At 40.0% G+C, this 288,358-nt stretch overlaps 7 protein-coding genes and 2 long non-coding RNA genes across 25 annotated transcripts; 7 read left to right on the plus strand and 2 right to left on the minus strand.

Annotated features, from left to right (window-relative positions):
- The first annotated feature begins 1,710 nt into the window (after positions 1-1,710).
- LOC117400567 (GSK-3-binding protein-like) lies at positions 1,711-3,247 on the plus strand. Its single transcript, XM_034000712.2, has one exon. The coding sequence runs from the start codon at positions 1,818-1,820 to the stop codon at positions 2,319-2,321; it is 504 nt and encodes a 167-aa protein (XP_033856603.1). The 5' UTR covers positions 1,711-1,817; the 3' UTR covers positions 2,322-3,247.
- A 5,739-nt stretch (positions 3,248-8,986) lies between these two features.
- LOC117400547 (epithelial splicing regulatory protein 1-like) lies at positions 8,987-28,614 on the minus strand. 4 transcript variants are annotated; one of them, XM_034000680.3, is made up of 16 exons: positions 28,255-28,613; positions 27,699-27,827; positions 26,504-26,617; positions 25,478-25,592; positions 24,449-24,547; positions 24,277-24,331; positions 23,466-23,576; positions 23,247-23,379; positions 23,125-23,167; positions 22,103-22,404; positions 20,506-20,721; positions 19,266-19,452; positions 17,773-17,944; positions 15,494-15,644; positions 11,526-11,648; positions 8,988-10,750 (listed from the first exon to the last, which is right to left on the minus strand). In XM_034000680.3, exons 1-15 carry the CDS (start codon positions 28,384-28,386, stop codon positions 11,565-11,567), a joined length of 2,043 nt encoding a protein of 680 aa, XP_033856571.2. In that variant the 5' UTR covers positions 28,387-28,613; the 3' UTR covers positions 8,988-10,750; positions 11,526-11,564. The 4 variants fall into 4 exon arrangements, with proteins under 4 accessions (XP_033856566.1, XP_033856571.2, XP_033856569.2 ...); XM_034000678.3 differs by having other exon boundaries at positions 19,254-19,452; XM_034000675.3 differs by lacking the exon at positions 11,526-11,648 and having other exon boundaries at positions 8,987-10,750; positions 19,254-19,452; positions 28,255-28,614.
- An 11,464-nt stretch (positions 28,615-40,078) lies between these two features.
- Positions 40,079-104,893, plus strand: LOC117400374 (protein virilizer homolog). 3 transcript variants are annotated; one of them, XM_034919201.2, is made up of 24 exons: positions 40,079-40,213; positions 53,964-54,076; positions 56,426-56,512; positions 57,263-57,311; positions 59,606-59,774; positions 59,861-59,980; positions 60,630-60,908; positions 64,851-65,988; positions 66,550-67,041; positions 67,217-67,371; positions 70,563-70,645; positions 71,104-71,197; positions 71,415-71,962; positions 72,281-72,516; positions 72,908-73,163; positions 76,681-76,898; positions 89,476-89,608; positions 95,517-95,672; positions 96,192-96,352; positions 100,310-100,406; positions 101,284-101,450; positions 102,119-102,549; positions 103,114-103,260; positions 104,533-104,893. In XM_034919201.2, the coding sequence occupies exons 1-24, from the start codon at positions 40,136-40,138 to the stop codon at positions 104,703-104,705; spliced, it is 5,580 nt and encodes a 1,859-aa protein (XP_034775092.2). In that variant the 5' UTR covers positions 40,079-40,135; the 3' UTR covers positions 104,706-104,893. The 3 variants fall into 3 exon arrangements, with proteins under 3 accessions (XP_034775092.2, XP_058878441.1, XP_034775095.2); XM_059022458.1 differs by having other exon boundaries at positions 71,418-71,962; XM_034919204.2 differs by having other exon boundaries at positions 40,080-40,213; positions 60,630-60,863.
- Positions 104,894-107,912: 3,019 nt separating this feature from the next.
- On the minus strand, positions 107,913-143,669 carry LOC117399460 (RING finger protein 151-like). 8 transcript variants are annotated; one of them, XM_033998635.3, is made up of 8 exons: positions 143,540-143,669; positions 120,486-120,529; positions 118,899-119,124; positions 118,449-118,588; positions 111,011-111,173; positions 109,534-109,654; positions 108,986-109,236; positions 107,913-108,546 (listed from the first exon to the last, which is right to left on the minus strand). In XM_033998635.3, the coding sequence occupies exons 3-7, from the start codon at positions 119,102-119,104 to the stop codon at positions 108,991-108,993; spliced, it is 876 nt and encodes a 291-aa protein (XP_033854526.3). In that variant the 5' UTR covers positions 119,105-119,124; positions 120,486-120,529; positions 143,540-143,669; the 3' UTR covers positions 107,913-108,546; positions 108,986-108,990. The 8 variants fall into 8 exon arrangements, with proteins under 8 accessions (XP_033854526.3, XP_033854520.3, XP_033854521.3 ...); XM_033998629.3 differs by having other exon boundaries at positions 120,411-120,529; XM_033998630.3 differs by lacking the exon at positions 143,540-143,669 and adding an exon at positions 132,804-133,068 and having other exon boundaries at positions 120,411-120,529.
- Positions 143,670-144,482: 813 nt separating this feature from the next.
- LOC117400026 (fibrinogen silencer-binding protein-like) lies at positions 144,483-154,225 on the plus strand. Its single transcript, XM_033999481.2, has 2 exons — positions 144,483-144,931; positions 153,338-154,225. Exons 1-2 carry the CDS (start codon positions 144,558-144,560, stop codon positions 153,879-153,881), a joined length of 918 nt encoding a protein of 305 aa, XP_033855372.2. The 5' UTR covers positions 144,483-144,557; the 3' UTR covers positions 153,882-154,225.
- A 5,606-nt stretch (positions 154,226-159,831) lies between these two features.
- Positions 159,832-179,878, plus strand: LOC117400027 (fibrinogen silencer-binding protein-like). Of its 2 annotated transcripts, XM_059022461.1 has the most exons (7): positions 159,832-160,379; positions 162,211-162,674; positions 174,995-175,264; positions 175,857-176,126; positions 176,231-176,283; positions 178,816-178,902; positions 179,639-179,878. In XM_059022461.1, exons 1-4 carry the CDS (start codon positions 159,979-159,981, stop codon positions 175,895-175,897), a joined length of 1,176 nt encoding a protein of 391 aa, XP_058878444.1. In that variant the 5' UTR covers positions 159,832-159,978; the 3' UTR covers positions 175,898-176,126; positions 176,231-176,283; positions 178,816-178,902; positions 179,639-179,878. The 2 variants fall into 2 exon arrangements, with proteins under 2 accessions (XP_058878444.1, XP_033854351.1); XM_033998460.2 differs by lacking the exons at positions 174,995-175,264; positions 175,857-176,126; positions 176,231-176,283; positions 178,816-178,902; positions 179,639-179,878 and having other exon boundaries at positions 162,211-163,848.
- Positions 179,879-210,901: 31,023 nt separating this feature from the next.
- Positions 210,902-214,935, plus strand: LOC117399947 (GTP-binding protein GEM-like). 3 transcript variants are annotated; one of them, XM_033999408.2, is made up of 5 exons: positions 210,902-211,101; positions 211,306-211,644; positions 211,931-212,007; positions 212,605-212,809; positions 213,911-214,935. In XM_033999408.2, exons 2-5 carry the CDS (start codon positions 211,317-211,319, stop codon positions 214,186-214,188), a joined length of 888 nt encoding a protein of 295 aa, XP_033855299.1. In that variant the 5' UTR covers positions 210,902-211,101; positions 211,306-211,316; the 3' UTR covers positions 214,189-214,935. The 3 variants fall into 3 exon arrangements, with proteins under 3 accessions (XP_033855299.1, XP_058878445.1, XP_033855298.1); XM_059022462.1 differs by having other exon boundaries at positions 210,902-211,043; positions 211,309-211,644; XM_033999407.2 differs by having other exon boundaries at positions 210,903-211,101; positions 211,309-211,644.
- A 7,626-nt stretch (positions 214,936-222,561) lies between these two features.
- Positions 222,562-243,502, plus strand: LOC131736887 (uncharacterized). Of its 2 annotated transcripts, XR_009328468.1 has the most exons (10): positions 222,562-222,656; positions 225,306-225,360; positions 226,142-226,181; positions 227,856-227,947; positions 229,710-229,847; positions 235,606-235,756; positions 235,950-236,081; positions 236,199-236,390; positions 237,650-237,780; positions 239,241-243,502. It is a non-coding gene; the product is annotated as an uncharacterized LOC131736887 (long non-coding RNA). The 2 variants fall into 2 exon arrangements; XR_009328469.1 differs by lacking the exons at positions 222,562-222,656; positions 225,306-225,360; positions 226,142-226,181; positions 227,856-227,947 and adding an exon at positions 228,845-228,903 and having other exon boundaries at positions 235,950-236,390.
- A 6,788-nt stretch (positions 243,503-250,290) lies between these two features.
- LOC131736888 (uncharacterized) lies at positions 250,291-258,101 on the plus strand. Its single transcript, XR_009328470.1, has 4 exons — positions 250,291-250,459; positions 255,628-255,855; positions 256,648-256,724; positions 257,374-258,101. It is a non-coding gene; the product is annotated as an uncharacterized LOC131736888 (long non-coding RNA).
- The last annotated feature ends 30,257 nt before the right edge of the window (positions 258,102-288,358 follow it).

Here is a 288,358-nt window from a genome sequence, read left to right on the forward strand (position 1 = left end):
GTAAATTCACTATTTTAATAATCAGCTAGAAAGTTTTGGATTCCGCCTTTTTCAGACAGACTGGTAGAAATAGCTAGGTAGGCTGACATTGTTGTATAAATTTTAAAAGCTTGCAAGTTGCACTGTGATTTACAGCTGAATATCCTAAGATCGCTGTAACATACATAGTTCTTAGGTGGAGTTCCAATCTTAAAAGGAGACATTTTCTTACAAATTCAGTCCACCGTGAAAGAAGATCTGAAGTCTATGGATCCAGAAGTTTTCTCATTTATCTAACATTTAGGAATGTACACATTTTCTATTTTATTTTCACAGTTTATTTTCTATAAACTGTGTTTTGTATTTGCTCTTATTAGGACTGAAGTCATTGTATTTTGTATCTTGCTCTTAATTGTACTGTAATTCTTGATATGTATTTTATTTTGTAGACAACTGGTAAGTCGCCCTGGGTAAGGGCGTCTGCTAAGAAATAATAATAATAATAATAATAATAATAATAATAATAATAATAATAATAATAATAATAATAATAATAATAATAAAAATAATAATAATAAGACGAATATTCAAATCAGCAAGGCCATGGTTTTGAGAGATGAAGTGCTTTGCAACAGGTTGATCCATCTTTTGTGGTCATTTTGACAGTATGCAGGTCATTGGTGGTTTTATGCAGTCAGGATGTTTGCACTTTACATAGATGATGTTGGTAGATCTCATGCTACCCCTCTGCTTCACACTCTTCACTGGCTACCTATCTCTGCTTACATTCAAGACTCCTGTTCTTGCCTGCCACTCTCTTCAACACACTGCCCCCTCCTACCTCCAATCCCTTGTGTCTCCCCCCTCACACCCTTTCCGCTTCTCCTCTACTGGCCGATTGCTCATGCCTTGCCTCCACTCTCCATCCTCCTGTTCCCACTCCTTCTCTTCCCTAGCCCCTCTGTGGTGGAACCAGCTACTGGAGAACGTCAGGACTGCTCTCTCTCACTGCCTTCCTCAAGAACCACCTGTTTAGACTGCGTTTGTAGATCTCTTGAACTACCCCTTCTACTATGCACTGGACTTGCCTGACCTAAGTACCACACTACTGAATCCTCAGCTAATGCACCATCCTTGTACTACCGCACTACTAATATGTCCTTGTAGATATAACTTGCTGTAATCCTTACTTGTTGCATCCCAGTTCATATTGTACTTTAGTAGTATTATTTGCACTTACTAAAAACGAATCTGTATTTAAATATTTAATCTTGCATTGTAATACTGCCCTGTAACAACCGTAAGTCGCCTTGGATAAAGGCGTCTGCCAAATAAATACATAATAATAATACTCTGTGTGTGTATTATATAATTATAGTGTGTGTAAGTGTCTTCCCCCAACAAGCCACGTTTTCTCTCCTCCCTGTACACACCCTGCAGTTCTTAGAAACCCAGACTTACATTTAAACCAATCCCGAGACACGTTTCAACAGATCTTCTGCCTGGGGAGTAGGGGAGCGCACTTTTTGTTTATTATAAATCTATTTGAAAACCGTTAAAAACACGTTAGAAATAGAACACGTATTATAATATGACAGGAAAAAACACACTTAATCAATACACATAAATAAAGCTGTTTTGATTGAAAATATATGGCAATAAATGGAAGTCACCCCTACAGAGAATGGTACACTCTGAATTATGCGTCATCAATTGTATACAAATCAACCCGGTTTGCTTTTCCGTTGTGCAGCGTGGTGAGAGCGAGGGGGTTGTTGTATGTCTCATTCATTTAAAAGCAAATTCACGTTTAAAACGTTAAAAGAAAACTAGGTAATATGCCTTGTCGAAAGGAGAATTACATTTTTTTAGCGCAGTCTGTTACCGTGGACTCAAAAGAGGTGGACGCTCTAGTAACCAAAATCGGCGAAGCATTGCAGCTCCACAACAATAATACTACTACCACTAGTACTGCTGCTAATCAGAAGACAGTGTCATGTCTTCATAGTAACAACAACAGCCACAACAACTACCACACCAAACAGAATAATGCAGCGCTTCAAAAACGACCCGGCTGCTGTTTTCGACTCAGGAGTCGGGCTAATCAAAACCGAGGGAGCCCATATTCAATACCACAGGACACCGATCAAGAGTGGGGGAGTTTGAGAGCCTGGAATCGAAAGAAAATTGACGTTTCACAGGAGGACGACCCCCACCAGCTTCTTCAGAAATTGATTTTGTCTGGAAACCTGATTAAAGAAGCAGTGAAGCGCCTTCAGTTTTCTGCGGCAGAACGTGCAGAACATTCAGAATCTAACGCCGGTGATAATCTGCAATGGTAATGATGTGACACAGCTGTATACACATTTTCATTAAAAAAAATCGAAAGAAATGGATTGCCTGTCGTTGAAAATTAAGATTCCACCGGGGCTATTTTTTTCTAAACAATAAAAATACTTGCTACCTGTGGTTTTTACAGTTTATAACATGCAATTAATAAAATCAGACTCTTTTTAGAAACTGTTTTAAATAAATATTTTTTTGTAAGTCTTAATTTTTTTTTACATAGAAATGTTTTTTTTTATGTACCGTTATGTGTACAATCATCGTTTTTTATTGTTAAGGACTGAGAAACCTAATTTGAATTTCCCCTCAATGGCGTGGCATGTACATTCTCTGTTTGTACCACACAAGCCAACATGTTTACGTGCAACCGGTGCACTGTGGGACTTTTGGTTTTCTGTTAAACATCAATAACATGTTTTAGATTTTTTTTAAGTTTGGATATTGTTTGAGACGAAAACAACACTTGCCTTGTTTACATAGATAAACATATGTCTTTTTTAACAGATGGAATTAAATGGTAACCCAAAGTCGTTGTTCTTAATAATAATGCACTCTGTCCTAGTTGGATACCAACCAAAACGATGTTGTTTTGACTGCAGTGAATTTGCTTTGCAACCACGCCACTAGGGTGCAGCTCAGGAGAATTGGCACGGCGGACAGCCTCAACTGCTGGAGAGTAGTTTTTCCAAGAATTACTACCAACTGTTCAGACCTCGGTTGTTGTCGGAGTGTTCATTGTTGTGGTGTAACCGTGTTGACTTTTAAACAACCCAGACACCCCCATTTTTGATCTCATACATCCCGACGAGGAGTAAATAATTTTGTTTACATTATGTACACTTCGTAACGAAGTATTTCCACCCTTTGCCTGATTTCTTTCCAGGATCTTATGTCTTTTGCAATAAAAGCAAATGTGGTTTTACATTTGAGTTGTCTGTCCTTTTTATTTATTTATTTATTTATTTATAAGATTTCTTGTTTAACTTTTTGGTAGTTTTTTTTGTTCTTCCGAGGTCCACAAACATTTGTCAAATTGAACTTAATTAACTTTATAAATGAAGTATTTAAAAACAAACAACAACAAAAAAAGATTTGTATTCCTGCTGCAATGTCTTCCCGTTTCCATATATTCTGATGCAAAAGGCAGTCAAACCTTTGTCGTCGTCCCCCTACCCCCCCCCCCCCCCAAACACAAACTTTATTCTCAGTTTCCACAGATTTTAAAAGAACAGTCAATAAAAACGTTAAAACTGAACGATTTGTTATTAGTATTTTCTTTCTATACTAACGAAAGGGACTCCATTGAAAACAACGAGAAAAGTCAACGGAAAACGTAATTTATAGGCGGGTTAAATTGTGTGATGAGTAACATACACCACCCTCGTTTGTATTTCTTTTGGGAAATGTACTTTTCCAGCACTTTTTCTTATCCTGTGAAATGTGTGTTAAACACTCCTGGTAAATTCTACTAGGTCTTTCATCGGCCACTGAACTAATCAAGAACGCTAATTTATTTACCCGGAAATAACTCCTTGACTTGAGTTTACATGGCCCAAATGAGGAATGTATAGTAATATCCCGCGGTGAAACGCAAACAAAGGATATTACAGCAGTATAAATTGTAATGTTTGTCAAGCTGTTGATGGTTATTAGGAGGGAGCAACAATAAAACACTGCCATAATCATTTAATTGTACTGAGGTTGTACAGCTTGAGGTCAATAGTGCATTATTTTGGCTAAGTAATTTATTGGTTTTATAATGCCAACAACTATAATTTAGTCTTGTTTTCACTTGAGGTATGGTTTGTTATCTGGAGGAGAAGCTGTGTGTGCAAGGTAGGACATGTAAAGACTTCACAAGGAAGTGGCAATTGTAAAATGTTTATTTAAGTGTTTCCTTGGTGTATTATTCATTATACAACACTTTGTTAACAGAACAGAACATACTGATTACCACTTTGTCTGCATGTTTTAGCCATAGTTTTTAATGATGCAAACCTAAATATAATATTGTATCTGGCAGTAGACCAGAGATAATGCTGGGGGGGGGGGGGGGGGGGGGGTCCTGTAAGTCGGACAGGAATAATTGTTAATATTGGTTGTCTCTCATTTTGATGTGTGGTGCAAATAGGCAACAGGTGTGGCCGTCCAGTAAAACAACAGACATCCTAATAGGCATAATATCTGATATTGCCTGTGATGCCTGACTTATGGGACACCTTGTAATGTATAGTTCTATTTATAGTTCCAGTAGGGGTTAATGTATCCTGAAGTGGAAATGTTTTGGTTACACAGGAAATGCTTTTTATTTATATGTCATTTTCACATTGGTTGCATATTCATCCACTGACATCTGGTTAAAAACTGGTAGAAATTTGTTATCTTGGATACTAATATATTGTTTCTTAGTTTCAGTTAGAATCTCGATACATCTGCACGTGAACTAATTGTGCTCCCGTGCTTCCATACTAATACCCACTTTAATCTGCACGTGGAGTGATTGTGCAATCCCTGTGCCTAAATACAAATATACATTTTAACCTGTGCTACATAACCCTCACTCTGTGTACCAATACCTACACCAACAATAACATGCCACATACAACATAAAACAAAAATACGCACAGGGGCGGGGCACCCTGCCATAAAATATTTTTTAATTAAAAATGTTGTCCAGTTAAAGCTTACTAGCATACAAGTACAAAGCAATGAATCTCTCCTTTAACTACTATCACGGACATTTGGATAGGAAATTGAAGGAAGATGACCCTTTAGGACTGCTGCACTGACACAACTGGTAAACTTGTGTATACTGTGAAATGAATTGAGCGGTCACTAATTTAAGTTAAATTCTTTTGCATAAAAAACAAAAATATTGTATTGGATCTATTTCAGGTAATAGTTTCTTCGTTTTTATTTGTGTTTTCTAATTTTTTTTTTTTTTTTTACTGTGGATACATGAAAATGGCCTATTTTAAAACTGGTAAACCTCAGTTCTGTTTTCATTGTTTTATATTGCATTTAGTAGTATAGTTCACAAGGATATCAAGAGATCATCCTGCTAAGTTAGATTACTGTAGAGTGAAGGAGTGGGAGCCTTTAGAGCCACCACTGTTTAGATCAATATAATAGACTCCGAAAAAACTAAACGCCCAAAGCATTGGAAAATGAGTATGTCTAAATACAAATATAATGTTAAAGTATATTAAATATCATAATAAAAACAGAGGTTTAAAAAGCAAGAGCAGAGTATGATGCAATTACAAAACTGCCACAAGATGTCACTGAAGCTCCATAACACCCAACTCCAGTTTCAAGACATGAATACATTTTGTTATATTTGTATGTATATTAAGAAAGTGAAATGGATCATTTACAATGTTTTGTTTAGGTGCTGTTTATATATGAGTGTGTGCATGTAGTCGAGCCAAGTAGTAAATTATCTGACCAAAAACATTTTGGTCAGGTACCACTTTTTTTTGTGGAAAAAAAAAAATATATATATAGTCATTTCTTCTTAGACGCAGTGCTTGAGACTGATAAGACTGAATTCCCAGCTTTCTCTTTTATTTCATACAGACATGAGTGACTTGCTCCGTACCCCAAAATGACCATGGTGGTAACTAAATAGTAAAACCAATGAGGGTCTGTCTTTTATTTAGTGTATGTTTTGCTGTTTCAACAAGAACAACAAAAAGATATAAAGAGCTTTTTGTTTGCTTATTTCGACAAATCTATCAAGAATGGCATTCATACAATTTAGATCATTGTTGTGATACCCAGGTTTTTCAATAACCAACTCCACAACCACAAGGGGCAAAGAAGGGTATGAATTTGTGTTTGAGTCAGTGGATTTCAAATGAGTTAATCAGAGAAACAACAATCTGCTAGGTGTCCATTTTATTTTCACTTTTGAAGATGGCAAGCTGTTATGACTAAAAGAGAGTATCTACGTATTGAATAATGGACAGTAGGAACTCAAGACTTGTATTCATTTCTAATCAAGCATCTCCTTGTGTGTTTGCATTCTTAAATATGACACTCCCTTACAGCCCAGGCAAAAGCAAATAAAGGTACATTTCTTTTTTACATTTCCTGGGAACAGCTTTTGGCATGTCTACAGTAAGAGATAAAAAGACTTAAAAGTGACTAAATAAACAACACATTCTGATCTTCCTTGTTATTAAGGATTTATCTTATAACAGTTTTAAAAATCAATGTAAGGATACTGAAAAAGCTCTAAACAATAAGTTGTTTACTTTTGGTTTTGTTTGTGTATTTGATGTACTTTTTTCCCCTTTGAGAAAACGTTATGGTACATATAACAATTTGGAATAAAAAGCTTTTAGTAGCCGCAACCACAATTCATGAAATGAATTATTCATGCCATGTCGTTGTTGTGATTATATAGTGTATAATAGATGGTAGGCAGTGCATTCAAAATAATAAAAACACGAGAGATCAATATCAGTTACATATGTAGTAGAGATACTAGTATCAATGTAAATTTCATACTAGAGAGCTAAATATGGATCAATTTTTATAAAATGTAAATTAACTATAATGATTATTAGAAATATAATATGAAACTGTATTGACAAAAACTTATTGTAAAAGTATTTGAATAGATTTATGACTTGACTTAACCTGAAAAAAAAAAACACAATTAAGTGAAAATGAGTAATTGGCTTGGCTGCTTCACTTGGGTACAAAGATAACCTATGCGCTTGAAGGTCATGTGTTTGTTTACTGCTCTGGGGTTAGTCTCCATGTGTGCTTGATAGCAGGGGCAGTGCTGTAAAATCTACCGCCCCTCGGACAAGAAGTTCCACCGGTTTTGTAGCTGTTAACACACTATGCAAATTTCAAAAAGTATGATTACGGGCCCTAATCGGCTGGCATAATTCTTTCAACAAGGTCCACTCCTCCCACCCCAGCATTAGGATTCCTTAGAAAGACATCCAAGGTAATCAGTAAAAACTATGTTCCTTTTTTAGGTGCTTGTAAAAGCAGTTGAATTAACATGCTCGATTTTGAAGCGCATATTACGTCCCATATTTCTCAACAGTAGGACACCTCAGCAGTGTGAAATCTAAATAATTACCGAAAAAAACACTGTATACAACTTGTTCAGATATCGAGCATATTGGCAAAGAAAATATTTTTGTGTCACTGAAAAGAATCAAAACCACCCCGTTGGAGAATGGTGGAATCATCTGATAGAAGTGATGTGGTTAGAAAGAATAGGCTATGGTAACAGTGATATATTGTTTTAACTTATTAAAAGGGAGTGGCCAGAAGATTTAATCAATGAGATATGGCCTTACATTACTGTAAAGTGTCAGTTGTGTACACTCAAATACAAAGTGTAAAAATGTTTGATAGCAATGACTTTTGGATAATATAATGAACGAATGTCCTTTCCAAAAACAAATAAAAAAATTGTATTCACAAAGAGAAACAAAATAAATATACAAAGCTGTTTTCAGAGAACAGAGAGCGTGATTAGGAGGAGCATCCACCCCTGCAGGTTTGCAAACTAAAACCCAGAAATGACGCCATAGCAGCTTGGTGCCCTGAAGCAAGACATGTATTCAAAGGCCTCACCCTCTCTTACCCCACCACCTTCAGTAAACATATTAGGAAGGGTGGATCTCTCTTTCATGGCTGTCTGGCATTAAAGCATCAACTTTTCAGAGAAATAGTTTGGAAGGGTTTTGCTTTGTGTCTTTGTTTTCTTTAGGTGAGTTCTGTGAATTTTATATAAAAATCATGATAAGCCCACTTGTTCAAAGACCTTTGTGGAGGGTCCCCCAGTGACCCACCTATTATAGGCACTGCCATGAGGTGTCCGTGGCAAGTCTTTCGATCATAGGGAATGATAGGGAACGATGCAGTGGGGTTAGGGAAGGAAATCGACTGGGGTTGGTTCAACTCACCTTACCACAGTGACCCCTACTGTTCATGAGTCCCACGAGTCCAGGCAGACTAGTCATGCTGGGCCCTTGCCTCCAGAGTTAAATTGCTTGGCAACACCCAACTATACCAGCTAAAACTGGCAAAAACAGCTGCCACTGACACTTACCAATTTTCAAAAGACAGTAAAATGTAATGTCTGGCTACTATTTTAACTTAATATGACCTTCTGCCCACCCGAAGTGCTCATGAGACATGAGACGACTGTATATAGTGTTAACGTTCACATCAACTTCATTAAAAAGACATATACTACTGGTTTGAGTCTTCTTTTCACATTAGAAGCACAGGTATATTTACAATATTTTATTCAAGCATTACACATAATACACAAATAATCTGTAACATATCAGTGTGTACATGTAATTCAATTAAAGAGTGGACTTATTATTGGCATACATACAAGGGTAATGCATAGGAATACTATTTCTCTCAAGCATTATGTTTTTGGAACTAATGACAGTTGCATTATACTGCTATAAATTATACAGCTCAAGGACAAAAATTGAATTACTTATCTTACTACTTCAATATTTTCACCACGATCAAATACTAGCATTTTCATTCCATAAATGGTTAATCATTTATATATAGTTTTTTGTATTTCATGAAAAATAATAAAAACTGGACATGCACATTTTATGGCTATTTAAAAACAGAACAAACTTATATATATATATATATATATATATATATATATATATATATATATATATATATATATATATATATATATATTTCCAGTCCTGAAGATTTGAATAGTTTGCAAATGACTGAATAGCTGAATTTTATTTTTGATGCTACAGGGAGAAGGAATACAGTTTAGTAATACATTGCACCATTCATTGAAAATGAATTAAATGGTATCAATTGACTTACCAATTGTGTCTCTAAATGCTAACAAGTTTAGTAATGCAATGAATACTGGTTTTGATTTAAATCCAATTGCTGCATATTTATTTGAAATGAACATGCAGTTCAAGCATTTGGCAACACACTGTACAAGAAAACAGTCAGTCTTGTTGACATTCACTAGAATTTCTTGTAGCTTCAATTTGGCATAACAGGCTGGAAAGCAAGTGTAAACATTTAAATATAAAATCATTGTGCAATATATCTATCTATAGGATACCAGTGAAACAAATTGAGCAAGCAGTTTATACAGTGTTGACTTGAACACTATTAAAGCGTTAGAGAATTATAACATTTTTGTCTGCTTTGCGAGCATTAAATCACGGTCTCACCTGTAGTTTTTCTACATTCAGTGATACCTGCAGCTACAGCATGTCACTGACTTATTATTCTTTGGAACATAAAACCAACCAATTCCATTGGTTTTATTTAGTGTGACCATTTTCTTAAGACTAAGTAACTAAATAAATGTTCACATAGCAAACAACTAATGCAATCCCTGTGCAGACTTTACAACTCTTGACTAATATATATATATATATATATATATATATATATATATATATATTTATTTATTTATTTTTTTTATTTAATATAATTTACAAAGTATTTAAAATAGCAATACTATTATCAGATGCAGGTTTACTATGACATGGTTACTACATAAGGCTGGAAATGCATATTGTCAGCCTTGATGCTTAACTGTTAGTAATTGAATCATGATAATACCTGTATTTGAAGATGTTCTTACTTAAGTGCTGTATTCCCTATGAACTATTTAACTAAAAAGGCTGGCTTGTCTATCTGGACTTGGTTATTGTTGGCATGAAGATTCTTCTTTATTGGCACTACAGCTCCTTGAGGATTGATAAGCTGGACATGAAAACCAACAACCCATAATCCTTCTCTCTCCCCTCTTGAACATTGCATGCAATATTGTACGATACAACAGTATACAAACAAACAAAAACAAACAGTAACAGGCATTGGGTTTGCATTGGCATATACAATAATGCAGTGGCTAACATTTTCAGTTTAAGGCTTCAAGTAACACCTTGTGCAATTCAAAATAAAGCTGCTACAGCAATGAGCTTTTTCTGCATTCATTTAAAAAAAAAGATACTTTTACTTTACATACACATGAATTTAGAAATCCGAGATACTCAAGCTTATTATTTACATCAAAAAAGTTCAGGCAAAAGCTACACTAAATCAATTATTTATTTATTTTTTTAAACATGCGTTAAGCTCCACTTTGTTATTCGACTCACAAGGTTTTATAATGTGTCCCCATGATATTGCGCGTTGGCCTTTCTACAGCAGCTGAAGGTCCACACAGTGGAACCCAATGTGAGAATGGTTCCTGTCTTGCACAGCTTGCTTGGCTGACTGCAGGGCGGGGCATGTCAATAAGGCATTGCTGCTGGGCTGTTCATTTGCTTGGCTGACTGCAAGGCGGACATGTCAATAAGGCATTGCTGCTGGGCTGTTCATGCAAATTATTCATCATCATCATTATCACAGACTCAGGACGATTCTGTTCAAAGAGAGAAAAGAAAATTGATCCAATCAAGGCATTGCCTTTTAAGACGTGAAATGACTACTGGAGGGCTTGGCAATATCCCAGCACCACAGAGGTAGGGTCGGAATTGTTTTAACCCACCACCTTCTGGTACACATACCAAGATTAAGAACCAACCTCATGGCCACTCATTTTAGGGAAGCTGTACCTCTGTCACTTCAAATGTTTAAGGCATGGCTGTGACTGTACGTTCAGTCTTTCCTCATTTCCTCTCAGTTTTAAAAGTACCCTGGTATAGATTTTCATGACAGTAGAGGGACAATGGAGACGACACTTCCATTCATAGTTGTGCAAGCACACGTCAGTCCTAATCTAAACATCCTCTGTGCTCACTGTTTGGTGGTTTTGTGACAGAGACCACCAAACTCACTTATGACCTGAGTTGGAATTTGAACCCGTCTCCAGAAGTGATAGGATGCGTTTTGACATATGCCCTGTGGTAGATTTGACTAGGATCTCTACATTTCCTTCCTTTTCTGCAGTATCATGCAATGGGAACACATGGCGCGTGGGAGAGCTGAAATATTTCAAGATGCCTTTTAAAGTGAGGTACAGCAACACTGAACAACTGCGTGGAGATACAAAGCCCAAATCCTTGCTGAAATTGCAAAACCACCAGAAAATGTGTCTTTCCTTTTGATACGCTACATTATCAAAAGGCCTACCACACCACAGGAATTTGTGAAACAGATGCCCATTGACCCATGAGGTGATCCTGGTTGAGCCTTACCTTCCTTTTCTTCACAAGATGTTTAATGGGAAGGGTCCTTTAAATACAGACCCATTCTTTGGGATGTGCGAGTAGTGTCCTGGCTTGGTCATGTGCATGTACAAGTCCATCTTCTGATGCATACTATGATGTAAGTTTGAACATACAGATCAGCAGCCGTGCATAGGACAGTATTGCTCATTAACATAAACAGCATCTCCCATTTAAGGCACAGGGCTTTCATTTCAGCAAAAATAATGTTGACGGGGGAGACCTTTTCCTTAACAGCAGAAGTACAACAGTTGCTTTTGTTATAATTGGGGCCCTGTGTTTTTTATAACTTTTTTTTAACCTGTAATTTACTCCTACAGCCCCAAGATGTCGATAAAGCCTCCACAGTATGCCACATAGAGCAATCATTAAAAAATCATCCCATGAAGTTACTTCAACCATTTGAATTGGTCATCCCATTACTACAAAGTACGTATTAGTAGATTAATATACAGAACACTGTAGATGGCTTGCATTTATTTAACCCTTACATCCCTGTGAATAAGTTTAAAAGGACGTTTTTTTCAATATTATTTCAGAGAGCTCCCGAGTGGCGCATCCAGTAAAGGCGCTCCTCGCAGGATGTGCCCTATAGCCTGGAGATCGCTGGTTCGAATCCAGGCTATGTCACAGCTGACCGTGACCGAGAGTTCCTAGGGGGCGGCGCACAATTGGCTGAGCGCTGCCCGGGTAGGGAGGGCTTAGGTCGGCAGGGGAATCCACGGCTCACCGCGCATCAGCGACCCCTGTGGCCGATAGGGCGCCTGTGGCTCTGCAGCGGAGCCGCCAGATCTGTGTTGTCCTCCGGCACTATAGGTCTGGTAGCATTGCTGTGGATCTGCAGTGCGAAAAATGACGGCTTGGAAGGAGCACGTTTCGGAGGACGCGTGTTTCAGCCTCCGTTTCCTGAGTCGCCGGGGGGGTTGCGAGCGGTGAGCCGGGGATACAGATAATAATTGGGCATGCTAAATTGGGGTGAAAACCGGGGTAAAAATAATTGGCGACGACTAAATTTATATTTAAAAAAAAAAAAATATATATATATATATATATATATATTATTTCAGAGAACTCGTAAGTGTAAATACATTATTTTCAATTTAGCAGTACACTTTTACGCAAATCATTTTGTAAAAAAAAATAAATTACATTATCTTGATATATGGATCTCACCGGGTACAAATCTAAATTTCATCAACAGCAGAGAAAATCCGTCATTTTCGAAACTTTCCTAGAATTAGGTTCTACGTTATCATATTGAAATTTCTAGCACCTTGTAGACAATACTATCATAACATCAATGGGTATGAATATTTTTTAATTAACATTTTTGAAGTTTTGCAAAAAAATTGCCGAAATAAACAATGTGCACATCTATTTCTTGTAACTTTTTTTTCCTCATCCACAAAAGCTAAACTTTTGCTACCAAAGATTTTTCCTAAAAATTTCTAGAAATTATACATTTCCATTGGGGTACATAGACTACAACTGTGTATATTATTTTTATATATATATATATATATATATATATATATATATATATATATATATATATATAATTATAACCATTTATTAGAATCGGGGCATTTGATAGATTCTGTACCATATGTAAGCTGTGTTTATTTATGTTTTTCTTTGTTTTGTTTTTAGTGGTTTTGTTTCGTTCTTTGAATATAATATAAAAAAAGGTTGTTCATAAGAAGCCCATAAGTGTTACTTACATTTGCAAGAAACAATCTTTCAGCATCCACAGAATTGGTAACAACTGACAAATATATTTTAGTCTTTCTTGCTAAATTGGGAAATAGTTCTGAATTTCTCAAAAATTCAGTCAATTCCACTGTCATTCTCTTTTGCATATAGTCGATGTCCCTCCATTTCTGTTTACAGTCAGCATCAAACCCTGGAACACAATCTAACGGGAGGGGTTCTTTATCCAAACTACAAACATGTTGTGGGTCTAAAATCCTTACTGCCTTCAGAAACTTGTGAGCTGGATAAATAAAACATGTTTTTTTCTACACTGAGTTGTAGTAACTTGCACATTTTTCACAAACTGTGGAAAGTTTTAACAACACACTATTTGTTTATTCTACCACCTGTACTGTGGATCTCTTATGCCAGTGCTCTGTACTGTATGTATTTATTAATTCTGCAACCTTTATTATACGTTTGATGAATTCTAACGTTACAGCTTTCAAAATAAGTTATACCCATCAGTGCGCAGCACACCAGGTGGACATTGCTGGGTAAGCTTTTTCTTAAACACAACCATTTCTAGAATGGCAATAATTGTCCCTCGTAATTAGGGGGTGTTTTCCAATTAGCCAGAATTTAATGGGTTGATTACATCATTTTTCTTTTGATCAGTTTAGCTGGAGCGGCTACACAGACATCTGGAGGTTTAGGATTGAATTGCAGGTTAAAAAAACAAGTTGTGGAAAACACAGGGCCCTAGTTATAATTCTTGAAAAAATTTGATACAAATGCTGAATGAAGCAGATGTGTCATCACAGTTCAATTAAAGTATAACAATGCTGGGGATCACGCTGGGAAGTTGACTTAAGGATCCTGTTACATTTTTTAAACTTTTTTTTTTAAATAGCGGAGTCTGTTTTAATGATCTAAACAGCAACAGGTCACATTTACTCTTAATAAATTCGTTAAATGCTAGAAGCAAAATACATTGGAATTTGGATTGAAATGTTTTAGGGTGTAGATATTTTGGCCCAACTTTGTTTAGATCAGAACAGATGTTAGTTCAGACTTGCTTTTAACTTTATAAACCCACCCAGTTTTCTTAAAAAAAAAAAAAACTTTCCCACGCTTAATTTATAGATTAGGCAGATTCATGTTTTGTCTGCACTGAAGAGAAAAACAAAAGTCACAAACACAATCTATGTAAATGTACTCTGCAGTGTTCAATTAGCAGCAATTACCTGGGTTTTTTTATTTTTTTATTTTTTAATAAAGCATAAAGTACACTAATATGTTGAAACATCTATCTTTAATAAAAGCATCAAGGGGGTGGTTCCTATTAATTAAAATGTCACTGAACACGTAAGCTTTTTACACAAAAAGAAAGCAAACTCATGCTCAGGCAAGCCGGACTGAAAAACCTTGAGTGCTCCACCCTAGCTAGCAGCTGGCTAAGTGCAAGGACAACAGGGAAAACCAGTTTTTATTTCACAGACGTAGGTGGGTTGTCATAGTGGCTCACTCTCTTTTGATACTGAAATAATCTTTAAGCTCTCTTTTCAGTTTTCTGTCGAGGCTGTAGTGTTGGTACAAGAGCTAGTTATGCCGGTTCAATAGAAAATAACAAAAACAAAGTGAATTTACTTTTAGTTCAATGTTCTGTATTTTCTATTGTCAATTTTGGCAAAACCCTGCGCAGGGTTTTTATTTAAAAAAAGCAAGACATCAGCAAATGTGTTCCATAAAAAAAAAAAAAAAACACAGAAGTTGATGGTATTTTGAAGTCACTCATTAACAACCAAAATGACTACCTAAAAAAATCAAACATTGTGACAACTCAAACCAGCCCAGAAATGGTCCGATACACATTATTTTACTTTTACTAATTACTCGATATATGCCACATGTATTATTCATTGTCCAGGTATATTTTACCTTACGAATTTATAGAGAACTACATATATACACACAACACTGAAAGATTCCAACAATCCTAATTGACTGAATGCAAACATTTCTCAGTTCATTTTTCAGACTAACCATGTTTTAAATATTTATCTAGAGATGTAACAATTTTGGTGCACTCGTATCACGGATAAAAAAGGCCTTTTCATTTTCTAATACCAGCTGCCTTCAACATAAATAAACAAACATACACCTTAAACTGAATTAAAGACTTTCTTGGGTCATTACTTTCAGATTCCCTCCTTCTTAGCTCCTGAGTATAAGATGTTACGAACCTGGTAGCCCTGGAAAAAGTTGAGAATATCCTTGACACCTGTGTTGCTATAGGCCAGACTCTGCATCCTGACCATCGGTCCAGGCTGAGCCACGGTGGAGGTGGCAGCAGGCGAGGCAAAGTAGTTCAGGCTGTTTGGGGAGCCAGAGGGGCTGAAATGAAAGAGTAGGTTAATTTTTTTTTAAAACAATGGGATAGATTTAATAAGCATTTGCTTCAGTGCAAAGTTAGCATCATTTTGTTTTTATAAAAGAAAAAAATGTTAATGTTACTTTAAATAAATAAAATGTTGAATTAAGACATGTGACATACATTTTTTTTTTTTTTTATATTAACAATACCAGTTAGCAGTAAATAAATGACGTGTGACCCACACCCTTTAAATAATACAGACTAGAAAAGTTTTCACGAATGCCCAAAATGCTGTGTTTCATTGAATAAATATAAAGTTTAATGAACAGCACCCAATATCCCACACTCCCCGGCTCTCTTGACAGCCAGTAACATCCATTTGCATAGAGAATACAGAGCTTAAATGTACTACATGCAAATGTATTTGATGGCCTTATAAAGATAGCACATTTCATTTTCACTGTAGTGTCTCTTATCATTTTGCAGCTGAAGAAGTCAGGCACAAAGGGGAAATCATTGCTGGGGACACAGTGATTGTTGAAACTTGGATGTTCTGGCTACTTCCAGCACTAGGCAACATTTTGCTTCTTATTTTATTGTGGTGCCAAGAGAGCTTTTAAAGAAAACCAGTCTTTTTACTTTATTGCAAGTAACACTTATCGTGGGGTTGTTCATTCATGTCTGTAGCAGTTAACCTTGCAAAACCTTCTTCACACTGAAACTCATTATCCAGACGGACAGTTTGGCAAGTCAAAGAAGTTCCTGTCATATCCATAAACCTTAGCCAGTGCTGCCACCAGTCAGTCAGTCATTAACCCACTAATTGTTCATGCCTTTCCATACTCATGAATTTTAAGATCAATGTTAAGGTAATTTAGACCAATAACTGGTTTGACATGAAAATTAAATTAGACTTGGTTAACTCTTTTTGTGTAGAAGAACCAGTGAGGCAAGCACAAATCTTGAGTTGCCATTTGCTAAACCTTCATAGATACCGCCACCTGATTAGAAAAAGACAATTGAAGTTGTCTTAGAAGTACGAAATAAAGTAGGTTTTGAAGTTTTTTACTTTTTCCACAGATCCAATAATATCCAACCAGCTAACGTCAACTTATATGACCTACCAAATGTAACACTGGCAGACTCAGGTTGGGGTGGGTCTGACTGATAGTGGCAGTTTGTCGATTTGTCCCACAGAATGTGGTAGCATTGTTTAAGGTGGTCAGAGCAGGTTGGGCAGGTTGTTCCAGTACATTTCATTTTATATTCCACTGTTCAAAATGTACATAAAAATGTGTTATTGCTCTGTGAAATTCCATCAAAAGATAATAATAATAAAATACACAATGAAAATGTTTTTTATTTATCCAGTGTTGTTTCTCGGCTCCTTCAAAGAGCTGTTGGACATATTCGTTGCTCACTGTAATAGGCTGTCAATATTGTTGTTTTGAATGCTACCAGGCAACATCAAATTATTTCAGGAATAATATAAAAAGAACTAGTCAAACTAGTTTCAAAGTCAAGCATTCTATAAGTTTAATGCCCTTATACTTTTATTTAAAAATGTTAATTCAACTTGTTAACCTTACAGCTATGGCCAAAGGTTTTGCATTACCTAGAATTTTAGCATTGAGACATAATAATAATAATAATAATAATAATAATAATAATAAACTATATGAACATAATTTAGATCTTTTATTTAACCATGAAATCAAAGAAACTACAAAATGATATTGCAAAAGTCTACCGGAAGCCATAACAGTAGTACAGTATTTCATATTAGATTTCAAAATGTCATTTTTCAATTTGTCAGTTTTTCGCTAAGTATATGGAAAACTACAAAGTTGTATGTAATTCAATATGGTAACGTAATGTTATTCAGCAGGTTTCAATCGACTTTATGAAGCAAAATTAGTTAATTCTATAGGGTGATGCAACACTTTTGGCCATACCTGTATGTGCTAAATAAGACAAGAGGTACAGACTTGGATCACAGTGAAATTGAACATAGTGCCATAGTGCCAATAACGCTAGCTGTATCTGTGATTTAACCCAGGACTAGCTTTCTTTGTCAGTTACTGTAGCACTTAGTAGGTGATTTTTTTTATATTCTCCCCTCCATTCTCCCTGTGTGCCATGCCCTACCTTGGGTAGTATGCAGCGTAGTTCACAAAGAGCTGAGTGCCAGCGGGGTAGAAAGCTGTGGGAGGCTGCAGGGCCCGGGGATTGAGAAGCATTTGGGGCTGGTAGAGTCCAGCAGCTTCTGCAGGGATAACGGCTGTAGGGGGAGGATAGACATACCCAGGAGAAGACAGACCTGTGAAACAGAAGAGAGAAGCACGCTGTAGATGCAGACAAATTCAATAATGCACTAGGACCAATACAATGTAGGGGGATGTAGAAGAAAAGGGTTTTCAACATGGAACTCAACGTGATGAGGAAGTCAGGAATCCACATACCATTTTATTTGAAAGTGAGGTTTGTTTCTGTGTCCACCTCTCTATAAGAAGGAATGTTGGGAGTATATTTTCTTTAGTAATAGGGGTGGTTAGATGGCATATTTACTAAATTATTCATTATCAACAATGTCTCAATAGAGGAATCTGTTGGGCTAATAAATATAACTGAACGCTGGCGAGCTCTCGGCCAGCAATACAAACTTAGACGTTTAAGCTGGTGTTTTCAGTGCCCACGCTTTACAAATTTGTTTACAAACTTCATGTGTGGGAATGGTTCTTCTAATTCCACATTCTAAAGATCAAGGGCAAAAACAAAAACCTCTTAGTACAGCGATGCAGCCAACACTTGGTGAAAAGACAGAATTTCCCAAGAGAGCACACACAGAGATTATCAACCTCCCAGCCTAGGACCCTGTTGCATAGTCTAAACTTCACCACTACTAGAAACCTCATAGTGACCGCACTCTCAAGCCCATCTAAACCAGAATTGATCTACACAGAGATTAGACCACAAGTTTACACACATTTGAAAAAACAAGACACTGCATAGGATAGCTAGCTGTGTGATGGGAGCTAATTTAACAGTGAAACTCATAGGTGGTGATACATATCGAGCTTTACAAACTGCTGAAGAGGTTTTTGGATATCACTGAACTGCATGAATAGAACCAAATAAGGAACAGATTATTTGTACTTTAAATGGTAAACAACTCTGTGTCTAATCTCCAAAAAATGTAATGAGTGAACACCTAAAGAAGTTATTCTGATAATGCTTTTAATGTTGTTTTTTTCTTTTTTTATTAAAGTCTTCATCATGTAGGTAAAACTGAAATGCAAAAAATAAGGCAAATATAGATTATTAATTTATCGATGGGAAATAAGGCAAATACTTATAGATTATTATTACAGACAAATCGTGTGTGATTTTTTTTTTTTTATCATATAACTTATTTGTAAAGTTGTTAAATGAAAGCATCAACAGAGTAACTTGTTTTTTCCAAAAGAAACACAAACGCATCTTAGATTCCTTCCCACATTAGACAGTAGAAGTCTCCATTTTTATTATTTTTAATAAAAAAAGAACCCAGAAATTGAAGATTTAAAAAAAAGCTCCAGCACCTACCAGCATGTAGCGTAGAGCAGCACCAAGACCCAAGCAAAACTTACGTCGTAACTTACATGGCGGAGGGGACAGGCCATTCCGATTTAATGTGCCCCCCATTAATACAATATTCATATCTTCTGCTGAACACTGAAAGACTTCCACGTAGCGGCCCTTCATGGTTCTCTTGTGACACTTCTGCGCTGTCAGGAAAGCCCACTCTGGGGATTTCATCTGGATGAAGGCGTCTCCTGAAGGACGACCCTGAGAGAAGAAAACATTACATTGTTAAGAATCAGCCCTGGCAGTAGAAAAAAAAAAAAAAATAATAAACATATAAGGGTTGAACCAACGGTTTGTCAAATTGCCTTTCTGATGCATCCTCATTTTTATTATTTTTATTTTGTTTTTGCATTTCACCAGTGCAAGAAACATACAATAATTTATAGGTTAAATAAAGCCTTTCATTGCAAAAAAAATAAAAAATACATCTATAAAAAAGAAACTCTTTCGCTTCAGCCATTGCAGAAGGCAAACTTTTTTTTTTACTGGACAAAAAAAAAAATAAAGGGTGAAAAGTGCTTCAGACATTACACATTTATAAAACACCATGCTTGTTTTACTCAATTTTTTTAATCAATACACCATTGGTTCTATAAAAGCTGATAATTTTTGTTTTATTATTTGGCAACTTCTACAGTATATCTCGTGCCCACGACTTACTATCTTACTAAGTCGTACACACAAGATATATATTTTTTCTCTCATGTCCCCTCCCAGGCTCCGTAAACTTCAAGGGTATATAAGGACCTTTTTATTTTATTGTGTTACATGTTCCCATGTGTTGCTACAACTGTTTATGTAAGGTGTGTGTATTGTTTTATTATTTTTTTTTACATTTTGACCACTTTTTGAAACTTTTAAATTGCATTCCCTGCCTCAAGATGGTTTTCCATGTACCCGCATGGACCTCTCAGAACTACATTTCCCATCATCTTCCTGCTCACATATGTAACTGAGATGGATTTACCAGTGAGCAGGAGGATGATAGGAAATGTAGTTCTGAGAGGTCCATGCAGGTACATGTGAAGCCATCTTGAGGCAGGGAATGCAATTAAAATTTTTTAAAAAGTGGTCAAAATGTAAAAAAAAAAATATTAAAACAATACACACACCTTACTTAATAAGTTGTAGCAACACATGGGAACATCTAACACAATAAAATAAAAAGGTCCTTATATACCCTTTCAGACAACACTGTATAACCTTGGTACACACTGGTCTCACAGAGGAAGTGGATGGTATTTCTGTCAATACCTGCTGGTTTAACACCATGTGGATGCCATGAGGCCTGATGTCCATAGTAAACTCTGCGAGAAACTCCAGTATGTCCTCGATGGATGCAATGTAGGGTAGGCCCCTCAGACGGACACAATCTCTGACGCTGGGAGGGGGCACGAATGGCTGAGGTAGTACAGGAATGATGGGAGGGGCTATAGGAATGAGAGGCGCAGATGTATACCTCTTCAACACCTGGAGAGAAACAGCAGTCTATTAATAGGAAAAAAAACCTCGAAGTTCACTGTTTCTGTGAAAGTGTGGCCATTTACAGATCCAAACATTATGATGCTTTATCATGGGAGAAGGGTGGTTAAGTGTATTAGCCAGACTACTGTACACAAATACTTTCAGTTCCTTGTCATTGCTGAATAGACATGCAAGTCTAGTAGATGCTGTATTGACCAATGTAAAATATGTGGTTTATATTGCTATTTTCAGAAGACAGTAAACAATGAACAACCTCTCGCACCACTTGCTAGGCTGTAGTTGGTCTACAGATAACAATTTGACTTCAGCTGATAGTATTGTTAATCCTGTATCTTTCACAAGCACTAAGATACATCATAAAAAGTGTAAAGCTGTCACAAATTAACCCTTATTGGTATATTAATAATTAAAAGCCATCAGTGCAAGGCAAGCACATGTTACTCCAAGTTACAAAAATCTTTGAAGTGGCTTAACTGCATATCAGACCACTCCAAAAAGCATTATTGTACATCAAATTAAGCTGAAGAATCTATCAGTTCCTAATAAAATGACACAAGTTCAAATGCATATAAAGCAGTAAAATAAAGTGTGTGTTTGTGTAAAATGTTGCAAAGTCAAAGAACAATATTTTAAAATCTCTATAAGACTGAGGAAAGGATTTTAGTGCAGCTATTATTTCTACAAGTGTTTGCACACCTAACTCTCCCAGCATAGGACATTGTTATCTGATCAATTTGTGTTATCATGTTTGATTAAGGGTTATTTACACACACACAAATAAAGGAATTAAATGCCATTACTCAAAGTGAAGAAATAACTGAAGTTAAATTTCACCCCGGCTTGATCACATGTCTAATAATCAGGAAGTGAGGACAATTATGACCGCCAAAAGCAGGATAAGTATGTCACAAATAAACAATTTGAACTCTTAAAATGGCTTAAAATGTGCTGCTAAATATCTACCATCAACCCATTTTGTATCAGTACATTGACAGTTAAGTCACATGACATATATATATATATATCAGCAGGCCAAAATACATTTTGGATACTTTTCTATTGTTATGGTATTTATTTCTAAGAATGGGCATGAGTTTAAGGATGCATTTCCAAAGTATATATAAATGGACAGAGGCAGCTATATATTAAATATTATCAAAAACCTTCTGGTACGTAGAATATATAAATGGACAGAGGCAACTATATATTAAATATTATCAAAAACCTTCTGGTACGTAGAAAATTAACTACATCAAAACACACACGTTTGTAACCCAATGCCTGACTAGTATTGTTTGAATTACAATCAGAAAAGAAGAGCAAGGTATCAATATACTATTGAAGACAATGAAGACAGTTTACTAACCTGCTGCACCTCTGCTGCAGTGCTTTTAAACAGTTCGATGTACCTCTTCCCCAGAATGTCCTTGTGTTTCTTAAGGGCGTTTTGTGAGAATTCCTCACAAGCAAATAATACAAAAGCATCCCCCGTAGGCCTGCCATCAGGGTACTTGACAAAAAGGATTCCTTCTTTCTCATCGGTGACAGGGCAGCTGGGACCAAGAAATGCTAACACTTCTTCAGCAGTGGCGGTGAATGGGAGACCACGCATGCGAACGATCACTTGGTTCTCTTTGGAGAGGAACTGAGCTACTTCATTGGAAGTACCTACAGGAGGAAGTTAAGACGTGATTTGTTTTGATGAGATGCCGTCTTGTAGCAATGTGTGTTTAAGTGTGTTATACTTAACACTAAGCAGACAGCTAAATAAATAAAAGTGAATTGCAAAGCTGTTAAACACTGGCAGGATCATCTACATTATTGCACAAGCTGAAAACCAGAATCGAGCAGAGGTATGCAGGCTACTGATCCTGGAGAACAGAGATCAGCCCTGCTTTTTATTCACTCTGCGTGTGCTCAGTGTCTGGCCAGTAGGGTTCGCTGTTGCGCGATGAGGAGAAAGAGTCCGGTTTCCGCAACCCCACCCTGGGAGCGTCAGAGCCAATGTGACGCCCCCTTCGGAGTCCCCAGCAAAGTTCGGCCTCTTTGCACCGCCCGGACATGAACCTGTGCTGCCAGCGACTCATCCTGTGCTCTCAGCGAAAGTGCTTTAACTGTATGAGCCACTCGGGAACCCCAAGCTTTTGTTTTTTGAGCGGGTAAATATTTTAAGACCACAGAAGCAAAGAAATAACCACTTGTTGACTTGCAAACAAGAAAAACACATCCATTCAAAATACAAAACTGCTTAAAGATGAAAACTGAAACTGCAATAAAAGTTTCTACAGATACCTGCAATTTATAGGTAAACACACCAAGAATCCTTGTTCTTGCTTGTAAATAAATCTAGTTGACATTTATACAAAGTAATGGTACTTGAATAAATACCTCCAGCAATTTTAAGGAAATCCTCGCCTGTGGCTTTGTAAACCTAAAAAAAAGAAGGAATTTATTATTATTATTATTATTATTATTATTATTATTATTACTGACTCTGTATATCTATTTACCTCAATGTATCGATTTCCCATGTGGTGTTTGTGTCTTTGCAGCGCTAGGTCTCTGTGTTCCTCACTCACAAATCTTACCAACGCCTCCCCATTCCTTCTTCCTTGTGCGTTTAGACAGAGTGCAGCTCCCCCTCTGTGAAACAGAACAGAAATCAGATTGATGCACACAAAATAGCATTGGAAAAAACTGGATAGCACCGAACAATAAGTACTACTAACTTTGCAATGTTGAGACCCCGGAAAAATCTGGCAATGTCCTGGTCAGAGGATTGCCAGGGCAACCCCCGTGCTCGGATCACAGTGTTGTCATCAACGATTTCCATTTTGCTGCTGTAGATTTTACAGGACGTGACAAAAGGTTTTATTTTTTTTTGTTATATTGAAAATAAAACAAGAACCACTGCATATTTATGACCCATTTAATTTCCCTGTTTTACAGTACACTTCAATTAACTTCCAGTCATAGGAGGAAATACTGACAACATAAGCAAAAGAGCCAATAACTTCTGGAATCACTTAATATATAACACATTTATACTGCTGTAATGTTGACATATATATCAAAAAATATAGCAGGTGCTGTAGTTTTAGATTGCATCTCTCCCCAAGTATATTTTACAGGTTCCCTCTTGATGTAAACAGTAAAACCTTGAGTATTCAAGCTAACTTGGGTGGGCTATAGTTTGTATATTATTAATTTCTTAGCAGACACCCTTATCCAGGGCAACTTACAATTTATCACATTATTTTTACATACAATTACCCATTTATACAGTTGGGTTTTTACTGGAGTAATCTAGATAAAGTACCTTGCTCAAGGGTACAGCAGCAGTGTCCCTACCTGGGATTGAACCCACAACCCTCTGGTCAAGAGTCCAGAGCCCTAACCACTACTCCATTTATACTTTTTTTGCTCACATCACAGATAAAAGCTAGTTATATACTTCCAGTATTGGAAGAAGAAGAAGACAAAACAAAACACGGATTTAAAGGTAAACAGAATGCAAATTAGTCACTGCATGCAACTTACCAGGTACCCGTTTCAAATTTGTGGTTTACTCTTTCTGGATTAGAGAATCTATGGTCTATGGGAAATGGAATAAAACAATAACTTTAAAAAGCATATTCAAAGAAAGTTGCTTTTTAATATTATATAGAAATATTTATTAATGTGCACTTAAAAATATAGAGAGGCAGCTTACGGATTGGGTCTGAAATCAGTTTCAGAATGATGTTAACCATAGTTTGAACCTGGAAAGCTGCCCCTCTGTAACCGCTTGGATCAGTTTCTATGTTTAAGTCTTTAAAATTCTTGTTAAGGATAATAATTTTATAAATGTATTATTGTTTGATCAACATACAGAGATGTAGAAGTATTTTTTAAATCTTGTAACAAATATATACTGTAGATATACATTATGGGATGTGTTCGCTGCATTTGAAAACAAAACTTGTGAGTACAAAAATGAATGCTACTGTACTTGTGTTTTCTATAATGAGGTCACTACTCTTTTATTACGAATATACTTTAACCAATAAGAAAGACTAACTTTTAAAATAACATTAACACAGTACCATTAACAACACATAATAATGTATTACTGTATATGGAGGGTGTTTGGTGTTGAAAACTATTGTTTTGTTGACTAAACACATTAGACTCTCCCTCATAATGATCTAAATGACCCAAAAGCTGTTCTACTTGCATTTCAAAACACAAGGTTGAAGAAGCCAACACCCAGCTCACAGCCCTACACCTTCACACCCAGTCAAATCTGATAAGAATCTAAAGGCAAGAATAGTGAGAAAAATACTGTCAGACTGACTGTATATTACTACTGTAGAGCAGGCAACAATCTCTGGGGACTCCCAAGCAAAATGTCTGTGATACTCATGATAATTATACAATGCAGCAGTATATACTAGGGAAATTGTTGAAAACTATTTCTGTAGAACAAAAAGTCAGATACTGGGAATAATTTGCTCAATGTTATAAAATTCAAAGAAATGGAAATGGGCCACAAAGACACTATTTCTGTTTTATGTATTTGATGCCTTCTGTCTGTTTAAGTAGGCCCCTTTAGCATGCAGTTCTAACCATATGTGATATCTTTATGTCATAAACCTTCTTAGTTTAATTAACAAGATGTAGTATGGTCAAATCTGTTTTTAACAATCGCTCAAGGCATTGTCTAGAAAGTGCTTCTTCAAACTCTCTGTTTTAAGGATACAATTGGCCATAACTTGAACATCCAGGTCTTTAAGATCAGGTGAATCAGGACAACATTTCTTGAATTCTTTTCGCAGGTCAAAAAATGAATGAAAACATTCAGGCAGCATGACATTCTGTTGGGAAAATAAGAAACATTTGAACTTTTTTCAGAACATGATCTCTTTATATATATAAAAAGGCTTTAGCTATAAAATGAGTATTGAAAAAATGTAATAAATTCTCATTAACTTTTTTGACATGTCGTCGTGAATTTCAAAAACATTTCATGTTGTAATGAGACACTGATGGCATTGTTGAATGTTAAATATGTCCAATCATGTTTTATTCTGAAATTATAGAATACCTCATATATTTTTCTCTCTTTCAGAATAGGTCTCAATCATAAAATGCACATTAATTAATTTGTTAGTTTCTAGATGTAGTAATACAAAACCTCATTGAGCTGTGTAATATGGGATGGTTTACAATTGTATGTAGTATGTGCAATTATTTGTGGGTAACAAGATGTTATGCAATAACAAAACTAGTAATTACATCTTTATGCATTTTAATCCTAAATACAATATGTAAGAGAGATTTCTTAACTTATGGCTAAAAGTGTTGCATCACCATATAGAATTAACAAATTTTGCTTCATAAAAGTCAAATTAAAACTGCTGAATAATGTTATGTTAACATATTGAATTACATACCGCTTTGTACTTTTCCATATACTTAACAAAAACCTGACAAAAATGTAAAAATCGAATATGAAATATTGTACTACTATTATGGCTTCCGGTAGACTTTTGCGACATCATTTTGTTGTTTCTTTGATTACATGATGTTAAGATCTAAATTATGTTGATAATCCTAAAATTCTAAGTGATGCAAAACTTTTGGCCATAGCTGTGGTGTGCTTAACATTATTTTACCACCTCTGTCTTCACCTTTAGTGTTAAATTCTATTCATTTCATGTAATACAGTACATCAGTGAAAAAAACCCATAAAGCAGCTGATGCTCTTTTGGAAGATGAATCCTACCTTGTTGGATGCCTCTGGGTGAAGGACTTGTCTGATATGAAGCTGCCCATCAGTACATAGACAGAATGAAGCTCCCACTCCAAGACTTGGTTCATTAGCCATCAGCTGGTTAAACTGCACAGGAAACAGCAGTTCAATTTACTCTTAAACAAATCAAGTTTGCAACTAATAAAATAGATCTTTACATATAAAATGTTCATAATAATGATAATCAAACTAATTGCTTTTTAAAAATTAATTTCAGTCATCTCATTACTAGAGTAGATCAGTTATACACCTATTATCTCAAACAGCCACTGCTTTATCCTAAATGCATTAAAAATGGCATAGTTTTAAGTAAGAACGCTTTATTTTTATTATTATGTTGTTTTTTTGTTTTCTCTTTTTAGTGCATTCAGAAATTAGCATATTGATCGTTCCTAAACACAAAACAGTCTGCGGTGCCTATAATTTTTGGTTTGAAGATACATAATTCTTTGAATGCCGTATTTATTTTAAATCTGTTTATATGCGTGTAATTCCTTTTTTTTGCATTAATTAAAGTTCTGTAATTACACGTGGTTGTTGTTGTTGTTGTTGTTAAATTGGCAGTATCTTGGATATATTTACATTTCTTTTATTTTCTTCTTAGCGAGTATCTGGGTTTACTGGAGTCGGCAGCAAGGGGTTGGAAGGTGGGTAAAGGCTCCACAGTCATTTATTTTAGAAAAAAAGACCCTAAAAGTAATCTACTTTAAACTACATCCCTCGTTCTATTACATACAAGTATTTGCATTTAGATAATAATCTGCTACTTCACATGACTGTATAAAAACGACTGGCAGATACAATTGTGTTTGTTGTTATATTAGATGCTTCTAAGGACTGCGGCTTTTTAACGTTTAATGTTCTATTTAGCTACAGGCTAAAGCCTACACCATAACTCGATTCTCAATGTTTATCGCATAAAAGACGTTAAAAAAATGTACTATAGATAATGTCCTACAGTGCATTTTGTATCTTATTTTATGCATGAAAACGCAACTAAAGATATTGGATAATTTAAAAACGTTATTTTACATAACTTTTATCACACTAGAAATGGTTATTGGTTAATGGTGTTTTGTGACATATTTTCATTCTAATAAAAAAAATAATAATAATGCAAAGGCAAATACTGCACATGCTAGTTTTAGAAAACGGCATAAATACTCACCTGATTTAAGAACTGCTCCAAAGGATCAGCTGCGGAAATTGCTTCTTCTTGAAGGCCAGTTGCTTCTTTGAATTCTTCTGTCAGTTCCAAATTATCAGGTCTTACTAAAACTTCACGGAGTTTTCCAGTCTGAAGAAAAGGTGGATATTAAAGGCATTTTATTATACTTTGTGTTTTCCTTTGATGTTACATTAGGCCTATAGAAAAAATAAACAATAATTGGTCTGATCTTTTCATTCTTACACATATCGGTCAATGAGTGCATGGTTATGACGTAAGTTTGAAATGACAGGCTACAAGTAAATACTCGTTTAAATTACAGATTGACAAAGTGAAAATCGTGTTTTGAATGAGCAAGTTTGATAAGTTATCAGGCATCATTTTCTATTTATTTATTTATTTATTTAAATTATCCTCTTGCTTGCAAATGCCTTTGAAAAGTCGCCATGGGTTGCATGAGAAAAAAGTTATCAAAAGCATACATAAAATAAATATATATATATATATGCAAGTTTGGGGATAAAAAGTATGAAGAAAAGTAAGCTTCAAAATATACCTTCTTGTTCGACAAATCCACAACTTGCCACATCAATTGAACGAGTTCCTTTTCATCAGATCCCAAATTAGCCCCGTTGAACCCAGATGTTGTATTAAATAAAACTACCAGATAGTCTAAAGTCGCCGTCATGGTGAATACAAAGACTGAAAAAAAAAACGAAACTAAATGCACCTTAATAAAGAAATCCCTGTTTTAAAAAAACCTCACACTAGAATAGTGAACATAAAACAACAACCCCACACTTACAGATGTATCTAAAGCGAAGGTGTTTGCCTTGCTTCAGGTATTTATTAGTGGCTTTTTTAAGATTGCGTGAGAGCCTATGGAATGGAAGCAGCACACCCCCCAAAGCCTCGTAATGGCTGAACTTTCCCTATTTTTTGTACATTACCTGCCCACGACCCACGTGACTCAGGTACAAGATACCTGCCTTGGCTCTGTTATTGGTGATTTAAACAGGGACGTGGCATAGCGCAGCAGAAAGCATCGCCAGCACAAGTACCTGCTTTTCTATATATAAAATACAAGCTAAACAAAAAATAGATACCAATTATAGGTTTGAAATATAAAAATTCTAATTGTAAATGTAACCACCGACCAATGCATCACGGGCTGGTTCCATATTAGACGAGCACTGGGTTGCTCTGGCAGTAGGCTACAATAAAGGTACTTTATACAGCCTGAATGGCGCCATATATTTTACATAAAGTAATTTATTTTTAAACAAAATTAGTAGTAATAAAACATTAAGTGCATTTGCTAGAAAAGTAAGTCAGCCCATTTAGCTTTAATATTCAAGCCCACAAGAGATCATGAGGATATTGACAGATCCCAACTTTTCAACCTGCTGATCAGTGACAATGGTGGAGCGCACTGTAGGCCTACAGTACAGCTATTTCCAAAAAAAAAAAAAAAAAACTATACAAACATAATTGAAATCTTTTATTTAACATCATGTAATCAAAGAAATTATATCACAAAAGTCTACCGGAAGCCATAAGTCATACAGTATTTAATTTTAGATTTTGAAATGTTACATTTTTCAATTTTTGTCAGTTTTTTGTTAAGTATCTGGAAAATTACAAAGCGGTATGTAATTCTATATGTTAACGTTACATTATTCAGCAGGTTTCATTCGACTTTATGATGCAAAATTAGTTAATTCTATAGGGTGATGCAAAACTTTTGGACATAGCTGTAGGTATTGCACCTGAGAAACAGTTAAAACACAGTTATTTACATATTTTTTTCATTGTTTAAAACTGTTTCAAAGACTGTTATGTTGTTCTGCCATGATACACATGCCATGAAATTACTTTACCAACATGCGGCCTCTAGTTGCCATAAGCCATATTCACAAAAGACTTACCCCATGTACCAAGTCTAATTCTTCATTTAATCCATTGGGTATCACAGTATTTGTGTTAAAAATCCATAAACGATTCTCTCTGTAACAATTTATAATTAAGATTGCCACCCCTCCTATTTTGACTTACCTTTTCTATTCCAATACGCCTTAAAGTATCAATGTCATGGTTTTCTTCCAAAAAAAAAAAAAAAAAAAAAAAAAAAAAAAAAAAGTTTCGCAACTGGTGAAGTTGTATTTTGTCTCCGAATGGAGCTTCTATGTTCACTAAGTCTATTTCTGTTCATAGCATTGAAGCTGTCAGGGTAAACATCGTTTTAAATGTTTTTTTTTGTTTTTTTGTTTGTTTGTTTGGTCCCATCACACACATGAACAAAGGGAGTAGTCATACAATATATACTTATAGTTTCATGTTATTTCTTCGATTGTTGACGAAATGTGCCCCATGAAGTAACAAAAAAGCAAACACACAAATAAATAAAAGGAATAAAAACGTGCGCTCGTATTCTAGATGAGGTCTTACTAATGCATTGTAAAGTTTTAACATTACTTCCTTTGATTTAAATTCAACACTTTTCACTATATATCCGAGCATCTTGTTGGCCTTTTTATAGCATTGTCTATATGAAGACATGGAGCAAACTGAGGAAAAATTCTCAAATGCCATGATTTAAAATCAATAAAATAAGACCTTTTGTGGTGTATTACAATATTTTACAGACAGAAATATACCAAAGACTTAAAGAGAATATTTATAGATCTGATAGTTTTACCAAAAAAAAGTTTACCATTATTCATGCAAGTGTTCCCTTATACTCTGATGCATTGCACTGCTTTTTGTTTGGATGCATCTGAAACTGATATCAAGAAAAAATTAAGCTTTTTTAAAAAAAATAATATATATTTTTTTACAATTGTACATATGCTTCTGCAATAAGTTGGCTTTATACACTTTTAAAATGTATATATATATATTCACATACCTGTGTTGGCAATGTCACATCAACCTTTCTCTTTCACAATTGTGCCTGATCGTCTGTCCGTCCATCCATCTCTGCCTGTCATACTCTACTAGGTGAACACAATAACTGGCTTAATTTTGCACAAATCTTCACCAAGTTTTATCATACATGCCTAGCCTCATAGAGATGCTTCAAATTGATTTAGCAAGGATCCAATACAGATATACACATATTTTAACCAGTACATGCAGTCTTTCATGTTCTTAATTTTGCAATTATGAGGACCCACTGGTTATAAGTAAGTGGTCACAGGTTTGGGTTGCTAAACAAAAGAGAGCAAGTTAGCACCAACTGTATCCTGTTTACTTATTTTTGCAGCTCTAACATCTCTTTGATCTCAACTGGTTGTTTTGGTACGTATGAAATATTTTAGTCATTCACAAAAAAAAGAGTAAATTGTACATCTTTGAAAATCATGAAAAACATTTAATTGGATGTTGTCCATATTTTATTTATTTAAATGGCCCAAGTCTATTTCTTGACCTTTATAATAACATACCTTTGAAATTGTATTCCATTTAAAATAGTAATACAAAATAATAAAACAAACACATGTTGATTTAATAGGATGTGGATTAATTTATTTTAGTTCATAACAATTTAGCCAACTAGGAATCCTGTAATCAACCTACTGTATTAGCTATGGAAAGTAAAACATTGAAATGAATTCATATTTCATGGAATATAGCCATGTGATTTGTGGCGAAAGCTTTTTGGTAGACCATTTTAAAAACATTTTAGGATTAATACAAAAATAACTAGTATTATGATATTGTATTTTATTAAATTATAATATATTGTAATATATTATATACTATATAAACAATATCAAAATATGTAGGATATTATATTAAGCCAAGCAAAAACTATAGACCCTATTTTTATTTGCAAGTGCAAAGGCACATTTTAGGAAAGGAAGAAGACAAATATAAAACAAGCTACTAATTAACTTTAACGTCCAAATTAACAATGAAAAAATTGCAGCATGTTGCACTGACTGAACTGGCCATCTCTACCAGCTGTAGAAGTGTATATTCCTTGTTTTGCCGCTAGATGTCACTGCAGCGTCTAATTAAACTTATTAGAAAGTGGTCACATTTCAGGAAGTGTAGATGTACGAAAACAACTCCTATTTACTTATTTTTCTCAAAAGCTTCTCCGTAGGTAAGGGGCAGTTACTTATTTTTTATATTTTAGACATCACAAGGAACAGAAAGATATTAATAAAAGCGAAATGCGTTAAACAACAGCAAAATAATGAATTAAAAACGTGCTGAGCGGATGGTTTATGGTAAAGTAGGTACAGACGTGCTCAAATTTGTTGGTACCCCTCCACCAAAAACGAAGAATGCACAATTTTCTCTGACATAACTTGAAACTGACTAAAGTAATTGGCATCCACCATTGTTTATTCCATATTTAATAGAAATAAGACTTTACTTTTGATTTTCTATTCAACATAATATTGTAAATAAGAAAACAAATGAAAATGGCATGGACAAAAATGATGGGACCGCTAACCTAATATTTTGTTGCACAACCTTTAGAGGCAATCACTACAATCAAACGTTTTCTGTAGCTCTCAATGAGACTTCTGCACCTGTTAACAGGTAGTTTGGCCCACTCTTCCTGAGCAAGCTGCTCCAGCTGTCTCAGGTTTGATGGGTGCCTTCTACAGACTGCACGTTTCAGCTCTTTCCATAGATGTTCGATAGGATTCAGATCAGGACTCATAGAAGGCCACTTCAGAATAGTCCAATGTTTTGTTCTTATCCATTCTTGGGTGCTTTTAGCTGTGTGTTATGGGTCATTATCCTGTTGGAGGACCCATGACCTGCGACTGAGACAGAGCTTTCTGACACTGGGCAGTACGTTTCGCTCCAGAATGCCTTGATAGTCTTGAGATTTCATTGTGCCCTGCACAGATTCAAGGCACCCTGTGCTAGGCGCAGCAAAGCAGCCCCAAAACAAAACTGAGCCTCCTCCATGTTTCACTGTAGGTATGGTGTTCTTTTCTGTGAAAGCTTCATTTTTTCGTCTGTGAACATAGAGCTAATGTGACTTGCCAAAAAGCTCCAGTTTTGACTCATCTGTCCAAAGGACATTCTCCCAGAAGGATTGTGGCTTGTCAATATGCATTTTAGCAAATTCCAGTCTGGCTTTTTTGTTTTTCTTTCAAAAGTGGAGTCCTCCTGGGTCTTCTTCCATGGAGCCCACTTTCGCTCAAAAAGCGACGGATGGTGCGATCAGAAACTGACGTACCTTCACCTTGGAGTTCAGTTGGCAGTTATCCTTGGTTCTTTTTCTACCATTCGCACTATCCTTCTGTTCAATCTGGGGTCGATTTTCCTCTTCCTCATTGACCTTAAACTTCTTAATAATATTTGCAACTGTTGTCATAGGAACATCAAGCTGCTTGGAGATGGTCTTGTAGCCTTTACCTTTACCATGCTTGTCTATTATTTTCTTTCTGATCTCCTCAGACAACTCTCTCCTTTGCTTTCTCTGGTCCATGTTCAGTGTGGTGCACACAATGATACCAAACAGCACAATGACTACTTTTCTCCATTTAAATAGGCTGGATGACTGATTACAAGATTGGAGACATGTGTGAAACTAATTAAAGAAATGAATTAGTTTGAAATATCACTATAATCCAATTATTTATTATCTTTTCTAAGGGGTACCAACAAATGTGTCCAGGCCATTTTAGAATATCTTTGTAGAATAAGCAATAATTCATCTCTTTTCACAGCTTCTTTGCTTTATTCTATTACATACCAAATGCATGCAAGTATACATGATAAAATAGCTTTTAATTTCATCACTTTTCAGGAGGAATGAAGCATTATTTCAATGAGCTGTAAGGGTACCAACAAATTTGAGCACGTCTGTATAAGGACGAGCTGAACTATCAGTAAAAAACAAATCTCCACAGTATTTTTATTTTTTTGGCTGTGTATTTGATTAGCTTGAAATAGTGACTAAAGTTATTTAAAAACTGTAAGCTATTGTGCTTTTTCTTCAATTAATGCGTAGTAATTCATATTTTATGTAAAGTATTTGTAATTGTCAACAAAGAATATATCGGACTCGGTAAATAATTATCTTGTGGCGCTGGCAAAAACAACTCCCCCCAAAAGTAATTTGGAAACAAAATATGTAATCCTGCTTCTCTCCAAAAAATATTAATAAAAAGCCAACGTGTAAATTAAGTATTTTTTTGGAGAATAGAAGTAAAGGTGTCTGCTACCCCTATAAAAATGTACCTGTATCGTATTTTAGAACAAGGTATAATATATTATCAGTGTGAAAGTACAATGGTACTGTGTGTGTGTGTCTATATATATATATTATATATATATATATATATATATAATTCAGTGGCGTGCCGTCAGGACCTTCAAGGTATTCTCTGCTGACCAGACAATGCCAAGTAAACCGTCAGTCAAATGACATTACGTTGCCTCACTCACTTGCGTATACTGTGCTTGATTATACTATGAAACATACTACTCTGATTATTAGTTGTTCATTTGTCTGACGCCTTTATCCAAGATGACTTACAGGTTTTACTAGAGGTTTTTTTTAAGAGTCTAGGGGTTTCCTGAAGGGGATGTGATCAGCCAATAAGATATCTGCATTTCCCCCGCATAAGTCTAAAACAACGACCAGACACTAAAAAAAACCAAAAAAAAAAAACAGTTGAGGGTATTCTCAGTTTCAGTTGAAGGTCTGAGTAAGTTTAACCAATAGGCGAGTCGAAGAATGTCCTTTTTTTGCGACGACTCTGTGGCGTCCATTTCGTCACTGCACACCACTGAATATATATATATATATATATATATATATATATATATATATATATATATATAGTGCTATAGAAAGTCTACACCCCCTTGAACTTTTTTCACATTTTGTTGTATCAGTGCCTCAGAGTTTCATGCATTTAAATGAGGATTTTTTTCCACTTATCTACACACCATACTCCACACTGTTGAGGGGAAAAAAGTTTTTATTGAGAAAAAAATTATATATTAAAAATACAAAACTGAAAGATCATAATTGGATAAGTCTCCACCCCCCTGAGTTAATACTTGGTGGAAGCACCTTTGGCAGCAATTGCAGCTGTGAGTCTGTTGGGATAGGTCTCTACCAACTTTGCACACCTAGATTTGGCAAAAGCTCTGTCAAGTTCCTTGGGGAGCGTTGATGGACAGCAATCCAAGTCATGCAACAAATTTTCAATTGGATTTAGGTCGGGGCTCTGACTGGGCCACTCGAGGACATTTACCTTTTTGTTCCTTAGCCACTCCAGTGTAGCTTTGGCTGTGTGCATTGGGTCGTTGTCATGCTGAAAGGTGAACTTCCGTCCCAGTTTCAGCTTTCTTGCAGAGGGCAGCAAGCTTTCCTCAAGGACTTCTCTGTACTTTGCTCCATTCATTTTCCCTTCTATCCTGACAAGTGCCCCACCCTGCCGATGAAAAACATCCCCATAACATGATCCTGCCACCACCATGCTTCACAGTAGGGATGGTGTTCTTTGGGTAATGCGCTGTGTTGGGTTTGCGGCAAACATAGCGCTTTATATTTAGGCCAGAAAGTTCCATTTTAGTTTCGTCAGACCACAGAATGTTTTGCTACATGGCTACAGAATCTCCTGAGTGTTTTATTGCATACTTCAAATGGGATTCAAGGTGGGCTTTCTTGAGTAATAGCTTCCATTTTGCCTCCCTACCATACAGGCCAGCTTTGTAGAGTGCTTGGGAAATTTTTGTCACATGCACACTTTGACCAGTCTTGGCCATAAAAGCCTGTAGCTCTTGCAAAGTTGCCATTGGCCTCTTGGTAGCCTCTCTGATCAGTCTCCTTCTTGCTCGGTCATCCAGTTTGGAGGGACGGCCTGATCTAGGCAGGGTTGGTGGTGCCATACACCGTCCACTTCTTAATAATCGTCTTGACCATGCTCCAAGGGATATTCAAGGCCTTTGATATTTTTTTATACCCATCCCCTGATCTGTGCCTTTCAACAACTTTGTCAAAGTTCTTTTGAAAGCGCCTTGGTTCTCATGGTTGAGTCTTTGCTTTGAAATGCACTACCCAGCAGAGGGAAACTACTGGAACTGCTGAATTTATCCTGAAATCATGTGAATCACTACAATTTAACACAGGTGGAGTCCATTTAACTTGGTGTGTGATTTTGAAGGCGATTAGTTACACCTGAGCTAATTTAGGATTGCTATTACAAGGGGGGTGGACCCTTATCCAACCAAGCTATTTCATTTTTTATTTTTAATTAATTTTCTACAAATTTCTAGAATATTTTTTTCACTTGGAAGTTGTGGGGTAGGATGTGTAGATAAATGAAAAAAAAACAACCTATTTTAATGCATTTTAATTCCAGGCTATAAGGCAACAAAAGGTGAACATTTTGAAAGGGGGTGTAGACTGTATATATATATATATATATATATATATATATATATATATATATATATATATATATTAGCTCAAAGAGCCAGCTGCCCAACGTTTCGATATGTTGTACATATCTTTCTCAAGGGAGCCTGTGTTTGAATCAAAACATTGGAGGTATTTATAGGTTTTTGACGGCATGACAACTACTTGTTATTGTTTACATTCAAATCCATGATTTATTCTTACATGATGTAATGGTGTTCTATATATTGTGACATCATTTTTACTTCTATCGTTGAATCTGTATTAATTCTAATTAACACTACTTTATATAAACTTATATTTTTATTATGTCATGCAATGCTGGCTCTGAGGATCAGTCTAGATTTGGCCTCCCCAGCGCATCAGCATGCACAACTTTTGAATGAATTTTGTTTTATTTATTTAAATGTTATATATTTATTGAAGTTAATTAGTTCATTCTTTTCTGTTGAGTCCCACTGGCATAATCGTGTTCAGCCTATTTATCCATTTACTTTCTTTTATTCTTCTATATGTCGCATTGTCTAATTTGAGCTGTTCTAATACTACAAACTTTACATCATTTATGTCATGTCCCTGACTGGTGAAGTGCTGTATATATAATACCATCAATGTACAATTCTGTATTTTTGTACTATAATGCAATATCATCAGTGTATTATTACGGTTGTGCTGCATTATAGTACCATAATAGGTCATTATACATTGATGGCATAGGATATATACATATATTATACAATACCATTGTACGTCCACACTGATACCATAATACCACCATACCTTGTTCCAAAATCCGGTGGTACAAGTATTATGGTAAAGTTATGTAGTCAGTTTTATTTAGTGTATGAGAATAGCTGCTAGTCTATGTAGTCAGTTTTGTTTATATATATATATATATATATATATATATATATATATATATATATATATATATATATATATATATATATGAGATAGAATAGCTGCTAGTTTATGTAGTCAGTTTTTACAAGAGCGACTGCAGTCTTCTGAAGGAGTAGCCACTACCACGTAAAAGGTGTTTTGACGACCAGTTGCCCAGACACTGAAATCGGTCAATAAAGCCAGGTTTGGTCATCCATCAACTTCATCAAAGCTGGGAAAGCCAGAAAAGAAGTGCCACCAGAATCCTAGTGCCCCCACGTCGACACCTGATATACACGATGAGAACTGCGGTCACTGGCCAGTCTTTGACCAGCGAGTACGTCGTAACTGGTGCCCAAAGGGTGTGTCCCGATGGAGGTGCTCCAAGTGTAGTGATGGAAATAACAGTGATCCTTCCATTTTGTAGTGTAAATAATAGCCAACTGAACAAGGTCTTCAATTCATTGCTTAGCTATCAGTCGCAGTTGAAAAAAAAAAAAAACATAATTCCGATTTGAATTCTGTTATTTAAAAAATAACTGAATTACAATTGTGGCTGATAGCTAAATATAGTATTTCAATACTTAATCAGTTAAATTTCAATTTAAAAAAAAAAAAATCAAACAAACTTGTTCTAGGCAGATTTGCAATGTTTTATGCATAATTGTTAACAAACATTTTTAAAATCGTTCTTTTATCATTAACTGGCAGATCAATCAGGTCCAGTAAAAAAAAAAAAAAAGTCAGTTGTTCTTATTTTTGAGGCCCGGAATCAGAATCTGTAGTGAAATATTTTTTTTTATTATCTATTTCTATGAGTGACAGTTAAAGGGTTAAAGAAATTAAACTAGGGCCCCCTAGTGGCTAATATAGTAAAAGTACTCCTACGCAGAAGGAAAGGTGAGCCAAGCAGCATGATTTGAATTTGCTGATCTTGGCTGGGGGCCCACACAGAGCTCTGTATTGGCCTTTGCCATGGGTTAGGGAGGTTATTGGAAATAGTTAACCTCATTGTACTTCCGCATCCCCTAATAAGGCTAGGCTGAGCACTCAGGTCTAGGGTTAAGTAGCTTATTATTAACGTTTTGTCTGAACAGAGGTTACCCCTTGGATCTTCAGTCCTCCTTATTGGGGTAGAACTGAACAAATATATAATAAGTACCATAGACCATGCATGAAAGTAATTTAAACGACTACACTGTTGTATTACAAAGAAAGAACAGAGGAAAGAAAAAAAAAATTAGTTCATTTTACATTCTCTGCATGTTATGCAAGAGGCAAGAATCATCTATCCAAGCTAGGAGACATATTGCATACATTACAGCTGAACCAACATTTTCAGGGGATGTTGACAACACCACATTGGTGACAGGCTCAAGCTAAAACCATGACACTGAGTCTACACTAGTGACAATTCATGTTGCTTATATTGATAAAAGTTGAAAGAGAATAATGGTATGAGTTGGCACCACTGCTTGTGCTTTTAACCACTTTTTAATATTGGCTTTTTCTTCCCCATTTGATATGTCCAATTTGAATGTTGCCTCACAGATACTGATCAAGTGGACAGAATCTTTGTTCCTGGTTTCAAACCAATCATTTCCTTTTACCTGCAGACTCAACAGGATCCCCAGCCAAGAACTGCACCTTGCTGCGAGTGGTGCGAGGATTTCTCAGCGTTGAAGACAAATAAAAGTGGGTAAAGTGGAATAACAGATAAGGCAAAGCTACCATCTCTGGTAGTTTAATGGGAAACTTAAGCATGTGAATGATTGTCATTACAACATAGTCACATCATAAACAAGCGACTTATCAACAAAGAATGCAGAAAGGCAGCATACCTCACAGGCTAAATACGAGACTGCTTGGGTACTGCTATCTGGAGGCATAACAGACAACCATCAACATAGAGAATTCATGAAATCAAGTGAACGAGACTCCCCGACAGCCCTTAAGGGGGTCATGGAGTGTGGCAATGCCAGTGTAAAAACTGTGTAGCTAGGACTGCTGTGATCGCAAAATGAAAACCAAGCACATATTGAAAATTAATTTGAAATTGCAAATATTTTGATACTGTTTATATAGTATATAATATATTCAAATTTATTATAATTGAATAAACTACAATATCATAATAGTAGTTATTTTTGTATTAATCCTAAAATGTTTTTAAAATTGTCTACCAAAAAGCTCTCCCCACAAATCATATGGCTACATTCCATGAAATATGAATTCATTTAAATTGAGAGCAACTAAAAACCCTACCTAACCTGGGGAAATATGGTCTCTTCTTCAATAAATATTGCTTACTGTACAACATAATACAACTGTACAGCATGGATTAAACATGTTCAGCCATTTCCCTGTTACCATGACACTTCCTCAAACCCCTTGTGATGTTATTTCATCCAGCAGCAAAACCAGACTTTTGTAGATGTACTTAAATCTTGCCTTGTGATTTACCAGGGTGGACAGAGGTTTACTTAATACAAAACACCCAGCAATAAAAATGACTCCATACAACTGCTGTAAAAAGCCTTTTCCTAATAATTGGATGTCCATGTAACAAGGTATCTGCAGTGAAGAAACAGGAAATAAAGTATAAAACTAGGCAGGAGTCCTGGAAGCCAGAGGATTGTTCTACTGTATCCCACTGCCCTGTTTATTTGCTCCACTTCTGTCACCATTAAGCACCCTACTTCTGAGTAAATAAAAAGGAATGGTTCATATCTACACAGTGATGTAAATATAGCAATATTAACTAAGATTAGACTTTATTACTGGAAAACTGAGAAAATATAAGACTGGTGTAGTGTTATACATAAGGTAAGAAAACGGCTTTAATTTGCGCAGCTGTAGACTGCAAAACATTTATATTGTCGCTCTTGCAGCTGTCCACGAAAGAAAATGAATAGAACAATTTAAAAATAATGCCCCCGGTCTCACACAACAAAACTTGTAACATATCGGTATTTTAAACAGGAAAAAAAATAATTAAAAAAAGGATCAAGAAAAGTCAACCAGCACAACTTAAATAGCTTTGCAGTGCTGTAACAATACATTATTGCAATCTTTATGTTGGAAGACACAATTGTTTCCAACACTGCCCACCGGATGTAGTTTATTTTGTATCCGGAAGTACAAGGTTATGTGTACCAAGAACATGGCGGTTGACTCTGCGATGGAGCTGCTGTTTTTGGACACTTTTAAACATCAAAGTTCAGAGGTATGATAAGTAACTTCCGATTTAATTTTTAAGCATTGGTGCATTACATTGATCGACATATTTATGGTATTATCTGCTTGCATGTTCTGGTTTATCAAATTGGTTTGAATTTCTCAACAGCGGGATGCGGATTTGAGACTCCTCTGTTTACTTTATGTATTTATTACCTTCTTGCCGAGACATCTAAATGCATAAGCTGTGCTAAATGTGCTTTGGTATACTCAATCTTGTGATATGCATGGTAAAAGAAAAGTAAAATCATATTTTTCCTGGTGTGCAGAACGCGATTGTCTCATGCACCTCATCACAACACACAGTTTGTTTATTTAGCAGACACAGTCCACTGACTTGGCGGTAAGCAGTAGTCAGTATATCGGAAGTTTTCTGTTTCCTGTTTAAATAATTAACGTTATTAAATTGTATTTGTTTTTTATCTAAGTTTATCGATTTTAAAAGTACTGTACATCCTTTTTATAAGCCATTTGTAATTTTAAATACTGTTGTTGTTCATGCCCAGTACCTCCCCCAACTCTGTTTCTACTGTGCAAGCAAAGCTTGGCATATTTACTTTTTGAAACCGCAAGGTTCAATTATACCGTTAGAATACAAAACATGTTTACACAAAAAAAGGAACCCTTTCATCTGGATCTTTAAGAAGTTTAAAATACAAGGAAACATTGAACGCTTACGATAAACAGCGTTCCCTTTAACTTAGTTTTTTAGATACCGAGAAACTTGCTGAGGGTACATTATCAGTGAGAAACTTTTGGCCTCGCATCAACTGTTTAATATATTATTTTTGTTGCATTATACAATTTTGAAACAATATTCTGACAAGTATCTCAACAATTTTATAATTTGCTTTAATTTTAAATATATACAATACATTTATTTTGAATCATCCTATGATTGTGTGTGTCATATATATATATATATATATATATATATATATATATATATATATATATATATAATGTATGAATATTTTACTTTTATGAAGCCTGTCTGAGATCATATTATAACTGCACCCCTGTCAGTCAGTTTTTATCATAGATACAGACTGCATGCTTAACTGGTGGTCTACATAGGATTGCTTTATACTGTATAAAACACTGGCGTCTGCACTGCCTTCAATTGTAACCATCTTGAAAAACCTAACATTAAGTTCTGACTAAAAAGCATAGAAATCGAATAAAACCACACAATAGTATTCTGACGACTCAAGCTCTCAACACGATGGATGACACTGGAGACAAGGTGTGCAGGGCTAAATGACAATAGTTTATTGTTTTGAACAGAACTCAATACCGTCCCGAGTCCCTGTATGGGCCAGGACCACGCCACCAAAATAACAAACTTCCCAGCCACTAACTAAATTGTAGCCCCCCCCCTCCCTGTTCCTTAAGCGCTCCCGACCTTAACACAACCCTCAGCATCTCTCTTTCTGATTTGCCACACCTCAGACTCGCTCTGTCAGTCAATCTCATTATCTGTCTCTCACTCTATCTTGCCCACTCTCTCTCCCCCCGGTTTCATGCGTCCCAGGTCTTTATACCCCTGCTGTTCCCGTGTCCTTGTCCAGTCCGGCCAATCGCAGCTGTATCTTACACACCCACCAACCAAATAAATAAATCTAGGTGGCGTGGTCTGAACCCCAACAATACACGAAACACCAAAGCACAGGACAAAACAAAAGTCCAACAAGGTCCCCTTCAGTTGGCCGGGTCGCTACAGTATACTCAAAAGTGTAATATATCAAACTAAAATTGGATATATTAAACTAAAACTAGTTGGATATAGTAATAGTTTGATTTGTTATTATACCACACTTAAGAAAAATAAGAAAAAAAGGCTGTGATACAATACTGTGATGCTATACCTTAACCACATATTAACCCCACACAGGCTAACCATTATTATTTATAAGCTGTTACTAGCTTTTCAATTTTCACACATTCTCTTTAAAAATATGGCCTAACTGAAATATCAGAATGTATGTGAATAGACATCTCGTAGTAAGAAAACCCGATTTGTCAGGAGCTACGAGTCCCTGAAAGATTTTTCCTGAAAACTACATTCTTACTAGTAACAATGTACTGTCGGTCAGTCAACAGATAAAGGTGTTTTGAAAAAACAGCTTATTGCTGGCATTACAATATACAGACTAGTCGAAAACGAGGGGCATTATTACAAAAATATACAATTTTCATAAAATTACAAATTAAATACAATGTTCAGGACACTTCTCTCTCCCATGTGTAGTTTCATCTGCAACAACGCAGACTGGTTTATGCTGTACTTGCTGTAAAACTGCTTGCATGTGTTTCTCATATGCCCTGGAAAGATAGAGGTGCCTTGGTTAGAGCAGGGCTCTTCAACTAGTTTTTTTAATTTAAGGGGGCCATATTAGGGAAAAAAGTAGGAGCAGGTGGGCCAGAGTATTTTACTGTGCACATTTAAGCAATAATAAATATTATATAACTTTTAATGTTAATATATTGAACAGAACTTACACATTTTACCATATGAATGGTACTTTAATAGAACAGTGTGAGAATTTAACGGAGTATCATTACAAACATTTTAAAATGCATGTGACATATTAAGTATAAATGTTAAGTGATCAGTGCTTCTGCTTTTGAGCGTCTAACTACTGTGCTCTCTGGATACGTATTTCCAAAAGCTCCTTGTTTGGTTTCAAAATGCCTTTTCATATTGTATCCCTTAACTACTGACACACAGTCATTGCACAATAAACACATTGGCTTTGCGTTCGGTACAGTTGGTAAAATAAATATTTATTTGTCCACCTATTGTTGAATCTACAATTTTCTAGCTAGAGTAGAGAGAGCCATGTTATAGCAACACGAGTATTAAAAAAAAAATAAAAAAAAATTTTTTATGTATAATTTTTATGTAGTGTTAAGGATAAATTAGAAATAATAAGTTATAAAATTAAAGGGGGGGGGGGGGGGGTTTGGGTAGACGATGGTTTATTTCAGGTACTTTTCCGTATGCAACTCAAATTAGTCCACAGAATAGAACTCTCGCAAAACAACTAGTTGCTTTTTTAAACAACTCGACTTACACGGCACAAAGGCAGTGCCGCAGCAGAGACAGACAGTCCATCAGAGTAAACCACCTGTTTTCTCATTATCCAATGATCCAAATAAACATACAAAAAACGTTTTATACAAGCGTCATCGCTGGGCTTCTGGGTAGTGTAGTTTTCAAAGCAATCCACTATTTTTTTATAGCAGAATAACAGCGGAACTGTTTGTGCAGTTTTTTTTTTTTTTTTTTTTTAACGGTGCAGATGCAAAGCAGAATTCCATTCCCAAAATGCCAATTCCGTTCCAAATGCCTAATTCCGCGAATCCGCAATCATGGAAAATCAGTAGCCCTACATTACCATCCTTCTGTGCATAATATTTCTGTATTTACTAATACTGTACTAGCGAGTTGCTGCTGCCATATTGTTCACTCTTAATAGAGTATATATATTTACAATTAATACATAATTGTAGGACTGGTAGTAGAAGTTAAATGTAAATTTACTTCTGGCAGATATTTTACGAAAAGCAGCAGCTGCTTCTCTGTTACCTCTGTGCTTTCGTCTAAAGTCAAAGTATGGAACCTCGACTCTCGCAAAGCAATCTCAATTTCTGACTCAACTGGTTCATTTAGTGCATCCACAAACTGACAGGCATAGTTTTTTCTTATATGATCTGCAAACATTAATACCCCATGCCTTTCCATCACCATCATAAAAAAAGGCAGATACAGTTTTCACATGACAAACGAGTTTAATTATTGCCACTATTGTAAAATAAACAAGCAAACAAATCAACACAATCCTACATGTGCAGACGAGATGGCACACAGTCTCAAATGCAAGAAAAAATACCCTATTAAAATGTGAATAAAATTAATAATAATAATAAAAAGTGTGATTCTTGCTGACCTCAACATTAGTTTTGTATCGTTGTTAAAAGACAACTGAAAGCCTTGGATCAGACCGTATCCAGAAAAGCGTCTTGGAGCATGCTTTCGGTTGTTTATCTTTTGTGCTTTACTTTAACTCGGTAGATGGACTGATATTTGCATCACCAGATAGAATTAACTAGTTTTGCTTCATAAAGTCGAATAATGCTGTATAATACTGATAAGGTTACGTTAACATACTGAATTATACCGCTTTGTAGTTTTCTATATACTGACAAAACTGAAAAAGATTTCAAAATGTAACGTGAAATACTGTACTGATATTACGGCTTCCGGTAGACTTTTGTGATATAATTTTATATTTTGATTACATGATAAATAACATTTCTAAATTATGTTCATGTATTTTTTTTTAGATGCAAAACTTTTGGCCATATTGTATATAGCTTTTTATTTGTTATATAGTTTTTGAAAACTTACTGACCTGAAGAAACTTGTTTTTCTTTTTTATTAATTTGCGTACCAGTTGGTAAGCTGAAGTATGGCCCGCTTTCTTAATTTTCTTTGTTTGCTGTAATAAACACAATACAACAGGTTTTAGCAGTGTGTTTATGTGTAAGTATGTAATAACACAAGCTTAATAACAAAATGATATGTGAAATAATATTTACTTTCATATGTTTCATCCTTAAGCTTCTCTGACTCATTTATCATTTTTTGGTATGCTTTCTTATTCCCTCTGCCAAGTATCACCCAGAATGTTTTCACGCAATGTATGAGGTCAACCTTTCTATCTGTAATAATTAAGAATTTGTCGTTTAATAAATTGGATGACAGGAAGATTTTTTTTCTGTATTAAATACAAAGCATACCTGCAAATTACAATATCCTTGGAAAATAAAATGCAGTGTTGTGGCCAGAAAAAACAATTTTGTGCATGATTTGCAAACAATGAACTGGGTGCAAATAACTCATTTCGTTGTACCTTTTCCAAAGGCTAAAATAACCATTTTGTGCTTTGACTGGTATGTATTTCCATACATAGCTTCAAATGCACCATTCAAATCATCAATTGTTTAAGAGTCGCCAATTATGTTTTGTATTTTCGCCAGTCCCCAATTTGGTTATGCACAATTGTATCGTTTTAATGAACTGGAGAATCTAAGGACAGATCGTACCAATTTTAATATTATATTAATGGTTTATTGTGAAGGCTGGTATTGCTTTGAGTTGAATACTCTGGAAATGCTGTATCAATTCTAGCATAACACTGACATGGTTGATTCGCACAGGAGTAAAAAGACTGAGGACGCTTGAGTTTGAAATTTTACAGAAGGTCTCGATGAAAAAATCAGAGGACCTCTGAGAATTATCTGGGATAAAAAAAAATGGACGGTTCACATGGGACTAAATTTCACTGATGTCATAAAAAATTCTGTAACCGCCAGTTTATGTGGTGATTTTTAGTTCTGTGTGAATCAGGCTAAAGACTGCACTGTTGTGAATTTTAGTCTAGAATTTTACATCTTTTTGGCCCTAATGAACAATGGGTCAATTGCAGAGTACCACTTCAAGCAGATTAACTTTGGGACTAGAAAATCACCAGGAATTGAACAAAATTAGTCTCAATTGCAGTGTACTATCAGAAGATCCAGTTAGTTTAGCTGATCTGATCAAGTGGACAAAGTTATTCTGATCATGGGAACCAACCCATAGACCGGTATATAGAAAATATAAACCAGGACTTTGGACATTTTGAAGACTCATTTTCTGTGTGTTGTAGTGCAAATAAAATTGACCACATTATTTCCTCCATTTTTTTTATATAGTTTATTTACATTATCAATTTTTTTCCCAGGATATATTTTGGTGAAAATTCACTATTTGTTCCGTTCTTTATATCTATAGACTTAACACAGTTTATTGTTATTATAAGTTAACTGTATTATACAAATACAATAAACTCCCCACACAGTCTACACAGTAGAAACGCAAGGATAAAAAATTAAAGTTCAAGGTAAAACAAAAAAGGTAACAAAGTAGAGTACAATATGTGTAATGCACAATGTCCGATATTGTAAGCAGAACAATAATAAAAACAACCTATAAATGCACTGTATTATTGAAAGTATTTAAGTGTAATTTTGCCATGTAAAATTACCAAGTTTAACTGATGATCCCACTGAACGTATTCACTTTTGCTGTGCTGCAATTGGAAGAAGCAATGATATTTATGTTAGTCCTAGCAAGTAGATTGAGCTCATTTAATCCCCTTGTCGAGAGCATCAAGTGGCCTAAATTTGGTTGCTGCAATTGACCCAATGTGCCTTGCTTTCTTTTCATGCATATTCATAATCTCGTTCATGCCTTGTGTACACAGGTTTGTTGTAAGCTCCAGACAAAGACAGACAAAACAATCAGAACACTGAACTCAGGAATGACATGTTTCTGTTCAAACAACTTTAATAGTGCTGGGACAAATATTTGGATATTTGAATGAACACTTCTTGGCATGTATTCTAAGGCAAGAATACATATCTCCACAAGAAATCACATAATTGAAAAACGTATAACAACTTGTTTTGCCTCGCACCGATTTACCACCTTGCCAGCATTTGCACCACAGTTTCTCAAATGGCAAGTGAAAAAAAGAGCTCAGTTTGTGTGGGATTACAGAGGATCAACACAGCTGCTCTTGACAGCAAAAAGCATACAGACCAGATTAGGATGCATACGCATAGTGATTTCATCCTAAAGCTGCAGATGCAGGGGATATAGATGTACATCCCTCAGAAATGCCTAACACTTTTCAACACTGGCCCAACTTGCTGGAAAATGTAGATTTTTTTTTTTTTTTTTGAATGTGATGCTATTTTCTGTTATGTGGACAATAATAATTGAGAACTAAAAGTGTATTTATTTTTTTCATTGTACATCGCTTCTTTTGTTTGAAGTTAAATTTGACAGTTTGTGTGCCTCTTCAGCTAAAAAAAGGCAGAACTAAACCTCAGTAATGACGTTATTACTTTAGGAAAAAGTGTCTATGGCCACTGTTTATTGTGAAGAAATGGCAATAGCAGGGAATAAAAAAAAAAAAATGCAATGTTTACTTATGTACTTTTTTTTCCCTGAAAGACGCACAAGAAAATACATGTTTAACATAAACTACATGGCCTCCTATGTGCAGTAGTTCAGTGGGGTGAAGTAAGGCCTTGACAACTTGTTTTATTAGATGTTATGGAGGTATCATTGGCATTGCATTGGGGAAAATCTCAGTTTATCTAGGAAAACATTCACCATTCAAAAAAAAAAAAAAAAAAAAAAACCCTAAACAAACTCCCAGGCATTGATGTAAATTAAGTTGTCTGAGAAAATATTTAAATTCTGTTAGCCTTACCTAATATTTAAATGCATTTGTGCAGATTGACAGATAACTAACAAAGTTTGTTTTCTCATAAGATGTACGGGTATAACTAAAGTTGCTGCTCAAAAAACATGAAAAATACCTTCCTGAAAATGTGTTTTGCTGCTTTCTGCTAAGGGAGCTTCATGTTCATGTCAACCTGATATTAATAAGAATTGAGGTGTACAAACCTGCAATGGAACAATTCCTCATGAAGATATGATGAAAGGAAACTAGGTTGGTGGCATTCTTGCAGGTGTCATCACTGATTGGATTGGTTAAATGCATTAGTACTACTAAGTTATTTGAAATACAATATTGTATATATTGAATATGTTATGCTGAATTACCTGCAAAAATGTTGCATTTACAATTACAAAAACAATAACTTGAGCCACAGATTGAACAGCAAAAATGTGGTTGCCTTCACTTGACAAAGCTTCAAAAAGACCTGTCCAGAGCCCCAGCCCTAAAAAGAATTCCCTGGTATTTGAAATCTCACACATCCCTGATACTTGTTTGAACTTTAAACGGATATTCGAACATGAAAACACTATGTTTGTCCCAGCACTGTTTAAAAAAAAAGAATGACATTGCACATGCAAATACAAAGATCAAAACAATAGCAGTTATGTTGAATTTTTTTTTTGCGGGAGTAATACCACATAGCAGGCCACAACAGGGTTTTCAATTGGTTTTAAAGTATGTGGCACTTACAAGTAGGGCTGCAACGAAGGGTACGTTTTGACCTTCAGAGGTTCGGAACACATTACCTAAGGAAGGTTCGAACCTTCGATGGTACTAATCTGCATAATTTAGTGGTGACATCGCCATAGCTACTTTTTTCTATTTGTTTATAAAATCCTGTTGTTTTACAGGTAATCCATATAAATGGAATGAAACATTCACATGTAATTTAAAAATACTTTATATAAAATAGTAATTTCAATAAAAATATACATTGTTTATTTACATGTAGTTGATGCTACTTGCGATCTATACAGTAAGTTTGCTGCAGCAGCACCAACTGCAGCAGACTTAGGCAAAACAAAGCTTTATTTAACAGTCACCGTTCCAAGCAGGTTATCAAAGTTACATTTTAATACTACTTAAAATATGCATGGTTTGAGCATGTGCTAGACTAGTAGTGGTCTGCTTGTAGTGTCTGACAAAGTACTCCATTAGCGCAAAAAAGGAGCTTTATTTCAGCACTGCGAACAGCAAGGCAAGACACCAAGAAAAATTGACTGTGCATCAAGGCACTCCTGTAATACAAAACTTGCTGAAAATGTGACCGCACCTTTAATTGTGTACTGTTGTAATATGGGAAATGGCATGCTGCAGCTCCCATGCTCAGTGTTATAGAAGTCCTGACAGCATGCAACACAGACAGCTCTTATGATTACATGTTGACGTTTAAATTGCAGCGAGTTTGTTCTGCTATTTACGATATTAAATAAACCACAGCAAGCACATTTCAATACATTTTAGATATTTTCATTAGCTCAATCTAAGAGTTAAATTGAATGAATGGCACTTTAATGCAATCGGGGAAGCTGTAGTACATTTTATTTTTTATTCCCTAAATGTTTTTTTTTTCTCAGCAATACACTTCTTAATTAGTCACAATTGTTGCTATGCGTTCTGCTTTCACCTTAAAATGGTCAGTTTGAGAAATAAACTTGGTTTTCCCTGCAACAGCTGACCCTGCTTTAGTACAAAACTCATGCTACATACTGTTTTTCATTATGGTACCTTCTTATTACTGTGCATGCTCTTATTACCGTGCAATATATCAGCTCATTGTCTAACTAGGGAATCTGCTGCGCAATTAAATCATCCTTAAACTCCTGATGGTAAACAATGTAACCAAATCTATTTTACCATGGAAAGTTGTGGCTGCTAAGAAGATGCAACTGACGAAATAAATCTGTTCGTGTTGACTCAAAACTTTATTTAGGCACTCTACGACTTGACTGGCGAAAGATAACGTTGGTTTATTGGAGTTCACAAAGAAAACATTTTTCAGCTTGATACTGTAACTTTTTCACTTTTTTGTTTAATTATTGAGCTGTTTGCTACATTACAGCCCTTCATTGATATTATTTTCTTTATTTTCACAGCATTTTGGTAAATTTGATGCGATGTGTGCAACACACAAACCTTAAGTGTAATTTATTTTAGTTTTTCGCTATTCTTGTTCTAAATTTCTTGAATGCAACTGTTCATTTTAAGCTACATTTCTACACACCAGTACTCACACACGTGTCACCATCGCAACTGTTGTAAGAAACTGGGGTTATCGGCTGACAAGGGCTGAGCTGATATCCCATCATGCTTTTATTTTTTGAGCCAGAACCATGAGCCAGATTGCAGCAGGAATGAAGAAACATTTGCTCTAATCAACATTTGGGCCGATGGTTCAATCCAAAAGCAGTGTGAAATCGCGCAGCCGACCTGCATGACTCCAGGTCCTGCCTGGGTAGGTTCTGACCCCGGTAGATCATGCCTGTGTGAAAGGGGCTTAAGTTTAATGTTTGGTAATTTAAATGGTAACACTCAATCACTTACCAGCAGCAATGACACATTTTAACAATCTGCAGCTGATAGTAAGTAGTGGTAGTGAAAGGAGTGTCAAAAGGATGCAGAATTGTAAGCAATAAAAAGGAAACTTTAGGCATACACCTGTAAAATGTATAGGCATGTTCAAACCTTATGTTGGTGAAGGTTTTTATGAGAATCCCAATTTTGTTGCATTATGTAAAGTTAATGTGGGGCATGTATATTCTTGCCTTTATAAATAACTGGCCCTTTTTTATACATGTATATGAATGATTTTTTCCATTTTCATTTATATCAAACATTTCCCTTTACAGGGTTACATGTACAAGCAGCAGAGGTTACTTACAGTACTGCATTTGGTGTTTAGCATTAAAACCAGCACTGTGCCCGTATACACACTGCACATGTTCTTGTCTAAGATAGGAATATTGACTCTTAAAGGGTCATTGTGGATTCCCAACCCTGACTTCCATGAAGGAAGTGGAGGCAGAAAATCCATGAGTCAGTGTTCACGTATACTGCAGTACATTTATTGTCTAAATACAGTAAATTGGAAAACAATTAGTCCAAGACCATCACAAGATTGATTTAGTAGCTTTTAAATTAATATTTGTTCAGAAATGTATAAGATTAAGTGCAGATATTTAGGTTGTAATTTGGTCAGGTGTTCTTAGATTCTAACAGTCTTGTTAAACTGAGGGTTTACAAGCTCTGTCTAACACATTTAACACTAGAACTGCCATCCAATTTGACCCATTTTGGATTTAAAATGTTAATTACTCTTCCATTGTAAATTGTATGTGTGTGTCTGTTTTTGACTTTTCCTAAATATATGAATTAAATATCCAGACGGCGTTTGATAGCCAGAATCGCAAAAATTATAAAGTTGTAAACAGTTCTACCTAGAACCGCCACGTGGGTCAATGTGACCCATGCATTACGATATATGTCTTTTTTTTATATAACGGAAGATACTATTTTTTTTTTGTAAATGCAGCAAACAAGACAAGCCCCCTCCTCCTAGCACACGTGTTTTTATTTTTTTATTTTATTTCAATCCTTTCTTTGTTAATAGACTGACTACGAGAGAGAGATTGTGATGATTGTTGATTTGTCAAGATGCCCAGTGAAAGCCTAGTTGCTTATTTCTCAATGTACCTGGGAGACAACAATCCTTCGTTTTGTTCCAGAAATGCAATGGGAATATATCAGAAGGAAATATTTAATCTTGAAAGTAGTCATTTTGATTGGAATACGGGAAGCTTCACTCAGATGCATACAGCAAACTGAAATGACAGGTAGGATAACAGCTTATGTGCCTAATATGAAATGTATGTTATATCCTTTTTTATATTACTATTAGAAAAAAAAAACACATTTCGGTTTTACAGGTTTGTATGTACCAGTTTACACGTGTGTACACAATAGTGTTCAATGGAACTGCATCTGTGTTTACAGCACAGCTCCTGGATGCAGGCACAGTCAGCTGGCAGACGCGTACACTCTTCCATAGAGTACAATGCAGCCGTCATACCGGAAGTAGTGTTATATTTTCTTTTTATGTAGTATTAGAAACAATGATTTTGGTTTTATAGTTTGTGTACATGTACCTGTTTACACCTGTACACGGGTATATGTACATACCTGTTTCTTTTTAAATGTGCATTTTATTACATTTATTCATTGTTTGTAGTCGTGTTGTATATGCGCTCATTTTAAAAATAAAGCCTTTGTTTAATTTTCCATTTAAATACGGTGTTTCTGCGATGCAAATGTTAGATATGATGTTCATGAATAAAACTTTTCAGTTGTATCCGATAGTATGTCTTTAATTTTAAAGCAGTTTAAATATGTATGGGTCACAGTGACCCACGTGGCGGTTCGAAAATCCAGAGGTTCTAGTGTTAAAGGTTTTTGAACTTAAGATGACTTGCACAAAGGTTTTTAATAATCTTTGTTAACCAGTTCAACAACATTCCCATATCGGATAGAGCAATTGATGTCGGATTAAATCATTTATCCTGTGAAGCACCAGGTTTTGTGAAGTATTGCCTTTGGGGAAGTGCTTGAAACCCCAAACTAGACAAGCAATTTTTGTATGTTTGAATATTCTTTAGAACCCCCTAAAAATACATTATTATCCCCTGCTTGGGATGAAGTCCCATGCGAAGTGGATATACCGTGTTGCTTTTCAAATTGTGATTAAACGTGTCCTTGCTGTAATTTTTATACTATCATGTACATACTGTTACTATGTGTCATGGGCATCAACTGGTTTCATCATACTTGTGGTTCTAGTTTAATTTACAGCTGTGGTGGGAGAAAAGGTTGGTTAATAAGAGAGACTGCCCTGTGCAATACAATGTGTGTTATTTTTTTAGCCATCAATTATGCAGTTTCAGAGGACTAGATGTTTCTGACGTTTTATTATACTGTAGGTTGTCAGGTTAAATAAAATGGACCACAGAGCACTTTTTTTTTTTTACTTTCTGTGCTATGGTAATTTATTAGCAGACTGATAGCATTCTGATTGCATAAAGGTAGAATTTGAAATGTACACCAATAAGGTACACATTCTGAAATATTGTAGGCTCTTGTTTGGAATACAAGTAAGCAAGTTCCTGGAAGACATTCCAAAGGACCTCTGAAGAAGAAAACATTTAAAGTGACATGCGCTAGTATGTCAAAGATTTTTGTTCCACCCAGGTTTTGTGCCAGTGTCAAACAAAACCAAGTCTTTGTTTTGGCCTCAATTGTGTTTACATTAAACTTTGGTGTTGATTCTAAAGAATCTTGACTTGTCTGTACCTGTGTAACAGTATTTGGATAGAGACAAAGGGTAAATCCTTGTCTACACTAAAATGTAATATATAGATGCTGTAAAAGGGATCATGAGGTTATCAAAAATAAAATATCCTCTTCATTTCAGAATTTTTAATCCAGTATACTTTTTTTAACATGAACAATCTGCTTTCATTGCGGCTAGCAGTTCTTAGTAATGTTCATCAATGTTAGTATATAATACATATTTAAATTAGTTAATTTGTCCAAAAATAAATTGATTTGTAAATTGTCCTGTACTGTTTTTGAAGCAAAAGCAAATGTGTGTTAGTGTAATTTGCACAAAGCTGCTTTTATTAATCCTCACTGGGGATGCGTATCCTTGGTGTACATACGAATGTCACACTTTAGTTTTGCATAGTGTATCTAGATAGCCGCTTGTCCAATTTATGTTGAACTTGCTGAGGACTTTCAAATTATTGAGTAGGATGTATTATAATGTATACATATTATAATCTTGACCTCTCACATTTTGCATTATATTTTCCCAGTTACCTCCTAATGTGTTACACTCCTTAGAAATGCTGTCTATCAAATCTGTTTTAAAATGTGTAATTCAATTCACTGTGAAGCCAATAATCCTGCTACAGTTTTTATACTTTGTACTTTATTTGAAAAAACGTTGGCATGTTTAATAAGGATGTGGTCTAACTCCTTAAGTACCCTTTTTCAGGCTGGAAAATTTCTCTATTGTAGACTTCTGGTAAGGATCCCAGTATTATTGTTGATCAAATAAGGATTTTTATTTTATTTATTTTCAATAGAAACTCTTTGGTTTAAATGTAGTGGTGTCCTTTCCTGCCAGATTTTGGTTTACAGACTATAAAGACCAAATGCTTTGAAAAATTGTTTTGCATTTATAGCCCATGATTCTTTATCAGTTTAAATTGTGGCTATTAGGAAAGACAAAGTAACCCTTTTTCTTGGCAGTAATTTTACAAAACTGCCACTGCTGCATAATCAAAGACTTCGGTCTGGCTATATTTTCTGTCTTGGCAGATCACAAATGTGGACGTTGTTCGATTTCCCTGTGGAGTTCTTGTTAATGAAGTCCGAGTGATCCCTCCAGGAATCCGAGCTCACAGTAACCTGCAGGACAGCAGGGTCTACGGGTAAGTTTATATACAAAAAAAAAAAAGTCAATAAACTTAGGGCTTGTCCACACTATGCCTTTAAACCGTATTAGTTGCATTTAAGCCGTCTTAAAAGTGCTAAATACGGTTTTCGTCCACACTAGGCAGCATTTAATACCGTACTCGAGAACCGGACTCGAGACCACCTCAGGAGGTAGTCTCGAGTCCGGTTCTAGTTAGATCGCATCAGGTAGTGCTGTTTATCAGAAGTGTGGACGCTGTAATACCAAACTACATTTTTTGTGTATCCTCCAATATCCCAAAATGCTTTGTGGTATGTTTGGCGAAATACTCAGAGCAGGCGTCTGAAGGACTTGCTATCAGTATACACTCCGAACTAGGTATTCATTTTTATTCTTCAAAAAATCTGTCAGGACATCTCTGTTAAACTAGTGGGGAAAATAACAAAAACACAACGTTAAATTAGGTGACTGCAAAAATGAAATGCGAGTTAAAAGTAGGATCGGGGATGAACAAATTACGTAATGTGTCAACTCTGTTTGAAATAAGAGGACCAGAATTAGGCTCAGGCAACATATGAAGGTAAAAACAAAGATTGTTTTGTAATTAACAGCATTTTCTGAGTTTAATTACAGAATCAGCTCAATTTGTTTAAAGGGACTTCACCTGATTAAAAATAAAACCTGAAAACTTCAAGCCCTACCTGTGTGTGTGTGTGTGTGTGTGTGTTCGGATTTACTTTTTTCCGCAATACTTGTTATTTCATTTATTTTAACACATTATTTAAAAATAAAATACAGTGCATGGTGGGATACTATCGTATTAATTTCCAGGGTTCGTTGCGCTGCTGGGAATTGCAACTGAACTATTCTAATGGTGTGTGGACGCAATAAGCCTGACTAAACATGAAACGGTACTTCAGTGTGGACGCTTTGAGCTGGATTAATTAGAGCGGTTTCGAGTACGGTTCTCGAGATAGGTTATGTAGTGTGTACAGGGCCATACTCATTGTATGCTGCATTTTGGTGAATGCATTCTCTGTTTTGCCTTTTAAAAGGCAAAACAGAGGCAATATTAATAATTAGAGCTGCATGAAATTATTTTTTTTATAATTGTTCATTTTATTTTTCACATTTGTTTTTAGTTTTATTAGATAGGCTCAAATAGATGTATATCAATAATAGTATAGTATACTATCATGTTTCAACTGTGTACATATTTTTTGTTAAACATTATCCAACATTTTGACAAACCGATCTAGCACAGAAAAATAATTTAGTTACCATAATTTCTCATTAGCGGCAGTAACGGTAACATACAGTCCTCCACTCTTTTTAATTAACTGCTTATTTACAGTAAATACTGCCCTCTACAAATACAGTAAGATACAATAAAAAATATGTATTTACACTGCCCTACTATTTTGGGTGTGTCATAATAATTGCACATACAGCAATCTACCCATTTAAAAAAACAAGCAAAAAAAAGGAATTGTATTCCAATCCCATTGCACTGAAGCAGGGCTCCACTATACAACAAGCTTGGGTTTTCTCAGTATTTAAACACTAAGCAAAGCAGATTCATTCAAATCCATTCAAACCCAAAACATAATTGGCTCCAGTGCAAAGTTTGCACCACTTGAAATAAAACCAAGAATTAGCACACTAATACAAAATATAAGCAAACAAGCCATATTTCCCCCAGAATGAATAAACAGCTCACGCTTAACGGTGGTATCTTTCAACTCCCATTCCAGCCGACAGTTGCAAAATCTGTACATCATTATTTTGTCACCATTTGCGGCACACATCCCCTCATGCTCAAATTCTTTGCAGCGTTGTTTAATTGTTATGCGCGGTTTAGGTATTTTAGAAACAAACGTCTCTTCTTTTTCATCGCAATTAATTCCCGACTCGCTGCAATTATACATCTGCGCAAGTGCTAGTCAGAGCTTCTGTTTCCCTTCAGACCGTGTCTATGGTAATGACTGAGCTTTGACAACTACGATTGCAAGTATTTAAAGTATTTCTTGTATAAACCTTCCAATTTTAAAAATGTAATTCTAGATTTGCTTTGAGTTTTAGTTTTATTTAGTTTTGTATTTGCATTTTAGTTTTATTTAGTTGTATATGTTGCATTTCGTTATTTTGTGCTATTTCGTATTCGTGAAAAACATGTGGCTCTAATAATAAACATCTATAACAACACTAAATGGGTTTTCCGATGAAACAAAACTAAGTTTTTATAATTGGTAAAGTAAATGCTGTTTGTATAACCTTTAACTACGCATCCTTCAGGGTAAGTGGATATATTTAGTCCAGAAGTATAAAGGAGCAGGTATACATTTTCACTGTGTTCTGTCCCCAGGGAGACATCACCTCATGCATTTCAGCTCGACCTGTTTTTCAACAATGTCAGCAAGCCAAGTGCCCCTGTCTTTGACAGGCTGGGAAGGTGAGTGTTTGCCTGACTGTTTAACAAGGTATTCAAGTATTCTAATTTACACATTTGCTTTGATAAAGAGTTTGCGTTGAACAATTACAGGGCCACGAATCCATTTAGTCAAAACTGATATTTGATATTTGTGAAATAACCTGACACAACTGCAGTACAAAGAAAGATTAACTAACATACTGTAGCATACGAAGAGTGTCAATTATATATCTGGTGACAAACTGTGCATGATGACCTGACATACAGCAAGATGAAAGGGGTTTATACATAACTACAGTTTACTCAGAAATTATGTCGTAAAACATACCAAGTCACATAGACACAAGTTTTAGTTGCTGAAAGCCTTTGCCGAAATGTTTACTTGCCAAGGGGCCCTGACGTGAAAATTACTGAAGTTTTTGCCTTAAGAATTATTTTTTTTTTTTTGTGGTAATGGGTCTACCAGAGGACATTTAACATATTTGTAGTTTAAACATGATATTTTTTGCTTGTTGGTGGTTTTACATCAATGACTAATACAATGCAACAAAAATAGCAAATCCCTTTTTGATCTTCAGTAACATTTTTTAATTAATACAGTGAAACTTTTGCAACTTTGCACGTATTATTTATTTATTGGTAGCATATGATCTGAGTATCTAAATTGAGTGATGTTCTGTTCAAGAAATCTGGTGCATTAAAGGCAAAAGGCAGCACAACTGATGCTCTTTATAAAAAGTGACATTACATTCCTCTTACTGTGTCTTACAGCCTTGACTATGATGAGAACAAATCCATCGTTTTCAGACCAAACGGCAAGGTAAGGTAGTTTTATTTTGTGGACAGCACTTTAGCAAACATTTTTCTAATTAAGGATTTAGTAACCACTAAATTGGAATGTGCCAGATAATATGTTGTAAGACCACACAATGGATTCTACTGTTATTTATCCCAAATGATGTGCTTTATGGGGTTGAAATCCTGTAGGGAGACTGGGATCCACAGAAATCATTTCACATGATATTCCACATCTTGTTTACAAGACAAACATTCTAACCACTACTGCACTGTCACCTAGTGGATGGAGAAGACTGCTGGATGTAGGCTTCACATCTCAAGATGTCAGTATTACAACAGTATATTCTTTGCCACTGTAAAAACACAGCAAGGTGCAGTTTTGCCAGTAATTCCAGCAGATAATTGCCATTGTCAATTCTTGACGTAATAAAAACATGGACTTTCAAGGAGTGCTAACAGAGGTTTCAAGTATTTCCTTTGCTTAGTAGAACTAGTAATTTAATCACTGGTCCAATTTTATTCGACTTTTCTTTGCATGTATTACGTTCTTCAGTTTAAGATATGCAAATATTTCAAAGACAACACTACAGAAGAAACGTTAATCTTGCTTCGTGGAAACTAATCACTTTGTGTGCAGTAGTTCAGAATCACTTCAGTGGTGTAACTGCAATCAGATCAAAGGTACCAGAATGATGCTTTGTATTTTAAAATATGAATATATATCCCAAATTAACACACAAAAACAACCAGATACCATTTATCAGGGGACAATGGATGACCTGGAAACTTAAATTTGAAACAGAACTTGGCTGAATAATCAGTCAATAATTTCTGCTCCTCCAAGATCTAGTCATGCATTCAAATGTTAATAGGTTCCTAAGATTTAAAAGAAATACAGGAATGTATTGTGCATTCATGCTAAAACTATCATGGAGGACAAAGATGAGTCAACCTTAGACACTGCAGTTGTTAGCTTTCCATTTAAAAAAAATAATTTAAAAAAACTAACGAATGGAAAGCTATATTCTGTTGGTCCCTGCCCTTGTTGTTACCTCTCTAATCAGGCCAGTTGCCCTGGGGGTGCTCTGTCAGAAGTTTCCTGCCTCTGCAAACTGAGATGCTTGATTATCACCACTCCCTGTGTTCCCTCCGGCACTAACCTCATGCTCATCATATTTCAGCCAGTATTCCAGTTGGGCGAATCCTTATAACAATGTTGTTTGTTTTGCACTTTCTTTGATTTTAAGGTGGATTGGCAGTGGATTCAAAAAATGTTTAATGGCTGGTTAGAAGTACATTTTTTTTGTAAAGTTTGATAAAGATTTTTTTGTATTGACCCAGTATACTGAAAAAAAGATTAGGGCGGGATTACTTCACTGACTAAACTACTGGAGTTTTACACACACAAGCAGCAGTGTGGAGTAGTGGTTAGGGCTCTGGACTCTTGACCAGAGGGTCGTGGGTTCAATCCCTGGTGGGGGGGGACATTGCTGCTGTACCCTTGAGCAAGGTACTTTACCAAGATTGCTCCAGTAAAAAACCCAACTGTATAAATGGGTAATTGTATGTAAAAATAATGTGAGATCTGGTAACAATTGTAAGTCGCCCTGGATAAGGGTGTCTGCTAAGAAATAAATAATAATAATAATAATACATTTCTGCTAAAACCATTATTTTTTAAACCAGCCGTTGTCCAAAACAAGGCCTTATTGACACTCCTTTATTAAAATTTGATACAGACACAAAACAAGCTATAAGGAACACAACGAAGCAATACACAAATGTCCATAGCAGCAGCTGTTGAAGCCCATGGCTTGTTCTGTGTCTGTAAGAAGTTTAAGTAGTCTATGTCGTTTGGATGAACCACAGCATGTGTCCAAATACCCAAAGCTTTTTGCCAGCCATTGCCCCATAATTCCATTACACTTGCATTAGTATTCTCGTTATAAGGCTGAACACAAACTGCAGGGTCTCTTTTAGGTCTATTTTAGTTTTAACTCTTACTGTCTCTCCGTCTCCATTCTCCAAACTTTCTCCAACTTTCATCCGTCTCCCAGGAGCAGCTGCTTCGCTTTTACATATGTGGCCATATCTCAATTGGTAATTACTTGATTAATTGGGAGATGGCCACATTACGCACGAGTTTTAACTGGATGGGGGATTTTAACCCCATTCAGGCTGTAAAACAATAACAACACACATTGTGTATTAAACAACAAATAATACATTTAAATCATAATACAACACAAATACAAAATACGCACAGGGGTGGGTGTACCCAGCCACACACACTCTTAGTTTTATGCTTCTTTTCAGGTGAACACAGATGGGCTGGTGCTCAAAGGCTGGTATAACTGCCTTACCCTGGCAGTCTATGGAACTGCAGAAAGGGCTCTCAGCCATGACAGGGACTCTCCCCCGCCTCCACCTCCCCCACCACCCCCACCTCAACAGCAGGCTGCTTTGAAGAGGAACCCCAAACATGGTAAGTTAGGAAGGCATCACAGTGAACTAGGAGGGATTGGGTGATCAAGGAGGGATTGGGTAATCAAAGGGTTTGTTTCTGTGCAGACTGGGATAAAGAAGATCAGTACACTGGAAGCCCCCCCAGACCCCAGCCGAGAGGCCCTAGGACCCCCCCAGGACCTCCACCCCCTGACGATGATGAGGAGGAAGCTGTCCCTGAGTCAGGTAGACCTCACTGCGCATTTCAAACACTAGTATACTCTTGCCATTGTCTGGGTATATGTTTGTGTTTAATTGGAGGCATTCTACCAAAACATTCATAGAGTAACTTACTGAAGTCAATGTTCCTTGATGTTAATTCAATAATATCTGTTAATTCTTTCTCCTTCCAAGATGATTTTTATATTTCAAAGTGGAAAGATTATTGCCATTTGTTTTTACCTTCATATCTTGACTGAGCCTGAAACTACGTTAATCGCTCATCACTTATCCTAATTGCATTTCATTCTTGCAGTCACCTACTTTATCGTTGTGCTTTTGTTATTTTCAGTCATTTAACAGAGTTGTCCTGACAGATTTTCTTTTCAACATAAAATACTTGGTACAGAGTGTACACTGATACACTGAAGTCCATTTAAAATCTCCTTGATTTGTAGCAAAGAAAATTCTTAAACCCAGTCTTTAATTTGTAGCTTTCTCTTTATTAAGATGCAGAGACAGCTTAACAACTAATAATTAACATTTAAAGGGAGGTAGAGAAAAATAAAACCCAAAAAGTTTGAGCCTTACCCATGTACAATGCCCTCCACCTCTAGGTACAGCCAGAGTAGAATATATTCCCTACATTGTGCTTATCGGTTGGTTGTCGTTTTAGTGGGCATAGACAAAGAGGATGGCGAGGAGGCCCAGGAGGATTTCTTTGAGCCCATCTCCCCAGACCGAACCTCAATCCCCCCGGAGGAACCATACTTGGACATGGGGGAGCTGGACGAGGAGGAGGCAGCAGCAGAGGAGGAGGCGGAGGAAGAGGAGATAGACGGGGATGAGGAAGATGACGATGACGAGAGGACCGTGTGCAGCATAGTAGAGGAGGATGAAGAGGAGGAGGGTGAGGAGGATGACGATGAGGAGGAGAAGGAGGAGGAAGGAGAAGGTAGAGTGGGTGGGAGGGAGGAAAATGGGACCATTTTGGTTCGAGGAAGAGCAGCACAGGATCATCCCATGTCATTCACCTGGAGCCCCATTATGAATATTGCATTGCATTTTTCTGTCATTCCTGGTTTTAATACTTCTAACATGGTTGAAAGGTTACACATATATTTTTTACAAGAAGTGGTGAAATATTCAAAAAAACAAAAAAACAAAAAAACAGTTCTGTTTGGTTAAGGATCCATAAGGCCATGCCATGTAAGTTGCATATAATTTGTTTCAAAACAAATTTAACAACTACTTGGAGATACAGGAGCAATATTCATGGCCAACCTGGTGATACAAATTCCACACTTTTACAGTAAACCATCATGTCCATCCATAGTACATGTCAGTCATTATTACACGGGTAGAAATATAACTACAGTTGTACTCAAAAGTTTCTAGAAATGTCTCAAACAAAGAATTATAGGAACAATCTTGTGTAGCACAAGTTTTGTTTTTGTGGATGAGGAAAAAGTTACAAGAAACAGATGTCTACAATTATTTACTATTTTTTTTGCAAAACTCCAGAAATGCAAATTAAAAAATATTCATACCCTGACAAGGAAAATGAAATATTAATATCTAGTTGAGGTACCTTTAGCAATAATAACCTATTTTAAACGATTAGGATATTTGTCAGTGAGCTTTTGGCATGATTGTTTAGTGATTTAAAAAGAAAAAAAAATTATCACTGCATTCATGTCAGCACCAAGAATTAATTTAAAATCCGATGGGTCTAATAATATTTTGGTCAATAAATTAAAGAATTCCAGATCAAGTACTGTTGGGGCGTACACCGATACAAAGGTGACTTTTTTTACCTGAAATCAGTTTTAAGACAAGCCACTCTCCCATCGCCTTTTGTTTTCTGCAGAGGAGGAAGCAGCCACATTAAACCTTGCACATTCCAAGATAATATCGAAAGATTAGTCATGGGAGTCTGTGGCAAATTGGTTAGTTGGGTACAGGTGTAGGAGTGACGCAGTGCGCAATGAAGAAACAGACAGTGATAATCCAATCAGAAAATAGATTTAATTTGTAATCCAGGTCTGGTGACCAAACAATAATTACAGGCAATACACACTGCTGTTCAAAACAGTGGGTTTGCAGTCCCAAATAATGAACACAGTCCCGTTACAAACACAGTACACTAACACGATCACCAGTCCTGGGTGTGTGCTGTAGTGCTTGTGGTGAGATTATAATCATTTATTGTGACACAGGTGGAGTGCTGTCCGGGTTCGTGCTGGCCTCTGGCGACAGTTCCAGACGTGTTAGCCGTCTACTAATAATAATAATTAGAGACAAAAACAAACAAACACTCGCGATATGATTTCACAATTGACAGGACCTTCCTGGTTCTTTCTTTAACAAAAACGAAGGAACAGATGACGTCGCTTCATCCCCTTTTTGTACCGTCATACATGACCCCTTGGTAAACGATTGTAGCCGCTCCTCCAATCCGCGGCTGCCACATCGTTTCCCTACTGGGTCAATGCATTAGTGCACCAAAGCTCCGCCCCCTTTGTAGATGACGACTTCCTTTTAACCCAGGGAATAAATTGTCAGGCCAAGCAGTCCAGGGTACTCTGTTCCCGTTACTTAGCACCCTCACAGGTTGGGAGGGGGATTTACCACCAAGAATCATTGTCTTTCTGTCAGAGTCAAAAATAAATTCTAGAGTCCTAAACATGTAAGCATGACATGTCGAAAATGGTACAGGAGACATTAGTGCAACCATCCCTAGAATGCAGCAAGGCAATACAGTAATAATCTTAAGTAGGTCCTCATCGCCCCAGACACAGGACGGGAGCCATTTTGGAAGGTTAGCTTGAAATTGCATCATCTTTCTCTGCCTCTTCAGAAAGCCCAATCAAGCGGAGATTAGACTCCCTGTTTTGGTCCTGTCCTGTCGCTGCACTGTCTGCATAATGTTGACTCTCTTATTGAGTGTCTGCATCGCTGTGGCAATTGCATCCATTTTGTGTTCTGCCTCCAGCAAGTCACTACGAATAATGCCCATGTCAGAGCATAGGGCCCCGATATCGACAATAAGTCCAGACACAACAATTCCTTCAACTCACCGGCAGCCCCTAAGATCAGGTCACCCATCACCTCCTTCAGCACACAGATTTGTGTCACAAAACTGAGCTTCTTCTGTATGCAACTCAGAAGCTGAACCTGACGCATGCATGTCCTCCATTTAAAAAAAAGAAAGAAAGTTTGCTTATGTGTTTCTAAAAGGATATAGATTGAGAAAATATTGAAAAAATAGGCATGAGTGTGAGAGCTCAGCGTCTACGCGACCATCTTTGATTAGCACCAACTGAAAGTCATCAGTCTTGTACTTCTTGATAATGGAAACAGTAGTTGAAATTGGTATACTAAAATGCTTGGAAATATTGTATCCTTCTCCAGCTTTATGACAATAAATCATTTTTCTGCCTAAGGTCTCCAGATAGCTCTTTACTTTGCCCCATATTGACGACTTATTGGTAATGACAGCTATCATTTTTTAGAATTAGGTTCTGCATTATCATATTGAAATTTCTAGCACCTTGTAGACATTACTATCCTAGCATCAAAGGGTATGAATATTGTTTAATTAGCATTTTTGGAGTTTTGCAAAAAGATTGCTGAAATGAATAATTGTAGACATCTATTTCTTGTAACATTATTTTCCTCATCCACAAAAGCAAAACTTGTGCTACAAATTTTTTTCCCTAAAATTGTTTTGTTTTTGAGAAATTTCTAGAAATTATAAATTTCCATTGGGGTATGTAAACCTTTGACTACAACTGTATATAACATTTTATAAAATCCTAAAAGCATTAGCCACAGCAGTGATTTTAATGTATTATATCTGTGGGTCTTCATTTCATGACCAAGAAGCAAGGTAAAGCTTTTACCAAAAGGTTTGTAAAATTCAACAAGATATAATTGTCAAATTATTTAGAGTCTGTGTTTTAGTCTACCCAAAATAACTGTATAGACACAAACGTCAATTTAAGTATGACCCAATTATAAAACAATTTCCTAACTTACTTTCTGGCTTCCTATTACTAATATCAGCAATTCCTGAGGCTTTAGTTGGAATGCGCTGTATCTGTGTGCTGTTAGGATGTCATCTGGAACTTTGTAGCTTTCATTAGGAAATACTAAGTGTGGAAAACAAAAGAAAGAAAATCTGATTAAAGGTTCTGTTCTAATTTGTAAGTGCTGCCAGGTCAGTTAGAACCACAGGAACTAGGTACAAAAGTGATTGAATAGGGAAGAGTATACTATTTCTTAAATGTTTGGAAGGAAATTTAGAAAATGAACTAAGTAGGATCCTGAGATTAAAAAAAACAAACAAAAAAAAAACAGTAAGAGTACATTTTAAGATGCCTCTGTAATAAAACGGCCATATTGAGCATGCTTGGCTATCTGGGATTTTGACTAATTTGAATATGTGAAAAACTGGTGATATGACCCTTCTGTGGTAATAGTTAGTGTTGTAATCCTTACAGCTGGAACCTGTCAAATTGGGCTGATCAGAGAAGGGTTACTCCATTCAGGTGGAGTATTTTTAACTAATGCTTACTATTTAGTGCAGAATTCAGTTTTTTTAATCGCCCTCTTTTATCCAATCATAGCATCTTAACGTTGTACCTGTAGGGCGTCAATTAGAAGAATACATGATCTCTTTCAAGCAATTTAATAAATACCTTTTCCAGTGTGTTACAGACCTGTTCACTCAACAAGCTGATTTTCAAGTGGAAATTAGATGTCCTGCCTATAGAGAAATCCCATAGTAGGGATTTTGATTTTTTTATCCTCACAGGGAGATACATATACGTATGCTAAATGTACCATTTTCAAACTTGTGGGTTATGAATTTGTATTTTCTCTATCTTTGTAGGGGATGACGGCTACGAGCAGATTTCCAGTGATGAAGAAGCCATGCTGGAACATGAAAGTTATAAGTTCCCTAGCTTTGATATAAACTATACACCTGAAGATCTGGCTTCAGTGCCCACCATGCAGTACGATCCTTACGAGAGGGATATCAGACCCATGCTATACTTCAATCCTCCGTACAGGACTACATTTGAAATTGAAGTGAATAAAATGAAGGACAGCGATTTGCATGAGGATGCTTCAGGTGCTGCAGAGCCATCGGCCAAGTTGATTGAGCTACTGGAACTATACAGAGAAGATCGAGGAGCCAAGTGGGTGATGGCTTTGGAAGAGGTACCAGGCTTGCTTGTTAAGGGCCTGAGCTACCTCCAAGTGAAAGACTCCACACATAGTCATCTTAGACAGCTGGTAGACTGGACTATGCATGCCTTATGTCTCCAGGCAGCCCTCTCGCAACCCATTGCACTCAATGTAAGACAGCTGAAAGCTGGAACCAAGCTTGCTTCCTCTCTGGCGGAATGTGGGTCTCAAGCCGTTGTGGCCCTTGTGGAGAGTGGCATTATAAACAGACTATTTGAATTGCTCTTTGCAGAGCATGTGTCCTCGTCTCTGAAGCTGAACACACTCAAGTCTTTGGATAGCCTAATCAGCATTTCCGAGGGAATGGAAGCCTTTTTGAACTGCCCTCTGGAAGGACAAGAAAGGAGTGGCTATCAGAAGCTGGTAGATCTGATCTTGTTGGATCAGACTGTGCGTGTTGTTACTGCTGGCACTGCTATTGTTCAGAAGGGTCATTTCTATGAGATTTTGTCAGACCTACAAAAAACAGCCAGCCAGGTGGGTGAGATAATTCCACCTCCGCCAAGTAACACTGAGCCTGAGCCAGATTCTAGCCTGGAGAAGACAGGCAAGGAAGAGGAGGGAGATCTTGAGGCTCCCATGGATATGGATCCCCTGCTGGAGTCTTATATTATAAACGAGGGGGACATAGAGAAACTCATCAGCATGCTTTATGAACTGCTCCATTTGATGGAGACAGCAACGCATACTATGATTCAGCCCCCAGTGAAGTCATTTCCGACCACAGCTCGAATAACCGGGCCTCCAGAGAGGGATGACCCCTATCCAGTTCTTTTCAGGTATACCCGCTGCCCAAGCTCATTGAGTTATTTTAGATTCATTTCTAAATGATAAGCTGCATTCCATTTTCAAGGTAAAACTAAGAGAAACTAAACCAAGGATTGTATTTAAATTGACGCTGGTATCCTTTTATAGCAGCCTTAAAAAAATTACCAAAAAACTAAACAAACAACCACTGTGAAAGGTGAACTGATGGAGCATTTTATGCAGTGTTAGAATGAAGTAATGGGACACGGTTGTCATAGTTTTTGTTATTTTGTGCTTTTGAAAGCCACTATAAAGGTAGCGGCAGCATTCCACATAAATTAATATGTCATCTTTAGGGTTAATATATTTTAATCTCTGGCACAAACCATGCATCAATTGTTTTTTTTGTTTTTGCTTTCACCATTAAGTGCATGCAGTTGAATGAACATCAGGTAGAATAGGTAGTATGTGATCCATTTTATTAATGTGTCTGTTGTAGTCAAGCTATGAACTTTAACAGTGACAGGTAAGTTTTATAACAGATTGCTTTAAATAACATACAGTGACAACGTATTTTCACATCTCCTTTGCAGGTACATGCATAGCCGGCACTTTCTTGAGTCTCTAACTGTGGTGCTGTCCGTCCCAGCCACAAGTCTCCACCCAGGTGTTTTACAGGCAGTCAAGGACCTGTTGAGGTTCTTGGCCCAGACACAGAAGGGCCTCCTCTTCCTTATGGCCGAACACGATGCAACCAGCGTGCTGACAAGGGTTCTCACTCAGATCACGGAGCAGGAGCCTGATGAGGGCATCCAAGTGGACAGTTCAGGCGAGGACCCATTTGCAGTCTGGCTGATGCAGGCCCTGCATGCCTTGCAGTGTGTAGCTGAGCTTTTTGATCACTTTGGCGGTGAGGCTTGCATTGAGGAGGGGGACAGCACCGAGCTGCTGGGAATCCTGCACAGCCTCTATTTGATCTCCTTCAACTCCACGGGGAGGTCTGCTGTCTCTCACGTGTTGAGCTCAGACCAGAACTTCTCTTGTCTCCTCACGCTGCTTGATCATTATTCCAAGGAGGGCTTAGGGTAAGATTGCACTGCAATTTGGGCATTGATTTTTATGATTGGAGCTTAATGGCAGTACAGTATTTTAAAGGGTAAACTGATTTATTTTAAAGCGTTCAGTTTTTTCTTGCATAATATGTGGTACAAAAAAATGAACAGGAGTATTTAAGTTTTAAAATGTTTCCTACAACTTTAGGGAAACAAAATCAAGAAAGTCTGTGACATACAATTATGCCTGCATGCTTGTTTTGCTGGTGGTTCAGTCGTCCAATGATGTTCGAATGCTGGAGCACTACGGCGCACCACTTCTCAAAGTCTGTAAGGCTGATGAGAACAATGTCAAACTGCAAGGTAACTTTCTCTTTACAAACTCACGTTTTTACATTGCCATAGACTGTAAAGCTCTTTTGAATAATATAAAAATGTATCATCAATGGGTATGACTTGCTATTTATTTATTTATTTATTTATTTATTTATTTATTTATTTATTTATTTGTCTGTTTGTTTTTACCCCTAAGGCAGTGTTTCTCAGCGGGGGCGATAACCCCCCCCAGGGGTGTTCTGAAGCCAAAGGGGGGTGTTTTAGCTAAAAAAAAAAAAAAGAAGAAAAAAGGGGGGACGATGTGTTTTCTTTTAAAATTAGGGAAACTTTTATTTCAAAATATTGATTAACTGCTTACACACAATGTGCCAGTGATGTACTCACTGACTTGTGCACTGTAAGATCGTGTAAACACCAGAAATGTCAGAAATGTGTGTTGCTACGCAGCAACATCACTGCTATTTCTGCTATCCGGTTTGTCATGCAAATGCAATATGGTCCAGTCAGAACAAAGCAGCCGTTCCCTGTGCCTGTTGCCATGTTACGGTACAAGTCTGAATTTCACAGTTTATTCTTATTCTTGTCTAGTGATGTGCATTTGAGGAGATTTTTGGAATCTGTTCTGAACAAATATACAAAAATAGACTGCGAAAACAGGAGATACAGTGCCGTGAAAAAGTATTTGCCCCCTGTCTGATTTTCTGCATTTTTGCACATTTTTCACATTGTATTTGGTTGGATTTTTTTGTGGGTTGTAGTTGTATATAGAGGGAGTCTGACAGAAAAAATGACACCAAAGTTTGGTGCTTCTTTCATTTGTTTGGTGTGCAAGGTAATCAAACATGCAATCTTCAGGTGTGAAAGTTATTGCCCCCCCTAGTTAACGCAACCCAATTAAAGGGATAATTAGGGTCAGCTGTTTGAGTACTTTGCTTAACAACCAGGCCTGATTTGGGCCAGCCCTGCCCAATATAAATCTGACTAACTCTGGCCCTTACCATCAGAGTGAAGTTGTCAGCACACAGTTTCTCGAGGTACATCATGCCATGAACAAAAGAAATTCCTAAAGACCTCTGGAAAAAAGTTGTTGTTGTTGTTGTTGTTTGTTTATTTAGCAGATGCCTTTATCCAAGGCGACTTACAGAGACTAGGGTGTGTGAACTATGCATCAGCTGCAGAGTCACTTACAATTACGTCTCACCCGAAAGACGGAACACAAGGAGGTTAAGTGACTTGCGCAGGGTCACACAATGAGTCAGTGGCTGAGGTGGGATTTGAACCGGGGACCTCCTGGTTACAAGCCCTTTTCTTTAACCACTGGACCACACAGCCTATCAGTCTGGAAAGGGTTACAAAGCCATTTCTAAGGCTCTGGGGCTCCACCGAACCACAGTCAGAGCCATATTGTCCAAATGGAGAAAGTTTGGGACAGTAGTGAATCTTCCCAGGAGTGGCCGTCCTGCCAAAATCTCTCCAAGAGCAAGGTGTAAAATTGTCCAGGAAGTCACAAAGAACCCTAGAACAACATCCAGGGATCTGCAGGCCTCTCTCGCCTTGGCTGAGGTCAGTGTTCATGACTCCACCATCAGAAAGACACTGGGCAAAAATGTGATTCATGGCAGAGTAGCAAGGCGGAAACCATTGCTCACTAAGAAGAACATGAATGCTCATCTCAAGTTTGCCAAAAAGCACCTGGATGATCCTCAAGAGCTCTGGAACAATGTTCTATGGACAGATGAGTCAAAAGTGGAACTTTTTGGCCGACATGGGCCCCCGTTATGTCTGGCGAAAACCAAACACTGCATTCCACAGTAAGAACCTCATACCAACGGTCAAGCATGGTGGTGGTAGTGTCATGGTTTGGGGATGCTTTGCTGCATCAGGACCTGGATGCCTTGCGATCATTGAAGGAACCATGAATTCTGCTCTGTATCAGAGAATTCTACAGGAGAATGTCAGGCCATCCGTCCGTGAGCTGAAGCTGAAGCGCAGCTGGGTCATGCAGCAAGACAATGATCCGAAACACACAAGCAAGTCTACATCAGAATGGTTGAAGAACAAGAAATGTGAAGTTTTATTTGTTCACTCAGGGTCCCTTTTATCTAATATTAGGTTTTGGTTGAAGATGTGATAACATTCAGTGTCAAAAATATGCAAAAATGCAGAAAATCAGACGGGGCAAATATACTTTTTCACGGCACTGTACATAACATGTTTTGCAAAGGAAAAATATTTGACACTGTCCATATAAGAAATGATCCATAAATGATGCATCTTTTGCTGTGTTCTGACAATATTCTGCAATCTATGAAATCGCCCTGTATAATTAAAGTTAACAAAATAATCAATAATCTCCAGTTTGCACAGGAACAACAGCGAAAGCCATTATGTGCTTGTATATGAACCTTGTTAATTGCAAATTTCACAAAGCTTACAGTTTAACCACATGGTATGTGCAAACAGATCAGTGTATGTTGGGATCCCAAACCGAAATACGACCACATTGGCTTGGGGTTAAATTACTATTTTAGCTAGCTGAAATCGTGTCGTGTTTGGCTTGGGGTTGTCTTGCGAATGATGACATCAAGGTGCAAAAGATTCACTTTGCCCAAAACGTTTTCATCACTTCATGTAAAAGTGAGACTGAATTTTAGAATCTTTGTTTCTAAGTATGTATTTTTGACAAATTTAATGTTTTAATAATCAGTTTTACTAAAAACATAATAGTACTCACTGGAACCATATCCCTGATATTTGTATCCGGTTCGTCGGTTCCAAAGCAGGAACCGGGTTCCCGATTTCAAAGGAACCAGTTCGCATATCTCTATTGCTATCCACAGCATGGCGCAAGCAATGAAGATATGCCGGCAATATTCCATAATAGTAAACATTTTATGTATGTATCTACATGTTGATTATACCAGTGACTGGGGTTTAATTATTTTTGTTTTATGAATTATTTCTCCAATTCTTGGAACTAAGGCAGAGTGTCCTATTTTTGGTTTAACACTAAATGTATGAAAAAGGGGGACAATATACTGATAGTATATAATAATAAAAATTCTGTTGTGCTCTGAAAATCTTGCATGTTGGAAGCATGACAGCCAACATTTGGATTTGGTAATCCTGCCATTAGCACTGCATGTATGCATGGTGTTTGTTGTCTTTTTGATGTACTCCTGTTTTAATTTAAACCTTTTTTTTAATTATTTTTCCAGAGCTCAGCAAATGGCTTGAACCATTAGAGAAGTTGCAGTTTGAAATTAATTGCATTCCAATTCTTATTGAATACATTAAACAGGTCTGTAAAATCATGTTTTTGATACAATGCTAAAATATGCACAAAAATCACATTTTCCAGTATAAGAAAAGACCTAGAATTAATATTTTATAATTCTTTCTTTATAACACATGTATTGTGCACATTTATACGGCACCTCATGGAAGAAGCAGGTGCTGTATTTGTCTATTGATTACCCCCCTAAGGTGAATTAATATGGTGGAATTGGAGTTCTACACTTAAGAAATGTAGCAATTTAATGCTAATGTTGATGAAGACATTAAATGTCTCTCAAATCCCACCTGGGTTTTTGGTCTTGAGTGGATGGATGTCATCTGTTGCACCCCAATTCTCCCCTCAAGTAGTGTGTTTTCTTTGAACCAGTCAGAATTTGTTTCAAATACTGTATGTATTGTTAAAAAAACTAAGCTTGATATGAGGAACTGCAAACGTTTAAAATATTATTTTGTTCTCCTTAGAATCTTGATAACCTGATAACCCAGGAAGGTGCTGGGCTCATGACGGCTCTCCGTATTCTCTGCCAAATTGCCTGTACGCCCCCTGCTGTCGAAGGTGAGAGTTTAAAAAATAAATAAATAAATAACTTACTCTGTGCTTAAGATTTTTCATATAGTAATTTTTCATGCAAACAGGTAAATATGTGCAGTCATAATCTGCACACCCATACACTGAGGTTTGAGCTAGATCGTACCGCTGTATTAATGTCACCCGTGTTTGTGATGGCATATTATTAAAGCATGTTTTGTGTCTCTACATGGTGGGTCTGCAGCAGGACAGCAAAAGGACCTGAAGTGGAACCTGGCAGTTATTCAGCTTTTCTCAGCTGAGGGGATGGACACCTTCATCAAAATTCTTCAGAAACTGAACAGTATCCTCATCCAGCCCTGGAGACTGCACGGCAACATGGGCACCAGCCTGCAGCGATCCATGATCGTCTCTGTCGCCTGTAACACCCTCCGCCTCCTCAAGTGCATGCTGACCGAGCTGCTGAGGAGCGGCTCCTTCGAGTTCAAGGACACGCGGGTGCCCTCCACCCTGGTCGCACTGCACATGGTCCTCTGCTCCATCCCTCTCTCTGGGCGGCTGGACTCAGAGGAGCAGAAGATCCAGAGTGAAATCATTGACATCCTGCTCACCTTCACCCAGGGGGTCAACGAGCAAGCTACAGACACTGAGGAGACTCTGGCCAACAACACCTGGTCTCTGATGCTGAAAGAGGTCCTCTCCACTGTGCTGAAAACTCCAGAAGGCTTTTTTTCTGGACTTGCTCTTATATCAGAGTTGCTGCCTCTTCCCCTGCCAATGCAGACGACCCAGGTAATCAACATTGTTCTGCCCAGGACATAGGCCTACAACTTCAAATGTTTCTGTAATTTTCACTGTAGCACATTTTTTTTGTTTTAAATTAAAAATAATCGCCTCTGTCAGTCTTTGGATTTATGGCTTTATTTCTCTTCCTACCTGTCTGGCTGCAGATACAGTGTCTTCCTGTCTATTGCAACCCAGTAGACTAAAGTTAATTGTATTGATCAGTTGTCAACTTCGAAGAAATATGTAATAAAACAATGCAGGCTACTGGCATGTTAATATTTTTCATATTATACTAATGCATATAATTTTGTATTTTTGGAACAGGCTATTGCACCGCAGGATATTGCAGTTGCACTTAATACACGTAAACTGTGGAGCATGCATCTTCATGTTCATGCTAAACTACTGCAGGACATTGTGCGATCCTTCTCTGGGACTACGTGTCAGCCCCTGCTGCACATGCTGAGGCGGGTGTGTGTCCAGCTGTGCGATCTGGCCTCTCCAACAGCACTTCTCATCATGAGGACAGTGGTCGAGCTGATAGCGGAGGAGCTGGAAGCGTAAGGCCCTTGCGAAGGATTACATTGTGTAACTAAAGTGTAGTGAAGCAGCCGTTCAGGTCACAATCACATTTCAGCACATTATGTAGTTTTGGCTTAGGAGAAGCCTAGAATTGCATAACATTTTCCAGGTCAGGTTTCAGGTGCATTATAGCACTTGCAAACAAATTCAAAAAACAAAACCAGCAACAAAATATTTTCAAACATTTTAGTTTCTTGTTGACAAACATTTCTGTAAATTTTGCTGTTTTGAAATTTCTAATAATTTAATCCATATCTTTCAAACACCTGATGAAGGTATTGGCTGAAATGCTACAGCTTGATTGACTTGCAGTTATACCTCAGCATGTTTTTTAAAATGTATCTAAACCATTCCTTTCTCGCTTTGCAGCCCCCCTGAAGGGAAAGAGAAGGCTTGCACTGTGGAGACCACCCGGCTCTTTGCACTTCTGGACTCCTTAGTCTCGCACCGCGCATGTAAAGTGGCCGTCTTGCACCTTCTCAGTGGAGCCAGTAAGGGAGATGAGAAGTTTCCTGAATTGTTTCCGTCCATTTTAGGACTGTTGCAGCCCACAGGCGACAACAACATGCACCAGCAGCACTGTGCTGAGTTCATCGCAACTGTCATACAGTCTCTTTGTGATCAGGTAAATTACAGGATATCTTACAAAACGCAAATGTGTGATTTACCTTTGGCGTATACTTTTATATATATAGAATATAACACATATACCTTTAGGTATAATTTATATTGGGTTTGGAATTTAAGATTTATTCCTGCCAAAGCACACTATTAAAGCTTAAATATTGTAGAACATCTTTGAGGTAGGGGGAAAAGATTTTTAAATGGTGGTACACCTCTGCAAGGGAAGTATATTCTTTATTAAACTACCCTGTTCTCTGAGCACATCTGGAATCGAGAAATAAATGGTGTCTTTAGGTATGAATCTGAAATGTAATATTTCATTTTTAAAACAATTGGTTTTTTCTGTAAGAAAACATTGTATTTGTGAGCTGAGTGGAGCCAATTACAGTTAGGGTATTGTAACGCTTAATGCTGGAATGCACCTTGAGGTAAAGCTTAACTTTCAGTCTTATCAGATTAAGACAGTAGTAGTTCATGCTGATGAAAGAATGGAAACCTTTTTTTCTTCGACTTTTGGTTTGCCTACATTAGAGAGGGGCTTCCTATTTATTTTCATATTGCAGTTCTAATACTTGATTTTGTTTGTAAGATCAGGGAGTACGTGTAATGAAAGCATTTATTAAAGCTCCTTAAGTATTTTGAGGTCTGCAGTGTAAAAGTAGATTTTCTTGCATTCTGACCCAGGTAATAAACCAACAGGTTGCACAAACATCACAGGTCACATAATACATTATTGTTAAACATAAAGGTTCCACTGGTGTGCAACCATAAAAAAAAAAAAATGAGGGATGGTTGAAAAACTAGCTGACAATTTACTCAAATTTCAGGAAACTACTTTGTTTACTCCTAGGAGACACTGTACACCTCTACTGATGTCCTGTACTTGAGAGATCTGTTTAGCCGTTGTGCATGTTTATCTAAAGTCAATTATGTTTGATTCTTTATGCCACTGTAAACAACAAGCAGACCTGATACAAATGTGGCAGTGGTTGCTATGGAAACTGCCTAATTTTACCGACTAAAAAAGCCTTATTAACAAATTTGAGTTTTTTTTTTCTCAATTATCTTGACTGACACAGGCAGATGCAGTTTTCACTTCAGTCTCCACCTCCCTGTGGACATAGTGTAGGTCTTCAAGTTCAGCACTTTATAGGGCCATCTTAAGAGTAGAACAACATGGTAACAGACAGCAAATAACCAAAGTTAATACCTAGCGTAGGTGGAACCAGCAACCACAGATATTCTGTGGTCTTGTGTAAAACCTGGGATTTGAATATGCAGTGTGCACTCTTGCTGGAGTCTGTTTTATTTGCCAATAGCCAAGAGCAAATTAGTACAGTTGCAAAATAATTGGCCCCACCCATTGATATTGCTCAAGCAGGAGCCACCATTTTAGCATGAAAATGCTGACTGATCTGTTTTAACTGCAGGGTATTAATCTCCTCTGGAAGGGTGTGGCAATATGGCCACGCCCTTGTGCGTAGTTTGTGTTATATGTTGTATGTTGCGTGTGTAAATGTTGGTGTATAGTCATTGGTACACGGGATATAAATGGGTCTGTGTAACACGAGTGATTTAAAAATGTAGATTTGTATTTAGGCACGGGATTGCACATCACTGCACGTGCATTTAAAGTAAGTAATATGCGCACACGAGGTTGCATGTAATTAATTCACGTGCTGGGATTCAAGTGAATAATTAATTAGTAATTGAATCCCAGCACAACAGTATAAATAGATGCACGTTTCATTCACCTGGGGTTGGGTGTTCGGTGAGTGGAGAAGAAGAAACTAAATAGTAAAACGAAAGTAAGAACGTAAATATAAGTGTTTCATTCACCGTGTTGGTTTTGTTTGTCTCTTTATTTTGGCGTGAAGTGCCGTGTCCTGTTTTGTGTTCTGTTTAAACCTTTTACTTTGTTAATAAACGCTGAGTGCTACTATTTGCACTCAGCTTCTCATCACCACCGTCTGTCTGTGTTTCTTCCGGGTCTGACGTGTCACCACTCAGCCAGCCTTGTGGCAAAGGGTCATAGAACCTCTATTTTTTTTTTTTTTTTTACTTGAAATTATAAAAATAATTAATAGAAATATGTTTTGTATTTTGCAGTTTTGTGATATCTCTGCTTGTTTTTTATATTGTTATTTTTTTTATTATTTAGTTATCCAGTGTGCTTTATAATTAAGGCCCTGTGAAAATCACAGATTTTTTTTTTTTTTTTTTTAATTCACTGCAGTGTCACAGGTAAAGTGTTGTATTTTATTATTATTATTATTTGTTTATTTAGCAGACGCCTTTATCCAAGGCGACTTACAGAGACTAGGGTGTGTGAACTATGCTTCAGCTGCAGAGTCACTTACAACAACATCTCACCCGAAAGACGGAGCACAAAGAGGTTAAGTGACTTGCTCAGGGTCACACAATGAGTCAGTGGGATTTGGACCTCCTGGTTACAAGCCCTTTTCTTTAACCACTGGACCACACAGCCTCCTTTTTGCGGAATGTCCAATTTTTCAAGAGGGATCTTTGCGCAAATAAATGCCTCTGTCAGGTCAAAATGTAATGTGTTTCGTGCTTCACGGTTTTCAGTGGAGTTTTGGAACATGGAAGTCACCGTTTTTTGTTTCTTTGCAAGTAAAGCAGTCGCGGTACTGCTCTGGATTTCCACCTTTCTCTTTCAGTGAATACTTTAATCTAAATGCCTGGGGGGGAGGTGGCGACAAATTGTATGCTAAAAAAGGGGGCGGCATATAAAAAGTTGAGGTCATGGTACTTTTTTTCGGTAGAGAAAACACTAGAATATTTTTGTCATATTACATTTACAGTATATTTTAAGGTATATTTGCGTCTAAAAACTCACTGTTTCACTGTCACCTGTTTCAGCCTATGGCCATATCAATCACAAAGATCACACACTGGACTAGAGACACACATTTTTTTCTCACATCCGTTTTACTTTCATTTAAAAAAATAAAAAAAATAAAAAAAAATAACAGCTTACCAGAGGTGTCGTTCCACTATAAATATGTACCAGGGACGCATGGATTTTGTGTTCACAAGTAATTACTGGATTGATAGAGTAAATGGTCGTAACTTGTAGCATTAAACTTGAAATTGAGATGTTTCTGTAATGCTGTAAAGGTCTTATTTACTTAATATAATAAATACATAAAAAACACAACCGTAGTCTATTGAATACGTTTCATCACAAGTATCCAGTATTTGGGTAACAAACAGCTATGCAAATGTAGGGATGCCTTCTTTGTTGGAAGTGGAAACCAGATGCAAACTAAGGCTTTTAGTGCAAAGGTGTATCTGATATGGGTGTAGGATATGCTCTTTATGTGAACTTGTGATTTACAAAAACCAATGTCATTTTTTAAAAATGTTTAAATTTAAAGTAACACATTAGTCAGTATTGAAAAAAAAAATAGATTTTAAAGTAGTCATTTAACTAGGATTGTTGTTGTTGTATAGTTTTAATATGATAAATGGATGCAAACTCTTATTTCGTTTAGGATATTGCGCTGATTGTAACCAGCCCTTCAGAGAGCTCAGTCTCGGAAACGGAGCAGCTCACCAATGCCCTCCCATCAAAGGATCTTTTGTCCACCATATGTGACAGAATGCTTGAAGCATTAACCAACACTGAGATCAGCTACACCCTAGTGCTCACCTGTATCAGGACAATGATGTTCTTAACGGAGCACCATTACGGACTCTTTTACTTAAGGAGGTAAGATTTCTGGTTTTAAATTTTTTACAATTTTTTTTTTATTAATCTGTGAAACCTACCTAAAAATAATTTTTTTAAAAAATAAACCAAAATAAACAAACAGGATTAACAGTGTTAAGAATTTAACAATTGAATAATAGTACTGCTAAGAATAATAGAGACTGCTAAGGTCCCATTGCCAGATGCAATGGGACCTTAACAGAGCCCGGAACCATATTATTGTCCAAACCAGTCCTTAAGGACTTGTTTTTATATGTTGGATATATGCGCTCGACAATAATTTGGTTAGAATCAATTTATTAAAATACAGAGTTTTAAAGACTCAAGTCAATCATCAAATGACTCGACTTGACTCGAATCCCTGCAAGCAAAGACTCGACTCGACTCCCTGGTCAAAAGAAGTGACTCGACTCGTCACGCAAAAAAGTCTCCATCTGACTCGAGTCATTGTATTTATGATGAAATCAATAACAAACTTATTTCATTTTCAATACACGCAGCTCCTCTCTAACACACGCAGTCATCTTGTCATTTTGCACATAAACAGGTTCCTGCCATGGTTGTTAAGACCGTTGCTAAGGAAATAGAAAACACCTTTCTAGCCTATAGCACCATTCTGTGATCGTAAGGTCAAGTAGCAGGGAGCCTGGGAATCAAAATGTGTAGGCAGGAAGAAGAGAGATTTCTGATCACTGATCACAGAAAATCCTGAGGAGAATAGTGATTTGAGTTTTGTCACAGACACGAAAAAAACAAAACAACACAATTAAACAACAAAACATTAACTTAAAGTTTTATGTATAAGTATATTAAAGTATAAGATGTGACGGAGAGAAAGTTTAAAAGATTAATTTGTTTTTGTACTTTTTTCAGTACAGTATTATGTTTTGTTATGCCATTAGGACTCCAACAGACACCTTTTTATTATGTTTTGTGCTTTTGTGAAACAGTATCTGTTACTAACAAATGTCTAGTTGACATTTAATGGAAAAAGACACTCCATAGCTCATCTTACACAAAGAGGAGAGATATGTAGTACAGATTCTACGTTACTTGTGAATTATATAAAACTGAATTATATAAATGACATTTAATTGCCACCAAATTTCCTTTCATTTGGTTAATGTACCTGAAACAAAACTATAAGGGAGTATCAGTGTTGAGAAGTGAGAAAATATTAGATACGTTCTTTGTTTTGTGGTATCATTCATTACTAAACACCCAACCCAATTGAGCACAGAGAAAGGGGTCTTTATACAGTGGTAAAATGTGCTTATAAATAGATCAAGGAATCAAATTCTCTAAAATGGAAAGATGAAAACAAAGCAGAAACCGTGGACTTCTAATGGTGAACATAAGTGGGGCAAGTATGACCACATTATTGTGCATCCTAATTTTGTATTTAACAGAATTTTTTTATGTATAGATGGCTAATCTCCTGTAAAACTAATCTGATTAAATCAAGATATCTTGAACTGTCAGAACTATTGACTCAAAGTGACTCAAGCCAGATTGGTGATTTGACTTGAGTTTGGCATGTCAAAGACTTGAGACTCGACTTGAATCTTTACTTCCCAGTGACTCGACTCGAGTCCCTGTTAAAATACCTAAAAAATGATCATGTTTGCATGAATGAGCAAACTTAGTTTACATACAGTAACATGCATCTCCTTTCTACTGCCCTATTAAACACCACAGTATACTATATAGAATATTGTAACGACCCGCACAATTGCATCGTTGCAGGGCTTGTTGTCTGTCCTGTTTGTCTTGTCTATCTTTTATGTTACGTGTATTGTAAGGGGAACGGGTCACGCCGTAAGTTAGCAGACCATGGGTTTGATTGGTTGAGCTGGACAGCGGCTGGAAATGAGGAGAGGATATATAAAGGGATGCATGAGTGGGGGGGGGGGGAGAAAGACAGCGAGCTGACACCCTGGGATCCTTCAAGAAACTGCTTGATGAGATTCTGGGATCAATAAGCTACTAACAACCAAACGAGCAAGATGGGTCGAATGGCCTCCTCTCATTTGTAAACTTTCTTGTGAACAGTGAGAGTGATGTAATAATAAAATGGTTTATTATTTTGGTGGCGTGAGTTTTGGCCCCTGACAGGAATTCTCAATAAACCTTAAAAATCGAGAATTCCACACACTCCCTGAGTCCTGCTTCATAAACCAGATAAAATGCTACATTGGTGTACAGAGCAGGATTTTGGAGCACTTGCCTCAGAAAATGAAGCAGGAATGGACGGAGATGGCAGTTTCACCACCACTGAGAGGAGATGAGCTGCGTTGCGGGCTGGAGGACCTTGTAGCAGAGCTGAGTGTCAGAGGGGTGCTGGAGACAAACGCCATTAGGACCAGGAACAGAGGGGAACGAATACAAGGCGGGAGCCTGCAGGGCGAAGCAGAACGAAGAGCCACGATAGCGGAGGCTGGGAGATCGGGAGATCTGCCACTTGCGCAGGGGATCAGTGCATCATCAGCGCCGACAGCGACAGCAAAGACTGAGCTGTGGAGGAAACGAAACAACGCGTCAAACGGGAGGCAATGTCACGGTGGGGCGGAAGTGGGGCAGAGCACAGGGCACTGAGCGTCCATGGAGAAAAAAGTCAAGAAGGAAGTGATGACAGCACAGGGCGCAAGAGCGACAACTGCTGCTGGATCAAAACAAAACGGCCTGCATCAACAAACCCACCTATGATGGTAAGGCCGACCAGGCGATGTTCCTAATAGAGATTGAATTAATGGCAAAATTAGAGGTATGGACTGATAAAGAAAAAACATTAGGCATTATCCCCAGCCTGACTGGAGGGGCCTTACCAAACCTCTGGTTTATTGATGTAGCTCACAGTGACAGCTATGAAAGTGTGTTGACAGAAGTGACACTTTTGTGGGGATCCGGGTAGCGCCGACCGCGGGAGGGGAGACAGAGCTAGTGCGAGTGACGGGATGCAAGGAGCAGGCTGAAGTACGGTAAAAGCAGACTGCTATGGCGGGACATCGCCATGGGAGGCGTACCAGGCCAAATTCAAGATGGCGGTGCTCAACAATGCCTAGAGCCCGACAGAGAAAGCTGGCCAGCTAGCGGCAGACCTGGACGGGAAAGTGCTGCAGGTGCTGTTAGACCTGGGCCCAGACAAGCTGGACAGTTTTATGATGTTATCGCCACATCCCTGGATTGCCGCATTGGGAGGGTAGAGCCTGCTGTCGGCCTGCGCCAACACTTGGCCACCCAAACCAGAGGCCCCGGAGAGAAGCTGGGCATGCATGCAGCAGATATCCTGTACTTGGCCCGGCAGGGGTACCCCGACTACCCACCAACCATGCAAGGGGACTTGGCTGTGGAGGCCTTTGTCTGTGGCCTGACCCCTAATGCCCTGCGCCAGCACGTCTAGCTCGCTGCCCCAACCTTCCACGAGCTTGCCATGGCCCACGCAGAATGGGTCGAGTCTGTGCTTGAGGAGGGTGAGCGTGACCGGGCCTCTGGGGGGAACCAGCGAGAGGGGAGAGAATGGACTGACCGCCCCAGGCCCACTGCACGTCAAGCCCAAGCAGAAGAGGTGGAGACTGCAGACAACCACGCCTCTCCTCCGTGGATCTCTGACCTGGCCACCCTGATCCACCCTGAACCCAGGCACCTACAGCGGTAATACCCCTCCACCGCAGCCCCACCCTCCCGCTCATCGCCAGAAAACACCAAGGGGCCCGCATGAGTGGGACAACATGGGGCCCTGCATCCTGTCTCCCATACTTACAACCATCCAGCTGCAGCCCACACAACTGGGGCCCGACCGCCAAGCTGGAGGAGGGTGGCCCCCCTCTCTCCTGAAGCCGCTGACAGCAATCCACACAGATGGGCTGTGGTAATCGGGAGAACCACAGGATTGAGGGGGTCCCCTGCACCGCCCTGGTGGACACCGACTCCACAGTGACCCTGGTCCGCCCCGATGTGCTCCCAGAGGGGGGCCGGCTGGAACCCACAACTGTCCAACTTAGCACAGTCACTGGGGAGCTGACGCCTATGAAAGGGAGGGGCAACCTGGCCATACAAGTGGCAGGGCGGACAGTACACCACCCTGTCTGGGTAGTAGCTGTTCAGGACCCCTGCATACTGGGTCTGGACTTCCTGCGCTACATGGTGGGCAACTGGACCTCTGAACCGGGACATTGCACTTACAAGGGGGCCTGGCCTTGGCCCACTCGGAGAGGCCAGCCTTTGCGCCGGGGCAGCTGGGCCGCGACCGGGACACCTTTGCTCGTCAGGGCCAGACCGCTAAGAGCGGGGAGCCAATGAGCCAGCCATACCCACTGTTACACCGCCATGGCCCACGCCACTACATGCTGGGCCGGGGGACCTCAGCCCTTCCCCGGGCCCCACCTCCACGTGCCAGTCGGGCACCACCAACCATCAGGCCGGGCTGGGGGACCTCAGCCCTCTCCTGGGCCCCACCACGCCAGCGCACAGCATTCCATCGACACGGGGCAAGCTTGGCCCATCAAGCTGCAGCCCCGCCGCCAACCACTGGCCCACCAGGAGGCTACAGGGGCGGCGCTGAAGGAGATGCAGGAGGCCGGAATCATTTAGCCCTCAGAAAGCCCCTGGATGTCCCCAGTGGTCATGGTTCCGAAGAAAGATGGCAAGTGGCACTTCTGCGTCAACTACAGGTGCCTAAATGATGTCACAGAGGACTCCTACCCCCTCCCCCTCATCGATGAGTCCCTGGATCTGGTGGCTGGGTCAAAGTGGTTCTCTACCCTTGACTTAAGGAGTGGCTACTGGCAGGTGGTCCCCGGCTGCCCGACCCAAGACTGCCTTCTCCACTGGCCGAAGGCTCTGGCAGTTCACCATGATGCCGTTCCGCCTTTGCAATACCCCCTGCAACGTTTGAGCGGGTCATGGAAAAAGTGCTGGTCAGCATGCCACCTACAGAGTGCCTGGTGTACTTGTACAACCTGCTGGTCCATGGGAGGACCTTTTAGACGGCCCTGGCCTCCCTGCGAGAAGTGCTCCGACGAGTCACAGAGGCAGGACTGAAGCCATACCCTAAAAAGTGACAGTTCCTGCGCAAGGAGGTTACCTTTCTTGGCCATCGAGTTGGAGAGGACAGCATCAGTATGGAGCCCTGCAAGGTCACAGCAGTCAGAGACTGGTCCATTCCCATCAATCCCTGCCAGCTGAGAGGCTTCCTTGGACTCATGTCTTACTATAGGAGGGTTTGTGCAGGGCTTCGCCACCGTCGCTGCCCCTTGAGTAAAGGCAAGCCCTTTGAGTGGACCCCAGAATGTCGGGAGGCATTTGACAGCCTGTAGACAGCTCTGTGTTGGCACCCCCATGCCCCCACTCCACCTTCTTGCTGGACACTGACGCGAGCAACGAAGAGATCGGAGCTGTCCTGTCGCAGCCTGGGTCAGACGGTGAGCAGGTAGTCGCATACTACAGCCGGTTGCTCAGCAAGATCGAGCGCCGGTACTGTGTGACGTGACGGGAGCTGCTGGCAGTGGTCGAATCGGTTTGCCACTTTTGCCACTACCTCCTGTGGGCTTCCCTTCACAGTGAGGATGGACCACGCAGCCCTGCAGTGGCTCCTGACCTTCAGGGAGCCGGAGGGACAGGTCGCCCGCTGGATAGAACAACTTAGAAGCATTTAAATATTCCTTCCAACATCGGGCAGGGGAGAAACACGCTATTGCAGACACCTTTCCTGCCGACCCTGTGCCCAGGAGGGCTGCACACACTGTGACCGGAGGGAACAGGAGGCCGCCAATCTGTCCTCGAAGTACAGAGCAGTGCTGTGTGCTGGTGCCAGTGGAGAGGACGGAGTGGAGGAGGCACCAGGAGGCCAGCAACAGGGGAGGTCAGATGGCAGGTGGTTGTCCCCCAAGCGCTGCTCCTGAAGACGCTCCGGTGGCTCCGACAGTCCTTCTACTGGGGGCAGTGCAGATGGTACGTCGAGGACCACTGCCGCGCTGCGACACCTGCACTGCTCAAAAAGGACCCCTGGGCCGGTCACATGCGCCCCTCCAGCAGTACCAGGTTGACGGACCCATGGAGAGGGTTGCCGTGGATCTCTTGGGGCCCCTTTCCGCACTCAGAGAAGGGGAACCGGTTCGTCCTGGTTGCCCTCGACTACTTGAAGTGGCCGGAGGTGTACACTCTGCCAGACCAGGAGCCAGAGACGGTCACCGAAGCACTGCTGGAGGGGTTCTTCAGCCGGGTCGGGATCCCCCTGGAGCTCCATTCAGACCAGGGGCGCAACATCGAGTCCCGGGTCTTTGCGGCGATGTGCCGGCACCTGGGGATCCAGAAGACCCGGAACACCCCACTTCACCCGCAGAGTGATGGATTGGTTTCAACCGCACGCTGGCCATGCAGCTGGCTGTGACCACTGCCAGCCACCAGAAAGACTGGGACACCCACCTGCCTCTTGTGTTGATGGCCTGTCGTTCAGCTGTGCAGGACTCCACTGCCTGCACTCCAGCTCTGCTCATGCTGGGTCGTGAGCTCTGCACGCCAGCGGAGATGATCTTCGGACGCTCCTCTGAAACCCCCAGTGTGCCCCCGGGTCCTGAGTGCCAGGAGGCTGCAGGACCGGCTGGAGGTAGCCCACCACTTTGCCCGGGACCAGTTGCAGGCCGCTGGTGTCAGGCAGAAGCGGAACTTGGAGCTCGGGGGCGCCACTTCAGTGCCGGGGAGCTCGTTTGGGTCTTCAGCCCCAACAGAAAGCCAGGCCGTTGCCCCAATCTGGACAGCCACTGGCTCAGGCTCTGCCAGGTCCTGGAGCGCATTGGGGAGGTAGTGTATTGTGTAGCTGCTACCTAGAGGGCGCAAGGTGGTCCTGCACCGGGACCGGCTGGCTCCCTACCTGGGATGGGACCCAGCACAGACTTACCCAGCGGCCCCTGACAGTCCCCTCCTGCCTCATGCTGATTCACCCTGCCCTGCCAGTCCCTCACCTTTTACCCCTGTTCCTGACAGCCTCAACACCCTTGGACTCTGTCAGTCCATCCACCTGTGGCTGACAGGGGACCGACACCTGTGAGTAGACCACGCCCGCAACGACATCATCGGCTTCTGGTCCATTTGAGACTTTGCCCTTCCCTCGGGGACGAGGGACTAAGGTAGGTGGGGGGTGGGGGGTGATAACAGGTCACGCAAAGGGGGACTGCAGACCATAGGTTTGATTGGTTGAGCTGGACAGCAGCAGGAAATGAGGAGAGGATATATATGGGGGTGAGAGAGAAGAACAGTGAAAGTGACAGCGAGAAGTGACTACAGCGGCAGCGAGAAAAAAAATTATAAAAGGGTTTTTTAATTTGGCATGAGTTCCAGCCCCCAACAGGAATTCTCTGTTTATTCTCAATAAACTTTAAAAATCGAGAATTCCACTGTTTCCATGAGTCTTGCTTCATAAACCAGACAAAACGCAACAATAATATTACTGCCCATCTCGTATATAACGTGCAGCCTGTGTATTACACACAAAAAGTCACACAATTTTTTTAATAGGGGGCTCGTAATTGTCGGTACAAAATGATGGTACATTGCAAATAATTGTTTACAAATAGGGATGTAACGGTTTGGATTTTCCCAAACTGAAACCTGACATTTTCATAAAATTCCAAACCAAATGATACGCACACGTTTTGTATAGTGAAAAAGCTTCGGCAGTCTCAGCACTAAGCCGGTGGCATTTTTGGGAGCTCATCGCGCACTTTTCTGCGTGTCATCCCGAGGTCCCGAACCATTGTGAAACTGGATACATAGTCAACTGGACGAAGCTGTAAAACAAGCGATAGGGATGCTTGACAGTAATTTGAGGAAGACGGTGTTTACTAAGCACCTGGATTCAAATAGTTTGTAGTGCAAATATCAGAAAGATGCTTAATTAGATGCTTCTGTGAGCATGTCAGTTTATTTTAAGGTAGCTTCATTTACTGTGCATGTATTGAAATGTGGTGTTTGTCTGACTGTTGTTGCATTCAATTCAATTGGGCCTTATCCAGAGAGTCCTGTGTAGTGTAGTAATGGACCAGCATGCTAAACAAGAACTTTGCGTTTGTTTTTGGAAGGCTGGCGACTGAGTTAAACTTTTTTTTTTTTTTAGTTGACATAAATCTATATGAAATTGAAAATGAAGTGCGTTTCCACATCAGCAACTGTTTTAAAATGCTGCCAAACATTTGTCGCTTTGAAAACCACATGTTGATTTCAATAATTTCATCATGAGCTGTAGTTCTACTTGGGCGTAATTTTCACGTGATTTTTCCCATTTCAACCGACCACAGCAACAATTGGGGTACCAATTGTTAATACATTATTCTTTCTACATTGAGTCTAGTTGTATTTGTATAATACCTGCATCCCCGTTTACAAAGATTATGTACATAAAATAATATATATATATATATATATATATATATATATATATAATATATATATATATATATATATATAATTTTAAATGTTAAAGGTATACAGACTGTCCTTTCTCAAGCTGCTTTTAAGTTTGGTATTTTTTTACATTTCTGCTGCTGGTTAACATACAGTGCTCCCTCGCTATAAGGCTGTCAGTTATAATGCTCCTACAGCATGTCCAGCAATTCCATATACTAGTGATTCATGCAATATTTCTACAGTGAATATAGTACCGGTGTTGTTCAAACTATAAACAACTTCTCAGTCTAACTTCTGTTTCTGTCTCTCCCTTTTACTACAGTTTCTGAACTGAAGAAAAGCTGCGCTGGCATTTTATAACACATACATCTTATTCAGCATTAATTTTATAACTAAATAAATATTAGGCCTATTATGTGGTTATCTTTCCTAACGTACTTACTTTTTTGCTGGGAGGAGCTGCGGCTTTCTCAGAGAGGACGCTTCAGCACCGCTCCGGCAGCCGAACCTGGGGTGAGGCCATTGCCTCGTCTGACCCGCTCTCCTTCGCACACTTGGTTTGCTTGTCTGTCGCTAATAACTGAACTCCCGTCCCGCCGTTTAGCCAAGCTATTTAGTTTAAAAACTGCTAATTAAAATGATCCATGAGTGGGAATGCTACCTTTTTTGTACAAAAACATAGCGTTGATTACATGGTGCTTTATGCATGGTTATTTCATGGAAAGTTAGATTTTTGCTTCACTATATGTGCATTAGAGGGAGTTATTTTATTATGTATTTTAGTCAGATGTGTGTGATGTGACCCGCGGCGCCCCCCCACCCCCTCCCCCGTTTTATAACGCTCTTTGGTTACAAAGCTCATAGTGTGTCCCCCGAGACCCGCATTAAAGGGAGGGAGCACTGTATTCAGTTGGTTGGACGACATAAATTTGTGTTATGGAATCGAACATACATGGTCTGATTTAGTGCAGCAAATCACCAAGTCATTCAAGGTACCTACAGTAGTTCAAAAAAATGGTGTAATCCATTATAAGTAGGGCTTCTGTTTTTCGAGTTTTATTAATTGTATTTTTCTGTGCTTATTTTTAGCTATTTTCGAGTTTAATGTAAATTGTTGTTTTTTTTCGTTTTTGATATACTGTATGAAATTAGTGTTTTCGGTTACTTTCCAAAATGCTTGAGCATTTTTTTTTCTGTCAATATATTTATAGTAGTAACTCGACAGTACTTACACACTTAAGTTGTACCTTCTTTCCTTTGCTGTCTTCCACAACGAAATCCCTATGGTCACGGGCACATTCTTCTGGGGTTTTTGTGTGTAGGCAGTTTTGTACATTTCACAACAATTCTGTTTTAAATCCTCTGTATTATTATTATTATTATTATTATTATTATTATTATTATTATTATTATTATTATTATTTCTTAGCAGACGCCCTTATCCAGGGCGACTTACAGTCGTAAACAAAAATACGTTTTAAGAATCACAGTAATAATACAATTAAAGTAAGTTACTGCTTTTCTTATGTAAATATCTGTTAACGTCTATATGTATATATGTTTCATGTTGCAATTGTGTTATTGTATTTTTCTGTGTTTGGAAGACTTCGATATTATCGATATGGAAATATGTGCAAGATATCGATATACCATTTTCATATCGATGCCCATCCCTAGAATGTAGTGTTTTTTTTAGAAAAGGTATTTTGTGAAGAAGCAAAGATCCTGTAATTCTTAATTTTAAAAGGAATTCCTAACTGCTGGTAAAGAAATTATTCATTAGAGGAATTAATTGCTTTTTGTTCAAGTCATAGCACCAGTATAAAGACAGGCACAGTAGAGCATGTGGGACGACAAATAGCATTTTTCTAAGGATTTTAAGAGAATAAGCTTGTGGAATATATTTCACACCTTACGTCCAGGCACAATGCTGGTTACCGCTCGTATCTCTGTGTGCGGCATTAAAATTCCTGCTTATCTGCTTGTGAATGACAGCAATGGGGAACACCTTTTGCCTTGAAGGCAATTTTATTTATTTATTTATTTTTTTCTGGTGGGATTTTGCCTTAATTTACAGCACACACTATTATCTCCACATTATGTAGTAATACAAAAAACTGACCTACTGTATACACATGCATATAAAAGAATATGTTGCCAGTTCATTCATAGAAACCAGATATATTCTTGTTGCTGTATTTGGAAGTAATGATGCTGGCAGTAGTAATAAAAGCTTGTATTGTGCACGTGGTTCAACCAGTTCTGATTTGCAAGCTGGATTTGTTGCATTCCTCAAACAAAAATCTCTAAAAAAGGCTTTAATTTTCATTACTATTTATTGTAAATAACCCCCTTTTTTGGTTCTTTAATCACTTCCTGATCACAGATAGGTCATTGAACATATTTTGAGCACATGAAGCAATTCGGTACCATGATGGGAAGTAACATTCATTTTTTCATTCTTTAACAGGTGTATTTTAAATCCCAACATATAACAAGCAAAGAAAGTTGCTACTGCTGTGCTCCAAAAAAAAGGAGGCCTGTGGATTTTATATTGTTGGTTTTCACTCCATTTGAGTCTCACGTTCTTTATATAACATATTCTGCTAAATATCAGGATATTGAATGTGACTGCTGTTCCTTTTAATTCAGCGAACAAAGAGAATAAGGGACTCCCTGGTATCTCATTTGAACAAGTGCTGTAGGTCTGCCATTATTTGATTTCACATTTTTTTGCATGATTGCTATATTGACATTGCAGTTCACAATTAAGTGCAGATTTGTTTAAATGTCCTTAATGGTAAAATCCATACCTGGGGCATTATATGTTTTTGCTTTCTGTCGGTGCGTTTCTACCAATGTGAAAGACGTGAGTTGGCACACACATTCACCCCCTTTGTTGCTTTTGTCTCCTCAAGCAATTAAAACTATTGTTTTACAGATTTGATTTACTAAATATGTACAATGGAATGAAAAATGTCAAGCCCACATAGAATGGTTTGTTTTAAGAAGGCACCCTCTTTCAAACATATCACAACATCTAATTTGGTAGTGGTGTGTCAATTGTATTGATGTTGAATTTGTACTCAACCATGTCTTTTGACATCAGATGTTGCGGAAATGCTGGAATGACTAATAAGAGAGCCTGAAAAGAGAAAGTACAAAGCCATGTTGTTGATTCTGAGACATTGGGATCTTTTAGTCAGCTACCATGAACCTGAAGAGCATTGGCTTCTTCTCTTTCAAAGGTATGGTGAAAATATTTTGCTTCTGACAATAGCTTTTTTTGTGATAGTTTTGTGTTAGGGGTTGATTTGTTCACCAGAATCTGAATTCTGTGCTTTTTAATAATCTTTGTTTATACAGCAGTAGAATTGAGTTGCCATCAACTACAGAACATTTATTCTTCTCCTTTTGCTGGAAGGGGTCAGAGCTCTCCATATCTTGTTGCAGTAAAGAAAAAATAAGATCACTGTGATGTGATTGTGCTATCTGGTGAAGCAGGTTGTAATTTATCCTCAAGACATGCCTTGACAGTATTATCCAATTACTCTTCAACTGCGTCCCTTCTCAGCCTGCGGGTACAACTCCAACTTTAAACTCCCTGGGTTGCAGGACAGTGCTTGCTTTAAAATGTCTTGTTTTTTTCTGTTGATACTATTAATGGATGGTTTTCACTTCCAAAATCTCTCATGTAAAGAAGCACAAGTGGCCAAGTAGTCAGAGTGCTGTGTGATTTACTCCAGTGAAAGGTAAATTAGTTACTGTAGAAGGCCATTCACTGAAATGTGGTCGCAAATGATTATGTACATAGATTCATTTTTGAAGTGTGGGTTTTAGGGAAACAGTTTGTTCTAACAATTTGTAATGTTATCTTCTCCAACCATGTGATAAGGCATTCAGAAGTTAGAAGCCTCACAAGCGTTCATAGAAACAAACATCCAAACAAGAACATGTATAAACACTGTGTGTTGAGCTGCATATAGATTTCATTTTATAGATTATAACCCTATATAGATTTAAACCCTCCTAAATCAGCAGCTTTCTTTGTGCGAGATTTTTGATCATGTTGAAAAATTGTTTTTTTTTGTCTTGTATATTAGCAGGTTTATAGAAAGATACTGGAATTGATGAACATGTTCTAGTTTATAACTGAAATGATTGCTATTTTGTACAGCTTCTTGAAGAAACATGACACTGCCCTCTTCTGCCTGCTGAAACGAGTGGTCTTATCGTTCAACAAGGAATCTGCTGAGCTGGTGTTGGCCCTCTTGGAGTTCCTTAGACAGATCTTTAACACTCACTCCCTGGTAGGAGATGACACTGTTTTTCAATTAGTAGAAGTTAATCTTTTGAATGTGCAGGATTTGTAATTCTGTTCGGAAAAAAACTTTAGTAAATGTCTTAATGTTGCAGAAACGGATGACATCAATTTCTGTATATTAATGTCGATAATGAAATAATTAACCAAAACATTTGTTTCTGATAGGTTTACCTTATGTGTATTCTTGTGTTTGTCAAAATGACTTTAATCTCTGAAGTTCAGTGTTTTGAAAGGTTCATACTGCCCTCTATTGTTGAATAAAGGTAGTGTGACACCAACCATCACAGATTAAATCCTCTGTACTGTAGAAGTAGTCAAATGGTTGTTTGGAATGTTATGTGCTGTATATCACTTTTCAACCAACTACAATAATCCACGTCACATGCTTTTCTCCGGGTACAGGGTGCATGTGCAGGCTGCTCTGCCTGCCATCTCCCATTGACTAATTATTGAGTGGCACAGTGGGCATGTTCTTTTTTTTTTTTGTTTGTTTGTTTTGGGAACTTCACACCTTGTCCTGCTGTAGTTAGAATCTTGCTGCAGAACTATATATAAATATCAAAAACACAATCACAACTGGAACAGAAAAGATCACAGTGCATGTAGGACTGTTGCAAAGAGCTTGTAGCTGTTCAGTTTAACATAAAGCTAAACTAAAGCATAAGCTATTACTGTCCAGTGCAATAAATAATACAATGTGTAACTGAAACATAAAAACCTGAGCTACAGCGAAATAAAACATTTCAAGGGTCAAAAAAAAAAATATATATATATATATACATACACACACACACACACACACACACATACATACATACAGTGCCTTGCAAAAGTATTCAGACCCCTGACCAATTCTCTCATATTACTGAATTACAAATGGTACATTGAAATTTCGTAATAAACTGGGAGCTTCCACAGCACAGGGCTTGAATACTTATGCAAGCAAGATATTTCAGTTTTTTCTTTTTCTTAAAAATATTTCCCAACATAAAACCAGTGTCACGTTACAATAATTGATTTTGAGTTTCAGTGTTTTAAAATAAAATATCAAACAGAACGAAATTTCAATGTACCATTTGTAATTCAGTAATATGAGAGAATTGGTCAGGGGTCTGAATACTTTTGCAAGGCACTGTGTGTGTGTGTGTATGTGTGTGTGTGTGTATATATATATATATATATATATATATAATATAATATATATAGTACTGTGCAAAAGTTTTAGGCAGGTTTGAAAAAATGCTATAAAGTAAGATTGCTTTCAAAAATAGACATGTTAATAGTTTATATTTATCAATTAACAAAATGCAAAGTGAGTGAACAGAAGAAAAATCTACATCAAATCAATTATTATTATTATTATTTATTTCTTAGCAGAAATCAATATTTGGTGTGACCACCCTTTGCCTTCAAAACAGCATCAATTCTTCTAGGTACACTTGCACACAGTTTTTGAAGGAACTCGGCAGGTAAGTTGGCCCAAACATCTTGAAGAACTAACCACAGTTCTTCTGTGGATTTAGGCAGCCTCAGTTGCTTCTCTCTCTTCATGTAATCCCAGACAGACTTGATGATGTTGAGATCAGGGCTCTGTGGGGGCCAGGACTCCTTGTTCTTTACGCTGAAGATAGTTCTTAATGACTTTCGCTGTATGTTTGGGGTCGTTGTCATTCTGCAGAATAAATTTGGGGCCAATCAGATGCCTCCCTGATGATATTGCATGATGGATAAGTATCTGCCTGTACTTCTCAGCATTGAGGAGACCATTAATTGTGACCAAATCCCCAACTCCATTTGCAGAAATGCAGCCCCAAACTTGCAAGGAACCTCCACCATGCTTCACTGTTGCCTGCAGACACTCATTTGTGTACCGCTCTCCAGCCCTTCGGTGAACAAACTGCCTTCTGCTACAGCCAAATATTTCAAATTTTGACTCATCAGTCCAGAGCACCTGCTGCCATTTTTCTGCACCCCAGTTCCTGTGTTTTCGTGCATAGTTGAGTCGCTTGGCCTTGTTTCCACGTCGGAGGTATGGCTTTTTGGCCGCAAGTCTTCCATGAAGGCCACTTCTGACCAGACTTCACCGGACAGTAGATGGGTGTACCAGGGTCCCACTGTTTTCTGCCAATTCTGTGCTGATGGCACTGCTGGACATCTTCCGATTGTGAAGGGAACTAAGCATGATGTGTCTTTCATCTGCTGCAGTAAGTTTCCTTGGCCGACCACTGCGTCTACGGTCCTCAACGTTGCCCGTTTCTTTGTGCTTCTTCAAAAGAGCTTGGACAGCACATCTGGAAACCCCTGTCTGCCTTGAAATTTCTGCCTGGGAGAGACCTTGCTGATGCAGTATAACTACCTTGTGTCTTGTTGCTGTGCTCAGTCTTGCCATGGTGTATGACTTTTGACAGTAAACTGTCTTCAGCAACCTCACCTTGTTAGCTGAGTTTGGCTGTTCCTCACCCAGTTTTATTCCTCCTACACAGCTGTTTCTGTTTCAGTTAATGATTGTGTTTCAACCTACATATTGAATTGATGATCATTAGCACCTGTTTGGCATAATTGTTTAATCATACACCTGACTATATGCCTACAAAATCCCTGACGTTGTGCAAGCGTACCTAGAAGAATTGATGTTGTTTTGAAGGCAAAGGGTGGTCACACCAAATATGGATTTGATTTAGATTTTTCTTCTGTTCACTCACTTTGCATTTAGTTAATTGATAAATATAATCTATTAACATGTCTATTTTTGAAAGCATTCTTACTTTACAGCATTTTTTCACAAATGTGTGCATGTTAAATGGCTGAAGTAGCTATATTGAAAGGCTTAGTTTAGCCACTTTCTTTTGAGACGTGGGATTTCTTTGGTTACCATACACAGTTAGAAAAATAAAAACCATCATGAAAAAATATATAAATATATTGGGCCAGATAAAATTGTATCCGGGCCAGTAAAAACACTAGCTCAGTGGGCCATGGGGCCAGTAGTTAAAAATCTAAACGTAGAGCCCTGATTTCCTCCTTTTTCAGATGGTTGAGGGGTGGTGCAATGTCTGCAAACCGAGGTATACATTTATGATACTAACCTGCCAGCCCAAGGAATTGTTGAACCTCCTTAAGGTTGGTAGGTGTTTGAATAGTCCTGGATGGCTTGTAACTTGTCTGGATCTACTTTCACTCCTCCCTTAGCCACTACATGTCCCGTAAACTTCAAAGTTGTTTATAAAAAATTGCACTTTGTCAAGTTTTAAGGTGAGTTGGGCTTGATTTTAGTTTTCGAAACGCCATCTTAAGGTCCTCCTAAAGTCTGGGCTTCACTAGGAGAATAGATTTATGATGTTGTCTATACACAAAACAGCATCAACCTCTCAAGTTACCCAGAACCTGCTCCATTAATCGCTGAAAAGTTGTAGCACCTTTTTTGAGCACAAACAGCATCACTCTGAACTGGAGTAGTCCAAATGGTGTGGCAAACAGTCATTTTCTTGCTGTCTGCATTCATGGCTACCAGCCAGTATCCTATGGCTACCAGCCAGTATCCTGAGTGCAAGTCTAGAGAGCTAAACATGGCTGCTCTTTTAAGTGATTCCAGGATATCGTGAACTTGAGGCATTGGGTAAGCGTCAAACTGGGTTTTTATATTCAGCAGACAGTAGTCCACGCAGAAACGGTAGGATCAGTCTCGTTTCTGAATGAGTACTGCAGGGGCAGACTAATCTGACAAAGATGGTTCAATCACCCCATCCTTTATCATCTGATGAAGGTGTTCCTGTATCGGTGCCTTCTTTTGGGGTGACACTCAGTAAGCTTGTCCGTGGTGTAGATGAAGTGTGTCCAGACGGTGGTCATGTCCAGGTGTGATGTGCATACGTCATGGGTTCAATCCCAGGTGGGGGACACTGCTGCTGTACCCTTGAGCAAGGTACTTTACCTAGACTGCTCCAGTAAAAACCCAACTGTATAAATGGGTAATTATATGTAAAAAATAATGTGATATCTTGTAACAATTGTAAGTCGCCCTGGATAAGGGCGTCTGCTAAGAAATAAATAATAATAAATGTACCGGAATTTCTGCACAAGGCAATTTAGGGAGGAGTTGGATGACTAAGCAGTGTTCTCACTTGTTTGATATGTTGCAAGATCCTTTTATCACGTCTGCATGCACGAAGCTCAAAAAGCGTCTGCACCACAGCTCGAGGTGACTGCATCGCCAAGGCTACACAGACTTGCGCTTTGTTTACACCGAGAAGCAGAGTGTCCGCCCTGCAGGATTAACTACCACGGAACCCTTGAACTGCAAGACAGTGCCTGTGAAGGCACTGCCCAGCCAGGACCATCAGGAAAGACCCGTAGTCACTGAGAGTTGGGGACTATGGGAGCAACAGCAGTAGGTTAGTTTAGGGGATGTTGATCCCAATCAGTATAGAGAGGGTAATGTAGTGTAGTAGGTTCCTGGAGCAGGACGTCTCTTTTAATGAGGCTAGTGCTTGTCTTGTGTGACAAACTTATTTTTAGCTTGTTTTCTTTATTCAATCTGACACTAAGGCTACCATTGCTGGTACCCTAGTGGCAGCACCTCTGTGTTTTATAAAATCTGCGTGCCTGTGCGGCATGTCAACACCCAATGCTCTGTGTCTCATTATTATTCAGTGACGACCCATGCAGGTAACATCCCCCAGTTACAGCCAGTAGCTGCTCTTCTATCTCCCCATTCTCAGCCTCATCAGGGACTGGCTCATTAATATACATTTCACTTAACAGGGTAACTAATTCACTAACGGGTTCTCTTGGTTTTCTCCTAGTAACATATGCACCAGGTGATAAATTGATATTCCGTCGCTAGGCCCTGGCTCTGAAAGTCAACAGTTCAAGAGACATGAATGAATAAAAATGACCAAATCTAAAATAATGCTAGCTTACAACTAAACAACACTCCTTGGTAAACCTCTCTCTTGACCCTGTACGTCCACCAATTCTGTTTCAGTTGTACATTTTATTCTTTATTGCACTGGACAGTAATAACCTACATTTTAGTTTAGCTTTATGTTAAGAACTGAATCATTTACAATTTAATTGTATCCTTTGTTACTATATTACACTTTGCACTATCCCTTGGTTTGATATGCAATATAAATATAAATGCATTATCCTGGCAAACCAGCTTTTCTGACCTAGTTGAGTTTCAGAAAATGTAAGACACATTTAAAACAATATCACACAGCTCCAGAGCTAGAAAGACATTGAAAAACAAATGTCAAAATGGTGCCATGCTCCTCAACTATATCTAAAGGCTAGACTAAAACTTTTAATATTTTAAAAAATAAAAATAAAATAATAATAATAATGTTGCTACCTACTTATTTAAATGTGTAACTTTAAGCGTGGGACTGGTGCAAAAATTGATAAAATCTGTTCTATCTAATCTTTTCTGGCCCTCTGGGTAGGGATGTGGTGATAAGAAGTATAATGATTTTTTTTTTTATTTAAATCTTGGATCAAACAGTGTATTGAGTTTGTAATCCTTTATAGTGTGATTCAGTTGTTTAAGTTGACATTGATTTCTTAAATGTTATGAATACTGTATATGGTAGATAATATATTTTAAAAACAAAAATAGCTTTTTAGATTAAAAGGTTAACAATCCAAAGTTAAATACATCACCAGAACCTATAAAAAATAGTGATGGGCACTTATGCAGCATTCTCATGTTTCTTGAGCTACTCACTGTAATGGATCTAAACTGCGGTGAACCTCAAAACCAGTATACCAGAGGTAACGGTATTTCCAACAACAATGGAATATATTTCTTTCAAACTTCATCAATAACATTAAGGTGTACTGATTAGATCCGACAAAGAATGGCTTAATTAGGTCCTTTTGTGTTTCTTTATCAGGGATGCTGTGGCGATGAAAGCATGACCCCCATGGATGTAGATGGAAGCAGCCCTGCCCGCTCCTTGGCATTCAGTGTGACAGAGATGAAACAACTTCTGCAGTGGAAGGAGAGCTCTCAGGATCACTTGCTTCATGAACTAGAGAAGCAACTCACAGTAAGTTATTAAGCATTCTGTAAGGGAGGTGTATATACTTGTGAATCTGCTACTATTTCAACTGCTAATATCTCATAAACCACTTGAGATGCCAATTTGTATATTTTTACATGGAAGTAAATTCCATCAGATATGCTATTCCCTTGCATAATGTCCTCTGTATGCTTTGGTTTTGTTCACAAAATCCTTTTTAGAGTTTTTCTTCATTAATAAGTACAACGTGCTTGTCTATATTGGCATTAGGACATTTGGTCTCAAGAGCTCCAACAAATATCTAGAATTGTATCTCTATAGCTTTAATCTTGAACTAGGTAGAGAAGAAGCAGCTGAAACATCAGTACACTGAAAAAGGCAGCTGAAAACTTTGTCAATTTTATCTTGGAGTTTTAAGTTATGGATGGTGTACAAAAGAGACTATCTTAACCTGTAATTTGCTTAATGTATATGTATACATTAGCATTTAGCTAGATTTAGCTTTTTTCCTTGCATTTATATACTTATCTTTTTGTGATTAAATAGGAATATTCTAAAGATGATGATAGCCTTGAATCTGTGCTGGAAAATGTGGTGGGACTCAGGCAGATGCTGGATAGTGACAGTAATGCTACTGTTTCAACGGAACAGGACACAGAACCTGTACTTCCTGCACCAGAGAGTCTGCAAACACAATTCAATAACAGGTACATTCACAAAAGTATAACCCGTTTCATAGTAATAGTTGTAATATAATGATATGTCCATATTAGATTTGGTAGTGTATATAGTATCTGGTCCTACAGGAACAAGGCTGCAATAGTTTCAGTGCTTCAAGTATAGGCCATTTATTATTGGAGTCAGCAGGCTTCAATTTATTTATTTTCTTTTTATACATGGTCACCTAAAAATGGTTCCCTTTTCAAGTACGAAATGTAACCATTACCGTATAGGTATTTACCTATTAAAGACCTGAAACCTGAATATGATATGTCCCACTGCGGTTTTGTGCCCCGCGTGAAGCCAGCAGCTAGAGTTGCTCCTTCCCAGGGATCCAGCAACATAAGTCAGCTGACATTGTGTTCTCCCCCCAGGCTGCAATAGCTCCAGCTGGAGTTACTTATTTCTCTTTTTGGCTTTGGCTAAAAATATGAGACGTTTTATATTATTACTGCATTTGTTTAGGGAGTTTTTTCTCTTATGATTGTCTGTAAAGTGGTACTATAGCAGTACTGCGCAGGACCAAGGTACTTGCTTCAGTTGTGGTAGCTTGCAATCTCTCCCACATTATCTTGATGCCTTTTTTTGGTGACAGCTTTTGCCTCACCATTTCGAGGGCTGTTAGTTCATTCTAAGAAACTGGCTTCCCTCAGACTCCTGTGAGTACTGACTGACTGGTTTTGCCAGTGGCTTGTACAGGTGGGCATCCCTGCACTTTGCCACCCGTGGTGACTGCGAACCGGTGGACCCGTACCATAACGGTATCGATGTCACCGACCCGCTCCGCTCCCAAACTGGGGCTGAGGTTACCGCCCTGACCCGGTACCATACCATACTGACCCGGTGTTAGTCACCGAACCGACCCGGGAACCCACGAAGGAGCTAGTATGCCTGCTTCCCAAGCAACCACCTCCAGTACATAAACCAGCGGCAAACTGGCACCCCAGGTCCCAGCAGCCTCAAAGACAGGCACAGAGACCGAAGCCTCAGGCCAAGCCACAGGCTAAGCAACAGCCTTAAGAATTTGCTGCCACAGGCCCAGGCCCCCTTCTCAGGGAGTCATCTGGACTATTAGTGTCAGTGCACCACAGACATCTGGGTGATTACTACCATTCAGAACGGCTACTCACTGCAGATCAAACACGGTCCCCCTCCCTTTCACGGTGTGACTGCAACATCAGTCACAGACCCACAGAACACAGCTGTGGTGTCTCAGGAGGTAGCAGCTCGCTATCACCTCTGCAAAGCGGGTGAGTGAGATGCAGGCAATGCAGCAGTGTGGGCTACTCCCCATACCTTCACTAGGTTCCACAGTCTGAATATTGTGGATCCTCAAAACCCTGGCTTTGGAACCCAATCAACCCTTGCAACACAGGCATAGAGGTGAGTTTTTGTCCCTCAATTTTTTCACTTTAGCTACTGTTTTGCTGGGGTTCGGTATGGTAACACGCAAGGCAGCCTCTTGGCTTAGCCTTGTAGCATTCCAGTCATTCTGCAATATTGCCTTTGCAACGGCTTTGGTACACTCACCCATATGATAATGGTTACATTTCGTACTAGAAAGGGAACGTTATTATCATAACCCTGGTTCCCTGAAATATAAATGTAACCTACAAGGTCGCTGCATCCATAATTGCAGCATGTTTGAAGGAAAAATGGCGCTGAGATCTGTGAGCGCAGTCCTCTTGTACCCTCAGGGGCGGGGCATGACTGTGCCACAGGCTCGCTGAGCAGCTTTGGTATATCTTATTCAGGTTTAGGGTCTTTAGGAGAAATACCTATACGGTAATGGTTACATTTTTATTTCAGGGAACCAAGGTTATGATAATAACGTTTCCTATTAATTACATTACATAACATATGTGCTTATTATTCAAATTAATAATTACGAATTTACTGGGGGGGGGGGACTCGTGTTTACCCATCGTTGCAAGCGATGTGGTAGAAAAATGCAGGCTGTTGGAGAGAATGGAAGTTTTACCATTTCCTTTCAATCCCTCTTATGCATCATATACATCATACAGGACCAATAAAAATAGCAACTTTGTTGACGTTGTTGTACTAAAACAATACATTAAACCGATTTGCTGAGTAACAAAACCTGCTGTAGCTTCTGTACAGTACTTTGTGTTTGAACAAAAAACAGTATGCAAATAATATACAAGTTGCTGCCTGTCCCACTTAGCAGGTGTAGATAGATAGATTGCTTTGTAGTACTACTGCAAAACAATTCACTCTACCAATCAATCATGAAAGATTGATCATTTTTAACCAAGTACAATTCCCTTTCATATCGTGGCTGCCGAATACAAACTTATAGAAATATTTATATTATGCTCCACTCGCAGACATTGAAAGGTCCTTCCAGTCAACAATAGGCATACCTGTCCCCTGCACATCTGGGTTCAATTTGTCTTGACCAATAAAGTATGGTCATTTCAATAATTATATTTGTAAACATTTCAGAAAAAACAGGAAAAGGTGGTGTGTGGGTCCACCTGAATGGACCACGGGTCCACATTCACCACATGTTACACAAAGGCAAAAAGAAACATGCTTTAAACTGTATTGTGAATTACAAAGTGGTGGGTAATAGTGTTGTAAATCAAACCCTGATGATGACATTGATTACCGTGCAAATTCTAACAACGATTATTGAGTTAAAAATGCTTTAAAAAAAAGTGTAAAATCGGACAAATTTACAGTGTAAACATAACAGTAAATTAAGAAAATACATATGATATATATATATCTCAATCCTACTGTCCAAAGGAGAGAAAAAAACAAGGTTTGAAAACTATGTTAACACTATGGCCTATTTACATGGAAATAATTCCCTTTTTTTAATTTGATGTTGGGGTTAAAATTTATGAATTACATGGCCCAGCTTCTAGTGAAATGCAGCACGATTTACCACGTCGCAACGTTTCACCCACGTGGATTTACTTACATACATTACCAAGCCCTACCTATTTCACGGCTGTGAAAAACGTGACACGGACCGTGAAATTCATTCTGCACCGTGAAAACTCTATTTTGTGTACTTTTACCCTACACTTAAAACCAATGAAGTTATGTGTACCGGTCCAGGTTTCTGATGTGATTTATAAGCCAATAACCACTCTGGGCTCCCCTCACTGATTGTTAGATATGGGCATCCGGGGCGGGTTTAGTATCCTAGGAGATCTCAACTGGTATTGTTAAGCGAGTGTCCAAAATGAATAAAAAAAAATCACAATAAATGTACGTTCTACATGGTGATGGTGTACAACCTGCAATGTTTCATTTAATCACATATGTCGAGCTACGATCCAGCGGCATTTAGACTGCTTCAAAATGAAAAGGTAAAACAAAATAATAATAATTCTTCTGAAACGGCATGTGACAATGTAGTAATGTTAAATATTATTAGTTTCGCTCAAGACAAATGACTACAGTTGGGACTGATTTTAAAACAAAATAAATTAATAAAGCAGATTACTCTTCATCATTATCCTGTATTTGTTCACAGACGCATATTCTCAGTGACTTTTAGAAGCAACAACACAGATTATGTTCTTGACAGTAAATTAATATATACAAGACAAGTTTTTAATTTTATGGCATATTTGATTAAAATATTATCAATTTGTTGTCGTGGGGTCCCAATCGATAGATCATTCGATTTTATTATTGTCATCGTACAAGCCTAGTAGATAATGTTAAATATCTATCGCAAACTTTCCAGAAGAAAGATGGACGACTGCAGGTGCCTAAATTAATATTTACAGCAACCTAAAAAGGGAAAAAAGGACACCATGGTGATACATGGAACACTGGGCTTAAATGAGCCATCTGAGTTGTATTTTAAAATAAGTCTTTTAAAATAAATATATTTTGGGGGGTGGGGGGTGCTGTTTTGATATTTCACCCAAAAATCACCCCCTTTTTATTTTGTGTTTTAGGACTGTGTATGTTCTGGCAGATGTATTTGATGACCAGCTGAAGACATTATGGCTCTCTCCATTCCAAGCAGAAGAGATTGACATGGACCTGGATATGGTAAGTGAGCGAGCAAGACCGTAGCATTCTGGTTAGCTATGAGTTAACTGTAATTATCAGGAACTGTTTTTATTTGTCGGTGGCAGCAATAATTGAGCCAACATGGAAGGCACCTCACACACAAACATGGTTAACTTTATAAATACTTGAACAGTTCTTTATGTACAAACTCAGTTTTGGTCTGGAAGGATTTTTTAATTAACATTTTGTTAATAAACACTTTCTATTTTGCATATTTAGCAGTAAATACTATTCACTTGCTGTAAATAACTACAAAGATAAATACTTTTTTACACATGGTAACTTAGCAAATAAATAACCAATAAATAAATGTAAGTAACAAAACTGAAAACTTGTCAGCAATGAAGAATTGTCAGTGATGCGTGCCTCAGTATTACCTGGGCTCAGTGTGAAACACAGGTACTGACTTTTCAATAAAAGCCGGTTAGCAGTGGACATACAACATGCCTGTGTAACTCCCTCCCCTCTTACCTGGTCCCCAGCACTCATCCACCTAGTCCTTTTGAAACAAATAATCAATTCCCCACTATCCCCTACTTGCAAAAAAATAAATAAATAAAGATAGTCCTCCTATATTACCAGGTCCCCACCAGAATTTACTCCCCACGCCCCCACCCTTGGTCTCTGTCTCCGTCTCCTATCACATACAGTGCTTGAAACTTGTACACAAACGTAGACACACAGTTTGAAAACATTACTAGGTAGTCCAAGATAGGTGCAAATCCAGATCTTAGAAATTCTGCAACAATAATGTTGTTGTGTTTTACAGAATAACTTATATTTAATGCTTAAAGTAAAATATGAAATAGAACGCGTGATTTTTTCGTAATGCTTAATCAGTATTGTTTGATCTCAGGTGAAAGTTGATTTGGTGGAGCTGTCGCAGAGATGCTGCACTGATTTTGACCTGAAGGCAGAGCTGGAGAGGTCTTTCCTGATGGAACCTTCTTCTCCTGGAAGGTCAAAGGCAGCCAAGGGTTTCAAACTGGGAAAACATAAGCATGAAACATTCATCACATCAAGGTATATGGCATGACGACAACTTGATAGAGCTTTGAATTTTAACAAACTTAAATAGTGTAACGTTTTTGAGGACAATGTTTTCCAGGTAAAAATGTATTTGTGTGTGAACAATCCACCCATTGCTGTTAGAGAGCTGATCATTACAATGGGTGTGTGCATTTGGGGAATCCTGTGGCAGTTGCACATACATCATCAGGAGAAATGTTGCTACCTACTTGATCTTTTAAACGTAACTACAATATGGCTGTTTTAAGGACAGTATTTTTATGAATCTAAAATGGCAAGGTTTTTGCCTAAAACCTTTCGGATGTTTTCACTTATGCATCCCTGTAAGAGGAGCTTCATGTTTTTGTACAACTCCACCACTGCAGCTATTTCAACTTCTAATATCTCCAGTTCAATAAACACAGTTTGCTTTGATAAATGTAGTTTTGTGTAATGCGTCCTTTTGAAAAGAATAAACACATCAGACAAAGAATCAGTTTGGAATGTTGCGAGATCTTTGCATCCACACATGCGTTTTGCTTTCCATTTGTGTTACTTACTTTAGCGATTCTTTAGGTCAATAGTGACTTCATCTTGTTTTCCCCCATGTCCCCACAAAAATACTGATCCTGCAAACAGAGGTTCTCTTCTAATATGTCTTTTATTTTTATTGTTTTATCCAGTGGGAAGTTGGACTACATAGAACCTGCCAAAAGGGCCCATATTATGGCTCTTCCTAGAGGACGGGGCAGGGGAGCATTCGGACAGCTCTGCAGACCTCACGATATTTTCCGACAAAGAAAACAGAACACTAGCCGACCACCGTCCATGCACGTGGATGATTTTGTCGCTGCAGAAATAAAAGATATTGGTCCTCCTACAGGCTTGCTTCTACCAAAAAGAACTGTCAAAGGCTCTCTAAAAGCTTTGTCTCGAGGGCTGTTCTCTGGGAACAGAGGTGGTCGGGGGGTTTTCCACAGTCAGACCCGATTCTTCTCACCCCCAGCTCCAAAAGGTTTATGTACTTCCAGGGATTTGTGCAGACCGTGGGAAACCTCTATGGTACAGCACCCCCTGCCAGTGACACATGGAGCTGCACTTGCAATTCTAAGGAGTAAGCAAAATAGTCAATTCTATATTTTTGACCCTGCTAATAATTGAATGGAATATCTGTCTGATATGTGAAGTTTGTTCTTTAGGTCTTACTACTTTTGATAATTTGGTGCAATCATTCAATGTCCGAGATTTAAAGATACAATTATATAGTCAATGAACCTTTGGTGTCGCCTTCTGGTTTAGCAATACTCACTGGATTCACCAACCAGTGCCTAAGTATTTCAAGCTTTTCATGCTGGCCAACAACCCACAGTGTTACACTGAAAAAGTTAAGACCTACCTCTTGGAAACTGATGCAACACCCCCTCCTAAGAAAATCACTGATAGATACACTGATACAGAGCAATACCTTATTTTATTTTCAGGTTTAGTTGTGAGGCTCCAGGCAGTGTTTGCTAACCGGATTGTTATTACAGAACCATGCCTAGTGTCTCAAATCATCCACATATTCCATGGTAGAGCTAGATGGAATAACCTGTGTTTACTGCTGTATAGAATCAATGTTAATGCAGTGAGTCCATGTTTATGCATTTGGTGAGTTATACAACCCTGCGTGTTACAGGAAATTACAATCGCAGAGAAGGCGGCCGTGGGTCTGCTTGGAGTCCCCAGGGTACACCTGGCACGCATCGAGGAACGTACAACGAAGGTAGAGGGGGGCAGAACAACTTCAACCGAGGGCCTCCCCAATCCAGACAGCCTGCTGCAGGTTAGCATGTTTCCTGCTTATACTAATACCATCACTATTTTTACCTCCCTTCTAATTTATTGGAAACTTTAGTATCACATTAGCCCTCTAATGTACATATCACTCACCTCAGTTTGGAATCATTTTTAATGTAATTTTCCAGTTGGTTTGTTGATTACAAACAGATTTTGTGAAAAGGTTAGAAAGAGGAAAAGGAGTCTCTCGTTTCAGGGGAGTTCATTATGTTGCTTGCATAGAAGTTAAGGGGAGGAATGCCCTCGTGCCAAACACAGTATCGAAGACAGGCATGTTCTAAAGACCTTGGGGTAGGCCAAAATGTTTATATTTGTGCTTTAAAGCATTAGGTGTTTTCACATTAAATGATCAAAACTGGAAATAAACAGAAAAAAGGGGAGGCAAGTTCCATTTGTAGAAAAAACAGCTTTATCTTGAGAAGGGCAAGACAATTGGAAGAGTCAAAAGTCCAGGTCTTATGTGCATAGTGTCTGTGTGTCATAATACAGAAGTTCATTTAGAATTAGGTCTATATACACTATAAATTATGTGAAATTGAGCTTTACAATCGCAAATTTGACCTTTTGTTTCAAATTATTATTATTTTTTTTCCTAAATTTTTTTACTGCTTAAAATCTTTGGGTCAGATAAATATTTACTTGAGAACCAAGTTTTTCTGAACCCTCGCAGAAAAATGTTCTGGCTGAAATATCCAATTTATTTCTTTTCAGCCCCAAGTAACTTTACACAAAGACTACTCTAGATTAATTTAACCCTATATATGTTATGAATACTAAATAATAAATACTGAAAAATAATGATAACATTAATACATAGAATAAGTAAATTAATGCTTTTATGTGTGTCAGTGTTCGAGTGGAGTGTGTGTGAGTGGTGTGCTCTGTCCTGTGTGCTGGTGTGTGATGCTCAGGGGTGTGCTCTGTACCCTGTGTGCTGGTGTATGATGCTCAGGGGTGTGCTCTGTCACGTGTGTGCTCTGTCCTGTGTGCTGGTGTGTGATGCTCAGGGGTGAACGCTGTTCCCCGTTTGCTGGTGTGTGATGCTCATGGGTGTGCTCTGTCACGTGTGTTAGTGTATGATGCTCAGGGGTGTGCGCTGTCCCCTGTATGCTGGTGTGTGATGCTCAGGGTTGTGCTCGGTCACATGTATGATGCTTGGGTGTGCTCTGACCCATGTGTGCTGGTGTGTGATGCTCAGGGGTGTGCTCTGTCCCGTGTGCTGGTGTGTGATTCTCAGAGGTGTGCTCTGTCCTTGCAGGTGGTTACCGGCTAGCTCCTCGGGACCGTGCCCCTCGTGGTCGTGGAGTGGGCCCTTCATGGGCAAGCGGAGGGGGGGGAGGCAGTGGCTCCAGAGGGAAGTTCGGTGGTGGAGGCGGCAGTGGTAGCAGCAGTGGCGGCCGAGGGAGACACGTCCGCTCCTTCACCAGATAAACCTGCCTTTGCACCTCTTTCAAAATTGTCACCAGCAAGGAAATGTGATGGAGAGAACTGTGGACATGTGAGATGTTTCATCATTGTAAGAAACTGCCAGATGTCCTGTGAGGATTTAAGGCACTGAAGGACCAATGTGAATTTTATTGTATTGTCTTGAGACAATAAATACTTTGTTTGATGAATAAGTAAGTTATCTCTTTTTCTTACAGCTGTGTTTGAATTTCAGTAAAGATAACGATGAGATGAACAAGATGAGTTCTCCTCTGTTTATAGGGTATTAAACTTTCAGCGTGCCATCATGTTGCATTTTGAATAAGAGCAGGGGTGACAATCCAGTGTTACCCTGAAATTACAATACATGTTTAAATATATGTAGGTCTTGTTTTATTAAAGCAAAACTTGCCCAAACTAATCGGGACCTGGAGGTGTTTGGAAATTAAATTTTTTCATTTAACTAATTTCATTTCTGTAAAATTGTTAATATATAGGCCACGATACACTATGCAATTTCGGTGCAATCCGATTGCGTGATTGCATACAATCGATCGCATGAAGTCGCGGCTGATCGCTCCGGGTGCAATAGGGTGCGATGCACTATAGATAGATAGAAGATAGAGAGTGTTTAGAAGCGGGAATGGGGAATGTGAAGAGTGTTTGAAGTGGAATATATATATATATATATATATATATATATATATATACACCCAGTGCCTATGGAAAGTCTACACACCATACTCCACACTGTTGAGGGGAAAAAAGTTTTTATTGAGAAAAAAATTATATATTAAAAATACAAAACCGAAGGATCATAACTGGATAAGTCTCCACCCCCCTGAGTTAATACTTGGTGGAAGCACCTTTGGCAGCAATTGCAGCTGTGAGTCTGTTGGGATAGGTCTCTACCAACTTTGCACACCTAGATTTGGCAAAAGCTCTGTCAAGTTCCTTGGGGAGCGTTGATGGACAGCAATCCAAGTCATGCAACAAATTTTCAATTGGATTTAGGCCGGGGCTCTGACTGGGCCACTCGAGGACATTTACCTTTTTGTTCCTTAGCCACTCCAGTGTAGCTTTGGCTGTGTGCATTGGGTCTTTGTCATGCTGAAAGGTGAACTTCCATCCTAGTTTCAGCTTTCTTGCAGAGGGCAGCAGGTTTTCCTCAAGGACTTCTCTGTACTTTGCTCCATTCATTTTCCCTTCTATCCTGACAAGTGCCCCAGTCCCTGCCGATGAAAAACATCCCCATAACATGATGCTGCCACCACCATGCTTCACAGTAGGGATGGTGTTCTTTGGGTGATGCGCTGTGTTGGGTTTGCGCCAAACATAATGCTTTGCATTTAGGCCAAAAAGTTCAATTTTAGTTTCGTCAGACCACAAAACGTTTTGCCACATGGCTACAGAATCTCCTGAATGTTTTTTTGCATACTTCAAACGGGATTCAAGGTGGGCTTTCTTGAGTAATGGCTTCCTTCTTGTCACCCTACCATACAGGCCAGATTTGTGGAGCGCTTGGGATATTGTTGTCACATGCACACTTGGACCAGTCTTGGCCTGTAGCTGTAGCTCTTGCAAAGTTGCCATTGGCCCCTTGGTAGCCTCTGATCAATATATATATATATATATATATATATATATATATATATATATATATAATTTATTTTCATTGTTATTTTATCCATTACCGAAGTACAAAAGGTTCAATATTTGTGGGGGGTTACGTTTTATGTTTAACGTTAACACTCAACACGTATACACTTTATTAAACCCCACAAATAACTCACCTTTTGTACTTCGGTTGGATTAATTTGCTAACATTTTCTTGGTTAGCTACTTAAATTGATTACTTTGTAGTTTTATTTCTCCTTCCATTATTTTTATTAATGTTTAAATTGACCAGGTGCTTGTAAATTTGTACGTTCATAGAAAACTTTAAAAAATGTTACCAGTTTACCAGTTTCATGTGTATGACTATGAGTACAGGAGCAGAGAGGGAAATTGCCATGTGACTCCTCCTTGCTCACTGATTGGATACTTGTCCAGGGCGATCGCAACCGATTGCATGAAATAGAGCCCCACTGGATAGCTTGCAATAGGATGCAATCCGATCGAGCCCGATTGCACGGTGCAATGATGATGCGATAACCATGCAATCACAGGCTGCAAACCGAAATTGCATAGTGTATCGTGGCCTTTTCATTTCCAGTCAAGAAAAATGATTACAATATAACCTCTCTACCATTAAATATATAAGTACTTTCCTGTAAGTATCAGAGATGGAAGGCGAGTTATTGCATTTTCAATTGTACGAGTGTAATACACTCCAGGCTCTGTGTTACTGTAAGATACGTACAGAATTTGCAAGTAATTGAAGGACATACAATGTGTACTATTTTGACAACAGGACACGTAATAGGACAGGTTATCAGTGCGCTGTTTACAAGTGTTTGTAAAATTGAAGTTCACTTTATGAACTTCAATAATGTAAACATAATTTTTGGGGGCTGGGCATCCCTGGAAATTGGTAGATATAGGCTAGTCTTGCAAACATGTTTACTGGCTTCTGTTTGTAGTATTGGTGTTGCAAAAAAGGGAAAAAAAAATGTAGATCTGTAGCAGCTTCTGGTTGCCAAGTGGTTTTTGGCGATTTTAAATATTGTAAATATATTACAGAATAGTCAATTGGTAATAAGGGATCCACTAGATCTGAAGCATTGCTTCTCATTATGTATTGTATACAGTATTCTGTTTCTACTAAATTATTACATCTTCTGCGCATGGTAATTGATGGTGCAATACAGAGATTCTCAGGAAATTACATCCATGTATACCAATAGGTAATTTAAAAAAAAAAAAAAAGGTGTCCCTGTCCATTTTTTCATTAGATTAACTATGGGAAATCTCAAGTTTAGGAGGCACGCTGTAGTATTGTAGTTTCCTGATTTCTTTAATGTGACTGATACAAAAAAAATCACATTTCTTTTTCACCACTTGCACAACATATTTAATTTTGTGAAAAACATACAGTACTTTTTTTAAAATATCAAATGTGATTATAACTGTGAAAAACAATGGTTATGGCATGGTCACACTGGAAGAATTATTGTCAATTTATACAGTACTTTTCTTTGTGCACATTTTCAATGGAATATTCTTAGGGATGATGAACTGCTTGATCTGAAAATAACTTGATCCAAAATTCACTTATGTACAAAATTTTTAGTGACAGTCATATACAGTACAACATTATTATGACATAGAACAAAAATCTAAAAGACATGTACTGTGTATTCAGAAAGATAGACATTTACCAAATTATGACTACGATGGAAGACATTTCTAAAATTATAAAACAAAGCACCAAGACATTGTTTGGCTGCATTCTTTACCTTACAAAGAACAAAAAACAACTAATTACTATTGTATGGGAATCATAGTTTATACTTATACAATATATATGTATTGCTTAGTCATTTGGTGTAGAAAAAAGGAATGAAACATACACTATTTGTCAAAATTGTGTAGTTTTTTGGGTGCATGACTAACTTCAAAAGGTAATAATACAACAATTTCAATGACCCCAAATAATAATAAAATATGTTGTATTTGTTTCTACATTAGTCCTCAAGTGGCAGTGATATCACTTCCTTAATGCAATAAAGGTTCTTCAATTGTTGAATGGCAGTTTTCAGAGCTGATTTGAGGACCTGATCTGTATAATTGCATAGAAACCATGTTGCCTAAATCATTGTGTATCATCCCAGCACCAGTTTCTTTGTACTTAAATATGCCATGGGCTAGGTGTAATCCAATCGTCTTGGTAAAGGCCTCTGAAACACTGCATGGAAAAATGGAGTAAGAAAACAGTGTTACTATGTCATAGTCTTAGTAAGCAGTAACCAATCTTTCATCTAGCCAAAAACACAGTTAGTCAAATGTGTAGACTGAAATAATGAAAGGATCCAAATAACATTGCGTGACAGGAACCTGTAATACTTGTATTACTACCTTTTTTGTAGTACACAAAAAACCAAGGTAGTGAAATCTGAATAGGTACATTAGATATAAAATCAAGTCTAAGGTTGTTTTCACAAGTTATCACATTTAGGAACACAGTGGTCTGTTATTAGCAAAATTCCCATATGAATGTTAATTTCCACATTAACCTATAAACACATGATGGCCCTTTTATTACTTTAAATGTTTTAGGTACAATGCAGTCTGAAAAGATGTGCCTTAAAACGAATTATGGAAGAGAGAAAGCAGGCTTTTTTTACCAGGCTTAGATGACTGTGACCTCTCTGGGTTTCCTCTTGATGCTGTCGAGGCGAGCAAGGGTTCGGGTGCCGCTGGTTTTGCGGATGCTTCCCTCTGCAATGTTGCCTGCAGTACGGCCATCTCGCTGCAGGCTCTTGAGCAACTCCATGAGCTCCCTCTTCTCCAGCTCGGCCTGCTCCAGGTCCTGCCTGTGCAGCCGCTCTGCTGCCAGCAGGGTGCGCACATCTGACATCACCCGCGACATCTGGCTCTGTGTCACAAAACCATCCCTTATTTACAATCGTGCTTGACAAGACATGGGAGAGGGAGTTACTTTACACGTATACAAAAATACATGTTAATTATTTTTGTTTAAAGTAGCAGTGATTTTTATTGGTCACACCTCTTAAAAACAAATGTCCGGTTCAGTACATTTCCCACTCCTTTCTTTGGAAAAACATGTTCATTTGAGTGGGTATTTACTTAAAATGTGCCTTATCAAAAGTCTGACACACTGCTCTAAAATGTAATGTGGGAATGTAAGTGAACAGATCAGTTTTTTGCTTGCCTTCAGTTCCTCGATTTCATTTTTAAGCAGGCTTTCCTTCTGCACCATGTGTCGCCTCTGCGAGTCCAGTCGGGATTCCATTTCATGCCTTACTTCTTCAACTTTACATATCATCTCAGACCTGAAAGTTTGTATGCCTTTTTTATACCAGCTGAAAGGGACTTAGACTTTGGTTAACACTAAAGAGCCATTTACCGATTTTGAGCATGTTTAAAACTCACAGACTCTGCAAACATATAATGGTGAAGGCTTTTTACTTAAAATCCTTAAGAGGCCATGGCCTATTATTATTTTGGAGTGCTTCAAAGTTCAGAAAGAAACATTTTAAAAGCAGATTTATTGTTAAGATGGCTCTGTAAAAAGATTAGCTGATTAACAGAAGTCACCATTAAAGTGAAACATCAATACATCAAATGTTTTATTACACATGAATTACCATTCAAGACAAAGAGCACTTGATCTCAGCTTATTTGGTTAAAAAAAGAAAAGTCCAAAAGTACTGTATTGGTTAACAAAGACAAATCTGACAGTGTAACTAATTGGTCTTGGCTTGTGAATGTTTTTTTTTTTTTTTCTTAATTTAGTCGTTGCCAATTATTTATTTATTTTTATTATTTTCTCCCCAAATTGAAATGCCCAATTATTTTCAGGCTCAGCTCACCGCTACCACCCTGACTCGGGATGGGCGAAGATGAACACACGCTGTCCTCCGAAGCGTGTGCCGTCAGCCGCACGCTTCTTTACACTCTGCAGACTCACCGTGCAGCCGCCTCAGATCTACAGCGTCGGAGGACAACGCAGCTTACAGGCAAGCCCGCAGGCGCCTGGCCAGACTACAGGGGTCACTGGTGCGCGGTGAGCCGAGGACACCCTGGCCGACCTAACCCTCCCTCCCCCCGGACGACGCTCAGCCAATTGAGCGCCGCCCCCTGGGAGCTCCCGTCCATGGTCGGCTGTGGAATAGCCTGGACTCGAACTCGCGACGTCCAGGCTATAGAGCGCATCCTGCACTCTAGCGAGTGCTTTTACTGGATGTGCCACTCGGGAGCCCGGCTTGTGAATGTTTTTGAGTTTGAAAGGTCGTGTGTGTGCACATTATCATAACACATTTTTTAAAATCTTTAATTCAAAGATTAAAATAACTTGGAAATATAATTGTTTTGATAAATTGTCTTGTGGCCGCAAGAATGCATTCGTTGATATCCTGAAATTGTTGAATATTGACCTGTCTGCATGGAGTCCCTACAATATATTGGCACTACAGCTTTCACTGTAATCCACGACTTCCTGTATGGAAGTATAAACTATCAGAAGAAAGACATACCTTTTAGGCTTACAATATATAGAGTTGATTTTGCTGTTGCTTCTGTGCTGTTCTGCATTTCAATCAGAGGCATTTCAAGTGTCCTGTGGTGGGCTGAGGGGAAACTCTGCAAGTGCTTTATTTAAATCCCTTCCTGATCATCCCCCTGCATACCTGAGCAGTTCCAGCTCTGTCCTCAGCTCTGCTACACAGTTGTGATGAGTGTCGTCAGCATTGAGAATGGTGTAGCCACAGCCATTAGGACACTCCCTACTACGGTACTCACAGATGGCCAGGTGTGCCTCCAGGTTTCGACGCTCAACCTGCATCGGGCAACCTGCGGATACACGGTGAGACAAAAAAATAAATAGTGCGATACCCACTATTCAATGAGTATACTACAACTGCAGGATGTTTGTCTCGAAAAACAAAAATACTTACATTCACTGATAAACAGCACTCCCTGTTGGATGTTCCCCCTATTTCCAATGTACAAAACAGTAGGAAAGCTAATAAGTAAAGATGCATCACGTTGATAACATCACTCGTGCCAACATCGACCACCATGAAAATGCAGTTATTGTCGTTTAAAACTTTCAATTATTATCGATAACTAAAAGACAATAACAACGTACATTATAATTAGGGTTTCTGTTTTTCGGGTTTTATTAATTGTATTTTTCGGTGCTTATTTTTAGCTATTTGAGTTTTATGTAAATCTTTTTTTTCGGGGCATTAGTTTTTGCTATACTGTATGAAGTTAGTGTTTTCGGTTACTTTCCAAAATGCTTGAGCTTTTTTTTTTTTTCTGTCAAAATATGTATAGTAGTAACTTGACAGTACTTGCACATTTAAGTTGCACCTTTCCTTTGCTGTCTTTCACAACGAAATCCCTACGGTCACGGGCACATTCTTCTGAGGTTTTTGTGTGTAGGCATTTTTGTACTTTTCGCCACAATTCTGTTTTAAATCCTCTGTATCTTAACTGTAATACAGCTTGAAATCCTGCTAACAAGCCTCCATCCTGATTGTAATCTCGTTTTAAATCTTGCAAGACACAATTGACACACACATTTCAAACATAATAAACACAATCATATGCGGTAGGTAGAAAACAGTCCATAAAGAAGCTGAGAACCAGCGAGATGGGCAGCTATCTGTAGTTTTGGTGCCTCACAACTTGCAGTGCACTTACAATTTCCTTGCATATACCAAGTCAGACCCAACTACTACTGAACAGACCGACATTGTGCTTGCACAGTTGGATGCAGTTTGCATAATTGCACGTTTCTATAGATACTACTGCACTGCAAAAACTCTCAGGAAAGAACTGAAACAGACTTCAGAAATACAGAGAGGTATTTCTGAAGCAGATTATTCACAGCAGAATCCAATTCCTTGACAAACTGGAAGAAGCTACTGTAGTTAAACTAATTGTCTATTCTTTTTAAACTGAAAAAAAAAAAAATTCTCATAAACAGCAACTTATTGAGATAACTCCTGCTGTATGCTTTATCGAGAGGAACAGTAGCTCCTCACGCAAAGTTACAGCGAAGTGCGAGAACTACCAGTGACTATCAATAAAGCACGGATAGTTTACGTGTTTTCAGGGTACTGACACGGCAAAAGTAAATCAGCCAAAAGCACCATTCCACATTTAATTAGTTGTTCCCAACACGCTTATGTGAAATGTAGCAAAAAAAAAAAAAAAAAAAGTAAATCCCTGTCATACAGTAATGCCAAAGGAAGGTGAAAATGTCGATTTCCTCCTCCTCCTCCTTTTTCTCCCCGACATTTTTTACAGATTTTTGCAGACCCCCGTCACTTTTATCCACGCATATGTATAGTACAGGACATTCGATTTTAATGACAATTAACTTAAGTCACCATGGAAATATACCAGGGAATGCACTTATTGTGACGTCTATATCATTTATATTAAATTGTTTATTTCTGTTTTAAAATTGAATATTTGTCTGCAAAAAAATCTTTCTTTATGGTATACGTGGGATTTGAACCTACAACCTTCAGTTTGCAAGTGTGTTGTGTACTGTATTTTGAAAGATGAAGACAGCCAGCTGAGAATTCTCCAGCTGTTATATCTGAGATTTTTCGGGCCATCATCCACCTTCATCACCCTCATTCAGAAAATTTGAAATGGAGCTTTGAAAATATTTGGTTTCCTGTGAACATTTCTATTTGTGGTCCCCGCTGGACAAAAAAGGAACAATCTCTGAGAATTAGCTATGCTGAAGGATAACCTATATATTTGGTAAAACTAAAACATAAATAAATAAATTAATATAAATATTGAAATAAATGAATACATAAACATTTATGTATTTATTTACTTATCTTGATATTTATTTATCACCATCATATAAACAATGACATTTAATACTGTATGAAATGAAAATAAATATTCTACAGTTCTTGTTCAATTGTTTATTACTGAAGATTTTTGTACATAAAGGTCATCATGCTTTCATATATTTTTACTTTCGAATTTAAAAATATATTGTAACGACCTTGACAATTGCTTTGTTGCAGGACTTGCAGTCTGTTCAGTTTGTCTTGTCTGTCTTTTATATATGTTACATGTATTGTAAGGGGAACGGGATGGGTCACGCCACCAGTGAATGGGGAGAATGTGTGTTGTTGTTTACCGGGGTTGCAGAGCATTTGAGAATTGCACACCGTCTCCCTGAGTTAGAGTTGCCACCAGTCCGAGTTTGACCCGGACAGTCCGGGAATTGATATCTGTGTCCGGGTGGCAGGAATTAACAAGCCCAGACGCCCTGATGTCCGGTTTTTAAGTGAAACACATAAGAAACACCAACCTAACTATAATATTTTCTTTGACATACATTAGTTCCTTAAACGATTTCCACTATCTTATTTAGAAAAACGTACAGTTTAGTAATGATCTGTACATTCTACTTTGTCCCCAGCATTTGAAGAATGCTGAAGACAACGAACATGTCCACGTGATGTAAACAATCCAAGTGAGAGGCTGCAGTCACTACAAAATACAGTACTAATATGAATTATATACAGTATTTCTATGTTGTTCGTATATAAACATCTAATATCTTTTGTTAAATAGACTCAATTAAAACAATGTATATGACATATTTGGTATAAGAGCATCATAATTTTGTACGGGGATAAAAAATAACTTTTGTTCTACGAAGCGTCAGTAACTAGAATCTGTAGATTTCTTGTAAAATCAGCTTCAGCGAGTGATAGCTAAACGGTTAAGATAAGGAGACTGTACTAAAGGACTATGCTGTGCAAAAAGGAGCACAGCGTGAACAATATGTAAGGCACGTGTGCATAACGATTCCTGTTCAGTTTTCAAGTTGCCTACAATTACAGGTAGATGGATGCTATTTGCAATTATTGTGCTTTTAAATGTGTTATAAGTGATGATGTTTGCGTGATTTCATATTAGTTCAGTAAAATAATAAATGTAGCATAAGTTCTGTTAACGGTAAAGGCATATTTTATGTAAGGACTGGGAATCAGCAACTTGCTTAATTGTGTTAAACTGTATTACATTATCTGCAGTTTTGATAGACCAAGGCTGACTGAGAAATGTGTCCGGGTTTGGCATGAGTACTACTTCCTAAACATGATTAAGTTACAATATACTAAATGAACAGATCAAGCTTATTATGAGTTTGCAAAATTAGATGAAAGCTTTCAATACAATCGGGATAATACATAATAATTTACAAAATCTTGTAAATGTTAAAAACTGTAACTTTACTGCTATACTACTTGCAAATGTTGTGAAATGGAAGGACAAACTGTGGCATGAAAGCTAAGGTGTCCACACTGCAAGCTGCATCCAAAGCATGTCTTGGGTTCGATTCCCACACAGGGTTTATATTGCAAACTTATATTAAAAAAATAAATAAATATAAATAAATAAATAAATCACTTTAAATTTACGTGACAAATTGCTGCTGAACATATGTAGCACCCGGGAGGGGCACTCATTCTTTCTGATCAGGGTGGGATCAGCCAGGCAGAACACCAGAAGGAAAATATAAACTAGACCACACTATTATGTCAGGCAATGAACATCGTTTTGTTAAATACAGGTGGTAAACTATACTTAACAAACAGGGCAGATCTAGAATATACAGTCACGGCAAGCGGTTTGCACTGCCCATTAATTAAAACAATAACTAAACACAGAATTACAATTTAAAACTAAAGGGCAGTGCGGCTCAATACCAGCACAGAGATGGGGCTCACAAACAAAGAAAAAACCCAGAAATAAAACCAATACAGCCCGTCTCCAGCACTCCTCTGAAACCCCAATGCCTTTTAAATTACTAGTTTAAAAACACTACATGACAAAATGGAGACCAAAAGCGCAGGCAGGGAGATACGCCTTTAAATTTAGCAGATCTTTCTTTGCTATTTGTCTTTCTACCACCCAGCGAATCAGAGAGCCCCACACCCGACGAGTGGGAGAGAGCACAGCTGGGGGTGTTGTGCCAGGAGAAGCCGCAGTGCTCAGAGAGGGAGTGGGATGAGGTCATCCAGGTGGTCGTCGAGTCACTGCCGGAGGGATCGCAGCCGCTGCCAGAGAGTCCCGCACCGCTGGAGTGAGCGTACCTCGTGCAGCCAAGGAGGGAGAGTCCTATGCTGCCAGTGCAAGAGCCCCAGAGAGAGAGCCCAGCATCACCAGAGAGCCCAGCGCTAATGCCTGAGAAAGAACCCCGCGTCGCAGTTTCCAACAGAGAGCTCTGCTCCACAACTGCCATCTGAGAGAGTGTTTCCTGTGCCGCCTGGGAGAGAGGGTCCCGCACTGCCCAAGAGAAACTGCCCCACACTGCCAGTGAGAGCATGCCGCACCGCCACCAGTGAGAGACAGCGCAGTGACGTCAGCGAAAGAGTACCTCCCGCTGCCTGAAAGAGACTGTCCTGCGCTAGCAGAGACAGCCCCGCACCGCCAGAGCCCCAGAGAGAGAGCTGCATGCAGCTTGGGGTCCTGTTGTGGTTTTCATGTAGCTGTGTATCCTGGAGCTGTCTATCTGTGCTAAACCATTTAATAAGAGAGCGTCCATTTGCCTGCTGTTCCAAACGCTAAGTAGCAGTTTTCACTGCTTTAAACTGCATCCTGTGCCGTCTCCATTTTTTCCTGCTGCGCACCAGATACGCCGCCGCTACAGTATACGACAGATTGTTAAGTATCTGGAATCTGAATTGAATGCATTGATTTCTAGATTACTATTTCTAGTAATCAGGTGAGGTGCTAAATGACAATCAGTACCGGATGCATTTAATAGATATAATGAATCCTGCTTTCAATATGCTTTGATCAAGACAAGATGTCGAAACACGTCAGCGTACCTGTTTTTACGCACAATAAACGCGGATCAAAACACATAAAAAACACAAGCCAAGTTAGTAGAAACAATTGGGGCAACCTTGCCCAGCACAAAGCAAATAGGCACAACTGTAAATCCGATGGGGGCCAAAGGTTGCCCCAATTGTTTCTTCTAAATCAGCTTGTGTTTTTTATACACATTACAAGAAACAATTGGGGCAACCTTGGCCCCCATCAGTTTTACAGTTGTGCCTATTTGCTTTGTGCTGGGCAAGGTTGCCCCAATGGTTTCTTGACACTTGGCTTGTGTTTTTGATATTTCTTCTTTAAATGGCTGGGCACTTCTGATAACTTGGCGTTTCTTCACATTTCCAATGTGTTTTTGTTTCAGATTTAATACAACAAAGACACTCACTAAAATCACACAACAAAGCATATCACACACATTCCCAAAACTTTAATATCATGCATTTTTATACAAAAATAAGTTTGATATGCCAACTGGTTAGAAGAGTTTAATGAAAATCATGCATTAAACAACCATTTTATACATACCACATCGGTAACACATGTATTCTCCACCTGGTAGGAACAGTTTACAAAAGGTTTCACTTTTTTTTTTTTTTTTTTTTTTTACAATTTAGTTGTAAACAACTAGCCTAAGTCACTACAATACTGCAGATTGGCTTTTCCAAAAAAATCCTTCGATTATTCTGTTGAACTTGCCACAATATTGTGAAGAGATAATTAATGCATATGATTGCAGAAAAGTCACGCTACACTGCTATGATCAAAATACTTAATACCACTCAATTATACATAACTCTGAAACCCCAGATTTCTTTACCAAAGGATTTAATTTAAACATATGCATATACTACTGACAACTTAAATCTGATCCACCGCAAACCACTTTCCAATAGCACCTTTAAATTCCGAAGAGTGAAGAAACATATTGTATTCAGATCTGTTGCTATTTAGATCAGGGTTTCTCAAACTCGGTCCTGGGGACCCCCTGTGTCTGCTGGTTTTCATTCCAACCGAGCTCTCAATTACTTAACTAGACCCTTAATTGAACTGATAACTTGCTTAATTAGACCTTTTTACTTGTTTTCAGCTCTTGAACAGTTGCATATTTCAAGTTAGCTATAACATTTGATAAGTAACTTGAACTGCAACTGTTTAAGAGCTGAAAACAAGTAAAAATGTCTAATTAAGCAAATAACTAGTTCAATTAAGGGTATAGTTAAGTAATTGAAAGCTCGGTTGGAATGAAAACCAGCAGCCACAGCGGGTCCCTAGGACCGAGTTTGAGAACCCCTGATTTAGTTTTTAATTCATCTACTTTGTAGATGAATTGTCGAAGAGGGTTGTGTCTGTGCTCCAACAAATCACTTTAAGAGTAGATAGTTCATTATTCCATGCACAAATGAAATAGAGGTTAATGGTATTGCTGGTATGAGACTCCTACAAAGTATGTTTCAGACACAAAGCAACTGCATAACTGCTTATTTTAAAATCATCCCCCAGCTACTGCCTAGCTACATTGTTCAGTGCACAGTTGCCTTATGCACTGGCTTACACATGTACACTTCAGAGCTGCAAACAGTTCCTTAATTGTTTTCTGTTGCCTGATGTCCTCATAGTTGTACAAAGTGTCTTCATACTAAAAGTTATTCAAGGCAGCTTGTACAAGACAAATAACACAGGGAATTGTGAGGGTCTGGAACCAACTCCCCAGTAATGTTGTTGAAGCCGAGACCCTGGGATCCTTCAAGAAGCTGCTTGATGAGATTCTGGGATCAATAAGCTACTAACAACCAAACGAGCAAGATGGGCCGAGTGGCCTCCTCTCGTTTGTAAACTTTCTTTTGTTCTAACACCCAAGAATCTAAAACAGTTGGGGGATATGGTTGGATATGGGAGATTTGGGCCTAAAGGTGACATATGGTTGTTTTGAAGTTGTTTAGCTACTGTAACCCAGTATATTAATTGTAGATTAGCTGCCAGTGGCTGCTGTCAAGCAGTATAAAGTAATCACTATGTTCAATCCCCCAAGTAGATTCACAATGTTAAATCACATGTTTATAAATTCAACACCTGCCACTTCAGGATGGTCCTTTGAGTGCCCATTAAGAATACACTAGATTGTATTTAATACCTCATCTGTTCTGTTTAGTAACATACCGCTGTCAGTATCATATTCACAGACACAACATATGTTGGCATACTATGTAATTTGTACTGTGTTCCTTTATTACTTACTAGCGTTTGTGCAGGGAATTCGGCTGTATTCACACTCTCGCTCGTGTCTGTCCACGGATTCAAGAGAACACACCATTTCACAGCCATGTTCTCTGTTCCGGCACTGGATCTGCAGTCGATTCAAGTCATTTCGCATGTACCTGCGTGTATCAAATTACATTGACACTATATGAAAAATATGTAGTCTCAGATTTTGTAAATAAAACATCTCCATCTAACAATAATTACTGAATTACAAAGCTTCATGTGGCTTCCATCAATAAACTGAAAGCATTTTTTTAATTTTAGTAAAGAAGCAAGTTGAATATTCTACATCAAACGATGCACAACATGCTTTATTATAATTGTAGTTTTTTTTTTATAGACAGAGCTGTTGAATCTCCCGTTTTACTGTGAGTAATTAGAGATGTTATGACACTGACAACCACTCGCTGCACTGTGCAGGTTTACCTGAATAAGGGTCGCAGCATGGATAAATCAAGGGCCTGCCTGTCTTCAGGGCAGTTGTGGTGATGAACCAACCATCCATGGATGCAGGAGGTGCAGTAGGCATGTTCGCAGAGTGCCTGCAGTGGATTCTCCAGCACATCCCGACAGATACAGCACAGAAGACCGTCATTGACGTAGCCAACAAAGCGCTCTATATCATATCCCATTGCCTTGGGCTGGTGAGCTGCTGTTCAGGAAATGTTTTAAATATAGAGATACACCTGGAGAAGATATACATTGAACACAAACTGCCTTTTCAACATGGAAGTTACAAGATGTTATATCTTGTGATGTGCCTCTTCTAAATACAGTGCCTTCCCTTTATAATTCTGCAGCCGGCACCATAGAGATTGCGAGAGCCTAGTGGATTGACATTATGGGACAAATGGGAGCCATGACCATACCACCTTATTGCATGTTCTTTAGTATAAAGGGCCATCTTAGAAAAAGGGAGTACTGTAGATTGAAATGAAAATAAGTATGACAATTATAGCAGTAGAAAGACTGCAAGATTGTGTCAGAATCTAAGCTGTAGCATAAAGCTCTCTGTCAATAAACTATGTCTACTATGACACTACTATTAGTGTCTTATAAGTGCTGCATAAAGTTAATGGAAACAGATGCTGAGGCTGCTTGAAAGATAACATTCTATGCAAGTAAATTATAGTACTGGGCACACAGCAATGCAGTTACTGTAGCTTATTATTAACAATAAAATAAGTCAAAAACTGATGGCAGGGTGTCTTATTTTGAGATCTACATAATGACTAAAGTTTTTGTTTAGTTTTTTTTTTTTTCACTTATTGTCAGAACAGTTTAGAACTGTTTCTTAACAGAATAAATTATTTTCTCTCTAAACCAGTAACAGCACTTCAATTTCAGACACAGCAAAGTGAAAACGCTGACTTTGTCTTTCAAAACAAGTACTTCTGGTCTCAGAGACTGAACATCCACAAACCATCTTTTTGATCTGAAGTTAACTGCGACAATGGACTGTGAAAAACTACTTAGTTTTATAAGATCATCGGGCCCATCTATGCTCGTCCAGTTCCTGGTAGCTGATTGATCTCAAAACTTTCTTTGCATGGAGTAAACCCATGACTCTTAACCTCATTATTTGAACATGTTGACAAGAATACTGAATGCAGTAAATACTTGATTTCATCCTCCCTTTATTCTGATGAAAGTACTTTTCAAGCAAGTCATTATATTAAAATACTGCAGTGATATAAAGTGGTTAGCAGAAATATAGAAAAAAACTGTACAACTCCAACTGATTAGTTGAAAACTGATTAATTAAAAAAGACTGACATGGCGATTAATTAACCACAACTCTTACAAGATGTGCAAAAACAGCTGCACCTATTCTATTTTCTTGTTACAAATACAACATAATCGATATCCATCTACAGTTGTATTCATCAATTAATGAAATCATAACACTCAGGCAAATATTAGGGTTATTCAATGTACCTGATGCAAGAAGAATTGGTACACTTTAATCCTCCTTTAATCTTCAACTTTTACTTCTAAAAGGTGAGGAATCACCTCTGCACTGTTAACGACACGGCTCTCTTCGACCCTGACAGCTCCTGAATGGAAAAGAAAAGACAAAAAAAAGTAGTATCAGCTGTTGTGTTTCCTAAGTGACTGATCCCCAGAGCCTAAGCAGTCAGCTTTTGAACAAAGCAAACAATAACCCGTGTTCACATGGGCTGAGCCTGGAGAGCAAGCCCTCACAACGACTGGCATTTCTGTGTCATGTTACATATCAGCATCTTAATTAGGAGACAGCAGAAAGCATGTCCATGTCTGCAACAGCAATAATTTTATTAAATTAAATAATCCTGAATATCAATTGTTTTCATTAGACTAAAAGTATTGTGAGGGGTGGGGAGGGAGACCTGAAAACTGAAAAGGTATTGTGATACTGTTAGGTTTGGATACCGGTAAATGTCTTGGCCGTCCAGTTTTTGATAGTTCAGAACTTGATAAAAGTTTAGTTAACACTTTGTTTTGTTAATGCAAATAAATATACAGGCACCACCCTGTTTCAACTCATCTGTTGTTGTGAGAGTTCAATTTACACACGAAAGAGTGTGGAAAAAGGTCCCGAAAGCAGCAAGCTTACCCCAATTTGTCACAATATTTATAAAGATATAATATTAAACATTAATACATCAATATCATAGACCCCCCCCCCCCTTTCTATGTTGGTAATATACAATCAGAAATGCTTACTTTAGTAATAACAAAAGTTCGAAATCATGGTACCAGAATTTTAAGTATAGACACAAGCAGGAATAAAACATTTAAACAAACATTTTTCACAAGCAAGCAAGCTTCAGTATGGTTACATACATGTAGGATTCGTGGCACATTACGTACAGTGACTGTGTTAAACAGCGTCTGTTGTGCTGGTTTCAATGAAGATTACGTTTTTGCTTCAAGATCGGTTCAGAAGCAGTTTCAATTGCCTTTAGTATTAAGTTGTAGATAAACTCAATCAATGTTTAAATGGTTCTGATGTTCTTGGTTGTTGTTTTGAAATGCACACAATATCATCAGTTTAAAGTATTATCTTGTTTCAATTGTTCATCAAAGCACGGTTTGTCTTTTTAATCTTAGCAAAATGTTACGTGTATTACATGTTTTTACTTCTGGTTTGCATGTAGGTATTTATTATTCAAACACAGCAGCAGTGTGGAGTAGTGGTTAGAGCTCTGGACACTTGACCGGAGGGTTGTGGGTTCAATCCCCAGTGGAGGACACTGCTGTTGTACCCTTGAGCAAGGTACTTTACATAGATTGCTCCAGTAAAAACCCAACTGTATAAATGGGTAATTGTATGTAAAAATAATGTGTTATCTGTATAATGTGAAATAATGTATAATGTGATATCTTGTAACAATTGTAAGTCGCCCTGGATAAGGGCGTCTGCTAAGAAATAAATAATAATAATAATAATAGGATTTTACTTGAATCTTAGTCTTTGAAACTTAATATTTATTCTTGAAAAACAAAGTTAGAATGCAGTTGGTCTTCTTTGAAACACGGAAAGTTGCAGGATGTAACGTCGTGAGTCCTTTTTCAGGACGAAGATAAGTACGACGCTTGAATGGGTCCCCATTACAAGCGAAGGCTCCATGGTTACTTCATGGCGAGATGAGAGTCCAAGTCTAAATTCAAGTTCAAGAGTCGAAGAGAAGAGTCCAACATAAACAGTTCATCCTTATTTAGCTTTAAATATAGCGCCCAAACAGGAAGCTAATCCCTAACCGAAATCAGTCCTTTCGCTGGCTTAAAGAATTTGAATGATGTTTCACTTTTATACAAGCAATGTGTGTCACCAACACAAGCCACATCCCTCCTCCAGAGAGATAAAACAGGATTCGTAACATTTATAAAACAAAACTTTCTGATATAACTTTAGTTATATTGATCATAGAAGAATATAAATATCAGTTTCATTCTCCAACAAGCATGCTAAACACGTTATACAATAATTAAAGGAAAATAAGTTGACTAATTTTCACTTTAAACTTCATTAAAAACACAATGAACATTTCAATTTTATTGGGAAAATATACTTAAACAACTCTTAAATTTGCGTCCGCAAGATTAGTTCTTAAAATTATTCTAAAACTAATTTAATCTGTTAAATTGTTACTCATTGGTCAAACTACGTTTGAATCGGTTTTAGTCATTTCATGGGAGTCATGGTACCTCCTATCCACCAGGTGTCGAACTTCTTAACCCTTTATAGGAAGAAAATTGTATATTGGCTTTCAGACAGACATTCTTAATTAACAGATAAGAATCAGCTTAGTTTGTTTAGACCAGACAGGCAGGTCAGTACAGCAGGCAAGCTAACTATTCTCCAATTTAAATCTTTACAGCCCTCTGTTACTAACATCTAATTCTTTGAAGTAGATCTAGAGCAGTGATTCCCAACCTGTGGTCTGTAAGTAAACTCCAGGTGGACCGCAAACAACTCCCAAAATGTGTTTAAGCAGTTCTTGCATAAACCCATTTCTACACACTCACACGTTGTACGACTACAATACGCATTACTAAGCAACACAACAAACAGCTTTAACTACATTATATATAACATATGTATGTAGTCTGCATTTGCCTGCCCCCCCCCCCCATTCTGTTTTCTTTTAATACGTGCGTTTAGAATTTATATCAGCTCCCACTGATGCAATACCAAACATCGCCTTGAAAGCTGCCATTAACTGAAACAGCTTTCTATGGGAGAGTTTCCAAGTGTGGTTATGTACACGTGAAGTGGTGATGTGCCTGCATGACTGAGAGAACAGCTCGAGAGAATCAGATTTGTGGTCGAAAGATGCCCAAAGCCCCAAGTTTTGTCAAATGACGCTCTTAAACCTGCAAAATTGAAACACCATTTATCTACAAAGCATTCAGAACGTGAAAGTCCAAAAAACACTGGACTTTTTAAAAACAAGAAAGGGCAGCTTTGCCTTCAGCAACTTTCAATGCATAAAATGACAACGTTGAATGATGAACTGGTAGTGAAAATTCAAACCCAGGGATCTCATTATGTTAGGTAACTTATACAAATACAAAAAAAAAATGATTGGAGAGTGTACATGATGTCATTCACACTATGGTACAGTTCACAAGTCAAACTACAAATACAGTTTCACATTAACTTATGTTACTATATGCAGCTAAACACAAAAGCAATCACCAAAAACCTCGACCTCCTTTGATTTGGATAAAAATATCCATGCATGTTTGCCTTTGGGAGAAGTGGTTACAGTGTAAGTTTTAGGCCTGAGTGACATCCCGTTCATGAGAGACAGCTCAAAGTTGACCCATTTTGTACCCCCCCCCCCTACATTTCCTGCAAGTTTCATTTTGTGCCTGCCGTTGGTTGAGGCACAGCACAATGTTGAATGCAGAGTGTCAGGTGAATCTTCTAAGTGAAGCAATTACACACCTAATACAATTAAACAAAAATATTTAGCTGTAATCGAGTATACTCACCTATTAAATTGAAGCTGCAGTTTTGCAGTTTATTTGATATTGAAGACAATTTGTTGCATAAATGGCAAGTACTTCCAATTACTTTCTTGGCGTTAAAGACATCAATGCAGAATGTGCCGGACTAAAGGTCGCACCTTAACAAAGAAGCAGATCAAGGACCACCACAAGCTTAACTTTGTGTATGGCCAGAAGTTATGTTACCCTTGTATGAAGTTGCTAGTCCGTCGTCCTCCTGACCAAGACCAAACATCATCTTCAACACAAAGTGACCCCAAGGAGTCTAGTTCCAGAGAATCCAGCCCTCATGCTGTTCAAGACAAACAACCTGTAAAGGAGATTTCACAAATAAACAAGGCCTTGGAGGCAATACAAGAATCTCTACTGAAGAGAAGGAAATTGTCAGAAAAGGTATATGCATATCAGAAGGTAAAGAATGTCAGAGAAGCAATGAAGAGAAAGCTGAGAAAGTTTTCCCACAAACAGAAGTGGAAGACTTCTTCTATTCAAATATCAGTAGAAGTAAGCAAGTTCATATTTTGACAGCTGTCCCAATGTCTTGGTCTATACGGAGGACTTGGTCTATGCTGCTGAGTTTGGTGCTACCTACCACAGGACAGCCAAGGCTTTACAGGAAGAGAAGAGATGCCTATCGGATCTAAATCCAAAACAGAGGAGATTGCTCAAATGGTAAAATTGTTTTGCAAGACGGAAGATGTTACAGAAGTCAATTCATGGCCAGAAAGAAAGATTTTGTTTCTGTTTACAATAAAAAAAAAAGTCAGGAAAGAGGCAGCATCAACAAAAACAGTTTGTTCTCTGCAATCTTTCAGAGGCCTATTGTTTCTTCAAATTACAGCATCCTGACATTAAGATTGGCTTCTCCAAATCTGCAGAGCTGAAACCAAAGGAGTGTGTATATTGGCAGGCAGTAGCGGTACACATGCTGTGTCTGTCTGCACAACACACCAAAATGTAAAGCTGATGTTCATTTGTTCCAAGCTTCCACAACTGAGTGCCAGTACAGAAGTGCCTTTGAATCACTATTGGCATTGCTTATCTTATCTCATGTGTTCCCCACCTCATGTCGATTGCCACTTAGGAAAGTGTGAAAATTGTTCATCACTTGAAGATTTCAAAAGTCATCTACAAATGCTCTTTCAAGATAGCCTGGTGGATGCAGTGATGTATCGGAAGTGGACTACAACTGACAGATCCACCTTTCAGACAATCAATGAACCTGTTGATCAGTTCACAGAGATTTTCACAAGCCATATCCAAACGTCTTCGTCGACATGCTTTCATCGCAAAGATGCAGACTGCATATTATCAACAGCTGAGGGATCAACTCCTTCAAGAAAATGAATTCCTAGTTGTTGGTGATTTTGCAGAAAACTTCACTTTCGTCATGCAAGATGAAGCACAATCACACCATTGGAACAACTCTGAGGCCATTCTTTTGTTTGCTATTGGCGAAACACAGATGGGAATTCTCAGCATGTCTCATATGTTGCAATATCCGAATGCATGATTCATGACACAGTTGCTGTTTATCTCTTTCAAAAGCATCTTTTGAGGTTCTTGGAGAACAAATTTGGGAGGCACCCGAGAAATCTATTACTTCTCTGACAAGTGTGCAGGGCAATATAAGAACTGTAAAAATGTTCTCAACATTTGCCAGCACTTGGAAGATTTTGGCATGGAAGCAGCGTGGAACTTATTTACAACATCTCATGGCAAAGGACCCTGTGATGGTGTAGGAAGAACCATTAAACGAATTGCAACAAAAGCCAGTTTGCAGCGTCCATACCATGACCAGATCCAGACTCCACACCAAGTGTACAGGTTTGCAAAAGGCAACATTCCTGCTCTTGAATTAGAATACTTCGATAGAACAATGGCAAGCTGAGAAAGATTTTCTGGAGCAATGATTGCTCAAGGTAAGAACTGTGCCTGGCACAGGGCATCTCCACTTCTTTCAACCAGTTTCCAAAGCAGAAATCCTTGTACGAGAGTTCTCCCAGTCAACAAAACAAAGAGAAGAATCAAACAGTCAAAGAGGATGTCCTACCATTTGACCAAGTGAAAGGATATGTTACTGTTCAGTATTATCAACAGCTGAGGGATGAACTCCTTCAAGAAAATGAATTCCTAGTTGTTGGTGATTTCGCAGAAAACTTCACTTTCATCATGCAAGATGGAAGCACAATGGTTGACTGAGCTCTGGTTGATTGAAGTGAATTTAGATAGCGTGTAAACTGGGCAGCGATTATCAAGTCAGCTGTTTGGGCGTGTCTCTTAGCTGGCTGTAGTGTTCAAATTAACATTGTTTTTCCCTTGGCTAATCGACCTGCTTGGATTGTGTTTTGCTGTTTGTTTGCAGTCAGAAGGAAGTAGTGATTTTCTTGTTCTAGCAACCGACCTGATTGGATTGTTTTGCTGTTTGTTTTCAGTCAGAAGGAAGAAAGTAGCGACTTTGGTAAGTACAACTGAATGCTTGTTGCTGATGTAACTATATTAGCTGGTTGAAGGAATTCATTTTCTAAAGTGTTCAGAGCTGCGGTTGATTGAAGTGAATTTAGATCGTTCTAAGCGCCAGCTTAAGTATTGTCTTTAGCGCAGTTTAGTATAATACACAGCTAGCCTATTTGTGTGCCAGCACGAAGCGGCAGCCAACCGAACAGCCTCTCTACCAAAGAGCCGGGAGTCTAGCTGTGGGAGTCCAGCAAGGAGACCTGCGAGGAGAGGCTGTTGGAGAAAATCTGAACCTAGCAGCACTCTGTAAGACGCCAAATACCAGACAGCTCTGTACCCTCCCCCCACCGCTCCTGCTTCCACTACTACTGTGCCTATCTGTCTCACTTGTCCTGCTATGACTGTCTCTCACATCCCTGTTATTCTGTCCTCTCACTCCTGTCCTCTGTCCTCTCTCCGCCACTGCTCCCCTAACCCCTCTATTATTTATTATTATTATTTATTTCTTAGCAGACGCCCTTATCCAGGGCGACTTACAAATCAACAAAGCTGATTTCATCTCTGCCTTTGCCTCCCACCTCTCTCTTGATTTCCTTGCTCTCACTGAAACCTGGCTCTCTACTGATACCACTGTAACTCCTGCTGCCCTGTCCCATACTCCGCGTCTCACTGGACGGGGATGTCGGACTGGTGTTCTCCTCTCTCCCTCCTTACTCTTTTCTGTCCCCTCTGACCTCTCCTCACTCTGTTAACACTTTTGAATTTCACGCTGTCCAACTAACCTCTCCCTGTCAACTCCTGCTAATTGTACTGTACCGTCCCCCTCGACCTCTCACTCACTTTCTCGATGAACTTGACTATCTCCTCTCCTCCCTCCCCTCTCTGTCTACCCCAACTGTTCTGTTAGGGGATTTCAATATCCATTTCTCCAACCCCACCCACTCTGCCGGATTCCTTCCTCTCCTTCAACTTCTCTCTCTCTCTCCATCCCCTCCTACTCACAAAGCTGGCCGTCAACTGGACCTCACCTTCTCCAGGGCCTGCTGCCCCTCCACCCTTTCTGTCACCCCTCTGGACCTCTCTGATCACTATTTAATCTATTTTTCTCTGTCTCTCCCTACTCCACCTACCCCCACTGTCACCTCCTGCCGTAACCTCCGCTCTCTCCCCCTCTGTCTTTGTCTCCACCTCTCTCTCACCTCCCTCGACTCCCGCTGTCCCCTCCCCTCCCTTAGCTCCCCTAAGAACCAAACTGCGCTCTGCTGAAAAGAAATGGAAGAGAACCAAGCTCTAACCATGCTGCCCTAGACCTCTACCAATCCCTCCTCTCCTCTACTATCTCCTCTGCTAAACGCTCCTATTTCCAATCTATTATCCAATCCTCCACAAACAACCCCCGGAAACTATTCTCTACCTTCTCCTCCCTCCTCAACCCTCAACCCTCACCCCCCTCCTCCTCCCTCCTCTCTCTCCTCTAACGACTTTGCCTCTTTCTCCTCTAAAATCGCTGATATCCGCAAACTCTTTAACACCTCTCCTTCCCCCACCGACTCCCGCTACAACCCCAACATCCTCCGTCTCCCCTACTAACTCACCCTCCTTCTCCTCCTTCTTTCCTCTCTCAGACTCTTACCTTTCCTACAGGGTCACAAATCCACCACGTGCATCCTGGACCCCCTCCCCTCACCTCTTTCAAGCTGCTGCTCCTGCTCTACTTCCCTTCATCTCTTCCCTTCTCAACACCTCTCTCCTCTCTGGCCTCTTTCCCTCTGCCTTCAAACAAGCCTCTATTACCCCCTCCTCAAAAAACCTACCCTCGACCCCAGCTCCCTCTAGAACTACCGTCCTATCTCCCTCTTACACTGCGAGCGGGCAGTACACCGCCAACTCTCTGCTTTCCTGTCTAACCACTCTCTGCTTTCCAATCTGGTTTCCGCTCTGCTCACTCCACTGAAACTGCTCTGCTCTGCTGTCTGTCACTAACTCGCTAAACTCTTCTTGTGCTGCCCCTCTCTCCTCTGTCCTAATTCTCCTCGATCCCTCTGCTGTCTTTGACACTGTCGATCACTCTATTCTCCTATCCTCTCTCGTTGACCTGGGAATCTCTGGCGCTGCTCTGACCTGGTTCTCCTCCTACCTCTCCGACCTCACCCTCTCTCAACAGGAGTCCCCCAATGATCAGTCTTGGGTCCTCTTACACCCACTCCCTGGGACTCCTCATTGCATCCTATGGTTTCTCATACCATTTCTATGCTAATGAGGCTCAGATCTTTCTTCTTCCCCCTCTCTGACCCCACAATCCCCTCCTGTATCTCTACCTGTCTGTCTGCTATCTCCTCCTGGATGCACTCACATCACCTCAAACTCAACCTCTCTAAATCTGACCTCCTTTCCTTCCCCTCCTCATCTTCCCCCTCCTCTGATCTCCATTCCTCTGGAATCTACCATGCTCTCTCCCTCCTCCTCAGCCAAGAACCTCGGAGTAACCCTGGACCCCTGCCTCTCCTACTCCCAGCACATCTCCACACTAGCACGCACCTGTTGTTTCTTCCTTAGCAACATATGAAGAATCCGACCCTTCCTCACCAACTACTCCACGCAACTCCTCGTCCAGGCCCTGGTACTCTCCTGCCCAGACCAGTGGTGCGCAAACTTGGGGGGTGCGCCCCCCTGGGGGGGCGTGGAGTGTCACTAAGGGGGGAGCGACTGACTAAATAAATACATAAATGACAGATGGACTTATAGAACCGGAGAAATTATGTTTGAAGAGGCGAGTGTGTCCATGAAACTGCAGTGAACAGTGCCGATAAGTGTAAAAAAAATTTCCTGGATTAATGTAAATTGCGTATTTTTTCCAGAGATTTAACAAAAAAAGTCCAGATTTAGCTAAATACATAAATGTTAACAAACACAGTCTTAAAAGTCAGAGTTTAAGCGCAGCTCTGCAACATACAATGCCAAATCAAACACGTCAATGGGCATGGGCTTGCATGTTAAGAGCTATGCACACTGCACACGAGCTTAAAAATAATTAAAACTATTGATTTAAATGGAGTAATGTACAACACAAGCGAAGCGAGTGGCATGAATGAAGCGAGCAAATATAGAAATACATCTGTTTTATTTGTATTTTGCTATGCGCTGTTCGCGTCGCAATAGACCAATCAGAAATAAGGTCAAAGGTAGCGGCTGTCAGACTGTCAGTGTCTCGCTCATGCAGAGATTACCACAGAAATAAAATAAAAAATCTACATCAATGAGAATTTCATTATTAAAGTCGAAAAATATAATGTTCTTTGTGATGCCAGTGTCTGTGGTTATAAAGAAAATAAAAAGAACGAACATTTCAAGAAATAGCAGAACAATTAGAAATTGTTGGTATGTCTATCTCTCTTCATTTCACCGTAATTTTAGTCAGTGATGGGGAGTGCCACACACTGGTTTCATATTTCTGTAAATTGAAGCTTCTTTGTTTTAATAATGTTGACCAATAATAATAATCACATTAGCTCTTTTACAAGCCGGTGGTATTCCCTAAACTGTTTCCTTTTTTTAGTGTGTGGTGTTCCCATGCTCTTCTGTGTTTTATTTATTTTATTTCGTCTCCACAAAAGGAGCAAAAGGAGAGTCTTTTCTTTTCATGACTAGCTACATTTTTTTGTATTCGTGCTGTATTCGTGTCATTCGCTTCGCTCCCGATGTGCATACTGTATTTTGTGAAAACCTCAGATTTAATTGCTGAATGTTTTTCAGATGTATCTGTCAGGTAACTGTTGAATCGCCAAGTTTAAACCAAAAAAAAAAAAAAAGAGTTAAGTTACATGTATTTTTTCACAGATTTATTTGTTAGAAATGTTAGCTAAATGTAAACAAAATATTTAAAATCATGGATTTATTTGTTAGAAACCCAGGTTCAACATGTCAAAATGTTCACTCAAAGTGTAAAAAAAAATATATATATTCTAGACTGATTTTAAATGTTGACTTTGTGATACGCGTTTGTATTTAGCTAAATCAGAACTTTTTTGTGGTTAAGGAAAAAATACGCAATTTACACAAAATCGGGGAAAAAAACTGTTAAAATATAAAGTTGGTCTAACGTTTTAATATGGGGGGGCGCGACAAAATGTATGCTAAAAAAGGGGGGCGACATTTAAAAATTTTGCTCAACACTGGCCTAGACTACTGCAACTCCCTCCTGGCTGGTCTCCCTGCGTCCGCCACCCGTCCGCTCCAGCTCATCTGGTGTTCTCTCTGCCTCACTTCTCCCTTGCTACTCCACTGCTCCGCTCACTCCACTGGCTCCCAATCACCACTAGCATCCAGTTCAAGACTCTTGTACTTGCCTACCGATGCCTTGACCAGACTGCACCCAGCTACCACCAGACCCTCATCTCTCCCTACACCCCCACCCGACCTCTCCGCTCCGTCTGCACTAGAAGACTGGCTGTACTTCCTCTATGCTCCCCTGCCTCCAGAGCCCGCTCCTTCTCTACCCTCGCCCCGCAGTGATGGAATGGCCTTCCTATGGATGTCAGGACTGCAAAGTCCCTGACCACCTTCTGGCGCCTCCTCAAGACACACCTCTTCAGACAACATCTGTAAAACTCAACTCTTCCCTTCTGGACTACATAGCACTCTGCCTTTAATGCACTTTAACTTGCACTTATCTGCTCCCTATTTTACTGTATTTAATCCTGCACTTAACCCAATCTGTAGTATTTTGTATTTCACTTGCACTCGTATCTAACCCTGATGCAACTATCGACACTGTTATCTGCTCTTGAATTGCCCCGACTGAAGTCATTGTATTTTGTATCTTGCTTTTAATTGTACTGTTAATTCTTGATATGTATTTTTTGTATACAACTGTAAGTCACCCTTGGTAAGGGCGTCTGCTAAGAGATAAATAATAATAATAATAATAATAATAATAACAACAACAACAACAACAATAATGACGACAGCCACTGGTGGCTCGGGCTTGTGGTGTCTCCTGAGCAGAAGAAATGGGAGGCTGAAATTAACTTCCTGCACCCGAATGGAACAGCACGATCATTCTGTTTCCCGCACCATCGAGATCAATTTATTGAAGACATGGGGGATGTGCTGACATCAGTGGAGCCAACAACTGCAACATGAAGGACATACACCCTGAGAGACAAGGAGATGCCAAAGCATCACAAGCCTTGACAGAGTGGCTACGAAGAAAAAGGGCAACGTAAGCATAGGTGATATAACAATACATTCTAACAATACATTTTCTTTTCCAGGCTCAGATTTTAATAGTGGTAATTACAGCTCCTGGAGAAGCATCACTTAAAATACCAAGTACCACTGCTGCAGACAAAATTAAATGTGTAGAATTCAGTATTGATTTATATTTAATTCACCTGTATTTGTCTGTTTTAGCCAATTGTGTAAATAGGGCACCTTGATTAATTAACAGGAGAGGAGAGTATACTCGATTGCAAATAAATATTTTTGTTTAATTGTGTTAGGTGTGTAATCACGTCACTTAGAAGATTCACCTGACACTATGCATTCAACTCTGCTGTGCCTCAACCAATGGCAGGCAGAAAATGAAACTTGCAGGAAACATAGATAAGGGTCTAGGCTACAATCTAACAAAAACTGACAAAAATCCAAGGTTACACGATTTGACTTGGGTGAGGTCAAAGGTCACAGATTCACAAAACTTTTTCGCTTGTATTTCACATAAATTTCAACATAATGAATAGATATTTGAGAGTTTTAAAACGACACCAACACCAGCTTTCTATGTCAATTATGGAGGAAGTTGTGACCATGTAAAGGTAGGGTGGGTGTCCAAATCAGGTCAAGCTTTGATGACCTGTATCTCATGAATGGGAGGTCACTCCGTCCTAAAATTTACACTGTAACCACAGATGTTGTACCGTAATTGTTAAATGTTATTTTTGGATATATGAATTACACCGCTACTGCCTGCCAATGTTGTTGTCCAAATAAGTACAGTATTAGACAAATGTTAACGTAACTATTACCATGAAACGAAAACGTGTACAACTATGAAAAGAAAACAATTAAATATGTGTCTCAAGAATGGCCAACTGCAATAACAAAAAGAATGTCCAATTGAATACCGTAACCGTGTGTTGGACTGGTGCAGATGCAAAATAAAAACACCACCACCACATAATGCATAACATGAATTACATTGTTTAAATTTAAACTAACATGACAAATAAAATCAAATAAATCAAAATCCTATCCCGTAGAGACCAGGTGAAAATAAACACTGAGCTACAGTAAATAAAAATGCATACGAAACAACTTCATCTTAAAATAAATAAATAAATACAACTAACTTTAAAACACAAGACTCACCGTTACCTCTTGCTGAGTCGGGCTGGAGTGATGCGGTCGCACACTGTAGTAAATTATTTACATACACGTCGGAATATACGTTCCAATTCACGGCAGTGTGGCAAAGCTGGTATGTTTTCGATATTCAGCGTCTAAAGTCAGCATTATTAATATGTTTATAGATGGAATTTACCTTTATATATAATTATTATTTGGGAAACGTTATCTCTACCATCTGTTTATTTCTGGTCCACTCGAATTATTGTGTCTCAGGTTGCAAAACATGTCGTGTCCTATGATGTCCATGATGAGTGTGGCACTTCGTTAAATATAATGAAGAAAATCGACGTAGCGTTGTCATGCCAGCAGAGAGCATGATGGTTTCGCGGGAGACTTTAGATTTGACAGTAGCGGCAGTGCAAACAAGTAAACAGACACAAGGCAGACCGAGAGCCAAGGTAGGGTTTACTTGCATTACTAGTATAAGTTACACTTTTTATTTTACGAAAATTGACCATTGAAACCTACTCTGGCTTTTACAACAGCGTTAAGGTGAGAGATGTTTCTGTGATCAAATGCAATGTGAAAATATAGTAAAGGTACCGTATAAAAAACAAAAAAGACTAATAATGGCCTGCATTTATTAAAGGTGTCAGACATTTGAAAATCGTAAATGTGTACTTTTGTGTGTTTATTTATTTCAAAATGATGAATATGTACTGTCCGTAGAATTTTTGTAAACCTAAGACCCAAACTTAATATAGGGAGTTGTTATTATTATTATGATTATTATTATTATTATTATTATTATTATTATTATTATTATTATTATTAAATGCACGGCTTCCTTTGGGAACTGTGCTTAGCTTGTTGTATATTGTTGATGGGATTAGTTTGCTGGAATTAGGGGAGTCACACTGCTTGAAAGCAAGCAGTGTTATGCCATTCAGGATCTCGCACTGTATATCATTGCGAGATTCTCTGCTGGAAGAAATTGTGCGAGATTCTCTGTTGGCAGCAGTGTGGAGTAGTGGTTAGGGCTCTGGACTCTTGACCGGAGGGTCGTGGGTTCAATCCCTGGTGGGGGCACTGCTGTTGTATCCTTGAGCAAGGTACTTTACCTAGATTGCTCCAGTAAAAACCCAACTGTATAAATGGGTAATTGTATGTACAAATAATGTGGTATCTTGTAACAATTGTAAGTCGCCCGGATAAGGGCGTCAGCTAAGAAATAAATAATAATAATATCAGTTTTCCTGATCTCCCAGGGCAGTGACTGTGGGCTTGAAGGAGTGTAAATTAACACACACTAACTTCATCTTTATTAAGTGATTAGGGAAGCTAATTAGGATCTTCTAAAGTTAACAAACCTATAGCACCATTCCCATACACTCAGACTACAGAATATGCTACACACAACACAGCATCTCCCAACATAGTAACAATCCCCAATTGTTTTCACCGATCAGTGTTTCTCAATGCAACCACAGGCTGTAATTTGCATTTACAATGCTATTTTACAGCAAAAAAAACAAAAAAAAAAAAACGTGCAAAGACCACCGAGTAAAAACAATGATACCTATTTTCCTACCTACAATATTCTGTAGTTTTAAATTATATATTTTTCCTTCTTGCATTTACAGCCTCTTCATGAAAGTGGTGGTAAACCAGAAAACGATGTTCCAGCAAAAGCCTTAGCCAGAATCTTAAATACAGCACCGTTGGTGGATACCAAGGAGAACTTCCAAACAGAAGAACAGAAGGCTGAAGCTCAACTTGAGCAAGTGGACAAACAAAACACTGGTTCTTCAGTTAGTGAGTGCACCATATTTGTAATCTCTGCTCAAATTCAATTTGGCATAAAATATGATGCATCTGTTGCACAAGGTGCATATAAAATACACAGCCTTTGAATGTAGTTTCCTGATTAGTGTTGTATTTAGCTGGTTTAACTTGTATATTAATAGTTTAAAAATAGCGTGTTCAAAAAAAGCTTGGTTTCAAAATACTTAATAGTAGGGGAAAAACCCACAATTGGCGATCGGCAGTTTGTTATTTTAGCCGATAATGAACACCGATATTCATGCTTGAATTTCTTCCAGCAGAGAATTTAATGTTTGGTCAGGCGTGCTTACTATACTAATGATGCAACAACACTGTAAATATGTCAAAATATCAGTGTTTGGTAGTGGTGCAATCGGCACCTTCATTTCTTATTTGATTATCGTATAGGCATTTATCAACGATAAATCGCTGCATTGACGTTTTATTTTTCAAAATAAAGAACATATTTTTTTTTTTTACACAGAAGATCCAGTAACTAAAAACACTGTTGTGCATATTTAAACAAAAAGGCACAACTTGTATTCAAATGAGGACACATTAAGCACCTTGCTGATGTTGGGTTACATCACTGAATCACAGGCCTTTAATGTGTCTGACACAGTATTTGGTCTTTTAAAGCCTTGTCTGTCAACATTAAGCCAGTGGTGTTCCCAAAGCATTAGCTCTGCCTCAAGGTTGGACAGTGCTGGAAGATGGCGTTCATATTTGTGGCACAATTGCTTGGCTGCTTCTTTCCATCCTTCTCACATCAGACTAGGTATTAATGAGAAACCCTTTATGGCACACTCTTGGCCATGAAAAAATGTGCTGTCTAATTCAGAGATAAGCTGATCTAGGAAAGGAATTGTGCAGACCTTTTAAAATATTCTTGTGGTGTTTCTGCTTCTGTGTTACATCTGTGTGTCTGTTTCCCACAGATTCTAGGCTGGGTAACTACTGTTCCAATCTTCTCAGCAAGATTACTTGCTGAAGTAAACCAGGCTGCATGGTGAAAATCAATGTTTGCTCTTACATCTAATATGTTGGATTTAATATCCTCAATACTGGAGTAGGCAGTGGTCATATCCAGGGAAGATCTCTGTAACTTGGGGGTGATGCCACTAGTAAAAGCTAGACATTCTCATGCCACTGTTAGTGCCACGATGAATTCAAAATTCATCATTGAGTAGTAAAATCCATTGACTTTAGATTTAGTCTCAGCATTCCACTCTTGGTCTCCACTTCCTTTGAGCAGTCCATAGTATTTAGTATGGATTCATGTGGAAAACACTTCTATGGCATTCAGTCTTTGAACCCATCTAGTCTGGCATACATCAAGAACTTTATTTAGTTTTGAATTTGGAATCAATTCCTGTATTTTTTCCTGCAATAGGGACACTTTGGGGAGAAGGAAAAGTACCTACTTATCTCACCAATTGTATTCATCATGTGTTTAATGCTTTGAACTTTGCAAGTTTTAACTATACAAAGGTTCAGCCGATGGGATGCACAATGAGTGTATAATCACATCCTCCCCAACATAAACTCTCCTTCCTTCATTTTCATCTAACACGTACATCATTGAAAAATCTTTCATTTAACAGGGAAACTTGTGCTCCAGTATCAATTAAAAATTGACATGGCATGGTCTGTATATGGGCTTCTTAAAAGAGGCCCATTGAAGGGTACAAGGAACCACAGTGGCCTGGGTACAAAATGGGGCAGCAGTGGGGCCAGTCACTCCTGCCCTTATTGTTTTCCGGAAGCTGCTGTCTACAGTATCGCTGTAAATGTTCCCAGCTACTGCAGTTCCAGCTCCGTCTACTGGTGTTGTCATTACTACTAGGGGCTCTTACGTGCTGTCTCTGCTGACCCCTTTGAGAAAGGGGCAGGGCCTGGCTGTCGGTTTTCAGATTCCTGAGAAGAAATGGCCTTTATCTGTTGCATTTCTCCATGTAAGTTTTCTATCATTTTCATCAGCTTCTCAAAGTTATCACTGCCTGTATTAATGTTACTAGTAGCCTGACCAACCTCTTTCACCCTGGCAATCACAGAGGGGGTAGTTTCCTTCTCCAATTCTCTGATAATTTCAAGCTCCCAACCCAATAGCCTCTTCCAAGCCTGTTGGTTTTGTGCTGCGGAGCTGGATCCTCAAATCCCCAATACCCACAGCCAACATGTCTTGGGTATCTAGATCTATGCTAGAATAAGCATGATTTACTAACCTCCGTATTGAATTACCAAATTCCCTTACGGACTCTTTCTTGCCTCTTCCAACTATTCAAGTTTACTCTGTTTAGTTCCTCATTAGTCTCAGGTGTTAAATACCTCTTCATTGCAGATTTAAGGGGATCATAACTATCTTTTGCACTCTGGGGTAACCCTTCATATACTTCACGTGCCCGCCCAATAAACAGCATTTTCATTCATTTTAATTTGAGTTCCTCATTCCTATTGTTAATCTCTGCTGCAGCCTCAAATTGTTCCGACCAGTCTACCCATTTCCGCCCTTTTACACTAAATGACTCGGGCATAAATACTAGGCGTGGAATACAAGCCTCTCTGCTATTACGACTAACAGGGTTCTCACCCCTCCTCAATTTTTATACTAAAAGCAGCCTATTAAATTTACACAGTACACGACCAAGTCAATCCACCTAATAAATGCACAAGTGTACATACAATTTGCACTAATCAAATTTCAAACACGATCCCACCGCCTGCCACCAGTGTAGTGAACCCACGCCTCGAGGTAACAAGTGTTGGGTTCGGGTAGCATAACCGCTGCCACCACCTTTGATAACCTGGAAGGTCCGGGGGTTAAATTTAGGTACGCTTGGGCAGATATAAAAATAAGAGGGGGGAAAGCACTGGGTCAAACACAAGAGGCGGGGAAATACAGCCTCAGTGTTTTTTTTAGAATGGGACAGGGAACAACTCAAATCTAAAGCGTTAGACAATAAACAAACAAAACAACAAAAAGGAACTCAGTAGAACCAACATCAAAATCGTGCCACTCGTGAAAGTAAAATAAAACACACCATGTAACCTCTAAAACACAAATAATAAAAGCAAGAAAACTCTACCCTTCTAAAACATGTACATACAGCTCTAAAAACATCCCCCCCCCCCCCCCACAATATCCCTCCCCCGATATTAAAGCACAGCCTAATTCTGGATACAACCCACTTTCTAAAAAGAACTAATACAATAATGAATACAATAGTTAAAAAAGTAAACATACACACAGATCGATTTTAAGAAGAAGGACACTGCCAGAAGCAAAAGAAAGTGCACTTTACCAATGTTCATGTATAAACACGTTGAAGGCTCTGAACAGTCTCTTTCTAGCTGGCTCCCAGCAGCCCAAAACGGCAGCAATAAACAGTCCTTTAATTTATAAGATCCAATTAAAAGTCCCGTACACTTTTCTTCAATATAGCTGCGGTCCTAGCTCATACACACTCAATCCATACAGTTCTGAAGCTTGACCACAATCAGCCTCAAAACAGGGTTAGTCCAAGCTCTCGCTCTCGTTCTCCTGCAGCAGCCAGCCTGCACCAATCAGCCCACAGCAAAAACTCCCCTGTTCAGCCGCGGCAGCCTCATTTTATTAGCCAGTAATCAGTCCCATTACAATTTGCAGGTGAGTCACTTAAACAATCGGGTGGGGAGCTAAACTCATTACATACTGTATATGTTATAGCACTGTAAAATGTCTATGCATTGACTTAGAAGATCGATCTGAAACCTAGCATATACAGTGAATTCAGGAAACGATATTCTCATATGCTTTGTTTTGCTCATTCATTCTATTAAACAAAAAATAGCACTGTGAGCTATAAGATGTACTGGTCAGATCTTTTGCTGCATAATCATTTGCTGTAAAACTGTGGTCAAGTAATATTATTGACAGTTTACACACAAAATGCAGATAAAAAGTACACCCTCCACCCACACACGCACACCCACACACACACCCACGCACAAATACGGATAAGCACTTACTGTGATTATTTATGTTTAAATAAGCATGGTACTTAAGTTCCTTATTTTTCGAAGTCTATCTAAATTCCCTTTTTAAAAAGTTCAAGTCAAATGGAAATGTATGCTCAAACTTATGTACAGTACGAATCTCTGTTCTTCCTCCTCCTCTTCTGTTGATGTCACACTTTCTATGTCTTCCCAAAACACAGCCATATTTTCTTTATATATTAGGCAATGGCAATGGGGGAGGGAGGATATTTTCGCGCTAAATGTAATGCTGTAAAGTACTTCTTTTTACCCGGGAAAGGTAACTGACCCTTGGGTATAGATGTGCTGGTGTGGAACTGTAGTGCACGTGAAAAATAAATAAATAAATAAAGAGAAGCACTGGTGTGTCCAGGCCCTTTCGGGTGCTAAAAGGCATGGTGCAAACATAGATGCACCGTATAAAAATGTAGACATTAATGAATGGGCTAACTCTGTGTTTGCTTTCACTTTGAAAAGTTTTACTCCCACGCACTCACCAGCTGTATGGTTGGCTCATCGATCGTGGCAACACGTTCTGGCAAAATTGAGCTACAAGAGTATTACATTGAAAGTCTTAAATAGAGTGTAAAAATCTATGTTAATAACCTTTACCCTTGTCCAGGGTACTACATAAACATTAATGTGATTTCTACAGTAAATAGTCATACTTTAATTTTATACAAATGTTTTGTGGCAGACTGCAAGCACCAGCTAAAAAGGGAGGCTTCTCCAGATTTCCTATAGTAGCTCATGTTAATCTCCTAAAGAAGTGGCATGTTGTTTTGTGCTAATCTGTATTAATAAAATAAATAAGAAATATCCATTTCCAATCTATTATCCAATCCTCCACTAACAACCCCCGGAAACTATTCAATACCTTCTCCTCCCTCCTCAACCCCCCCCCCCTTCCCCCTCCTCTATCTCCTGTGACGACTTTGCCTCTTTCTTCTCCTCTAAAATCTCTGATATCCGCAAACCCTTTAACACCTCTTCCCCCCCCCCAACCCCAACACCCTCTGTCTCCCCTACTAACTCACCCTCCTCCTCCTTCTCTCCCCTCTCAGACTCTGCTCAATCTCTAAATCTGACCTCCTTTTCTTCCCCTCCTCAACTTTCCCCTCCTCTGATCTCTCTATCTCCATTCCTCTGGAATCTGCCACGCTCTCTCCCTCCTCCTCAGCCAAGAACCTCTGAGTAAACCTGCACCCCTGCCTCTCCTACTTCCAGCACATCTTCACTTTAGCACGCACCTGACGTTTCTTCCTGAGCAACATACGAAGAATCCAGCCCTTCCTCACTAACTATTCCACGCAACTCCTCGTCCAGGCCCTGGTACTCTCCCGCCTAGACTACTGCAACTCCTGTCCGGCCTCCCTGCGTCTGCCACCTGTCCGCTCCAGCTCATCCAGAACTCCGCTCCTCGCCTGGTGTTCTCTCTGCCTTGCTTCTCCCATGGTACTCCACTGCTCCGCTCACTCCACTGGCTCCTGATCACCGCTCGCATCCAGTTCAAGACTCTTGTACTCGCCTACCGATGCCTTGACCAGACTGCACCCAGCTACCTCCATACCCTCATCTCGCCCAACACCTCCAGCCGACCTCTCCACTCCGCCTGCAGTAGAAGACTGGCTGTACCTCCTCTACGATCCCCTGCCTCCAGAGCCCGCTTCTTCTCCACCCTCACCCCGCCGTGGTGGAACAACCTTCCTATGGATGTCAGGACTGCCCAGTACCTGACCACCTTCTGGCGCCTCCTCCAGACACACCTTTTCAGACAACACCTGTAAAACTCAACTCTTCCCTTCTGGACTATATAGCACTCTGCCTTTAATGCACTTTAACGTGCACTTATCTGCTCCCTATTTTACTGTATTTAATCCTGCACTTAACCCAATCTGTAGTATTTTGTATTTTACTTGCACTCGTATCTAACCCTGATGTAACTATCAACACGTATCTGCTCTTGTACTGTGTTTTGTATTTGCTCTTATTAGGACTGAAGTCATTGTATTTTGTGTCTTGCTCTTAATTGTACTGTAATTCTTGATATGTATTTTTTGTATACAACTGTAAGTGGCCCTGGGTAATGGTATGGCCATCTGTTAAGAAATAAATAATAATAAATAACATTATTTTTTTCCAGTTGAAGTAGTTTCCATGTTTTTCCATTTCATATACTTGTAACTTGATATTTATGTACTGGATTTCTACTTTCTTTTTTTTATATATATATATATATATATATATATATATATGTACAGTACTGTGCAAAAGTTTTAGGCAGGTGTGAAAAAATGCTGTAAAGTAAGAATGCTTTCAAAAATAGACATGTTAATAGTTTATATTTATCAATTAACAAAATGCAAAGTGAGTGAACAGAAGAAAAATCTACATCAAATCAATATTTGGTGTGACCACCCTTTGCCTTCAAAACAGCATCAATTCTTTTAGGTACACTTGCACACAGTTTTTGAAGGAACTCGACAGGTAGGTTGGCCCAAACATCTTGGAGAACTAACCACAGTTCTTCTGTGGATTTAGGCAGCCTCAGTTGCTTCTCTCTCTTCATGTAATCCCAGACAGACTCGATGATGTTGAGATCAGGGCTCTGTGGGGGCCATACCATCACTTCCAGGACTCCTTGTTCTTCTTTACGCTGAAGATAGTTCTTAATGACTTTCGCTGTATGTTTGGGGTCGTTGTCATGCTGCAGAATAAATTTGGGGCCAATCAGATGCCTCCCTGATGGTATTGCATGATGGATAAGTATCTGCCTGTACTTCTCAGCATTGAGGAGACCATTAATTCTGACCAAATCCCCAACTCCATTTGCAGAAATGCAGCCCCAAACTTGCAAGGAACCTCCACCATGCTTCACTGTTGCCTGCAGACACTCATTCATGTACCGCTCTCCAGCCCTTCGGCAAACAAACTGCCTTCTGCTACAGCCAAATATTTCAAATTTTGACTCATCAGTCCAGAGCACCTGCTGCCATTTTTCTGCACCCCAGTTCTTGTGTTTTCATGCATAGTTGAGTCGCTTGGCCTTGTCTCCACGTCGGAGGTATGGCTTTTTGGCAGCAAGTCTTCCATGAAGGCCACTTCTGACCAGACTTCTCCGGACAGTAGATGGGTGTACCAGGGTCCCACTGTTTTCTGCCAATTCTGAGCTGATGGCACTGCTGGACATCTTCCGATTGCGAAGGGAACTAAGCATGATGTGTCTTTCATCTGCTGCAGTAAGTTTCCTTGGCCGACCACTGCGTCTACGGTCCTCAACGTTGCCCGTTTCTTTGTGCTTCTTCAAAAGAGCTTGGACAGCACATCTGGAAACCCCTGTCTGCCTTGAAATTTCTGCCTGGGAGAGACCTTGCTGATGCAGTATAACTACCTTGTGTCTTGTTGCTGTGCTCAGTCTTGCCATGGTGTATGACTTTTGACAGTAAACTGTCTTCAGCAACCTCACCTTGTTAGCTGAGTTTGGCTGTTCCTCACCCAGTTTTATTCCTCCTACACAGCTGTTTCTGTTTCGGTTAATGATTGTGTTTCAACCTACATATTGAATTGATGATCATTAGCACCTGTTTGGTATAATTGTTTAATCATACACCTGACTATATGCCTACAAAATCCCTGACTTTGTGCAAGTGTACCTAGAAGAATTGATGCTGTTTTGAAGGCAAAGGGTGGTCACACCAAATAAGGATTTGATTTAGATTTTTCTTCTGTTCACTCACTTTGTATTTAGTTAATTGATAAATATAATCTATTAACATGTCTATTTTTGAAAGCATTCTTACTTTATAGCATTTTTTCATACCTGCCTAAAACTTTTGCACAGTACTGTGTATATATATATATATATATATATATATATATATATATATATATATATATATATGTATATAATATATATATATATATAGTCAGTTTTTACCCTGGTTTTCTCCCCAAGTCTGTTGTTTTAAAATTCTAGTATAAATACTTTATTTTGTAGTTACTTTTCAAACACATAAGTTACTTCTACTTGCTCTTTAAATCCTAAATGCCTAAAATCATAAAAAAATGAACAATGTTATACGCTTATTTTGAATTTTGGGTCCCTATTAAGGCACATATTTAGGCCCAGGATATGCAGGATTTAGACCCATGCAAAACCCTGAAATTCGTTTTCGGTGGTGGGCATTGCCACTTGCACCCGTGCTGGGGGAGGAGCCCCATACCCTGCACCCGTGCTGGGGGAGGAGCCCCATACCCCCCTGCCTTCTACTTGGGATTTCTAGCCTCCTACTTTAAATGAAAATGAAAAGACTGCTTACGTTGGGGATTTAAACTGTCGACGACAACTTTGTTGTCAACACTTTGTGTTTAAGCATTTGTTTATTTCTTTCTAAATAAGACTCGAATTCTACCCGGATATTTATTCTTTCTTGATTATAATACATCTCTTGCAGGGCTTAGCCCTGCTCCCTATTTACATGCAGGGCTTTGTTCAACTCTGTCACAATGCTTAAAATAAAACATTTACAAAAGTTGTTTTAGTTGACATTGCGTAGGCTACATTTTTCTTTTCTACTGTACAGTATATGTAGAAGTTATACGCAGTGTTTGACAGCAAGTGGCTATGAAAGTTAATGTCGCATTATATATTTTTTTCTACAGAAGTGTTTTTACTATTACAAATGCAAAATGTGTTATTTTTGTGTGACTGTTGTAAAACAAATGTATAAATTGCTGTCAAGCACACATTATAATACTACATTATTCTTTGTATTCATTTTCTGAAGTAAATGCAACAAGTAAACAATACCTGTTTATTTTTGTCATAAATACAAGTAAGCAATATCTGTTCATTTTTAACATCTATAATTATAAAACAGTTTAAATATAGGCTCTATGCCTTGTAGTAGTTTACAATAGCTTACCTGCACTATATATTATTATCGGTAACCCACTGGTATCGGCCAAGAAAATCGGTATCGGTGCTCCCCACTTAATAGCTAAAACATCAACAGCTAGTGTTACAATGGAGTTGCTTTAATCTGACTGCTCCTAGAATGCATTGCAAAAGCCTGAACTCTTTGCCACATAGAGGTCAATTGAGTCTGGCAGCAGGAAGCGATGCAGGGTGTCTCCACGTGTAAATCCTCTGTGTAAGCAGCAAGGACAGTGCAGTGTGTTTTGCCAGTGCAGCCTGACAACCTACTGAAAAACAGACTTCAATTCAGCCTAATCTGCTAGAGGAAATGAGATTGCCTCTAGGGGGCTGGTTTAAAAGAAGAAGAAAAAAACACACTCGCACACACACACACAGCTCAAGCACTGTGGAAACAGAATGAAGGCAAGCAGTGAGGGCTTTGCAAAACCTAAACAATACCAAAAAGATCAACACATCTTGCACACAACCTCCATCTGGTTACATTTCACTGTAGAAATTGCTTTGCTTGGAATTCGGTTGTTAGAAAAGCTGCTAGTTTAGTAGAAATTTAGACCCTTCAGTTTTCTCTGTTCAGCAGCTGTTGGTGCTTGCTGACTACCTCAAAGCCTCTAAGGTGCACAATAGTAAAAGATATGGAAAGGGCCATGTTTACCTGCAAATACCTTGGCAATCTTTCTGAAAATATTATTAAAGAGGAGTGCTAATTATTAATTGTTTTCTGTGAATCAGAAAAAAGGGTATATATATATATATATATATATATATATATATATATATATATATATATATATATATATATATATAATATATTGTTCACTATGAACAGGACCTGGCAAGAACTTTGTTTTTGAGGGAAGAATCTAAAGACGTGGGCCCTTCCATTTTAAAAAAGGACATCAGTGATCAAGGTAGTGATATGTAACCGGGAAGGCTTGAAGAGATTCATGGCCTTTGTTGGTGGTCTGTGTTTATGACGGAGCATCTTCTAGGAGGGGAGCAACAAAATGGTTGGGAAAGCACGCTCCACCAACTTCACAGAGGCAGAAAAGATTGACCTTCTGCGACTGGTGAGGCCCCACGTGCGGGTGATCGAGGAGCACAAGCACAAGCACTCAGCCATCGTGGAGAAGAACCGCTGCTGGGAAGCCGTGGCGGAGTACTACAATGCCCTGGAAGGGGAGCGCCCTCCTCGCACCGCACAAGGCCTCCGCACGCTCTACAAGCGGCTCAAGGAGAACGCCAAGCAGGAGCTGGTGCAGCGGCAGCGGGCCCAGCCTGAGTACCGGCAGCAGCTCTCTGAGCCAACCAGGAGGCTTCTTCTCATGGTACCAGCCTTCTTCCAGAACCTCCAGAACAAGGAGAATAGCTGTTTCCACAGGTAAGGGGGTTGATATTCTCGTTCTTCATTTGTGATTATGTTAAAGAGGAAGTAGCTTCAAATGTCTTTTTTATTTGTTTATTTTAATGGTGTTTGCAATGCATCTCAATGGTTCTGCTCCAATATTCAGTTATTATTTTTCTCTAAATCTGTCTTTGAGCTTGCTTAGAGCTTGTCTGAAGAATCCTAAGTGTTGCGACTGAACAGCCTTCCTCATTTAAATGATGTGATAACAGGACCTTTCAACTTTGCCAGTCCCATCTGCTCCCTCTCTGTATGTGTATAGTCAGTCAGTGGGTTTGAAAGTTCATCCTGTCACGTGATTTGAAAGGAAAGGAAGTTCATTCAGTCAAGGCAGTTAGGACTCTCCAGACCAGGTTAAAGCCTATAAAAAATTATAACTCAATATTGGGAAATTAAAAACAAACAAAAAAAATGTTATATGTACAGACGTGCTCAAATTTGTTGGTACCCCTCCACAAAAAACAAAGAATGCACAATTTTCTCTGAAATAACTTGAAACTGACAAAAGTAATTGGCATCCACATTGTTTATTCCATATTTAATAGAAATCAGACTTTGCTTTTGATTTTTTATTCAACATAATATTGTAAATAATAAAACAAATGGAAATGGCATGGACAAAAATGATGGGACCGCTAACCTAATATTTTGTTGCACAACCTTTAGAGACAATCACTGCAATCAAACGTTTTCTGTAGCTCTCAATGAGACTTCTGCACCTGTTAACAGGTAGTTTGGCCCACTCTTCCTGAGCAAACTGCTCCAGCTGTCTCAGGTTTGATGGGTGCCTTCTCCAGACTGCAAGTTTCAGCTCTTTCCATAGATGTTCGATAGGATTCAGATCAGGACTCATAGAAGGCCACTTCAGAATAGTCCAATGTTTTGTTCTTATCCATTCTTGGGTGCTTTTAGCTGTGTGTTTTGGGTCATTATCCTGTTGGAGGAGTCATGACCTGTGACTGAGACAGACCGTTCTGACACTGGGCAGTACGTTTTGCTCCAGAATGCCTTGATAGTCTTGAGATTTCATTGTGCCCTGCACAGATTCAAGGCACCCTGTGCCAGGCGCAGCAAAGCAGCCCCAAAACATAACCGAGCCTCCTCCATGTTTCACTGTAGGTATGGTGTTCTTTTCTTTGAAAGCTTCATTTTTTCGTCTGTGAACATAGAGCTGATATGACTTGCCAAAAAGCCCCAGTTTTGACTCATCTGTCCAAAGGACATTCTCCCAGAAGGATTGTGGCTTGTCAATATGCATTTTAGCAAATTCCAGTCTGGCTTTTTTATGTTTTACTTTCAAAGCTGGAGTCCTCCTGGGTCTTCTTCCATGGAGCCCATCAAGCTTGGAGATGGTCTTGTAGCCTTTACCTTTACCATGCTTGTCTATTATTTTGTTTCTGATCTCCTCAGACAACTCTCTCCTTTGCTTTCTCTGGGGTCCATGTTCAGTGTGGTGCACACAATGATACCAAACAGCACAGTGACTACTTTTCTCCATTTAAATAGGCTGAATGACTGATTACAAGATTGGAGACATGGGTGATACTAATTAAAGAAACTAATTAGTTTGAAATATCACTATAATCCAATTATTTATTATCTTTTCTAAGGGGTACTGTCACAAAGACGGCCAGAGTGGGTGGCGTCAGACCAGAAGCAGGAAGTAAATAAACAGAGAGATGTGGTTTGTTTAAGCTGAGCGCGTGATCGCGCTCAGCATTTAATAATTAACAGCACAGAAAATAAAAGGTTTGAACAGAACACAAAACAGGACCCGGCACTTGACGCCAAAATAAACAGACAGACAAAACGCACTAAACACAAACGGTGCACGGAGACAAACAAACACGGTGAGTACACACACTTATCTTTACGTTTAATGATTTTACGTTCTAGTTTCTCCTCTCTCTCTCACCCGTTCTCCTCTTCCGAACACCCAACCCTGAGTGAAAGAAACGTGCATCTATATATACTGTTGTGCTGGGATTCAATTACTAATTAATTATTCACTTGAATCCCAGCACGTGAATTAATTCTGTGCAACCCCGTGCTCACATATTATATTTTAAATGCACGTGCGTGATGTGCAATCCCGTGCCTAAATACAAATATACACTTTTTAAATACACGTGAAACACAGACCCGTTTATATCCCGTGTACCAATCTATACACCAACATTAACATACGCACGCATACATACACAAAACACACAAATGCACACAGGGGCGGGGCACTTTGCCACATATACCCCCCCTTGTGCGCAGCACACATGGCCTCAACGGCCACCTCCCCCCTTAAAAATCCAGCAGTCCAGGACAAAGTCTCGGGCTGGGAAGGGAGGCTTCAGTAGGCCCATGGCTGGCAATGCTGTCAGCTCCCCTGCCGGTAGTGGCACAGCTGACAACATGCTGGTCCCGTCCTGCAGCGAAAAAGCTGCGGGGGCAGGTGGTCCCCCGACCTCCCCCTTCTTCATAGCCGGCAGCTCCCTCCTGTGGGGCTCCGGCCACAAGAACTCCTGCAGCGAAACTGCTGCTGGGGAAAGTGGTCTCCAGACCTCCTCCCCCTTCTTCGTGGCCGGCAGCTCCCCTTTCTGGGGCTCCGGCCACCGTACTCCCTGCGGAGGTACGGGCAGCAGAGGCAGCTCCTGCTCCTCTGCTCCGGGCGGAGGCAGAGGCAGCTCCAGCTCCTCTGCTCCTGGCGGTGGTGGAGGCAGAGGCAGCTCCAGCTCCTCTGCTCCTGGCGGTGGTGGAGGCAGAGGCAGCTCCAGCTCCTCTGCTCCTGGCGGTGGTGGAGGCAGAGGCAGCTCCAGCTCCTCTGCTCCTGGCGGTGGTGGAGGCAGAGGCAGCTCCAGCTCCTCTGCTCCTGGCGGTGGTGGAGGCAGAGGCAGCTCCAGCTCCTCTGCTCCTGGCGGTGGTGGAGGCAGAGGCAGCTCCTGCTCCTCTGCTCCTGGAGGTGGTGGAGGCAGAGGCAGCTCCTGCTCCTCTGCTCCTGGAGGTGGTGGAGGCAGAGGCAGCTCCAGCTCCTCTGCTCCTGGCGGTGCTGGCTCCCTCTGCTGTGGCGGCTGGGCATGTGCGCACCGTGCTGCCTTCAGCAGCATAGCGAGAGGCTGCTGGGGGACACCAGCATCCTGCCCTTCTCCCCCCAAAAAATTTTCAGGGGGTTGAGCCTGTAACCCCTCCCCTTCTGGCTCTTGGGGCTGAACCAGCAGGCATTTTCCCTCTGCTGGTGGCTTGGGTCCCAGGGCTGTGGAAGCCCCGACTTGCCTCCCTTTGGGCTGTGGACGCACCGACTCCTCCCTTTTGGGCTGTGGACGCACCGACTCCTCCCTTTTGGGCTGTGGACGCACCGACTCCTCCCTTTTGGGCTGTGGACGCACCGACTCCCCCCTCTTGGGCTGTGGACGTTCGGGCTCCTCCCACTCAGGCGTAGGATGTTCGGGCTCCTCCCACTCAGGCGTAGGACGTTCGGGCTCCTCCCACTCAGGCGTAGGACGTTCGGGCTCCTCCCACTCAGGCGTAGGACGTTCGGGCTCCTCCCACTCAGGCGTAGGACGTTCGGGCTCCTCCCATTTGGGCTGTGAAGGCAAAACCAGCAGGCATTCACCCTCTGCTGGTGGAGATGGGGACAGCAGGTACTCACCCTCTGCTGGTGGAGATGGGGACAGCAGGTACTCACCCTCTGCTGGTGGAGATGGGGACAGCAGGTACTCCTCTGCTGGCGGTCCTGCTACCTGGGCTGCTGTTCCATTTATGGTTGCCTCCAGGTAGCTGAGGACAAACTCCACACCTTCCTCCAAGGTGTTTGGGGTGTGTTCCTCCTGATAGGCCTCCCATCTCTCACTGTCCATCATCCACAGGGCCTGGACGACTATGGGCAGAGACTGGGCCTCCAGCCCAGCATTCTCCAGCATCCAGTCCCGCACTTTGATGGCGTCTTCTGCCATTTTTTTTTTTTTTTTTTCTTTTTTTTAAATCCAAACTGCGGTTCCTGCTCTGGCCTGAGTCCTGGAGGCGCTGTCGATCCCACTTCTGACACCACGTGTCACAAAGACGGCCAGAGTGGGTGGCGTCAGACCAGAAGCAGGAAGTAAATAAACAGAGAGATGTGGTTTGTTTAAGCTGAGCGCGTGATCGCGCTCAGCATTTAATAATTAACAGCACAGAAAATAAAAGGTTTGAACAGAACACAAAACAGGACCCGGCACTTGACGCCAAAATAAACAGACAGACAAAACGCACTAAACACAAACGGTGCACGGAGACAAACAAACACGGTGAGTACACACACTTATCTTTACGTTTAATGATTTTACGTTCTAGTTTCTCCTCTCTCTCTCACCCGTTCTCCTCTTCCGAACACCCAACCCTGAGTGAAAGAAACGTGCATCTATATATACTGTTGTGCTGGGATTCAATTACTAATTAATTATTCACTTGAATCCCAGCACGTGAATTAATTCTGTGCAACCCCGTGCTCACATATTATATTTTAAATGCACGTGCGTGATGTGCAATCCCGTGCCTAAATACAAATATACACTTTTTAAATACACGTGAAACACAGACCCGTTTATATCCCGTGTACCAATCTATACACCAACATTAACATACGCACGCATACATACACAAAACACACAAATGCACACAGGGGCGGGGCACTTTGCCACAGGTACCAACAAATGTGTCCAGGCCATTTTAGAATATCTTTGTAGAATAAGCAATAATTCATCTCTTTTCACAGCTTCTTTGCTTTATTCTATGACATACCAAATATACACATATATACACATATATACATACACACAGTGCCTTGCATAAGTATTCACCCCCCTTGGACTTTTCCACATTTTGTAGTGTTACAACCTGGAATTAAAATGGATTTAATTAGGATTTTTTGTCACTGATCTACACAAAATAGTCCATAATGTCGAAGTGGGGAAAAAAATCTACATATTTTTCAAAATTATTTACAAATAAAAAACTGAAAAGTCTTGATTGCATAAGTATTCACCCCCTTTGCTGTGACACCCCTAAATAAGCTCTGGTGCAACCAATTGCCTTCAGAAGTCACATAATTAGTTGAATGGAGTCCACCTGTGTGCAATTAAAGTGTCACATGATCTCAGATTAAATACACCTGCTTCTGGAAGGCCCCAGAGTTTGTTAGAGAGCATATCTAAACAAACAGCATCATAAAGACCAAGGAGCTATCAAAACAAGTTCGGGATAAAGTTCTGGAGAAGCACCAATCAGGGTTAGGTTATAAAAAAATATCCCAAACTTTGAACATCCCCCGGAGCACTGTTAAATCCATTATTAAAAATGGAAAGAATATGGCACAACCGCGACTCTGCCTAGAGAAGGCCGTCCGCCAAAACTCAGTGACCAGGTAAGGAGGGCATTAGTCAGAGAAGCAACCAAGAGGCCAATGGTAACTCTGAAGGAGCTGGAGAGATCCACAGCTGAGATGGGAGAAACCGTCCATGGGACAACTATAACCCGAACGCTCCACAAAGCTGGGCTTTATGGAAGAGTGGCGAGAAGAAAGCCATTGCTGAATAAAAACCATATCAAATCCCATTTGGATTTTTGCCAAAAGGCATGTGGGAGACACAGCAAACATATGGAAAAAGGTTCTCTGGTCTGATGAGACCAAAATTGAACTTTTGGCCTTAGCGCAAAATGCTATGTGTGGCGCAAAGCCAACACTGCTCATCACCCTGAGAACACCATCCCCACGATGAAGCATGGTGGTGGCAGCATCATGTTATGGGGATGCTTTTCATCGGCAGGGACTGGGAAACTGGTCAGGATTGAGGGCAAGATGGATGGAGCCAAAAACAGGGAAATTCTAGAGGAAAACCTGTTTCAGTCTGCAAGAGACCTGGGACTGGGGCGGAGGTTCACCTTCCAGCAGGACAATGACCCTAAACACACAGCCAAAGCTACACTGGAGTGGTTTAAAAACAAGAACCTGAATGTCTTAGAATGGCCCAGTCAAAGCCCAGACCTCAATCCGATTGAGAACACTATGTAACACAATTTTTGTTCCTGGGTAGTAAGTGTTATTTCCTAATTGCTTATGCCTCAAAAGTATAGAAAATGGCTATTATTCCCCACAAACTTTGCTTTTGTGACCAGGAGTGATATTTTTAAATTGATCTATTTCCAATGAGAAAACGGGCAAATTTGTGTCTTTTTGTTCACATAAAGTCAGAAAAAAACAACATATGAATCCAAATTAACATGTATTTATACTAAAGTAATACAAAAATGACTACAAAAGATTTAGAAGTGAGTAGTTTTTCGAGATTTACGATTATACTGTAAATCACTTTCACGAATCAGCCCCCAAATGTAGTCTCCCATCATGTTCTCGTTATACTGTCCTTCATTGACAGCTCATCCAGGAGCCTCAAAGCCGTGCTGCTCCATAATGGTAACAAGTACCCGTCTCTTCCCCTGGCTCACTCGGTGCACCTCAAAGAGGATTACAACAGCATCAAGACCTTGCTGGATGCCTTGAAGTATGATGAGTACGGCTGGGACTCCCGGAAGGTGCTGATGCCACCACTGCACATCAAATTGGGCCTTATGAAACAATTTGTCAGAGCTCTAGATAAGGAGTCGGCAGCCTTGAAGTACCTTCAAGACTTTTTCCCTAAGCTGTCTGAGGCAAAAGTCAAAGCCGGTGTCTTCGTCGGACCACAGATAAAGAAGATCCTGGAGTGCAATGAATTCCCCAAGAAACTCACTAGTAAGGAGAAAGCGGCTTGGAACAGCTTTGTCGCAGTGGTTCGGGGCTTCCTGGGCAATCACAAGGCCAAAAACTATGCAGAGCTGGTTGAGACTCTGGTGAAGAACTACGGCACAATGGGCTGTAGGATGTCCCTCAAAGTCCATATCCTTGATGCTCATCTTGATAAATTCAAGGAGAACATGGGAGCGTACTCGGAGGAGCAAGGCGAGCGCTTCCACCAGGATATACTGGACTTTGAACGCCGCTACCAAGGACAGTATAACGAGAACATGATGGGAGACTACATTTGGGGGCTGATTCGTGTAAGTGATTTACAGTATAATCGTAAATCTCGAAAAACTACTCACTTCTAAATCTTTTGTAGTCATTTTTGTATTACTTTAGTATAAAAACATGTTAATTTGGATTCATATGTTGTTTTTTTCTGACTTTATGTGAACGAAAAGACACAAATTTGCCAGTTTTCTCATTGGAAATAGGTACATTTCAAAATATCACTGTCCTGGTCACAAAAGCAAAGTTTGTGGGGAATAATAGCCATTTTCTATACTTTTGAGGCATAAGCAATTAGGAAATAACACTTACTACCCAGGAACCAAAAAAAAAAATAATAATTTGTTACACGGTGGAATCTGTGGCAAGACTTGAAAATTGCTGATTACCAACGGTCCCCATCCAACTTGACAGAGCTTGAACAATTTTGCCAAGAAGAATGGGCAAAAATTGCAGGATCCAGATGTGCAAAGCTGGTAGAGACTTACCCAAAAAGACTCACAGCTGTAATTGCTGCCAAAGGTGCTTCAACCAAGTATTGACTCAGGGGGGTGAATACTTGTGCAACCAACAAATGTATTTTTTTTTTTTTTTTGGTTTAATTAACTTTTGTGTCACAATAAAAAAAATGTGCACCTTCAAAGTGTTAAGTGTGTTGTGTAAATCAAATGGTAAAAATCCCAATTAAATCCATTTTAATTCCAGGTTGTAACACTACAAAATGTGGAAAAGTCCAAGGGGGGGTGAATACTTATGCAAGGCACTGTGTGTATGTATATATGTGTATATATGTGTGTATATATATATATATATATATATAATATCATTTTAAAATCACATTTGAAGCTACTTTTAAATATTTTCAGTGTGTCTACTTTACTGGTCCCTGAGTTTGATTTCTCACACTGACAATTTCTCATTTAAATCATAAACTTCATAGATCGTCTAAGCCTATTGGGTTTTAGAGGAGACCGTTCATTATCCTCCCGCTCTGCCTCCAAAGCTTTAAACTTTCAATTGAATGACAGTACAAAAAAACAAAAAACATAAAATATAATTTTTGTATTTTATTCTCTAAAAAAGTTAACAGTAATAAAATAATTCCTGTTTGCAATACGTGTGTTTACCCTTATTAATGAACGAACATTTTTTATGCAAGTGAAATGCACATTTGAACATCAAATCTTTACTACATGTATAGTTTTAAAAATGGATACCTGAACGACAACATGGCATGTCCTGTACAAAAACAATACCCAGACGTACAATTGAGAGTTACAGTAATTTGTCAAATGGTTGCAGTAGAGTTACGGGAATTTGTTCACGGTATTGTGTTCATTCTGATCTAGATTTCCTTCTAGCCAGTCATCTTACAGAGAGGAGCCTGGGTATCTCAGTTCCCAGCCCACAAGCTCGGAGACCCGACTGCCCTCCCTTCTTGCAGCCCCTAACACAGAGGTACTTTCAAATGAAGATGCAAAACCTCTGGGACCACATCTGACTGACAGCATGGAGATTGGGAATGAAGATCCTGATAATGCTGTGGACAGCTCTGCTTCGTCTTGTCCATCTTCTGTTAATATGATGGTTGTGCTGTCGTCTTCATCTACTTCCCTCTCCCCTCAAACAAACACATTATCGAGGCCCCCAACGGGAGAAAGCCTGAGCCAGGCAGCCACAATGCACCAGCTGGAAGCACTGCAGCTGTCAAAAAAGGAGCAGGAGCTGAGCATTGAGAACCACAGGAAGCTGGGCCTGTACATCGAACTGAAACGGGAAGGGCTCAAGAGAAAACAGCAGCTGGAGGAAGAGCTGCTCAGGGCCAAAATCAAAGTGGAGAAACTCCGAGCATCCAGGCTCAAGCATGGCCTACCAGAGTTCAACAGCATGTAAACCCAACCCAGCTGTTTATTTAGCCTGTATCTACTGTATTCACCTTTTCAATGAACGCCAATCAGCCTTCTGATTCTTGCACAGGTCTGTATTGTGTGCAGCAGGCCTGTATATGTTTTGCCAGATGTGGGCCACACTGTATTTTATCTGTTACTAAGACAGCCCAGCACTATCAAATCTCAGTTGGTGGCTACTTCTTTTCATGACTGACTAAATTATAAGAAGGTTATTACACATGTTGTTGCTGGTTTCAGAGTTCTTCAATAGTTTACTTTATCCTTCCCTGCCAAAAACTGTTTCTTTGTTAACAGACCCAAACGTTGTGTTTCACAATTGCAAAAACAAAGCAAATTGTTGCAAACCAAATTGAAGCACAAGAACAGAAAATAGCAGAAAAATGAGTGAATTGAAATTAAAAACACCTTACAGATAATAATAAATATATAGTTATTTTACATTCAGTACAAAAATAACAGGCTACAGCAAGTGGGAGAAGTGGTAGATCTTCATTAATAATATTAGCACGAACACATAATGTGATCTGCAGATACTTCAAACAGGAAACATTTTAATTGCTTGTGTTGTAAGGATCACTTGGATTGCAAAACGTTGACAGTTTTGATCACCATTACATCTGCATATTCATTGCTAAGCTTTGCACATAGCAGAGTTTGGTGGATTATGGAATGATGGAATATCAAAGTTAGGGTTTAAATGTGTCGTGGCCGGAGTTCTGTCTGTTGTGCTTCCATTGCTTGCAAAGTTAAGTTTCATACAACGTGTAGTACAGTACAATATTGTGTCCATTACTGAGTCATGAGTACGCAACAGAATAGCACAAATACACATTGATTTGTAAGTGTTATAAAAAAAGAGCATTATATCATAGGTTTTACCAGTAATCATTTTTAATCCGCGTCGAACAGCTACTACAAAGATGGGGTTTGTAGTACTCATAAGTTGTTTCTTTGTCCTTGTGAAGGGCGATCTTAATTGTGTATTAGCTAAAAACTTACCGATGACTAGGGCTACAATATGACTCATGTTCACTGGGGCAGTTTGGGACAGTTCAAGGCTTTTTAACTCCTACCCCAATGTATTCTGGTAAGTGTAGTCCTGCTTCTCTTAAAGAAACAAGTGGAAGGTACCTAAGATTTAAAAAGCATAAACTGTCCCAGTGAACATGAAGTCGTTATGTTAAACCTACTGATGACGGTTGTTTTATAGAGTTATAGAGTTGTTCTACAGTTAGCCATAGAGAAGGGAGAGGTGGAAACTTGCAAAAAAGGCTACAGCAGCCAATGCACACTACCCTCTACTAACCGATGGTCCTCTGTGTCATTTACACATGCTGCTATCCACTGAACAATCCTGATGGAAACTGATCAATGCACAATGTTACCATTGGTCTAAAACAGTAAATGCAGCTTTTAGCACAACAGAACAGATTCAGTTGCCAATAAAAAAAATATATAAGACGGTGTGTTCAGTTCAACAATGCTAAATAAAAGAAAACAAGAAAGCAAGGGATTCATATAATTGCTGTACTGTTCAAAAGCTGAAACAAGATTTTTTCTAAATGTACTGCTGGTTTTCTGCCTATTGACTACCACTGCTATAAGCTAATTTTGAATGATGTATTCTTACTGTTTTGAAGTATTACAGAAGAATAAGTCTGTGGTATGTTGTTGTTGATCATTACTGAATGTTAGTACTGCAATGACTAAAAGTATTTGGCTAATGAGGCATCTTCTTACATAAATGCAATGAAGTGGTTGTGTCCCCAGTGCTAGTCACAGTATCAGTACCAACAAGGAGTTCCCTTCATACATGCTCTTAGGCAGTAAAAGAGAATGCATTTCCCATAAAGGTAATTTCAGGGTGAGGATATTCATGGACTGTGTCATATTTTCTTGTTGATGTGTAATACGCCATGACAAGAAAAGAAAAAAATGTTTCTTAGACAACCCAGATAGCCTAGTTAAGAAAAGTGGATAATTGTAAGCATAACTTGATGTAGAAGACCTTTACAATCTTTACTAACACCTGGGCTACAGCAAGTATTTCTAAAAAAAAAATCACTTAGAAATAATTATATTACTTATAGTTGATTGCCAAATTCATACTCTAGTGCCATTATAAATGGAAACTACTCTGTACATAAAATATATGTGAATATGTGCATTTCTTTTTTATGTTGGTCTTATTTAAGAATGTGTGTGTGTGTGTGTGTGTGTGTATATATATATATATATATATATATATATATATATATATATATATACATATCCGCTTCACAATCTAATACTTCAGAAAAATAATACCTATATATATATATATATATATATATATATATATATATATATTAGATTGTGAAGGGGTTTTTGGACAGGTTCCTATCAAAATGTTATCATGAATTACATTAGATTTCATCCAGCTTTGTTGTGTCATGTTTGGCTTTTTAAAATATTATAAATATTTATATTTTAAATTATGTGAATTACTGAAAAGTAGAATAAAACATCATATGATATATTATTACTATTATCTGTTTATTTTGCAGACGCCTTTATCTAAGGCGACTTACAGAGACTAGGGTGTGTGAACTATGCATCGGCTGCAGTCACTTACAACAACGTCTCACCCGAAAGACAGAGCACAAGGAGGTTAAGTGACTTGCTCAACATCACACAGTGAGTCAGTGAGTGAGCCAGGATTTGAACTGGGGAGTCTGAGGACCTCCTGGTTACAAGCCCTTTTCTTTAACCAGCCTCCTCTATGGTGATAGAGAGGTATGAATGTTAACATTCATTCCAGTTCTCTGGAACCAGTGAATGCAATGTTAGTTCTGTGTATAACCTACCACCCCTGCTGTCTTTCCAACTTCAGAGTAAAGTGTTACCGGGGAATTTAAGTTTTAACTGATTCGCTGCGTGGTTTGCTTTATGGAGCTTTTACAAACAAAAATGGAAAGACAGACTAAATGAAACATTGTATTTTGTGCCCCCACAAAGTTCATAGTAGGGGAACAGGATAATGGTTAAACTAGCTGCAGTTTTAGAGCTCTATAGAGGTCAAAGGGGTGCTTTTAATGTTTCAAAAAAATCTCCAGGATGTGATAGCTGGAACAGATAATTTGAAATAAAATGGAGCAAAAGCTTAGTAAATATGACCCAGTCTTCGCTCTGTTAAACATAACGGTGTTTAGAAACCTTTGCACCCAAAGTGTGGTAAACCTGTAGGTAATCGTAGGTTTGTAATTGCTGTAATATTGCATAGTGTAAACAGTGCACGATCAGATAATATTACCGTGATGTCATTTCACACTTTGTACAGTATGTACTTTTGCTTGGTTTTTAGAAAAACAAATTCTCACCTTGTACATTAAGTTTTTTCTTCACCTTGTTATCAAATAGCACCTGGTAACATTAGGTTAAAGAACGTTTTCAGTTTGTCTTACTTTCATGGACTCTGTTACTGCTGGTTCTACCGGAAAGAAGGCATGAGGACAATTTCACTCGGTTGAAATAAAAAAAATACCTTTAAAGAAAGGCAAACTGGGCTCTCTTTTAACTTACTATGGTATCAGATGTAAAATGAAAATACTTGCCATAATATGTGTTTCTTTCAAAACTCCATCTTAGATCTGCGCTGCAAATGAAAGAGTTCATCAGGTACGATTTAGAGAATTACAGTATTTTATTGGCTGCAGTGTAACTCGTTTAACTAACTAACAGCTGGTAGCAAGAATGACTTCAGTGCTGAGTACTATTGCATTAACAATGGAAGTGGTTCTGTTCAGCTGGATCCCTACTGTGGATACTAACAGCACTCAAAGGTGCTAAATCACTGATTTTCATATTGCAATGATTAAGCAGGTGTAAAGAACAAACTGTAGCCATGTGTGCAAATGAAAGTCATCTCACAAGCACAGTTGTTCCATTTTCCAGGTACACCAAATGTTATAATTTTACCACTGAATGACAGACAGTAGGATTTATTTTTTTACCCCAAAACGGTTTCTGCAACAGGTCAAGTTTTGGTATGCGTAACACATTCTGACGATGTACCACTTTCTGGCCCTAAACCATTGTGTTCAAAGAACCATGACCATGCCTAACTAACACACACATGCCAACTTTTGGTCCCCTGGGTGTCATACGCATCATACACATCATAATGGGAGGGGTCATACGCAAAAAGCACTCATTATCATACAATAGAGGTATCCCCCTAATTCAACACACGACCACCTTGACAGTAAAAATAGACTAAAGAAGTGTTCTAACCTTTTGTATAAGTTAGTGATCAGCAGATGTGTCAGCCGCACGGAGAGCACAGCGTGTGGTTTTCTGTGCAGAATAAATGTTTTTTTTTTTTTTTTTTTTTTCTATGGGTAAATATCGGGACTTTATTGCTATGCATCGGGACTTCGGACGATAGGGACTGTTGGCATATGCGATGGAATTATACCGTTACTTAAACTGGTATTTATTATGTTAACATCATTTGGACAGTTTTGTCATTACATGCATACTCTTACATTTTTGGAATTAAGCGTGAAATGTACATACGGTAACACGTTTTACAGGGGAGGCACCCTTTTTAGGCAGGAGTTATAACAGATTTTAAAAAGTACCAAGCATATGCAGTTCATACGCGTGGTTCTTTAGAACACCCGAACACACCAAAATGCAGTGTAACGGGTAGTGTCTCAATCAGACATACGTATTTGTTTATAAGTGAAAACAAATATGTATATATGTACACTATTCTTTCAGAAATGGGTATTTTTCACGGTAAAATACATAGATTACACGCCGCGGCAATTGGTAAATTTCACAGAACTCGTAACAACCGTGAAAATAACAACAGCGTTAATAACCCTCACCAAATGTATACAGTCTATTACTTTTTTTTTTTAATCATAGAATTATTTCACAACGGCAACAATGTTCAACATAAAAAAAATGCAACCCGTTCTCCAAATGTGCTGGAATCGGGACCCAACATTAGGCACACACAATCACAAAACGTTCTCCAGTTTAGCGGCAACATCAAAGGGGACACTGCAGTCTCGTTGCCAACAAATAAATTACCACAATCCGGGAAAAAAAAATTACGTTAAATAATTATAAACATAAAAACATATGTTGTTGTGCAGATGGTGTAACCATTGTACCGGAAAACAAATAAGGACTACTAGGAAAACAAAACTAGAATTTCCTTCTCTTGTTGCTACCGGAAGGCAGCTGCAGATTAACTTTATACTGCAACTTGAGTTTTGGGTGAAACCTAAGCAGCCACAGTGAAATTAATCTTGTGATTGACAGCAGATCCAGCATTATGCAAATGAGAGCGGGAGTTGCAGCAGGCAGCGCCGAGAAGATTAAGGCTGTTCAGGATCAGTGCACACACACGCTCTGCCTCTCTTTTGCTCTTACTTCAAATTAAAAGCAACTAGTGTGCTTCTGTTTATGGTTTCGGTTTCATTTAACTAGCGAATCACCGATTGCTTGAGTTAAACACCCCGTTAAACCTGTGATAGTTGCGAATATTCTTATTTAGATTCTCTTTAATTCCTCCCCCCCCCCCCTCCCCGACAAGCAGTCCAGTGTGCATCCCTAATTACTACAGCATGTTCGTTTTTACATAACGGTTTATTGTTTAAATTACACCACAAATAAAATACATACCCTCAACCCTTCTCTTAAAAGCACAAAGATTTGATATTCCTTAGTTTCACATACTCAAAATCAAATGTGCTTGCCTGGCTTACAGTTTAATATAGTCTAAATCTTTATGTAGGTCAGTCTGGGTTTAAGCAGCTTTCCTGAATCTGTGTCAGCTTAAGCTGAAAGGAATTTCAATAAAACCCTCCCTGGTAGGCGTGGGCCTAAATGAGGCTGGCCTAGTTAAGCCTGATTTTTTTTGGGGGGGGGGGTTTGTGTGTTATGTGTTTCAGAGTGGAGAAGACGAGAGAGAGTGAGTGAGTGAGTGTGTGCGTGTGAGGGAGAGGGAGAGAAAGAGCCAAGAAGCAGACCAGAAAATAACTGCACAACACTCACAAATACACACAGACACAGTATAAGCAAGAATGGCTGCAGTATTCATGGCAACAAACATGGCGGGGAAAGCAAGGTCCTCCAATTTTACGTTGTCTGAAAAGCTGGATTTGTTAAAGCTGGTCAAACCCCACATTAGGATTCTGGAGGAGCACACCAACAAACATGCGGTGATCGTGGATAAGAACAAGTGCTGGGACAGCATTGCAGAGCAGTACAACACCCTGGGGGGCGACAGGCCTCCTCGCACTGCGCAAGGCCTCCGCACGCTCTACAAGAGGCTGAAGGAGAGCGCCAAGCAGGAGATGGTGCAGCGCAAGCATGCCCAGCCCGAGTATCGAGGCAGCATCTCTGAACCCACCAAAAGAGTGATGGAAATGATCCCCCATCTCTTCAGGCCCATCCATGACAAGGACCACAATGCCTTGCCGAGGTAAGAAAACCTATACAGAAATAATGCTGTGCCATTTATACCTCAGACCAAGACAAGAAAGAGTTGCACCTTAATCTGACATTGTATTAGCCGTCACTACGTGTCTCTGTCTATCTGATCAAACTTCCCTTGAACTGTACAATTCATTCCTGTGTGTAATGTGTGCTGCCCCCCTGAGTGCCTGAACTAAGCACCGTCTGCAACCTACATTCACAGTTTTGTTAAAGACAGAAAGGGGCGGGCGGGCTTTTTAACATGCTCTAACAACCTCTCTTGCCTACACAAGTGTTTTGTTGCCAAAACAGCTCTGTGGAAGGTATCAGGGTTAGGGACATACGTTTTCCTAACCCCTCCTCCTTTTGGCTGAGATCATACACCATGTATTAAAGAGATATTTACCTCATAATAATAGACACAGTGTTGTTCAAGTGAAACCACAAGCTTTCACTGTTTGTAACTCCCATTATGTAAAGTTGATACAGCAAATGCTGGTGTAACTAATGGATAGAGGAGGGAGGAAAATCCAATTGTCTGTCTTTATTTTTGGTTATACAAAAGGAGTTGGAAAAATCAGCAATTAGTGCACTTACCATGGGCTGCTCTGTTTTTTGAGTTGTTTTGTTAAAAATCCCACAGCATTAGATCAGTAACAAAAAATGTATTTTAATCTGTCTTTTTTAAATTTGTCCCAAGATGCTGTCATATATTTAAAAAATATTGTAGTGATCAATGTTATTAATTTGTTGCTACATGTATTGTGCATCAATTTCAATTAATCTGGTCATTTTGTTTTGTTTATATGTATTGATTATTCATTAGGCCCTGTGTGCATTAAAATAAAAACAAAATAGAAAATGCAATGCTTCTCAGTTTTTCAAGGTTTTCGGCTTCTAGTCAGAGCTATTTTCTGTAAATCCACGTTAACCAGCTTAGAAATGGCTTTAAGTACACAGAGGATCTTCTTGGTTTGAGAAGCCTATATGTTTATAAATATACATTCGCAGGCAAAAATATTATCACCCTACACTTAATATAAGATAATTCAATAAAACAACTTTTTTTTTTTTTTTTTTTTTTTTTAAATAAAACATGTTAAATGCAAGCATTTAGTGAATTTTATCCACTAATCAATATGACATAAACCAAAATACACCATTTCTGGTAACAAACAATCTTTATATCTTTTTTTTTTTTTTTTAAGGCACTTAAGCAATTTTAAATATTTGTTCATGACAAAAGTATTGGCACCTATACATTAAAAGTCTGTAAAAAAAATGAATAGAACTAATTAAAAAGTATATTCCTTGATTGAAAACCATTACACAGGAATTAAGCTGTATTATAAAGGCAATAGCCAGAAAAAGAGGTAATTATTTCCAACATCTGTTGAAGTAGAATGTTTTGGCAACACAGCAGATGATTGGCAACACAGCTAGACAAATCAGTTGGATTCACGTTTGAAAAAAGCATTTGTGGCAAAGTACAACAAAGGAAATGGCTACAGAACAGTATCAAAGAAATATGGAATACCAAAATCCACAATCAGAGCAATAATCAAGTACCACAGAATAAATTCAACTGGAATGCTTGAAAGAAGAAGTGGACATCCAAATAAAATCATGAGTGCAGCAGGTAGGAGAATTGACGGAGCAGCTAAAAAAAATCAAAGATTAAAAGCCAAGAGCTTAAAGAAAGATTTAGAAGCATCAAGCATAATGCACAAAAGAACTGTTTACAGAACACAGAAGAGTTGTATACATGTAGACCTCACTACAAGTGGTTACTTAAATCTTATTTTTATTTATTACTTTTAGTTTTTTGTCTTTTTTAGGATGATCTACAAACATGATTCCTCTATTGAACAGCCAGGAAGCTCTTCCTCTCTGCCAACTATTTCAGACTACCAGCCTGCCTCAGTCACTGTGAGACTGGATCAGGAGATAGATGTGAAGCCTCCTCCCGAGCTCACCATTCTGTCGACAAGAATCGAGGGGGACCAGGAAGAAGATGAAGATGTGGTGTCTGTGCATGGCCTTGACGGATCCATCTCCCCATGTCCTTCCTCTATCAACTTGGCCGTGACCATGTCTCCGTCTCCCATTCCAATGAAAAGGGATATCTATTCCAGAGCTGAAAGCTTTAGGCATCTGACTGGCATTGAACATGAAACACTGCAGCTATCCAAGGCAGAGCATGAACTGGTCATGGACAATCACAGGAAGATGGGTCTGTATATTGAGGAGAAACGGGAGGGACTGAAAAGGAAGCAGCAGCTGGAAGAAGAGCTGCTAAAGGGTAAAATCAAAGTAGAGAAACTAAAAGCAGCAAGACTCCGACATGGGCTTCCAATACCACACATGTGATCCTTACGGGATGCTTTTGTATAGATTGTACAGACTATAGCCACTGAAAAGATCCATTATGTCTTTATCAGTTCTTTTATTGTCGACCCAATACAGTGCAGCCTAAGATATATAAATATTTAGAAGGCCTGGCCATTTATGATTATTTCCATTTCATAAAAGAGAAATGTAAAGTTATTTTTTCTACAGTAAAATCAAAACAAAAAAAAAACATTGTGTATGCAGTGTAGACCAAAGATTGCTGCATCATACAGTAGTAGAACATAGTAAATTACAGCTTACATGTCCACAGATAGTGTGTGTGTGTGTGTGTGTGTGTGTATATATATATATATATATATATATATATATATATATATATATATATATATATATATATATATATATATCCATGTTGTATTATTTAAGCATTTTATTTCACTCATTGACATTTAGGTACCAAACACCGTTTGCATTCTGCATTAAGTTTGGCACCATTGGTTGTCCATAGGGTGTTACTACATGGATATTATGAAGCAAAGGAAAGTTAAAGGAAGTTATTGCTTTTCATTTATAAATATCATATATAAATATCTGTAACGTCTGTTATGTTAATGTTACTATATCATTACCAAAACACATGCACATGATATTTTCATATCACAAATATTGTGTGTGTGTGTGGTTGGGGCGGGCACGACATTTGCTCTCCAATTTAAAATGTATTTTAGGTGAGTAAATATTACCTTGAAGTCATGAGTACTTTCAATAAATACTGTACATGCTAACTTATCCTGTTAAGCAAATAAACACACAGAAACAGAACTTTTTATTTGAATTCCAATGCTGCAGATGGAATATACTTAACAACAGAATAGTGTTTACCTTCCAAAAATGTTGATGACAGATAGGTAAATTGGTAGGTTAGGTTGAGCAGGATGAAGGCAGTGCTGAGAAATCCAAAATCAAGAATCCAGTCGAGGTACAAGAAGCTGGATAACATGCAAACTCAAGCTGTGCAGCAAAATTGCTATGTGTATTTGTTATGCATTACATTTAAATATCATGCATAATTCATATTTATTCAATATGTAAAACACCCTTTACTCAGCTTATCTGGAGCACTGTGTGTGTGTGTATATATATATATATATATATATATATATATATATATATATACAGACGTGCTCAAATTTGTTGGTACCCTTACAGCTCATTGAAATAATGCTTCATTCCTCCTGAAAAGTGATGAAATTAAAAGCTATTTTATCATGTATACTTGCATGCCTTTGGTATGTCATAGAATAAAGCAAAGAAGCTATGAAAATAGATGAATTATTGCTGATTCTACAGAGATATTCTAAAATGGCCTGGACACATTTGTTGGTACCCCTTAGAAAAGATAATAAATAATTGGATTATAGTGATATTTCAAACTAATTAGTTTCTTTAATTAGTATCACACGTCTCCAATCTTGTAATCAGTCATTCAGCCTATTTAAATGGAAAAAAGTAGTCACTGTGCTGTTTGGTATCATTGTGTACACCACACTGTACATGGACCAGAGAAAGCAAAGGAGAGAGTTGTCTGAGGAGATCAGAAAGAAAATAATAGACAAGCATGGTAAAGGTAAAGGCTACAAGACCATCTCCAAGCAGCTTGATGTTCCTGTGACAACAGTTGCAAATATTATTAAGAAGTTTAAGGTCCATGGAACTGTAGCCAACCTCCCTGGGCGCGGCCGCAAGAGGAAAATCGACCCCAGAGTGAACAGAAGGATAGTGCGAATGGTAGAAAAAGAACCAAGGATAACTGCCAAAGAGATACAAGCTGAACTCCAAGGTGAAGGTACGTCAGTTTCTGATCGCACCATCCGTCGCTTTTTGAGCGAAAGTGGGCTCCATGGAAGAAGACCCAGGAGGACTCCACTTTTGAAAGAAAAACATAAAAAAGCCAGACTGGAATTTGCTAAAATGCATATTGACAAGCCACAATCCTTCTGGGAGAATGTCCTTTGGACAGACGAGTCAAAACTGGAGCTTTTTGGCAAGTCACATCAGCTCTATGTTCACAGACGAAAAAATGAAGCTTTCAAAGAAAAGAACACCATACCTACAGTGAAACATGGAGGAGGCTCGGTTATGTTTTGGGGCTGCTTTGCTGCGCCTGGCACAGGGTGCCTTGAATCTGTGCAGGGCACAATGAAATCTCAAGACTATCAAGGCATTCTGGAGCGAAACGTACTGCCCAGTGTCAGAAAGCTCTGTCTCAGTCGCAGGTCATGGGTCCTCCAACAGGATAATGACCCAAAACACATAGCTAAAAGCACCCAAGAATGGATAAGAACAAAACATTGGACTATTCTGAAGTGGCCTTCTATGAGTCCTGATCTGAATCCTATCGAACATCTATGGAAAGAGCTGAAACTTGCAGTCTGGAGAAGGCAAGCAGAATACATTTTAGGAAATTCCTTCCTAAAAAACCAATATTTGGTCTGAATGTTCTAGCTGTGGTTATTTCAGTTTTATAACTGAGAAATGTAATAAACTACTTTAAAAAAAATACAAAAATAAAACAATAGTACAGCTATTATGACTGATGCAACATGTTTCACGGCACATCTGTCTCACTTGATGAGAAACTGTTGGGTAGTTTATAAAACACTTCTAATGGTAACACAATGCGCAGGTGGGCGGGTTCATTGCCAGTCGGGCAGCTTACGGTTTAGTATTGCAGCCCCTAACGGGCTAAAAGTGGCATTTTGAACTTTTTAGTAAATTGGTTAAAATGAAATTGCTGTCAATAATTCTGAAGTGTTTCGACTGAACATCAACTGCAGTGCTCCCTTGTTAGTTCACGATTTGATAATTCACTAATTTGTCTAATTCAAGTTGAGTACATGTTGAAGTGAAGGTATTGAACAGGCACTGTACTGTATTAAAGCCCTTTATTATTTCACTGTTTTTTGTTTTATATGTTTTATGTGCAAGGCAGATATATTAAGATAGCACTGTAGCTGTCAACCCCCCTTAATATCCCTTATTTCACCCTCCACTTATTATAACCACATTGAAATGTGCTGGCCAGAATAAGGCAGTCAATAGGACAATCTCCTGATTGATTCATCTTTGGTTGTTATCACACTGCTTTTATCAATCCCATTTGTCAGTCATTCTACTGATTTCTAACTCCTTCAAAATTACTTGGAGGAGGGGGAGGGGGGGTTAGGGTTAGGATTAGGGTTAGCACAAGATTAGGAAGTTGCTGTACAGTATTACAATCTTCTGATGTTAAAGAAGCATGATACAGCATACAGGCTGCAGTGTGTATGTTAACATCTTTCTTGTTTTTAATTGTTACAATGTGTTCTACTATTGTAATTGCAATCAATACAATATGTAATGATATGTTTCATGTTTCATTATTTGCTTATTTGGTCATCTTATTGCTTAACTGCTGATAAAGTCAACTCCGGTAATTAAAAGGATTTATTGTACCTAAACACTAAACACTTTGGTTGTAAGATGTAGCTGAAGAGTAAATAACAAAATGATATGTACAGTGCAATCCGTTTATAAGAATTACTGATATAAGAACCAACCGCATATAGTGATCAAAACCGCTGAGACAAAATCATTCCTATACCAACCAATGTAAAATAATCTGCTTGTAAGAATCAAGCAATCGGCTTATAAGAATCATTTCGGGGCAAACTGACTGCATGTAATATGATACTGTATCAAGTGCAATGACGTTTACAGCCAATAAAGCTGTTTTTGAATTTGAATTTGATCACATCTCGCGTGATTAGGCACGTACACAGCGTGTATGCAGTATAATCCCTGGTCCGCAGTGACTCGCAGCAGAAAAAAAGCAAGTCGACATGGCAAGAAAAAAAAAAAAAAAAAAAAAGACGCGCGACTGCATTGTACAGGTATTTTTTTGTGTTCTCTGTTAGTGAAAATGTGTTTTAATAAAGTGAATACTCATTCATTGAATACACACTGAGTGCAGCACTGTTATTGTGTGATATGCATGTAGAGGGAGGGGGATAGCGTAGCGTCGTGGTGAGGGGGGGGGGGGGGGGATTGCGGAGCTGTGCATCTCTGCTTTGTGAAAAACTGTGAGATTTGCATTGCAACAGAACAAAAGCAAGCCACAGATGCTTAAATGCAGTGGTAGTCCTGACAGTAAAATACTGTACTGTAATGTCATTTTAATTCAAAGGCCATTACATGTAACGCCACTCGGCAGTTAAACTAGGTACCCTCACGAGACGATCGCTTCTCAAGTATACTGTAGTAAAATAGGATTCTGCAGCCTTGAGTAAACATAATTGTGATCATATAACAAGTTGCTTACACACAGGGACTTATTTTGATTGTTTTGATGTATTGTCCTTAGTGATTGAGCACCATTGACATTTGTATACTGTATTTAAACTGCTGATGTGCAGAGGCACGCTTTTGCTAATTGTAATCATATCTGGCCGCTTTTAAGAATCAACCGCTTATAAAAATCAAATAATCTGGGACTGATGTGATTGTTATAAACGGAGTGCACAAAACATTAGGAACACCTGCTGTTTCCATGAAATAGACTGACAAGGTGAATCCAGGTGAAAGCTATGATCCTTTATTGATGTAACCTGTTAAATCCACTTCAATCAGTGTAGATGAAGGGGAGACAGGTTAAAGAAGGATTTTTAAGCTTTGACACAATTGAGACGTGGATTGTGTATGTGTGTCATTCAGAGGGTAAATGGGCAAGACAAAAGATTTACAGTAAGTGCCTTTGAACAGGGTATGGTAGTAGGTGCCAGGCGCGCCGGTTTGAGTGTGTCAAGAACTGCAGCGCTGCTGGGTTTTGCACGCTCAACAGTTTCCCGTGTGTTTCAAGGATGGTCCACCACCCAAAGGACACACAGCCAACAGCAGGCCAGTGGTCAAAAACGGCTCATTGATGAAAGAGGCCAAAGGAGGCTGACACGAATTGTGCAGAGCAACAGCTAGAACTCGTCGTACCTTGACACGAATGGGGTATGGCAGCCGACGACCTAACAAAGTTCCACTTCTTTCAGCAAGAAACTGTGGTTGCAGTGGGATAAGGAACGAAAACACTGGACACTGGAGGATTGGAAAAACATTGTCTTGTCTGATGAATCCCAGTTCCTGCTGTTTCACAGATGGGAGGACTAGGGTATGGAGAAAACCACATGAGTACATGCATCCATCATGCTGCGTGTCAACATTGCAGGCTGGTGGTGGTGGTGTGATGGTGTGGGGTGTGTTTTCATGGCACACATTGGGCCCCGTGATAAAAGTGGAGCAACGTTTGAATGCCACAGGATATCTGAACAGCATTGCCAATCAGGTGCATCCCTTCATGGTAGCAGTGTATCCATCTGCTAATGGATTTTTTCAGCAGGATAATGCCCCATGCCACAAGGCTAGGATTGTCCAGGAATGGTTCCACGAACATGACAGTGAATTCAGCTTACTGCAGTGACCTGCCCAGTCACCAGATCTCAATCCAATTGAGCATCTGTGGGATGAGATGGAATGAGCTATTCGGAGTAGAGATCCACTACCAGCCAACTTGACACAACTGTGGGAAGCATTGGAGTCAACATGGGCCAGCATCCCTGTGGAACGCTTTTGACACCTTGTAGAGTCCATGCCCCGACGAATTGAGGCTGTTCTGAGGGCAAAAGGGGGTGCAACTCAATATTAGGAAGGTGTTCCTAATGTTTTGTACACACAAACAGTGTGTATGTGTGTGTGTGTATATATATACAGACATGCTCAAATCTGTTGATACCCCTCCACAAAAAACGAAGAATGCACAATTTTCTCTGAAATAACTTGAAACTGACAAAAGTAATTGGCATCCACCATTGTTTATTCCATATTTAATAGAAATCAGACTTTGCTTTTGATTTTTTATTCAACATAATATTGTAAATAATAAAACAAATGAAAATGGCATGGACAAAAATGGTGGGACCGCTAACCTAATATTTTGTTGCACAACCTTTAGAGGCAATCACTGCAATCATACATTTTCTGTAGCTCTCAATGAGACTTCTGCACCTGTTAACAGGTAGTTTGGCCCACTCTTCCTGAGCAAACTGCTCCAGCTGTCTCAGGTTTGATAGGTGCCTTCTCCAGACTGCACCTTTCAGCTCTTTCCATAGATGTTCGATAGGATTCAGATCAGGACTCATAGAAGGCCACTTCAGAATAGTCCAATGTTTTGTTCTTATCCATTCTTGGGTGCTTTTAGCTGTGTGTTTTGGGTCATTATCCTGTTGGAGGACCCACGACCTGCGACTGAGACAGAGCTTTCTGACACTGGGCAGTACGTTTCGCTCCAGAATGCCTTGATAGTCTTGAGATTTCATTGTGCCCTGCACAAATTCAAGGCACCCTGTGCCAGGCGCAGCAAAGCAGCCCCAAAACATAACCGAGCCTCCTCCATGTTTCACTGTAGGTATGGTGTTCTTTTCTTTGAAAGCTTCATTTTTTCGTCTGTGAACATAGAGCTGATGTGACTTGCCAAAAAGCTCCAGTTTTGACTCATCTGTCCAAAGGACATTCTCCCAGAAGGATTGTGGCTTGTCAATATGCATTTTAGCAAATTCCAGTCTGGCTTTTTTATGTTTTTCTTTCAAAAGTGGAGTCCTCCTGGGTCTTCTTCCATGGAGCCCACTTTCGCTCAAAAAGCGACAGATGGTGCGATCAGAAACTGACGTACCTTCACCTTGGAGTTCAGCTTGTATCTCTTTGGCAGTTATCCTTGGTTCTTTTTCTACCATTCGCACTATCCTTCTGTTCAATCTGGGGTCGATTTTCCTCTTGCGGCCGCGCCCAGGGAGGTTGGCTACAGTTCCATGGACCTTAAACTTCTTAATAATATTTGCAACTGTTGTCACAGGAACATCAAGCTGCTTGGAGATGGTCTTGTAGCCTTTACCTTTACCATGCTTGTCTATTATTTTCCTTCTGATCTCCTCAGACAACTCTCTCCTTTGCTTTCTCTGGGGTCCATGTTCAGTGTGGTGCACACAATGATACCAAACAGCACAGTGACTACTTTTCTCCATTTAAATAGGCTGAATGACTGATTACAAGATTGGAGACATGTGTGATACTAATTAAAGAAACTAATTAGTTTGAAATATCACTATAATCCAATTATTTATTATCTTTTCTAAGGGGTACCAACAAATGTGTCCAGGCCATTTTAGAATATCTTTGTTGAATAAGCAATAATTCATCTCTTTTCACAGCTTCTTTGCTTTATTCTGTGACATACCAAAGGCATGCAAGTATACATGATAAAATAGCTTTTAATTTCATCACTTTTCAGGAGGAATGAAGCATTATTTCAATGAGCTGTAAGGGTACCAACAAATTTGAGCACGTCTGTGTGTATATATATATATATATATATATATATATATATATATATATATATATATATATATATATATATATATAATGACAAGATGTGGACCTCTTTTTGTGGAAATATTTTGCACTCCAGTTGGGAAAACCTTGATAAATAATTTATTTGAAACCATATATGGTTTGTAGGTGGTTAGAAACTGGAAATGGTATTTTTTTTTTTTCAAAGTGGAATTACACCACTGAGACAATTTTACATTTACAAACATAAGAAACATTTTAATTTCAGTAATGATGCCACCATCCATTCCCATTATTATGGATGTACTTTGGCATTACCAGTATTAATTTGATGTATTTCCAAAGGTAGCAGGTTATTTGTGGTTAGAATTATTCTGCAACTGACGTTACAGTAGTAAAACCTTTATTTCTGGCAAATCAAAAATTAAGTCTTTGAGGCCCCATCACCGGATTTTACCTTTGCATTTAAATTATTTACTCCACAGATGTCTCGGGATGATGGTATCAGGTTACTAGCATGCATTAGCCTTAGCATGCATTTGCATAAACAGTTAATAGGTTTACTTACTGTCTGGGGGGGTGGGGGAGAAACTGTAAAGAGCTTATTTGGTTAGGTATTTGACCGTTTTAAACTAGGAATTGGTCGGAGAATACCTGCAGAAAACTGAAGAAAATTCAAAAGTGCATTAGTTTATGAAATAATGTCTAGGAACAAAATTCTGTGATTCAACCTTCCAGTTTTTGCACAGTGCTTATTAGACTTCACTGTTTTTATATCTGAAGGCTTTTACTTACTGTATTATTATTCGAGAGACCTTTTACTTCAGTGAATTCTGTAGCAGACAAGGAATAATGAATATTTGGCACCAAAGGCGAATTCCTGAAATAAAGAATCAGTAACCTTACTAGATGCAGTCCTGCATAAGGACTGTTATTTGACCTACAATTTTGCAGTAAAAGGTCATAAGAATATTCAGCCCATCTTGCTTGTTTGGTTGTTAGTAGCTTGTTGATCCCAGAATCTCATCAAGCAGCTTCTTGAAGGATCCCAGGGTGTCAGCTTCAACAACATTACTGGTGAGTTAGTTCCAGACTCCCACAATTCTCTGTGTAAAAAAGTGCTTCCTATTTTCTGTTCTGAATGCCCCTTTAGCTAATCTCCATTTGTGACCCCTGGTCCTTGTTTCTTTTTTCAGGTCGAAAAAGTCCCTTGGGTCGACATTGTCAATACCTTTTAGAATTTTGAATGCTTGAATCAGATTGCTGCGTAGTCGTCTTTGTTCAAGACTGAATAGATGCAATTATTTTAGCATGTCTGCATACAACATGCCTTTTAAGCCCGGAGTAATTCTGGTCGCTCTTCTTTGCACTCTTTCTAGAGCAGCAATATCCTCTTTGTAGCCAGATTTCCAGAATTGAACACAATATTCTAGATGAGGTCTTACTCATGCATTGTAAAGTTTAAACAATTCTTCCCTTGATTTAAATTCAACACTTTTCACTATATGTCTGAGCATTTTGTTGGCCTTTTTTATAGCTTCCTCACATTGTCTAGGTGAAGACATTTCTGAGTCAACATAAACGCCTAGATCTTTTTCATAGATTCCTTCTTCAATTTCAGTATCTCTCATATGGCATTTATAGTGGGTGTTTTTATTGCTTGTGTGCAGTACCTTACACTTTTCTATATTACATGTAATTTGCCATGTTTCTGCCCAGTTCTGAATGCTGACTAGATCATTTTGAATGACCTTTGCTGCTGCAACAGTGTTTGCCACTCCTCCTATTTTTGTGTCATCTGCAAATTTAACAAGTTTGCTTACTATACCAGAATCTAAGTCATTAGGAATAGCAGAGGACCTAATCCTGATCCCTGTACTCCACTGGTTATCTCGCTCCATTTTGAGGTTTCTCCTCTAATCAGTACTTTCTGTTTTCTACATGTTAACCACATGTTAATCCATGTGCATGCATTTCCTTGAATCCCTACTGCGTTCAGTTTGAGAATTAATCTTTTATGCAGGACTTTGTAAAAAGCTTTCTGGAAATCTATGCTATGTCCTATGCTTTGCAATTATCCATTGTTGATGTTGCATCCTCAAAAAATCAAGCAGGTTAGTTCGATCTCCCTTTCTTAAAACCATGCTGACTGTCTCCCAGGATACTGTTACCATATAGGTAATTTTCCATTTTGGATCTTTATTATAGTTTCCATAAGTTTACATATAATAGAAGTCAGGCTTATTGGTCTGTAGTTACCTGGTTCGGTTTTGTCTCCCTTTTTGTGGATTCGGTATTATGTTTGCAATTCTCCGTCTGTCGGTACAACCCTGTGTCAAGATCTTGGTTAGCAGCTTGTAAATAACTTCTTTCATTTCTTTGAGTACTATTGGGAGGATCTCATCTGACCCAGGGGATTTGTTTATTTTGAGAGCTCCTAGTCCTTTAACACTTCTGCCTCTGTTATGCTAAAGTTATTTAAAACTGGATAGGAACAGGTCGACTTGTGGGGCATGTTGTCCATATCGTCCTTTGCAAAAACTTGTGAAAAGTAATCATTTAATATATTTGCTATTTTTGTTCTCTTTTTGTCTACAATTTTGCCATTTGTATCTTTTAGACATTTTATCTCCTCCTTGAATGTTCTCTTGCTGATATAACATTGGATAAACTTTTTGGAATTGGTTTTAGCCCCCTTAGCAATGCTCATTTCTATCTCTCTCTTGTCATTTCCTTTTTGACTTGTTTGCAGTCCCAAGTACTCTTTCTGTGTACTTTGTTCTTGGTCCCTTTTAAACGCTCTGTTAAGTGCCTTTTTCACTGAATATTTTTTCAATTCATCTATTAAACCATTTTAGCCATTTTTTTAGATTTTGATTTGTCTACTTTTGGTATGTAATTGTTTTGTATACTGTAATCTCCTGCACCTGCCTGCAGTCAAAGTTAGTTTGTATTTATGTAATTTAGGACAGGATGATTTAGAAGTTGTCTGCTTGTTTAGATTTTCCACATGAGCTACTCCTTAAAAAATGTAAAAAAAAAAAAAAAAAACGTTGGTAGTTTAATGCACTAAGGGTACTTTATTGAAGTCATTACACTATGAATTCCAAAATAAGTTTAACTGAATAACTATGTTTTTAATATATGTTTTTAATGAATAATATAAAATATTAAGCTATTTTATTACATATTTGTTTTCGGTTAGTGTAAGTGCCACTATAGCCATTGTTTGTGATACTGCATAGGCCTAGTTCAGGTCAACAACACTGAGATGCTTCGTTAATCCAGTGCAATGCAGCAGGGATGTCCCAGGCTGGTGGCAAAGGCCTTGTTTTAATTATTTAAAGCTATTTCTGCTGGCTGACCTTTGGAATAGAAACATTACACTGTGTTTCCCAGGATTTAATATATTGATAGACTTTCCTAAAAACATCTCTACACAGCATGCACTAATTGGCTCTTTTTTTTCTTCAACCTAACAGTTTTGCCAGTCATGTGATTGGTTTGATGCTGAGATAGGGTCTGATTATGACTCTACAAACACTGTACGTTTTTCATATTTATATCTTAATAAGAGAATATATTTATTGTCATTGCACATGGTAAGAAGTAGAACAAAAGGTTCATTTATTTAAAAAAAAACACTTATTCAAAAAATACTTTCTTTGGTACACAATAAGGCATGAATTAATCGATGGAACATAATGTGTAGAGGATTAGGTGCTTTAATGTAGTTGGTGCAATGCAGCTTCATCAAGGAGGTTTCTATGTCTATTTACTGTTTGAAACCAGGATCTGTATTTCTATCACTAAGACTAAATCCTGGTGAGAGAGGCAGTAATCATCTTGTTACAGACAAGCCCACTGTGCACACATTCATTTTCAGTACAACAATAAGAATATGTGTTTCATGGATGCCTAGAATCTTTTATTAAGGCTGTTGACCTTGTTTCTAGTTACAGTCTCTCTGCACTGCTACAGCACACAAGAGAGTGTGGATTATCATGGATTTGTGCATCTGATTTGTTTGTTTTTCATCAAGCTTTATGTTCCAATAGTTTGTCAAAAGACAAATTTGTGGTGGTACACAAAATGATAATTAGGCTATATAGAATATATCCTTTAAAACATTATTGTGTCTTTTTTAATTTAGCTGTTGTAGCTGACACCAACGCATTAAGCAAACAACAAGCCTTTTGAATGAAGATACTTTTGAGTGTACCAAGGGGAAAAAAATATATATTCTTGGATATTCACAAATTATTTTTCAAATGAATGTGGAATGCAAAGACTTGTCTGAGGCTGATTTATTTTTTTATAATTTTGAGAGAGGTATTCACTAGGAAGTTATTTTGACAAACAGTCTGTAGTCTAGTTAATCATAGTTGTAATGATTAATAATAATTATTATTATTAGTAGTAGTAGTATTATTACTATAATATATATATATATATATATATATATATATATATATATATATATATATATATATATATATATATATTTTTTTTTTTTAACTAAACCACCCACTTATAGGTGCCTGTTGTAAGCAACTTCTTGGGAGTAAATTCTTGCATTTTGCTAAGTGCAGTCGTCTATGACATACTGTACCAAAGCAAAAAAGGTCACTTTGGCAGCACAAGATAAGCATGCTCATAAAAATGCAACAAATGCACTAATTCCTAGAAAAATAGTCATCAATTAGCATGTTTTCAGAATCTCCAGCAGGTTCATTCTGTTTTGCCTGGGTTGGTAAGATCTGTGAATCCCTTTCCTACATGTTCCACAGGTTTGTGTTCTTAATACAGACATGAATAAATTCAATGCTTTCTGATTTGCAGATACTGCATCCAAGATCTATCAAAATCAACCCAAATCATCCCGGTTGTTCTTACCTCCAAAGTCCATTTGTAGCCTTCCCTCGCAGAGGACAAACACGGTCAAACCTGAGGTAGGACAGAATGAATCAATCAGTGTCGTTAAGTACTTCAGCGTGGTGTGGTGCAAGGCATCAAAGAAAAAACACAAGAGGTGGGAGGCAGATGCAGTGCTAGTGACCAGAGGGAGGACGGTGACACTGAAGGACATTGAAGGCAAAGACATTGGGAAAGGTACAGTAACTTTTGGCTGGTAGTCTTTTGCTATAACCAATGGGCCAAGCTTCCAGCCATGGGATCCTGGGTTCTAAATGCAGCTAACCTACTGACTCACCGTGTTCTTCATGTTAAATACTGAAGTTTTTACCTACTCCTTCAACAGGATAATAGACAGCATTGCATCAAGGTGATGTCATAAACCATGCTCAAGAAGCATAGACCCCAGAATTCAATAAAACTTTATTGTAAACACAGATCTGTTTTAATTCCTTGATTTATTTTAGTAATTTTATTAAGCATATCCTGTGTGACACTGCTGTTAACAGCAAACTTAAAGGATGAGAAGTAGAATATTAACGCTTGAGTAGGGATCATCATTATGTTATCTTGGTTAAAGACTGCAATGCATTCCTCACACGTTCATCTCACTCCTGGTTGGTCATATGTTAATGTCAACCTAGATGAAGCACCGCTTATCAGAGAACTAGTGATGTCTGCAAATTGTTGATGCACCTAGTTTATCACAATTGGTATGTCCCTATCTTTTGTCATTCTCTTCAGGTTTGTATCTGTAATGTGTTCTTATCCCTGCCATGTACTGATACAGGTCTGCAGAGCGGGAAGGCCTCACTGAAAGCCAGACTTTGATGGTTGGTGGGAAGGAGGTAATGGGGACCATCCTGCCAGAAGATTTCAGCTGTGGCAGGTGTTTCCATTCAGTTCCCGCTGAAGCTGTCAATCAGGCCTCTGGTCCAGTCGAACAGGCTTTACTAAAGCCTTTTTTTCAAGCCCTTGATAAGTGGCTACAAAGGGAACAGGCAGAAAGAAGTCAAACAAAGCCTGATCTGCAAACCACTACACAACCCTTTCGCACCAGGTACAGAATCATTGATTGCAGTTCCAGAGAACTATATATATATATAGTTTACAGGCATGGCGTGGGACGAATGTCACTTACATGCTTGTTTTCATCTTCATCAGATGCACTGGTCATGCCACGTCCCTCCATGAACCACCAGTGGATGTTTAACAAGGTTGGTTTGCAGGTGGTGGATGTTGTTGTGGACCCTTACCTCTCTACCCAACTGTGGCCACATCAGAGAGAGGGGATCATCTTTCTTTATGAATGTGTGCTGGGGATGCGGTATTAACCAGCATTTTCATATCTGTCTTAACTTATACTTGTCACTCAATATGATATTTTCCTGAAAAATGTTTACCTAAAATGACTGCTGTGCTGTCCACCACTGTGTGATACCTGACATTGGAGACACTTGTGATCGCCTGCGGTTTTAAGCATTCCGTTTTTGTAATACTGTTTTCCCATGAGAATCTCTGTATTATATCTCATTTGTTTATCTTTGCCTATATATCTGTGTAGCCTTGTGTTTATTCTTAACCAATAGCAGTGAAACTCAGCATGGGCTTCTGTGCCACAATTTCTAGAGGTTTTTATAACCGGGGTCTGACAGAGGTACTTTAGAATTCATTCTTCCTACCATTGGTTAGGATAACACTGCCTCTTCAGTACCACTCTGATGAAAGATTGTATAAGAAGTGATTTGTTATAAGAAGTTACAGTTCCACATCCTGTTTATGTAGGCTATGGTCATGGTATGTAGGTTATGAGAGCAACACTTCTCAATTTAATACAGCTTTGAAATGAAGGGATGCATGTAGATTAAGAAGTTCTTCCACTGTGAATGTAGGTCACAGTGAGCTACATTTCCCCTTGTCTGGTTGGCTGAACTCTCTATAATAATGAATTATGAGATGCCATCATATATCCTTTGGATATAGGTCATGGCATTGTAGTTTTTCATGTTAATGACACTTCTAAGGTGTTATTTATATATTTGTTTATCTAATATTGTACCCAAGAGCTGTCTGGCTTTAAATGTTACATTATAGAAGATTATAATAGTTTCAGTTAAGTATGTTCTTTTGAACTCCGATTATTATGCTTAACAAGTCAAATCATTTTATAAAATAATCAGTTTTGATGCCAACCGCCCCTCCCAAAAAAACCCCAAAACAACCACAAATCCTTTGAGCTTCTACAGTGCATATCACTGGTGTGGACCCTTCTTCGACAGGGACACTACGGGAGCAAACCAGTGATAAAGTAAGTGCTCATCGTCGCACCAGGCAGGCTGGTGAGAAACTGGAGCAAAGAGTTCCAGAAGTGTCTGGGGACAGAGCGAATCTACGTCTTTGCTGTAGATCAGGTATTAAAATTCAAGGCTGAATATGTGGGGATTGTTATCGTTAATAAATCAACATTAGGTTCTAAATCAGCTTTATCTGAAACAAATACTTAAACTTCACTTCAGTGGTACCTATTGGGGGGGAGGCGAGTCCACAGGCAAAAATACCCTGCATTTTTATTTATTTATGTATGTATGTATGTATGTATGTATGTATGTATGTATGTATTTATGGGTGGTTGTACATTTTATTTGCCACAATGTACATAATCCACACAAACTGTCTCCAAAAGTATTTAACATTTTAACATATTATTATTATTATTATTATTATTATTATTATTATTATTATTATTTATTAGCAGACACCCTTCCAGGGCGACCTACAATTGTTACAAGATATCACTTTTTTTTTTTTTATATATATATTTTAATATTTGTTAGTTTGCTAATATTTCTGATGCTAATAAAACTGATGAAGTGTCAGTTGAAATTGTAGGGAAATATATCTGACAAATGTATTTTTTTAATCAAAAATACTTTATGTGTAAAAGAAAATAATGTTAATACAATCGTATAAACATTAGATATAAGCAAGCAAAGACGCGCAGGTCACAGCATGCCCCAATGTATACGTTTCTATCATAACACACGTCTGTGGAGTCAAATCAAAGAATTGACTGATGATTCAAACAAAAACATGACATTAAATACTATGAATATATTAGCATTTCCACCCCATTTCTTATACTCTCTTCCAATCAGTAACCTAATCTGTTAGAAATCATTTCAAACTAGTCCTTTGTTTGTGGTGCTTCGTTTTCACACTGTGTCTCCACTCCTCCACCCATCTTGATTAGACACCTGGTAACTTTGGCACTCTGCCCGGATGCCAAGATACGAGAGACTGCAAATGTCTATTTTTTTTTTTTTTTTTAGACAGGAAAATTGCAAAGTCTTGCTTAGCTAGTTACATGTGCTTTAAGATGTATCAAAATATGAGAATATAAAAACTCATACAAATAATCAACTACATAATTAATACTTTATGAAGAATGTCATCTCTTACAAAATCCTTATTTCTTCAAATCATGGTTTATGTATTAAAATGTTTTCACCACCAAAGATATTTTCACAAAAATGCCTCTGACTTCATTTTTGACATACTTGGTTCAAAGCTGTTACAAGACCCCGTAGACACAAGTAATATAATATAGAGGTTCATTTTACAGTAGATACTATGCTGCAATATACTGTACTGTGCTTGGTTCTACAGTGTCCACATGTAAAGCTATATAGTGAAAATAAGTTGAACTTGCATTTATGTTCTTTTTTTCTTGTTCCTGTTTTCTTTCAAAGGATCACAAGGTTGAGAATTCCCCTCTCTGCTCGGTACTCCTCATCAGCTATGAAATGTTGCTCCGGTCCCTGGAGCAGATTCAGAAGGTCGAGTTCAATATGATCACATGTGATGAAGGGCATCGCTTAAAACGGGTTCCCAAACTTTTTTACCCAAGGCCCACCTGTTCAGCTGCATTAGGCACTGCGGCCCACTATTCGCACTCCTTGGGAAAATGTCAAATTAAAAACATTTTCTATGTTTAAACCTGTAACATTATAAATAAACCTAATCTAAACTGTCCTTTATTCATTTGAATAAATACTGTGAAAGATGGACATCACACAGAATATGCACTGAGTGAAAATAAAACAATTGAAACACTTTAATTTTAGTAAATAAAATAAATTGCAATGACTAAACAGATGTTCTTATCAAACCTTTAAATTAGGTACCTGAACAGGAATCACTTTGAGTAAAACCAGACAACGTGCGCAAAAACATAACTTAAATCCTAATATCTGAACACTGTGTAACTAAAACGTCCAACCGTCACCTCTCACGCTGAACTGTCATGCACAAAAAAGACAAATGCGCTCAATACAGAGGGAATCGAGAGCCTTGCAGAAGTTACTTTTTTCACCACTACTCTGTGCAACCAAATATAACTTGCAAAATCACATTCAGTTGGCTTGCAACACCCCCCCCCCCCCCCCCCACCCAAAAGAAAACTTAAGAAAATAAGTCCATCTACAGCGACTTATGATGGGCCATATTTGTGTGACCTGTTTCAACTAATAGCTAAACAAGAATGAATGAAGCCTGATGTCTTCCTTACTGCAGGAAGAAAAGCAGCTTGGCTAAAGAGCAGCTGAGCTTGGTCGTCTGACTGGCCTCTTTATCTTGACGAGGACACAGGAGATCATTAACAGATGCCTCCCCCCTTAAAATGGAATGGATCTTCTTCTGTGAGCGTGCAGCTGGAAGTGTACCGAAAGCTTCTGACATCTTGCATCGTCAGGTCCTTCCTGCAGGGGGCGGCTGAGAACAAATCACCCAGGCTTGCTGCATACTACCACCAAGGTTTGTATAATATAAGCAAGCAGCGTACCTATATCATAAGACTAATAAACTATAATACCACTGATAAAAACAATATATATTTTATCTCAAGAAATACAATAACTGTTTTGAAGGCTATTAGGCACCCGAAACGCTGAAATTCAAGTCCAGCTCTTTTGGTTTGTAAGAAGTGTTATAACAGCAGTGTGGAGTAGTGGTTAGGGCTCTGGACTCTTGACCGGAGGGTCGTGGGTTCAATCCCCAGTGGGGGACACTGCTGTTGTACCCTTGAGCAAGGTACTTTACCTAGATTGCTCTAGTAAAAACCCAACTGTATAAATGGGTAATTGTATGTGAAATAATGTATAATGTGATATCTTGTAACAATTGTAAGTCGCCCTGGATAAGGGTGTCTGCTAAGAAATAAATAATAATAATAATAACAACATATTATGAATGCTATGTCAGTTTTGATGTTTGACTGTGGATTCAGTGAGTTTTCTATTTAATTGTAAAATGAATAAATTAAAATATCAAAGGGTGGTGTCGAAAAAAATGGAATGGTTCTAATAACATTGTTAGTGTTGCTGCATGGTGTAAAGTGAAGCTGGTAAGGACAGTGAATAATCTGCTTTTTTAAAATAATGCCAATAAAACTGCAGGCATCTCGCTTTGGAATTTTTTCCACATTCTAAGGACTCTGCATACCTCATTATAAAATCTAAATGCTATCAGTGAATACTGTAGTTGATTTGGCTTGCCAGGCTCTTGGTTACATAACAAAGAGTCTGCAGCAAGCACACTGTGTACAGCCATTCTCGTCATAAGCAAGGGAACCAGTCCTGGCTTGTTTCCTCATCCAACTCACTGATTATTATCAGTGGAATTGAAAATAATGTAAGCAGCTGAGTGGCTTCTCAAATGAATAAGTGGCCTTTTAATAAAAAAATTATTGCGACCTGGTGTCGAATAGCGGCAAAAAGTAAAGCTTCTTGTGGTTTCATTTTAGTTCCTTTTTGTCTAAAAATTTCAGCATCCAATATTAGTACAAAGGCACAAACAAACTACAAAAAAAGTCTTCCTGACAGACATGTTGTATTTCAACAGAAAAAGGGGAAGAGTCCTAAAAGCAGGCCTGATGAGGTTTGCGAGAGCGCTCTCTATGAGGGGTTAACAAACCTGTTCCCGGAAAGATGCAGAGCTGATGGATATAAAACAGAGGATTCTGGGAAGCTGCAGGTACTGGCTGACCTGCTGGCAGCAATCCGCCAGCTCAGTCCTGCTGAAAGGTAGTTTAATTAACAGGGTTAATACTGTAGGCCCAAGCTTTTTAAAATACCTTTTTATTTTAATGTAAATAAATCATACTTTAACTTTAAACAAGAAAATCATATCATGTATGTGTTAGAAAAAAAGAAAATAAACTTTCTTTAATGGGAAACTTGACCAATAACCACCAGCAACAGACTGGCGTTGGTTTTTACTTAAACGACAATACATTTACGATAGAAAAACACATCATACTGTACATCATAGGTAAGTAACAAATAACTACACGCAAATAAGATGATCAAAATTTCACATGTAAATTGAATGAGTTGAAAAATGTTAACTAAACGAAAGAAGCAAAACAAAATGAAAACAACATATAATATACATCACAGGTTTTGCTGAAGAAGCTGAAAATGAAATGAAAATAACCGCATATGAAGACAATGCAATGATACATCGGGCCTTTAATGCGATAGACGGATAGATTCCTTTTTTGTGTTTTCTTTTAATGTATTTGTTTTTTTCTTTGACAGAGTTGTTCGTGTTTCCAATTACACCCAGACTGTGGACATGCTGGAAATGTGTAAAGGTTTTGGGTACAGCTACACATGGCTAGATGGACAGAACCCTGTATCCCAGAGACAGCAAATAGTGGAGGGCTTCAATAGCAGATACTCTTTAGACTTTATGTTTTTGATGAGTTTAAAAGCAGGAGGTGTAGGTTTGAATCTGGTTGGGGCATTGCATCTGATTCTCTAGGACATTGACTGGAATCCTGTCAATGAGATGCAGGTAGAGACTTATTTTGAACTTCGAATAAACTGCTTAATATTATTCAGGATTGAGGCAAGCTCACAGAGCTGTGAACGGAAGTAAAAGACATACTCTCTCAAGCAATATTAATTCAATACCCCAGTCAAGGCCAACTATCTTAAACTTCACCGCAGGAAACTTTTATATGGAAAATAATCTATAGAACTTTTATATGGAAAATAATCTATAGTTTTTTTAACATCATTTTTGGTTGTGTGATCCACAGTTCATATATATTATTGCCAAAATACATATCCACCTTTTCTGCTGTCAGCAACTAATGAGATCAGTTGAACATTCAAATTGAAATGCTACTTTGTTTCAATTTGTAGTTTATAGGTCAAGGCTTTTCTAGAGATGTTGAATGGTATCTTTACTGCCTTTTTACATCATGCTTGCCCAAGACAAACATGTTATCTTGACAGCCATGAGTTAAAACAAGTTCAAATCTAGCACCTGCTGTAATCGCGGCATGCAAAATGCCAAGGGCAGTGGTAAAAAAACATCAAGCGCGGATCAACGTATTGCAAGATTATTTGCGTTGTTGAAGCTGACACCCTGGGATCCTTCAAGAAGCTGCTTGATGAGATTCTGGGATCAATAAGCTACTAACAACCAAATGAGCAAGATGGGCTGAATGGCCTCCTCTCGTTTGTAAACTTTCTTATGTTCTTATGTTCATCTTTTATTTATCCATGCAACGTGAACGTTGTGTTATCATAGTGATCTTTAGTGCTGGGGTGGTACAGCAGATGGCAGTGTTGCTTAAGAATTTCCATTTACTGCAAACATCTCCTTCAGTAGGCAGATGATTTATCCATTACAGATCACAAAGATTGGGAGTTAAATTACAATAGATAGATATCTTTAATTATTAGCAAACCTTTTTTAGCACTTTCTTTTTTAAGAAAAAACTACAGTTACATTCCAGAATTAATAAGAAACAATTTGAGAATTAGTTGTGAAAAATCGGTTGTGAAACACTTTAAGATATGGATTACAAAATGGACTGCAGTCTCTCAATTACTCCAGTGTATCTAAGTTGCAAAACGGGCCCTTAACCACAGTAAGCATTTTACTCAAGATTTACATGTATTGAAATATTCAAAACTACAATTATTCTGTCACTACAATATATACAAAAAACACAATACCAAGGAAAATGAAAAAAATGCACTTGTTTTTACTGATTTATTTTAATGATTTCAGGTTTATTAATGATAATTTGGTTCTTTCTTAGCTGGATACTTCTTGTCTCGACCCTATTGTGCTTTTGATTTTGCTTAGTGTTACACTTAATACATTTGAGAGAGACCAGTTGCTTTATTTTGGTAATTTTATATATTTTTTAAACTGCTCAACATGGTTCACAGAGCTCTTTTTGTCTTATAAATTTTCCAGCTATCTGTCTGCAGGTATTACTGTGACAATTTCCAGGTACAGCAGTACAGCATATGAATGTAGTTTGAATAGATTTATATGATCAGATCTAATGAATTGTTGGTTTCTGAGCTTGCTGTGATGTTTTGTCTGTTTTTATTTGTTCTCAGGCCATGGCCAGGGTTTGGAGAGATGGGCAAAGCAGAATAGTTCACATTTATCACTTCCTGACCACAGGCAGGTCTCATCACTGTTGACTGCTTCTGTCTTGACTTTTTCAAAGAAATCCTTACCTCTCAGCACATAGCTGGTAAGATGTGGCTGAAAAATCCACACGTAGACATACAATATATAGACATAAATTATTATAATACTGAGTAATATGGTAATAATCATACCATTAAACAATAGTTAAAATAAATATATATTACAACCAAAGTATTTCAGAGTAGGATATTTGAACATTTAGTTAGTCATCATTAGTTAGGAGTACAGATACATTAAAAAAAATAAAAAAAATAAAAAACAATTGTTTAAATGTCTGTATACAAATACAGTGACAAAATTGGGCATTGATAGAATGCTGTTGGCAGGCAGTATAAACCCAATACAAAAATGTGAAAATGGAGTTACAGTAACAGTAAAGCATAAAGCACAATGTATGATAAAGCATGGTTAAAAATAAACATAACCAGAAGGCAAGTCAATTACAAAAATTACATTTCAAATGAATCAAGTCTGTGGATTTGGACAAAAAGTAAAAAAAAAACACTTTATCAATATGGCATACTGCAAACTGGCCTGCATCCAGCTGGAATGCCTTTTCCACTTGATCATTAATTGCAAAACTACAAGGTATTTCAATGTTGCTTGTTGGTGTGTCATTCAAGTTGTAGTTGTGCAGAATTTACCTCGTGCTGGATCTATCAGATTACTGTAGCTCAGAAAGCACAGCACATCATTTCTCAATCGTTTATACACTATGGTAGCTCCTGTAAGCGGGGTGTTGAGTGGGAATGTGACCATAAATGAGAAACCTTTATGAGATTGTCTGAAAGTGGGCCATGCTCTTCTTCCTAGCAGGAGAAGATCTATCAGAGTCAGATCAGTAAGCAGGGTCTCTCTGGAGTAGTGGTGGACCTGACAATGAAATTAAATCACACCAGCTTCTCTGTGGAAGCGCTCCGGAACCTGTTCACCCTACATGAAGACTAATTCTCAGAAACACCTGTCAATGTCAGAGCTGATGCAATGGAAACACTACTCTGGAAGAATCCCTAGATTTCTAGATCCGTTCATTGACAGGGCTAGGAAACACATTAAGTTTGCCTTTCAGAATAAGACTAAGCATCAAACACCTTCCAACAAAGAGACATGACCTCACTGACTTACTGCAAGTACAGAAGCACTGTCTCCTGTCGCAAATCACTTTTTAAGGAGGACTGTATTATTTAGGAAACAAATCTCTGTCAAATATTTAAACATGTACACTAACTGCTGAAAACTAAACAACCTTTACATGGAATCTAAAAACCAACTCGCACAATGAAGTGAAACTTACATTTGTTAAAGCAGTGCTCCCAATTAGGTAAGCAATACAAAAGGTACTTAAATAAACTGTTCAAGCAACAACAAAGCAAGTGAATACTATTCTGTGGGAATCCAGGGGCTGACGACTGTTAGTTTACTTTAAATGTATAGTGAATTAAGTATTTAAAAGCAGTAGATTATTAAACAGCTGGTCTCAGTTCTTTTTGTGAAGTTCGTTTTAAACAAAATGTAATTCATTAAATCATTTCTGAATTCTGGAAGAGGTGTTCATTTACCAAGCTTTAAAATCCAGGCTAGTGCTGATGTGGCTTCTGCACTACATATTCTAAATTTGTATAGTCCAAAAATTAAAAAATGTATAAATTGTGTACTGTAATATAATTGTAGTATGTTTTATATATGTTTTTTGTTGTTGTTTGTTTGTTTGTTTGTTTGTTTCCTCAAATTTCTACAGGCTTGATAAACTTGATAAAAAAAAAATCTAATAAATTGTGAATTAGCCTATGATGGAGATTTACTTCTCTTTTTGTATGTAAGTGTGCAACTTACTTTTCTTCATCTAAGCTTTATTCCCCCGATCATATCAGTTAAGGCAATGTTTGACCTAAAATTAAGCAGGAATTATCCTTGTTGAGCTGCAGGAGACCACTTTTAGGGTGGTTATGTTTCCATGTTTAGAAACAAATCATGCGAAACTAGCCAAGGAACAATCAATAATATGTCCCAGAGAACATGCATGCAAGACATACTCCTGTTCAGGGAGAGTTTCCTTGAACAAAGGGGCTTATGTAGAGCAACATGATTAATGGGAAGCACTCACTGACGTTTTCAGATTTAGACCGATGACCCACATATTGTGTACCCCACAATCAGACGGTGTTCAAGCTGGAAGCTTCAAGATTATATCATTAATAGTATTTAAGAAAATGGTCAAAAAGATCATTTTGGTCTCCTAATGTTGACTTGTTTCCACTGTATAGAGGTTTCCAACTTCATATGTTTTGAAGCTGACGTTTTATATTGCTGCGTATAAGGTTCTGGTTCTTTTAACTTTTAACTGCCTGTGTAAGACTCCTTTCAGTTAAGCTGTTTATGGTATGATAACACTCTCATTTCACTGGTGCTTGTAAAACATGTCATAGTAAAAGTATGGTAAAGTGCTGTATAAATGTTTACTGTGTCAAGTAAGGTGGAAAGAAAATGTACTGACAGAAAAAATTTAAACATGACAGCTTAAATATATTAGATGCAGCTCATTTAATTTATAAGTTTGCTGGTATATCGGAGTGCATCTCATAAACTTCCCCCTTGTATATGAAAGTTTGTCCCTTGTTAAAATACGTAAGCTTTTACAGGATATTTTTGCTGATTTCAGAATGGAATTTGCTGTTATATGTATTGCATTTAAATTGCTTTGTTTAGCTCTTAAAGTTTGATTCAGAATCAAGATCAAGGGCTAAACAAAGCAATTTAAAAGCAATACATATAACAGAGGAAATTAAATTCTGAATCTAACTTTAAGAGCTAAACAATTCCATGTAATTGATAAACTACATTTTTTTTAGACATAATAGGACCATCGTAGAAAATGAAGGCATTTGTTCTGATACAGAATCAGGTGTTTCTCTGCTGTATATACTTTACATTGTCTTGAGTACTGCACCTTACGACTGCAGTGCTGCAGGAATAGGAATGGACAAGATGAAGTGTCGAAGGATTTGAGATTTACATGAAGTGGACGTCTTATGAGATGAGAGGCACAAGCACAAACATAGGTATATATTCTCTCTGACAGCTAGTCAAGGATTAGTTAGTTATAGAGAGAGTTCAAGGAATTAGCAGTTTTGTTTCAGCAAAAACACTACACATTATATTTTCTGGAATGAGATTTAAATAGGATCAAAATAAACTGGAGCCTGACCTGAACATATGTAACTTAGGTGAAGCTTACGACCACTTTCATTGATGATAGTGTGGATTGTATTAGTTTAAGTTTATGTAATTAACATGCTCCCATGTATAACACATACAAATGTACTACACTGATTTTTTTCCATTGTTTTAGGGTAAATTTTACATTTCCAACCCATTTTCTATGAACCCTGTGCTTTGTAGTTAATGGATTAAAACCTGAACATTTTTTGTTTGACAAGGGGGTTTTGATATCAAAATATTTGCAAAGACCTGACCTGTGTTGCCCTGAAATGTTATCCTAAATGGATGTCAGTTAGCCTGGAAACACTTTTGCCAGTGCAAAAGTAATAGTATACAGTGACTCTCAATGAGTTGTATGTGGCAATACAAAAAGCTAACTGTAAACAAATCAATACATAAATTAATAAAAGGCTGACAATCCTGGACAATATGTTTTTATGTAGAAACTTAAAGCTCAAGATCATTTCTGCCAACTGGAGCGCAAGTAGACATGCATTTATTACACAGCAATATCACAAAGCTCAGCCATGTAAATATCTGTCTATTTATTCTCAGCCATGTCATTTATACGGCTCAAAATGTTATCATGAATTACATTAGATTTCATCCAGCTTTGTTGTGTCATGTTTGGCTTTTTAAAATATTATAAATATTTATATTTTAAATTATGTGAATTACTGAAAAGTAGAATAAAACATCATATTGCAAATATATACAATGATATATTATTACTATTATCTGTTTATTTAGCAGACGCCTTTAATCCAAGGTGACTTACAGATACTAGGGTGTGTGAACTACTCATCCGCTGCAGAGTCACTTACAATTACATCTCACCTGAAAGATGGAGCACAAGGAGGTTAAGTGACTTTTTCAGGGTCACACAATGAGTCAGTGGCTGAGGTGGGATTTGAACCAGGGACCTTGTGGTTATAAGTCCTTTCCTTTAACCACTGGACCACACAGCCTCATATTATTTTGGTATAAGCAATTTGTTTTAAATTAGTTGCATTTGTTTAACCATGCAGTTTCTTCAAATAAAAGTAGTTTTAAAATAAACTAAAAATGTAAGTATTTGGAATTGTAAAAAAATCCCCTTATTCTTTTCTTTCAGTTGGTTTTGTAAGCAAAGCTCTGAATAAGGACATTACAAACCTTGTTTTGTCTAACTAAAGTATTCAGTTAAATGTCATTTAAAAAATGCCCCTGTTCATTATTTCAGTGTTAGAAACAGTTTAGAAGTGCTTGTACTGGCAAAGTAAACTTGAATGGAAACCTGCTAGCCTTTGTCGTCCATGGGCTGATAGCTTGCCGACATCTTGTCAAGCCTCTGGGTGTTTGACTTGGTGGGATTGGAGGATGCCCACTGACCTTCAGTTCCCCTGAGCGTTGATGGGGAGTTGCAGTGGTTAAGGAGCATGAATGGACATTCTAAATTGGAAATAAAAAGGTGTAAAAATAACTGGAAAAAAGAAAGAGTTGTATAAACGTAACTATGTCATTGTATAAACGTAACCATGTCATTGTATCCTCTGTAGAGCAGTAAGACAAGTTTAATATCAACAAATTACATTCCTGGTAACACAAGCCATAGGACAATGTACCGGTAACATTGGTTTCCATTACTAGGCAGTTATTACAAGTTAGGCATAGTTAGAGGTCAATTACCTCTTGCAAGTAATATGTAAGCAATGTCCCTAAGTTAAATAATAGTAAGGATAAATTGGTATTCTGGCAAGAGAATTAATCTAATGGAACACAGTTGACACAGTGTTATTTGATGAGAGGTTTAACAATGTGACCAAGCTGCAGCTTGGAGGAGAAGAAAGGTCTACTTCAGCCATAAATATGTGCCAATTTATAAACATTTCAAAAGTGAACAGAAGGATGTGTAATTTGATCATTTGGGCAACAGGCAGTCAGTGAAGTCCGGACTGAATAAGAATTTTGGGCATCAGCATTATTTTATGGAGAGCTATCAATAAATCAATGCAGTTCACAGCACAAGTATGGCTGATCAAAGATGGTTTTCAACTGATCATACTGTCATTTTTTGGTTTGCTGGTTCAAGAAAAAACAAAACAAAACCTACAGCATAATGTCTTCATTGTTAAATTGATCTTAGTGTTTTGATGTAAACCTGAGCTGCAGTTTATAGACCTGCTGGATAGCCAGTATGTTTGAATTCCCAAATCTTGCTCATCACCAGGGGCAAGTTGCACAAAAAGGTCTGAACTCTTTCAACACTATTAACCTTTTGACAAAATGGCCTTTCAGAAATCATGCATGCTGCTGTAAGGTTAGCTTTCTTAAAAATAATAAGTCAGTCTTCTTCAGGTAACTTCAATCAAACAAGTTTTATTCAGGAACAAATCAAATCCAAAGACAGTACAGGATGCAATCACAGCAATACTGTAAGCACAGTTACAGGTCTCAGCAGGTGGAATCTTGAGCAACAAAGCTGCAGGTAAATCTACAGGTTTCGAAAGGTGGCATTCGAGCCCTACCCTGGCCTCAAGATGTTGTCTCAGCTGCCAAGGCGACAGAGATGGTATGTCTGCACCCTCATGGCACCAGAAAGTTCGTTTTTGAGCTGGCATCAGTGTAGATGTAGTTTTCTGAGCTGCCATGGCACAGAGATGGTATGTCTGAGCTGGCGTCAGTGTAGATTATTTACTGTATTCTTTATTTTGCTCTTATTTGAATTTGATCTTATTTGCTACTGATTTTATTGTACTTTATAACTGCTTATCTGTAATATAATATTCTGTAATGTGATATCATATAATGTGATATTTTGTAATGTGATACGTTGTACTGTGATGTTTTGTAACAATTGTCCCTGGATAAGGGTGTCTGCTAAGAAACTAATAATAATAAATAATAAAAATAGATGTCGTTTTTCTGAGCCCCGAAACAATAGTTACATACATTAATATACTGTAATATACTGGGCAGGTTACATCCCACTGGAGAGCAGCATGCTCTCTCCAGGACTCGAATGTTGGTTGAGAGTGTGTCCAGCATGCAGATGTAGGTGTATATATAATATATATCTATCTATCTATCTATCTATCTATCTATATATATATATATATATATATATATATATAATCTTAAAGATAAGTGAAGACAGTCCTGCCTGTGGCAAGCTTGCCCCGGGTTTGTCACACATGGGTTAAGAAAATACAATCCAAAATGAACTTGGACCAGAAATTAAAATATTCATGTTGTAGGATTATGGCCTAACATTAAAGCAATCATTTTAACCTGGGGCGTTGACTCGGCAGAATCAGTTACTTTGTTTTATTATTAATTTTTAAATGAACTGATAGCTGTTCAAAAATGTATTTCCATTGATGATCAATGGTAGCATCAAGCAGAGATAGACATTTAAATTGTGACTTCCTCAAGTGAACACAGCACACAAAGTGGCTGGGGTGTGGGGTTTTTTCCCCTCTGACATAAGAATGTGCTTTTTGTTGTTTTCCTTATTTGTTAGTGAACTACTAATGATACTTTAAATAGCACTACATAACAGGGAGAAGCAAACGTCAAGACCCAAGATGTTTGTGCTACTGAAGTTAATGTTGCAAAAAACAAATGAAAGATAGGCACATAGTTACCACATTCTAAAAAGAAACAAGAATGTACCTTTGATAATGCTTCACAGCATGACCCACATGCACAGATCAGTAACATCTGCTTGTTTACTGGGCCCTATTCACAAAGCTTTCACTTGTGAGTTATTTAAACATGTTGTTTGCTTCATTAACAACAGTTTAGAACAGTTTCACAAACATCAAACTTTATTCCATTCATAAATACTGAACTTTTCACACACATTTAACAGAGTAGTTTGTTGCAACTGTTATTACTATTTCTTGGTAAATAAAAAATACTACAGTGCCAGTATTGTACAATTCTAAACAAATGAATCATTCTCCACAATGGGATTAGTTATGTTAGATCCTTTTAAATGTATTAATGTATTTATTTAGCATTGGGTAATTACTTTTATGAAATATGTTGTTAAATATATTGTTTCATTAGTCTAAGGAGTTTAGTAAAGCCAGTGTCCTGCAATATGTTGGTAACTGTTTAATATCTGTTGCACAAAATTTCCAATATTTTTATGCCAAGCAATGGCAGACTTCATTGGCCTTGAATAACTCGCAGTAGTGTTGTTTTTCTTAGAAACTCATTTAGTATTCTGTGGATACTTGTTGTATATTTAAGTTAATTGCTCAGTTCAACTTTTGGTGGACTATCTGGTAAATAAGAAATAACCACAGGGTAGCCACAGCCCCTAGTTCACTGGCACACTATGGGTCCTGTTTTGTATTTATTTAAGAGGTGCAGGACTACCAGAATACCGATGCGATCTGTCTCAATGAACCTGAAGCACATGGTCACCCTAACAAGCAAGGCTTCAAATTTTCATACCTGCATTGGTGGCTGTTTATGAAATAGAGTAGAGAGTGTCTTAAAGTTTCTTGACTTCATAATGCTTCTGATATGGAAAACACTTTTACTATAGACTTGGAGCAATTCAATACATGAAATAAACTATTGCATTTCTATGGATATCATCTTAACTGATTAACTGATGTTACTAAAAAAAAACAAAAAAACAGCCTATGCTGTTTTGTAGTGACTAGTTTTGTAACTTGCTAAAGAAAATAGTCTCAACTTTCTTTCCTAAAGTTGTACTTTTTTAGGTATACGGTAGTAGAATATGCACTGAAGCAAAGACTTAATACTTCTGACTATATCAGCATGGGAACATTTGACATGAAACTGTGATGGATCTTAAAAGCCTGTGTAATTGCTGTAAAAAAAAATGTAGAAGAATGTAGCACAGACTGTTCTCAAAGTCTAAACCTCATGGGCTGATCCACTGAAGGCTTCTTTACAATAAAATACATTCCGGCTTTTCTGGGGGCCCTTTTGCTGTCTGAGCCATTAAAGTAGAGGTTTTGATCCTGTCTTAGGCCTCTCTGAAATGCAGTCCACATCACAAAAACATAGGGTTGCTAGGGGGCAGTGCACAATTGGCCGAGCGCCGTCCGGGTAGGGAGGGCTTAGGTCAGCAGGGGAATCCATGGTTCATCGCGACCCCTGTGGCCGATAGGGCACCTGCGGTTCTGCAGTGGAGTCATCAGATTTATGTTGTTGTTTATGCCCTACAGAACAATAGTGGCCATAACAAGCTTATGTTTATTTGACTGCAGCACTGGAAGACTAATGACTTGGACCTCTTCTAATTTAATCATACAAACACACCAAGACCACTCTTTTAAATGTAACCATTTTAGTAAAGCAGGATAATGTTGTATGTGTTCATGTATTAATATTAGTGACTTACTGAAAATGTGTGAAGTCTTCTTGTATTTGTAAAACACCATTTAAAAAAAAAAAGTGTAACTATTCCAGTATTCTGTCTCCAGCTATAAACAGATGAGTAAAAGTGAGTTATCCCTGTATTAATCTTTTCCTTCCTCCTTCAAACCTGCTAAAACAAAAATAGTTTCCCCCTTAGAATGAGACAGCTGTTTAAAGTTAAATGAATAGTGAAGTGGCTGCCTCTTCACTGCAAAGTTCTATAGCTTATCAGAAGATTTTCTTTTGGGTTGTTCCCTGGAGTAATGGGCAGTGTGCGGTGAGGTGAGGTTGAAAGCTCTAAAACCTGAAATACAGGTGAGTTTGTCTCTTTTGCATAGTGGTTAAGATGCTTGTTTGCAGTGTGTGAGGTCACTGATGAGCCTCTGTCCTATTGTGATTTTATATGGGGGGTTGGGGGGAATTTCCCTGGCAATGCACTTTCAGTTGTCATCCCGGGAGTGGGTGGGGGATAAATTTATCCTCCCAATAAAAGATTTTGAATTTACAATGACTTTCTTCTGGAAATTTTAAACATCTGATATGTAAAATTATCTGCATCATTTTTGTGCAAACTGAATTAAAAAGCTTGGTCTATGCACTTCAGACCATGAGATCAGTAGCACATTGTGGAGTAGGGAGAGAGGGGAGAAAAAAAGATGAAATAGTGATCAGAGAGGTCCAGAGGGGTGACAGAGAGGGTGGAGGGGCAGCAGGCCCTGGAAAAGGTGAGGTCCAGTTGACGGCCAGCTTTGTGGGTAGGAGGGGATGGAGAGAGAGGCAAGTTGAAAGAGTGAAGGAGAGGATGGAATCCGGCAGAGTGGGTGGGGTTGGAGAGATGGATATTGAATTCACCTGACAGTTGGGGTAGACAGAGAGGGGAGGGAGGAGAGTAGTTGAGAAAGTGAACGAGAGGTTCAGGGGGACGGTCCAGTACAATTAGCAGGAGATGACGGGGAGAGGTTAGTTGGACAGTTAGAAATTCAAAGGTGTTAACAGAGACTGAGGAGAGGTCAGAGGGGACAGAAAAGAGTAAGGAGGGAGACAGGAGAAGACCAGTCCCACCTCCCCGTCCAGTCAGATGTGGAGTATGGGACAGGAAATAGAGAGAGAGCAGGGAAGCAGGAATTGCAGTGTTATCAAGAGAGCCAGGTTTCAGTGAGAGCAAGGAAATCAAGAGAGAGGTGGGAGGCAAAGGCAGAGATGAAATCAGCTTTGTTAGTTCCAGAGGGCACCAGAGAGAGTGTGGGAGGGGAGGGGGGTAGAGGCATAGGTATGAGGTTAGAGGGGTTAGGGGAGCAGTGGCAGAGAGACAGGACGGGAGTGAGAGGACAGGATAACAGGGATTGAAGACAGTCATAGCAGGACAGGTGAGACAGAGAGGTACAGTAGAAGTGGGAGGGTACAGATCTGTCTAGTAGTTGGTGTCTTCCAGAGAGCTGCTAGGTTCGGATTTTCTCCAACAGCATCTCCTAGCACCCTCACTTTGCAAGGGAACTTGATGACAGCTGCTGAAATGTACTAAGACAATACTTAAGCAATGCAATAGTTTCAGTGCACTTCAATGGGCTCACACAACTATAAAAGCTGTGTGGAAAACAATCAAATTATAAATCAACCTGTATTCAATTTAACCACACTCACCTGGTACTAAGCACAACAGTGGATCACCCAAATAAAACACCACCTTAATAATGTTTACTTAAACATAGCTAATGTTAAGAGTTGGAGTGAGGCCTCTAGTAGTTAGTGGGAGATACTGTATTTGGAAAAGCAAATGGTCCTCGCTCAGACTGCCACAGCTTATACTGCCCTTGGACGTGTGGTCCTTAGACTGTCACAACTGAGACTGCCCTTGGACTTGTGGCTCTTAGACTGGCTGGAGCTGAGAACGGCTAGCGTTCTAAGACACTGATTGCCAATTTATACTATCCTGTAGGCCTGGAGCCGTATACGTAACACTAAATTTGCATCAACCTCAATTATGTAAATAATTGCAGAGTTATAGCTCTCAATATATGTGCAGGACACCACAGAACTGACACACATGCCCTCTAGTTAGAGGACAATAGAAAGCTAATCACCATTTACTTCACACTAAATTAGCATCAACCTCACAATTCAACACACCCCAACACAGTTTGGATCACTTAATTACTTTTTAAAATGTTTAATTTAAGTGCAGGCTGCTTACCTAAGCAAGCAACAATCCATAGCAGCTTTTTTTTTTTAATCGGAAGCTGTGTAGGGCAGGCTTGCTTTGAGAAGTGGAAGGCAAATCGCGCTTGGCTACGGCCTAGCCAGCTGTTCAGTAATCTGCTCGTATTTGGAAATTCGTGATCTGGGACCCCATGCAAAAGAATGACTTAGAATTGTTAAGGAAAATACAGTATGTGTGTGTGTGTTTTTGTATGCATGTATGTATATATATATATATTTTTTTTTTTTTGTCCACTACCTATATATATATATATATATATATATATATATATATATATAGATAGATAGATAGATAGATAGATAGATAGATAGATAGATAGATATAGATATATATAGGTAGTGGACAAAAAAATGGAAACACCTGGGTAAATGAGGGACACCAAGTATATTGAAAGCAAGGGCTACCACACGGGTGTGGCTCATGCATTAATTAAGCAAATAACATCCCAGCATGCTTAGGGTCATGTATAAAAATGCTGGACAGGCCTGGTTGCCTATAATTATGGCTAGCATGGCTGCAAGAGGAGACCTCAGTGACTTTGAAAGGGGTGATTGTTGGGGCGCGTTTGGCAGGAGCTTCAGTGACCAAGACAGCTCAACTTGCTGATATTTCACGAGCAACGGTGTCTAAGGTGATGTTGGCATAGAACTCCGAGGGAAAGACATCATCAGCAAAGGGCAACAGTTGGTGGAAGCGCATACTCCAGGATCGTGATATCCGTGCATTAATTCGAAGTGCAAGGCAAAACAGGCGAGCAACTGCAGATCAATTGACTGCAAATTTCAACCTGGGGCGCGAGCAGCCAGTTTCATCAAAAACGGTCTGCTGAGAACTCCAAAGCGGGATTCCATTGTGGCCCAACGCCCTATTAAGTGACTTTACATTGGTCTTTCCATTTTTTGTCCACTACCTGTATAATCTATCACCATCTTCAGCCTTTTTCAATCCACTGCTGGATTTCAATCCACTCCAGGAGGTTGTGTGGTCCAGTGGTTAAAGAAAGGGGCTTGTAACCAGGAGGTCCCCGGTTCAAATCCCACCTCAGCCACTGACTAATTGTGTTACCCAGAGCAAGTCAATTAACCTCCTTGCGCTCGGTCTTTCGGGTGAGACGTAATTGTAAGTGACTCTGCAACTGATGCATAGTTCACACACACCCTAGTCTCTGGAAGTCGCCTTGGATAAAGGCGTCTGCTAAATAAAATAATAATAATAATAATGAAGGCCTGTCAGCTCGTCCCTCATCCACATTGCTCCAGCGTGTTTCCTAATTTCATCTTGCCATCTTCCTGGAGGTTGTCTTCTTGCTTTATATCTCTTGGGATCCAGTGTAGTGTCTCCTTGGTCCAGCGACAATGTGTATGTGTGTGTATGTATATATATATATATATATATATACACACATGTCTGTGCAGACAAGGACATGTTTGTTGCGGAGCACAGAGAGAAAATGTTGTAGCGAGAGGTGGACTGCTCTCAGCTCTAGTGCATTTATGTGCAGGGACGTCCAGTGGCCCGGCCATGATCCGTGGACTCCTCTGCTTGCCTAGACCGCCCCCCATCCAGCGTTGGATGTGTCTGTCGTCACCACTTGACGGTTGTAAATGACTCCCATCCTTACGCCTTTACTCAGGTGAGGAGCTTGCCTCCACCAGCATAGCGCATTCCAGCACAGACGAGACACTCAGTCGATGGTGTCTGTCGTGCTTGGGGTGTAGCCGAAATGCATTGAGCCGCGCTTGAAGCGAGAGCATGTGAAGTAACCCCAGTTGAATAGCTGAGGACACTGCGGCCATCAGACCCAGTAGTTTCTGGCACAATACTAATTGCACTGTGGACCCTGGTTGAAACAGGGCCAGGCAGTTGTGAATAGCAGCTAACCTGTAGTCCAACAGGTAGGCTCGCATTGTAAGGGAATCCAGCCACAGACCCAAATAAACCGTACTCTGCACCAGTGTTAATTGGCTTTTTGCATCGTTGAGAGTGAGACCCAGCCTCGACAGGTGCTCCGTCACAATCAGTGAGTGAGGACAACTGATCCTGCCTGTGACTGGGAACAAATCAGCCAGTTGTCCAGGTAATTCATCACCTTGATCCCTTGCAGCCGCAAGGGAGCTAGGATGGCATCCATGAACTTTGAAAACGTGCGGGGGGCTAAGGAGAGACCAAATGGCAGCACAGAGAACTCGAAGATGCTCCCCTGAAAGGCGAAGCAGAGATATTTCCTGTGTGCTGGATGGATAGAAACATGAAAATACACGTCCCTCAGGTCCACTGTTGTAAACCAGTTGCCCAGCCAGACAGACTGGAGGATGTGGCGATGTGTGACCATCTGGAACCTCCTCTCCCTCAAGAACCCGTTGAGGTGTCTCAGGTCTAGGATGGGGTGAAGGCCGTCATCCTTCTTTGGCACCAAGAAATATCTCAAGTAGAACCCCTCTTTTTGAGAGGTGTGTTCTACGAGATGAATGGCTTGTTTTTGAAGTAGTGTTTCTATCCCTTGTTGACGGCCAAGACCTGGAGGGGGTCGTTCACGAATGTGACCGTGATCCCTCGAAAGGGAGTAGGTCCTGAATGGAATTGCAGTGCGTGGCCGGTGTGTACGGTGGCGAGCACCCAAGATTCTGAGGTGCAATTGCGCCAGTAGTGCAGATGGTGTTGTGCGTACAGGTGAGTCTGAGGCCGCAAGGCTGGGGCGGAGGCTGTCTGGGGTGGTTCCGGTGGAACTGTCTCCCTGGGCACTGGCTCGCTGGGGCTCCACGTCCGGTGTTCCCCCGCGCTGTAGCAACCACTGGCGAAGCCAGGGTATGCTCTGGGGCAGGTACTGGTTTCTAGCTCTCTTTCTGCCCCTCGAGGGAGACCTAGAGCAATTGCAGTGGTGCTGTGAAGCCTGCGCAGAAGGAATACTTTGTGCAGGGCTTGGAAGGTAGGGATGGGAGGCCTGGGATCGCGTGGCTAACGAGAAAAGTGCCAGTCTTTTTTGTAGGGTGCTCTCCTTGGACCCGGCACAAAAGGAGCATGACGACCTGTCTGCCAAAGCAGCAGTGGCGCGCTCAATGCCCAGGCTCCTCGCACACAGAGTGTGTTTGTCCTGCGGAGGCAATTTCCGCCTGCAGGACATGCACGGGTGGAAATTAGACATTTCACATTTCAGTCGAGGTGTGTAGCTCTGGAGGGGCCCGAGGGTCTAGAGGGTACTGGGGCACAAGACTACAAAGACCTCGAAGCGCTGAAGTGCTGAGGCATACAGTCCTCGAGGTGCCGAGGGTGTTGAAGCACCGAGGCACCGATGGTATGGAGCGCAGGGGCCCAAGGCCACCGAGGGTGCAATGTGAGGAGCTCAAAAAACCTTGAGGCGTTGAAGCGCAGAGGGGTGGAGTCCTCGAGGCACTGTGAGCGTTGAAGCGCTGAGGTACCAAGGCTCTGGGGCAGCGTGCCACCAAAGGTGCCGCTGCACAGACTTGAAAAACCTTGAGGCATCAAGACGCCGAGGCGTATTAGCATCGATGTACCGAGGATGCCGAAGCACCAAGGCACTGAGGTTTTGAGCGTTGGGGCACCGAGGCCACCGAAGTGCGGGGCTCAAAAGGCCTCGAGGCATTGAAGCGCCGAGGCGTGTAGCTCTCGAGGCACCGAGGATGCCGAAGCACCAAGGTACCAAGGCTCTGGGGCAGCGTAGAACCAAAGGTGCCGATGCATGGGGCTCGAAAGGCCTCGAGGCGTCAAAGCGCCGAGGCGTGTAGCTCTTGAGGTGCTGAGGATGCTGAAGCACAGAGGCGCTGAGGCTATCGAGGCTCTGAAGCACCGAGGACCTAAGGGAACCGCGGGCGTTGAGGCCTAGACACGGGCCGCCGAAGTACCGAGCACCAAGTACCGAGGGAAAAGCACCAAGGTACTGGGCTGCGTGTCTGTGTCTGGACTGCTTGCAGTCACACAACCAGGAACAGCACGTAGCTTGCAACGGTGTGGAGCATAGCCTGCAGACAGTTGCAGTCCAGTCACACAACCAGTGCAACGTGAAGCTTGCAGTGGAGTGGAGCACCCAAGATGGCGTCCGGGCCACGTGGAGCCCTCAAACGGTGCAGCGTGTAGCTTGCAGTGGGGTAGTGCATTCACAAACCTGAAGAAAGGAGAGAGACAGAAGAAAGAAAAAGAAAACACACTTGTTCCCTCTTTTTTTTTTTTTGTTTACACACTGTGACAAGCTGGCTTTAGTGGGTACATCAGACCAGAAATGAGAACACAGACAGACGGTAGTTGGTGGTGAATCTGAGACGGTGTTGCGCTCAGTGTGTTTATTGACAAACACAGTGAGTAAAAATAAACAGATAAGTATCATGATGGTCCTACCAGCATGCAATAGCAATTGTTAATATTTAACTTTATTTTACTTTCCTCCTCTCTCCCGTTCTCTACTCACCGAACACCCAACCCCGAGTGAGTGAAACGTGCATCTATATATACTGTTGTGCCGGGATTCAATTACTAATTAATTATTCACTTGAATCCCAGCACGTGAACTAATTCTGTGCAACCCTGTGCTCACATATTATTAAATAATTTAAATGCACGTGAAGTGAAGTGCAATCCCCGTGCCTAAATACAATTATACATTTTAAATAACTTGTGCTGCACACACCCATTTATATCCCGTACAACCATATCTATACACCAACCACACGCAATATATAACACAGAAATGCACACAGGGGCGGGGCACATTGCCACACACACTAACACACCTTATGGGTGAATGGTGATGCGCGAGGTCTGCTCAACAGTAAGGCCAAGGCCTAATGGAGGAAATGCGCATTATTTATTTATTTAGTTTTAAAACTTTTTTTTTTTTTTACTGTAACAGTAAAAACAATAGTAATCGGTGGCCTGTAGGGGCACTAGGCCGCACACACCGAGTGCTCAGAGCCCCTCGAGTCAACAGCAGCTGCAGAGTGAGGCTGGACTCGCTGGAGGGTCGTGTCTCCCGTCTCTTCCTCCCTTTTTTTTTTTTTTTTTTTTACAGCTGCAAAGAGCAGAGGAAAAAACAGAAGGAACGTGCAGAAAGTTGCTGAGGTTACAAAGCAGGCTACAATCGCCGAGCGATTTTAAACAAAATGCAGTTGTGTAGCGTTAGCTCAGGCTTCAGTTGCTGAGTTTCTGATTCCTGGGAAGTGGCAAGCCTACTTCCAGCAATTAATTGCAAGGGAACTCACAAAAACTCGAAGAAGGCACTCTAAAGAGTCAATCACAACTAGAAAAACGGTTAGAGTAATACTCACCACTTTACCTACCTGTCTATGAAAGGCAAAAGAGGCTGATTCTCCGCTCAATGACTATTTATTACTTCGGTGAGGCGGGACTGAGGACGTCACTCCGCGGAGGGGCCTATCGGCAGCTTTGGTATAATATGCTCAGCGAATACCTGACAAGCAGGCATATCCCAAAAGTATTCAATTTGACAGTCATCTTCGAATTGAAAGGGAACCAGTATGACTTTCAAATGGAGTAAAATATAAATAAATAAATATTAATATCAGGTTATTCTTGATTTATTGCTTGACTGCACCTTGATCATAAAATATTTACAACGTTTACAACCATGGAATACGACATTGACATTAAACAGCCCCCCACCAGTTAAGTCTTATTAAAAGTTTACTGCAGTAAATGTGACTGGTATTGTCACAAATTACCAAAGTTTGAATTGTTTTATTCACTGGTGGTTTTATTGTATACTATTTTAGTTGCACTATTTATTGTATTTTTTACACTGTGTGTTTAATTTATTTTTATATCCAAAGGGAGACCCAAATAAAGCAGGGCTCTACACTAACTTTTTTTTTTCTTCTGGTTGCCCTGCAGGGCAACCAGAAAAAAATCAAGGTTAATCTTAAAATGTATTATTTATTTACCAAGCAGACACCCTTATCCAGGCCAACAAATATCAAACATTTCATTGTGATATACAGCATCACTTTGTCACAGATATACATTGCATCAGTTCAGACTTTCATATAGTCTGGCCGACGAGTCCTTGCCCCTGCTCTCCACCATTGGTTAACTGCACCCGCAGCATCATATTTATTCTGGCTTGGTCCATTCATGAATATGAACATTCATTTTGAAAGCATGTCGACTGAAAGTGAAGACCTCCAGTCACTTTTCACTCGCTTCATACAACCGAATCCTCTCTCACATGCCGCTGTGGAGAGAGGGATCACCAGTGAAAGTTCTATTAGGTGGAGCAGGTTGGGAAATCGATTCTGCAGAATAGGGTTAGCAAACATGTCCTTCCACACATTGCACCACTGGGATCTGGGATCATTGCACCACTGGAATCTGGGATCATTGCATCACTGAGATCTGGGATCATTGCATCACTGAGATCTCGGATCATTGCACCACTAGGATCTGGGATCATTGCACCACATGGGGAGCGAGAGAGGAGCAGTAGAAGTCAGTTTGTTATGTTTTTATATTTGGACAGGTTCTGATCTGATAATGAACAAACATCTCTGACTCCATTTTGAAGTAGCCCCGGGCAACCGTTAATGTCGAGCCCTGAATAAGGAGTTTTATGTGTGTGTTTTATCCTTTTAATTATTTTCACGGGCACGGTCACAAGTGATTGGGACCTTAATTGTAGTCCGGTGCAAGTCATCAGCACCCCTTGATTAGTTCCCCTATATAACTGGAACCAAAAGAACAGAGTGAGAACACGGGGGGAACACATTGGAACTAGAAATGGAACTGGAACTGGAAATGGAACTGGTATTGTGGACATAATTAATCTACCTTCTAAACAGCGTGGGACATTTTGAAATCCTCCGGTGGGACTGAACTATACTGTTTACTTACCTGAATACTGTGTGGATATTAAATTATAGCATCGCTGGGAAAAACCATTGTTTTAGGGGGTATAACTGTTCTTGTTGTTGACATTTCTTTGTGAAAACTGTTCTCTCTTTTTTTTTTGGATATAATAAAGAACAACTGTTTTACGTACCTGTCTGTGTGGTTCCTGTGCACTCCTGGTGTAGTCTGGTGGTCAGTCTGTGATCCAAACAACTTAGGGGGTATAAAAGAATTATACAAAATATACTTGCCTGTAAAGTCACAAACACAAACATAACCCCTGACAGTATTAATCCATGATAGGTCACACCGTGGTTCTAACCATAGTTTACCATAATCAAACATTTTCAAAAATAAGAAAGAATGGATTATGGTTTCAGAATATATACTGATGCACAATGAAAACGCAACAGTCTAAGTTTTACATCAATAGCTCATTGGGCACATACATAATGTTATTTACATTTTAAATAGTGAGCAGATAGGTTTGTTTGTTTGAGTAAAATTGTTCCTTGGGATAACAAAATACTGAGCTCAAGTAATGTAATTTCATAAAAACGTCAGATGCTCAGTTTTTGGTATTAGAGTTGAGTTAAAATTGCCAAAATGAGTTGATTACGAATCTGTATAAATAGCCATTTGAAAAGACATGATTTTAATTAACACAAGAACAGTGAAAGATACGACCATGCCCCGCTTGAGTAATGAAGATTGCGATCGGCATGATTGAAGGCGGCCTGTCTGTGAGAGAAGTTGCCTGGAGAATGAGATCTTCTGCTTCAACAATCAGCAGACTAGTCCAGAGAAACCAGGAAACTGGCTCTGTGAGGGACAGGCCACGTCCTGGAAGGCAGACAGTCACCACATTGGCCCAGGACCGTCATGCTGACTGTTGAGTTGTTCAAACCAGCCGGTGGAGCAGTGGAAATGTGATGATGTGGGGAGGAATCTCCCTTAACACAAGAACACCTTTGGTGTAGATTGAGGGCAACCTTACTGCTCAACGATACATTGACGAAGTCTTGAGGCAACAGTTTTTCCGGTCCTGCAAGCCAATCCGGAATTGTCAATTTTCCAGCAGGGCAATGCAAGACCACACAGTTCTAGGATTACAATTGCACGACTTCAAAAAACAAGTTGAGGTCTTGCCATGGCCAGCTTTTTTTCCTCCTGACCTGTCCAATAGAACATCTGTGGGACCAAATCACCAGTGCCATCCACAGGAGACAACCATGATCAGCCAACCTTCACCAGCTGGCTGCAGCTGCACAGGAAGAGTGGCAGAACATCCCACAGCAGTCTATCCAGAGGCTGATCAGGTCTATGCGTCAACGCTGCCAGGATTGTGTTAATGCTCAGGGAGGTTATAGCCGATACTAACTTTGTAATGTTTTCATTTTGCCAGTGTGTCACGTTTCATACTGAAAACTTATCATGATTCTTTGATCTGTATTTTTGTTCACCTTTTCTGTGATTTTGTTTGATATCTATGTTTAAAACATTTGATTAAATCCATTAGACCTGAGTGTTGCGTTTCTTTTGTGCATCAGTATATGATCGAAGCGAGAAAGGTCTGGTTGGATGTGTTAAAGTGACTCACACAAATTTATATTTTTTTCCCCACTGGCCTTAATGCGCCACCATATGAAACACAGCTGTCTTATAAAATTTGGAACCTTGACTAATAATAAAAGCTTGTAATCAACTGTTTCTTCTGTTGCCCTTGGATCTCTATTAACTACATGTGTCATTAGACCCCTCGTGCAAGGTGCTGCTAAGTAACTAACCTTAGCTTTCTTAACAGTGAAACTTTATATCCCAAACATATTCTCTTCTCTTGAACACACCAGGCTTTTTCAGGCTGTTGACTCATTATGGGTTATACTGTCCAGAGGTCTGACTGGACCCTGATAATAAAAACAAAATCATCCCTGCAGTTGCTTGGCAACCAAACATAACAGCCCAAACAAGCAGGGCCTCCTGATAGATAATTGAATTTCTCGAACAGTATGTTTTGTTAAATATTCTGTATTGTGGCGTAGGGGGAACACCTCAACATAAACAAATGAAGTGATGTAGAGATTGTAGACGTGGCTTGTGCTTGTAAAATGGGATAGCAATCTAACATTGTTTTTTAGTTAATAAACCTACATTGTGTTGTGAATGATGGATTATACAGTATTTTTGTGATAAGCCAATATGAACTAAGCTGAAAATGACATACTTAGGACTGGAGAAAATGGGATTTATTTTACTTTCCAAGCTAAATCAAGCACAGCATTTGCTTTAAGCCTTGTAGGACCCATTAAATGTATAAAATGTTACACTTCAGTTAATGACATTTGTTGTTGTTCTACACCTGTTGTTCTACAGAGTGCTCATGGTGATGACGTTCCAGAGACTTCTGGGGTCAATGGCAGCAGCTTCCCAGGCCCTTCCATTGGGTCTCCTGAGCATGCGCCTTCTGCTGGCCTATTTCAACAGCAGGGTTTTTCAGCCTGCGATGAACTGTGACCGCCTCTTGACAGTGTCTCGTCACTGTGTAAAGGCGCTCTCTTAGTGGAAACAGCCTGCCTCGGCATACCGCTGGGCAGTGTCACCAGAAGGCAGGTCATCACCACGGATGAGTCCAGCCTGGGCTGGGGCACTGTGTGGAATGGCAGTGGGGTGCAAGGTGTGTGGAACCCCCTTGGCAGGGTCACCACATCAATGTTTTGGAACTGCAGGCAGTTTACCTGGCCTTGCAGAATTTTTTGCAGGAGGTTTAAGGGAGACATGTGCTTGTCCATACAGACAACACAACAGTGGTGGCTACTATCAACCACCTGGACGGCCTCAGGTCGTCCAGTCTCCATGGCATGACCCACAAGCTTTTGCTCTGGGCAGAGGAGAACCTCCTCTCACTGCGGGCAGTACATGTACTGCACGGGGTGACAAACTGGCCGGCAGACAACTTCTCAAGTGGAGTTTCCAGTGCCTCAGAAATAGGCTTCAACTGAGGTGGTGAGCCTCATTTGGGAGAGGTTTGGGAGAGCAGAGATAGATCTCTTTGCCTCCCAGGAATCAACCCACTGTCCCCTCTGGTTCTCTATAATAGGTGGCAGGGACCCGCTGTCAGTAGATGCCTTGGCACACCAGTAGTGGAGGCAACTGTTATATGCCTTCCCACTACTCGCCTTGCTCCTGCTGTGTCTGGAGAAAATCAGGCAGGACCGGGCCAAGGTGCTCCTAGTAGCTACTTATTGGCCCAGGAGAACTCTGATGCAGCTCCTGAGCGTCCAGATGGGGGAAATTGCCAAAGCACCGCCACCTGCTCAGTCAGGCATGTGGGACTTTATGGCATCCCGACCCATCGAGCTTGCATCTCTGGGTCTGGCTCCTGAACGGCTGCATTTGACCACCTGGATCTGTCCAATAGGGTTATTGATACACTACAAAATGCCAGAGCACCATGCGTTCCCAGTACGGTACAAGTGGGCTGTCTTTCAGACGTGGTGCCTGCCTCGTGGGTTTGACCCCACTACCTGTCCCATGGCAGTTATACTGCAGTTTCCTTATGAGCCCATGCGTTCAGCTGAGCTGAAATATGTATCACTCAAAGCGGCTTTCTTGCTTCCTATCACCTCCAAAAAGTCAGTGATGTGTCGGTCACGGATTGGAGGAGACGTGATTGGCCGTGCCACCAAAAGAGGGCGTGATGGAGGGTATTTAAGGGAAGTGGCCCCAGTGATCTGTTCCTCCATTATGGTTACGGACTGACCTTGAGGAATAAAGAGAAACTGTGAGTTTTTAGTGTTGTACTGTCTGTCTATTTAACTGTGTCTTGTTTGTCATTGTAGACGGCTAAAGATCCAGAAGCTGTAGCTGTCAAGCCAGAATTAAACCCGGACTGCACTGTACCACTGTAAAGCACTTGTTTTAAATTCACAACACCACTTGCACTGGGAGCACTCACTGTTGGACTGGTGAACGTATAGGTGTCTTAAAGTGTGTGTTTGTTATTATTATTTTGGGACTGAACCCCATGGTTTTGCTGAGTATACACATAGTTGTGTATAGTCAGTGTTATTATTTAAAAACCTTAATAAAGCTTTGTTGTTTGCCCTTGGAACTGTTGTTGGACTGTTGTTTCTAAGCACTGCATCACCTCTACACCTGTGTACTACTAACCACTGTGCCACAGTTAGTCATACAATTTGAAGTCACAAAGGTTTTCATAGAATTTTTATGAAGTATTCGTAAAAAAAATCATGTATCCTTATAAATGGAACAATTTACCATGGATTGAGTTTTGTTGCAGACATGCCTCATAAAGTAAAATACTATACAACAAACAGGAATTTGTGGAATCATAGATAAGCCCTGTCTGTGTCTCGTGTTCCTGCAGGATAACATGCTTCTTCACTGTACCTGAGAAATTGCATGAATACTTTCACAGAAGTTCCACTTTTTGTTATCACACAGAAAACTCTGAAAACCATGTTTGCTTCAACAGTGTGTCATTGGAATGGACTGCCATTACTCATTCAGTCTGAGAAGGTAAAACGTGAGTAAGGAATTGTCTGTCTCAAAATTGGAATTACTTTTTACCTTGATAAAGGTGCATCAGAAAATAAGCCCAGTTTGTTAATACCAATGGTCCAGATGTGTATGCTCTCAGTAGCTGTTGGAGGACATGTTGGGTTGTAACTCCTATGGTTCAGATGTGTTTAGGCCACTATATGTTATATTCTCAAAACTATTTACTCTAAATTGTAATAAAAAATATTTTAAAACAAATACAAAACAATGTAAGACTACTTACAATGCCCTATATTAAATATTTGAATTGTTTATTTCAACATAACTTATTAAAATAAAATCTTTGAAAACAAACAATATTATGCTTTTTGTTTATATAAATCATTTAAAATTTGATTTAATGCAATATACGTTTAGTTCCTACCTCTTCTGACTAGGTTGCCAGAAATATTACCTAAATATGTTTACTATATTTTCTGTGTTTGAAATATGCATCAATAGAGCTGTGTTTAGAGGGATGCTTTCAAACCCCCCAAAGTGAAACCAGAGACGCTTTTCAACAAACTGTACAAAGAGCATTCAATGCAATCCGACAATGATTTTGTTTACAAAAAAAACGAAAAAAAAACATACTTGCTTCACCGTCACACATAAGCCTGCTTCTGTAATCATTTCTACCTTCATGAATAGTAATCCCCTGCTCCCTCTGTGCCCTCAACAAGAAGAGAAGAATGACATTAACTTTCACATTCATTTTCTGAAATACAGTATCTATTTTCTGTGTTACTGCTTTCTTGCTGCAGCGTGGGAACAATTAGAACACAGATGAAGGCATTCTACCTAACCAAAGTGACTTATACCTGTAACATTGAGAAATACATTTAAATGTTATTTTTATTTATTGAATGTTTTTGAAAGATGAGGGACCTATGTCATGAGGTGTTATGGGAGCTCCCCAACTTCTACTCTATCTTGGCCTGGACAACCCCTGCCTTTTAATCCCAGACTTGAATTGTAGTTTTAAGGTACGGACTGAAAGAGAAAGGTGGCACCACACAACTCATTTGTGTATCGTGCCACTATTCACCAAGCCCCTGCCTGCAATAGTAGCTTGTGCATTTCGTCCCTTTTGATTGAATAGTTCTTCTAAGGACACAGTCTATTTCAGAAACACCTGACTGCAATCCTAATGTTATTTATCAGTACCAGTAACTGAGATGGAAACCATGCCACAAAATGCAATGGCCACAATATAACTTCCTTTCAGTAAAGTTTAGAAAATATATGATGGACTGTAAAATGTTATATTCACTGAGAGTAGCTGTTATTTACTTTATGCTAATATTGGACTCGGCTTTGCTAAGCTAAAATGAGATAATAGTGGTGGGAGCCAACCAAGACGTAGCTTCGCTGTAATATTTGAGCCTTCAGCGCTTTTCCTACTCTTTTTTTGCTGCCTCCCTAGGGCATCAGCACACACAACAGCGGCGATGTTGATTCCAGGGATCAACCAAAGAGCGGTCTCCCTAGCACCTCAGCATGGCAACCGTCTGGAATGGGCTGGGTGGGGCACTTCGCAGGGGTCATCAAGTGGGCACCTCCCTCCTCTTGTATGCCTCATCCACGGAATCCACCCATGGCACTGTTAGCTCCATCAGGAGAACAAGGTGTGCTGAGACTGACCACAGGACAATGTCAGGTGGAAGAGTAGTTGTAGCAATCTCACATGGCGCTGGCCAACATCTGCCTGCATTCTCCAATCTCTAGCAGCCTCCAATTGTCCTAGGCGAATCTTAGTTCTAATAACCTTTTCTTTTGGTTGCTTTCCTGGATGGAGGAATGTCATCTATTGCTGATATTGGCAGCGAGCTGTTGATCTTATTACGCCATTCTTCCAGTGCTAATGCCAAGCATCGCAGCACCTTGCCAAGTGAAGCAACCCTGGCTCAGAGCCACCTTACATGCTGTAAGATTGTGATTCAATGAGGAACACAAAGGATATGCAGGCTTCTCTCCCATCCACACATTCAGGTTATGTGGTGATAGAAGAACATCATATGTGGACCTGATTAGGAAGCTGATCCTCTTCTGTTCCATTGTCCATAGGTCTCACCAGCCAATCTTATGCTGTTACACATTCTCCCATCTCATCCATTTTCTCTGCTTAGCCTGGGAGACCATCTTGACACACCCCATCCTCTCCTCCTGCTTTTGCACTTCAGTGACTACCAACTTCCTCCTTTCAGCTGGAGCTGCTTTGTGCCTCTCGGGGGAGCCGAACTGAGACCAAGGCCTCCTCTTCCCTGTTGTACTTGCCCGATAATATCACTGATATGAAGGTCAGCCTTTGCATCTTCCACACAATTAAACACAGCTGGATGTATATTAATTCAAATCCAACAAAAACATGTCGTGGAAACACTGTGGCATGGTTTTTAAAAAGCAAAATGGCCAGGTAAGAACAGTGTCACAGTGTCATGGAAACAAGGTAGACGAGAGCTGTGTCAATTAAGTACCAGTACATGAAGGCTCTTTCCTTTTTAGAAAACCATTTTCCCTTCTGGGACATCCTGTTGCTTCCTAAATAACTCCAACCCTGTGGTCTCTGTATAGTATTTTCCATACATTGGTATTTCTGGATTCCCTGTTCCCGAGTTGGTAATATCATATTGCCAAACTGGAGCTACCTGGTAACACCACACTTTGCATTTAAAACTCTGACAAATTTATTATGTTGTATTTGTATTATATTTAATGATGTCAACAACAAAAAAAAGAAAAAAACTATGGTATATGGTCACTCAATCACATTTAAACACAGCAGAATGTATATGAAATCAAATCCAATTGTCAAACAATATTTGAATTGTATCCTGTTGGACTAATTTCTTAAGCTCTTGTATAATCACGACACTGTTACCACTGCACTTACGCATTGATTATACCTTCTCTTTGGGTCTGGGCTGTAACAGAAAACACTAAAAACTCATCGAAGAGTGGGGTTTTAACACCATTAGGCTCTCTGGTGCTACACTTTCAAAACAGTTTAGCACCAATTCTCAAAATGATTTACACCCTGACATGCAGAAACACACAAACACCAACACCTCACTTTAACTGTAGTTTTAATATATATGCTTTTGTTTTTATGTGCAAAGCCTACTCTAGCAATCATGTACATGCAGCAGGAGGCTTGGTGGTCCAGTGGTTGAAGAAAGAGGCTTGTTAGCGAGAGCTGCCAGGTTCAATCCCAGCCACTGACTCACTGTGTGTGACCCTGCATATGTCACTTAACCTCCTTGTGCTCCGTCCTTTGGATGCAACGTAAAAGTGACTCTGCAGCAGCTGTTGTTGATGCATAGTTCACCCCCTAGTCTCTATAAAGCATCTCCTAAATGACTAATTAATAATAGCTATACCCAGTACTGGGGTGTCTCTACTGTATGTAACAGAAGGCACAGTGGGTTCCTTTTCAGTGTCTGGTTTGTTGATTTGTATTTTACTGTTCTTTTCTTAATGGTGGCATTGAAATTATCATCTCCTACCTTAAACAAATAGATACTATAGACACCAGAATCAAACTTTTGATTAGTGTTGTATGCTCCTCAGAATTTCCAAAATTTTCACCAGGGCAATAGAAGCAAATTATGCTGCATGCAATTTTTTCAGTAATTTGTAACCGTAATGGTTTATTTTTTTAGACAGGTAACGCATTACATTTTATGTGAAAAAAATAATGCAGTGTGTCGACAAGGCAGAAGAAAAACAGCGGAGACACTCTTTGGGAATTGATGCTGTTTTATTTATGCTGCTCTCGCATGCAGGTTCAGAGTCCACAGCTCTAAAAGCAACAATACTTCAGGAACAAAGACTCAAACTGGCAGACACAGCACAGTTTTATTCCATCGGCCCCGCCCCCTTATATGCAAAATGATGGGGCCAAACCCCTCTATTGGTCCAAACCTTGAACTTGACCCAATCGAACATACCTGTACATTTTAACAGCCAACCACATCACAGCAAGCCAGAGACAGAAAAGGTTACAATAATATGGAAATCATAAAGTGATTCAAGTTGCCAGTCAAAAGTGAACATTTTTTTTTTGCTACAAAATGGCAGATGAGGGAACAAGAGGAAAAGAATATTTCGAGCTGCAGCCTGACCAAACCATATATATATATATATATATATATATATATATATATATATATATATATATATATATATACAGTATGTAAAATGTAAACTGTGTCTGAGAAGTAACTATTTATAACTGTATAACTAACTAGTGTTTTTTTTTTCAAAGTATGGTTACTATAACTGGTTACAATTTTGTTCATGTAATTTGTAACTGGAACGGATTACATTTTAAAAGTAACTTTCCCAACACTGCATATAAGTATGGCAAAGCACTGTAAAAAAAAAAAAAAGCACAATAAATCCACAGCATAAAAATGGAAACTGACATATTTTCAATTTAATTTATCGGGAAAACACACTTCTCAGTAGAAAAAAAAAACAAACTGCCAAGTAAGAATAAAAATATCAGCTGTATAAATATATACCTACAAAAAGAACACGTTACATAAAATTTTAAATCAGATACAAAATGGGATGAGTTAAAACAATGGGTTTATCGAAAGACGTGACGTTAAAATGATCAAAATGTAATAGTCAGTAACTGTCAGTACACAAAGCATTTACCACCTAAAGACTGAGACAGTTGTGGTGAGCGAGTGTTTGTCCCCTTGTCGTCACTGGGGTAATCAAACATTTAAAACATAACAATACTAAATAACAATAGTATAAGTGATAGAGGTAAGACAAATAGCATTCCCAGGGCATCAGAATACTCAGTCCAAGTTGCATTTAACTGAATACGTGCAGTGCATCAGTTCTTAAAAGTTCTACAGTAACCTGGCTACAGAGCACGTCTAATATTCTCTACTAGAGTAAAATACATGTTTAAACACGCACATAACTTTCGTACTGCACTTTTGTTTATTCTCCCGCTTCTTTTGGTATTTATGATCTAGTCCTGTTTAGAATTCCCTATCACGAACCGTATTACAAGAAACCCTCTTGATTTTCTCTTTGCTCCAGGCGGGTCTTTCTGGAAGGAGAATGAATGGTGACGTCAAGGAAAAGCCGCCTTCTTTTTCAGCCCTGTTTTAAAAAACCAGAGGAGCCAAAAGCGCATTAGCGAGACTATCAGAGAACCAGTGCCCAGATCACGAATCCTTCAGAGAGAAATAAAACGTAGGATCATAGAGCTGGAGTTTTTTTCTTCTTCTTGCAAACAGCTTAAATTAAAAGAGTAAGCACTCCATTCTTTAAAGTGTTAGACATCAACTCTACTTGAACGTACTATTTAACTTAATAGTGGAGGTTTGACAAACTTATTTTTGTAAATGGGACATTATTGAATTTCCAGTCCAGTGGTTTGCATTTAATTGTAATCTTAACTTATATTTTTTTAAATGTGTGTATAACTGATCAACTATGACTTTGTTTTGTCCAGCAGAAAGCGGTATGACCCTGCATGTAACAATGCGACGGAGCAACAGTGTTTTACAACCGCAGCAGCATCGCTGGAGTATTTCAACAGATGGGAAGCACATCTTGACCAAAAAAGTTCCACCATCTCATATCGTGCGCTCCAAGTCGTGCGTGAACACCGGCCAGTCATACAGGCGAAATTGGTCCTCATATTCATCCGATTCTGCAGTCTCAAAGGAGTCAGAATGCAGCTTCTGCAGAGTGGTCGTGATTGGAGAGACTGGTGTGGGGAAATCGGCACTGGCTGGCATTTTTGCAGGTGCACGGGATAGCATGGATAATAATTGCAACCTGTTTGGAGGTAATGTGCTTCCTCTCTTTCTACTTCTCATAATCGGAACAACGAAGGTTATGAAAAATGTATTGTTTAACTAAAGCTGCAGTTATCAGAATAAACATGTATTGTTATAAAACTAATACATTTTATGTAAGCAAACGTTACTGGCAATTAAATATTATGAAAGTTTATCCAGCATAAAATATTATAAGTAAAATGTGAACTATTTTAGTTGTTTCATGGCAATAAGAAATGCTCACCTTTATGTTGTTAAACATTGTTTAAACTGACTGTATTTAATTTCTCTTAGATGACACATATGAACGAACATTGGTAGTGGATGGTGAAAGGGCAACCATTATTGTATCGGACACATGGGCTAATCAGGTAATTCATTATAAAGCACTGGCCTTCACTTAGCTTCCCTCATTGATAACAAGGAAAGTAAAAATCTGCTATAAAAGGTCAGCATTTTTTTGAATGAGAACCCTAAAAAGAATAAGTTATTTAGGCAGTGCCCTTTCTTTTAGCAAGATAGAAATTCTATTCTATTCTATTTGTTATGGTCAGAGCTGCCATCATATGACTATGGCCAGATTGACTCCTTTAAAACCTCTTGGCTAAATTATTTTGCTGAAAGTATATTCAAGCCAGCAAGATTATATTCTAAGACAGTGGTACTCCTTCATTCCATTGCAGGACCTTCTTTCAACCACATACTTAATTGTTGAATTGGGCAGTCAAGCACCTTGTATCAACCAGGCAATAGTTAACTGAACCTTGATATTAAAGTATTAGATTGAAAGAACTTCTACAGAGTACCAGTGTTCTAGGATCTAGATTACTGTCATCTGAGTATAACCAGGGGATAAAGGGTTTCACTGGAAATAATATCTGAAATATCTGAAAGCAGCCTGTTCCAGCGCCTGAAGCATAAACAACTTCATACAAATAACTAACTGGTTTCTAAATATTTGTTTGTAGGATGAAGGCAGCTGGTCCCAAGAGCAATGTATGCAAGCTGGGGATGCGTACCTCATTGTCTACTCAATAACAGACAGAGCCAGCTTTGAGAAGGCTTCAGAGCTCCGAATACAGCTGAGAAGAACAAGGCAATCAGAAGACATCCCAATCATCTTGGTAGGCAACAAAAGTGACCTGGTCAGACGCAGACAAGTTTCAGTGACAGGTATGACACAAAATACAAATATTACTAAAAGAACGAGAACATGTGTAGGACTGTTTCTTTATTGTATAGTATAACCGTTCACTAAACTATAGTACAATTACAGTGCATAACAGATACCGAATAACTCATGTTAACTGTGTTCACAGATAGCAGTGAAGTATTGAAAGGTTGTTAATTAGCTATTGGGATAGCTTTGGTTTCAGTTTTGTTACCCAGTCGATAACAGTGGTGCACAAATCTGTCACTCGAGATCCATACCAGTCTGTATTTTGATTCAAATCAGGTCCTAGATTAGTATAGTGACGCTTAGCAGCTTCAGTGAACTAATTTAGGACCTACTTGGAATAAAGACCTGGACTAGAATGGATCTCGAGGGCCAGAGTGTGCTGCTGACCTCTGTATTTGGAAAGGACCCAATTCCTACTTTATAGGGTCTATCCAAAAGGTCAGTCTAGGGCTTTGTTCCAAGCATGCTCTTAATTATTTAATTCAGCCAATTAAACCTCCTCCCAGGTCCTAATGTTAATTACCTTATAAGAGCACAGTATTGTTGCACTTTTCCCATATTTTCCCCATGGCTATACTATTTACCATAGTTTACCCTGGTTGCCATGTTTTTTAATATGCTTTACCATACCTTTCTGTGCTTTACAATATTTTCACTGTGCTTTATTACACTTTGCTTTGCTTTTATAAGGGTTATCTCATTATACCTGTTAATATACAATGATCCTCCAGGAACAGAGTTTCACATCACTGCACTAGATCAAGGAAACTGATCTGACATATAAGTGCAGTTCCTTTACAGGTTTAATAGATATACCTAAAAGATTTAACTACACAGAGTTGGTGTCCTTGGTTATTAAATTGGTTAAATTGAAAAACCTTCAGTCAAATGAACCTCCATAGGCTGGGGATTATTATTATTTTTTATTTATTAAGGAAATGGCCACAGTGTTCATGGATCATTAGCTTGATGGTATATAGTGAACTTCAATCCCATGTTAATGCTACATGTACACCTTCCTGAACCCTCTGGTTCCTTGTGTTGATTTTTTTTTTTTAAAGTGCTGATCATTCTTCTTTTGAATCTTTCTGCAGAGGGCAGAGCTTGTGCTGTGGTGTTAGACTGCAAATTCATCGAGACATCAGCCGCTGTCCACCACAACGTGCAGGAGATGTTTGAAGGAATTGTACGTCAGGTTCGGCTCAGGAGGGACAGCAAGGAGGTGAATGAGAAAAGGATGGCACATTACAAAAGGAGAGAAAGTCTTCCCAAGAAGGCCAAACATTTTCTGGACAAAATAGTAGCCAAGAACAACAAAAACATGGCATACCGACTGAAGTCCAAGTCTTGTCACGACCTCTCAGTGCTATGAGAACTTTGACTTGCCTGTGGAATAAGCAGGAGACTGTTTTCCTAAACGATATTATCTGAAAAAAATGTGTCAGTCTATATTAGATTGCACATGACAATACAGCCAAAAACTGTGGTCTGTTTTCAAAAACTGATAAAGGCAGTGAAATGATTTCAAGCAGTATAGAGAACCTACAGCCAGTGTACTCATAGAGAGACAGCTCTATGAGCACACTGCCCGTAGGTTCTGCAAAGTAATGATACTGATGTATGAATTTTGAAATTCTGAGGTTGGCCCATTCTATATAAGTTTGCAGGTCATCCCGGTTCACTAAGGCTCAGACCGAGGACACCTAAGCAATTTCCAGAAGCAATTCTTTGTAGGCAGCCAAATTTAAAAACAAATTCAGCAACTTGGTTCTCAACTTCAATGTGTATTTATCCAATAACATTGAGTTCTGTGATCACCTGACTTCAGTGTGCACTTGACAGGATTATTTCATGAAAGTATTTGTGGGATGTGAAGTTTTCAGAAAATAAATACAGTAATGAAAAAGGAAGCTGTATGCAGGGGACTTATGGAAAATGACCAGTTGAAATAATGATCAAAATCCAAGTGTTGTCATGACAGATTGCTTCTGTGTCCTTGGCCTAATTGTTTGAGTCAATATTGCCAAAGTGCTTTAAAATGTAACCATTACAACCTTACAAATACAAGAGGATGATACCGTATTTGTAATATATATATATATATATATATATATATATATATATATATATATATATACGACGTAGCCTGTGTAATGATTAACTCTTTTTGTAATAAAAACATATATTTTTCTTTAAAAAACGTATATTTGTAATTTAATACTATATTTTTTAAACATACATTTTATTTGTGTAAAAGTCAAATTGTATAGTTTTAGTATGTTTCTAATATGGTATAAGGAGGCAGTTTCATTATAAATCTAAAAATAACTCAACATTATGTTAAGGGCATTGTGAAATCCCTTACAAATAAAGATATTCATAGTGTGTAAATGTACAGCACATGGAAAATGTTTTTGCAACACAGCACATTGCGTAGAACAGAATCAAAACAAATTTCTGGAATGTTCAGGTCTCATGGGCACAGCCAGGCTCCACGTGTGCCATTTTTAGTGTCCCTGAACTCACACACAACTATTTATGTCAATAATTTGCCTTACAGAAGCACACTGTTTATATTGCGTTAAAAAATGCAGTAAAAAAAATAGTCAGAATTGTAAACACGCCAACATTGTATTAATTCAATAGTAATGCATTTTTTAATGTTTACCTAAATTTTCTAAATGTTCTTGGGTAGGAATGGAATATGAAGATGAAGAGGGAATGCTCTGGATGTAATGTGTGCTGGCATGAGACACGCATTGGTTAAAGAAGGCAGATCTTTTGTGTTGGTTGTAAAAATTAGAAGACTGTATTTTGTGTCAATTAGAAAATATAGATATTGCTCTGTGGCGCAATAAAACTAAATGCGCACTTTCCCCTTCAGCATCATTAACAATATACATATTAAAATATATACTAGTCCTAAGGCAATAAACATTGAACTCCAGACACCTAACCATCTTGCTGCATATTACAAAACAATTTCCTGAGTAGTTTTTTGGACATTGTTTGGCCTGGCTGCACTTCAAAGAGTTATGAGTGCCTTCTCTCCAATGATAAGCAGCCGTTGGCTGTATCAGAAAGAGAACAATGATGCTCATTGTCATCTATTGTACCTATCAGACTTGCTGTTTAAACAAAATGCCTGTTAATGCACTTATTTAAGAAAGTAAAATATGTTAGATTTGTGTTTTGCTTCCCTGAATTACAGTGAAGTTCACTGGTCCCAACCTTCTTTTGTTCAGAAACATGCCTGATTACTTAATTAAGGAAATGGCCACAGTGTTCATGGATCATTAGCATGAAGGTGTAGTGAACTTCAGTCCTATGCTAATGCTACAGGAATACTTCCAAGACCCCTTTGGCTCCTTGTGTCAAAATGTTTTGTCATATGAAACTGCCCACATAAACAACTGTTGTATAGTTCTTTAATCTGTATCAAGAGGGATGCCCTATTTATTTACATTTGACAGCAGACTGCAAAGTTCTGTGCAAAATTGCCTTTTTTTAACATACAAAAAAAACACATTTGCCCTTTCAAAAAGAGGTCAAAGAAATAAGGAAAATGTAATGGAAGGACCTCATGCTTGACTTTGCACACTATCTTTATGGTTTATGACATGGGAATATTCAGACTTTATTTTGGGGGCAAAATCCAGGCCTTAATGGCACCCATCTTTAAATAATATATATTTTGAGAAAAAGGAAAACTGCTGTGTACCAAAATGATCAATAAGAAAAAAGAAAAAAGAAAAGGATATTTCAGGTACTTAAAAAGGTAGAATAATTGATTACAAATCAATTATCAGTAATATTTGTAATCAATTATTTGTAATCAATTATTCTACCTTTTTAAGTACCTGAAATATCCTTTTCTTTTTTCTTTTTTTCATATATACTGTATGTGTTTTTGTATGTGAACTGGTTATAAAACAAAATGAGTGGTTAAAAAAAAAAATTAGCTTGGTTTGATGCAGACATAATTTGTATATATATTTGGAATTTTATTTAGGTTGTAACTTAAACCACATTCACATTAGCTGACCCTTTCATACTTTTTTGCTTTTTGCTAGAAGGCGGCTGACGAGAGCAGAATGGAAACCCTCTTGACAAGTATATTTTTAAAGCATTTACTCTGGTAATTTACCACCATTTGTATATTTTACCATTATTGCCTAATAAAAACGAACAATAATACCTTTTGTGATGTTTTTAGTTTTGTTATACAGCAAGTACTGACACAGATTCATTGATAAAACCTCCTTTGGAGTCTGTTGCCACTTTTCTCAACTGATGAGTTTTTTTTTTCTTTTTTAATATAAATTTAGTTGTTGCCAATTATTTTTATTATTTTCTCCCAATTTGGAATGGCCAATTATTTTATTATGCTCAGCTCACCGCTACCACCCCTGCGCTGACTCGGGAGGGTGAAGATGAACACATGCTGTCCTCCGAAGCTTGTGCCGTCAGCCGACCGCTTTTTTCACACTGTGGACTCACCATGCAGCCACCCAAGAGCTACAGCGTCGGAGGACAACACAGCTCTCGGGCAGCTTACAGGCAAGCCCGCAGGCGCTTAATGTGTGCTAATGCAGAGTAATAACATTGGAATTCAATCAATAGAGGGTATCAATACTTGTGTGTATACAATGTTTCTTTGCAAAGGCCAACTGTAATATGTTCATGTAACAGGCTATGTTTGTGATGACACTGCTGTTGCAGATAACACTGAACCCTGTTGGCTCCCTCTGTCTGGCCGTTGCCAGTTACACTGTTGGAAAAATTGTGTTCCTATGCTCTCTGAAAACAAGCATTAGGTAACATCTGTCTGCGATTTACAGGAGGCAGCTTTGCTAATCACAGATCTGTCATCAATTTGGTCTGCACTATTGCATAAGAGAGACACACCCCACTCTACCTTTAGGGCTTTGCTGTTTGATTCAGCCAAGCAGTAAGCAGGATGTAGAGCTATTAAAAATGTGTTCCAAGAGAGTCAAGCAGGCATGAGGTATAACCTATAACCCACCCCCTTTACGGGCAGAAGCAAGGTTTCCCAAAGGTCTTTCAATGTCTTTATTGGTAATGTATGCTACTAGATATAGTCATACGTAAAGTGCAATGTTATTTTACGTAATGTATACAAGAATGTTGAACTGATTTATACAGTTGGTGTTTCTTCTAAAATCAGTCTACAAAAATCTAAAATGAAAACAAACAGGAAAAAGGGAGACTGGATAAATGGGTAAACTATGCAATAATGTTGTAAACAGGAGTCATATTTTAATAATAAAAATGAATATGATTGCAGCTTATACCCTACACACACACACATTCACACACACACAAGCACACACACACACTCACACACACAAACGCTTAATTGCTCATTTGCATGGTCAAATTTGTTGGTCGGACATCTGCATAAGCGGTGAGTTTTTTTTATTTTATCTTCTTTACCCCATCCGCACATTTTTATTTCCTTCTATCTGCCAGTGATTCAAATTTATAACTCAGAAAGACAAACAGGAGGCAGCAAAATATATTGCTCAATGCCTTTTAGCAACTTCAAATGTTTTACCTGCTTTCAAAACATGTTAACTTGTTTTCTGTTAGTGCTTTGCCAATGTGTTTTTCCTGATACTTATGTTCAATGTTTATATACTAAACAAGACATTATTTCAGTAAATATGGATTACTTAAATGCTTTTCTTAATTATAGATTTTTTCTTACAAATTATGCCATATAACATTTTGCTTATCTTGATTTCCATGACTTAAAGAATTGCATTTTAGTGCTTAGTCTTTGTTTGAACCATGGTAGCTATTGCATCATTGTTATAAATTGTTTAAAAAATAGTTTTAAATGAGTTATTCCATTCCATGACAGCAATAACTCCATTTAGTGAAAATATGAAAAAATGTGCTTAATCCAGTGCAAATAAATCGTTTATGAATAATGTTAAAGCTGGCGCTAAAAGAAGGTAGAAAGTATAAATATATCAGACCCTTTAGTATAATCAAGCAGCTTATTTCGGCGCCAGCAAGAAGCGCCAGCAAACCAAAGAGCCTCAACAAAAGAGCCGGGAGTCTAGCTGTGGGAGTCCAGCGAGGGGAGGCCTGCACTGAGACGCTGTTCGATTAGATCTGAACGTAACGGCCCTCTGGAAGAAGCCATCTACTAGTCAGGTCTGTACCCTCCACCCCACTGCTCCTACTGTGCCTTTTGTCTTGCCTGTCCTGCTATGACTGTCTCTCACATCCCTGTTCTGTCCTCCCATCCTCGTCCTCTGCCCTCCCTCCACTGCTGCTCCTCCAACCCCTCTAACCTCATTTCTCTGCCTCTCCCCCTCTCCCACACACTCTGGTGCACTCTGGAACTGTCACTCTTCTGCTAACAAAGCTGATTTCATCTCTGCCTTTGCCTCCCACCTCTCGCTCGATTTCCTTGCTCTTACTGAAACCTGGCTGTCCCCTGATAACACTGTTACTCCTGCTGCCCTGTCCTCTCTCTACGTCCTGTCTCATACCCCGCGTCTCACTGGACGGGGAGGTGAGACTGGTCTTCTCCTCTCTCCCTCCTTACTCTTTTCTGTCCCCTCCGATCTCTCCTCACTCTCTGTTAATACCTTTGAATTTCATGCAGTCCAACTAACCTCTCCCTGTCAACTCCTGCTCATTGTTCTGTACCGCCCCCCTGGGCCTCTCGCTCACTTTCTGGATGAACTCAACTACCTAATCTCCTCCCTCCCCTCTCTGTCTACCCCAACTGTCCTGTTAGGTGACTTCAACATCCATCTCTCCAACCCCAGCCACTCTGCTGGATTCCTCCCTCTCCTTCACTTCTTCGACTTCTGTCTCTCTCCATCCCCTCCTACCCACAAAGCTGGCCGTCAACTGGACCTCACCTTCTCCAGGGCCTGCTGCCCCTCCATCCTCTCTGTCACCCCCCTGGACCTCTCTGATCACTATTTCATCTCTTTTTCTCTGTCTCTCCCCCCTCTCCCTGCTCCTCCTACCCCCACTGTCACCTCTCGTCGTAACCTCCGCTCTCTCTCCCCCTCTGTCCTTGCCTCCACTGCTCTCTCTCACCTCCCTCCTATCGACTCCTTTTCACAACTCTCCGTAGACTCTGCTACCTCCACCCTCTTCTCCTCCCTCACCTCCTCCCTCGACTCCCTCTGTCCCTTCACCTCCCGACCTGCTCACCCCTCCCCTCCCCATCCCTGGCTCTCCTCTGTGCTCTGCTCGGCAAGAATCACACTGCGATCTGCTGAAAAGAAATGGAAGAGAACCAAACTCCCTGCCGCCCTAGACCTTTACCGCACTCTCCTCTCCTCCTTCTCCTCTACTCTCTCCTCTGCTAAATGTACTTATTTCCAATCTATAATCCAAGCCTTCACTAACAACCCACGTAAACTATTCTCTACCTTCTCCTCCCTCCTAAACCCTTCCCCCGCACCCCTTCCTGCTCCAACCCCAACACCCACTGCATCCCCTACTAACTCGCCCTCCTTCTCCACCTTCTTGCCCCTCTCAGACTCTGACCTCTCCTCCCTGCTCCAGGGTCACAAACCCACCACGTGTGCCTTGGACCCCCTCCCCACTCACCTCTTTCAAGCTGCTGCTCCTGCTCTACTTCCCTTCATCTCCTCCCTTCTCAACACCTCTCTACTTTCTGGTATCTTTCCCTCTGCCTTCAAAAAAGCCTCTATCACTCCCCTCCTCAAAAAACCTACCCTCGACCCCACCTCCCTCCAGAGCAACCGTCCTGTCTCCCTCCTACCCTTCCTCTCCAAAACCCTCGAGCGGACTGTACACCGCCAGCTCTCTGCTTTCCTGTCCAACCACTTTCTGCTCGACCCTCTTCAATCTGGCTTCCACTCTGCTCACTCCACTGAAACCGCCCTCCTGTCTGTCACCAACTCACTTAAGTCTGCCCGAGCTGCCTCTCTCTCCTCTGTCCTAATTCTCCTCGACCTCTCTGCTGCCTTTGACACTGTTGATCACTCTATTCTACTATCATCTCTCGCTGACCTGGGGATCTCTGGCACTGCTCTGGCCTGGTTCTCCTCCTACCTCTCCAACCACACTTACCAGGTAACCTAGCGTGGAGCAACCTCCACACCTCATCCTCTCTTAACAGGAGTCCCCCAAGGGTCAGTCTTGGGTCCTCTCCTGTTCTCTCTCTACACCCGCTCCCTGGGCCTCCTCATCACATCCTATGGTTTCTTATACCATTTCTATGCTGATGATGCTCAGATTTTCCTCTCCTTCCCCACCTCTGACTCCACCATCTCCTCCCGTATCTCTACCTGTCTGTCTGCTATTTCCTCCTGGATGCACTCGCATCACCTCAAACTCAACCTCTCTAAATCTGACCTCCTTTTCTTTCCCTCCTCCTCCCCCTCCTCTGATCTCTCTCTCTCTGTTCCTCTGGAATACCACACTCTCTCCATCTTCCTCTGCTAAGAACCTCGGAGTCACCCTGGACCCCTGCCTCTCTTATTCCCAGCACATCTCCACTCTGGCACGCACTTGCCGATTCTTCCCCAGCAACATCCGAAGATTCTGACCCTTCCTCACCAACTACGCTACCCAGCTCCTGGTCCAGGCCTTGGTACTCTCCCGCCTAGACTACTGCAACTCCCTCCTGGCTGGCCTCCCTGCGTCCGCCACCCGTCCGCTCCAGCTCATCCAGAACGCCACTGCCCGCCTGGTGTTCTCTCTGCCTTGCTTCTCCCATGCTACTCCACTGCTCCGCTCACTCCACTGGCTCCCGATCACCGCTCGCATCCAGTTCAAGACTCTTGTACTAGCCTACAGATGCCTTGACCAGACTGCACCCAGCTACCTCCAGACCCTCATCTCTCCCTACACTCCCACTCGACCTCTCCACTCCGCCTGCACTAGAAGACTGGCTCTACCTCCGCTACGCTCCCCTGCCTCCAGAGCCCGCTCCTTCTCCACCCTTGCTCCGCAGTGTCAGGAATGACCTTCCTACAGATGTCAGGACTGCCCAGTCCCTGACCACATTCCGGCGCCTCCTTAAGACTCACCTCTTCAAAGAGCACCTGTAGAACTCCTCTGTTTGTATCCTGGGACACTATCACCCTTCCTTAAATGTGCTTTATTTGCTCTTATCTGCCCCCTATTTTACTGCATTTAATCCTGTACTTCAGAATACTGTAATCTTCCAAGTGTTTAATCTGTAGTATTTTGTATTTAATCATATCCTGATGTAACTACCACTGTTATCTGCTGTATTATTGAATTGTATTTTGTCACACTTGTACTTTGCTTGAACAAAAGTCATTGTATTTATATTGCTCTTATTGTATTACTTGTATTGTAACACTTGAAATGTATTTGCTTACGATTGTAAGTCGCCCTGGATAAGGGCGTCTGCTAAGAAATAAATAATAATAATAATAATAATAAGGACCTTAACTTGTTTCTTACTATTATTTTTCATGTACTGTGTGTTCCCTTTCACAAAAAGCAGTGTACACTGTATAGCTTTCCCAGCACCATTATCACATATGCACAGACAAAATGCAGTACAGGTTTCCAATAGTGTGAGGCCTTTAACAGTCAATGAAGGCAGTTTCAAAAGCAACCAAACTGAAAACTGGTGACATTGCTTCACGTGAAGAAAACTTTGTTGTGAAACCTGCATTTTATTAAGATTGTTCCTCTTTTATCAGCAGTAAACCATGCTGTTTTTCTAGTGTGCTTCCGGCATAAAGAGGTTGATGGTTAACGTTTGACCAGGTCTTGGGAGTGTTTCAACAGCTCTGCACTCATTCAGGTGCAAGCAACATAAAACACTCCAAAAACAAGGTAAGCTCCCGTCTGCTTACTTTGAAAATACACTATTGCTGTTGTTTTGTGTTTTCATTTCTATTTTTATTTATATAGAGAATAAGTATAAGTATTTGTATGAAACCAGGAGAAAAGGTTGTGTTGCATCCATGGATGGGTTGTTTTTACCGTGGAATATTTAAGTCTAGCAGTATTTGGTTCAGACTTGATAAAGTGTGTGTGTGAGTAGCTTGTGCTTTTATCCGGTTTATTTTTTACAACAGAAATAACAAAAAAAAAAAAAAAACATCATTGTACAGCTGTTTTTTTTACTTTCTTTAAAATAATCGCTGGTTCATACGACTGTCTCTGACAACGACATCTCTAGACTCTAGTCATACTAAAAGTTTAAAGATTAAAATCTATTGATGAACATCTGCTTTATCATATTTTTCAAGTCACATTTTTAGGAACCATTTGGAACCACAAATAATGGCCTGGTGTGCATGATTCACAGGGCTAAAACTGCATTGTCAGAGACCCCTTCACACCTGGTCTGGATAATTTAGATGTTGCTTTGATCAATAAAACAGATCCCGTTGGCGCCTCTTTTCATTGACTTTTGAACAAGTCACCTTGTATTGCATTTGTTTACATTCAGTTATCATTTTGAAAAAAATAAGTTTCAAAGAAGAACTGGTTGAGTTAGAGTATAATGGTAGTTGTGTTGTAATGATCAGGTAATTTTTTTCTTTTTCTTTTACCCCTAAATTACACTTATTTTCATATTGTATGTCCCTTCAAATGGACTATTTAACATAAAAGGGATGGCATTTTTAACACAGCTTGAAAGGATCTGTGACAAAGATGTGTCACCCCCCAAACTTTAAGCTTTTAAAACTACAGTAAATGTCAACTGGAATGTGTTCAATTGACTGGATCAATGGTGAGGATAGCAGTAGCAAAGAACACAAGCAATGCTTATACTGGATATAAACAGGGTCTCCAAATAATTCACGAAACAGGAGCCCTCGCTCCTCCTGAACCACATCAAATAAAGCCAAGTCATTTTTTAAGGGGAAGTGTTTTTTTTTTTTTTTAATTATTATTGTATTTATTTTTGGGACATATTGCAGTAGTTATAGAAATTAAAAATTACACTTAAGTACACACCTTATTGCCTGGTGACACTGTGCAAAGACAGGGAAGTTTGCAGAGACTTTTTATACAGGGTTGGACAGGAGCCAGGGTTGGAAGAATGACTGACCAATAGAGGAGGATTCTTCTGCTGAACAAGATAAACAGATGACTCATATTGTTTTATTGCACCCCCTCCAAACTCATGCATAACGAAGAAAGTGTGAGCAACAGCTGAACTCATAGTTTTTATAAGGCTTTCAAAAAAAAAAGATTTGTATTGCTGGAGAGCCCATCCATATTTAAAATATAATCTTTCGCATACGACATCGCAAATCTAAAGACAGAGAAACAACAACAGTAACAGTAGTTCTCAAGTACACTCTTCATTTCTGTATATTTCTAAGAAGAGAATCATTAGTGTGCAGGGTGTCTACAAGACATTGTGTTGTACAGTTTGCTTTGCTTTGCTTTGTGTTTCTTTTGCCCACATTGCATGAAATGACATCTCCACACAATAAAAAAAAACTACATGACGCATGAACTTACAATACTTCATATGTGCTATTTTGCATGTACTCACTGATAAATTAGTTTAAATCCCCTGACTTAAAAAAAAAAAATGTTCACAACTTTGTGTAAAGTGAAAAAAATGTTCACAACTGTGTAAAGTGTTTTAAATAGTTGTTTGTTTGCTTTTTTAAACTCATTCACCATTATTTTGATAACTTATAGACAAAAGTTGATTAATGAACCAAGATACAAATGTTGAGGTCAGGGATTGTAAGGGCTGGTTTGCAGGACAGTGGGTCACCAAACAGGGTGGAAATAGGTCTCAGAATGGGCTCCTGTTTGGGAGCCACAATGTATATGATTTTTGGGTGGATTGAGTAACTGCTATCTGGTAGCCATTATCAAGATCAGTGCTAGGCGACGTCTGTTTGGGTCTTTTAATTTAAGACAGTTGCTGACCAATTAGCCCAAATACCGCCAAAGAAAGTGAGTCATTCCTTTCACTTCCCATCTCATCCTGTTCTGCCTGCCCCCTTCTCATCTGTTACTGTAATCTTGGAGATGTTGAATGTAATTTAAACATAGTTAGATTTGGGGATACAGTTGTTTGCTGTGAAGGAGATTTTTGGAATATGTTTGCGTCTGTTAAGAAAAAAGTTATAGAACAATATAAAGCTGAGAATGTTGGAAAGGTGCTTTGCTGGACAAAATGTAAAGTAGTTTATTCCTGAAAACTTGTAATGAATACAGTTAAAGGGACTTTTCATTGCAACTGTGCCGATTTACTGTTGTATTTTCACTAGCACAAAAAAAAAGAATCACAAACCATTTAAAAAATAATTTCATGCCGACAACCAAGCAATGCAGCATCATACTGGTCATTAATGAATATTATGTATAAAGGATGAATCATTGTTAGTCGTGACTGAGAATACCAGTGAAGAATGTATTCTTGTCTTTGAAATGAAAGAATGCGTGACTCTAAACTTATTTAAACTAAGTATATTTAAATCCAGTACAATTTCTCTTTTTTGACAGTTTCTATAAGAAAAGAGAAGTATCTGAGCAAATGTGTGTGGGTATACTTGGCCAAGTGAGTGCTTTATTACCTTTTACAAATATATTTTTCATAAAAAGAATGATTTAAATACTTAGAAAAGGTATTACATTTAAACACGTGCTCTGTTATCCATGTCAGTATCATATTACATGTACAAACAGGTGTGGCAGGGTACTCCCTGCCCCTGTGCATATTTCATGTTTTGTGTTATTTTGTATTTGTCGTATTATTATTATTTAAATGTATTGTTTTGTGTTTAGTTAAAAACTTATGTTATTATTGTTTGACAGCCTGGTTGTGGTTAAAATGCCCCATATAGAGAAGATCGTGAGGATGCGTGGTAATCTGCGAGGGCTTATTGATAAACTGGCTGTTGACCACGCATATGATAAAACCTGTGCCGTATGTGGGATACTTGATAGCCAGTTAATCCCTCGGCCACAATATAAAAAACCTGCAGTTTTGGCTGATCGAGGTTGGTGTGTTCAGAGGCGGAACAGGAGTTGTGAGTAGGAGTGAAACCTAAAAGTACACAATTGCTACGCGTGCTGGGTATAAACCAGCATGATAGTTGGTTTTTTTTTCAGTGTTTGTTTTGTATGTTTATTTTGGCCACCGTGCCGTTTTCTTTTGTATAAGTGTTTTGGTACGTTTAAATATTTTATTTATTATTAAACGCGCCACTGTAGCAGGTATTTAGGTAGGTTTATGTATTTTTCCTTGCACTAAAATCGCCGTTTTAAATGTGTAATCCAAAGAGCCAGTTTGCCGGGTGGGCTTGTGTGTTTATGATTTGTTTCCTCTTGTCATTTAGGCGCTGACATCATGGATTTCTGCGACACTGTTCTTTCAAGGTTGGTCCAGCCTTGCAATCTGCTTCCGTGTTGGGTGTATTAGCTTGATTGATCTGGGTACTTATTGCCTTGGCAACTGCTTATACTGCTATTGGTTCAACTGTAGGAAGCCTACTAAAGCTCGGTGTATCAACTTTGACCCACTGCATTTAAGAATAGAGAAAGAAAATAATAGGAGGGGGGCTTCATGTGAAGGCGTTGGGCAGAGCTGAGAGCGAGCATTGTTTTTTTTTTCTCTCTATCTGTTTCCGTGCCAAGAAAATGCTACTCTATAGGGTAAGCCTTGTCTTGCGAGATGAAATGTTTGTGTATTTTTTTTTTTAAATATATAGTATTGCTCGCTCTTTGCTCTGTGGAGTGCTTATTAGTAAGCCCGTTTTGCATTGTATTGTATGGTTTGCAAATTGTTTTGATTTATATGGTTGATGGCCTTTACCACCCCACTTTGGTACAGATACTACGTGCCGACTGTTTCGTGTATTTTAAGCTGATATATTCAGACGTTGTGTATTTACTGTGGATATTGTGCAATATGTTTTATAACAGATATTACATTCTAAAGATACGTTTTTGTAGATAAATGCTATGTTTAAACTAGTGGGTTTGCGCATATATATAATTTTAGAATAAACGCATTACATATAAAACTGATTTATACTTTAACATAACTATTCGTAAAGGACTGGAGAAACGAGAGTGGTAGATCGCACGTTTGGAATTTGATTTGTATTTTAAGTTTGATTTGAATATTGCTTTGCCCTGTGTTAGATTGTTATGTTTGATTTCATTTGGGTTTGTGCACCATGTTGTATTGTTTCACATTTATTAATGGTTCGTGTTGATTTAATTTCTGAGTTGCATTCAGAATGTTCTCCACTTTTTGTACAATTGTTGAGTGTAATACAGTATTGATACAGATTAATTTTTATATGGAACATTTGAAATCCAAGAACAACTTGCTGTTAACTGGATACCTCTTGAATGTTTTGATAGTATTGTTGTTTGAAACCTGTAAATTCATTTTAACTTTAGTAATTATTTCTTAGCTATTGCTTACTTTTGCACAATTTATATTGCAGTATTTGTTTCTTTTTAAAATAAATTATTTTGAAAATTCAATTGTCTCCCTCCTTGCATGGTGTGCTGTACATGGTTGCTTACCCAATTAAAGAACCTTCGTAGTGGGAACTCCAAAATAAATTTTAAAGGTACATCAGAGGACCTTGCCCTCTTTAAGCAGAGAGTGGTGTAGTCGGTTTTGGGTCATAGCACAATTTAAATAATTGTACACCTTGGAGCTGTGTAACCACCTGCACAACAACAGTTTCATACCCTGCAGTACTGACTGCCCGTTCTCTTCCGGGTCTGACATCACAATCCAAGCTATCTGTGACAACAGGTCAAAGTGTTTTCAGTTTATGTAGTAAAAATGAACCAAGATTATGCCACCTACATCAAGCAATAGATTCAAAAGATACATTAAGACATTCCTCTGATTCTTTTTAATGGAATACACACAGAATTAATAACAAGCATTGCTGCCCACTAGCATGACATTGAGAAATGTTGCTGTTATGAGAGGATAGTTTTTAAACCTAATTGGCAAACAATTTTAAAAAAAAATCAGTTGTTTGAAGTTTTGTAAACCATATTGTCATTATTATATCTTTACAGGAATCCAACAGAGGAATCAATAAATAATCATTAATTATGATTCTCAATGATCTTACTTTACTACTAATTGTTTTTTTTTTTTTTGTACAGTGGTAAGTATGCTTTATTTTATTGACTCATTACCTATTTTTTGTTAATTTGTGTGAACAGGCTGCCTTTGGCATAGTTCAAGTTTAGCAGTTTCCACAAAAGGTGACTTATTAGGTGTGTTTACACTAGCATTCAGGAATCTTTCCTATAACATTCTGGGACAGTCTGTACCGGAATGGTGCATTGACACTTGCTTGAAACAGCAGAGGGTACTTCTCACAGAAGTAGTCTCTGAGCATGCATACTTTGAGGGGTGGGGAAACAAAGAAAAAGCCGATGCCCTGCTGTAGTGATGACACAGAGTGCCATCATTTGAAAATATCTCTAGTGTAAGCCAGCTAGGACCTCAAACATATATTATCAATTGCCAATTTGAAGGTAACCCAACATACTGCACATTCCAATCCATTTTACAACTATTTTATCTAAATTCATTGCAAAGAAATATACTTTGCTTGTATGCTTGGCTTTTTCAGGCAATTGCATGACAGCACTATTCTTTTCTAATCTCTGTGTACACTATGTCACAATTCTTCATATGATAGACACAATGAGGGTGGCTAATTTATTTCCCCTATAGTTCCAAAAAAAGGGTCCACAGTCAGTGTCAATACTAACAAAGGGTCTTTTTTAATGATCTTAGACAATAGTGATATATATATATATATATATATATATATATATATATATATATATATATATATATATATATATATATATATAATCTACTGTGTATATATATATATGTATGTATATATATATATATATATATATATATATATATATATATATATACAGTATATATGTATATACTGTATATAGATAGATAGATAGATAGATATAATCTTCTACAGACCTTTACCAATGGATCCGATTTGCTTAAAAACAAAAAGGGCCACTAGTGGACAGGGCCTTTGAAGTCCCGGAGGAGACAGATGTACCACATGGAGTGTATTGGGTAAGCTCTGCACAAGTAGTATCATAATGTTAGCCAACAGTTGACCCCCTTTAGCGGGTTTCATAAGCAATGTTGGCTTATTTACAGGAGCTTTTTGTCTTCATTTTCAGCTGTCACCTAAATAATCATATATAATACAAATATAAGTCATATTGTATAGAAAATGAATGTTTTTTTGGAAGTTGAATTGTTCATTCAGCTCTTTGACTGACTGCTGTCTCAATCAGCCCTTTATGATATGTGTTTATCCAAACTGTACTCTGTTGTTATCACAGGATAACAGAATTTGGAATCCCTACAAAAGAAACAGAGATTCCACGTGTCATGTAACTGCATGTATATGGACAAATGCTGAAGAAGGAATTGATAACATTTATAATTAACTAATTATTGATTATATGGCCAGTGTAAACTCTCTGCTATTCACGTTCATTGGGATTTCCGATCCTGTTATCCTGTTATTACAAGATAGTTTGGATACAAATGTAATAAAGGGACCATTTAGTGGCAGAAGCCTGTCAAAGAGTCGAATGATCTAGCACATCACTGAAGTGTGTTTTTTTTTGTATTCAGGATATTAAAGGAAAGATATTTTTCTGTCATTATTTTTTTTAAATAAAGCATTTCCCTGTACAGTTCAACTTCAACCCGTCACAGGCAATATTTACATCTGGTTAATACATTATTTCAATAGATAAATAGTCTTAAGTGTTTGAAAACCACCACAGTTTTACAGTCTTCTAAATTGCATCGGGAAGGGATGACTGATATGTAACTGTCCTTTTTTGTTATTTCTTTATTTTTAGTTTACAACAACTGACTCCAATGTAAAGTCATATAAACTTGGTGGTGAAACTGATACTAAAATAATGATTGAAAATGACGGATGGTTATATCTGAGGGAACCTTTTGACTGGGAAACAAAGAAGGTCCATATTATAACGGTAAATACTATTTCTTTTTTTTAATATATATATATATATATATATATATATATATAAATATATATATATATATATATATATATATATATATATATATATATATATACTGTAAATATATTTTTTTAAATTTAGTCGTTGCCAATTAGTTTTTATTATTTTCTCCCCAATTTGAAATGACCAATTATTTTTTTTAGGCTCAGCTCACCGCTACCACCCCTGCGCTGACTCGGGAGTGGCGAAGATGAACACACGCTGTCCTCCGAAGCGTGTGCCGTCAGCCGCCTGCTTCGTTGCACTCTGCAGACTCACCGTGCAGCCGCCTCAGAGGACAACGCTGCTCTGGGCATCTTACAGGCAAGCCCGCAGGCGCCCGGCCAGACTACAGGGGTCGCTGGTGCGCGGTGAGCCGAGGACACCCTGGCCGACCTAACCCTCCCTCCCCCCGGACAACGCTCGGCCAATTGAGCGCCACCCCCTGGGAGCTTTCGTCCACGGTCGGCTGTGGAGTAGCCTGGACTCGAACCGGCGACATCCAGGCTATAGCGCACATCCTGCACTCTAGCGATTGCTTTTTACTGGATGCGCCACTCGGGAGCCCCTCAAATACTACATTTCTAAGGCCATACAATGGGAAGTTAAATAAATAATCCATAGTAGTCTTCATGATTTACTAAGGGCAAGTGCTCCAAGTGCATCTACTCATAATCCTAACCATAAATCACAATTTTACCCAAAGCCTTTAACATAATCCTAACCCTAAAGTCCCTGTCAGATTGCAACATTGCTATTCAGTTTCCCAATTTAAATATTATTCTCCATAAAACAGATGCTGTTTGGAATTTAGATATGATTCTGGGAGCTCTGTTGAGACCACTTGGTAGTTTAACTTCTGAGATTTAAAACACAATTTACCAGTTTATGATGCCTAAAACATGGTACAAAATGTATCTAAACCAGATGAATATGTTAGATAACTCTGATATCTTACACCCATAACAAGTAGTTATTTAAGAATGCAACAAATGAAATTTATAATTAAAGTTCGGGAGGAGGGTCAGACACCAATCTCCGCATCACCAAATTGAATCATTCAGTTTACACATTAGCTAATTAAGATTGTTAGCACTATAAATACCCTCTTACCTCTCAGTTGCATTTCGATTTTTATCGTAAATGCATGCATCATGGTCAGTATTCTGGATTATTCTGTTTTGGCGTTTCCCCGGAGCCGAGATCCACTCAACCAGTTCAACTAGCCCTTCCTGGGCCAGCTCCACGACAGCTTCGGTCGGCGGTATTACCACTTCAAACTTCTCTGTCCAGATGTCTGCTTATCCTGTCTGCCGTAGCTCCCGCCTGGCCACTCATTCCTCCGCAACTCCTGACATCAGAGACTGGACGATCCCCAGGCTCCAGCATTATGTTTGTTGGAACAACATTCCTTTCAAATCTACAGCACGTAAGGAGAATTTGTTTACTTTATTTCTCTCCATTCTGCAGCATCCTTCCCGTCGCAGGCGCTATGACATCAGCGCAGATTGTTGCTTTACCCAGTGTTGACAAGTCTTACGACAAAACAAAGCATGTCAGTATGGGTGTTTCTACAAATTCCAACCTGCGACTCTCAAGAAACAAGCCCAATTCCGCTTATTATAAGCGGACCTGAAACACCTCGCCCCACACCGACTGCATCTCCATGAAGTGCGTCTACATCTGGAAAACTCAGAAGGTGGGACCACAGCGCCTGTCAATCAAAGGCTAATTCAGCAGTTACTGAGCATTCTGGCTCCAACTATAACCTTTCAGGTTACCTCCCCTCATTTTGGCCACTGTGGGCGTCCAGTAGGTCCTCATAATGATCCTTTCTCCGTGAAATGCTTTTCTTTCTGCTCATCAGCAGTTTTGAGCATTTGTATCCAGAGACTGTTTTTACAGTTAGGCGAGGCTGCTCCCACGATCCATCCCGGGGTTTCGACACCCGCCACTGTTGCCTAACATGCAACTGTAACCTTTCTGGTTACCTCCCCTCACTGCAGGCATCCATAGTGGTCCCTTCTCTGTCAAACGTTTTTCTTCCAGCTGCGGGCTTCAACAGGGCCCCGCAGCCCCCTTCTATTCCTTACCTCAAACGGTTGCCCAGCAGGGCCCCAGTTTTCCATTCACTCTTCCGCCCTTCCCAGCGGTCCTCCAAACGTAACCTTTTAGGTTACGCTCCCCTCACTGCAGGCGTCCTGCAGTGACCTCCCTTGCCCTATGGGTGTCCAGCAGGCTCCCATAGTGGTCCCTCCAACCTAAAACTAAAGCCGAAAATCATGCCCATTGAGCCTGCCCTCAGGCACCTCTTCGGGGTACAGTGGCGTTCCAAACTTTACTTTTCTGTTCGCCTGACGTTTGGCTGCAGAAGCAGCCCATAGATATTCGATACCCTGTCGGAAGCGCTGTGCTGGATCCTCCTTAATAATTACTGCTGCATCTCCTGGATGATTTTCTTCAAATTTGATTTTCACCACGCTTCTCCTGCCCAGAACATAACAATCCTCAAATCATTATTTTCAAATCTCGGCATCCCCCTAGCATCAGAAAAGACCTTGGGTTCTCTCACTTCCATCGAGTTTCTAGACTTTCCCCCGGATTCTCAATCTTTTTCAGCCTCGGGGGAGGGGAGGGAGGGGAGTTGGGGTGGATCGTATTGTTTCTATTTCCACTTTTCTGTTCGGTCCCTCTCCTAACAAACGCAATCTTCTGTCCCTCCTAGGCCATTTAAAATACGCAATGAGGATAATTCCTCAAGGCAGAGCTTTCATTTCCTACCTTCTCTTGATTTGATCCCTTCTGTTGGAAGAATGGAACGGCATTACTTTCTTTTACGACGACTGTCTCCTGCTGCACGAAGACATTCAACTATTCACAGATGCAGCTCCCTCTCTGGGCTTTGGAGGATACTACAAGGGAAAATGGTTTTCTGCTCCATGACCTGACAAATTCAGCACCATTCCTATACCCGATCACTCCTCGTCATTGTACAAAATGTATCCAGTTGCTGTAGCCGCATTCCTTTTGGGGGTCTTCCTGGGCTCAAAAATCCATACTTCTCCGCTCAGATAATTCAGCTACAGTCCAAATCATTAACAAGGTCATTCATCCTCTCATCATATAATGAGAAGATTCAGGATGATTAGCTGTTTATCTGTTACTCATTAGTTCATTCTCAGAGCTCAACACATTCTCATCCACCGGAATATAATAGCCGATTCTCTTTCTCGTTTCCAAACGCAGAGATTCAGAGCATTAGCTCCCGAAGACTACCTCCTGCCAACTCAGATTCCTCCCTTTTCAGACCTGACATTCATGTGAGCCACCCGCTGCATTCCCTGGTTCTGCAGGCTCAAGAAACAACTCTTCTCAGCATCACTCCCCATTCACTGCAAATGTACTGGTCATACTGGAATTGATTTAAAAATTCACTTTGCATTCAACATTCCCTTCCCTTCATTTTCAATGCCTGTAGTATGATCCTATATTATGTCTCTTAAGAATAGAGCTATAAGAGTTTCCTCCATCAAAATTTCAATTTCTGGCATCCAGTTTATCTACAAATTCATTTTTGGCATCTCAGCTCTACACTCAGCAACTCACAAATTTCATTAATCTTGAATGTGCTTCAACGATCAGAATCTTTTTCTCCCACTGATGGCCTACCTATCACTATCAATGTACTCTCTTGGTGTCTCTCATCTGCTCTGGCTACTCCTCCCTGTTTTAGATAAAACCTTAAAGCCCTTTTCTCTTAGCCTTCTTGGGTTCCTTAGGTGCTCAGAGTCTACATTGCTCTCAAATTCAACCCCCAGATTCACCCCTTCATCTCCGACCTAGCAATCACCTCATCTGATACCTTTTCCTTCCTGCTCAAAAGAAGTAAAACTGACCAGGAAGATTAGGAAACCCTTTCCAATTTTGTTTATAAATTATATATGTTAGCCCATATGTCCCCTTTCTCTCTTATCCATCTCCGTCTTTCTCAGGGCGAATCGCCCTCAGACCCGCTGTTTATTAACGAAAACTGAACAATCGTCACCCGACACTGGTTCTTCTTTCACCTTCACCAGATTCTTTCCAGGTCTGGATTCGCAGCTGAGCAGTTCTCCGGTCATTGCTTCAGAATCGTAGCAGCTTCTTGCCACGGAGTTCCAGGCTCCTTTATCAAATGGTTACGTTGTTGGTCCTCCAGTGCTTACCAAGTTTACATTAGAACATATATTACATATCCTAAAAATGCTTTTACAAAAATGTGCTTTTAAGCGTTAGTAACCTGCTTGGAGGTAGGGCAATTGAATCAGCCATGGATTTCCAGAGGTTTATTTCCCAAAAATGGGTTTTGTTTTCCTCTCCTGCGTGCTGATGATCATTTGTTAAAGGTTGGCTAAACCTTCAAGTGGGCTATATTCAATACTAGTCGCGGCATTGAGACCGGCTTGTTCTTTTTGGGGGTCTCAGCCTCATCCAGTCGGCCAGGCAGCGAGCCCTCAAACCAAGTTAGGTGTGATGCCAAATGAATGTGTATATACGACATACTTCTCTGTAAAATCGCATACTCCGCATTCTCCACAATAAATATTTGTACTAAAACATTTTGTGATTTGGTGTTTGTCCCGAACTACTAAAGTGATATTTTCTGTCATTCATATCATCTACTGTGCTCCAAGTAGCATAAAGTTGAGAAGGTCATAAGTGATTATATCAACTGGCCCACTGTCTATTATTCTGATCAACACACTGGCACTGATACTGACTGGTATAAGAGCTTGAAAAAAAAAAAGCGTTCTGAAAAGTAAACATGTCAACCAGGTTTAAAACAATAACAACCAAATAATACTTTTTGGTTCACAGGTTGAGGCACTGGATGCAGACCTTAAGATGGCTTCACATGTACCCGCATGGACCTCTCAGAACTACATTTCCCATCATCCTTCTGCTCACTGGTAAATCCATCTCAGTTACATATGTGAGCAGTAGGACGATGGTAAGTGTAGTTCTGAGGTCTATGCAGGTACATGTGAAGCCATCTTGAGGCAGGGAATGCAATTTAAAAGTTTAAAAAAGTGGTCAATGTAAAAAAAAAAAAAAAAAAACAATACGCACACCTTATGTAAACAGTTGTAGCAACACATGGGAACATGTAACACAATAAAATAAAGGTCCTTATGTACCCTTTAAGTTCTCAGAGTCTGTTTGCTAAATTATTTCACAGTTTACCTTTCGGTGCACTCTTCGTATAACTGCCATCTATTAAAGATCTTGGTAAGAGTATGAAATATCACAGTTATCTGAAATGTATTAATCTTGTTGCTTTAATTCATTTGTTGTTTCAGTCATCCCTTTCTGGTGACTTTTTAAAACTCAGGAGTATAAAGCTTCCCCAATGGCCTCAATGTCTTACCCCCAAAGTAAATGAGGCACACCAGAGTGTAACCATTAACCTGCCTCACTGATATTCCCACTGTGTGTGATCTCCTTCCTCAGTGGTAACAGCAAGGGCTCAACTTTCACTTAAGTTTTCACGAGAACCTAAAAAGTTTGGTGCACTTCTGTGAGGTACTATAGATACGCTTAAATGAAACAAAATACAGTATTCATAAAGGCAGTACAGTTTAGAATGACTATGATAACATTTTGTAATTAGTTTCCCTTTCCAAAAGCATAATGGTGTCAACACCATGTGCATTGTAATTCAGGATCACATTGTTTCTTGTTGTTTCAGTATGTGCTGGTGGTATTTGCAAAAGACCAAGATAATACAAACCTTGAGCAACCAATCGAGGTTCACGTATCAGTTGCGGACATTAATGACAACCCACCAGTATGTGAAGTGCCACTGACTGTATCAGAGGTTCAGGAAACTGAGAAAATAGGTAAGGCGTTAATGTACACTTTGCTATCTTAGGTTATCAGTATGTGTGGACATTGTTTCCATGCAGTTAATATACAAGTAAATGTAGTCTATTCCATTTGTTATATTTTGGCTGTTATCATTTTTCTTCAGTGGTCCAGGGCAAAAATATTTCTGTGTTGTGGCAGGACATTAACAATTGTATTTTTCTTTAGGAAATCACATTGGATCTCTGGAAACTTTTGACCTGGATGAATCAGACAGTTTAAACTCTGTGCTGAAGTATCAGATTTTGGATCAGGAGCCGAAGCTGTCTTCTACCATGTTCATTATCGATGAATACAGCGGTAAAATCCAGATTGAACATGACAGATGGTGTGGGTGTGGGTGATGATGTTTGGATTTCCCAAACTGTATCCCTTATGGACAGGCTACACAACAGTTTTTTTCTCCCTTTTGTTCAGTATGAACTCAATCCCATACAAGAAGACACACCAGTGGGAACCACTTTACTAACAATTGGGGCTATCGATGAGGATGAGCCAAAAACTGGCAGCTCCAACATCCTGTACCACGTTGTAGAAGACGATCCAGAAGGAACATTTGTTATCAGTACAGACGAAGAAACAAACCAAGGACATGTGATGATTAACAAGGTAAGAAATTCTTACTCAAATCCATCTGCTGAAACTTGTGATTGGGAGGGAACTACAGTAGACCGTGGAGAAGAGGATGGTATGCTTGCTTCTTGATTCATAGCAGGCATAATGAAGCACTGATGTGGCCATATGTTAGAGTGGCTAACACTGTTTTCTAAAAATAAAGGCCACCACATACCAGACATGCTGTGTCAAGGTAATATGTGAAGTGATGCAACAGAATAAATAGAACCTATACTTTTGATGGGAACCTGTCACATCCCAGGTGACACCAGAAAGACACTGGAACGATGTGAAAACAATAGGATTGAATCCTAATTTTTGCAAATATGTTGCACCACAGATAGGGACTGAGCAATCACAGCTCTCCATCCAAGCACGTGTGCTACCAGGATATAATAAAATCCAAAAATTCAAGACTTTATTTCAAATTACCCTGAACTATAATTTAAAGGCCAATAAAATTACAAGTATGTTTTAGATTTTTTTTTTTTTATCTCTGTGTCTATACACAACAAACCTGAATGGTCAGTTTAACACAATTAATATAATAAATAAAATACATTAAAGTATAACACAACCAAAACTAAAGTACAGTATTAGTTATGATTTCCTCATTTACAAGTTAAGCACAACATAAACAGAAGAATACTAAATACTAGATCATTCACAACATACATTATCCGAGGATTACAGAATGGATTCAAATATGTATAAAGGTATAATTATGATTAAAGCATATTTTTTAAATAGCATTCTGTAATCCTCGGATAATATATATATATATATATATATATATATATATATATATATATATATATATATATATATATATATATAAATTGTTTGTTTTCCAAGCCCCTAGTTTTTGAAACAATGCCTGTTTACAGACTTTGTATTAGTGCCAGAAACCCAGAACCATTGGTGCCTGGGGTTGACTACAACACAAGCTCTACCGCATACCTAAACATCAGTGTGATCGATGTCAATGAAGCCCCTGTGTTTGGCAGTACAGAGTACCAGGCCATGGTCAAGGAAAATATTTCTGTTGGCAACACCATTCTGAAAGTGGATGCTAGAGACCCTAAAGGTAGCAGTATAAGGTACTTTTCAACAACACTGAAGTTAATCTTTCATCTACCTCTAAAATAAATATGAAATGTCCTTGTTTTAGTAATATTTATTGAATTTGTCATGATTTATGTTAAACTGCTGAATATTTTATCATGTTGTTCATTCAATGTTCTATGGTTTAGGTACAGACTGGAAGGGGATGTCTTTAACTGGTTGAAAATCAATTCTGAAACTGGGGAAATAATTACAAATGCAGCTCTGGACAGGGAGAGGACAGACACTTACAAAGTGAGGGTTATTGCTGTTCAGTCAGGTAAGCTCCTCCATTCTGAATCAAATGGAACTTCTTACTGTGAGCTCACAGCTGAATGCATGGTTATCAATTGGCCATTGGATCTTTCATCCCTGTGCAAGATCATTGCTTCCATGTGATCTGCATTTATCATTGAAAAGTACTTAGCAATTATCTTTCATGTTATTACCTTAAGTGTGCATATTGTAATCAAACGGAATGGAGGAATTGTATATTCCTTGTAGAAAATGAATAGGTATGTTTAAAAAGCTGAAACCTACATGTCAAACTGTATGCACAGGGCAGTGACATGTCTTTAGCTGAACAAATACACTGAGTGAAATGTATTCACTTGAGAATTCTGAAGATTATTTTAAATCATATATAGTTTGTTCTTATTTCCAGGGAACACTTTGAGAATTAGTTGTGGAGAATTTAACAATATATGATAATGCTTACTTAGTTCCAAAGTTTGTTTAAATATTTACATATCAGCACATCAACAACTAAACCATTATTACTATTCCAGTAATAAAATAATAATCTAATACATGTATTCCATACTCAACATGTACATCAAATAGTGCAAAACTAGAACTGCTAGAAAGCCCAGGTTGATTTTACTATATTGCTTTTACTATCTTTTACAAAATGCTTCATGTTAATTTACTGGAATTGATTTCCTATTGACTTTACCAAAATTAACAACAATCATGTGGTGCAATATTTGGAGGGTTTATTTTCAAACACTACACACAATGCATGCAATCAATTAATGGAGTCACCTAATTTAACATTATGCATAAACAACTAGTATGGATATCACTGGCACTGGCTTGATTTATTTAGTCCTATTTCATCCTAATCCTATGCACATTTCTATTCAAGAAACGATGTACAGTACACCTTGTTAGATTTGCATCACCAGTCGGCTTCAAATAATACAAACCTGTTGCTCTTAAGTGTCATGTTACCACCAATACTGTACTTTGTTATAATGCCGGGACGGCTTTTATATTGTAAGTCAGGGGTTCTTAACCTTTTTTTGCCCCACCCTAGCAAATTTTTTTACTTGGAGCCGCCCCTAGTAACTTTGTTTTTTCTCATGCTCTACAATCCGATCCATTTCATATACTGAACAAGGGTACAATGTGGAGGGCACAGGACTTTCACAGATTCTTACACACAGAATCATCAGTGATTGGGTCTCTGCTGTATTATGCACAATTCTCCAGACTAAATAAGTACCTGTACCGAGAACCGCTGTTGTATACTATTCTGAATAAGAGCCTGTCTTCTTCGCTAGGCTCGTTCTGGGGACTCTGGTAATGGATGTATTTTTCCATATACAGTATGCTGTAACTAAAATATCAGAAGGGGAATGAATCAAGGTAGAGCTGCTGCAAAATGCTTGTGTAGTCACAACACACAGCTGATGAAGTGATGCTAGCTAAGCTATTGCGTCTGTCACTCACAAGCAGGGAGGCGCAGGCGGCGGTGAGGACCATGGATCCGGCAGGCAAGGATGGAGTATCCCATGCTGAAAGCTGCCATCCTCAAGTGCGTGGGTGCGACTCCTGAGGGCTACCGCCTGCAAGTTCAGGGAGGAGAACTTCTCGGCGGAGGAACACCCCAAGGCCATCGCGCATCGCTTGCAGGATTACGCCCGGGGATGGTTGAACCTGGGAGCTACCACCACTGCCAGGCTGGTGGAGCTGGTCGTAATTGAGCAGTTCCTGCAGTGCTTGGCTCTGGGACCCCATGTGTGGGTGCAACGGCAGGCACCCGCCACCCTGGTAGAGCAGTATCAGGCAGCAGTATCAGGCAGCAGAACCAACGCTCGCTAAGCTGCCTGGAAACAGAGCTACTCCTGCATGACCCCCTCTATTGGCCCCAGGGACGACAAAAGGACTGGGGGGGGGGTAGCCAGGTCTTTGGACGGAGTGTGGCGGTGGGAGCTCCAGGCCCGAGAACTGGGGCAGAGTGGGGTCACCCACAGGCTGCTGTGGTGTTGGACTGGTGTCTCGTGTGGCCACCCTACCATCGAGCCCCTTTGATTGCTCCTGTGTCTCAATCTCCTGCTGAAGCTTCATGGCGAGAAACCAGTTCACTGATGTGTGGAACAAGCTGGGAGGTGAGCCACATCGACTGCGATTGCCCCGCTATGGGATGTGACCTCATCCGTTCAGGTAAGACAGTTCCATTCCATCAGTCACTCCAGCAGACGGGTTTTGTGATTCCTGTGTCAGTGGATGATACACAAACCCAGGCTCTCTTAGATTCAGGGTGTAGTCAGTCCCTAATACAGGAGAGCTTAACCCTTTGCGGTACTATGTCGGACCAGGTCTGACATTACAATTTTCCCTTCCCTGTCCGACATCATAAAAAAGACGTAAAAAACAGGTCTCTAATCGTTTTTTCTCCGGGAAAAAGCACAGAACCATTCAATGGCCGAGTGAGACTGATAGAAGCCGAGAGAAGCCGAAAAAAAGGGGCGGATCTCAGCAATACACATTGCCCCGGCACCACAGATCACACAGACAAAAATACTTTTAAACAGCGCGTCTAAAGTAAACTGCATGTGTCTGACGCACCTGAGATGTGCTGAATTAATGGACTGGAAAGAGTTAATCTCACTGGGGCATAAGCAAATAACGGGACAGGTGCATATTAAACGGATTCATGGGGATGTGCGCACTTATCCTAAGATGTTTGTGAATTAAAAAAATTGGTCAGCAGGTGACACGAATGCAGTTGGGTTTGTGTCCTCAATTGCCAGTGCCTGTAGTTCTGGGCGGGACTGACCGAGCAGTTTTAAGATCGGTTGGCTGCTGTGACGGCCCCATTCTCCGTATTGGCTAAGAAAGAGGAAGTCATTGGAGAGATATTCCCCTTTCATGACCCGGACTGCTATTGCTATAGATTTAGACCCTGCAAAACTAAACGGGAAGGCCAAGCCACTAAGAATGAAGACTGGCAATGGAGGGAGTCTGGGAAGTTTCAGGTGGGGGAAATTGGTGAAGAGTCTGGGGGGGAGGCCACGGAGTCAGCGCAGCGGTCTGGCTCTGCTGCCTCCACTCAGGACCGACCTGATCCAGAGCTGGAAGCCATGGGAGCTGATTTTTTAGCTCGTTCCCATGACTTCCAGCTCGAGCAAGGTAGTGACGATGTGCTGGGCAGGCTCTTTGACCAAGCAGCTGTGGTTAATGGTCGGGTGGTCGAGCCCAGACGCACCGCCACATACCCTCACTTTGAAATGAATCGAGACCTTTTGTACCGTGTTGAAAAATTACCCCAGACGGGGGAAGTGCGTCCCCAGTTGCTCATTCTTCAGCCCTTTCAGGAGGATTTGTTGCAGCTTGCTCATGCTATTCTACTGTCTGGTCATTTGGGAAGGGACAAGACCAAAGCGAGGCTCGTGACACGGTTCTATTGGCTGGGGCTGGATGGTGACGTCAGGCATTTTTGCAAACGCTGTGGGGAATGTCAGAAAGCTAGCCTTAGAGCCGTCCCACAAGCTCCACTGATGCCATTTCCCCTAGTGGAAGCTCTGTTTGAGCGTATTGGAATAGATATAGTGTGACCGCTAGAAAGGAGTGCGGCAGGATACACCCACCTATTGGTCATTTTGGATTATGCTACGCTTTATCCAGAGGCCATTCCCCTCCAATCTGCACCTGCTAAGTCTGTTGCCAACAAACTTGTGAAGGTTTTCTCCTGGGTGTGGATCCCCAAGGAAATACTGACAGATCAAGGCACCAACTTTGTCCCGGATAGTCAGTGGAAAAGGGGTCGGTACAGATTGCAGATAATCTGACACCAACACAGAAATGTCAGGCTTGGGCGAAGGGACTGAAGGGAGTCAAACACCATCCTCTCTCTGGATTCCGGGGTCAGGGGTATCTGCCAGTACACCTTCGTTAAATCCAGTGTCGTCATAAAATGAGCCATGCCTAGACGCTCCAGCAACTCAACTATCCGGGGCATGGGATAAGCGTCAAACTTCGATTTTTCATTAACTCGATTGAAGTCAATGCAAAATCGAGTTGATCCACTAAAACAATCGGACTGTTCCAGTCACTCTGGGACTCCTCTATTACACCCAGTCTGAGCATCTCATCAATCTTCGCCTTTATTACCTGCCTTATTTACGCTCAGGTATGCGGTACGGCCTCTGGCGAACTGGCTCCCCCGACTCAATCTCAATGTGATGGTAGGCTACTCGAGTCTGCCCCGGGACAGGAGAAAACACATCAGGAAACTGTTGATGAATATGTACCAGTCTTGATCATAGTTTTGTCAATAGCAATTTTGTATAGATCTGCCAGTTTTCAAACCTGTCACATTGCCTCTGTGTTGCTTCTGGTGTGTATGGTCATGTTGCTGAGAATGTCTGTCTGTCTGTCTCATCGCCAATTTTAAAAAGATTGCATTGTGTCTGGTGTGTGGAGACTTTGAGGCTTGTATTTAGCTCCCTACAGGCTCAGTTCCCCCCTCTCCAGCACCACGACACAGGATCCTGCAACGGAAGAACAAACAGCACTTGATCTCCACACTCCCTGGTCATTCACCACATACACCCCGATCTTAGCCCTCCCTACTCTGGTTTGGTCTTCCGACCCGGCCACTGGTACTTTAAATTAGGTAGGGTAGGACCTCGCGTCTCGGGTGTGTACAGGGAGCTGACTGTCCGTCCCTTGGCTCGTGCCTGTTTGCTCTTCTGAGGCGTCGGTCATGGAGGGGAATACAACACCTTGTCATAAAACATCATTAATACTGGTAATCTACATATTTCTGCCACGTGTCTTTATTTAATAACATTAACAGTCCTCTTTTAATCAAAAAGCGCCATTTCAACAGTAGAATTCAAGAATAAATACTTAACTTTACTATCAGTTTCTAACCAGTCCTTCCATCGAGCTGCCGTGTCTTTATCTTTCTGTATTCCCTTTAAAGTTGCAAACGATCCTTGTTGTTTACCATGCAGGTCTGTCTGTGTCCTTGTGATGGGGTGCAGCCTATTTTGTGGTGGTTCTGTGTTTTTTTGTATTGTTTAGAGTGGATGTGAGTGAGTTTGGGGTGTGGTTCAGTGAGTGTGTGTGAGGAATGTGTGGAATGTGCCTGGGCTAATGAGGTGTGAATTGCCCAATTAGCCCAGGCAACTGTATAAAAGGGAGTGGTTGGGTTTGTTAGGAGGAGAGTGTTTGTTAGGAGGTGAGTGTAACAGAGAGAAGACGTGTGTTAGAGAGAGAGTGAGTGGGTTTTTTGGGGTTTGTTTAAAGCCTGTTTTGTGTTTGTCTTTTTGGTTGGCCATCGTGCCTTTTTATTTGTGTTTTGTTAATTAAAATATTTTGGTTTCACTGCACTTTCTGTCTCTGAGTCTTCCCTCTGCTGCTATCCTGCCACAGGTTGGTGTCAGAAGTGGGATAGCGCCCCCTGGAGACTCAGAGCGGAAGTGCAGTTTTTTTGTTTTGTTTAAAAAAAAAAGGGAAGAGAGGATGAGGTGGAGGAAAATGGAGCTGGCCCAGGAGGAGGCAGATGACAGCTGGGAGCTATTTTTAAAAGGGCTCGCGGCAGAGTTGTGCCCCGGCTGTGGGGCATATGGACACACAGTGGCCATCTGCCCCACCCAGTATGAGGAGGAGGAGCTGCCGCTTCAACAGCCCGAGTGGGAGGCGCCCGAACGTCCACAGCCCGAGTGGGAGGAGCCCGAACGTCCACAGCCCGAGTGGGAGGAGCCCGAACGTCCACAGCCCGAGTGGGAGGAGCCCGAACGTCCACAGCCCGAGAGGGAGGAGTCGGTGCGTCCACGGCCCGAGAGGGAGGAGTCGGTGCGTCCACGGCCCGAGAGGGAGGAGTCGGTGCGTCCACGGCCCGAGAGGGAGGAGTCGGTGCGTCCACGGCCCGAGAGGGAGGAGTCGGTGCGTCCACGGCCCGAGAGGGAGGAGTCGGTGCGTCCACGGCCCGAGAGGGAGGAGTCGGTGCGTCCACGGCCCGAGAGGGAGGAGTCGGTGCGTCCACGGCCCGAGAGGGAGGAGTCGGTGCGTCCACGGCCCGAGAGGGAGGAGTCGGTGCGTCCACGGCCCGGAGGGGAGGAGTCGGTGCGTCCACGGCCCGGAGGGGAGGAGCCGGTGCGTCCTAGGTCCGGAGGGGAGGAGCCGGTGCGTCCTGTGTCCGGAGGGGAGGAGCTGAAGGCCCAAACCCCTATTTTTTTTTTGGGAGGGACGAGGGCGTGAAGCTCAGGCTCCACAGCAGCCGCTGTTTTTGCTGCTGAAGGGAGCCCAGCGGAGACGCCCGCCACCAGCTCTACCCCCGCTGTCGGAGGAGCCGGCAGCGCCACCAGCCCTACCCCCGCTGTCGGAGGAGCCGGCAGCGCCACCAGCCCTACCCCCGCTGTCGGAGGAGCCGGCAGCGCCACCAGCCCTACCCCCGCTGTCGGAGGAGCCGGCAGCGCCACCAGCCCTACCCCCGCTGTCGGAGGAGCCGGCAGCACCAACAGCTCTAACCCCGCTGTCGGAGGAGCCAGCAGTGCCACCGGAGGGAGACGAGCTGCTGTTCCCGCCGCCACCACCCGAGGGAGAGGAGCAGGAGCTGCCTCTGCCTCCACCACCACCACCCGAGGGAGAGGAGCAGGAGCTGCCTCTGCCTCCACCACCTGAGGGAGAGGAGCAGGAGCTGCCTCTGCCTCCACCACCTGAGGGAGAGGAGCAGGAGCTGCCTCTGCCTCCACCACCACCACCCGAGGGAGAGGAGCTGGAGCTGCCTCTGCCTCCACCACCACCACCCGAGGGAGAGGAGCAGGAGCTGCCTCTGCCTCCACCACCACCACCCGAGGGAGAGGAGCAGGAGCTGCCTCTGCCTCCACCACCTGAGGGAGAGGAGCAGGAGCTGCCTCTGCCTCCACCACCACCACCCGAGGGAGAGGAGCAGGAGCTGCCTCTGCCTCCACCACCACCACCCGAGGGAGAGGAGCAGGAGCTGCCTCTGCCTCCACCTCCCGAGGGTCCGCTGCTGCTGCCGTCGCCTCCCGAGGGTCCGCTGCTGCTGCCGTCGCCTCCCGAGGGTCCGCTGCTGCTGCCGTCGCCTGGGGTCGCCAGGGATCCTGCTTCGCCTGGGGTCGCCAGGGATCCTGCTTCGCCTGGGGTCGCCAGGGATCCTGCTTCGCCTGGGGTCGTTGAGGGTCCTGCTTCGCCTGGGGTCGCTACACTGTGGCCGGAGCCCCACGGAGGGGAGCTGCCGGCCATGAAGAAAGGGGGGGAGGTCAGGAGACCAGCTCCCCCAGCCGCACGTTTGCGGCAGGATAGTGTGTGGCGGGAGCCCCGGAAGAGGGAGCTGCCGGCCTCGAAGAATTGGGGGGTGCCGGACCTCCCACCATGGCCACCCCCATGGACACTGTGCTTCCCCCTCTTCCGGGACTTTGAGACTGAGGGGGGAGGTGGCCATTTAGGCCATGTTGTGCTGCACACAAGGAGGGGAGGTGTGTGATGGGGTGCAGCCTATTTTGTGGTGGTTCTGTGTTTTTTTGTATTGTTTAGAGTGGATGTGAGTGAGTTTGGGGTGTTGTTCAGTGAGTGTGTGTGAGGAATGTGTGGAATGTGCCTGGGCTAATGAGGTGCGAATTGCCCAATTAGCCCAGGCACCTGTATAAAAGGGAGTGGTTGGGTTTGTTAGGAGGAGAGTGTTTGTTAGGAGGTGAGTGTAACAGAGAGAAGACGTGTGTTAGAGAGAGAGTGAGTGGGTTTTTTTGGGTTTGTTTAAAGCCTGTTTTGTGTTTGTCTTTTTGGTTGGCCATCGTGCCTTTTTATTTGTGTTTTGTTAATTAAAATATTTTGGTTTCACTGCACTTTCTGTCTCTGAGTCTTCCCTCTGCTGCTATCCTGCCACAGTCCTCCATTTTTGTTTTTTGGTTTCCATTTTATAATGGACTGTTAATGATAGTTAATTGGTGCGAATGGAAAACACCTGGCTGCATTTAGAATTGGGGAATGAGACTATTTTCTCCTATCATCTGTGCTATATTACAAATAATAACATATACTTAACAATAAATAACTTACACACAGCAATGCAAAATAGCAATGAAAGTGCCTCTGTTTGGGTAGTAAACAAAAATAAAGTGTGAAACATAACAAGTGCAAATGAAACCAAAATAATATAATAAATACAAAAGCAAAACATAATGTGCACAACCCCAACTAATTATAGTCACTCGTGACATCTGTCCTTAGATAAGTAAGCACGATGTAATATCTTAAACTGAATTAGTCCCAGACAGGCACAGGAAGATATGGAGTGTACACAAGACTCTCTCCCACCAATCGTCTGTAGCTACTACTCCCAGTTCAATCGCTCACCTAGATTTTATCTGTGACAGGGTATGGCAATTCAGAGACAAAAGGTGGTGATAAATTTGTGAAATAAGTCCTCTTTTCTCAGTGAGGTGTTCTAGTATGGTGTCCAATGCAGGATTGAGTGGAATGGTTGGGAATGAGTGGAACTGGACATGCATGTAATTGCAAATCTGTAGGTATCAAAAGAAATGGGAATGGGGCAAAGTGAATTTAGCAGACAGTCAAAACTAGCATAAGCATCATTGTCATATAAATCTTTAAAACATTTGAACCCCTTCCTCTGCCAAAATAAAAAGGCTGAATCAAGCACAGATGGATGAAATAAATGGTTAGCAGAAATGGGTCCTAATACACAAGGGGCTTTGAGTTTAAAGTGAGTACAGAACTGAGACCAAACCAGTGAGATTTTAATAATACAGTATATGAGAAGACTATATACAATTCTGACGCACCTAATGTTAAGTAGTCAAACATTTTCAGCCAATGCCTGATAAAGGAAATGTTCAGCAATTACTAATCTCCAAAGCAGTCCTGTCTTAATTACTTTTTTTTCTATTCAGATGAGTTGAAACCATGAGGGTTTGTCTTTACCTCTGTCACAAACCATTGGTTATATTTGTATAGAGTTCCTTGCAATAAAAGACAACTGATTGGGTGGAACATTTTTCTCTGAACAACCAGTAATACTGTTGATTTAATGACGCATGTTCTTTTTATATGTGGAACTTTATTGTATTTGTGTTCCTGCGTTAATAACCAATACTTTGATTTGATTTCGTGATTGATAGAGATACAAAATACCTATTATGTAAAGAATACTCCATGACCAAATTCTTATGATTCATTTATGATGCATTATAATGTAAATTATAAAGCCTTATGGATTTCCTTGTGGAAAAATGTTGTAACCTGACCTTTCAGTTTTCTTTAAATACATTTCTACTATAAACAGGATGTAAAAAGCAATAAACATGCTTATAGTTTATGTATGAGGTTAACTGCAGAGGTAAAGACACTTGAAAGAGTAAAGCAGAAGAAGTTTGGGTTGATTGGAAAGATATTTACATATTTACATACATGAAATAGTCACGGCCAGGAGGGAGGTAGTGCGCAGAATAATAAATGGACATCTAATCACTCATAAAATAAAATGTTTTTTTCAAAAAGGTTGTTGGGGGCATGTCCACTTTATAGATATAGCTAGAAAACGAGTACAAACGTTGTTGGATGAATGAAGGTTGTATCATTGTGTGACAGGAACGGCTGAGTGGTCTGACGTCACGGCAGAAGAAGGGACAACAAAAACAAAAAGGTATTGTGCAGTGGCGCGGGCGCCGTTTTATTTAATGAATCCAAAAAAATAAATAAAATATTCAAACAGAAAACACTCGCTCACAGAGCAAAATAAATAATTAAACAAAAAGAAATCACTAACACAAAAACACAGGTCAGGCTGGGCAGATCGCCGTCACTGTTCCTGTTTACTGTTAGTTTCGTTTTAATCCTCTCGCTCACCCTCCTTCCAACACCCACCCCGAACTAGAGAGCTGCAGGCTTTTATTAAGGTGAACCATCTCCCAATTAGCAACAAAATTAATCCCGTAATTAATTCGGGAGATGGTTCACCTTCTGCACGAGTTTATTAATTATTACTCCTGGCAGAGGACGAGCACCGATCTCGCCTCTGCCAGGACACGTTTTAAAAATAAACGAAACAATAACAAACATACGGCGCTCGCCGACATAAATACAATAATACAATAAATCATAATAAACAAAAACAATACTCTGCACAGGGGCGGAGGGGGAGACCCCGATCTAAAAATAAATAAACAATGTACAGGGCTGCTCGCCCTGTTACATATCCCCCCCCTTGTGCGAAGCACACATGGCCCCAACGGCCACCTCCCCCCTCAGTCTCAATGTCCCGGAAGAGGGGGAAGCAAGTTGTTTCCGGGGGGTGGCCATGGTGGAATCTCCGGCACCCCCCAATTTTTCGTGGCTGGCAGCTCCCTCTTCCGGGGCTCCCTCCACACTCTCTCCTGCCGCGAAAGTGCGGCTGGGGGAACTGGTCTCCTGACCTTCCCCCTCCTCTTCATGGCCAGCAGTTCCCCTCCGTGGGGCTCTGACCACCCAAACTCCTGCCGCGAAAGTGCGGCTGGGGGATCTGGTCTCCTGACCTTCCCCCCTTTCTTGATGGCCGGCAGCTCCCCTCCGTGGGGCTCCGACCACATGACCTCTGGCCGCGAAAGTGCGGCTGGGGGAGCTGGTCTCCTGACCTCCCCCCCTTTCTTGATGGCCGGCAGCTCCCCTCCGTGGGGCTCCGACCACAGTGTAGGGACCCCAGGTGAAGCAGGATCCCTGGCGACCCCAGGCGACGGCAGCGGACCCTCGGGAGGCGACGGCAGCGGCAGCGGACCCTCGGGAGGCGACGGCAGCGGACCCTCGGGAGGCGACGGCAGCGGACCCTCGGGAGGCGACGGCAGCGGCAGCGGACCCTCGGGAGGCAACGGCAGCGGACCCTCAGGAGGCGACGGCAGCGGACCCTCGGGAGGCGACGCAGGACCGGCAGCAACCCTAGGAGACGCAAGGGAGACACAGGCGACCCAAGGCGATGCTGACGGCGGGAGGGGAGCCCCTGGCCATGAAGGCGGCAGCAGGAGCTCCACTTCTCCCAATGGTGGTGGTGGTGGTGGAGGTAGAGGTAGCTCCTGCTCCTCTCCTCTTGACAGTAAAGGTGGCAGGGGCTCCTCCTCTTCTGGCGGCCAAGGCTTCTCCCCTTCTGGCGGCCAAGGCGGCAGGGCTTCCTCCCCTTCAGGCGGCCAAGGCGGCAGGGCTTCCTCCCCTTCAGGCTGCCAAGGCGGCAGGGCTTCCTCCCCTTCAGGCTGCCAAGGCGGCAGGGCTTCCTCCCCTTCAGGCTGCCAAGGCGGCAGGGCTTCCTCCCCTTCAGGCTGCGAAGGCTGCAGGGGCTCCTCCCCTTCTGGCAGCGAAGGCGGCTCCTCCCCTTCTGGCAGCGAAGGCGGCTCCTCCCCTTCTGGCAGCGAAGGCGGCTCCTCCCCTTCTGGCAGCGACAGGGAAACCAGCAGGCATGTTCCCTCTGCTGGTTGTGGTGGAAGCGGAACCAGCAGGCATGCTCCCTCTGCTGGTGGTGGTGGTGGGAGTGACATTTCGTCCTCCCACGGAGACGGAGGTGGCACCAGCAGGTATGCTCCCTCTGCTGGTGGTGGGAGCGACACGTCGTCCTCCCACGACGGTGGAGGTGGAACCAGCAGGAATGCTCCCTCTGCTGGCGGTGGGAGCGACACGTCGTCCTCCCACGACGGTGGAGGTGGAACCAGCAGGAATGCTCCCTCTGCTGGCGGAGGTGGGAGCGACACACAGTCCTCCCAGGACGGTGGAGGTGGAACCAGCAGGAATGCTCCCTCTGCTGGCGGAGGTGGGAGCGACTCACAGTCCTCCCACGGAGATGGAGGCGGCACCAGCAGGTATTCCCCCTCTGCTGGCAGGTACCTGGGCTGTGGACCTTCGGCCTTCCCCTTCTTGGGCCGTGGACGCACCGACTCCCCCCTCTCGGGCCGTGGACGCACCGACTCCCCCCTCTCGGGCCGTGGACGCACCGACTCCCCCCTCTTGGGCCGTGGACGCACCGACTCCTCCCTTTTAGGCACAGGACGTTCGGGCTCCTCCCTTTTAGGCGCAGGACGTTCGGGCTCCTCCCTTTTAGGCGCAGGACGTTCGGGCACCTCCCACTCAGGCGCAGGACATTCGGGCTCCTCCCATTCCAGGTCAGGACGTTCGGGCTCCTCCCACTCAGGCGCAGGACGCACCAACTCCTCCCTCTTGTCTCCCCTCCAGCAGCTGTATTCCCAGTCTTCAGGGAGGGGGCAATTAACTGGGAAATGCCCCCGCTCCCCACAGATGCAGCAACAACTCAGCTGGCTTATGCTATGGAGGAGGGCTTCCCAGCTCATCTCCTCCTGTGCCTGCTGTTGTTGCTGCAGCGGCTGCTGTCTCCTCATCCTTCTTCTTCCTCCCATCTTCCTTCCTCCCATCCTCCTCTTCACTCTCCTTTTCGCCACACACAAAAACGAAAAAATAGATAAATAGTCTTAAGTGTTTGAAAACCACCACAGTTTTACAGTCTTCTAAATTGCATCGGGAAGGGATGACTGATATGTAACTGTCCTTTTTTGTTATTTCTTTATTTTTAGTTTACAACAACTGACTCCAATGTAAAGTCATATAAACTTGGTGGTGAAACTGATACTAAAATAATGATTGAAAATGACGGATGGTTATATCTGAGGGAACCTTTTGACTGGGAAACAAAGAAGGTCCATATTATAACGGTAAATACTATTTCTTTTTTTTAATATATATATATATATATATATATATATATATAAATATATATATATATATATATATATATATATATATATATATATATATATATATACTGTAAATATATTTTTTTAAATTTAGTCGTTGCCAATTAGTTTTTATTATTTTCTCCCCAATTTGAAATGACCAATTATTTTTTTTAGGCTCAGCTCACCGCTACCACCCCTGCGCTGACTCGGGAGTGGCGAAGATGAACACACGCTGTCCTCCGAAGCGTGTGCCGTCAGCCGCCTGCTTCGTTGCACTCTGCAGACTCACCGTGCAGCCGCCTCAGAGGACAACGCTGCTCTGGGCATCTTACAGGCAAGCCCGCAGGCGCCCGGCCAGACTACAGGGGTCGCTGGTGCGCGGTGAGCCGAGGACACCCTGGCCGACCTAACCCTCCCTCCCCCCGGACAACGCTCGGCCAATTGAGCGCCACCCCCTGGGAGCTTTCGTCCACGGTCGGCTGTGGAGTAGCCTGGACTCGAACCGGCGACATCCAGGCTATAGCGCACATCCTGCACTCTAGCGATTGCTTTTTACTGGATGCGCCACTCGGGAGCCCCTCAAATACTACATTTCTAAGGCCATACAATGGGAAGTTAAATAAATAATCCATAGTAGTCTTCATGATTTACTAAGGGCAAGTGCTCCAAGTGCATCTACTCATAATCCTAACCATAAATCACAATTTTACCCAAAGCCTTTAACATAATCCTAACCCTAAAGTCCCTGTCAGATTGCAACATTGCTATTCAGTTTCCCAATTTAAATATTATTCTCCATAAAACAGATGCTGTTTGGAATTTAGATATGATTCTGGGAGCTCTGTTGAGACCACTTGGTAGTTTAACTTCTGAGATTTAAAACACAATTTACCAGTTTATGATGCCTAAAACATGGTACAAAATGTATCTAAACCAGATGAATATGTTAGATAACTCTGATATCTTACACCCATAACAAGTAGTTATTTAAGAATGCAACAAATGAAATTTATAATTAAAGTTCGGGAGGAGGGTCAGACACCAATCTCCGCATCACCAAATTGAATCATTCAGTTTACACATTAGCTAATTAAGATTGTTAGCACTATAAATACCCTCTTACCTCTCAGTTGCATTTCGATTTTTATCGTAAATGCATGCATCATGGTCAGTATTCTGGATTATTCTGTTTTGGCGTTTCCCCGGAGCCGAGATCCACTCAACCAGTTCAACTAGCCCTTCCTGGGCCAGCTCCACGACAGCTTCGGTCGGCGGTATTACCACTTCAAACTTCTCTGTCCAGATGTCTGCTTATCCTGTCTGCCGTAGCTCCCGCCTGGCCACTCATTCCTCCGCAACTCCTGACATCAGAGACTGGACGATCCCCAGGCTCCAGCATTATGTTTGTTGGAACAACATTCCTTTCAAATCTACAGCACGTAAGGAGAATTTGTTTACTTTATTTCTCTCCATTCTGCAGCATCCTTCCCGTCGCAGGCGCTATGACATCAGCGCAGATTGTTGCTTTACCCAGTGTTGACAAGTCTTACGACAAAACAAAGCATGTCAGTATGGGTGTTTCTACAAATTCCAACCTGCGACTCTCAAGAAACAAGCCCAATTCCGCTTATTATAAGCGGACCTGAAACACCTCGCCCCACACCGACTGCATCTCCATGAAGTGCGTCTACATCTGGAAAACTCAGAAGGTGGGACCACAGCGCCTGTCAATCAAAGGCTAATTCAGCAGTTACTGAGCATTCTGGCTCCAACTATAACCTTTCAGGTTACCTCCCCTCATTTTGGCCACTGTGGGCGTCCAGTAGGTCCTCATAATGATCCTTTCTCCGTGAAATGCTTTTCTTTCTGCTCATCAGCAGTTTTGAGCATTTGTATCCAGAGACTGTTTTTACAGTTAGGCGAGGCTGCTCCCACGATCCATCCCGGGGTTTCGACACCCGCCACTGTTGCCTAACATGCAACTGTAACCTTTCTGGTTACCTCCCCTCACTGCAGGCATCCATAGTGGTCCCTTCTCTGTCAAACGTTTTTCTTCCAGCTGCGGGCTTCAACAGGGCCCCGCAGCCCCCTTCTATTCCTTACCTCAAACGGTTGCCCAGCAGGGCCCCAGTTTTCCATTCACTCTTCCGCCCTTCCCAGCGGTCCTCCAAACGTAACCTTTTAGGTTACGCTCCCCTCACTGCAGGCGTCCTGCAGTGACCTCCCTTGCCCTATGGGTGTCCAGCAGGCTCCCATAGTGGTCCCTCCAACCTAAAACTAAAGCCGAAAATCATGCCCATTGAGCCTGCCCTCAGGCACCTCTTCGGGGTACAGTGGCGTTCCAAACTTTACTTTTCTGTTCGCCTGACGTTTGGCTGCAGAAGCAGCCCATAGATATTCGATACCCTGTCGGAAGCGCTGTGCTGGATCCTCCTTAATAATTACTGCTGCATCTCCTGGATGATTTTCTTCAAATTTGATTTTCACCACGCTTCTCCTGCCCAGAACATAACAATCCTCAAATCATTATTTTCAAATCTCGGCATCCCCCTAGCATCAGAAAAGACCTTGGGTTCTCTCACTTCCATCGAGTTTCTAGACTTTCCCCCGGATTCTCAATCTTTTTCAGCCTCGGGGGAGGGGAGGGAGGGGAGTTGGGGTGGATCGTATTGTTTCTATTTCCACTTTTCTGTTCGGTCCCTCTCCTAACAAACGCAATCTTCTGTCCCTCCTAGGCCATTTAAAATACGCAATGAGGATAATTCCTCAAGGCAGAGCTTTCATTTCCTACCTTCTCTTGATTTGATCCCTTCTGTTGGAAGAATGGAACGGCATTACTTTCTTTTACGACGACTGTCTCCTGCTGCACGAAGACATTCAACTATTCACAGATGCAGCTCCCTCTCTGGGCTTTGGAGGATACTACAAGGGAAAATGGTTTTCTGCTCCATGACCTGACAAATTCAGCACCATTCCTATACCCGATCACTCCTCGTCATTGTACAAAATGTATCCAGTTGCTGTAGCCGCATTCCTTTTGGGGGTCTTCCTGGGCTCAAAAATCCATACTTCTCCGCTCAGATAATTCAGCTACAGTCCAAATCATTAACAAGGTCATTCATCCTCTCATCATATAATGAGAAGATTCAGGATGATTAGCTGTTTATCTGTTACTCATTAGTTCATTCTCAGAGCTCAACACATTCTCATCCACCGGAATATAATAGCCGATTCTCTTTCTCGTTTCCAAACGCAGAGATTCAGAGCATTAGCTCCCGAAGACTACCTCCTGCCAACTCAGATTCCTCCCTTTTCAGACCTGACATTCATGTGAGCCACCCGCTGCATTCCCTGGTTCTGCAGGCTCAAGAAACAACTCTTCTCAGCATCACTCCCCATTCACTGCAAATGTACTGGTCATACTGGAATTGATTTAAAAATTCACTTTGCATTCAACATTCCCTTCCCTTCATTTTCAATGCCTGTAGTATGATCCTATATTATGTCTCTTAAGAATAGAGCTATAAGAGTTTCCTCCATCAAAATTTCAATTTCTGGCATCCAGTTTATCTACAAATTCATTTTTGGCATCTCAGCTCTACACTCAGCAACTCACAAATTTCATTAATCTTGAATGTGCTTCAACGATCAGAATCTTTTTCTCCCACTGATGGCCTACCTATCACTATCAATGTACTCTCTTGGTGTCTCTCATCTGCTCTGGCTACTCCTCCCTGTTTTAGATAAAACCTTAAAGCCCTTTTCTCTTAGCCTTCTTGGGTTCCTTAGGTGCTCAGAGTCTACATTGCTCTCAAATTCAACCCCCAGATTCACCCCTTCATCTCCGACCTAGCAATCACCTCATCTGATACCTTTTCCTTCCTGCTCAAAAGAAGTAAAACTGACCAGGAAGATTAGGAAACCCTTTCCAATTTTGTTTATAAATTATATATGTTAGCCCATATGTCCCCTTTCTTTCTTATCCATCTCCGTCTTTCTCAGGGCGAATCGCCCTCAGACCCGCTGTTTATTAACGAAAACTGAACAATCGTCACCCGACACTGGTTCTTCTTTCACCTTCACCAGATTCTTTCCAGGTCTGGATTCGCAGCTGAGCAGTTCTCCGGTCATTGCTTCAGAATCGTAGCAGCTTCTTGCCACGGAGTTCCAGGCTCCTTTATCAAATGGTTACGTTGTTGGTCCTCCAGTGCTTACCAAGTTTACATTAGAACATATATTACATATCCTAAAAATGCTTTTACAAAAATGTGCTTTTAAGCGTTAGTAACCTGCTTGGAGGTAGGGCAATTGAATCAGCCATGGATTTCCAGAGGTTTATTTCCCAAAAATGGGTTTTGTTTTCCTCTCCTGCGTGCTGATGATCATTTGTTAAAGGTTGGCTAAACCTTCAAGTGGGCTATATTCAATACTAGTCGCGGCATTGAGACCGGCTTGTTCTTTTTGGGGGTCTCAGCCTCATCCAGTCGGCCAGGCAGCGAGCCCTCAAACCAAGTTAGGTTTGATGCGAAATGAATGTGTATATACGACATACTTCTCTGTAAAATCGCATACTCCGCATTCTCCACAATAAATATTTGTACTAAAACATTTTGTGATTTGGTGTTTGTCCCGAACTACTAAAGTGATATTTTCTGTCATTCATATCATCTACTGTGCTCCAAGTAGCATAAAGTTGAGAAGGTCATAAGTGATTATATCAACTGGCCCACTGTCTATTATTCTGATCAACACACTGGCACTAATACTGACTGGTATAAGAGCTTGAAAAAAAAAAAGCGTTCTGAAAAGTAAACATGTCAACCAGGTTTAAAACAATAACAACCAAATAATACTTTTTGGTTCACAGGTTGAAGCACTGGACGCAGACCTTAAGATGGCTTCACATGTACCCGCATGGACCTCTCAGAACTACATTTCCCATCATCCTTCTGCTCACTGGTAAATCCATCTCAGTTACATATGTGAGCAGTAGGACGATGGTAAGTGTAGTTCTGAGGTCTATGCAGGTACATGTGAAGCCATCTTGAGGCAGGGAATGCAATTTAAAAGTTTAAAAAAGTGGTCAATGTAAAACAAAAATATTTGTGTTGTGGCAGGACATTAACAATTTTATTTTTCTTTAGGAAATCACATTGGAACTCTGGAAACTTTTGACCTGGATGAATCAGACAGTTTAAACTCTGTGCTGAAGTATCAGATTTTGGATCAGTAGCCGAAGCTGTCTTCTACCATGTTCATTATCGATGAGTACAGCGGTAAAATCCAGATTGAACACGACAGATTCCAGAAAGCTACAGTGCTGGAGTACAATTTAACAGTAAAGATCACTGACATGGCTGGAGATCCCACAGGTGTGTAATAGTGTCACATTTTAGTTGCATTTGAAACCGTTTCTTTATTTATAAGTGGTTTTGGAAATTAGTAAAGCTGTGGTATTAGCAGAAATTATAACTAATGTTAAAAATACACATACATGTAAAAATATACACAGCTTTTTCTTTATGCACATTGTTAGGAACTCCCTCCACAGGGGTGCAATTCATTTTGAAAATTGGTGCTAAACTGTTTTGAAAGTTTAGCTCCAGAGATCCTACTTGTGCTAAATTATCAAACCATGTGCTAATCAAGCCCCCTTATAACTTGCCACATGACACAAACCTTCTCTCCTGTGTGTGGATGAGTGTGTGTGGGTCATGTGAGTAGTCTAGACCCAATGAGAAACTATCATCATCGATGGTTGCTAGGGAATAAAATAAAACAAATAAAAAATGAAACATGTCTACTGGCACCAGAAAGTAATGTTGCTGGTGCTATATGAAGTACACTGGCAATAATCTAGCGCCATAGAACCAAATCTGCTCCAGTAGCTGACTGAGATGAGTGATATAAAGTTGTTCTGTCTGCTCCAGACATGGAGCCAGGCTCTTAGGGTACAACAGGCACCTATATAATGGGAGAGACACCTGTGTAACGGTGTCCAGTACATAGTTCACACTAGTATTAAGCTATATGGTACATTGATGTCCATATCTTTTCCATAATAAAGTTCCTTTATCTAATAGGCACAGCACTTCATCTAGGAATAGCATTTCTAAATGCATTTAATAAAACATGTATAATTTTTAATTTAATTTATTTTTTAGGATTCTACACTGTCTGCAGTGTAGTCATATGAATAATTGAAAGCAATGACCAGATTCCTATATTTGATAAACAGCAGGTAAACTCATTTGCATTGTACTTTTTGAATATTTGCCAAGCTCAAATGTTTTAAAAAATTTGTGTATTTGTAGTATAATGCTTTAATTTATGGTTGGATTTATGAAAAAATATTGGGATAGAAATAATATAGTTTTATTAATTTATTAATATATATATATATATATATATATATATATATATATATATATATATATATATATATATATATTTTTTTTTTCAACAATTGTATAACAGCAAGACCCAGATGTGTTAATTTGTCTGTTGTGTTGAGCAAAGTCATTTTACCTTGACCTCTTTGGAGTTCTGCATTGTTGAAAGATGTTTATAGTATTCAGCATATGGGGTTTATAATTACCATCATTAGCAGTGTTGGTGAAAAATGTTGATGCATATAGGAGTTTGGTAACAAGATTAAATCAGTCATAAAGATACAGGAACATAAATGAAGAATAGATTGAAAGCAACACTGAAGGCCCTTAAGATGTCAAACAATTAAGCAGATATAATCATAAGAGGAAAGAGCGGGTAGCATTCTTTGTTCTTTCTGTACAAGACTTTGTCTTCCTTGAAGAAGCTTCAAAGCTTAGAGGCTTATATATATATTCTTTTTCTTTTTCATTTCTTTTTTTTAATTGTGACCTGTTCAGGTGTGGGTGATGATGTTTGGATTTCCCGAACTGTATCCCTTATGGACAGGCTACACAACAGTTTTTTTCTCCCTTTTGTTCAGTATGAACTCAATCCCATACAAGAAGACACACCAGTGGGAACCACATTACTAACTATTGGGGCTATCGATGAGGATGAGCCAAAAACTGGCAGCTCCAACATCCTGTACCACGTTGTAGAAGACGATCCAGAAGGAACATTTGTTATCAGTACAGACGAAGAAACAAACCAAGGACATGTGATGATTAACAAAGTAAGAAATTCTTACTCAAATCCATCTGCTGAAACTTGTGATTGGGAGGGAACTACAGTAGACCGTGGAGAAGAGGATGGTATGCTTGCTTCTTGATTCATAGCAGGCATAATGAAGCACTGATGTGGCCACATGTTAGAGTGGCTAACACTGTTTTCTAAAAATAAAGGCCACCACACACCAGACATGCTGTGTCAAGGTAATATGTGAAGTGATGCAACAGAATAAATAGAACCTATACTTTTGATGGGAACCTGTCACATCCCAGGTGACACCAGAAAGACACTGGAACGATGTGAAAACAATAGGATTGAATCCTAATTTTTGCAAATATGTTGCACCACAGATAGGGACTGCGCAATCACAGCTCTCCATCCAAGCATGTGTGCTACCAGGATATAATAAAATCCAAAAATTCAAGACTTTATTTCAAATTACCCTGAACTATAATTTAAAGGCCAATAAAATTACAAGTATGTTTTAGTTTTTTTTTTTTTTTTTATCTCTGTGTCTATACACAACAAACCTGAATGGTCAGTTTAACACAATTAATATAATAAATAAAATACATTAAAGTATAACACAACCAAAACTAAAGTACAGTATTAGTTATGATTTCCTCATTTACAAGTTAAGCACAACATAAACAGAAGAATACTAAATACTAGATCATTCACAACATACATTATCCGAGGATTACAGAATGGATTCAAATATGTATAAAGGTATAATTATGATTAAAGCATATTTTTTAAATAGCATTCTGTAATCCTCGGATAATATATATATATATATATATATATATATATATATATATATATATATATATATATATATATATATATATATAAATTGTTTGTTTTCCAAGCCCCTAGTTTTTGAAACAATGCCTGTTTACAGACTTTGTATTAGTGCCAGAAACCCAGAACCATTGGTGCCTGGGGTTGACTACAACACAAGCTCTACCGCATACCTAAACATCAGTGTGATCGATGTCAATGAAGCCCCTGTGTTTGGCAGTACAGAGTACCAGGCCATGGTCAAGGAAAATATTTCTGTTGGCAACACCATTCTGAAAGTGGATGCTAGAGACCCTAAAGGTAGCAGTATAAGGTACTTTTCAACAACACTGAAGTTAATCTTTCATCTACCTCTAAAATAAATATGAAATGTCCTTGTTTTAGTAATATTTATTGAATTTGTCATGATTTATGTTAAACTGCTGAATATTTTATCATGTTGTTCATTCAATGTTCTATGGTTTAGGTACAGACTGGAAGGGGATGTCTTTAACTGGTTGAAAATCAATTCTGAAACTGGGGAAATAATTACAAATGCAGCTCTGGACAGGGAGAGGACAGACACTTACAAAGTGAGGGTTATTGCTGTTCAGTCAGGTAAGCTCCTCCATTCTGAATCAAATGGAACTTCTTACTGTGAGCTCACAGCTGAATGCATGGTTATCAATTGGCCATTGGATCTTTCATCCCTGTGCAAGATCATTGCTTCCATGTGATCTGCATTTATCATTGAAAAGTACTTAGCAATTATCTTTCATGTTATTACCTTATGTGTGCATATTGTAATCAAACGGAATGGAGGAATTGTATATTCCTTGTAGAAAATGAATAGGTATGTGTAAAAAGCTGAAACCTACATGTCAAACTGTATGCACAGGGCAGTGACATGTCTTTAGCTGAACAAATACACTGAGTGAAATGTATTCACTTGAGAATTCTGAAGATTATTTTAAATCATATATAGTTTGTTCTTATTTCCAGGGAACACTTTGAGAATTAGTTGTGGAGAATTTAACAATATATGATAATGCTTACTTAGTTCCAAAGTTTGTTTAAATATTTACATATCAGCACATCAATAACTAAACCATTATTACTATTCCAATAATAAAATAATAATCTAATACATTTATTCCTTATTCAACATGTACATCAAATAGTGCAAAACTAGAACTGCTAGAAAGCCCAGGTTGATTTTACTATATTGCTTTTACTATCTTTTACAAAATGCTTCATGTTAATTTACTGGAATTGATTTCCTATTGACTTTACCAAAATTAACAACAATCATGTGGTGCAATATTTGGAGGGTTTATTTTCAAACACTACACACAATGCATGCAATCAATTAATGGAGTCACCTAATTTAACATTATGCATAAACAACTAGTATGGATATCACTGGCACTGGCTTGATTTATTTAGTCCTATTTCATCCTAATCCTATGCACATTTCTATTCAAGAAACGATGTACAGTACACCTTGTTAGATTTGCATCACCAGTCGGCTTCAAATAATACAAACCTGTTGCTCTTAAGTGTCATGTTACCACCAATACTGTACTTTGTTATAATGCCGGGACGGCTTTTATATTGTAAGTCAGGGGTTCTTAACCTTTTTTTGCCCCACCCTAGCAAATTTTTTTACCGCCCCTAGTAACTTTGTTTTTTCTCATGCTCTACAATCCGATCCATTTCATATACTGAACAAGGGTACAATGTGGAGGGCACAGGACTTTCACAGATTCTTACACACAGAATCATCAGTGATTGGGTCTCTGCTGTATTATGCACAATTCTCCAGACTAAATAAGTACCTGTACCGAGAACCGCTGTTGTATACTATTCTGAATAAGAGCCTGTCTTCTTCGCTAGGCTCGTTCTGGGGACTCTGGTAATGGATGTATTTTTCCATATACAGTATGCTGTAACTAAAATATCAGAAGGGGAATGAATCAAGGTAGAGCTGCTGCAAAATGCTTGTGTAGTCACAACACACAGCTGATGAAGTGATGCTAGCTAAGCTATTGCGTCTGTCACTCACAAGCAGGGAGGCGCAGGCGGCGGTGAGGACCATGGATCCGGCAGGCAAGGATGGAGTATCCCATGCTGAAAGCTGCCATCCTCAAGTGCGTGGGTGCGACTCCTGAGGGCTACCGCCTGCAAGTTCAGGGAGGAGAACTTCTCGGCGGAGGAACACCCCAAGGCCATCGCGCATCGCTTGCAGGATTACGCCCGGGGATGGTTGAACCTGGGAGCTACCACCACTGCCAGGCTGGTGGAGCTGGTCGTAATTGAGCAGTTCCTGCAGTGCTTGGCTCCGGGACCCCATGTGTGGGTGCAACGGCAGGCACCCGCCACCCTGGTAGAGCAGTATCAGGCAGCAGTATCAGGCAGCAGAACCAACGCTCGCTAAGCTGCCTGGAAACAGAACTACTCCTGCATGACCCCCTCTATTGGCCCCAGGGACGACAAAAGGACTGGGGGGGGGGGGGGGTAGCCAGGTCTTTGGACGGAGTGTGGCCGTGGGAGCTCCAGGCCCGAGAACTGGGGCAGAGTGGGGTCACCCACAGGCTGCTGTGGTGTTGGACTGGTGTCTCGTGTGGCCACCCTACCATCGAGCCCCTTTGATTGCTCCTGTGTCTCAATCTCCTGCTGAAGCTTCATGGCGAGAAACCAGTTCACTGATGTGTGGAACAAGCTGGGAGGTGAGCCACATCGACTGCGATTGCCCCGCTATGGGATGTGACCTCATCCGTTCAGGTAAGACAGTTCCATTCCATCAGTCACTCCAGCAGACGGGTTTTGTGATTCCTGTGTCAGTGGATGATACACAAACCCAGGCTCTCTTAGATTCAGGGTGTAGTCAGTCCCTAATACAGGAGAGCTTAACCCTTTGCGGTACTATGTCGGACCAGGTCTGACATTACAATTTTCCCTTCCCTGTCCGACATCATAAAAAAGACGTAAAAAACAGGTCTCTAATCGTTTTTTCTCCGGGAAAAAGCACAGAACCATTCAATGGCCGAGTGAGACTGATAGGAGCCGAGAGAAGCCGAAAAAAAGGGGCGGATCTCAGCAATACACATTGCCCCGGCACCACAGATCACACAGACAAAAATACTTTTAAACAGCGCGTCTAAAGTAAACTGCATGTGTGAAAATAAATTGGATCTGACGCACCTGAGATGTGCTGAATTAATGGACTGGAAAGAGTTAATCTCACTGGGGCATAAGCAAATAACGGGACAGGTGCATATTAAACGGATTCATGGGGATGTGCGCACTTATCCTAAGATGTTTGTGAATTAAAAAAATTGGTCAGCAGGTGACACGAATGCAGTTGGGTTTGTGTCCTCAATTGCCAGTGCCTGTAGTTCTGGGCGGGACTGACCGAGCAGTTTTAAGATCGGTTGGCTGCTGTGACGGCCCCATTCTCCGTATTGGCTAAGAAAGAGGAAGTCATTGGAGAGATATTCCCCTTTCATGACCCGGACTGCTATTGCTATAGATTTAGACCCTGCAAAACTAAACGGGAAGGCCAAGCCACTAAGAATGAAGACTGGCAATGGAGGGAGTCTGGGAAGTTTCAGGTGGGGGAAATTGGTGAAGAGTCTGGGGGGGAGGCCACGGAGTCAGCGCAGCGGTCTGGCTCTGCTGCCTCCACTCAGGACCGACCTGATCCAGAGCTGGAAGCCATGGGAGCTGATTTTTTAGCTCGTTCCCATGACTTCCAGCTCGAGCAAGGTAGTGACGATGTGCTGGGCAGGCTCTTTGACCAAGCAGCTGTGGTTAATGGTCGGGTGGTCGAGCCCAGACGCACCGCCACATACCCTCACTTTGAAATGAATCGAGACCTTTTGTACCGTGTTGAAAAATTACCCCAGACGGGGGAAGTGCGTCCCCAGTTGCTCATTCTTCAGCCCTTTCAGGAGGATTTGTTGCAGCTTGCTCATGCTATTCTACTGTCTGGTCATTTGGGAAGGGACAAGACCAAAGCGAGGCTCGTGACACGGTTCTATTGGCTGGGGCTGGATGGTGACGTCAGGCATTTTTGCAAACGCTGTGGGGAATGTCAGAAAGCTAGCCTTAGAGCCGTCCCACAAGCTCCACTGATGCCATTTCCCCTAGTGGAAGCTCTGTTTGAGCGTATTGGAATAGATATAGTGGGACCGCTAGAAAGGAGTGCGGCAGGATACACCCACCTATTGGTCATTTTGGATTATGCTACGCTTTATCCAGAGGCCATTCCCCTCCAATCTGCACCTGCTAAGTCTGTTGCCAACGAACTTGTGAAGGTTTTCTCCTGGGTGTGGATCCCCAAGGAAATACTGACCGATCAAGGCACCAACTTTGTCCCGGATAGTCAGTGGAAAAGGGGTCGGTACAGATTGCAGATAATCTGACACCAACACAGAAATGTCAGGCTTGGGCGAAGGGACTGAAGGGAGTCAAACACCATCCTCTCTCTGGATTCCGGGGTCAGGGGTATCTGCCAGTACACCTTCGTTAAATCCAGTGTCGTCATAAAATGAGCCATGTCTAGACGCTCCAGCAACTCAACTATCCGGGGCATGGGATAAGCGTCAAACTTCGATTTTTCATTAACTCGATTGAAGTCAATGCAAAATCGAGTTGATCCACTAAAACAATCGGACTGTTCCAGTCACTCTGGGACTCCTCTATTACACCCAGTCTGAGCATCTCGTCAATCTTCGCCTTTATTACCTGCCTTATTTACGCTCAGGTATGCGGTACGGCCTCTGGCGAACTGGCTCCCTCGACTCAATCTCAATGTGATGGTAGGCTACTCGAGTCTGCCCCGGGACAGGAGAAAACACATCAGGAAACTGTTGATGAATATGTACCAGTCTTGATCATAGTTTTGTCAATAGCAATTTTGTATAGATCTGCCAGTTTTCAAACCTGTCACATTGCCTCTGTGTTGCTTCTGGTGTGTATGGTCATGTTGCTGAGAATGTCTGTCTGTCTGTCTGTCTCATCGCCAATTTTAAAAAGATTGCATTGTGTCTGGTGTGTGGAGACTTTGAGGCTTGTATTTAGCTCCCTACAGGCTCAGTTCCCCCCTCTCCAGCACCACGACACAGGATCCTGCAACGGAAGAACAAACAGCACTTGATCTCCACACTCCCTGGTCATTCACCACATACACCCCGATCTTAGCCCTCCCTACTCTGGTTTGGTCTTCCGACCCGGCCACTGGTACTTTAAATTAGGTAGGGTAGGACCTCGCGTCTCGGGTGTGTACAGGGAGCTGACTGTCCGTCCCTTGGCTGGTGCCTGTTTGCTCTTCTGAGGCGTCGGTCATGGAGGGGAATACCTTGAAAGGAAGCAATACAACACCTTGTCATAAAACATCATTAATACTGGTAATCTACATATTTCTGCCACGTGTCTTTATTTAATAACATTAACAGTCCTCTTTTAATCAAAAAGCGCCATTTCAACAGTAGAATTCAAGAATAAATACTTAACTTTACTATCAGTTTCTAACCAGTCCTTCCATCGAGCTGCCGTGTCTTTATCTTTCTGTATTCCCTTTAAAGTTGCAAACGATCCTTGTTGTTTACCATGCAGGTCTGTCTGTGTCCTCCATTTTTGTTTTTTGGTTTCCATTTTATAATGGACTGTTAATGATAGTTAATTGGTGCGAATGGAAAACACCTGGCTGCATTTAGAATTGGGGAATGAGACTATTTTCTCCTATCATCTGTGCTATATTACAAATAATAACATATACTTAACAATAAATAACTTACACACAGCAATGCAAAATAGCAATGAAAGTGCCTCTTTTTGGGCAGTAAACAAAAATAAAGTGTGAAACATAACAAGTGCAAATGAAACCAAAATAATATAATAAATACAAAAGCAAAACATAATGTGCACAACCCCAACTAATTATAGTCACGCGTGACATCTGTCCTTAGATAAGTAAGCACGATGTAATATCTTAAACTGAATTAGTCCCAGACAGGCACAGGAAGATATGGAGTGTACACAAGACTCTCTCCCACCAATCGTCTGTAGCTACTACTCCCAGTTCAATCTCTCACCTAGATTTTATCTGTGACAGGGTATGGCAATTCAGAGACAAAAGGTGGTGATAAATTTGTGAAATAAGTCCTCTTTTCTCAGTGAGGTGTTCTAGTATGGTGTCCAATGCAGGATTGAGTGGAATGGTTGGGAATGAGTGGAACTGGACATGCATGTAATTGCAAATCTGTAGGTATCAAAAGAAATGGGAATGGGGCAAAGTGAATTTAGCAGACAGTCAAAACTAGCATAAGCATCATTGTCATATAAATCTTTAAAACATTTGAACCCCTTCCTCTGCCAAAATAAAAAGGCTGAATCAAGCACAGATGGATGAAATAAATGGTTAGCAGAAATGGGTCCTAATACACAAGGGGCTTTGAGTTTAAAGTGAGTACAGAACTGAGACCAAACCAGTGAGATTTTAATAATACAGTATGTGAGAAGACTATATACAATTCTGACGCACCTAATGTTAAGTAGTCAAACATTTTCAGCCAATGCCTGATAAAGGAAATGTTCAGCAATTACTAATCTCCAAAGCAGTCCTGTCTTAATTACTTTTTTTTCTATTCAGATGAGTTGAAACCATGAGGGTTTGTCTTTACCTCAGTCACAAACCATTGGTTATATTTGTATAGAGTTCCTTGCAATAAAAGACAACTGAATGTGTGGAACATTTTTCTCTGAACAACCAGTAATACTGTTGATTTAATGACGCAGGTTCTTTTTATATGTGGAACTTTATTGTATTTGTGTTCCTGCGTTAATAACCAATACTTTGATTTGATTTCGTGATTGATAGAGATACAAAGTACCTATTATGTAAAGAATACTCCATGACCAAATTCTTATGATTCATTTAGGTATTTTAGCATCCGGTAGCATTATAATGTAAATTATAAAGCCTTATGGATTTCCTTGTGGAAAAATGTTGTAACCTGACCTTTCAGTTTTCTTTAAATACATTTCTACTATAAACAGGATGTAAAAAGCAATAAACATGCTTATAGTTTATGTATGAGGTTAACTGCAGAGGTAAAGACACTTGAAAGAGTAAAGCAGAAGAAGTTTGGGTTGATTGGAAAGATATTTACATATTTACATACATGAAATAGTCACGGCCAGGAGGGAGGTAGTGCGCAGAATAATAAATGGACATCTAATCACTCATAAAATAAAATGTTTTTTTCAAAAAGGTTGTTGGGGGCATGTCCACTTTATAGATATAGCTAGAAAACGAGTACAAACGTTGTTGGATGAATGAAGGTTGTATCATTGGAACTACATTTTATATATATATATGTATAAATATTTTCTAATTAAGGACTTTAACAATTAGTATTCATTACGGTATATAAATCATTTGTGATGTCATCCTCTGAAAATAACATCAGATTTACATGCTGTAACAAACAGTAGGCTTTACTTTTAAACAAAGGACTGTATTCACCCCATAGAAGGAAATCTTTTGATTTATGAAAGGCTGTATTTTTAAATTGTATTAGCGATAGTACCATGAGGCGCCATTGGTATATGGTAAATAAATTGACCAATATGCACATTTTCAATGTTTCACTCCAATTCTGATGGCAAAATTAAATCCTAATTAGCATGGAACGACCATTTTGAATTGAAGTAAAAACACACGTGACAAGCTTGTTGTTTATTTCAACACTTCTGCCTCTGTTTTGGGGAGGGGAAATGTCTTCACACAAGGGTTGGTCGATATATGACGTCATCAGGCACGCACTACAGTTCAGGAGCTGTGTGTGCGCCTACGTGTCCAAAGCAGGCTCAGGTCTGTGTTAAACTGTCAACGGGCGGCTCAGATGATCGACACTGAGTCAGTTCAGGTCGAAGCTGTAAGTGTCAACGCACTGAGAGTGTCTCTGAATTTGTAGTCTTAAAGTAATTAGATTACTCATCTGTTTGTATTGTTAAAATAAGGCATTATGACCTACATACATTTGTTCCAAAAGATTAATCAACATATTGCAAATGTAATATAAAAGGAGAGCAATTAATCACTAAGACTAAGTGAATGAATTTCCATATGTTAAACATTTTAACATGTTCTCTTTTCTCTCTGTAGAATCGCCTGCACTTGAGAGTACAGTGCCTGTGTCTATTAATTTGGTTGATGTTAATGACAATCTCCCAATGCTTACCTACCCAGAAACACACTTCTGCTACCCGGTGCGTGACTCCAAGGCAGTGCTAATGAAGGCTATGGATAAAGATTTAGATCCACATTTCAATTCTCACTAGAAGAGGATGATAAAACTGATATGAGAGACTGGGAGATTGTGTCTGTTAATGGTAAGAGTTAATGGTGGAGTTTCAAGCGATTAGAAAAATTACATATTTTAGGGTGTATTTCTTAAACTGTATATTCATTAGATTAAAACTGAGCAATTAGCATCACTGCTTTTGTTTTTGACATAACAGCAAAATGTAATATATATTCCCTTACCTCCCCATATAAAAGTTTAGCAAAGTGCATGCATGGTAATTTTCCATGCACGTACCAGATTCCATGCACGTACCACATTTTACCATAGTAGTACCATGTTTTGCTTGCCTTTGTTCTTTTCCATGCTTGAACTACCGTTTGCTGTTATAATGGTATAGACTGAATCAAAGGTGGTGTATTTGATTACTCTGTTGGCTAATGTTGGCATCTTGATCAAGATATAAAAGGGCATAATATTTAACAAACTGGTACCCTGATATTTTTATGCCCCGCATTTATTGTAGTAAACGATTGTTTAATAAAATTACATTATGTAATAACTGTGAATTAAAGCCATGAAAAGCTATAGCAAAACCAGATACCATATCGATCATACTTAAGATGCAATTTGCATCATTTATTGTGAAAAATTACAAACTATTTTTACAAACTTTTGAATCCTTAACTTACTGCTTGTTACAATTTTTTTTTTTTTTTTAAACATCAGCAACTGTGTCGTCCTTTGCCACAAGGCTTTAGTTATTGTGATTAGATTTTGTTGCCTGTTTTGAAAAAACCCAGCAAAACTAGATGGAAGGGATTCTACAGTACTTGTTGGCATCTTATAAATTTAGTAACACTTCTCAACAAGATAGTTTTAAAGTCTATTTGTGTACTGAGTAAAATAGTGTACTATCTGTGTACTGAGTGAAAATGTACTATTTCCAAATTTCACAGCGGGAGAAGCGCACACTGTGTAACTGTCTCCCCAACCAGTTTGTTATAGTGAGGGTGTACTGTACATACGTTTACACAAACTTAGAATGTGAGGTGTGGAACATAAATACAAACATAAGCTTTCTCTTTTAATAAGCAGGACTGCCTTTCTCTTTAACAACCAGGACCGGCTTTCTCTTTAACAACCAGGACCGGCTTTCTCTTTAACAACCAGGACTGGGTGCCGGACAAGTAGAATACCTTCAGCAACTATACATTTTTTATTTAAAACATCACAATAGTATGCCCTGCAAAATTACACATTGTACTAATGTTGTATAGTGCTATGCTATTTTGTGAGAAAAAATGTTGTGTGGCATTACTAAATAAACACTATTATACATCAAATCAAGTGAAAAGAGAAATGTGTTATTCTTCTGTGTGCATGTGTTTTAACCATACAGCTCCTCTATATAGAATTGTACCGACTGATACAAAAAATGTGTTACTCTATACATGACTTACTTTAAAGAAGTACTGCTCCAAAGGACAATTACTGAAATAACAATTCTGGAGCTAGAATGGCAACCATTAATAGCGTACTGCATAAAGTCTCTGCTTATGTAAATATTTGGTTATATATTCTGTTATGCACAAAAAATAATGATTTTATAACAACATTTAGGCATTTAGAGACTTGATTTATTTAATGAACATTAACATGGATTCCACAAATAGTTTACATTTTGTATTGTTAGGGGTACATTTCTTAACAATATAAATAAAATAATACAAACAGATAAGGGATAATGGCTTAGTTAATACAGAATCACCTTTTTTGTGTTATTGATCTCAGATGACTGCTGTATTGGTGCAACTATTATCCAGTAAGAAGTCTGAATTGTCCGTGACATGCTCATTGTCTTTTTTTGGCAACTCTACAAAATCAACACACCCCAACCCTAACCCAACCCCAGCCCTAAAACCTAACCCTAACCGAATACCTTACCCTAAACCTAACCATTAAAAATCATCTGATGCACTCAGGACACTTTTTAGTGTATATTCCTTTGTGCTGCTGCCCCCCGTTTCCTTTTTTTCTTGACATGTTTGTTCCACATTTCCCCCCCTCACCCGAGTGCATTGATTGATTGGCAAGCAAGAAATACTTCTGTCTCCAGACCTAGTTGTCATGGCGAACCAAAGCAACCTGCTCCTCCAATGGTCTGTCCTTCCTAATTTTACCACGGCATTTGGTTGCTGTAAAGTGGAGTGGAAGGGGGCCCCCTTGAGCTGAGGTAAACGATCAAACCAGACGAGAGCACAGCCCAGCAAGCAAGTGATTTAATAGCGTGAAACTTGGAAGGTGTTCAGAACTCTGGTGTTTGGTGCGGTGAGTTTGTCGATTGACACATTTTGGACATCGTGTAAATTATCTTTTGTATTTGCTAATAGCTTTTAGCTATGTAAAGAAAAGCTCTGTTTGTACTGGGTCGAGAGTTTACCACAGTTATTGTTTTAGTGCATTGTAATTTGTGATTGGGGTGTACGCTGCTGCTGCTGAATCTTTTCAAGGGGAAACTGGGTTGCCTAAAGCCTGCCACACACAACCCGACTCAAGCTGTCCCGACTCATCTCAACTGTGCCATACAGAGTTTGGATGAATCGTAGCAGTATACGTGCCCTTAAAACCAAGATTATCCAGATTTCAGTCGTCGGGATGGCTTCAGATTTGAAGATTGAACATCTTTTTCAGTCACAGTTTCGTTCAGATGTGATCAGCCTGTCTGTGTGGCGGTTGCTGACTGAGACCGATTAGTCATAAGGGTGTCAACCAATGGTGAAGCAAGTTTAAGTGATGTGGCTTGTCATGTAACTTGTCATACAATATGGCATAAATTTGCATACATAGTAATCACCAGGATCTAGTTGTGGTCAGTCTAATTCAGTCTTAGTAGTGTGCAACACCCAGTCGGGAAACTTGATTGTGACGTCAAACCAAAATTGAGCACAACTGATCGTGGAATCTGTGCAAACTCAGATGAGATGAGTCGGGACGGCTTGAGTTGGGCTGTGTGCGGCAGACTTTACTTGCTGTATTGTGTTAAATTAATTGTTTATCTTCTCCGTATGTGCAGGTGCTGTAGTTGGGGGTAATTAGTATTGATTTCACGTGTGTTTGTGTGTGTGTGTAGTGTTTATATATTTATTTTTTTATTTGCACAGAATGTATTTTGAGTTTGTGTATATTTATGTTCTTTCTATTTAATTATTGTATGTTTTTCTTTTGATTAATTTATGACTGCTCTTTTGGGATTTGATATAACTATAAATTGACTGCAATTTAAGATTCAGGCAATATCTAGCAATAGCCTGGTGATAACCAATTGTATGAATGTGCCCTCATATCTATTTTATTCTTGTGTGTGTAATAAACGTACTGAACGTGATACTGCCTTGTTTCTCTTCATCTCTCACTGCCTCTCTCCTGAATCAAAGAACCTTGTCTTTAATTGAAGTTAGTTTTTATTGGTGGTCGATTAGCAAGCAAGGTGTTGCAGCTCAGCCCGCTTGCCATTTTTTGGCGGGTGAATCTCAATTTTGTTTTAAATAACTATTTCTGGGAGCACAATTCCCTCAGTGGCGTAGTCAGCTATAACAATATCTATGCTCTTTATGTGGTACTAGCCTTTTGATTAAGTGGTGTTATACATATTTTCATTACATCTTTGGCCTTGCCCTTCGGGGTACCCCTTAGTTGGCTGATAGAGCAGAGGCTGAATGTAGGGAAGCCATGGGCAGGGGGGCAGGAATAAGATAGCTGCCCTCCTCCTTCGATAAAGCCAAAAAACAGATGGCTGGGGATGAGGTGAACTCTGACATACAACAGGCATGGATTAAGGGAAGATATAAAGCCTCTTCTAGCTGATCATTGGACGTGTTTATCGAAGGACGAATGAGATACTCTAGTCATTTGACTGACGAATGCTTGATGCTTACGATTTTAATCTAGCTTAAAAGTGAGTTGCTTGCCTGAACCATCGCTTTGCTCAATTTTTTTTTTGGGGGGTGGGGGGAGAGAATTTTTTCTTCCAAACGCAAATGACCTAATTAATGTTAAAATACAGTTTGTATGTAGGAGCTATGAACTATTTGATGTAGAATGCGGGAATATCCAATATCAACCTAACTTCACCAGGGTTCGTGTTTAATAGTTGTAAGAGATTGTGGTAGCTTTATTTGATTTTCTCTTTTGTAATTTCTCTCGGTCTTTGCAATACTGTCATTTTCATAGATGAGCTACATTTTGCGTTGCAGTTGTACACACTTTCTGAGAATAAAAGCAGGATCAATTTACTCCTTATCATGAAGACTTTCATGGGGTAAAATAGCATTCTCTTGTGAGTTAGTCTTTAGGAGCTATGAACCGTTGTATGACATAACCTACTGTATTTGTAAAGGGCATATGTGTGCACATTTTTCTTCATGATTAAATCAAGATAATTAAGTTGCAAATCCTGAAACAATGTTCAAATTATTTATTTTGCATTTGCTTTTCTAACCTGGTGAAATGTTCCAGACAGCAAGATAATACAATTGGATGTAATAAATAATGTATTTACATTAAAATGAGTGGTGTAGTCGAGCCGCTGTTCCGGTACTTTTTTAAATAGGCAGAACCTTGACTTTAGAATTAACTTAAGCATCTTTACCAATTTTGTTATGAAAATGCTTATATGGCGCCCGACCACTCTATTTTCAGTGCCTGGGTGTTAATGAAGCAATCTTTTCCAAGTCAAATTAGTCTTTCTGTACCTTGCAACGAATATGTTTTACAAGTTCAATGTATAGAGAACGTTAATCTGTAGTTTTAAGTTTAGAGTACAATTAGCGACGAGATGTTTTATTTTATCGTGGTCATTTATTGGTTTAACTAAGACAATGTGCTCTTCGGTAAAGGAAGAGAATCAAGATGGATGCTGCCATGCTGCTAGCGTGTGTATCTGTGAGATTAGGATAAATCATTTACAGTAAATCATTTACAGTAGAGGAGGCTGTGTTGTCCAGTGGTTAAAGAAAAAGGGCTTGAAACCAGGAGGTCCCCAGTTCAAATACCCCTCAGCCACTGACTCATTGTGTGACTCTGAGCAAGTCACTTAACCTTCTTGTGCTCCGTCTTTCGAGTGAGACGTAATTGTAAATGACTCTGCAGCTGATGCACAGTTCATACACCCTAGTCTCTATAAGTCGCCTTGGATAAAGGCGTCTGCTAAATAAACAAATAGATCTGAAGTTAGCAGAGAGGGCTGGTATTATTTTTGGTTTTCAACATTTTTATTGATAGCTAACTATATTGGATCGTTTGGACCTTGCCAACTCTGCACTGCAGTTTAGTAAGAAGGCTGGACTGTAATTCAGATGCTATTTAAAAAAAGAGAATTGTATTTTGAACACATGTGCTAAAGTAGTACCAAGACAGACAAATCTACATTTTTCTTCATGTACATATTTAGTTTTATATCAATTTCTTTGTATTGAAATTTTTGTTTGTACTTGAAAGGTGCATATTTGCATATCATTCAACTCACTTTTGATACATAAAAGCAATCTGAACTTATTTGTTTGCCGACTTGTTTCTTATTTCTGTTTACATCATTTGAAACAGAAAGAAAACCACCACTGTATATTTGATATACAGTCTAACTTCACTAACTAACTAAACAAACCCTCTTTTAACAATCCAAGCAGCAAAAAACGTTTTTTCAGTGGAAATTAGCCCTATTAGAACGATCACTTTTACAAAATCTACCCGGATAATACAATCCGACAGTGAATGACACTGAACTTTCTCCAGTGTGAATATGTATTCTCTCAGTGAAAACAAAGACCTTGGTAGGCTAATTCGAAGATAATGCTGATTCATAGATAACCTATTGTAGTGTGAATCATGTGTGACGTATGCAACCGTTTCCATCTTCACAAAAACTGCAACCATGGCAACAGGCATGAGGAGGTAACAAGATTGAGACAGCGTGCATTGAGAAAAGCACAAAAAATATGAAGCAATATACGCTGGATATGTTTTTCAAAAGAAAGGGCATGTAATTACTGTATTCAGCATGTAAGTGTATTTTTTCATTTCTTTATTGTTTTCTTTTAAACATACAGTTTAAATTGTTAATCAATTTGAAGTTGTCTTGAAAAGAACTATTGTATACTTAGTATTCCGCATTTTTGGTTTTTATCTTTTAATTTATAATGGCTTCACAAATGTAAAATAAAAAATAAAAAAAAGCTTGTTTACATTTGCACTTATGTCTCTCCCGTGGTTTGTTGTAGTCTGTTGATGGTAGAGTAGCATCCTATTTGAAGAATATCGCTTGATTGTTACATCTATGCATCCCTGCTGTAGCGTGTTACTGGAATTTAGTTATTAATCACTCCCCTCCTCAAAAAACCTACCCTCGACCCCACCTCCCTCCAGAGCTACCGTCCTGTCTCCCTCCTACCCTTCCTCTCCAAAACCCTCTAGCGGACTGTATACCGCCAGCTCTCTGCTTTCCTGTCCAACCACTCTCTGCTTGACCCTCTCCAATCTGGCTTCCGCACTGCTCACTCCACTGAAACCGCCCTCCTGTCTGTCACCAACTCACTTAAGTGTGCCCGAGCTGCCTCTCTCTCCTCTGTCCTAATTCTCCTCGACCTCTCTGCTGCCTTTGACACTGTTGATCACTCTATTCTACTATCATCTCTTGCTGAACCAGGCCAGAACCACGCACATGCCCCCTTCCCTTTTCTATCTCCTTTCCCTTTAAAAAAAAAAAAAACACCTGCCAACCTTCTAGATACCCTTGTAGCTTCCCCCTCCCCCTCCCCCTCCGTAGCCAAGGAGACACAGGAAGCAAAAAGACCACCCCTTGTTATCAATATACATTTAATTGATTAATTAGTTAACCAATCAGGAGGTTTAATGACTATGCCAATTTGAAGCAGGTATAACTCCAAATAAATAACACAGGTTATTTTCAAGAGGGACACGCTTTTATGAAGGGTGACAAAGATAAAAAGTAACAAGGACTTATTTTATCATAGTATATCAACAAATTAAAACATTAAAAAAAAATACTCATGAATAGTACTTAAATCACGAAGTTAGTCAGACACCTCAAGGTAGTAGTATGTAGCAACAAATAGCTTTCGTAAGTGATCCAAATACAACAAGGATGATGTAATTCAAATGGGTCCTATACAAGCATTTCAAACCTTCAAATTAGTAATAGTTAGCAACAAATAGTGGTTTCCAGCAGAGCAATCCAACCAGAAATAAAGCACTATAAAAAAAATACAAGTAGTGAATTTCACAGAAAGAATCCAGATATAAATAAAATATCATAAAACTTTAAATACAACACTTCAAACTAGCAATGACTGATAAATAATGGTACAAACATGAAGAAAACACCATGTAGCTATAAAGACAACACTTCAAGATAGCAACAAGCAGTGAACTACAAACAAAAGAATACAACATAAACAAAGCACCATGTACCTTCAGATACTCCAATAAACACTATTTTGTTCATATAAAATCAGGTTAAAATACCCTAATAGAAAACTGGTATTCCATAAAAAAAAAACAAAAAAAAAACTAGTACATAACTAATAAAAGATACTATTTATGCAGCTATAAAGAAACACCACTTCACAGGACTGATACTACACAGTATAAACAAGGAAATATTTAATGTAGAACAAAATAAAAACTACCGCGAGGTATATGAGTTTAAACTGAGAGGAGATAATAACTAAAAAGGAGGCATTAAGACAGTACATTCAAAACTAAACGTTGTGTGCAGTGAAAAGTAATTGTGGGGTGTATTTACCGTTTCTAAACATGTCCTGAAAGTTTCATTCATATTCATTACTTATAAGTTGAAAAAATGCAAGTTTTTGGTATGACAGCTTTAAAAAAATCTTCGCTACCTCTACCTGGAAGAGAGCGTGTGCGTGACGTCACACCAGGACAACAATCCATGTCAATAAACGCAGTAAGATGGCAGATGCTGGATTTGAAAGCGATCTCACTGGTTTCGCGTGCGAGTTATGATGTGGACGATGATTCGCCTCCACATTCCAATGAGCAGAACTTATACACAGGACCAATTAGGACCTACATTTTGAGCTACTAGCCAGACCCAGAGATGACAGAGAGATGGCTGTGGAGGTGGAAGACATGCTTGCTCCACATACAGAAATGAATGCTTCTGAATGTTTAGTACATGTACTCCTAAGTTTAATTTGCATCTATCTTTATGCAGTGAATATATTGTATATGATATTAACTTATTAAAAAAGCATAAATCACATACTAGTATCAGTGGCCTCTATCCAATATTATAGACCTATCATTTATTTCTTGACAGTATTTCAAACCTCAATAGTCAGCAGAATATTATTTCAGCTTTTAGCAAAAAGCTTTTGGACAAGCGTTATTATTCAGGCGGTGCATTTATTTTGAAGAATATCGCTTGATTGATGCATACGAGAACCAGTGGCGGTGTTTGCTCCACAGGGGCCCCATGCATGAAATTGGCACCGCTCGAACATGACATGAATTACACTTTTATCACAGTATTTATTAATATGTGTAGGGAGGATTAGGGCTATATAATAGCATCAATGTATACATATTTTCATCAAACAGTAAGAGATAATTATAATGTAATGAAAGGATCATGTTCTTACCCTCTGCACATCCATGTTTCCAGCAGTCGCTCTCGTGTACATATCCCACTGCTTGTAGCAGTTGATGCTGCTGTCTCGTGGAGAGATACCAAAAGTCCTGGTGCGTTGGAGCAACCGTACACTACACACTAGCTCAACATGTTTATTTCCCGGGGTGAGTTCCAAGTGTGTGACACAGTTTTGGTGATCAGTAACGCATGAAAGCAGCGGGCTGGTTGGCTAGCTTATCCTGGTGTGATGCCACGCATACATTAACCCCAGGCTTCCGGGTAGCTAGACTTTGAATAGCAGCATCAACTTCAAAGTTTTTTTTATGCACTTAGCGTTAAAACTGACATTAAAACTACACAGATACTTTTATTGACATTTCAACAATACAAGTGAATTCTGAAAAAAAAAAAAATTCACTCCACCCCACCTTTAAAACAAAGAAACCCTGTTCTTTTATTTAGACTAGACCAATTCAAACAGCTACCACAGTCTGAGAGCACAAGGGTTACTTTTGTAAAAACCACCCTATTTTGAGCGGAACAACCTATTCAATAAGAATAGCAAAACTTACCACGAAAGCCTAGCGCCCAAGCCAATTCACAGTGCATACAAAAAATAATAAAGTTTCCCTCTTCCTCAGCTAAGAACCTTGGAGTCACCCTGGACCCCTGCCTCTCTTATTCCCAGCACATCTCCACTCTGGCACGCACTTGCCGATTCTTCCTGAGCAACATCCGAAGAATCCGACCCTTCCTCACCAACTATGCTACCCAGCTCCTGGTCCAGGCCCTGGTACTCTCCCGCCTAGACTACTGCAACTCCCTCCTGGCTGGCCTCCCTGCGTCCGCCACCCGTCCGCTCCAGCTCATCCAGAACTCTGCTGCCCGCCTGGTGTTCTCTCTGCCTCGCTTCGCCCACGCTACTCCACTACTCCGCTCGCTCCACTGGCTCCCGATCACCGCTCGCATCCAGTTCAAGACTCTTGTACTAGCCTACAGATGCCTTGACCAGTCTGCACCCAGCTACCTCCAGACCCTCATCTCTCCCTACACCCCCACTCGACCTCTCCGCTCCGCCTGCACTAGAAGACTAGCTCTACCACCGCTACGCTCCCCTGCCTCCAAAGCCCGCTCCTTCTCCACCCTTGCTCCGCAGTGGTGGAATGACCTTCCTACAGATGTCAGGACTGCCCAGTCCCTGACCACATTCCGGCGCCTCCTTAAGACTCACCTCTTCAAAGAGCACCTGTAGAACTCCTCTGTTTGTATCCTGGGACACTATCACCCTTCATGTAAATGTGCTTTATTTTGCTCTTATCAGCCCCTATTTTATTGCATTTAATCCTGTACTTCAGAATACTGTAATCTGCCAAATTTTTAACCTGTAGTACTTTGTATTTAATCACATCCTGATGTAACTATCACTATTTAATCATATCCTGATGTAACTATCACTATTACTTGCTGTATTATTGAATTGTGGTTTGTCAAACTTGTACTTTGCTTGAACAAAAGTTATTGTATTTCTTGCTCTTATTGTATTACTTGTATTGTAACGCTTGAAATGTTTTTGCTTACGATTGTAAGTCGCCCTGGATAAGGGCGTCTGCTAAGAAATAAATAATAATAATAATAATAATAAACAATCTTACAAAAAAAATGGCAATTTGCCAACCCGTGCTTCATAGCCTTGCATTTCACAGTCCAACACAAACAAATATTTTAAAAACTATCAGCACAACATCTAAGGGGCTTAATTCCTCTTGTAGATCTCCAAGGCCTACTATCAATTGCCCCAAATACTGGCCGTATAGCGGAGTCAGAACAATCGCTGGTTACTTGTCCAGTCGAAACACCCAAAGTAGAAGGGATAACTGCACTTTCAGTAGCAATATCAATAACTGTGGAAACAGGGAGTGCCGTCCTTTCTGAAGCAATTGCAGGAATGTTGACACTCGGGGACGACGGGTGCCAGAGCAGTAACAGGGCCAGGAACCTCTCCTCTAGCAGCTTCCCTCTCATTGATAGCCAGCCTTTCTCCTGGAAGAGACAATACCTCAGGAAAACACAAACCCACCCCAAAACATCCCCACTGAAATGGCCCTCTGTGACAGTCTGGCTCGCAGTGGTGACGTCACGGACCAGGAAGTAGAAACCAAAACAATGGATGGGCGGTTAAAGCTGAGTGCAACGGCACTCAGCGTATTTATTAATAAACAAAATATTTAAACAAACCAACAAAACACAAAACAAAAGGGCACCAGGGCCAAACGAATAAACAAACAAACAAGTAAGTGTCGTGCTGGATAATCCAGCATGTTTTAGCAATTGTTTTTTTTTATGTTGCTCGCTCTCTCCGCTCCCCGTACTCTCCTCTGTACACCCCACCTCGAGTGCAGAGAGCTGCAGGTTTATATACTCTGGCCGAGGGATTAACTAGTTGTTAATTATCTTATTATCCCTCGGCCAGAGTCTGCACGCGTTTGGTAAGGATGCATGACTGTCAGCTAGTTAAATAATCAGTAGCTGATCAGCCATGCATCCTCACAGGGTTTTTAAATATAATAATAAAAGACGCAGTGCTTTTACCCGCGCTGTAAACAAAAATACAAATAATAATACATAGAGGCGGGACACTCCGCCACACATGCCCCCCCTTGTGTGCAGCACACATGGCCTTTTCGGCCACCTCCCCCCTTAGTCCCCAAAGTCCTGGAAGAGGGGGAAGCAAGTTGCTTCTGGGGGGTGGCCATGGTGGAATTTCTGGCACCCCCCAATTCTTCGTGGCCGGCAGCTCCCTCTTCCGGGGCTCCCTCCACACTCTATCCTGCCGCGAAAGTGCGGCTGGGGGAGCTGGTCTCCTGACCTTCCCCCTCCTCTTCACGGCCAGCAGTTCCCCTCCGTGGGGCTCTGACCACACAATCTCCTGCCGCGAAAGTGCGGCTGGGGAAGCTGGTCTCCTGACCTCCCCCCCCCTTCTTCAAGGCCGGCAGTTCCCCTCCGTGGGGCTCTGACCACATGATCTCCGGCCGCGAAAGTGCGGCTGGGGGAGCTGGTCTCCTGACCTCCCCCCCTTTCTTCATGGCCGGCAGCTCCCCTCCGTGGGGCTCCGACCACACGATCTCCGGCCGCGAAAGTGCGGCTGGGGGAGCTGGTCTCCGGACCTCTCCCCCTTTCTTCATGGCCGTCCGTTCCCCTCCGTAGGGCACCGGCCATAGTGTAGTGACCCCAGGCGAAGCAGAATCCCTGGTGACCCCAGGCGAAGCAGGATCCCTGGCGACCCCAGGCGAAGCAGGATCCCTGGCGACCCCAGGCGACGGCAGCGGACCCTCGGGAGGCGACGGCAGAGGACCCTCGGGAGGCGACGGCAGCGGCAGCGGACCCTCGGGAGGCGACGGCAGCGGCAGCGGACCCTCGGGAGGCGACGGCAGCGGACCCTCGGGAGGCGACGGCAGCGGACCCTCGGGAGGCAACGGCAGCAGCAGCGGACCCTCGGGGGGCGATGGCAGCAGCGGACCCTCGGGAGGCGACGGCAGCAGCAGCAGCGGACCCTCGGGAGGTGAACTCGGGCCATGGAGGCGGCAGCGGGAGCTCCACTTCTCCCTCGTTCCCTGTAGCTGGTGGCTCTCCAGGCGATGTGGAGCAACAGGCAGCCCCAGGTGATGCGGAGCAACAGGCAGCCCCAGGCGATGCAGAGCAACAGGCAGCCCCAGGCGATGCGAGGCAGGCATCCCTGGGTGGTGCGAGGCAGGGCAGGAGCAGTCCTTCCCATGACGGTGGATGTGGAACCAGCAGGTATTCACCCTCTGCTGGTGGAGGTGGGAGGGGAAAGCAGTCCTCCCACAGTGGCTGAGACGGAACCAGCAGATATTCACCCTCTGCTGGTGGAGCTGGGAGTGGCAAGCAGTCCTCCCACGGCGGCTGAGGCGGAACCAGCAGGTATTCACCCTCTGCTGGTGGAGGTGGGAGGGGCAAGCAGTCCTCCCACGGCGGTTGAGGCAGAACCAGCAGGCATTCACCCTCTGCTGGTGGAGGTGGAGGAGGCAGAGGCAGCTCTTGCTGCTCTGCTCCTGGTGATGGTGGAGACAGAAGCAGCTCCTGCTGCTCTGCTCCTGGTGGTGGTGGAGACAGAGGCAGCTCCTGCTGCTCTGCTCCTGACGGTGGTGGAGACAGAGGCAGCTCCTGCTGCTCTGCTCCTGACGGTGGTGGAGACAGAGGCAGCTCCTGCTGCTCTGCTCCTGACGGTGGTGGAGACAGTGGCGAGGGCTCCTCACCCCCTAACGCTGGAGACGGCAGCCATGGCTCCTCTCCCTCTGGCGTTGGAAACGGCAGCACTGGCTCCTCTCCCTCAGGCACTGGAGACGGCAGCAATGGCTCCTCTCCCTCGGGCGCTGGAGACGGCAGCAATGGCTCCTCTCCCTCGGGCGTTGGAGATGGCAGCAATGACTCTTCTCCCTCTGGCGCTGGAGAAGGCAGCGATGGCTCCTCTCCCTCTGGCGCTGGAGATGGCAGCGATGGCTCCTATCCCTCTGGCGCTGGAGAAGGCTGCGATGACTCTTCTCCCTCTGGTGCTGGAGACGGCAGCGATGGCTCCTCTCCCTCTGGCGCTGGAGAAGGCAGCGATGACTCTTCTCCCTCTGGCGCTGGAGACGGCAGCGATGGCTCCTCTCCCTTTGGCGCTGGAGACGGCAGTGATGGCTCCTCTCCCTTTGGCGCTGGAGACGGCAGCGATGGCTCCTCTCCCTCTGGCGCTGGATATGGCAGCGATGGCTCCTCTCCCTCTGGCGCTGGAGACGGCAGCGATGACCCCTCTCCCTCTGGCGCTGGAAACAGCAGCGGGGTCCCTCCCATATCTGCAGCCAGGTAGTTGAGCACCATGGCTGCGATGTCTGGGGTTTTTAAATATAATAATAAAAGACGCAGCGCTTTTACCCGCGCCGTAAACAAAAATACAAATAATAATACATAGAGGTGGGACACTCCGCCACACCCTCCCTGTACAGTTGGCTGTTCCCCTTCCTGTGGGGGCCTTGACTATGGGGAAAAAGACACGGCGTTCGGAAATTGCAATTAAGCACCTTTCATCACCAACCCCGTCTTCCCTTTTAACAATGTACACTGGTAGGTCTACCTCCCATCTATCAATCAGTGTTCCCTTCCCCCAGTGGCGTTTATTTCTTACCAACACCCTCTGGCCTGGTAACAGTGGAACACTCTGAGCTTTCTTATCAAATTGATGCATCTGTGCATTAGCAGCTTGTTTTGTTCCCCAGCCTTCTCATAAGCATTACACAGCCATTTATGATGTTGTACCCACCAATGCACAGTTTGTCTTTCCACAGACAATTCAAAGATCAAATCAATGAGTAGATGAGCATACCTTCCAAACATCAAACAAAAAAGGGGGAAAACCTGTAGATGCATTAACAATATTATTGTAAGCATGTACCATCTCAAAGACATGACATGACTCTTTCATGACTCGAGATTCGAAGTTTGGACCTTGGTCAGAATGGAATTGTAAGGGGCAGCCGTAATGCAAGATAAAATTCTGCCAAAGGGCCCTGGCTGTCGTGGCAGCAGTCTGGTCTCTAGTAGGTACAGCAACGGCATATCCTGTAAAATGATCAGTAAGTACTAAAATATGTTCATGGCCACTAGCTGCTTTTTCCAAGGTAAGAAAGTCCATTGAAACCAATTGTAGATGTGCAGATGTAGCTATGGTCACTAGGGGGGCACGACCCTGGGGGGTCTTCCGGGCGCAGCATTGTTGACACTGTGCACACCACTGTTGAATATCAGCCTGCATGTTAGTCCAATAAAAACGCATCTTTACTAACCCCCATGTCTTCTGAACTACAAAATGACCAGTAAGATCATGCAACTGTCCCAGTACAAAACTCTTAAATTTCATGGGCAGTACAACCTGCTGTACTACTTCAAAAGTCTGTGGGTCCTTATACCCCCTACATAATAATCCTTCTATTATGTGCAATTTCTTCCACTGCTTCAGTAGCTGACGAATCTCCAAAGACTGAATTGGGAGCCCTTCCTCTTGCTTTAAATTGCAGCACTTACTACACAATTACTCCCAGGTCTTCTTGTTGTGACTGCTTCCATTCATCTTCCAGAAAGATATTGAGCACTTCTCCTCCCTGTGGCGTCTGTAAAGAAGTCTCCCGGCCTCCTCTACTGGAACCACCTGTAAAAATGCTTGTACCACCTGCTAAGGGATGCCAAGCTGTATTGGTGCAACTGCAAGATCTTCATCTTGACTACTGTAATCTTGCACCTGGGGCCATCTAGGCAGTGCGTCCGCATTACCGTTCATCTCTCTGGCTTGATAGTTTATCCCAAATTGGTAGTTGGACAATTGCGCCACCCACCGCTGCTCCAATGCCCCAAACCTAGCCGTATTCAGATGTGCAAGAGGATTATCCGTGTACAGTACAAAGGGTGATGAAGCCAAATCTCCTTGAACTGCTCTGTGATAGCCCACTTAAAGCCAAAGTTTTTAATTAGTGTTACGTTCAGACGGTTGCAAACTTCAGCTAGCATATGCAGTTACCCTCTCTTTACCTTCTTGCATTTGGGATAGAACAGCTCCCACTCCAACTTTGCTAGCATCAGTATAAAGAACAAATAGTTGCCCATAATCAACATTAGCTAATACAGGCCCCCTCACACCACCCCTCCAATAACTGACTGTGACAGGGTGGCTGAGTCGGTGACGTCACGGCAGAAGCAGGGATGGAAAAAATACTGACACCAGGCAAGTACTGCAGTTAAAGGCGCTCGTGCCGTTTTATTTTTAAATAACAAAAGAATATATATATTTTAACAAAAAGAAACTTGCTCACAGAGCGAAATAAAAAGAATAAACAAAACAAATATATTACACAAAAACCACACAGGTCAGGCTGGGCAATAGCCTTCACTGTTCCTGTATGTAATGTTTTCTTTTAAGTTTCGTTTCTCTCACTTCGCTCTCTACGCTCCTCTCGTACACACCCCCGAGCTGGAGAGCTGCAGGCTTTTTATACAGGTGACCATCTCCCAATTAGCAACAAATTAAATCACCTAATTAATTCGGGAGATGGCCACCTTCTGCACGAGTTTTTAAATACTGTGTGGATCGGGCTTCCCATCCACACTTATAAACAAAAACAAAACATTCGGCTACTCCGTCACTAACAAAACAATAACAAAATACGAGGTGCTTCGCCATCATATTTAATAAATACATAACTCAATAATAATAATAATAATAATAATAATAATAATAATAATAATAAAATACAAAATAACATGGGGCCGGAGGGGGAAACCATAAAATAAACAAAATCTGTACAGGGCTGCTCATCCTGTTACACTGACCTTCGAGTGCCTGAAAGGCATGTTCTTGTTCCACCTCCAGGCAGCAGCTGGTTTCTTGTCGCTTGTGTTTTGATGTCCTGCAAAGTAAGGCATGTAAGAGGGATGCAATCTTAGCAAAATCAGGAATGAACCGGCGATAATATCCAACCATTCCCAGAAAAGATCTTCGTTCTTTCACGTTGGAGGACACTTACCACTCTTTGACAGCTCGTGTTTTCTCAGGGTCTGGTTTGATCCTTTGTTCGGAGACCACATGGCCTAAGTAGCTCACCCTTTTCTGGAACAAAGGACAAGTTACAGGTTTTAGCTTTAAGCCATGTTTCTTTAAACGTCCAAATACCAGGTCTAAGCTGTTCATATGGCTGTCAAAGTCAGGGGGAAAAACAATTATATCATCCAAGTACAACAGTAGAGTGTTAATTTTGATCTCCCAAACATCGTTCAATTAGTCTCTGAAAAGTCCCAGGCACATTAGACAGTCAAAAGGGCATGCACTTTAATTTCATACAGCCACATGGGCATAACAAAGGCAGTCTTAGCTTGATCATCAGGATGCATTTTAACCTGCCAATAACTGGAGGCCAAATCCAAAATAGAAAATATCTTACATTTTTTCAAATGACGCCAGAGACTCCTCAATCCTGGGCAAAGGATAAGCATCTTTGCAGGTTTAGGCATTTAGTTTTCTATAATCTACACAAAACCTAATGGGGTTATCTTTCTTTCAAACTAAAACTATCAGAGATGCCCATGGACTACAACTTTGTTACTACTTCAGGTTCCTTCACGTCACTGTACAGTTTAGGAGGTATCTGACAATATCAATCCCGAATCGAGATTGATACCTGTAGGTATCTGTTGAGTAACCAGTTCAGTAGTGCCGGAATCATCTTCATGTTCCGAGAACACGTTTTGGTGTTCATTCAGAAGTTCAGCAAACCTCTTTTTCTGTTCTGGAGTCAACTCTGTCACCTGCAGGTCAATGCGCACTGGAAGTTCGGAAGTGAACCCCTGACCTTGTAAAGCATCACACCGATCTGCCGCACCCTGCTGGGAATGGATATTGACACGCACAACCCGGTCTGTTACAAATTCCCAGATAAATACCTGGAACCTTGACCATGCCCCCTTTAATTAAAGGTACTTTGTCTTCCAGACATCTCTCCTTTAACCTCCTCAACCAACCGAGTAGTTAATGGTGTTAAATCAGCCCTAATTGATTTTAAAATCTGCTCTGTAAGTTCTTGTTTTAATTCTAACAAACCCCCATTGCCAACTGTTACAGGTTGTATCCCTCCTACAGCACAATTTCCCTCAACTGCAGACAATCCAATCACAGTACCATCTTACATAAACACCTCTTTCCCCTTATTCACCCAATCAAGTGCCTGTTTATTTACTACAACAAATGATAGCCATTGAGTCTAATCTGAGACCGAAGTTCCCTTTCAAGACAACATCCATTAAACCAGATACAAAATGGTCCCTCAATTTTATCAGGCCCAGCTAAACTCTGCAGATCACGCTTCTCCAGATGATTCATCATTTCCTGTAGATTAAGAGCAAACTCACAAACACTCATTACCAAGCTGTTGTCGAGAAAAAAAACTGTGCTCTATCGTAAGACAATGGCAGCGTATCATCGTATAACTCTCCCAGTTTATCAAATTTGTTTTACTCTGGCCCGCTCGTCTGCTGCGGAAGCTAAAATTTCTCGCTTTGCTTCACCCTCTAAACAGCCCAACAACTACTTTCTGCGTCTCAGGAAAAGGTTGCATTCCTATGTAAGATTTGATGTTACTCTTCCATTCAATAAAGGGGCCACCATCCTTTTTACGAGAATTTAGGAATCCATGGCGCACCAAACATATATGGGCATGTGACAGGGTGGACGAGTCGTGACGTCAGGTCAGAAGCAGGAAGGAAACTGACACCAGGGAAGTACTGCAGTTTCAAAACAAAAGACGCGGCGCCGCCGTTTATTTAAATACAAAAATAAAATAAAAAGTTCAAACACAAAACACTTGCTCACAGAGCGAAAATAAAAGGTTTAAAACAGAACAAAATCACGCACACAAAATAAACAACAAATGATCCAGGTCAGGCAGGCCAATAGCCTTCACTGATCCTGGATTTACTTTTAAGTTTAGTTTCGTTTTCGCTCACTCTCTCCACTCTCGTTCCTCCTCTTGAACACCCACCCCGAACATGGAGAGCTGCAGGATTTTTATACCATGGCCGAGAGGTTTAACTAGCTGGCAATTATTCTGTTACCCCTTGGCCACAATCTGCACAAGGTTTTCAAATTACTGAGGATGGGAGTACCCATCCACGCTACTAAACAATATAATAACAAACAAACAAACAAACACACGGCTACGCCGTCACGTATACATAAATACAATAATAAATAAATACAAAAACAATACCGACGGTGCTTCACCGTCATATATTTTTAAATAACAAAACCATAATACAAAACAATAAATTACACAGGGGCGGAGGGGGAGACCCCATTCTAAAAATAAATAAATAATACATTTTACAGGGCTCCTCGCCCTGTTACAGGGCATTCCCACGCAAACGGGGTACACGTGTAAGTTTGAAAAATAAAGTTCATGATGTGATGTTCGTCCTCCTCTTATCATATGCTCTAGAGTCTCAATGACATAGAATTATTAAAGGAAAGATGTTGCACAAATGTTGCAGGCACTTGAAATTCATAGAGCCCAAAAAATTACAATTGTGTTAATTTTGTGCATGACTTATTTATTGACATTTTGTTATGAAAAAGTCAAATATGGGAGTCCAAGGTATTCCTTATGACACTTTAATCAACATTTGTTGCTTGTACACAAAACTACATATTTGCAGTGTGAAAACATTTTTTCCAAATATGCATGTACCCATCAAACACAATTTACTGTAATGAAGCACACACATGTAGTAGTCAAGGGCAGCTTCAGTTTTTGCCACATGTAATTAACTTACAGACGTGCTCAAATTTGTTGGTACCCTTACAGCTCATTGAAATAATGCTTCATTCCTCCTGAAAAGTGATGAAATTAAAAGCTATTTTATCATGTATACTTGCATGCCTTTGGTATGTCATAGAATAAAGCAAAGAAGCTGTGAAAAGAGATGAATTATTGCTTATTCTACAAAGATATTCTAAAATGGCCTGGACACATTTGTTGGTACCCCTTAGAAAAGATAATAAATAACTGGATTATAGTGATATTTCAAACTAATTCGTTTCTTTAATTAGTATCACACATGTCTCCAATCTTGTAATCAGTCATTCAGCCTATTTAAATGGAGAAAAGTAGTCACTGTGCTGTTTGGTATCATTGTGTGCACCACACTGAACATGGACCAGAGAAAGCAAAGGAGAGAGTTGTCTGAGGAGATCAGAAAGAAAATAATAGACAAGCATGGTAAAGGTAAAGGCTACAAGACCATCTCCAAGCAGTTTGATGTTCCTGTGACAACAGTTGCAAATATTATTAAGAAGTTTAAGGTCCATGGAACTGTAGCCAACCTCCCTGGGCGCGGCTGCAAGAGGAAAATCGACCCCAGATTGAACAGAAGGATAGTGCGAATGGTAGAAAAAGAACCAAGGATAACTGCCAAAGAGATACAAGCTGAACTCCAAGGTGAAGGTACGTCAGTTTCTGATCGCACCATCCGTCGCTTTTTGAGCGAAAGTGGGCTCCATGGAAGAAGACCCAGGAGGACTCCACTTTTGACAGAAAAACATAAAAAAGCCAGACTGGAATTTGCTAAAATGCATATTGACAAGCCACAATCCTTCTGGGAGAATGTCCTTTGGACAGATGAGTCAAAACTGGAGCTTTTTGGCAAGTCACATCAGCTCTATGTTCTCAGACAAAAAAATGAAGCTTTCAAAGAAAAGAACACCATACCTACAGTGAAACATGGAGGAGGCTAGGTTATGTTTTGGGGCTGCTTTGCTGCGCCTGGCACAGGGTGCCTTGAATCTGTGCAGGGCACAATGAAATCTCAAGACTATCAAGGCATTCTGGAGCGAAACGTACTGCCCAGTGTCAGAAAGCTCTGTCTCAGTCGCAGGTCATGGGTCCTCCAACAGGATAATGACCCAAAACACACAGCTAAAAGCACCCAAGAATGGATAAGAACAAAACATTGGACTATTCTGAAGTGGCCTTCTATGAGTCCTGATCTGAATCCTATCGAACATCTATGGAAAGAGCTGAAACTTGCAGTCTGGAGAAGGCACCCATCAAACCTGAGACAGCTGGAGCAGCTTGCTCAGGAAGAGTGGGCCAAACTACCTGTTAACAGGTGCAGAAGTCTCATTGAGAGCTACAGAAAACGTTTGATTGCAGTGATTGCCTCTAAAGGTTGTGCAACAAAATATTAGGTTAGGGGTCTGTCACAAAGACGGCCAGAGTGGGTGGCGTCAGACCAGAAGCAAGAAGGAATACAGAGACAGTGGTTGTGATGAGCTGAGTGCAATGGCTGCACTCAGCGTTTATTAACAAAATAAAAGGTTTCAAACAGCACAAAAACAGGACACGGCACTATAGCCAAAATAAACAGACAGACAAAACGGATTAACACTAAACAAACGGTGCACGGAGAGACAAACAAACACGGTGAGTACAAACACTTCTAGATATTATTTTTACTTTACTATTTTAATTACTCCTCTCTCTCTCACCCGTTCTCCTCTTCCGAACACCCAACCCTGACTGACTAAAAATGTGCCTATTTATACTGTTGTGCTGGGATTCAATTACTAATTAATTATTCACTTGAATCCCAGCACGTGAATTAATTCTGTGCAACCCCGTGCTCACATATTACATTTAACCAGCACGTGAAGTGATTTGTGCCCTCCTCGTGCCTAAATATGATTATACACTTTTTAAATACACGTGAAACACAGACCCGTTTATATCCCGTGTACCAATCTATACACCAAAATTAACACACGCACGCAACATACAACACAGAACACACAAATGCACACAGGGGCGGGGCACTTTGCCACATATACCCCCCCTTGTGCGCAGCACACATGGCCTCAACGGCCACCTCCCCCCTTAAATACCCAGCAGTCCAGGCCAAAGTCTCGGGCTGGGAAGGGAGGCTTCAGTGGGCCCATGGCTGGAAATGCTGTCAGCTCCCCTGCCGGTAGTGGCACGGCTGACAGCCTGTTGGTTTGCTCCTGCAGCGAAACTGCTGCTGGGGAAAGTGGTCTCCTGACCTCTCCCCCTGTCTTTGTAGCCGGTAGCTCCCTTTGGTGGGGCTCCGACCACAGTACTGCCGGCAGCGAAGAAGCTGCAGTGGGAGCAGGTCTCCGGACCTCCCCCACGATCTCCGGCAGCGAAACTGCTGCAGTGGGAGCAGGTCTCCAGACCTCCCCCACGATCTCCGGCAGCGAAACTGCTGCAGTGGGAGCAGGTCTCCTGACCTCCCCCACGATCTCCGGCAGCGAAACTGCTGCTGGGGTTGGTGGTCTCCAGACCTCCTCCCCCTTCTTCGTGGCCGGCAGCTCCCCTTTCTGGGGCTCCGGCCACC

The sequence above is a fragment of the Acipenser ruthenus genome, chromosome 4 (assembly GCF_902713425.1).
Source record: "Acipenser ruthenus chromosome 4, fAciRut3.2 maternal haplotype, whole genome shotgun sequence".
In the NCBI taxonomy this organism is placed as follows: Eukaryota; Metazoa; Chordata; class Actinopteri; order Acipenseriformes; family Acipenseridae; genus Acipenser; species Acipenser ruthenus.

Bases quoted from the DNA above. Each gene is read 5' to 3' on its own strand.
- LOC117400567 (XM_034000712.2), top strand. From the start codon at position 1,818: ATGCCTTGTCGAAAGGAGAATTACATTTTTTTAGCGCAGTCTGTTACC.
- LOC117400547 (XM_034000675.3), bottom strand. From the start codon at position 28,386: ATGACGGCGACTTTAGACTATCTGGTAGTTTTATTTAATACAACATCT. The intron at 26,618-27,698 runs GTGAGTATTTAT...TTTCCTGTGCAG, and splicing joins TGGAGCAGTTCTTAAATCAG to TTTAACCAGCTGATGGCTAA. The intron at 23,380-23,465 runs GTTAGTAGTACT...TCTGTTTCACAG, and splicing joins CGGGGTCTCAACATTGCAAA to AGGGGGAGCTGCACTCTGTC.
- LOC117400374 (XM_034919201.2), top strand. From the start codon at position 40,136: ATGTGTACCAAGAACATGGCGGTTGACTCTGCGATGGAGCTGCTGTTT. The intron at 54,077-56,425 runs GTAAGTTTATAT...TTCTGTCCCCAG, and splicing joins CAGGACAGCAGGGTCTACGG to GGAGACATCACCTCATGCAT. The intron at 72,517-72,907 runs GTAAGGCCCTTG...CTCGCTTTGCAG, and splicing joins ATAGCGGAGGAGCTGGAAGC to CCCCCCTGAAGGGAAAGAGA.
- LOC117399460 (XM_033998635.3), bottom strand. From the start codon at position 119,104: ATGGGATATGATATAGAGCGCTTTGTTGGCTACGTCAATGACGGTCTT. The intron at 109,655-111,010 runs GTATGCAGGGGG...ACAAACTTTCAG, and splicing joins ACAGAGCTGGAACTGCTCAG to GTCTGAGATGATATGTAAAG. The intron at 109,237-109,533 runs GCAAGCAAAAAA...TTTGTGACACAG, and splicing joins ATGAAATCGAGGAACTGAAG to AGCCAGATGTCGCGGGTGAT.
- LOC117400026 (XM_033999481.2), top strand. From the start codon at position 144,558: ATGGTTGGGAAAGCACGCTCCACCAACTTCACAGAGGCAGAAAAGATT. The intron at 144,932-153,337 runs GTAAGGGGGTTG...ATTCTGATCTAG, and splicing joins GAGAATAGCTGTTTCCACAG to ATTTCCTTCTAGCCAGTCAT.
- LOC117400027 (XM_059022461.1), top strand. From the start codon at position 159,979: ATGGCTGCAGTATTCATGGCAACAAACATGGCGGGGAAAGCAAGGTCC. The intron at 162,675-174,994 runs GTAAAATCAAAG...TCTGATTTGCAG, and splicing joins GGAAGAAGAGCTGCTAAAGG to ATACTGCATCCAAGATCTAT. The intron at 175,265-175,856 runs GTACAGTAACTT...GTACTGATACAG, and splicing joins AGGCAAAGACATTGGGAAAG to GTCTGCAGAGCGGGAAGGCC.
- LOC117399947 (XM_033999408.2), top strand. From the start codon at position 211,317: ATGACCCTGCATGTAACAATGCGACGGAGCAACAGTGTTTTACAACCG. The intron at 211,645-211,930 runs GTAATGTGCTTC...AATTTCTCTTAG, and splicing joins TAATTGCAACCTGTTTGGAG to ATGACACATATGAACGAACA. The intron at 212,008-212,604 runs GTAATTCATTAT...ATTTGTTTGTAG, and splicing joins CGGACACATGGGCTAATCAG to GATGAAGGCAGCTGGTCCCA.